The 288,358-nt window shown below is 41.5% G+C and overlaps 3 protein-coding genes and 1 long non-coding RNA gene across 10 annotated transcripts in view; 3 read left to right on the top strand and 1 right to left on the bottom strand.

Moving 5' to 3' along the window:
• SLC9A4 (solute carrier family 9 member A4) overlaps positions 1-3,699 on the top strand; it is a 58,438-nt gene extending 54,739 nt beyond the window's left edge. Inside the window, exon 12 of the mRNA XM_022599249.2 lies at positions 2,710-3,699. Coding sequence (XP_022454957.2) covers positions 2,710-3,065 — 356 coding nt within the window. The 3' untranslated portion in view covers positions 3,066-3,699. The remainder of the gene's footprint in view (positions 1-2,709) is intronic.
• A 48,566-nt stretch (positions 3,700-52,265) lies between these two features.
• SLC9A2 (solute carrier family 9 member A2) lies at positions 52,266-139,623 on the top strand. Its single transcript, XM_022599222.3, has 12 exons — positions 52,266-52,816; positions 86,318-86,781; positions 94,010-94,260; positions 111,039-111,256; positions 111,703-111,905; positions 120,121-120,210; positions 120,925-120,995; positions 128,069-128,230; positions 132,255-132,351; positions 134,578-134,709; positions 136,198-136,288; positions 137,306-139,623. The coding sequence occupies exons 1-12, from the start codon at positions 52,507-52,509 to the stop codon at positions 137,674-137,676; spliced, it is 2,460 nt and encodes an 819-aa protein (XP_022454930.2). The 5' UTR covers positions 52,266-52,506; the 3' UTR covers positions 137,677-139,623.
• LOC111187489 (uncharacterized) lies at positions 135,454-148,013 on the bottom strand. Of its 3 annotated transcripts, none has more exons than XR_016395325.1 (3): positions 147,775-148,013; positions 143,623-144,384; positions 135,454-143,014 (listed from the first exon to the last, which is right to left on the bottom strand). It is a non-coding gene; the product is annotated as an uncharacterized LOC111187489 (long non-coding RNA). The 3 variants fall into 3 exon arrangements; XR_002648161.3 differs by having other exon boundaries at positions 143,623-143,710; positions 147,775-147,999; XR_016395326.1 differs by lacking the exon at positions 147,775-148,013 and having other exon boundaries at positions 143,623-143,710; positions 144,307-147,768.
• Positions 143,055-222,917, top strand: TMEM182 (transmembrane protein 182). 5 transcript variants are annotated; one of them, XM_089922563.1, is made up of 5 exons: positions 143,055-147,633; positions 166,535-166,634; positions 168,281-168,379; positions 197,078-197,215; positions 213,525-222,917. In XM_089922563.1, exons 1-5 carry the CDS (start codon positions 147,436-147,438, stop codon positions 213,743-213,745), a joined length of 756 nt encoding a protein of 251 aa, XP_089778689.1. In that variant the 5' UTR covers positions 143,055-147,435; the 3' UTR covers positions 213,746-222,917. The 5 variants fall into 5 exon arrangements, with proteins under 5 accessions (XP_089778689.1, XP_089778690.1, XP_089778691.1 ...); XM_022599177.3 differs by having other exon boundaries at positions 147,550-148,229; XM_022599176.3 differs by lacking the exon at positions 143,055-147,633 and adding an exon at positions 148,241-166,296.
• Positions 222,918-288,358: the final 65,441 nt, after the last annotated feature.

The following is a 288,358-nucleotide window of genomic DNA, read 5'->3' as shown; positions in this document are numbered from 1 at the left end:
AACAGTGGGTAACCTAGAAATCTGTGAAGGAAAAGTGAGACTTGTTTTATCAGTTATTCTTAAGTTTTAAAGAATTATAATAATAATCAGGATTAGACTGAGATAGTCCTCCGTGGGTATCTGGGCACAATTATTTGCATCCACCTTCTCTCCAAACCTGAAGCCTTTACGCACCAGGACAAGGTCAGGGAATAGCTGGAGGGGCTCTAGGGGAGGACGTAGAGGGAGGTGTAGCATCCATCAGGCAGCGCCCTGATGTCCCCCGCAGCTAACCAGGCTGTGACGTGCAGAGCGCTGTCCCTCTTCGCTCTCACCTTGTCCTCCCGTGTTAGGACACCCCTTCTCTAGATGTCTGGGTGCTCCCTGCTGGATTGCAGGCTCCACACACTCCTCCAAGCTCCTTTGCCTTTGGGGCTCCCTTGGTGTTGTAAGTAGAGATGTCCTGCCTGGACAACCCTCCTAGAACCCAGGAGCACTGGGGAAGGTGAGCGACTTCTGTGGGTGGAGTGTGGTGATGGTTGCCCTACTATGTGAATGTATCTAATGCCACAGAACTGTACACTTCAAATTCATTAAATGCTAAATGTTATGTTTTATGTATTTTACCACAGTTAAAACGAAACAGAACAAGACCATGCGGAGGGCAAGGTCTGGGTCTCTAAACAGCCTTTGTTATATCAGGTGTGGGTTAGGCTCAGCCCTGCCCTGAGCAGAAACCCTTTCCCTGTCTCTCCTTCACCCACCCCCCGGTGCCCATGTCCAGAGGTTAGAGCTCTCAGCCAGGCGGAAGGTAGAGGAACAGGCACTCAGATTTTGCTGCAAAGGTTTCCATTGATCTCTCCCTGGAACTGCACTGCCTGGCGCCAACCTGGAGGAGGATAGGAGAGTCCCCACCCTTCCCCCTTCCGCCTTCCACTTTCCAAGCAACTCCTTCTTCCCGTTTTGGATGGATCTAGTGACTTAAGTTGAGTGGAAGCTTGCAAGTCACCTGCCCAAGCCTCTCCCTAGTTCTAGGACCCCACTTTTCAGTAACCAGAAGGTGGTCAGGAGATGCAGCTGGAATCTGTCCTCTGAGGGGGGCCATAGCTCAGAAGGATGGTTGGAAACCAGGAGGGGGGCTGAGGGGAGACAGAGGAAGGAACGGCTCTTGGGGGAAGAAGGATCAGCTGTTGTTTTCTTAGTTAGTGTTTCAAGCGCCAAAGCATCAAGAGGAACTCTGGTTCCAGACCAGATCGTAAAGCACAAATTAAAGGGAGGTCCTGAAAAAATGGCCAAATATTTTAACTCACTTTTTTTGAAATTCAAAGCAGCTGATTCCCCTCCTCCCACCTCCCGCCCCCTCCTCAACTTCCAGACAACCTTCTCAGGACAAGTTGGTCACATTTTTGGAAAAATAGTATTGAACAGGATATTTGAAGTTTTTCTGATGTCCCACATTCCAAACACATTTTGTCAAGTATAAACCTGTGTACATATTAGTTCTAGCTGTGAAGTTTTTGTTTTGTTTTTTAGAAGGAAGTAGAGAGTGGGAGAAAGAGCCCTATTTCAGATTTAAATATAGATGTCTTAAAATACCTAAGTTTTCAGGAGAATATTTAAATGGGAAAATAAATGTATAAGGTGAGAACTTGAAGAAATGAGAAGAAATGAGATTTCTGAAAAATCCTCCCTAGAAGGCATGTGCACAGTGAAGGAGGGAAAGACAACGTCCCGGACGTGGTTTAGGTATCTGGAGGGGACATGACATAGGTACCCAATGGCTGCCCTGCACTCTTGACGGAGCTGTCCTGACCCACACACAGCTTTTATAAAGGAGACAGGGACAGCCTGGGGAGGAGCAGATGCCAGCTTCTCAGACAGGCTCTGCTCAAACTGCAGCCCCATTCTCACTGTGTGGTACTGAAAGTCACTTAACCTCTTAAAAACCTCAGCCTCCCCACCTGTGAGGTGAGGCTCACAATTTTCCTCCTCTCAGAGTGCTGCTGTGAGGATTAAATGGCATAACATGTAAAGAGATCAGCACCGTGACAGCACAGAGTAAGTTCTCAGTAAGTGGACGTTCCCATCCTTCTCGTTGCCGTCGTGGGCCAGACGCACCCTGTCCACGCCTCACGTCCTCTGAAAGGAAGGCATCACGGCTGTTTTGCTACTCGTGACTCTGCTGTGGTCCTCTCCCATCCCTGTCTCTCTAAGATTAGCTATTTCAAGGTCAAAAGGATGAAACTCAGATTTAATGATTTCTGGTAGCCACTGATTAAAAAACAAGAGTTAAAAAATGAAAAAACCAAAACAAACCAAAAAACCACAAACAAACCTAGATAAAATCCACCCTTTTCATATCATAGTACCTTGGAACCTTCAGTTTAGCGTTGGTCTTTGACAACACAAAGCACCTTTTTGTGCTTTATGGCTAATGGATCTGATTTTGTGAGAAACACTCCCTCAGTTCCCTGGGAGAGACTAGCCGGACGCGCAGGTTTCTGTGCATTCCTGTTTATTTCTCACACCGCGTCTATAGCTTCTACTCCACCCCACCTTGGGGTAGCAACCTCGGAAAGGGAAAACCATGCTGATGAGAAAGGTGAATGAGTGTAGGAGCTGGAACAGCAGGAGGACTCTGCTTCCCTCTGAGTTCTCTCGCCTGGATATGAAGTCTCCACTCTCTGATCTTAAGTCCTCTTCTTTCCTCCTTCGATCATCCTTTCCCAGATCACGACGGCAGTGACGCAGAAGTCCCCTCCATCATGTTCAACACACACTCTCCAACGGGGTCGCTTCAGGAAGGACGACGGACACAAGAAATAATCCCTATGAAGAACTTACACAGAGGAGGGAAGCCAGCCCACTTGGGCTATCAAAGAAATAGGACCCAAGAAGAACAACTGGGCGGGGGCAGAAGGGTGGCTTTGAGGCCCAAACCGCTCTTTCACGCAGTAGATGAGGACCTCAAATCTGGGGAGGAGAGTGAGGAAGAGGCCTCAGCCGTTGGGTCCCGATGGTCAGCTGAGCACAGACCCGGCAGGGACCTCCAGGGATCTCATAGCCCTTTGCTCCGAAGCAAGTAATGTCACGGTCCACAGGATTGTGTTGGGTTTCTCCAGAGTCCATGTTCCGATTACTGTGAAAGAAGGATGTTCAGAGTTCTGAAGAGAGCAATTGAGTTTTGTTCTTGTTTATTTTTATTTTTTTGATGTGGACCATTCTTAAAGTCTTTATTGAATTTGTTACAATATTGCTTCTGTTTTTTTGTTGTTGTTGTTTTTTATAGTTTGGTTTTTTGGCCACATGTGGGATCTTAGCTCCCCGACCAGGGATCAAACCCACACCCCCTACATTGGAAGGCAAAGTCTTAACCACTGGACTTCCAGGGAAGTCCCTTGAGTTTTGTGTTTGTTCGTGGTTTTGGGAAGCTATTGTGACTCTCTAAGAGGCAAGGAGATTCTTCAGAGGACTGGGAACCGACTCCCAGTCTCTTCCACATTCTTAGCTGTGCTTAGCTGTGCTTTGTAGACGAATTCCCTATGAGAGACAGACGTCAGTCACCCCAGGGGTTATTCACTAAATGTGTCATTCATGTAATTTATTGAGATACAAACATGATTGGTCAATAATTCCCCTTGAGGGCTTCCCTGCGGCGCAGTGGTTGAGAGTCCGCCTGCCGATGCAGGGGACACGGGTTCGTGCCCCGGTCCGGGAAGATCCCACATGCCACGGAGCGGCTGGGCCCGTGAGCCATGGCTGCTGAGCCTGTGCATCCGGAGCCTGTGCTCCGCAACGGGAGAGGCCACAGCAGTGAGAGGCCCGCGTACCGAAAAAAAAAAAAAAAATCGGACACACATAACAAACTTATGGTTACCAAAGAGGAACGTGGTGGGAGGGGATAAATTAGGAGTTTGGGATTAACATATACACACTACTATATATGAAATAGATAACCAGCAAGGACCTACAGTATAGCAGAGGGAGCTCTACTCAATACTCTGTAATAACCTATATGGAAAAGAATCTGAAAAAGAATAGATACATGTATATGAATAACTGAATCACTTAGCTGTACACCTGAAACTAACACAACATTGTAAATCAAATATACTCTAATGTAAAATTAAATTAAATTTCAAAAAGAGGAAAATGTTAAAAAAAAATCCTGCAGCTCAAAAAAAAAAAATCGGACAAACCTATTTCTATTGCTTGCCTGAATGGTCTTGGATTTCAGTGAATTCTGAAGTTGGGTAAAGAGGCATTTACTTGTGTTCACCCTATGCAGAGGCTTTCCACCTTAAAAGGGATTCCACATGTTTTCTGGTGTTTGGGATGTGGTAAATGTCCTTATTTATCCTCCCCAAACCTGATGTGATGCCATGGGAGCTCTTCGGTCTTTAATCAACCTGGTAAAAGAGAAACATAGGCTGTAGAAGGGAGTCTGCCGTGACAAAGTGCAGATGAGATTCTAGATACTTTACTGTTCTCCCTTCATGCTTTTCTCTCTCTCATAACAGCCATATACTTCTGTGCTTCTCTTCTTGGAAGAAGTTACAGGGTCACAGGCGGTAGAGCTGTAATGACCACCTGAGTTCAGTGATTAGAATGACCCTTCCTACATAGGGGGTGAGTGCTGTGACAGGTGTGTGGCAAAGCTCAGGTCTTCAGCCTGCAGGGAGGCTTGCAGAATACTCTTCACCTACTCGGGTGCCTGCCACTCAAATGATTTGGCTTTTTAGATCAATATAGTTAGTTCAGAGCTCTGGCTCTGAAGCCAGACTGCTTTTAGCTGTGGGACCCTGGGCAACTTAATTATCTTCCCTAAGCGGAAATTTGCCAATTGATAAAATAAGGTAATAATTTTATCTACCTCCCAGAATGATCGTGAGGATTAAATAATATCTGTAAAATGCTTAGCTCAGTGCTTGTTCATTAACGGCTATAATTATTTAGGCTAAAATATATGTGTCCATGAGAGAGGACATACATTGGTTTAATCACATGAAGAGTGATAACAGACATCTGAGACCTTTCTGAGAGGCAGTTTGATGGACATAACAAAGGATACTTCGGGGCACTGGGAAGGAGATATGACAGAATTAGAGAGCATTGAAAACCATCATCACAACTCGACCCGGTCGAGTCTCCAGCCATCCATCAACCAACAGCAAAACCAGAAATAAGGTCTGGATGTGGATTCATGTTTTTCAAGCAAAGCTCACTTATATTTGTGTCATTACCTCAAAATTACTGCATTTCCTTGCTTTGGAGTTACCCTGGTGTCCAATTCTAATCATCGTTGATTCTCAGAAGTCAGTGAGTTGAGAAGCCCTGTCTCTGCATATTACGACAGGCACCCAGTGAGAAAGGGAAAACTCCTCTTTTTTGGGGAAACATCAATGGGCTTTCATTCTTCAACTTGGAATCTTTTCTATATGGGGATCTGTCCTCCAGAAAAGTGATTCCCTTAACTTATAAATATTAACTAGAGAGATAGGTGTTTAAGAATTTTAAGCACGGGGAAAAAAATACCTTCTAGTCATAACTTTCTAAAATTAGGAAAAGTTCGTTTTTAATAAATAAAATCAGCGAAAGTTTTTGCAGGTATATTTTATCCATGAATAATACGGATGGTTTCTTGTAGTTTTTAATTGTTCTTTCCTGACTAAACTCTGTCAAGTATCTTATTTCTAACTCTTCCTGAGAAAACCCAGCCATGCAGACAGAAAGCTCCCCTGTTAGAACATCAGTCACTGTTAATTGTTAATTGGGCCATAAGCCAAGGGGAATAAAAGAGATGCCTGCCTCAGTACTAGCTACTCCTCTAATTAGCAAGGGATATGTTGTTTCATCTGGCCACAGTATTTGATTTAATAAATTCTTTTTCTTTCTGAGACTCTAACCAGCTTCCAAGCCAGGGATGCTCAAGAAGTATGACAGGTGAGAAGTCACAATTTCCACCCCCCAGGCTTCTTGCTCAACAAGGTAACTGGAACCACGTTGTAAAATGAACCAAGGGGGTCACTACTCTGTTTCCAGGCAGAGTCATACAGATCGCGAATCAGAATGGTTGGTCCTAAAATCAAGGTACATACTTCGTGTGCTAAGAAATCAGGCTTGACTAGAACAGTCATAATAGGCAGCATTTACAGAGCGCTTACTACATGTCGGGCACTATTCCAAATGCTTTTTATATGTAGATGCGGCATCACCCCGTCTTTGTTGTGTTGCTGTTGTTTGTTTGTTTTTTGGGCACATCGCGTGGCTGGCGGGATCTGAACCTGTGCCCCCTGCAGTGGAAGCTTGGAATCCTAACCACTGGACCCCCAGGGAATTCCCAGCATCAACCCAACTGAAGTGAAAGGATACAGGTTTAGAGAGATGCAGTCATTTGTCCAAGGTTTCCCTGCTTCCAAGGAAGACCTTGGAAACCAGGTCTGTCTGGTTTATAGTCATTGACGTAAACTTTTTCCCTGAGAAGAATTGATAAGTGTCTCAAATCCACACATCGTTACATTTCTCAGTTGGGAAGGATCCAATGGGAAGAAACAGAAACTCCACCCTGCCAGAAAAGAACTTTGCTTTAAAATGGAAATAAATACAGTGGAAGATGTTGTGATTTTGAAAATCTGTTTTTACAAACTTAATAGATGATCTAAAAATCAGATGACAAGCAAGATTGACCATTCGTGTCATTAAGATTATTTTCTGAAGACAAATAAAATGTTTTGTGAGTGATTTTAAACTGAGTCTCTTTTGAATATCAATTGTATGTTGTTTCCAAAGACCTTTGTTCTTGGTTCCCAAATGAGGTCCCCAACCAGACAATCTCCACAGCCCTGGGCGGCTCTGAACCACTGCACTATACTATTTACTTACGATGAAAAGATAATCCGACAACCCACTGAAAGGATGGAAGACGGCAGGGAGAATGACTTTGACTGTATAATATTTAAATAGGAACATATTCTTGGTAACTGTACCATTTATTGAAAGCGTACTTTGTGCCCTGCTTTTCACTAAGAACAGTACATACACATTGTTAAACATTGAATTCTTAAAACAATCTTTAGAAGTAGTTATTATGATTGTTATCCCCACTTTGCAGAGAAGACACTAAGTCTCAGAATAGCTTTCACCAAGACACAGAGCTGGTCCAAGTTTTCATGGAAGACACACAAATGGCGGTATATCTACGTTGAGAGCTGTCTGACTCCAGAGCCCCTCCCTCCATCCACTAAGCTGTAGTAACAGCCTCCTAGCTGTTGCAAAGGATACATTGAGTAACCTGAAAAGATGAATATGCCTTCTACCACCACCATACGAATTCTTAAGATCACTTCACAAAATCAAGTAATAGTTTTGGTCTTGTTTATGGACTGGACTACTGCCACTTCCCCAAGGTTCCTTTCTGTCTTACATGATGCTGAAGTGCTAACTGAAACTGACAGTGGCTGTAGCCAAATTATTGATTCGGGAGTCTGCGTTTTGGATTCAGCACAGTGAAGTGGAAACGTGAATTATCCTTTAAGCAATTTTTTATTTCAATATATTTATTCCTATTGGCATATTATCTTTGAACTAATGGAAACACTAGAAATAGAGCCAGTTAGAAACTTTAAAAGTAAGGGGTCACCTAGCACCATGGCCCTGGACCAGTTTAAAAGGAAGGAAGGCCTCACAGGGTTTCATTTATTTTGTTTCCTCACAGGAATTTTTCTGGGTAACTAAGAGCAAGTGAAACTCGGATTCTGGGTTTCGCTGGTATACTGTTTCACGGGTGAAGGCTGCCCTTGTTCTGAGTTTGTGCTTGTCCTGGACCTGGTTCAGGAAGCAGCCCTGTTATCTTACTATGCTATCTTCAAAAGGGGCTGTGTGTATGGGGAGGGGGGCGTCGCCAGTTATAAATGCAGAAGTTAAAAAAAAACACAACGAATCAGAAAGAGGAAAGGAGGGAAAATTTCTGTCCTCCAAAAAGGGGATATTCTTAAAACAAGAGGACAAAAGGACAGGTCCTCAGCCAGGGACCCACCCACGGGAAAGTCACACAGAGCAGGGCAGTACAAGCCAGCAGTCTTAAGAGCATGGGGTTTAGCAAACAATGCTTGCTGTTCTCCACCCACACCCCCGGAGCTGAATTTCAAGCTCTGAATGTAGACAATACCGCTGGAATTCCTGCAGTCTCACTGCACCACACACACGGGGCTTCAGGCAGCTCTCTGTTAGAAATATCTGGAAAGATTAGGGAGTTTGGGATTGACATGTACACACTGCTATATTTAAAATGGATAACCAACAAGGACCTACCATATAGCACAGGAAACTCTGCTCAATATTATGTAACAACCTAAAGGGAAAAGAATTTGAAAAAGAATTTTAAAAAAAGACTGATTATGTTGGTGAATAACAACATGTCAAACTTGAAAACACTGGAAAAAAAGTCTAGAAAGAATATTCATTACATTTCATTCATTACAAGAATGAAAATGAATATTTTCAAAGTAAAATACATCTATGGTGAATTGAGGTAATTCTTCCAGGTAGAGTGAGAGAAAATAAGCTCTTTGAAGAGGACCTCACAGACGGGGGTTAGGAATCTCATAATGACTTGAGGAGGGAGGATGAATTTGTTGGAGGAGAAAATGTGTAATTGTGATTACATCTCATTAGAGTCTTCCTAGTGCTTAGGGTAGACTCAGGAAAACTTCATACCCAGAAAGAGAGTTTTACATTTGATAAATTATTTTCAAGGCCAGGGATGCTGCCCACTGTCTGCTTTTAGGTTATAAACTCTTTGAATGCCAGATATAAAGAAAGCCCTGGGGAAATGTTCCTGCATTAATGTTCTAATAAGTCCTAAGATCTTTATCCACTCCTCTGTTGATGGACACTTAGGTTGCTTCCATGTCCTGGCTATTGTAAATAGTGCTGCAATGAACATTGTGGTACATGACTCTTTTTGAATTATGGTTTTCTCAGGGTATATATATGCCCAGGAGTGGGATTGTAGGATGATATGGTAGTTCTAGTTTTAGTTTTTTAAGGAACCTCCATAATGTTCTCCATAGTGGCTGCACCAATTTACATTCCCACCAACAGTGTACGAAGGTCCCTTTTTCTCCACACCCTCTCCAGCATTTCTTATTTTGTAGACTTTTTGATGATGGCCATTCTGATCCATGTGAGGTGGTACCTCATTGTAGTTTCGATTTGCATTTCTCTGATAATTAATGATATTGAGCATCTTTTCATGGCCAAGACATGGAAGCAATCTAAATGTCCATCAACAGAGGAATGGATAAAGATGTGGTATATACATACAACGGGCTATTACTCTGTCATAAAAAAAGACTGAAATAATGCAATTTGCAGCAACATGGATGGACCTAGAGATTATCATATTAAGTGAAGTAAGTCAGAGAGAGAAAGACAAATACCATGTGATATCACTTATATGTGGAATCTAAAAATTGATACAAATGAACTTATTTACAGAATAGGAATAGACTCACAGACATTGAAAGCAAACTTCTGGTTACCAAAGGAGATAAGGGGGGAGATAAATTAGGAGTTTGGGATTAACATATACACACTAATATATATAAAATAGATAACCAACAAAGACCTACTGCAGAGCACAGGGAACTCTACTCAATATCTTGTAATAACCTATAAGGGAAAAGAGCCTGAATATATATACATGTGTGTGTATACATACATATCTGAATCACTTTGCTGTACACTTGAAACTAATACAACATTGTAAATTAGTTATACTTTAAAATTATACTTTAATTTAAAAAAAGGAAAAAAAAACAGTCCTAAGATCTAAGTGTCTTAGAGAAGTGGTCCAAGCTTGGCTTAGCACTCCATGGTCTGTTCTTGCAGAGCTTTGGAACTTTCTCCAGGATGTCATTGAGTGTGGGCACCCGGCGGTAAACCCCTCCTCCCTGGCCTGTCTGGGGGTGACCCCACAGCCTCCTTTTCCAATGGAGCAGCATGGAAGAATTCGGAATCAGAAGGTCCGGGTTGGAGAAGTAGCTCCATCACTTGGAGTTTCTGAGATGTTGACTGAGTCCTTGAACCTCACGAGTTACTCCATGTAAGTAAATTGAGGGTGATGACATCTACTCTCCCTATGCTGCAAAGGGCTTGTGACTTTGGAATGAGGCCAAGAGATTAGCAAACTCTGAAGTATAGAGCCTGCATCAGTCTCGAGCTAGCAGAAAATTTCTGTGGTTATGAAAGTACTTCAGGAATAAATATAACACAGCGGTTAACGGCTGGAGCCCAGGAGTAAAGCAAACCTGAATTTGAATCCTTTTTTGTGGCTTTGTAAAACTTTACTTAAGCAACTTGTTTTAACGTCTTCAAGCTTTTAGCAGAGCTCTTGTGATCTACTTAGTGCACAGTAAACTTTGCCTATTACCACAGTGAAGGTGTTAGTATATTTTTGCAATTGGGGTGGGCAAATGGAGTCAAACTGCTAGACCCTGTACCCTGTGAAAGGGTAAGGTTTTTTTTTTGTTTTTTTTTTAAGGTAAAATCATGACTCTCAGAAAAAAAGAAGAATTTGTTAAAGATTATATCTAACTCGTTAATTAATGAGGGAACCAATACGGTGTATCAAAAGAAAATTCAAAACACTCCTCATTTATAGGCAATCAGAAATGCTGAAAAGAAATGACTGATAGATGCAAAATAAGCTTTTAGCACAGAGGAAGAGAAATCAATTGTCTCTCCCCCTGACGGAATCCACTTGCCTGTCTATGGGCAAAGAATACTTGCAATGCTATTAGTTTTCTACAATTTAGCGTTGTAATTAGCTGAAGGACTAAAACAACAGCGCTTATTAGCTGATTAAAGTTAATCTAGAAATAAGAGAAAGTGACCTTTTTTGTACTCTAATGTGAATTTAAATTCCCATTTGCTAAAAACCGACGGGAAATACTATAACCCAGAAAGTTCCTGTTTCTCTGGCAAAGGGGATAAACATCATTCAGATTACAACTATCTCTTGCTTTTAGAAAGTTTAAGCCATTTTGCTTTTATGAAAGACCTGTTTTATTAGGTCCTGTTTTAAACAGTCCTGTTTTATTAGGACCTGTTTTCGCTAACCGTAAGAAATCTGAAGAGGATTTTTGCTTTTATGAAAAAAGCCATTAAGTGAAAACAGCTTTCAGCGTTGGCTTTGCAGCGATCCCATTACAGAGGCAGCGTGCACCCGGAGCACCTCGGAACCACCAAGTTCCTTCCCCAAGAACCACACTCGGCATCTCAGCATCAAGCCCCCATGGCTTTGAACTGTATCTGATCATCTGTGCTTTATCTCGCTTTATTTTAAGCATCCATTAGCAAGAAGTGTCCTAAGGTAATTGCTTCTTTGCTTTACACCATTTTGGCTTAGGAAAATTTCATACTGAAGGCTCTATTTTCAGATACCAGGGGAAACCGGTATTGCCTACTCTTCAAATTTGCAACTAATTCAAATTTGTCTCCTTTGTCTTTTCAGCAGACTTGACACTGTGATTTCAATAGATTTGATACTTAAAGAATCCATGTAGGACTTCCCTGCTGGTGCAGTGGTTAAGAATCCGCCTGCCAATGCAGGGGACACGGATTCAATCCCTGGTCGGGGAAGATCCCACATGCTGCGGAGCAACTAAGCCCATGCACCACAGCTACTGAGCCCTCGCGCCACAACTACTGAAGCCCGTGCGCCTAGAGCCTGTGCTCCGCAACAAGAGAAGCCACTGCAATGAAAAGCCCGCGCACCGCAAAGAAGAGTAGCCCCCACTTGACACAACTAGAGAAAGCTCGCACGCAGCAACGAAGACCCAACGCAGCCAAAAATAAATAAGTAAATAAATAAATTTATAAAATAATAAAAAATAAATCCATGTAGTGCACTGCTCCAGCTGACCCTCAGATCAGCAGTGCCTTCGTTTGATTGTTGCTGATTTTGTCAGCAAATACCCTAGGATGCATTTCATTTTAGTTGTCTGTTTAAAACTCTTCCTTACCCTATGAATTGTGTTTACGTTTGTTTTTAAGCTACTTCCGACTTTCACAAAGCTGTCCTAAAAATACAAAGTGTTCTCTTATTCCATTATTCAGATTGTTCATTTCATTTGGTGCAGCAGTGGTTTGGGGTGTAATTGACGTGGTATCAAATTACAGCTGCGTAACCTTCAAACTGTGGGAACTTAGACCAGCTACCATAACACTTTGAACCTTGTTTACTGATATATAAAATGAGAACAATACTATTACCACTAATGTGAGAAATAAATGAATTAATACATGTAAAACCCCAGGTAAGGTATCTATCAGGCCCTAATTGAAAAAAAAACAAACAAAAAATAGTTACACTTATCCTCTATTTATCCAGGAAGAATATGTGTGTGTGTTTGTGTGTTTGAGAGAGAAAGGGAGAGAGAGAAGAAGAGAGAGAAACTAAGGTACTAACGATAATTTCTTTGTGTAACTGGTTTTGGGCACTCTGAGCTCTTCCTTGGACAAGATTTCTGTGCACACCCATTTGCCCCATATGGACAATTTTCCCCACACTTCCTAAAGAGAGAGAGCTATTTAATTATTGACAGCACTGATAAAACCGAATCAGTGTTTTTCAATTTGTTTTTGTTAGCTTTCAAAAATAAAAAAATAAAATAAAATATTTTGGTATAAGGCACCATATGACAGCACTTAAAGGGAACCACTGGCCTGGTGATGTTTGCCTGTGTATACTTTTCTTCTTGTGGTCAAACGAGCTCCCAGCTCTGCATCATTTGCTTAGATGATTTTTTTTTTCTTTATGATTGGTTATAATTTCTTGTGTGGGTGCTGGGATTAAAAGAAAAAAGTCAAATATCATAAATTGTAATGTATATAAGAGTAGCTAGAAGATTCTGATTATCCCTCATGTGCCCATCACCAGCTTCAACAAATACTAATTCATGGCCAAGCTTATTTCACTCTACCCATACATTGACACCACATCCACATCCATCTGATGGAAATTCTCACACATCAACTTATCTGTAAATATTTCAATATTTATCGCTAAAAAATAGTAACGGTAGTATTGTGAAAACAAAACTCTGTTAGCATTTTCTACAAAGATTAACTAGGATTTTATCGGAGTTAAGACAATTTTAAAGATTAAAATAATAATTCTTATTTTTACTGTATAATAATTGATACATAAAAACAATATCTGTAGCCCAATGTAAATTATTAAGCAAAACAGTAAAATAAATGTAGATGAACCAACAACTCACTTGAAGAGCTAGAACAATCCTGATGTCATTGCATGTGTTCTTTCTTTATCCCAATCCCTGCCTCTCCACTCTGTCCTGTGGTGACCAATATTCTAAATTTTACATTTATTTTTCTGTTTGTGGTTTTACCCCAGACATTTGCCCTGCTGACACCTTGGTTTTAGCCTCATAAGACGTATTTCAGACTTATCACCTCAAGTGTTATAAGAGAATAAATTTGTGTTGCTTGAAGTCACTACTTGTGAGATGCTTTGTTGCAGCAGCAATAGTAGTCTAATTGTTCATTTTTAAACTATAAAGTTGTGGTATAGCATATTATACTCTTTTGAAACTGACATTTGTTAACTACGTATTAGATTTCTGAGTCCTCTAAATTATTGTAGCCAGCCACATTCATTGTTACTAATGCATAATTTTCCATTGTGAAAATATACTATGGTACGCCCACTATATATAAAACCTATCAAACATTCTCTAGGAGAAGCTCCTAAAAATACAATTGTTAAATCACAGAGTACGTTAACGGTAAAATGTAAAGATGTTGCCAAATAGTGTACCAATTTACACCACCACCAAAAGTGTTTTAAATGTTCTTGTTATTTCGTATTTATACCATTCTTTGGTATTAGTGAACATTTTTTTCCTCTAAAAAAATAGTGTACAGACTATTTTGGAGAAAATTGTAAAATTTTTTGAGGTGATATTAATGAGGACGCAGTTCAAGTGAGAGAATGGATTGGAAGACTCAACATAATAAATATATTAATTCTCCCTGAATGTGTCTGTATATTTAATGAAATCTAAATAGAAATATGAACATGTTTAATACAGGATTTGTCAATATTTAAAAATTTTAAGAGTAAAAGGAGACTTTAAAATTTATATGAAAGTGCAAAGTCTCAAGAATAGGCAAGGTGCAGAAGAAGAAGGAGGAAGTGGGGGAGGGAGAAGAGGGGGAAAGGAGGAGGGAAAGCAGGGGAAAGGGAACAGGAAGAAGATTTGGAGGACTAGTTAAATTAGATCTCAAGTCTTTTTATAAATCTACAGTAATTAAGACAGCACAGTCTTGGAGAAGGGGTAAATACATTGACAAATAGAACAATGCTGAAGACTCTAGAAATGGACTCACCCATCTATGTAAACATATTATCAATTAATGTTCTTGAGAAAACTGGCTTCCATCAGAAAAAAAAATTGAATTGCCATCTTTCATCCTACATAAAAATCAATTCCTAATTATTTAATACTTAAATATGGTAATATGGTAGACTTTTCATTATAAATAAGACCTTTAGGTCTTGTAAAGCCCAATATTAATGTGGTAGGTAGCATTCTAAGGTGGCTCCTGTGCTAGGCTGGCTGGATTGTGACCCCTAAAAGATGTCTATATGCTAATTCTAGGAACCTGTGAATGTGTTACCTTATAGGACAAAAGGGATTTTGCAGCTATATTAGCTTAAGGATCTGGAGATGTAGAGGTGATCCCGGGTGACCTGGGTGGGTCCAATGTAATCGCAAGAGTCATTATAAAAGGAGGCAGCAGGGTAGAAGGCAGAGGAGAAGATGCTGTGATGAAGGATGTAGAGATTAGAGTGATATGGTCCTGAGCTAAGGAATGCCAGAGGCCTCTAGAAGGCAGAAAAGACAAGGAACAGAGTCTCCCCTGGAGCCTCCGGAAGGAGCCAGCCCTGCCGACACCTTGACTTTAGCCTCATAAGACATATTTCAGATTTATCACCTCATGTATTGATACTATAAGAGAATAAATTCGTGTTGTTTTAAGTCACTACATGTGAGATACTTTGTTACAGCAGCAATAGTAAAGCAATTCAATCTCTAAGATTTCCTATTAGTGTAATACCCTGAATAATCCATGGGACTGTGAATAAGTTAGATTTTACTTCTGGGATTTGGTTATGTTATATGACACAATTGACTTTAGGAGATTATCTGGGTGGGGCTTATCTGATCATCTTTGAAAGCAGAGTTTTCTCAGGCTGGTCACAGAAAGGATGCAAGAGAGAGGCATTCAACTAGGGTGAAATTCTCCATTGCTGCCTTGATGATGAAGGGGCCATGGGATGAAGAAAATGTTGAGGTCCAGAAGCTGAGAGTGGCCCCTGGCTGACAGCTAGCAGGGGAACATGAACCTCTATCCTACAATGGCAAGGAGCTGGATTCTGAAAAATAATAATAATAAAAAATGATAATAGTGGGCTTGAATGCAAATTTTTCACCAGAGTCTCTAGATGAGAATTCAACTTAGCATGTATATATATATATATATATATATATATATATATATATATATATTTGCCATCCACAAACTGGACACCCAGGAAAGCCAATGGTACAGTTCCAGTCTGAGTCCAAAGGCCTAAGAACCAGGAATGCTGATGATGTAAGTCTCAGTCCAAGGGCAAAAGAAAATCAATATCTCAGCTCAAGCTGTCAGACAGAGAGAATTCAACTTTTCTCTGCCTTTCAGTTCTGTTCAAGCCATCAATGGATTGGATGATGTCCATCCACAGTGGGGAGGGCCATCTGTTTTACTCAGTCCACCAATTCAAATGCGAATGTCTTCCAGAAACAATACCACAAACACACCCAGAAATAATGTTTAGCCAGATATCTGGGCATCCTATGGTCCAGTCAAGATGATACATAAAATTAACTATCATACTTCTGACCTCAAAAACAGTGAGATAATAAACTTGTGTTGTTTTAAGTTGCTATAATTGTGGTAATTTGTTACACAGAAGTTGAAAACTGATACACTCTATGTTCCAGTTCTATTTGATGGTTGAGTGCTGTTTGGCTTGGTGGTTCAGGTAAAACCCCATTTATGATGGACAACTCAGACAGCATGGCCACCTGATGTCCCATAAACAGGCACTCTCAAAAGAAATGCAGTTACTTGCTTAAAAGTTATTTGCATGGCTTAACTCCAAACTCTTAGGGGGTTCTCCTATGATTTTTCTACTAGGACTTGCCACAGGCTCTAATGGGCTCTGATCTTTCATAATATTTTAAGCATCATTGAATCTGTGATAGCATAAGAGTCAAGAAGAAGAGCTGCTTGTTTTATAACCTTAATTATCTGGAGAGCCTTCTGTTTCTCTGTGCCTCACTCAAATTTGGCAGTTTTGTGAATCACCAGGTAAATATATCAGAGAAGCACTTAAAAATGCAGCATACATTACCTCCACCTCCCAGGGTAAATATTATGATGAAGCCCTGGGCCAGCCTGATTGTAGTGTTGCAGAGTTGAAACTCCAGATAAATGCTCAACCCTATCAGGTCACTTATGCTAAGAACAGGACAAGTGTAGAAACCTGAGGCCTGAGATGGCAAAATCTGGGTAGACAAAAATGAATCTGAGAACTTGAAGCTGCAGAGCATCTTCTGCATCCGTTAATAACAGAAGCAGTCTCTGTATTCTCACTACAAAGAGCCAGGTTTCCCCTGTATAAAAATATGTCAATAACTTTACCAATGTTTATGGTAAACAGAAAAGTGAGGCAGCCACAGCCTTAGAAGGGCATGGTGAGTAGTAACTCAAAGCCATCAGGGATGTGGTATGAGCCATCCCACCAGAAAAGCCACCTAGATGAGCAGAAATGATAGATGACAGTGAGGGGAATCCAGAATGAATAAGACAGGAGGAAGATGAGGGTATTAATTACAGCCCCAAGACCAGCTAGAGGGTTGGGGGCCATAGTTCATCCTACTAACCTTCCTCTTTTAAGATTCCCTTGGAATCCTGAATTCGCTGTCCCCAGATAGGGGCAACTTATTCTACAAGGCAAGTGGATTCAAGTGTTGCTAAGGGTGGACTATATTGCATCCTGTAGTAAACTGCCCAGATCCCCCTTCAAAATGTTGTACTCATACTGCCAGCTTTCAGGGGTGTTGCTCGTTGATGGCTGAGTCCTTCCCCAGAAACTATCCTCAGGTGAAGAGAGCTGCCTTGTGAAAGTTTTCTCCCTGTCCATAGGGGCTGACTGCATCCAATGACTCATCTGTATGGAGACAAAAAGGCCATCCCTCCTACATAATTCAGGACATTTCTGAATTTTTCAGCATCTGAACACCCTGTGAAATCAGCTGAAACTTTGTTGCAACTACATTGAATTTAACTTCTCTCTGTGCCCCAAATGGCCTCCACCTGTTTCTCCAGACACCGCTCTCCAAAAAATTTTCTGCACACAAAGCTCCATCTCAGAGATTGTTTCCTGAGGAAACTGACATAAGATAATGGATCTGGGAAAGTAACAGTGGATTATTACAGGCTTAATCGTGTTGTGTCTTAAATTGCAGCTGCTGTTCCGGATCTGGTAGATTTACCGGAAGAAATTAACAGAAGCCCTGATATTTAGTATGCAGTTATTTAATTCAAAAATACCTTTCTTCTCTATTCCAATAAATAGGGAACACCAGCCGCAGCTTTCTTTTACTTGGAAGGGGTAGTAGTATACTTTCACCATTTTGTTTTAGGTTATAACAACTTCAGTTCTATTCCATAAATTAGACTGTAAGGACTTTGGTTATTTTACCATCCCAGAGGACATGCTTGTCCACCACATTGATGACATTCTGATAAGGTTTGGTGACCAGGAAATAGCAAGGAGTAGTAATGTCTTGCTAAGACATATATGTGTAAGAAAATGGGTACTTCACTCAGTAAAAAAACCAAAGGTCATCCAAGTAAGTCACAAGACAGTGATAGTTATAAAAAAGCAGGGTAGGTACATCAAAATAAATAGGCTTAATTTATTTGCTTATTTATGTAATTATTGTTTGTTTCTTCTGTCTATAGTGTAAGTTTCATGAGTCCTAGGAGTATCATGTTCATGAATGTATCTTCTAGCCCTGGCTAAGACAGAGTCTAAACCATAATAAATACTCAGGAAATAGTTATTAAATGATTTAAGAAATAAATGAATAAATACCATCTAGTTGGGCTTCTTGATATATGGCCTGCTATGAGGCACACCAATGAGTTCAAGGTTTACTATTGTTTTTTCTAGAGTCTAAAATTAGTGTTTGAAATATAGCAGGTACTCAGTTAATGGTAATTATTCTTTTGAAGTAGAACAAATACTATCATTTTACTTTTAGGAAAATAACTTATCTGAGACTACCCAGTTAGTGAAAACATGTGATATTGGTGATAAAAATACAGATTCTGTAGTCAGAATATTTTTAATTGAAAATATGTTTTCATCTCCTCCAGCAGGGTGACCCTGAGCAAGTTACTCTACTTTTCTGTGGCTCATTTTCCTTATCTATAAAATGGGGGTAATAATAGTTAATATCTACTTTCTAAGATTGTGGAGAGTTTTTCAAATTCCACTTAAAGATCCTAAAACAATGTCTGCCACATGGTAGGCATTCAACTGCTTTCTTTTTTTTTTTTTTTTTTTTTACAAATGACCAATTCATTTGATCATATATGGAGATGTGGTTCCTGCAGTCACAGGGTCTCAGTCTGGAAGTCAGACTGGGTTTTCTTCTCTAGCCTTTCTCTAACCCCACACAGGAGTCTACTAACCAGTCTGCCACTGAATCATTCATTAGCTGCTTGAGGGTAATTACCAGGTTTTCTTTATCTTTATTTCTTCAAAGCCTAGTATGGTACCTAACACATTTAGCAAAATGATTTTCACCTCTACATTACACAAACTCAGATAAAGGAGTCACACATACCAAGTTCTTACTTCAGCAGTGTTGTTTAAATACAAGATTTTTGTAAGTTTTCTGAAAGACTGTTTGGTTTGGTATGAGATAAGGAAATGAGCATGAGTTTCCCTGAAACCCTGAAATCTCATACAAAGGACAATATGGAAACCAAGAAATAAAAATGGTAAATATGACTCAGAAAGAGAGGTAAGGAATCATACTCAGAAAATGTAGCAATTCATCCCTGCACATACTGGTAACAAGGAAAACAAGTTGAGCACAGGGTGGGGAAATGTTTGTCAAAGGAGGTTGGAAAAAAACGAGACTGGTGCTTTTGATATGAACGTGATATTTAGAGCACTTGTGCCTCGGTATTTTGCCAATAATACAATCACACACAACCTTTGTAGAATACAAATGGAGAGGACATTTGGTAGAATTTTATGAAAGCTTCCTCAAATACATATACCTCATGGCTGCTAAGGCTTATTTTAAAGTAGTATGCCGAGTGGGGAATGAAACAAGGATTGCAAAGATCAAATGTGGGGGAAAATGCCAAGAAAAGGAGGCGTCAAAATGTTCATTTTGGGGGAGTTGATACCAATGGTTAATTAAGAGTGTAGCTCTGGAGCTTGAATACCTGGTTTTTTATATAAGCTTTTATATTGATTGGTTTTATGATGTTGGGCAAGTAATCTTTGTTTTTCTCATCTCAAAAATGATGTTAGTGGTCATGTGAGTTGGGAAATGAATACACTTCTTGGAAAGCATTCAAGATATCCATCAATAGTAACTGCTCAATCCATGTTAATTGCTATGATTATTTTCAAACAAAATATGAACCTCTTTCAAACTTCCTTTGGCCTGTCAATAATACTGATAAACTAGCACATTGTCATTTTTTAAAGTACACTTTAATCTAAACTAGAATGCAATTGACCCCTTTTCTCCAGGAGAATTATAGAACCACTTCCAGTGAAAGTTATGGTATACTGAGCTAGGGAAGGCATCCTCTGTTGAACAAACTCAGAAAACCTTGGCTTTTCTTGCCTCCCTATCTTCCATCCATTACATGTAAAGACACAGTTGCTTGTCACTAAAACATTTTCACACCTACAAATCTCCAGTGCTTGCAGTTTGGGTGCAGCTACCGAAAGTCTGTAGCTTTAAATTTGTAAGTCCAGCCATAGAGATTCCACATTGACCTACCTGAACTTGAATAGATAAATCAAAAATCACTATGTATGTATGTGTGCGTCTGTACCTGGACCCTATAATGGAAAAGAATCTGAAAAAGAATACACACACACACACACACACACACACATACAGTAAGTCCCTTACATACTAACATGTTCCATTCCGAGAGTGTGTCCGTAAGTCCAATTTGTTCGTAAGTCCAGCAAAGTTAGCCTAGGTACCCAACTAACACAATTGGCTGTATAGTACTGTACTATAATTGGTTTATAATACTTTTCACACAAATAATACATAAAAAACAAACACAAAAAATAAAGAAAACATTTTTAATCTCACAGTACAGTGCCTTGAAAAGTACAGTAGTCCAGTACAGCAGCTGGCATCCAGGGGCTGGCATCGAGTGAACAGGCAAGAAGAGCTACTGACAGGAGGAGGGAGAGGAGGTGGGAGATGGTAGAGCTGAATGATCGTCAGCAACAGGAGACAGAGGGCAAGCTGCCATTTCACTCACGCCTGACGTTGATGGCACAGATTCTGGTTCCTTGCTGGATTCAAGTCTATCTACTCTCTTGAAAAATCAATCCAATGATGTCTGAGTAATAGGTCATTCACATCTTTGAAAGGTCACAATTTGAAGTTTCGTATGTGGGGGACTTACTGTTTATGTAGAACTGAATCACTTTGCTGTACACCTGAAACTAACACAACATTGTAAATCAACTATACTTCAAAAAAAATGGCATGGAAAATTTGTTCATCTCTTAGCAAAGGAGCCCTCTAGTCTGTTGTCCACATATGTTCTAGTGAATGAGCCTGAAATAGCTCTCCAGCCAGGCTCTCAACGCTGCTCTCAACTTGATCTCAATGTTAACAGAACAACTGTGAAAACTGTGATCAAGTATTCAAACGAGTCATGAGAGGAGAGTCAAAATTCAAGCAGGGATTATTTGATATCAGTAAGAGAGAGGAAGTATTTGAAAAAAAATGGAGATTCCATCAGTTCTAAAGAGCTTCAGGGTTAAATGAAAAAATATTATGTATCTTAAGATCCAATTAAAACTTGGCATTATGGTGCAACTTCTGAGGGTCTTTCCCAAATAGTTAGTCCTTATATAATTAATTGTAAGTCTGGGACTATCTGATTACTTCCTTTGAATATTGGATTCATGGACCCAGCCACCACATGTAGGGTCAGGTATAATCCATTAGCATCAGGGACGAGGATTGTTCATGTACTGAATGAAATCTCTGGTCATTAAGAAACTCGCCAAGTTGAGAAGGCACCCCCTAAAATTGTATAAGAAAGTGACCCCCAAATTGTGTGAAATGCCATAATTTATCCTTAATGGATAAATATCTTTCAATGGTGGGAAAGCTTAACACTAAATATAGAAAATATTTGTGAGATCTAATCTGTGATATTGATATCTTGAATTAAGGAAACTGTGCATGTTTGCGACTACATATTTGCATGGTTTGAGATTTTGAATTGATAGAGACAACAGATTGGCCTTAAATTCCAATATAAAATGAATACTTGAGCACTTGAAACAGTCCCATGATTTTTAAATAGGCATCTTAGCAAGACTACAAATAGCAATGGAAAGTTTAAAAGGATTGAAGTTTCTCGGACTTCCCTGGTGGCTCAGTGGTTAAGAATCCGCCTGCCAATGCAGGCGACACGGGTTCGAGCCCCGGTCCGGAAAGATCCCACATGCCGCGGAGCAACTAAGCCCATGCACCACAACTACTGAGACTGCGATCTAGATCCCGCAAGCCACAACTACTGAGCCCACGTGCCGCAACTACTGAAGCCCGTGCGCCTAGAGCCGGTGCTCTACAACAAGAGAACACACTGCAGTGAGAAGCCCGCGCACCGCAATGAAGAGTAGCCTCCGCTCGCCGCAACTAGAGAAAGCCCGCGCGCAGCAACGAAGACCCAACGCAGCCAAAAATAAATAAAATTTTTTAAAAAATCTAATGGGTTTAAAAAAAAAGAGGATTGAAGTTTCTCAATAATTATAAGTTTGATTCGTCAGATGAAGGGCAACCTTAAATGTTTAGAGAAATAACTGTTTGAATTTGAAATGTGTAACTTTAGTAAATTTATTATCAACTTTTGAAAAGCAGAGTAAACCTCCAAGTAGCTTTTGCATGTACAATACTGCCCTGCAGGGCACCAAAGCCCACATATTTAATATGAACTAATCTCTTGCAATGCTTTCTGCCTGTTTGGCTGCTCTGCAGATCCTCCTAGAAAATGCCTTCAGGCTTAAGGATGGCTGTGTGGAGCTGAGGACAGAACCCGGTGACACATCCCAAGACCGCGAAGACTTACCAGCGGTCACCTAACCTGTACCCTAACCCTAACCCTAAACCCCTACCCTAACCCTAACCCTAATCCTAACCCCTAACCTTACCCTAACCCTAACTCTAACCCTAACTCCTACCCTAACCCCTACCGTAAACCCTACTCCTTACCAATAATTATTTTTTTGTGTGTATTTTAAAAAATATTTTTCTGGGGTTAAAAGAAATTAGCAGAACAACAAAATAAAACAGAAAGTAACCTGAGTGTCCCTCAAAAAGATAAGTCTGAAATACTTGGTACTTCTGTTTGATGGACTGTTATGTAGCCTATAAAAAGTGTGAGAGCGAAATCTGTTTTTCTGCAGTGAGAAACATGATGTTCCAGATGTAAGGAACACCTGGATAAAATGAGAAAGCTACACATTATGCTGGTCATTTCAGGGAGTGGGAAAGGATGGCGAGGGGTAAAATATTTTCTTTTCCTTTAATCTTTTAAAATTTCACTTGTTACAAAGAACTTGAATTATAATTGTGCTCAGCACTGCCAGGCTCTAAGCTGAAGAGAACCAGAGGAGGCTTTAGGAAACACTGGAAAGTTTTCAAGACACTCCAGATGACCTCTGATTTTCAGTTTGGAGAACACCAACTCGTATGCCTAAGTACGTGCTGTAGTCTTCCACCAGAGGGACCCAGTGTTTGGTCTCGGTATCTTCAATGATAAGGGATTAAGGTTTCGAGTGTGTTTCTGAGATTACCTTTTGTTATTCCGTGCTTGTTGGGGTTTTGTCTTTCCCTGAGGGTGAATTCCCTGCATAATGGCCCACTCCCTTCTCTATGTGGATGCTTTAGCTGGCAAAAGAACTGAGGTTGAAATTTGAGATTGGCTTTATGGGTGAGGTTCCTGTTTGTTCAAAGCCACCTCCTATCTTTCCCCTCTGAAGCCACCAAAGAAAACTCAGAAGATCCTGAAGTGACCCTTAATTAGCTCAGCTTGGGGAGAAGGCCCAGAGGAGCTAAAAGAGAATGCCTTTCTTTTTCTGTATGGCAAATATAGTCTGGCTGAAAGGCTTTCAAGGATTAATCAGTTCTCCCCAGTTTGATCTATTATCTGGGTAAAGGGAAACAATCTTTCCTCTGTTCCTTTCAGACCAGGGGCCAGACTTGGAGTTAGTGGTTCCTTTAGCTCCGGTAGCTGTGCTTCTGGTAGTCCCAGACATCACCTTCAAATGGCTGGTCCCTTCCCTTTGGGGGAAAGAAGTGGAAACCAGCAGGGCTGGCCCCAGAGAAAGTAAAGGGGGCAATTTTGTCTAAAGCGGTCCAGCCCGTTGTTTCTGTGCAGGTCCTTCCCTCCTCTGGGCTTCACCCTGGCCCCTTCACTTTATCTAAATATTCCCTTCTCAGGAAGGCTCTGAATGTGCACCTTCCATTTTGGTGTGTTAGATGTCTCAGAGCCCTAACATTTGAGCCTCGCTTGAGAAAAATGAATTTCAGGCATCGAAGTGGTTGAGAACAGGTACATCCCTGGCAGTCCAGTGGTTAAGACTCCATGTTCCCAATTCAGGGGGCACAGGTCCGATCCCTGGTCAGGGAACTAAGATCCTGTGTGCCGCGTGGTGTGGCTAAAAAAAAAAAAAAAAAAAAAAGGTTGAAAAGGGTTTTCGAGGGAAAGAGGGACTTCCTTCTCACTCTAAAAACAGCTTCTTAAAAAGGAATGTGATATGCTCAGATCTGTGTACAAATGCAAACCAAAGCAGTGATCTGAATCAGATCATGTGAACTGAACTGACTTGAAGTAACCACTTTAAACCCAATTTACTGCAATAAAAACTAGAAAGCACTTATGGGTCTCTTTAAGCTTAGTTGAAAAGAATATGAAAAGAAAAGAAAATGAAATTGTTTTTGCCACACAATTTTAAACTGCCTTTTTTGTGGGGAGATCTTTCAATAGAGGCAATTGGACAAGTTGAAAGTTTAAAGGTTATTTTCTGGTCTTCGGACACAGGAAATATTTTCTTAAGAACAAGGGTAATTACATGTAAAAATAATGCTTGTCATACCAACATTTTATCTTAATGATTCTCAGACTTTATTGTGCACGAGAGTCACCTGGGGAATGTGTTCAAAGCACAGGTATCTCCCTCCCATCTCCCCTGAAGTGACCCATTAGGTCTGTGCTGGGGCCCAGGCAACAGCATTTTGAGAAATACACACAGTGTCGTCTCTTGGGCAAATCAGAGGGTGTCATTAACCTGCAGGGCCATGGAGCCCACCCTTTTTCCTGGCCTTCGCTGTGTGTGGGAGTCCCACAGCCCTTCCTTCTCCACTTGCCTGCTCTTCCCATTGCCCTCAGTGACCAAGCTCCGTGCACCATACATCGAATCCCTGGGCCTGGACCTTATAAGATTAAAATGGTACAGAAGTTTTCATATGAAGCAGAATAAATAGGTTAGCACCTGTTCATCTGGAAAGTCGAAAATTCCCCAGTAAGACCCCAGACTCAGAAGGGCAGAACCAGTTGGTACCATGGGGACAGTGGAGTGCTAGCCTCTTACTTCAGAATCACTGAAAAAACATATGGGTAAAAGCAACACCACCTGCCCTTGACTCCTAAAGAAAACATCCTATCACAGTTTGAGAAAGATAGTTTTAGGAAGATAAATGTATTACCCGACAAATGATGGATTAAATATAGACAACTTATTATCAGCAAATAAATCATGTACAAGATTTTAAGAACATTCTGGAGACATTTATGCATGTTGCAAACATGATGAAATACTTAAGGAAAATTAAGTATGTTCAGACTCTTCTCTAACATTCGAGAGAGACCTGTATCATCTCTCCCAAGAGGATTTCTTTTTTCTTTACTTAAAAAAAAAAATCCCTGGTTTGCTGAAAACAGACATTTCTTCTTCAACGAACAGGTGGAATGAAGCCTCAGCTCTCCTGTAAAGTAAATGTCAATGTTATAACAGGAAGTGTGGTGTGCAGCTCTCTGGAACATCCAGCAGAGATGGGAGATCAAACACATTCATGAACAGAAAATAACCAGGCATGGCACAGCCAACAGCACGCGTTGTAGTTGGGGAGAAGGACCCAGCACTGTGAGAGGTAGAATCACCTACTTAGTCTCTAGTGATAAAAATCAGGATCTAGAGGCACACTTCTTCATAGCTTTGTGCCTCAGTATCTTCGTCTATAACATAGAAATGATGTTGACAGTAGTAATACCTACTTCATAAGGTTATTCTAAAACTTGATGAATGCACATAAAATGTATGACATCCAGTATAAGAGCTTAATAAATAATAAGATCTTTATTGTCACTGTATCCTTCCTTAGTTAATATTTGCTACCATTCCACACCTTCTCTTAACTTGACTAACTCTTACTAACTCTTCAAAACCCTGCTTAAATCACACCTCCCTCAGGAATCTGGCCCTGATTCCCCCATTTGATTTTGGAGTGCATTCCCGTCTGCACTGATCACCCCATCCTTGGTCTCCTCCACGAGACCCCATGCTCTTTGTGGACAGAGAGCAAGACTTTCTTGACTGTGTCCCCAGGGCCTAAGAGGATGTCCAACATAGAATAAGTAACAAGCAACTATTTCTTCACTAAACGAAATGGCTTTTCTTAAATAAGGAAGAGGTGGGATTTTATCCTAAATCTCAAAACCCAGGTAGAATCCTAAAGGACAGAAATGGGAGGGGGAGAAAGTCTCACGAGTGAAAGACTACTGGCTTACACGCACATTCAAAAATGTTGTAAGGGCTTCCCTGGTGGCGCAGTGGCTGAGAGTCCGCCTGCCGATGCAGGGGACACGGGTTCGTGCCCTGGTCCGGGAAGATCCCACATGCCGCGGAGTGGCTGGGCCCGTGAGCCATGGCCGCTGAGCCTGCGCGTCCGGAGCCTGTGCTCCGCAACGGGAGAGGCCACAACAGTGAGAGGCCCGCGTACCGCAAAAAATAAAAAATAAAAAAATAGAAAATGTTGTAATCCCCTCTTCCTGCTGGTCCTTACCCTCTGGTTGGAAATTTACTTACAAGAGTGCAATTTTAGTTTGAGTGTTGATTTCTACATTGTTACCCTTTTGCCAAACTACAGAGGCCTGACACAGAATTTCCAATTCATAAGTTTATTATTGTCAGTAAATCTAATAATAACTCTTCGGAAGCATAGCCACCCAATACCACTGTGTTGCACTTCTATTAATCTAACACTTCTTTTCTGTCTTATGCTTTGGAATATGTGCCCCCGGAATGCAGGGATGGTGTCTTCCTCACCACTATAACGTACACCAGGAAGTGTCTTGTCTAAGTAGCTTCTCAATAGGCGTTGGCTGATTGAATGAATGAATGAATTACTAGGTAAGAAGGTATGAATGTTTTTCTCAACAAAATGATTTATTTTCCCTTCCCCACCATGCCTTCTGCATTCGTGTATTTCTCCCTCTGCTTGATCGGCATTCTACAGATGGGTAACCTACTTTACCCAAATATCTACTTGCTGGTACTGTCCTTTTCAGTTTTATTTCAGATGCTCCCTTCTTCATTCTAAAGCCTTACTAAGGCTTTAGATTGTCAATGTAAATGAATGATTTAGATTGTCAATTGTAAATGATTGATAAGGCTTTAGATTGTCAATGTAAATGATTGTCTCTCCATCTCAAGTCCTGTAATAATGATCCCCTCTGTTATAGCAAAGAGCACATGCCACTTGATTTTTCTCATCCTTATCCAGATCTTAAGCAACGCATCTTTGTACTTTGAGCTTGGAGTGGACTCATTCATGATCATATATGTGAATGGCATGACCCTTTTTTATGTTGCTTCACAGGTAATTTTTAAATTATGAAACTAATGGCTTTAACATATTCAGCATATCAATAATACCTTGCATGCAGATTTATAATTACTTACATAGTGTATTGTTATATATTTATATTGATTTATTTTCCACATATTTTTATTTGTGAATATTTAAATAAATGTATACTCTTGTTCTATTTTCTGATTTTAATTTTAAGAAAAGGTACTGTTTTTGTGGGTTTCCTCTGCATTTACATTTGGTTCTGTAATTTTTAAACATTTAGTTTTCTTTCATAGTGTTTAAACATAATATTACATATATCATGTATTATATTAATATTACTTGGTTGTTATTACTTAGGATATGAATGTTTAAAGCTCTTAAAAAAGTATTTTCAAATTATTTTTCAAATGTTTTCTACCACTTTATGTGGTCTCCAGCAATGGACAGATATACCAGTTCCATTTACATCTTTACCAGTACTACACACTATAATTTTTTAAATAATTTCATACTGTAACTTCATTATTGCTTTCATTTGAGGTCTTCTACTATAAACGAAGTTGAACAATTTTCAATCGACTTACGCTCTTTTCTTTACTTTCCCATACTTTGTCCATAATGTAGTGGAAAATATTTTAGCAATTTTTATGCATTAAAAATAATCTCCACAGATATCAATAAACTACATTTTCACACAACCTTTTTAACTAAAACCAATTCTCTTCATGCACTTTGCATTCACATAGCTTAGAGCTCACGTTAATGAAAAGAGTAGTCATTTCACTTAAGGAAGAAGTAAAAATAAAGTTGTGTACCTTTCCCTGTTGGGATGAGAACCAGTGAATGTGCTGGGTAGAAAGGTCTCTGTAATCAATTACAGAGCAGGGGCAGAGGCAGGAGGCCCAGTTTCTGTTTGAGACCAAACTAAGGGAAAGGGAACCCTCTTGTCTAGTGACACAAAGCCAGTCAAAATCGCTCCTTTCCCTCTTCTCCCTACCCCACGTTTGTTTGCTTATTTAACCAGGCGAAAGTACTTAACCACACAGAAAACACAGCTTCTACTCTACTGACATAAATCTCATTTCACGTGACCCAGAGAGCGGTTGGCCCCCTTCGAAAGGGTACTAGCTCACAACCCCACCATCTCTTCCATTTTTGTGAAGTGGGCTTTTTCTTAAATTATTTATAAAATCTCATTTTCAGTGTTGGATGACAACACAATTTGATGACCACAGCTGAAGCCATCCTTGGGCAGAAGCTGTCCACCCTGGGTGCGCACTGGACTCTCCCGGGGGCTGTAAAAGATACTAATGCCCCCAACCTCACCCTCATGGTTCTGATGTAACTGGCCTGGGGATTTCTAAAAGACCCTCAACCAAGGTTGAGAACCCCTCAGCACTCTGGGGGGCGGGGGCGTGGGGCATGAATAACAGATATGGGTTGACTGTTCCCTGATGTAGGGACCTCCATTCATAAAAGATGGATAATAACATATGAGTTTATTTCTCAAAGGAAGAGATTCATGAGGATTATTTGGTCTGTTTACTTGCTTGTTTTGAAGAAATGTCTCCAAGGTATTTTGAAATATAGACAGAATTAAAATGATGCGACTTAATCAAGTCTTTTAAAAAGTAGTTCTTCCTGTTTGAGATGTTACATAAAGCTGTTAAACACAATGCCTACCAAAGGCAAAGAGGTTATTTGCGCTTTTGCCAGTGATCTCGTCCAAATTCGTAGGTTTAGCCTGTTTAACTGTATCCTCTTTTCCTCCTTCTCGACATACCCATGCGATCCAGACCACATCCTTTACCCACCTCTTTACCCCTACTGCCTGGCCGTAGTGCCTGATTCCATCCAATACATGGTTGTTGACTGACTGAGTGACTGCACTTTTCTATTGTTTTGGGAGCTGAAGAGACTGTTATTAGTAGTAGTGCCACAGTGACCTCTCTTGATGAAACCAGAAAGTGCAGTGAGAGAAACTCCAGAAAGGAGTCAAACTGAGGTTGAAATGTGAGCTATTTCCAGTCTCAGAGGGAAATGCTATCAGAGTTGAACGAGCTTAAGGCAAAAGGGGAGACTGGCAGTGTGCTCTGCAGCCCAGCCCAGCATTTTTCTTAACAGCTTGTCTGATCCTGTCTCTCTGTGGCCACATTCCAGAGGCACGAGCTTAACTTCACTCTTTGAAATGATTTTGCTAGTTTTTCATCATTTAAAGAATTAAATATTTCGTACCATGTGTTGGTTTTTTATGAGCTACCCAAGGTATTCTAGTTAAGGAAGATTAAAAACTCCATGCCACATTTTTTAAAAAGTCACGGTGCTTTAGAGTAGTTTTAAAAAACTATTCTTTTAATTTTTATTTGTTCTCATTGTTTGTGTACTGATGCGTGGAGCCATGCATCCAATTCCACATCTCCAACTCCGCTTAACTTCCCACATGTTCCTATTACTTGAGGTCAACCAAGAGAAAATGGAAATGGAAGAGACAGCCTCCCATGACAGGGTCAAGGTGATAGCTTTTATAAGCCATTTAAGAAATTCAATACAAACCAAGACATGGAAACAACCTAAATGTCCGTTGACAGATGAATGGATAAAGATGATGTGGTACATATATACACTGGAAAATTACTCAGCCATAAAAAGAAATGAAATAATGCCATTTGCAGCAACATAGATGGACCTAGAGATTACCATACTAAGTGAAGTAAGTCAGAAAGAGAAGGACAAACATGATATCACTTATATGTGGAATCTGAAATACGACACAAATGAACTTATCTACGAAACAGAAACAGACTCACAGACATAGAGAACAGACTTGTGGTTGCCAAGGCGGGGAGGGGTGAGGGAGGAATGGATTGGGAGTTTGGGATTAGCAGATACAGACTATTATATATAGAATGGATAAACCACAAGGTCCTACTGCAGAGCACAGGGATCTATATTCAATATCCTGTGATAAACCATAGTGGAAAAGAACATGAAAAAGAATGTGTATATATGTATAACTGAATCACTTTGCTGTACAGCAGAAATTAGCACATTATAAATCAACTATACTTCAATAAAATAAATAAATACTTATTTATTTACTTTTTTGCGGTACGCGGGCCTCTCACTGTCGTGGCCTCTCCCGTTGCGGAGCACAGGCTCTGGACGCGCAGGCTCAGCGGCCGTGGCGCATGGGCCCAGCCGCTCCGATGCGTGTGGGATCTTCCCGGACTGGGGCACGAACCCGTGTCCCCTGCATCGGCAGGCGGACTCTCAACCACTGCGCCACCAGGGAAGCCCTATTTATTTATTTTTAACACATTTTTATTGGAGTATATAGTTGCTTCACAATACTGTGTTAGTTTCTGTTGTACAAACAAAGTGAATCAGCCATATGCATACATATATCCCCATATCCCTTCCCTCTTGCGTCTCCCTCCCACCCTCCCTATCCCACTCCTCTAGGTGGTCACAAAGCACCGGGCTGATCTCCCTGTGTTATGCAGCTTCTTCCCACTAGCTATTTTACATTCGGTAGTGTATATATGTTGATGCTACTCTCACTTCGCCCCAGCTTCCCCTCCCCCTGCCGCCGTGTCCTCAAGTCCATTGTCTGTGTCTGTGTCTTTATTCCTGCCTCGCCACTAGGTTCATCAACACCTTTTTTTTTTTTACATTCCATATATATAAATATTTTAAAAGAAATTAAATGTAAGACACTTTAAGCCCGTGAAAGAAGTAAAAATGGGAATGCAAATTATAAACACTTTGCTGTGGGAGATCAGTCAGCCGAGAGTTAACTTGGACTCTGGCTCTAAACTAAGTGCTCCAATTTTAAACTTTGCACTGACTGAATCCCTTAGTTTTCTGCCCAATTAACTCGACTTTCAGATGGGACTACACACAAAGCATCCCATATGGACAGCCATCCTGTTTCCCCATCAACAAGGAGGTATAAAATGGCTTATCTGCATACTGATAACTTAGAGGTTAAAGAAAGAAACAGGAGGTAAGGTATTTATTTGGCTGGAAACGTGATATTAATACAAATGTTATTTGAACAAAATGATGATTTTAGAGGCGGTAATGAAGGAAAGAGTCTACAAAACACCGGGTGAAAAAATTCAAACATTTTATTTCCTGAATGGAGAATGGAAACACACTGGATCTTTACTCCATGGCCAACTTTGGGGCTTCAGCTGTGAGACCACCTTCAAAATGGACCAAGGTTGTCAACCTCCTCGTAGCTATTAAGTAAATCTTTAGTCACAAAACCATTTTAGATGCAATTCAGAATAAAGAATTCCATGTCAAATTATCAAACTATTTTTGTAATAAGACTGCAGGTTTAGTTTATTTTTCTTCACACACCCTGTCCCCAAGACTTTTGAAGAGTGCTAAAAATGATACAAAAACTGAGAAAATAACAATAACAAAGTAGAAGCAACAGAAGAAAGGAAACTCAAGATGGGACCAGAAAATGGAGCCAGAAAAGAAGCTAAAAATATGCATAAACATGGTACCCACGTGCTCTCTTACACTTGTATGGGCCACAAATGTGGCTCTAAGACTTCCAGCAGCCAGGGTGAAAACAGTAGACTGATCAAGGGCTCCTGTGCAGACCTTCTAAAATAAAAACAAATAGTTTCACAGAAGACAACCAAGGTTTCCTGGCATTAAGACCAGGAGAAAAAAAAAAAAAAAAACACAAACAAACAAACAAACAAAAACCTTATGTTTGGTCTCTGTGAAAAAGAAGCTACACAATAGAATAAACAATGTCCTCAACAATATATTAATACAAAGTTTCATAGGACTTTTCCTTAAATTACTCCTCAGGGCCCAGTTTAACTTGAATTCCAGATAAACAATCGAGACATACTCTCACAAAACAATTATTCATTGTTTAACTGTGATACAAATTTAGCTGGCACCCAGTATATTATTTGTGAAATCTGGCAACCCTGGATAAAGGCCTCATATAGAAATGCAAATCCCTAGGTCTGTGCACGTTTACAGTATTGATCAAAATATAAAACAGCTTGCAGGAACTGGCAGCAGGAAGGTCAGTGCTATAGCTTAGTGATCTTGAGTGTCCAGGGGAACAATATTCACACAAATTCAGAAATTAAAACACCTGATAGGAAAGCACTTTTTGGGGTAGTTGAGAATTAGAAGAGGTTTTATTTTAAAATGCACATAAATCTACTCTATGGGCAGGTCATTACTGCTAGCCTACAGTTTGTGGAATACCAGTGTTTTCGCTTGTTTATTTTTTCTGTTTCTGGTGCCATATAAAATGATTGGGCACCAATGTAGATTAATTTCTTAAAATAGAGCTTCCGATCAATCTAGTGGAGCATGGGAACTTACATAATGGAGCGCGAGAACCTAGTAAGATGTTCCAGATGTATTTTAAGGCATGAATTGCTAACAAAAAGGCATTTGACAAAAATGACATTGCACAAGTTTTCAAAGTATTTTTAACTTTGAATGCATTAGAACTGGCTACATGTAAAATAAAGCTCAAAAATATTTCTAAACACTATTAAACTACTTAGTACCACATTTTAAAACTAAATGTAGATGCTTAGAAAGAATATGCTGTCATCAAAGCCATTTGAGTTCCTCCCCTTTTTTTTCTAGATGGATTGCCCCTATCATGGTTAGTTGTTGTTATCAAGAAGGATAAATGTAGCTACTTTATTCATTCGATAACTTATTCCATTAATTTTAGTCTGAAAAAATTCAAGCATTGCTTGTTCTCAATGTAACTACTTAAACACATAATCAAGATGGGGGATTGAATTTTCTCTTTCTTCACATTCAACTCACTAAATATGCTTAAATATAGTTTTCAAAATCTGCCTTCTAAAACTTTGTATATGTAATAATAAAATGTACTCCCAGTACTTTAGAATTCAAAATTAATCACTGATTTGACAATCAAGAATTTTATTGAATTCACAAAACAAAATTTTGAGTATAAAATTTCTTGACGTTTATTAATCTGTTGAGACACTGGTCCATGAAGGGGTCAATTCTTTCAGGTGGATTACTGGCAGGTTTCTTTATGAAGCTATGTGAACATCAGTTCATCAATATCGAGGGAAACAACACAATTTATCCTAGTTAAGTTTGTATTGAATCTTTGGGAGAAAATAAAGTTGCTCTCTCAGATCAGTCCTGTCTCGGGACAAAAAGGGGATCAGCAATCTGATTAGGAATCTGCAAAGCCCATGAAAATTCTTGCCCCACTTTCGCTGGTTCTGATGTTCCAATCACTTAACTTCTCTGATTCCCAGTTTTGGGCAGGAAACTCCAACGTGGAGTTTCCTGTCAATAAACATTATATAGGTTATAAATTTTAATTTATATACGTAATATGAAGTACTTATGGTTATTATGGATTTTGCAATAATCTAGCTTTGCTTAAAGAATTTGACTATTCTTCTTTTACCAATTACTGCAGGTATTTCCTTCAGTAAAAGATAAATGTTGGGTATTCAGCTTACAAACATATGCAATGTAAAATCCCTTTTATTTTTTAAAGTTAATTGAAAAAGTATTACAATATGTGTTTTAAAAACACTAAATAGGATTTACAATGAAAGGTTTCTTTCCTACTCCAGACCTATTTATTGTTCACTATCCAGAAGCAAAAGCGACTGAGAGCTTCTCGTGGATCCTTTAAGAAAATGTCCACGTATGTATATAAGCATAGATGTTATATATGCCTTTCTTTTATCCAGTCTTTTGTCTTTAACGTATTTACTCTCACACATGTGTCCATAGTATACGTGATGTTTTACAACTTGCTTTTTTTAACACAAGAGGTTCTTCGGAGATCTTTCCATATCTACCAAGTTTTTAAAAGCTGTATATTGTTTCATTGTTTGGAGGTCCCATCTTTGGCCTGACAATGTTTCTCTTGATGAACACAATTTAAATTGCTTCCTCTGTCTTCTGCTGTATCAACAATGTTGCCAAGATCACCCTTGTAAGTCCATCTTGCAGGTATGTATTAGGAGAGCTGTAGGTGAAGCCTTAGAAAGTCAACTGTGATTCAAAGAGATAACACAGTTTTAAATGTGTTAGACATTGCCAAGCATCCTCTAAATAGATTAAATCCATTTACATGCCAACTCACAGAATAAGAGACTACTTTCCAGCGGTCTTAGTAACTCACTATGGGTGTTGTGGCCTCTCCCGTTGCGGAGCACAGGCTCCGAATGCACAGGCTCAGTGGCCATGGCTCACGGGCCCAGCCGCTCCGCGCGGCATGTGGGGTCTTACTGGACCGGGGCACGAACCCGTGTCCCCTGCATCGGCAGGCGGACTCTCAACCACTGCGCCACCAGGGAAGCCCACTATGGGTATTTTAATCTTGCGTGTCTTTTGGTCTTAATAGGTAAAAGAAATGACACCTCCATATTGAATGGACTTGAAGTTCATCAGCTGTGGATGAAGTTATAGTTGACGTTTGTCCATTTGGGGCCACTCAGCACCCCATCCTCTTCGCCAGTCCTTTTTCACACGTCGCAGTCGCTAAAGTATCACTCTCTGGAGGACTGTGACTTCCTGTGCCTTTGGCTTAGGGGGTGGAGTCCAAATCTCTGGAACGTGTGGGGTCCAAATCATCCCTACTCCCCATTCATCAAAGCAGGGGGTCCCAGGTAGGGGACAGTCCCTTGGACAGTCGGACCTTCTGGTGGCCTCTGATGCCGGAGAGAATGACCCAAGGGCGAGGGCGCTGGATGAAGCCACAGTCACTCTAGTGGCCGCTGCTGTCTGTGTGCGTGTCCTGTGCCTACAAGTGACTTTGGCTGTGATTCTTGCCACACAGTGCTCTGTGGCTGTTACCTGGTTTGGAACATAGGCTGTTACTGCTCTGAGCCCCAGATACCTTCCCAATGCATTCACTTCCTCTGTGAGAAACTGAACATATTCCTTCTTTTGTAACCAGGGACACTGCCACAATTATATAGAGGTTCTGTATAATATTTCTCTAAATAGCAAGTCCTTTAAATAGAGTCTTTCCAGTGCATGAAAATGATTTGACAAATGATTTATACACAATTTCCTCAGAAATTCATCTATGGTATTAAGCAAAGAAAGTGTAAATAATAAAGGAAGAATGATCAGGGCGAACCCATCTAGGGGGCAGTGATATCAACTCTCATTAAGGATTGGGGCATTTTAAACAAAACTATTACACCATAGTATAAACTGGGGCAGATGTACGTGCACACACACGCGTGCACACACACGCGTGCACACACACACAAGTGTTCGGGATTTAGAACATGGAACAGAGTGATGAGAACTAAAGTTTGTGGATCTCTGAGTTCAAAGATTAGTAAAAATAAGGACTTGGCCCTAAATAGAAGTCGTTTCATTTCATTTCATTAGCTAGTGTAGAGGATCAGAAGGTGCCATCCCCAAATATGCCACTTTGGCATATGGATTATTTTGAGCTGGAGGCAAAAGAGAATCAACAGATACAGAAAGAAGCTGTCTCAGAGCTTCTGTTATCTGAATAAAAGCAGCAACCTCTGAGAATGAGGACTGCCATCAGTCCCTCTCCCGGGGAAGCTTTGGGGCCATAAAGAAGATAGCAAGCAGGCACCGAAATGGACCTTACCAGCCAACCTTGCTCAGATGCCTTATCGCCCATTAGTTTCTCCTACATATTTACCTTCCTACAGTTTGCAGCCCCTAGAAGCCTGAAAACCATTTTCTTTTGTCTTATCCCTTCCCTACACCTTTATTTCTCTTTGTTAAGATCCTGCATGGGTCCAAGTTCTAACCACCTCTGAGTTACTCATCACTGAGTTTCTTCCACAGGTATGTGTGCTGCGCGTGTTAATAAGCTCTGTTGTTCTCTGGTTAATCTGTCTTTTGTCAGTCTAATTTTCAGGCCCCAGCTGGAGAACATAGAAGGGCAGGGGGAAAAGTCTTCTCTCCCTTCCTTGCACTAACAAGCAGAGCCAAGGTTGCACCAGATAAAAATGCCCAGTAAGAAGATGCAGCTGCTCAGGGTCTGGTGTCTGGTCAGGTGCAGAGCCCGGGAGAAGCCATTCAGTTCGAGGAAACCTGAAGTCCTGAGAGTTCTACCTGTGCTCTGCCAGGCAGAGAAGTGTCTGTCGACCTCAAGCCTCTCCCTGCCTCGTGCTACCTTGTACAGTTACGTCTTGTTGAGACAAAATTGTGTTCTACGTGTTGCTGTTTTTCTTCTTGGGGCAACAGGTCTTTGGAAGATCACGCCGTGGCTCCCTCAGGACCATTTGAAGCATTCATTCATTTCACAAATACCATGTGTACTCCGTAAAAAGTACTATTTCTTTTCGTTATTAAATTTTGTGCAGGGAGAGCACCTTCCCTTATCTTATGGTTCAACTTATGGTAACTATCACCTTGAAGTGTAGTTTTGAATTTCGATGATTTCTTTCTTTCTCCCTGTGTGACTGTGTGCGTTTCTCTGTCTCTGTCTCTCTCTCTTTCCCATCTATCTGTATATAATGGAGAATGAGAATAAATGGAATCTATCATAAACAAGTAAAAGTTATATGTTTATAATGCATTTTAAGAGGATATTTTCCCTATCTTCTTTGGCCAGGACAAGATTTATTGATGTAGGTATATAATTTAAATACAATAAATCATAGAACTTAAATATCGAGTCTAAAGAGTTTTGTCAATTGTATACACCCATTTAACCACCACCCACCAAAGATAGAAAACATTTCCAAAACCCCAGAAAATCCTCTCAAGCCCTTTTCTAGTCAGTTCTGTGCCCCTCCCCACCAAGAGAAAAACCTCTACTTTAATTTCTATCACATAAATTCATTTTGCCTATATTGAACTTTACATAAATTGAATCATACTAATTATGGGTTTGGTTTTTTATTTGCTTCATATAGTGTTTTTGAAATTGATCCAAATTGTTATGTGTGTCAGGGGTTCATTTCTTTTTACTGAGAAGCATTCCAATAGGAGTATACAATTTGCTTATCCATTCATCTGTTAATGGACGTGTGGGCTGTTTCCAGATTAAGGTAATTATGAATAAGGCTGCAATAAGCGTTCTTCTCTAAGTCTTTTTGTGGACAGATAGTCTTTACTTCTGTGGAGTAATACCTAGGAGTGAAATTTTTGGGTCATGGGGTAAGTTTATCTTTATGAGAAATGGCAAAGGAGCTCTCCAGTGTGGTCAGGCATTTCTGTACTCCTACCAGCAATAAATGAGTGTTCCAGTTTTTCACAGACTCCCCAACATTTGTTTTGTCAGGTTGTCAGGTTTTGGGGTAATAGCTGCACTAGTGTGTGTGAAGTAGTATCTCATTGTGGTTTTGATTTGCGTTTCCCTGGTGGCTAATGGCCTGAGCACCTTTTCATGTGCTTATTGGCCATTTGTATTCCTTCTTTTGTGAAATGTTCCTCCCAGCATGAGGTGGGTTTTGTTTTTTTGTGTGTTTTGTTTTGTTTTTGCCATTTTAAATTATTTGTCTTTTTATTTTTGCTTGCTATGAGTTGTTTTTCTCTTCTCTCTCTCTTTTTTTTTTAATTTTGGCCATGCCTCACCGCTTGTGGGATCTTAGTTCCCCTTCCAGGGATCGAACCTGTGCCCCCTGCAGTGGAAGCCTGGAGTCCTAACCAGGAAATTCTTGATATATTCCGGATTTAACTCTTTAGCGGACATATGTATTGTAAATATTTTCTCTACAACTTCACTATTTTTTAATGAACAAGGGCAAGTATATATCATAACCATCCTCTGGAATAGCTGTACCCAAGCGTTCAAGTGACAGACATATCAGGAAGTTACTGCTGCAAGAATCGGGTGTTAAAAAAACTACCTCAAAACTCAGTGGCTTAAACCCATAAGGCTTTATAGAGCAACAATGGGTCCAAGTCAGCTGAGGTCAGCTGAGCTAGGCTGGGGTTAGCTGAAGCATCCTGGCTGGGGGACCTCTGCTCCACGTGTCTCTTATTCTCTTCTGGAATCAGTGGGTCTGCACAGCCATATCCTCCTGGTTGAGGCTGAGGCACAAAAGGACCAGCAGAAACACTCAAGGCCTCTTGAGTCTTAGACTCAGAAGGACACAGCATCATCTTCACATCAATCTATTGACCAAAGCTCGTGTTATTGTTGAAACCAGAGTCCAGAGATAGGGAAATGTGCCCTGCCCGCAGTTAGAGACCTGTGCAAAATTATGTGACAAATGACACCGATACCGGGAGGAATGGAGAATGAGAATAAATGGAATCTATCATAAACAAGTAAAAGTTACATGTTTATAATGCACTTTAAGAATTTATGATAGAACATAGACATTAAAAATAATTTATAGACTATTTTGTCCTCATGCATCACTTTACTGAGCGAATGATTTTCTTCCCTCAACCCAACTTATTTCCATTTAGTCTTCAGCTAGTCCTAAAACGATTTGCTTATCTATGAATTCATGAATTTATTTAAGAATTATTTGGAACATTCCCTCCATGCCAGGCGCTGTATGCCAGGTTCTAGAACCACAACAGTGAACAAGACAGGCAAGGTTTCTGAAATTCAGAAGTGGATACAGACAACGAAGTAGGAAGTTTCAATTCAGTAGGATGCTACAGGAGCCCACTGGAAGGGCGGTTTACCCAGACTCATAGTGTGAAGGAATTTTTTACAAAGAAAATGACATCTTAGCTAAAGCCTAACCAATAAGTGTGAGTTAAAAAGGCAAAGGTAGAGGGGAATGTGTTAGCATGTGCAAAGGTGATGGAGGACAGGATGACTTACAAGTTAAATTAGTTGGATGTAGCATAGTCGTTGAGTGGAAAGATCTCCATGGCCACAGAAGGGAGAGTAGATCTCAGACGTGGAAAAACAGGAGGCAGGGAGGCTATTGCAATATGTAGGCTAAAGGTAATATTGGAACAAGCAGGTGGATGCAACAGGGATGCAGGGATATGAATGGATTGCAGTGATATTTGGAGTCACAGTGAGAAGTGGTGGAGTTTGATTCTATGTAGGATTAAGGGGGCGTGAGAAATCAAGTAGAATGCCAAAATTTCTTGAGCCATCAACACATGGTTTTGCATTTAATGAAACAAAGATTAGGGTCACATTGGACGGATGGGAAGAAAAGATAATAAATTTTATTTTAAAAATATTGTTACCTGTGTTAAAAGATAAACTGAGGCATATTAAATATTTTAAGGGTTCATTTGAGCAAAAATTGATTCGAATCAGGCAGCATCCCATCCAACAGAGAGAAAGGAGCTCTGAGGAGCTATACAAAATGAAAGACTTGTATCGGCGGAAGGGAGCGGGAACAAGGAAGTTACACTGTTGAAGGCAAAACAAAAACAAAAACAAAAACGGATTGGTTATGGCAAGATTACTTTCCTTTAAGGGACAGCAAGGATCTATCGGGCAGATGACCTCCCTCGTGCTGGTGAGGTGATTCCTGATTGACTGGTTTAAGATTCCATCTCTGGGAGAGCTGAAACTGTAATTAAGTTAAGTCTGGTTTTGGTGACTTGGGACTTAGATAAGTGACTCCATTTGGGGCTGTTTTCTTATCTTTAACAACCGTGGAGGCATTGTCCCACAGTAAATGTGAATTTGAGTTCTGTAGAGAATTTAGGGCTGGTGGTCGATTTACGTATCACAAGTACTGGCAGATTTGAACACCAGGGGAGAAGGGGAAAATGTTCGTGAAAAATACAAGAATAAGAGGACAGAAGGATGAAGGATGTTGATCAACAGCTCAATAAATAAGGGGCAGGTAGATGAGGGGCTCTTGCCAGTGGGGGGCTAGGAATGTGCCTCCAAAACCACAGAAGGAAAGCTGTGGAGGAAGAGGGAACCCCTGCTCGTACAGAGGGAGAGACTAACTAGCCAAGTGTCAGGGAAACACCAGGATAACAATTTCTGGACAAGACCCAAGAGAATGAGATTTGAAGAACAAAATTTAGGTAGGCATTGAGGCCCCCATCAGTAGGGAAAGAGAAGAATACGGGTATGAAAGCAAATAGATGGTTAATCTGGTGTAGGTGAGAGAGTTCTTGCTGATGCTTTCTCTTTCTTTTTTTTTAAAGGAGGGCAGAGTGGTGAGGGGAGGAGGTGAATTACTATCCTTGAGAAAAGTAGAGAAGGTTTGAAAAGAATAAACACTACAAATTGGGTAAGAAAACCTAGCTGTTGTCCTGGCAGCATGAAGGGTCCAGGAGTGGTGGGAGATTGTGAATTGATCATGTCCCAGACCTTAATACCTGTGATGTTTTCCACCGGTGTTTGCGTGTACGTACAGAGAAGCCAGACGTTTGGCTTAATCCAGGTAGGAGTTTGCCAAGTGCAGTGCCTGCCAGTGGGACAGTGCAGCACAGTATTTGAGGATGTTGGATTTGCTCAAAACTAACTTCTTATTTTTGTAGAATTGATTGAAAAATTCAGAAGTTTAGTTACTTTTGATGCTTCTCAAAAATAATCAACTGTTTAGTCAATGGTAAAGAAATAAAAATGGGTTTTCCCACAATAATGCATGCTTACTTGTTCAATCTCTTGTTGACATTCTTATATTTCTTTTCAGGTGACTTCAGTGGACACGATGAATTTGTTAGTTTTTCTTATTCTCTATGTCCAAATACCTCGGGACGAAGCCTATATAGTAATATGCTAATTTACCACGATACTTTCAAAATTTTTGAAAAACTTTACATGGATCAACATTTTACATGTTAATACATCTAACTAGGAAATATACCTTTAAATAGGCATCATTTCAACCACAGGCTTTCAGACCAAAGTACAACCATGCCTGATGAAGTATTTTCCCATTTCCAGGAGTGTAAACACATCTCAGGATAGAAACACACTGAGATGTTGGTGGAAAACGTGAGGATGCCGTTACATTCAGAAGTTGTGGAGAAGCGTCCTGTGATTAAGTGATGGGTTGCTTAAATGGGAACAATATATACAACAATTACAAAAGGTGGACTGCAGGTACTAGTAGGAGAATATAGGCCTATTTACAGAGACAAATACATAATCTAATAAAAAGATTGACAGAAATAGGTTGTTGTCTTCTTGTTACAGCCTAATAGAGGAACTGGTTTTACAGCTTTGTTTGATGTCTGTGAATTAAACAACTGGTCTTAAGAACAGGTTTATAACTGGTTCTTAAATACTAAGAACTGGATCGCACTGCAGGCATATTTTTCAAAAGTAAACTAACTCTTACCTTGAGTTGACTATACTCAAGGTGGGTGAGCCAAATATCCCATATATTTTGGTTGTGTTCATAATCTATGACTCAGGCCGAAAGCCACACCATTTGTTAAAAATGACTCAAACGTAAGCCAAATAATTTGTTCTTGTGAATACTGCCTAACCATTATTTTTAGGTTAATGGACATATTCTTTTCTTTTTTTTCTTGAAGTTTAATTTCCAGGTTTTCCTGGTCATTATACAAGCCTGAATTCTAGAGACCTCCTCTCTGAGACCATAGCAAACGATATTAATGAAATGAAGAAGCTGAGAGTAATCATAGATCACTCTCTGACCAGCTGAAATATAGTAAAACCCTGGAAAAGGTTAGATTTAGACTGGATTATGAAGAAAAGGAAGCATGCTTCCTTGTTTAGATGCGGAAAAGTTATGGGGGTGGAGATAGATAGATACATAGATACATAGATGGATACATAGATAGCTAGATGGATAGATAGATAGGTAGATGGATGGATACATAGGTAGATAGATAAATAGAGCAAGCTGGATATTAACATATTATCATCAGAGGAAATCATTTAATTCTCTATACATGGCTTCAAACTGAAGTATGTAACTATGTATTTATAGCACATGTGTATGTGTGAAAGGAAAGAGAGGTAGAAGGAAGAGGAAAAGGAGGAGAAGGGGGAGGATGGGGGAGCAATGTACAGACGTACCATGAGAAAAACGTGTGAAAAGGGCTTCCCTGGTGGCGCGGTGGTTGAGAGTCTGACTGCTGATGTAGGGGACGCGGGTTCGTGTCCCGGTCCGGGAAGATCCCACATGCCGCGGAGCGGCTGGGCCCGTGAGCCATGGCCACTGAGCCTGCGCGTACAGTCCCTGCCCACCCTAAGGGATAATTTTAGTTTCCCTACCCTATTTTGTGAAAATACAAAGGGAAAGACAAAACACATAAACATACAGAAGTGATTTAAAAAATAAATTTAAGAGTGTGTGATATGCATTTAAATGCAATTCATAATATGGACCATACACAGAATGAGAGAGTCATATAGGAATGGGGAGTGACTGCCGTTGTCGGGGTTATACTGGAGATCAGTTCTTCACCAGAAAAACTACATGGAAAAGAGAACTAATTATACAGGTAATTTTTTTTGGGGGGAGGAAGTGTGTTAATTGACATAACCATTTCTTTTCTTTTACTTCATTCATCCAGATAATTAAAATTTTTTCCACTTGTCAATAGACTGGAAGTTTGAAAAACAGTAAGGACATCATTAAGTGGGTAAGTACAGAGCACGGGGAAAACTGGGTTGAGATTTCTTTTCTAATTTTGTTTCTTCCTCATCCACAGCTATGGAGATTCTTATCACAGCTGACCTTTGTCCCAAGCTTTACCACATGGGAACGGTTCTGCTTAGTCACCAAAGGCTCCTCTCTGCAGCTGTTTCCCTAAGAGAGGCAGGCAAAGTTGTGGGCGTCTAGAAAATAGGGCACGAAAGGCCGCAGGTGCTGGTGTCAGTAAAGGCCCTGCTTGACTTTCCTGCTGAGAATCCAGGCCACCACCGAGCTAGGTGTGTGTGTGTGTGTGTGTGTGTGTGTGTGAGAGATGTGTTGCAGTATAAAGTTTCTTGAGTTTAGCTTGATTTGGTTTCAACTCCTGAGTGAGCTGTATTTTCATGGAAAATTAACAAGAACTTTCTACAATTCTTTCTTTTCTATAGGTCAGGAGGATGGACTAGGCTATTCTGCATACTTGGGGATCAGAAAATCATTTGCATTTCTCTTCTCCTAAATCTGATTTACTTTGATAAACTCTTAGCTAATTCTTTCTTCCTAAATCTCATTTTCCTTGATAAACATATAATATTTCAAAATGATAATCTAGTAGTGTGGAATCTCATTGTTTGTACAGCTTCCGTGATTATGCTTTATTCATATTCAAGTGGAAAATTTTCCAGCCAATTCCAGATAGATGCCTGGAAATGTTTAAGGTTCATTAACCTTTTTGGACCATCAACTACAAGGATTATTAAACTGAATGGCAAGAGACCAAGCTACCGAGTCAGGAGGTCAGAATTTCCTACTGGGATGTGGCGCTGATCTTGGATTAAGTCAGTGCATCTTTTAGGACCTTATTCATTCTCTTTGCCTGTAAATGCAAGTGTTGGAATGGAAAAGATTGTTCGTTTGTGTGTGTGCACGTGTGTAAGTGCTCCCCCGTAAGAGGAAGACCCAGCTCTTTTTTTTTCAGCTTCTTCCTTTTCAGTTGCTTGGAGATTAATTTATGAGAGGAGAGGCGTTGAACACGCTATTCCTTAGAACTGGTTTATGGACATTTTACTTCCTTGTTTCTTCTACTGTTTCGTATTGTGGAGACTGTCACGCCCCTCTGTAAGTGCTGATGAAAAGGATTCTGAGCCCCTTCGGCTTCAGTGATTCATTTGGTGCTAGTTTATAAGCCTGGATTATCTGGTCCCTGTCTGTGATGTAATCACAAAGCATGAACATCTGGGAAAACAGGGTTCCAGGCCCAGTGTAACTCTTCACTGGCGGCCCCCCTGATGGCTATAGTTCATATATTCTTAACAAATAGTTGTTGGAAGTCCTTTCTGATAGCGTTTAACGTCAGGGACTACACAGGGTTCCCGGATAATTGAACCATTAACTCCTTAGATTAGTAACTAGGTCAGAGTTTTCAAGTAGTTGGACATGAATCCAAATAAGCATGAATTTAATCTAGAACTCAAAGCCTGAATTTAAACCTAAATAGACCTGAAATTAAGTCTAGTAGAACTAAAGTTAATTTTTTATTTGTATAGCCAATAGGGTTTAGCCATTCTTGATGTACAGTGTGCCTACAGATTCAAAGGCAAATGGTGGATTGAGTACATGATAAAGACTGGTGCTTTGGCCAATTATACCCTCCACCTTCGTTATTTTTATTTCCATCTGATTGTTTCCATAGTGCCTATGTAATTTAAAAAAATAGAAATAAATTACAAGTTAATTTTGAACCATTGACAATCTAAGTCCCTCGGATCCATAAAGGCAAAGAATTGCATTTCCTATTCACACTTGTGAAGGAGGTATATTTCTACCAGTGCAGACTGGCATCCCCTGAGTAAGTGGAATGAGACCTAGTCTGAAAATATATTCTTATGATTTTCTGGGATTCATAGAGGACCCAAGTGTTATTGACCGGTATGAATGGTCACTAGGCATTGCATCATGTGACACAGAGAATCTTGGGGCTGGCAGGGACCTCCAGGGGCCATGTAGGAAAGGCAGCCATATTCATTTAGTGTGTACTCTTTGCAGATCTGGGCCAGGTGCTTGTACATACATTTTCACAGTCAATCCTGACAGCAGCTCTCTACAGTAGACATTATTACTTCAATTTCATAAATGAAGAAATACAGAAATTGAGACCTGGGGAGCTGCAGAAATGTGCCCACCTAAGGATGCACGTAAGTATCATGCACCTTCATGATAACTACCATGTCTTCCTTACCATTCATTCATTTGTACCTGTGTATCATTTTTTTCTCAACTAATTCTAGGATAATAAAGATATTCACACTTATAAAGAACAATTCAAGACAAAAATGTAATAAGTATAAGTATAAAATTTAAGTTGAATCATCAAAGGGATGGTAACAATAATATGCACTAATAAGTCTAATATTTGCTCAATTATTCCAGAAAAGGGAATATTTACAGAAGGGTCACTTTACTTCCTCAGTAGAATTCTCAGAGAGCCTCATTGTCTAGTGTGAAATTTCATTCCTAGGGCCAGTGGTTGGGCATATTTGAGTTATTTACATTGAAGATGCCATATTGCCTCTTATAAAGGAATCCTCTTTGGATGTTTATAGCCTGTTTATTTTATTGGACATATAATTTTAAAATACAATAAGAGGGTAATATTATCATTTATATCATCATATTATCATCATTATTTCTAATACAGCAAACTAAGTTATACTTATCAAAGCTACTGTAGTATTTTTCATAAAATTAAATCTGTATTCTAACCTAGAAGAACTTGAATATATTAAATGCATATCATAAAACATGCATTTATAAGTAGTTTTAGGGAGTAAAACTTACTTGATATTTGAAACACAATTTGTGTAGAAGCTGTATCGGGTATCTTGGCAAACAATGTATCTGAATAATCTCAATTCTCTAAACCCAGAATGAGTAAATGGTTCTCTCCCTGAGATTGGGGCATAAGCAGGAAATTCACACTGTTTTCTAAAAATGTAAAAAATTAAACACGTAAACAGCATATTAATCAAATTAGACGCCATGGATAGTGTGGTCCTGCATTAATTTCCAATTTTCTTTCCAAAAGGGAACATGTGGAACCCTCATGTGAGGTAGGAGGAAACCTATGGCCCTGATTTTGTATTTATCAGGTTCATCCATTTTGTATCTCCCATTGTCATAATAAATTGGAGATCTAATTTTTATACTTTTAAGATTTAAAATACAAGGATTTGACTCACCTGGTCCATTTGTGAGGATCTACCACACCGCAGGAACAGTCTGACCTGGGAGACCAAGAATGCACTCATGGGACTCAGGCACACATGGAGAGGTGACTGCAGTAATGCTTTCATTTTAGCAGGATTGGAGAGGTTACATTTTTGAAAGTGTTTTATTTTCTGAAGGAAGCTCTGCAACAGCTCGGTTGGGAAGGGTAATGTGTACAGCACAGCAACGCCATTGGTACTCACCTGAATGACAGTGTGTAATTGCTTTTATATTATACTTTCCACTGAGGTTTTCTTGTACATCGACCCTTTCATTTCCTCTCAGTTTAATCAATTGGCACCTTAAATCGGAGTTTTAATGTCACCCCTCTTGGGACAAGAAGAGAGAAGAGGGACTGTCCCCCATGGGGTATAAGTGGGGAATGCTCTGCTGTGTCCAAAGATCAGGACTAAGGTGACTCTGCCCCAAGCTGTGCTTACCCTCAGCCTTTCTCGAGATGATCTTTTTGCTTTGCCCAACAACAGACTTGGACCGTGGGCAAACCTAGAGACGCACCAAGCAGTGCTGCTTTGAAAAGCCCACTCTACATGATGTTGTAAGCTATTATTTTGCTCATCACATGAAAAAAAAAGGATATTCCAGAGAAGCCATCAATTGCTTGAAGAAGACTGGTTCCACAACTCCAGAAGTAGCCCCGGATGAACTGTCTTTGGTGTTCCACAGTCATTTTCACCTCAGGAGGGAAGCCATGCATGGGACAGTTATGATTTGTGAAGGTGTTCCCAGGACTCCAGAGCAGAAAAGGCCAGTTCCAAGCTAGGACTTGTGTATTACAGGGCTCAAGTTCCTTTTCTTTATCTGTATACTTTCCAAGAATGAGAAAAGCATGCGAGAAAGACGGATGCAGAGAGTTTAGACAAAGCTGCAAGGGGCAAGCAAACATTGGACAGGGAAGAGAGTCATCGCTTACCTTGTAAGCAACTAATAAGTGCTGTGTAAAGTCATCTGCACAGATTTTCTTCCTTATAACATTCCTCAGAATTCCAAAATTGACAAAACTACCTCTAAGCAATGTCTAGACCCAGAAGGAAGTAGGGTCCTAGAGGTCAGGGTGATTTTTTTTTAAACAAGAAATTTTAAATTTAAATCTAATTTTTCCAAACTAGAACTTATTTGGAAATATTTTATCGATTCAGCACTACAGGGTATTTAAGTCTTGCTCTAAATCTGTATAAGTTTTGAAATGTATATGCTCATGTTAGGGATGAATTACTATTTAATACAATTTATTTAGCACATTTGCTCAAGCACAGAATTCTGAAGAAATCCCAGGCTCTGTGCCATGCAAAAACCTCTTGTGATCCACATTTTTGGTTTATAAATTTGAGCTTACAAGGCCAGTATCTTATAGGCAGTTCATTTGCTTCTACAGCCAGAAGTTTCTTTGAGCTTGAGTTACCATGTAAGATTTATACCAACCCATGAGAAAATGAGTTCCATTAATGAAAACACTTTCTGCTGTGCAATTATAAGCAGCTATTACAAAGTCTTAAAAAATTCAGTTGAATAATCATGTGTTGAATGAATATGAAATGAACACATCTCAAAAATTATTTACATTAACCTTTTGTAGCCCTTCTCTCATAAACCAAAGTATATATCAAAATAAACAAATTCAGAAATAAATTCAAACTGTAAACATTCCACTCTCTACTCCTCCTCTTTTTTTTTTTGCGGTACGCGAGCCTCTCACTGTTGCCGCCTCTCCTGCTGCGAAGCACAGGCTCCGGACACGCAGCCTCAGCGGCCATGGCTCACGGGCCCAGCCGCTCTGCGGCATGGGGGATCTTCCCAGACCGGGGCACGAACCCACGTTCCCTGCATCGGCAGGCGGACTCTCAACCACTGTGCCACCAGGGAAGCCCTCACATGAATGCTTTTTAACAGTGACTTTTGGACAGATAAATGGAAACTCAGAAAGCTTTAAGGAATTACTATGATTCAAGGGAGTGGGAAGTGGACGGAGATGCCTAGATGAAGATCAGTGTTTTAAACTCTGCTCCTTTTCTTCCAGGTTTGGGTTTGGTCATATCTCTGTCTGTTTCCACTACGGTAGACATTGATTAAATTCTAGAACACTAAACAAAATATACATTTGCAAAGATATTCCTCAACTCCTGTTTCTAGAAACATCTTTGCCATGATCCTGAAGGGTAGCAGAATATGTCGTCCCCAAATCTGCCACCTTGGTATATTGATTATTTTGAGCTGTAGTCACTTGAAAAACAGCCAGTGCAGGGAGAGGCTTTCTCTGAACTTCCCTTCCCTGCCCAAGGACAGATCCTCTAAAAGGAACTCAACTGTCATAAATCTTCTTCCTGGACATTTCCTCAACCAGGAAAGACTGGTCACAGGAGAGGAGACTAGAAGTTGACATCAGACATCAGACAAACTGTGTCACCAACTGTCATATCTCCCATCTCTTCTTCTAAGGGCCCATTCATTTTTCCTAAAAATAATTTATTATCCTCTAAAAGGCTGCATCCCCACTTCCCTTTCCCTACAAAGATGGTGTTTCATCCTGAATCTCACCCTGGAGAGAGATCATTTCTCCCTGGATATCTCTCATGTATACATGAGATACACATGTTAATAAACTTCTGTTTGTTTTTCCCTTGTTAACCTTTAGGGGTCTCAGCTAAACACTCAGAAGGGTAGAGGGAAAATTACGTTTCCTCCCCGGTAATCCCCTGAAGGGCTCTTACTTACTGGGCTTCCAAAGGTACCAAGAGACTTTTAGTTGCAGTTGCCCAGCAACTGCAGGGACTCTACAAATATATGTTGAATTGATGAATGAGTGTGCCTTAGGTGGAATAGTGGGATACTACTCAGACGGTCCTATGGGTTGTCTTTTTGCTTTCTGACTGCATTGCACATCAGAGTTCAGACACAACGTGGCAAAGCTTGAAGGATAGGGCATCTCTCCTCCCACAGGTGACATCAAGGTGCTTGAGGAGGGTGAGGAAGGATTTAGGTGTGTGTCCTCTTCACACAGGTGTGTTGGATTCAAATTTTAGATCTGTAAAGTCTTTTATAAGGAAAGAAAGTTTCCTATCACAAGTCTCTCATTTTGTGGAGGAAAACTGAGCCTCTGAAAAACTTCCTGGTTGAATATCTGAAAACAGAATCTCATCTTAAATAGACTAGGAGATTTTGATGTCAAAAGTACCCCTCATTTATAACCTTGAATTTGCAGAAAGTAGCTTTTCAGATAGTAAAACATTTCTCTGCTGAAATGAAACAAATACCTCTGGCTAAAATGAAAGAGAGAAAAGCATTTAATTCCATGAACAGCAATAAAAACCACCAATAAAAGCCAATAAAATACCACTGCATGCTCCTTGATAGGGCTGCTCTCTAAGAAGAGGGCTCCAGCTTTTTGCTGAGGACTAAGTGTTAAAAAAAAAAAAAAAAAAGGAAGCTAGTTCAGACTTTAAGTCCTCAAATATAAACCAAAAAAATCAACAGTACTACAAGCGTCAACTTTTTACAGGCAAAGATTTTTGAATTGAAATATTATTATGAAACCAAGGGTTCGTGGTTGTACAATGCAGATTTCAAAGAAGGGGGAGTTAAGGTATGAATATTATAAAAATCTGTAAAGAATAAATAGTGTGAAATATCAGTTCTAACTATCGCTAGGTACTCTCCTGACTATTATACTAGTACCCGACAATGGAGGCTTTCCCTGTCTCCTGGTCTCCTGATCAAGCTCACACACAGGGCTGGACGCTCTGGGAGCCGCTGACCCGCGGAGAGGGTGCTGGCGCCACGCAGTGGTGCAGGGGGGCCACTGCCACTTAGGAAGCCACTAACGATTTTAACTTAGTAGAGACAGGATCTTTCAGTCATGGGGCCCTTTGAAGAAATGGCTCAGCCAAGTCCTTGTCAGCAAGCGGGTGCAATTTAACTCTTTCTTATTTGCTTTAGGGGAGAAATGAAAAAAGTGTTTTTTAAACCAAGTTGTTTATCTTCCATGGATAAGAATAAATAAAAAGCATTTTTCCAAGTGTAAGAAAAGGTTGATAACCTTTAACTACACTACCCTAGATTCATAAAGTTAAAGTGATACTGGAGTCTGTAGTCACTACAGCTACCATGGGCAGGAAGGTCCCAGAAACGTAGATTTGTCATTCATCTTCCTGGTTCTGAGGCACAATTATTCTTAAAAGTATTATGTGACCCAAACTTCTAGAAATTATTGTCTGAATGTGCCCTTGTCCTACCATTATTTCACTCGATGTGTAGAACTGGCCTGAGTCACTTACTGGAAATAAGACTTTATTCTGCTATGGCTTTTGTGGATAATTCCTAAAATTTTCTCCGCTATTCTATTTGAAAGCACCTGAGAAACTGACCTGCTGTTTTGGGGTAAATAGTCACAGGGTGGAGGGTGGGATGGAAGGAGTGTTACATGGACAGGCCTGGGCTTGAATTCCTTTTGGACCATTATTTGATCTGTAAACTTGGGTAAGTCTGTTTGCTTTTTTGATGGTTTTCAAACCTTTCTGCATCTATAATTCTTCACTTATAAAAAGGGTACAAGAATGTCTATCTCTTTGGCTTTTATGATTAACAACAATAACAAGAAAAATACAAGCAAAACACCTTGCATAGAGCTTCCCATGTAGAGATGCACATTTTTTTTAAAGCAGTTGTCATTTGCTGCTCCTTCCTTATGAGGAATGTGACTCTCACCTTTAATACAAATTTCCAGCAGAAATTTTCCAATAGAGAAGAGGAGGCAGATTTTTGCATGGCTCCATGATTTTTTTTTTAAGAGGATAGAGCATCCTTACATTCTGTTCTGTTGCACTTTTGAAACAGTTATGCTTTATAAAGTGTTACGTGAAGTGTTCTGTACCAGCTCCTAGAATCCTCCCATTTTTATTCTGGACTTGTCTCTGCATTACTTTCAAGGTCCGAAGATGGCTGTTCCTTATATGGTTCTGTTTATTATTATTATTATTATTACTATTTTTTATTACTATTTTTATTACTTATTTTTTTATTACTATTTTTATTATTATAATACTATTATTATTATTACTATTATTATTTTTACTATTATTATTACTATTTTTTCTTGTACCTTCTGCTGACATTTCACGGATTCCCTGTGTTAGAACTTTGAAAAAATCTGCTTTGAATGTTGAATTGCAGGGTGTGTAATAGCAGGACCCATGTTTGGACACATTTTAAAAAATGAGAAAAGAGAAGGATTTTATTTCCTAAATATCGAAGGGAAAATGGTTTCAGTTAATTGAGTGACAACTGGTGAGCTTTTAGGGTCCCTTCTGTTCCTGGTGATAAAGATGCTGGGACAGCAGATTGCAGGCAGGTCTAAGACGCCTTGTGTGAACCAGGAGGACGGGCTGCGCTGGCGGATGAGGCTCTTTCGGGTGCAGAAGAAGAACCACGTTTCCTCCCCTCCCCTGCCCTGACCACAGACCGTCCTGTAATTAGCGGAGCCGGTCAATCTGAGCTCGGCAAATCACGGGCTTTCCACGAAATAATGGTGGTTCTGCTGCTCGCGGACATGGACACCTCGAAGCCTGAAAACAGAGAGGATGTTTTTCTTTTTCGTGACGGGGGCGGGGAGGAGAAAAGTGGAAGCGACAGGGGCCCGATGAGTGACACCCGTACACGGTGGAAAAGAAAGGGCTTCGATGGGAGCGTGGGAACCGGAGTTCTGCACGGGGAGCTTCAGCGCCCCGAGAGCGTGCCCTGTGCGCGACCTGATTAAGCCCAGGAAGGGGAACGACAGGAGGCTTTTCTGAACCTTCCCTACGGGGCACGGAGCTCTGCGGGGCGCGGGCTGGGCCGGCGTCTCCTCCCGGCCCCGCGCCCCGGGTCCCCTGCGCGCGCTGGCTGGGTCGCGATGGCCCCTTCCCTGGATGGACTCCCGCCGCGGCCTCCGGGGCGGGGACAGCTCCGGCCACCGCGCGGCCCCTCCGCCCAGAGCTCGCAGGCTCCGAGGCTGGCGGGTTTCGGCGTGCGTCGTGGGCCCCCTGCGAGCGCGGCCGCCGCCCCCGCGGCTCCGGGCCCCGCGTCGCCCAAGGGCTCGGCCGGTGCGTCGCGCGCCCGCCCCGGGCCAGTCCTCCCGCCCCGCGGCCCCGGCGCCGCGCCCGCCCCGCCCCGCCCCCGCCCGCGGGCCGCGGCGGGCGGCGGACGGGACATGGGCCGGCGGCTGGCGGCGGAGGGCGGCTGAGGGCGCCGAGGCTCCGCGCCGTGGCCTCGCGTCCCGTGCGCGCCCACCAGGCGCCGCGCCCGCTCGCGGCGGGGACCCGGCCGGTGCGCTGCAGACCTCCGGCCCCGCGGCGGCGGCTCTCGCTGCCCGCTCCGTGCCGGGCCCGGCGGGCGGCCCTGCCCGCTCCGGGGCGATGCGCTGAGCGCGCCGAGGGCCGAGCTCGGGGACGACGGCGGCGGGGGGAGCCGAGCCCATGGAGCCGGCGGGTACCCGGCGGAGCCGGCGGGCGCCGCCGCCGCCGCCTCAGCCGCTGCTGCTGCTGCTGCTGCTGCCGTTGCTCCTGCAGGTGGCGGGGCCGGCGGGCGCCCTGGCCGAGACCCTGCTGGACGCGCCGCGGGTCATGGGCACCAGCTCCAGCCCGCCCAGCCCCGCGAGCGTGGTGGCTCCGGGCACGACGCCGTTCGAGGAGAGCCGACTGCCCGTGTTCACCCTGGATTACCCCCACGTGCAGATCCCCTTCGAGATCACCCTGTGGATCCTGCTGGCCTCCCTGGCCAAGATCGGTGAGCGAGCTGGACCCGCGGGGTGCGGCGGGGACCAAGGCCGGGAGGGTGCCCGGATCGGCGAGTTGACCTCTGGGTCGTGGCCGCCTCCCCGTGGACCAGGGCAGGGACGACAGAGCAGCTTCAATGAAAGGGACCCTGGGAGGGGAAGTTTCATGCTTTGGCTCTTGAGTGGACCTTGGCCTGGAAATAGCCCCGGGGTTTTAACCCGTACAAATTTAGCGATTTGCGGCTTGCTCTGCCTGGAACGCCGAGTGTGAGAGCCCTCTGCTAAAGCTGAGACCTCTTTACTGAGGAAGGAGGGCAGTGGGCTGAAGTTCATGGGTCTCACCTACTGGGAGAGGGGCGCCAGCAGCACCCAGGCTAGAACGGTGGAAGCCCTGGATGCTTGGGAGAGAGACGTGCCTTGGCAGGGACGCAGACGCTGCCGTGCACCTGACTAGTGAGGTGCCTGGAAGGGGACCAGGGACACCTGAGTGCCTGCAGCACGACGGGGACGCCCTGTCTCCTCCCTTCCTCTGGGCTGAGGCTGTCACTCTCCAGGAAGCATTTTCGTGGTGACTGAGGCCAGTGAAGCCAGATGCATGTTTGAAAGTAATTAACCCACGTTTCCAAACTACATTTTAGTCTCCTTTGGAAAGCAGGAGCCTCCGAATGGATCTTCTCATCTTCATTTATTTTCACCCCACATAAACTTTTGTTAGGATCGTGGAGCTTGTACTTTATATTTTAAATACTTTTTAATTTAAAATACGGCAACTACTGTTGTTGTAATGATTTCAAAAAGTTATCAGGTCGACAAAATTTATGCATTATTGCGTCTGTTTTATACATCTGCTCCTTGAGGGGTCCCATGCTCTAAGGTCTCCATAAAGGATGAAAAGAAACATTGCTGCACCCCCAAGCCTAGAGATTGGTGGGAGAGATGGCATACATCACAGCACTCATAATCCAGGAAAGTGCTAGGTGGGATAAGACATTCAGAAAAGATGATACATAGTGTAGGGAGAAGGGAAGCACTTCCTTATGCCGAGGATGCGTTTAAACTAGGTTTTCAAGGATGAGCAGAAGATGGTCAATTGGAGATGAAATGGAACAACATTCCAGAGAGGAATAAGCAAAGGCCTAAATTGAGAGGGAAGCGCAAAGCAGGGATGGTTTATAGAAAGTGCAGGGTGCAGGAGGTAAGCCCGAAACAAACCTTCGATGTCAGATTAAGTTAACTAGCTTCTGTTAATGGTGACCAAAGGAGGCATGTGCTATTTAAAGGCTTTGCAGCTGGTAATTGCCTGGTTTTGACATGGCTCTACTAGTTGAGTGTTTTAATTTCGCCTGGGAAATGAAATAAGGGGGAAAGGATGTCCCTGTCTATTATGCACATTTGCATAAACTCATTGCCTGTCATAGTAAACGCAGGTGCCATCTCATGCGGTCCTCACAGCAGCCCTGCCAAGTAGGAAGGGCAGATATTAATACCCACTCGGTAGAGGTGGAAACTGAAACTCAGAGAGTTTGCCCGAGTTGCCCACGGACACACAAAGCGCGGAGCCAAGCGCAGGCGCTGTCTACTCTTTCTCTGAGCCTCTGTCACCAAAGGGGTGCTTTCATGCCCTGTTTCCATGACTACTTCTCTGTTGCCATTTCTATTCAATTATAGCTCTTTCTTCTGTTCCTCACTCCTGATTATTTTAATCTGATCAATCACACTAGTAACAGCCGCTAGTAGTCACTTAAGTTCATTATCTCTAATTTTCACAACCACCTGGGACAGGTATGATGACCGCGTTTCAGATAGGAGGAAACTGAGAGCTGGGGAAGTTACCTTGCTGCCGGATGGTGAGCCAGAATTCCAGCCAGCTCTGCCCGATGTCTCATCTTCCTGTCTACCCTGGAGGCTTGTTTGGTGTCAGGGTTAAATGAGAAGAGATCTGTATACCCTTCTTAGGACAGTGCTGGGCCTGCAGTGAGCGCTGAATATTGTCACCATCAGGAGTGGTGGAAGAGTAGCAGGGCTTACTCCACCAGTTTTCTGGCACTGCGGTTCCTTTTCTCCTGGACTGGGCTGCCTCTTGCATTTTCCTGCTTCTGTTTTAGGCTCTGCCTTTTCCAAGCGTTCTTATTCTGAGCATTGCCTTTTTACACTTGCTTTTTTCCATCACAATCTATTCGTCTTACGTGACGTTATCGTGTTAATTGTACGGTATTTTATTAGAAGGCGTTCTTGCTTGTGTGAGCTCATAGGTGTATTCATTTGCCTGTGGGCAGTTTTCTCATCCAGATGTGTTTCTGTTCCCTGGCATTTGCTGTCCTGCCTGTCTCTTTGCCTGTACCAAAAGTGGAGCTTCTCTGACTACTGTTTCCTCTTTCCTCCCTGCACCTGAGGTGGCGCCAAGATGGAAACAGACAGATGTTCGTATCTCCCCGCCAGAACGGTCTGAGTGGAGTGGAGACCGCCGTGGTGGGGTGAAGGCTACGGTTCTCAGAGAAATAAGTGTAGGCTTCTAGTACCAAAAGCTAGTGCTTGAGGGTCTTTTCTAGGTGCTGCCTTGATATAACCCAGCCCTGTCCTCCTGCTGCTGCGCTGTTCCTAGAGAAGCTGGGAAATGCCCAGGGATCCCCCCTCTACCTCCCCTAGGCCCTCAACTTTCTCTTTGGCTTTGGAGAAGACTGTGCTGTTACCAAGGGCACTTTTACAGCCCATTAAACTGTGGTCTGGCCATTAAATTCCATTTTAACTCTTGCACTGGAAAAACTGTTGCTTTGGCAGGACTCATATGACTTAATTGGCTCACGTTTGGGTAGGGTGATGAATTGAGCAGTGCAGGGGGATGTGAGGCTATGGGGTAACAGGAGTGTTAACACATGCAAAATGCCATGGTTTCTACTTGGGGTACCTTTATGCTGTGTACCTAATGTACCTGAGCTTACCTGCCCCAGAGAACGTGGAGAAACGTTGCTAGTGATTAAGCTGAACGGGGATCACAGATTGCCCGCAATGGAGGCTCCTGATAGCATTTGTAGGAGGTTGAAATCATGCCCGAGGGTGAATTCAGAATCGTTTTCGAGATTGCTGCACAATATAAACTTAGAAATAACTACAGTCAGAAGTGAGAATATGCATTTTTGGCAGAGTATTGAATGATTCAGCTTTTCATTGTTTTACTTGATTATCAGGGATAATAGACTTTCTAATTGTTTGGTCAAAAAGAAAGTTCTGTAGAGAAGAAAGTTTCCTAAAATGATGACGATGGTGATGTTGTGTATGTGTGTGTGAAGTAGGTTAAATAAATAGAAGAACATAGCAAATTCAGCCCTCCTTTGAAAAGTTTTTAAAAAAATTTTTGGCAAGAAACGTCTCCCAATTTGTTTTTCACTTAGATCCTCATGCATGTGAACTCTTATTGTTCTTTCATTTTGAATGTTTATATTTCGAATGAACTGTTGGTTTTTTTTTTTTTTTTTTGCGGTACGCGGGCCTCTCACTGTTGTGGTCTCTCCCGTTGCGGACGCCCAGGCTCAGCGGCCATGGCTCACGGGCCCAGCCGCTCCGCGGCACGTGGGATCTTCCCGGACCGGGGCACGAACCCGCGTCCCCTGCATCAGCAGGCGGACTCTCAACCACTGCGCCACCAGGGAAGCCCTGAACTGTTGATTTTTTAAAGTTATAATGCTCACTTTGCTTAGTAAATCCTGTATACAGGGATGGAGTTCTACAGCTTGGAATAATAGGTAGCCAAGGACTGAAGAAGAGAAAATTTTCCTAGAGTGTTCTAAGATTGTGTCCTCTGATTTCCTTGCCCATGACGTGGGTCAGTGGGATTCGTCCTAAACTGGGTAAACTTGGGCATGCATTCTACCTCTGTTCAGGGTGCTGGGACAAAGCAGCGGGTCCCCCTGCTGTTTAAAGTAACAAAGCCCCCTTCTGTGTCCTCAGTGGTTCCCCCAGACACCCCCTCATTTATCTTGCAGTCTTGGGAAGCTGGCCTGTTTGCCTCTTCCAGGTGTCAGCTCTCACCTGCCCTTTTCACTTCCTTTACCCTTGAACTTGGGCTTAGGATGCAGCATTTTCCACTTCTCTTCGTCCTGTTGTCTTGAAATTAAATAACTTGTATTATTATTTTGAGGGAAAGACAAAGCAATTTGGTCCTCTGGGCGCCAGACGATCCTGAATTTAAAATAGAAACCAGACTTTCTTTGGTTAATATCCACCTGGTTACTGAGATCCTGATCTCTGGAAAAACCTATCCTTGCCTTTGATCTGTTTCTTTTTGTCATATTTTGTTTTCCTGAAGCATATTTACTGGCTGGTTGGTCAGTGGATGAAGCTCATGGTCTTCACTTATTATTTGAACCACATCTCGCTTTGAACATACGTCTAAAGCCAGGTCCTCCTGATGGCCTGTGTTTGTTCCTAATAAAGCTCAAAGAAGACTTCTAATTTCTTACTGCCTCAAAACCTCCAACTCTTCCTATTGGGCCAACCATACATTTCCTGTTTTCTGTCCAAAGGATGACTTCAGTGGGTCTCTTTCTAAAGACTGTTTCAGATGCCTTCTAGAATTATCACTGCACTCTACCAAAGACATATTTTTGTACCTTTTAAAATAATAGCAGGTGATTTTCTACCCAAAATATTAGTCTTTGTATCAACTTTAAGAATGAGAATAATATTTATCATTGATAAGATGCTTTATTTTTTACAGAATTCTTTCATGTAGCTTGAAGCCCTAAAGAGGTATACAAAGAACCTTTTGTGTAAACTTATTTGTTCCTTGTAGGGTTTTAAAAACTCACTATAAAACCAAGTGAATTGGATGGTTTGTATATGGGTAGATTTTCACCAATGATTTAATTGCTTTAAAGTTTATAGTTCTGTTTGGCTTATCTATGTCCTCTTAGTTCAGTTTTGGAATCTGTATTTTTATTTTTCTAGAAAGACATTATTTCATTTGTGTTTTTAAATTTATGGGAAGAAATTTATTTTTTATGATTTAAAAAATCTCCACTTTGTTTGTATTTAAGTTCTACTTTATTATTCCTAATATTGTTATTTTTATCTTTCTTTACTTTGATCAAAATTCATAGAAGTTTATGAATTTTTCTGGTTGGCTTCTTTTTCAAAGAATTAGATTCTGGTTGGCTTCTAATTTATCAATTTCTGAACTTTATTATTTAGTTACTCCTACTTTATTTGGGTGTATTTTAAAATTTTTTTATTTTTATTTTTTTTGTGGTACGCGGGCCTCTCACTGTTGTGGCCTCTCCCGTTGTGGGCACAGGCTCCGGACGCGCAGGCTCAACGGCCGTGGCTCACGGGCCCAGCCGCTCCGCGGCATGTGGGATCTTCCTGGACCGGGGCACGAACCCGTGTCCCCTGCATCGGCAGGCGGACTCTCAACCACTGCGCCACCAGGGAAGCCCGTATTTTGTTACTTTTTAAAAAATTGTTGAATTGCAAGCTTAGCTCATTAATTATTGAATTTACTTGCTTTCCAATATGTTGGCCCCCACCTTACAAGGGTAATTAATCCCTGAAAAAACACTTACAGTTGAAAACATATTTAACATTGCTTTCAGTATTTTCAATGATAAATATTTTTATGAACTCATAAGCTCCACAGTTGGCATGGCTAAATGACATTAGTCTTATTAAAATGGACAAAGTTATTTCAGTAGTTTACTTTAGTTGTTATAACTTCTAATAAGCCATTTTCCCTTAATACATTTTTTCAAAATATGACTACTTGTTCTCATTAAATTCAAAGCAATGAAAAACTGACACTTGACTATGTTACAAACAAAACGTATTCTTGATACTCTAAGTTATGTAAATTTATCTTTATTGAAAATTATAATAATAACAATAAACAACATGGCAAAGACTAAAGAATTCAGGGAGAGGATGCAACCATCTGTATTCTGAGGAGAACTTAACACAACATATTAGTGATAAAGCTGAAAAGATGACTGCGTGATGTATCAGCCACCAATTTAAAGTCTATAAAATCCAATTTGGTCTTTATGAAGTCAAATAAATGCTTTATGAGATGAAATGAAACTCTTCTTAAATATGAATTCTCATGACCCAAATGGTTATAACTTAGAGGAATGGCAATATATGTATTTAAGGCTGGAAATATATCCTTCTGATCCTATTTTAGTTGCATTGCATAGATTTGATATAGTTTTCACTGTTCAGTTTTCAGTATTTTTAAATTTTCTTGAGATTTTTTTTATTGTAGCCCGGTAATTATTTAGAATTGTAGTAGTTCATTAATAAACACATAGAGGTGTGTGGTTATTTTTCATTTTATTCATATTTTAGTCCATTTTGGTTATATAGACCTGATTGATTTTTGGTACTGATGGAGATATCCTCTGTGACTTAATAGGTGGCCATTTAAAAATACATGTCAAGGCTTGCTTGAAAAAGATTGTGTATTCTCTATCGTCTGCAGGGTTTTATACAGGCACATGTGTACATATACAGACACACATATATACATACCCACAGAGGACTAGATGAAATTTCAAATTACGGTGTTCAAATTTTTAATAGCGTTACTAATTTTTGGGCTACTTTATATTTTAGGTTCTGGGGTACATTAAAATCAACCTCTAAGACTGTGATGTCAGTTGCTGTTTGTAATTTTCTCATTTTTTGCTTTATGTAGCAGTATTTTGACGCTACGTTATTAGGTAAATACTAGTTCAATATTGTTATATCTTCTGAGTGAATTCTTCCTTTACTTTTTAAGTTACGTATTAACTTCTCTATTTTAAATAATTTTCTTGTGGCTCAGAGTCTGTTTTTTGTTATATTCCTACTGTTGTTCAAAATAAACTTCATTTTGCATATGTATTTTTTCTGTATCTATGTTTTTCACGTCTATATTTTCCAGACATATCTTTTCCCTCACTATAACTATCAAATCAACTGGATAATTTTCCTTTAACTGTAACTTATTAAACCACTTGTAGCTGATTTTGTGTCTTTAATTTAAATTTTCAAATATCTGTAGTTTAAGGAGACATATAATTACATATATCGTGCGTAATGATATATTTGGACTTTGCTCTCTGTTTACTGTGCTTTTACTTGGTGTCTTCAGTTTTCTTTTCTTGCCATGTTTTGGCTTAGTCAAATTTTTCCTTCATTTTTTTATACATTATCATACATTCTGTTTCTATTCCTTTTGTGGTTACACTTCAGTTTTAATATGATTACCTGCTTTAGCAGGAGCCAGGCCAGACTGCCTTGGCTCACATCCCAGGTTCGTTTTCCTACATATTTTGCAGGTGTATGACTTTTGGCGCATAACTTAAATTCTGAGATTTTTCTGGGACGTTTACTTGGTAGTGGTCTGTTTTCCTCATGTTGTGAAAGGTTCTTACAAAATGGTTTTGAGTGTTCTTGCTGGGACCCAGGGTTTCAGTGATTGGTTTTTAGTGTTAGCTTGATTTTAGCTTGGTTCTCAGTTTGGCTTTCCTATATGACTCAAGAATTTGGTTTTCCTAAATGACTCTAGGTAAATAGATCTTATATATATCTTATAAGGTGGGGTAGACCTTGAATTTTATACCCCACAGCTGAATTTTCCCTCTGCCCCAGGCCATAAAAAGTTGACATGTTTCCTACCATTTTTCCTGACTATAGGCAACTTTTATTATTTATTTTTTTATTTAGGACAAAGTAGCTCTTGGAACTCAGGAATTTATGCGTGAGTCCTTCCCTTACTGGTGTGAAGTCACATTTCTTGTCCTCATGTGGGTATTCAAACGCCAGACCCTAGCACACAGGGCAGGTATTTTGTCTGGAATCCCCCTGGTTCACTGTGGCTTGAAATCCTACTGACATCTCTCGTTTTGATTTCTCTCCTTATTGATGGCTTCCTACACATTTTCCTTTATTTTGAGTGTGGCTAGATATCAATATTATATGTTTGTAGTGAGAGGAGGCTCTGTGTCCACATTGTTGGATTACTCAGTGACATTTTACACGGTACTTTTAAAAAAAGTGCTTTCTATGTAATATTTAAAGTCCATGGATATGTCCTGCTTATGGACTATCATAATGGGTTCTCTTTAATGTAAGGTGAAAATAGTATGCACTTTCCTAGTTTTTCAGTATGAAGGATTTGATTATTCTGCCTTTGTTTTATCTGCTATATTTCCATACTTGGATAGAAGAGCAATAGCTCAGCAGTTGAAGAAGTGTTGGACCTACATTTTGGAAAAGATATCTCCAGATTAGAAGTAGGAAGACCCTGTTCAGCTCCACTTCTGCCATCAGCTTTGTGTTGTAATCCTGGCAAGTCTTCCCTACTTGGTTCTTGCATTTAATTAGTAGTAGTAGGGATCTGTATCTGTGTCATCTGTTTAATATTTCCATGGGGATAATATGAGATACTCTGTAGGGAAGGAAAACATTTACAGCTAAGATTTTACTTCTATAGCAAAAGAAACTTAGGCCAAGAGAAACATGTGTTCATTAAAGTGTTGTGTGAACAATGGTGTCTTGTCATGCTAAATGAGACACGCACAGTTATAGTTTACTCTCTTGCAGTTACATCTCTTAAATGTAATGAATCATAATTGATGTACTTCCTGCAACAATCCTGCACATTGTTCATACTGTCCAAGGGCTTTCTTCATCTTGACTTTTATAGTTTACTCCTGTTTGAAGATGTGTGTATTCCTCTCCCTCTTCAGTAGTTCCAGGGGAGGGCACAGGAATCTCTCTGAAGGCCTTCTTTGTGGTTGTGACAAAATCATATGTTTTAATTTCTTTTAATTTAGTTTTTCGATTGGAGTCGAGTTGATTTCCAGTGTTGCGTTAGTTTCAGGTGTACAGCAAAGTGACTCAATTATTCACATACATATATATATGTGTGTGTGTGTATATATATATTCTTCTTCAGATTCTTTTCCCTTATAGCTTATTATAAAATATTGAGTATAATTCTCTGTGCTATACAGTTGGTATAGCCACTATGAAGAACACTATGGAGGTTCCTTAAAAAACTAAATATAGAGCTACCATATTATCCTGCAATCCCACTCCTGGGCATACATCCGGAGAAAACTGTAATTCAAAAATATACACGTACCCCAGTGTTCATTGCAGCACTATTTACGATAACCAAGACATGGAAGCAACCTAAATGTCCATCAGCAGAGGGATGGATAAAGAATATGTGATATATATATATACCACTCCCCCTCCCCTCTTCCTTCATATATATACATATATATGCGTGTATACGTATGCGTATATGTGTGTACACACACACACACACACACACACACACACACACACTGGAATATTACTCAGCCATGAAAAAGAATGAAATAATGCCATTTGGAGCAACATGGATGGACCTAGAGATGATCATACTAAGTGAAGTAAACTGGACAAAGGCAAATACCATATGATATCGCTTATATGTGGAATCTAAAAACAAATGATACAAATGAACTTATATACGAAACATAAGCAGACTCACAGACATAGAAAACAAACTTATGGTTACCAAAGGGGAAATCGGGGGAGGGATAAATTAGGAGTTTGGGGTTAACAGATACACACTACTATATATGAAATAGATAACCAGCAAGGACAAAGTCGTATTTTAAAGGTGAATTTCATGTCATTCCGCAGTGTTGGCATACAAAGGCTCACGTGTTGAAAGACAGAAAAATCAAATTCACCATTACGTTTAGCAATCTCAACTGAAAATGAAACAGAGTACACATGCCCACCCTGCATTGGAGGAACTCCTCTAAGGCAGCCTAAAGGTTTTGTTCACCATTGGATGCCCCTTATGGAGGCACAGGGCCGTGAAACACCCCGTTGCCATATTTCTGTGACTCTGCCACTGCCGTTTCTGCTGCTCCCGATTCCTGAGCTTGTTTCCTGTGATGCAAGGGCTGGGAAACCTGAGCAGTGCAATGCGCCCCAGCACAGTCTTCTACTGTGGCATGGAGGGTGGGGATGGGTGAGGCTGGGTAATCCCTCTATGGTGGCTTCTCTCATAGAATAACAATAGCTAACAAGGATGGAGCCTTATTCCATGCCAGGTATTTGGGTCAGGTGCGTTACACCCATTATCTTATTTAATCCTCATAGCAACTCCGGGAGGCAGGCACCATTAGGACCTCCAGTTTTAAAAATTAGATGAGGAAACAGGTTCAGAGAGCCTAGGTGTCACAGCTGTTAAGTGGAAGGGGCGGGTCCGCGGCAGGTGTACTTGGTCACTCCGCTGTGCCTCACCCTGTCACCCTGCCTTCCGTGGAGACGAATATGAAGTTCTAGACCTCCGTCCGTGGTCTCCAGAGCGCCTTGATGTGCCTTGTCTTGCTCGCCCTTAACCTGGACCCAGGGGCCTGCGCTTGAGTTTCCTGCTGGAGCCTTATTACGTCATTTGGACTGTCTCAGATTTTCATTGTAAAGTTGGACAAAAATAACGTCCTGCCTGCTACGTAGGGTCATTGTGTGGACCAACTGAAATAACATGTGAAAGCAAGCTGTGACTGCAAAGTTACGGTGAGTGTGATCTCACGGTGACTGTGCACTGCGTAGGACAGAAAACGCTACAAGAAGGCAAAGTAACCTCACTCCTAAGTAGTATCAGAGCTAGAACGTGCATCTAAAATTCCTGAATCTTGGTCTAGCCTTCTCCACCTCCCTAACTTAGGGAAGGTAGAATTCTAATGCTTTTGAAATATATTTTTAACATATTAAGGATTCATAGGTTAGAGGTTCAACCCGTTATAACTTGAGCTACCATGTAAATTTTAATAGGACAAAGTTCTATTTCAACAGATTTACAGGAGAAAAGATGTTAAATCTGTTTCACTGTTGCACATGCATACACACTTACTGAACTGCGCACACACACACACACACATGTGCACATAGACACATATGCACACTTTAGGACGTAAGCTCCACGAAGGAAGGGAATTTATCTGTTTGACCCACTGTCTACAACAGTGCCTGGCACGTAGTAGGTACTCAATAAACAATCATTGTGTAAATAAATAACTAAATAATGTTTAAAGATACTTTTTGTTTCATCTCACTTAAATCAGGTGGTAGCGAAGGTTACCATCCATCCTGGTTTGTCCACGGTGTTCATGGTTTACATTTCTTGTCCTAGCACATATCTTAATACTGTGCCCTTTCCTTCTGAAATATACTAACTTGTGTGGTAATTCACTCTGTCGCTTATCATGCATCTGTGTTTATTGCACATGCTTGGAGTGGTGACTTAGGCTCTGTTGCCCAAAAATCTGAGCTCACCCACTTACTAGCTGTGGATCCAGGGGGTGAGATAATAAACCTCTATAACCTCAGTTATTTCATCTGTAGGATAATGACAGTCGCTTCCTGATAGGGTTGTTGGGAGGATACAGTTAATCCACTTAGAAAACTTGCTGCCTTACAGGCCTTGGAGATTTGGTTAGCCCTTGGATGAGAACAGATGTCCTGCTTCCTCCTCCAAAGCCTCAGAGCATTATGCCCCCCAAAGTCTTTCCTGTCCAGTGGTTCTGTAGCAAGTCATCAGACTGTCTAGGTGCTCCTGTCTCCTGCTGTTATGCAAAGGTTTCTCTCTAAATCATGCATATTTCAGTTTCTGATGTTGCACACATTTAAAAATCATCATTCTGCTTTTGTAAGCTAATTTGCAATGGAAAAGAAAATGCTTCATTTTATCCCAGGTTCCTGTCTTGAAACAGAAGACTCAGAGTCAGGTGAGCCCCTCTCTGCAGGGGCAGCCTCTCTTCCAGACCCTCATCCTGACACCCCCGAGCTGCTGACTCTACTCAGTGTCATTGGGGTCCCCAGACATGTCCACTCACACACAGGCAGGGGGAATGCGCTTTTCAGTAGATTTCCAAGTCCCTTTGTGTACAAACGGGGCTCCTTTAGGAATCTGGATGGGAAAGAGTTTTAAAACAAATGCTACCCAAAGTCATTATTGCTACTTTAAAACTGCCCACCGACCCTCTCTATCACCAGTATCCTAAAGCAGAATTACATGTTGGCTGACTGTACATTTTCTCTAACAAAACACTGGAATGGTGAAGAGGAGGGATGATGAGAAATCGCAGCCCCCCCTTTCCTATCTGATGGAAGTTTCCCTTCTGCAGGGTTGGGAGTGATACACTGTTGGTGTCAGCTGGTCTCCTTAGGAGAATGTGCATCATTCTTTGTGCCTTCTCTGGTGAACTGTCTGGAAGGCCAGGAAGATGCCGCCTCTAGCTTGAGCTCACATTTTTAAGGGAATTAGAAAATATATATGCCAGCCTGCAACAGCTCCAGCCCCGGTCTCTCTGTGCCCTGTAGTCCCGGCGGAGTTTCTGTAGAGCTTTTATCACTATCTGACATGTGGTTGTTTGTTTATTATCCGCTCTGTCCCTCCCTCCTCCTGTAGAGGTTTCCGGGATTGATACGTTGTATCTTTTGTGTTTGTCTACCTCTGTGGAGCTTGGAACGCTGGGTGGTAAAACTTACCATGTCTACATTCTCAATACTGCTTTATATTTTCAGTTGTTTGACATCTAGCATCAGTGTTACTTCTCACAGGAGTCTTTATTTTATTTTACCTCATCCTTAACCCGGCTTTTAAGTGCTAATGGTTTTGCCAAAGGTATTGGTTGATTTGATAGCTGATGTATGTATTTAACGACTTCACTCTGCAGTGATTTTTGTTTGTTTGTTTTGCATGTTTTTTTCTTTTCATTTGGTCTTGCTGTTTTCAATTTTGTGTTTTGAAGTCACGTGACATCAGGGGAGTTGTTACTTACTGATCTTAAATCTTTGGACAAATGTGCATCATTGGCAGGACTCCGGTCCTCCGTTTTTCCACTAAGTGCGTTAGTAGGTTTGACTATTATCTTGATGAAGCATACTAAGTCTGATGAAGGTGGAGCCATAAGAATCTACATAACGATCCTTAAGATTCATACATCCTGATGTTCCTTGAAGCCCTGGTGGTCTTTGCAGTGAAAGGCAAATGGTACGACACGTGGGTGTATGAAGACCACTGAGCTGGTAATCAGAAGCCAGGGAGGAAGCAAAGTGGACAAAAATGTTATGATTCTGGGACGTTTGGAAAAGAGTGCCAATTTGCCAAATAGGGCGCTTTCTTAGTTTAGCCCGAGGCCCCAGTATGCCCATAGGTCCCCACCATGTAAATCACTGCTGACTAGAGTTGAATGCAAGCAACCACTTGATTGAAAAATGAAATCAGGTAGCAATTAGCGGCAATCGTGGGTTCCTTTCCTATACTTTGATCTGCTTATTTTAAGCAAGTGGTCAATTTGTTTGGAAGGCAGGCTCTTCAAGGACTGAAAACCAAACAGAAAATAAAACTCTGGCACAAGGTGGTTGGGTGGATGGGGTAGGTTCCCTGGATAGCCTCGTACAACTTCACGATGACAGTGGGCAAACAGCAAAACCCAAATTGCCATAACTCATTTACCAATGCATAGGCTGAAAGACAAATCCCAGGATTTAACATCTAACCCGGGGCAATAAAAGAAAAATTGCTTTCAACTGTTGCCCTGCACGGAGAATTTTGAATCTAGGTTACAGTTTTATCACCACTCCCCAGCTCAGAGCTTCCTCCCTCCCTGCCCGCCCCCATCTGCCAGCAGGCTCTGCAAAGGGTCTGTTCTGAAACAGTCACCAGAACTTGACTACTCCCTGGATTCTGTAATTCCCCCTAAACAATGCCTATACACTGGAAAGTTTTTACCCTCTGAACGATCTCTTCCAAACCTAATCCTTTCTTGGTCAAACCCCTTCTGTCACTAAAATGGAAAATGAAGAAAAAAAAAAAAGGAGGTCTAGAGCCACAAGGAGATGAAACCCAGTAAAATTAAGGATGCTGAGGGCTGCAGGATTCGCTTCATAGTCGTACAACCTAAACCTGCAGTCCGGACGGATGCAGAACAAGTTCTGCGACAGTTCTGAGCTGCAATTTACGTGAAACACAAGCTGGAGACTTTTCTAAATAAGAATACTCAGCGTGGCCAGGGCCGGCGCTCAGCATTTTTCCAGCAAGGATCTTGTTTCCCACCTGGCTGTGTGAGAAACTCCCCCAGATCACTTTACTCCTCCAGATGAGATACGTGTTGGGAGGCACTTCTTTCACGCCCAGGTGTCATATACGCAGAAATACTTTGACAGCTGTCCAGGGTCATTGTTATTTCCTGAGGCAGAGTTGCTGCCTTGGTGAGCTTTGGGGGTGATTTTTGCCAGGCTGTCTGTCTGGATGCTGCGGGATGTGTATCCCACCTCGGCTGCACTGTGCTCACGGAACATTTTGCAAAATTGATACGATACAAACCTCACGTCGTTCCTCTGTTGGCTGCCCTAGAATCTGAGTGTGCTGATAGCAAGAACTGAACATCCTTGGAACCCATCCCCCTGTCCCCTTGCTCCTGTGGCTTCAGGAAGGAGAGTATGACCCGTTACCCGAGTAATCCAAGATGGTCTGTTTGGCAGGAAGTAGCCAAGGCAGTAAAGTACATAACTGGTTTTGGTTTTTTGAAAGCCAGCTAGTGGTAAACAACTGAATAGAAAATTCAAAACCATGAATAACTCTAAGGAAGACGTGAGAAATACGATCACAGAAGGGTACAGTGTTTGTTTACTTCTTTACTGTTTCTTCACTGGTGTCCCTCAGACTTCAAGCACAGTTTCTTATCTTGGAAAGGAAGAGATTGATTTGCTTTTTACAAGATCATTATGAAAAATAATTATCATACGTATACTTTACATTGATGCTGACTAGCCAGCCCGTCTCTTGCATGTCAATCTCTTGGAAAATCTCTGGACACATAGTGACCTTGTGGACCACGGACATAGCCCTCTAGTGAATGGGGCCTGTGCTTGTCCTTCCACTGGAATAGATTTTAAAGAGATATCGGAGGGTTCTAGAAATTCCATGAGGCACAAGGTGGGGGGCTGTATCAATGGGTTGTTTATCTTGCCATGTGTTCACTGGGCTCGCCGCCCTGGTTCAGCCTCTTTAACAGCCAGGAGAACTTTGCTCGTGACTGGCCTGCCCCGGATTGATTGGGGCAGCAGAAGCCTGGGAGGCCCCTGGGCCTGTCTGCTGGGCCCCAGGACCCCGTGGACCGAGGGATCCAGTGCCAGGAGCATCTTTCCAGCCACCCTAGTCCTACTCAGAGCCTGGTTCCTCCCAAACACCTCCATGGGTGGGACCAAAGAACTCTGTCATTTGAAGGGAGAGCTTGTTATTTTTTCGATTTGTGACTTTTCTTGAAACCCAGAGAGATATAGTCTCCCCCCTCCATATGTATGTATATGTGTGTGTGTGTGTGTGTGTGTGTGTGTGTGTGTATATATATGTATATATATAAAGCAGCATCTCCAGCTGCCTCTGCCTTTTGCCCCAGCAGATGTGTCCTTTTGTGACAGGATACTCTCCGTCAGCTTTGGATACAGTATCTTATTACATGAAGCACTGTGAACCTGAAGGGCTTCATGGATGACTCTGTGTGTGTGTGTGTGAGTGTCCTTGTCTGCGTGTGTTATGCACACCGCCACACAGGCCCACGCACACACACAACTTTTAAGTGTCATGAGGCTGCCAGTTAAAAACTAAATATGAAATTTCTAGCTATGGATATTTGCAGAGTCTACTCAGCAAAAATACTTTTCCTGCTCATTAGATACAGGCTAATTCTTTGCACCCAACTTCTTACACAGAGGAATATATAATACTGGGAATTGATGTCATCTGACTGATGGCCCAGGAATAGAAATGATGAGTCTGAGATTGAAGGATGGGTTTAGTGCAGGTGGTGATGAGACCAGGGTGTGAGTCGAATCCGTGCCCAGCCCTGGCTCCAGGATTGGATCAGGATCTGACCTGCCTCCGGTGGACAGGAAACTCCCAGGCCAGTGGCAGTGTACCCTCAGATGTTACGTCCGCCTGCAGGAGTGAACGTCACCACCTCCATGCGCTGGCGGGCACGTGTCAGAGAACTCAGCCCATTGGCAGAAACCAGCCCAGCAGGGACAGGGAGGCCCCTGGCCCCTCACTCACTTGCTTAAGAGATGGGAAGCCACATGTTTAATTCAGGGAATCTCAGTTCCTGAGCTGGGATCTCATTGCCACAGCTGAGACTTGAAGTCAGCAGTCTAAAAAGACTAGTGAGGAGAAATACAATGGAAGGTTCCCCAGTCTCCATTACAGTCTTAGTAGCATCTGAAGATTGGCTTTTGGACTTGAGGTCTAGACAGGTAGCAGACGGAGTGGGCCTAGTGGTGCGTGAGCAGGTCCCGTGAGATGCTTGTAGCGGGGCCAGGGTCGGGGAAGCAGGCAGGAGAGCTGGAGGACCAACCCTTGTCTTGGCTAAAGCTGGTTGCCCCCCTGCACACATCGGTATGGAGTGGGGGACAGAGGGCCCAATCTGCTGATTTTTTCAAGATAAACCAGACAAGAGAATTTGTATGTGCAAACTCTGTTTCCATATATTAGCTCAATATTTAAAAACACCAGATGAACACAACAAAACAGGCCTGGCGGCCATGACGGCCCATGGCCTGCCAGTTTGCAACCTCTGGTCCAGACTTTTTTTTTTTGCGGTACGCGGGCCTCTCACTGTTGCAGCCTCTCCCATTGCGGAGCACAGGCTCCGGACGCGCAGGCTCAGTGGCCATGGCTCACGGGCCCAGCCGCTCCGCGGCAGGTGGGATCTTCCCGGACCGGGGCACGAACCTGCGTCCCCTGCATCGGCAGGCGGACTCCCAACCACTGCGCCACCAGGGAAGCCCTCTGGTCCGGACATTTTCATGTTATTTGAAATTTTGCTTCTTGGATTTATACCTGGTTATACTGAAGGCAGCAGAGTCTGTTGTTTGGGACACTTACGCACTCCGGATCACTTGGAATTTGTTACATAGTCCACTTAATAATAATCAAAATAAGTGCCATTCTCAGAGTGGGATCATGTTACAAAAAGAGAAATAAGTAAATACAAATGGTGACATACTCTACCATTGATAAAAATGGGAAGGCTGTTATGGAATATCTAAGTGAGAGGCTTTCACGTTTTACACCTTGAATAAGGATCCCAGGTGTGGAAACAGTGCTGGGATGGCTGTTAGGAGGCCGGCGGGTCCTTCTCGCGTTGCCTCTGATGTTCAGTTGAATCACACAGCAGCTTCATCGTCTGTGAAAGGTAAATTCTGTGGGTAAATCAAATGTCACCCTAATAGTTATTCATACCCTAAGTGAAAGTGTCACTTACCCTTGAGAAAACTTCCCTGTTTTGTCAATTTAAATAAGAATATCTGTCACTTACATGTGGAATCTAAAATACGACACAAAGGAACATACCTGTGAAAACAGAAACAGACTCACAGACATAGAGGACAGACTTGTGGTTGCCGAGGGGGAGGGGGAGGGGGGTGGGGGAGGGATGGAGTGGGAGTTTGGGGTTAGCAGATGCAAACTATTATGTATGGGATGGGTAAACAACAAGATTCCTATAGCACTGGGAACTATATTCAATATCCTGTGATAAACCGTAAAGGAAAAGAATGTGAAAAAGAACGTGTATATGTATAACTGAATCACTTTGCTGTACAGCAGAAATTAGCACAACATTGTAAATCAACTATACAGCAATAAAATTTAAAAAAAAAAGAATATCTGGTCTTAGAGTCTCAGTAGATTCTCAGGTCCCACGTAAGCACTTTCCTTTAAAATATTTCGATGAATAAAATAAGTGAATTTAACAGTTTTTAAATATAATTAAAACAATATTGTAACTCTTCTTGTGCCCTTGTTCACTGACCATTATTTTGAATAAACCCATGGAAATATTGATATAATAAACATATGTGTGGCAGTAGATTGTTATATCATGTTAATATGTTATAATTTCCTCACCCATTTCCCTTTTTCTGATGTCTTACTGTGATCATTTTTGTAAAAATTACTTTTTTTACCCTTTGAATTGCAGAAAAATTCTTTTCTGCTTCTTATTTTTGAACAGCTCAGACTTTGCACATTTTATATCACTGCTCCTAGAGTTGCCTTTCAAAGGCCCAGTTCAGAGGCTGGGGATCAGCTGACCAGTTAATATTTGGGGTGATATGCATGGCGACAGTGCCTATCAGCAGACATCAATTTTAGCAACATCATCTCTTCATGCTTATTCGTTTAGCAGTGCTTATGCAGTTCTGTCAATATTTCATTTTACTTTGCCATAATTATTTAATAAAAATGAGTAGGAAAGTGAAAAATGAAAGTGAAGATTTTTTTCCATGGCAGTAAAATATATATAACATAAAACTGACCATTTTAAGTGTATAATTCAGCAATATTAAGTACATTCACGGTGTTTTGCAACCATCACCACTATCAATTTCCAGAACTTTTGCATCTGCTCAAGCAGCAACTCTGCCCATTAAACAGTAAGTCCCCACACCCCTCCTGCCAATCCCAGGTAACTCTACCCTACTTTCTATCTCCGTGAATTTGACTGCTTTAGGTATTTGATAGAAGTAGAATCATGCAATATTTGTTCTTTTGTGTTTGGTTAAAGTGAATATTTTACTTTTATAATGTAGCTCTTACAACCTTATCAAAATTGAGACAAAGGTGCAAATTGCGAGCAGTGATAAAAGCATAAACCTTTAGTGCAATCAGATATAAACCAGTTGGCTATGCATTCCATTGGGAAACAAAAGAACAAACTTAGAGATTAAAGAAGACAGCTAGAAGAGTTGGAAGTAGGAAAGCAAGGGACTATGATAAAAGGTGAGGCACACAGTGTTTAGCTTCCAGGAATCGGAACCTCCACAGAGAACACATGCAGCTCATACCTTTTCCCTGTGCGTCTCTCCGTAGATGTGGAGTAAAATCCCTGGAAAAGAGCCAGGTCAAAGGCAGGGTCAAGTGCTCTAGTGCAAGAAACCTCTTCTCAAGACTTTGGCACAGTGTTACTGAGGGCAGAGAGCCCCGTGGGTCAACACTGTCCTCTCAAAACACTTTGTCAATGTCTTGATTGAAAAGTGTACCTGTTTCTTCATATCCTTGACCATGTCGGGTGTTACTACTTCCCACTAGTTCGGGGGTAAATCCAGGCTGTGGACGACAAGGCCAGGACTGGTCATTCTCACCCTCTCTCTTGGATTTCTGGCAGCACCTCCTATGGACCACAGTCATGTCCACTCCAGAGAGTTTTGCATGTGCTGTTCCCGCTGCTGTGGGAGACCCTTCCACCCCTCTTGGCTTGGACAATTCCTATTCCTCTTCATTTCTCAGGTGAAACTTTGTTTCCTTAAGGAGCCCCTCCCCCATGGGGCAGACAAGATAAGGGGCCCCAGGGACTTTCCCAAAGTGACCTCATTAACATAACAAAAGACACTTAGGAAATACCAAGGGTTTTAGGAGCTCTGTGCCAGGAACTGAGGGTCAAAGACCAAAAACATATTTCTTATTTTAAAATACAGTGTTTGCGGGGCTTCCCTGGTGGCGCAGTGGTTGAGAGTCCACCTGCTGATGCAGGGGACATGGGTTCGTGCCCCGGTCCGTGAAGATCCCACATGCCGCGGGGTGGCTGGGCCCGTGAGCCATGGCCGCTGAGCCTGCGCGTGCTCCGCAATGGGAGAGGCCGCAACAGTGAGAGGTCCGCGTACCATAAATAAATAAATAAAAAAAATACAGTATTTGCAATACTCATAAAGGATATTGGTCTCTGGCTTTCCTTTTTGTGCTGTCTTTGGTTTTGATAACAGGGTAATACTAGCTTCATAAGATGAATTGGGAAATCTTTCCTCCTCTGTTTTTTGGAAGAGATCGTGTAGAATTGGTGTTGTTTTGTAGAATTCACTAGTGAAACCATCTGAGCCAGGAGATTTTTTTTCTTTTGATAAGTTTTAAGTTACAAATTCAATTTATTTTACAGGGCTGTTCAACTGATCTCCTTCATTTTGGGTGAGTTGTGGTTGTTTGTGTTTTTTCGGGAATTGGTCCATTTCATCTAAGGTGTCATATGTGTGTGTAGAGTTGTCCATAGTATTCCTTTCCCATCCTTTTGATGTCCGCCCGCTCTGTAGCAGTACCCTTTTAAATTCCCAATGTTGACAATTTTTGTCTTCTCTTATCTTGGTAGTCTTTCTGGAGGTTTGTCGATTTTATCACCCTTTGAGAAGATCCAGCTTTTTATGCCACTGATTTCTTTTTTTTCTATTTTTCTGTGTTCGATTTCACTGATATCTGCTCTTATCTTTAGTTTCCTTCTTTCGGATTCTTTTGGGTTTGTTTTTCTAGGTTCCTGAAGTGGAAGATTAGATTATTGATGTGAGACTTTTCCTCTTGTCTAATGAATGCATTAGTGCTATCCATTTCTCTCTCAGTGCTATTTTAGCTGTGTCCCACCTTTTGCTATGTTGCATTTTCATTTTCATTCGGTTCAATTTTTTGATTTCCCTTGAGACTTCCTCTTTGACCCATGGATTTTTTTGAATAGTATTGAGATGTAATTTACACAGCATGTATTTCACCCATTTAAAATGTACAACCCAATGGTCTTCAGTATATTCACAGACGTGCAACCATCACTACAATCAAATTTAGAATATTTTCACCACTGCCAAAAGAAATTCCATATATTTTAGCTATGCCTGGGCCATTTCCCCATCCTGCCCCAGCCCTAGGAAGTCCCTAATCTACCTTGTCTCTGTAGATTTGCCTATTCTGAACATTTCCTATAAATGGAATCATACAGTATGTGGTTTTTTTGTGACTCTGTCTTTCACTTAGCACATTTTCAGGGTTCATCCTTGAGGTAGCATGTGACAGTATGCCATCCTTTTTATGGCCAAATCAGCTTCCATTGTACGGTTTTACCACATTTTGCTTATCCATTTGTCAGTTGATGGGCATTTGGGTTGTTTTCGCCTTTTGGCTATTATGAATAATGCTGCTATGGATGTCTGTGTACAGGTTTTTATGCGGCCAGGTTTTCATTTCTTCGGGATATATACCTAATAGTGAATTTCCTAGGTCAAATGATAAGTCTTTAACTTTTTGAGGAGCTGCCAGACTGTTTTCCAAAATGGCTGCACGATTCATATTCTCACCAGCACATGAGGGTTCTGATTTCTCCACATCCACAAAAGCATTCGTTATTATCTGTCTTTTTGATTACAGCCATCCTAGTAGGTGTGAAGACCCATAGATTATCTAGAAGTTGAGAGATTTTCCTGTTTTCTGTATGTTAACTGATTTCCAGTTTGACTCCGTTGAGATCAGAGAATGTACTCTGTATGATTTCAGTTCTTTTAACTTTGTTGAGATTTGTTTTTATGGCCGAGGAAATGTTCTATCTTGGTATATAATCTGTGGATTCTTGGAAAGAATGTGTATTCTGCTGTCGTTGGTTGGAGTCTTCTATAGAATTAGATCCTGTTCGTTGATGATCTACTTATTTATTTTACCAATTATTGAGAGAGGAGGTGTTGAAGTTTTTAACTGTAATTATGTATTTGCCTATTTCTCCTTTCAATTCTATCAGTTTTTTTTTTCATATATTTTATAGTTCTGTTATTTGGTGCATACACCATACACATTTGGGCTTGCCATATCTTCTTGGTGGATTGGCCCTTTTATAATTATTTAAGGTCCCTCCCTGTCTCTGGTAATTTTCTTTGCTCTGAAGCTTACTTTATTGGATATTAATATAGCCAATCACACTTTCTTTTGATTAATATTTTAATGATGTAACTTTTTCCATTCTTTAATTTTCAACCTGCCTATATCATTGTATAGAGGTGACATTTTTTTAGACAACATATAGTTGGGTCATGCTTTTTAATCCATTCTACTAACAGCTGTCTTTTAATTGATGCATTTAGACACTTTACATTTTTTGTAACTATTGGTGTGTTTGCGGTGTTTGGGTTTAAATCTGCCACTTTTTCTTTTGTTTTCTGTTTTCTCCCTGTTTTTCATTTCTCTGTTTTCTTTGCCTGTGGGTTACTTGAACACTTTTCAGAACTCCATTTTCATTTATCAGTAGTGTTTTTGAGGGTATCTCTTTGTATAGCATTTTTTAGTGTTTCCTCCAAGTATTACATCATCAGTATGTGTATATGTACGTGTGTGTGGATATATATATATATTTACCCTCATGTGCTAGTTACATATATATACATATGTAACTAATGGCAGTTTACTCATGTGGTCATTTACCAGTGTGAGTGAAGTAAAGAAACCTTTCCTCCCTTTATGTTTTTTTACCTTCTCCCACTTACAGTCGTCTTAAAAACATTTTCTCTATGTACATTGAGAACCACATCAAACAGCATTGTAATTTTGGCTTCAGTGGCCAAGCTTAATTTAGAAAATTCAAGGGAAGAAAGAAAATGTATTGAATTTCTTGTATTTTTACTTTTTTTCTTAATTCCTCATGTTCCAATATTCCATTGCTTTCCATACTGAGAATTTCCTTTAGCCATTATTTTGGGGCAGGTCTGCTGGCAACAAATTTTCTTTCAAATGAGAATGTTTTGATTTCTTCTTCATTACTGAAGGCTGTTTTCGCTGGGTATAGAATTCTGGGTTGGCAGTTTTTTTTTCCTGCACGTGAACAATGTTGTACCACTTCCTTATAGCCCCCATGATTTTCGAAGAGAAATCTGCTCAAATTCTATTTTCTCGTCTATAGATAAGGTGTCCTTTCTCTATCCGCTATCAAGATTTTTTTCTTTTTCTGTATTTTCAAAAGTTTGAGTATAGCTTGTCTTGATGTGGATTTCTTTGGGTTTATCCTTTTTGGGGCTCATTCATATTCTTCATCCTGTAGGTTTATATTTTTTGCAAAATTTTGGAAGTTTTTAGCCATTATTTCTTGAGTGCTTTTCCAGCCCCACCCTCTTTCTTTTCTCTTTCTGGGACTCTGATGATATGAATGTTAGATCTTTCACTATAATTTTACAGGTCCTTCACATTCTAAGCCTGTTGTTTCTCTGTCATTCAGATTGGTTAATTTCTACCATTCTGTCTTCTAGTTTAGTAATTCTTTCCTGTTTACTAATTCATACTTCCAGTTTACTAATATTCTGCTGTTGAGCCAATACAATTGAAATTTTTAAAAAATAAATTTATTTATTTATTTTTGGCTGTGTTGGATCTTCATTGCTGTGCACAGGCTTTCTCTAGTTGCAGTGAGCAGGGGCTACTCTTCATTGTGGTGCATGGGCTTCTCATTGTGGTGGCTTCTCTTGTCACAGAGCACGGGCTCTAGGTGCACGGGCTTCAGTAGTTGTGGTGTGCGGGCTCAGTAGTTGTGACTTGCAGGCTCTAGAGAACCAGCTCAGTAGCTGTGGTGCACGGGCTTAGTTGCTCCGCGGCACATGGGATCTTTCCGGACCAGGGCTCGAACCCGTGTCCCCTGCGTTGGCCGGTGGATTCTTAACCACCGCGCCACCAGGGAAGTCCTACAATTGAATTTTTAATTTCAGTTGTTGTATTCTTCAGTCCTAAAACTTCCATAGGGTTTTTCTTTGTAGCTTCTGTTTCTTTACTCAGGTTTTATATTTCTTTGCTCAGGCTTCCTATTTTTTTATTTGTTTCAAGTATGCTGGTAATTGCTCATGAAACATTTTTATCATGGCAGTGTTAAAATTTCTGTTAGATAAATCTAACATCTCTGTCATCATGATGGTGATATCTATTGTGTTTTTATCATTCAGTTTGACATCTTCTTGGTTCCTGGTATGATGAGTGGTTTTCTATTGGAACATGGACATTTGGGGTATTATGTTATGAGACCATGGGTCTTATTTATACCTTCTGTTTTAGGTGACTTCTTATCATACCACTCTCGGGGGGTGGTGGGGAGGAGCTGCCATATCATTACTTACAGTGGGGTAGATTTTCAAGTTCTCCACTTTGTCTCCGTTGCCCACCGAGGGTCTGCTCATTACTGCTATATGGCGATGGCCGTCCCTGGTCCTTACTGGGTCTGCACTGACACCTTGGCTGAGATGGGGAAGGAGTGCCTCCTTGCTGCTCTCCTGGTGGCCTCCACTGACAGCCAGGGGCGTGGTGTCCTCATTACCATCTGGTGGAAGTGGATGTCTTGACTCGCCACCAGGCCTCCTCTGGTCCACCTCAGTGAGGAGGACGTGGGGTACCTCGTCATTGCAAATTCCAGGTCCCCCATGTAGTGTTCACAGGCACTATGGGGGAGGGGGTGCTCATTTCTACCCGGTGGTGGAGAAAGTCCCACCGCCCTGCTTTTTCCTTTCTGACACACCCTAATAGGGAGGCTGGGGTGTTCCTTACAGTCTAGTAAGGGCGGGATCTAGAATCTCTGCTCGGTCTTTGCTCTGTGGGTTTGGCTGGAATAGAGCAGTTATTATCTAGAAGTATTACATGTTGTGAGGCTGCCTCTTTCCTGGTCCGTTGTCTGGATGGAGTGGGCTTTGTTGGGGCTCTTGCTCTCAGCACCCATGGGCATTTCCAGGTCGCTGGCTTCTTCAGCTCCAAGTCTCGGATACTGGAGGCAAAAAGGAAGCACAGGGAACTCCCTGCTGTATTGTTCTTCAGATCTCGAGGTCCCTAGCCGTCCTCCTTCGTCTCTCCATCTTTCAGAGTCTCCTTGTGCCTGTTTTGTACATGATACCTAGGCTTTTTAAGTGTCCTAAGTGGGAGGACTAGAGAAGAATACATACTCCATCTTCCCAGAAGCAACAGTTGGATTTTTGTTTTTTTAATCTTCATTTTCTTACTTTTTTTTTGCAGACTTTACAAAGGTGAATTCAGGCATACCTGGCCTTTATCTTAAAATTCTTTACTTTTTGGCCTCTGGTTATAATATGTCACTTCTTTGTAAGTGAGATGATTGCAGCATAGGATTTTTCTTGTTTTCATAGATTTTTAAAATTTTAAAGTCTTTGATCTATATGGAATTTTCTACAGTTGTAGAAGCAAAAAAGAAACGTGTGTGTATTTATGTGTGTGTGTGATTTCTCTTTATTTATGACCTCTGATACCTCTGATTAAATTATGCTTTCTTTCCCCATTGTTGTACCACTGTTTGACATTATTTGGACTTGCTGTTTCACCCCGTTGTCCATTATGGGCTTAATAAGAACACAGGGCAGTATTTTTGACAGTGGTGTGTTATTCAATTAAAATAACATTGAGTATTGTTTTTTATTGTTTTTAATGAAAGTAGTATATGTATGGTATTAAAAAAATTTTTAAGTTATCCTAAAGAGCTTATAACAAATAACAGTTCCCCCAGTTCCTTAAGCCTAGACCTGCTTTACAGAGGTAAGTGCTTTTAATTTCCTGACGAGTTTTTTGTTGCTGTATCAGTTTTAGCCAATATCTCTCAGTTCCCATTTTCAAAAATGAGTATATTAAGAACTTTATCTCTTCCATCCAGTTTTGACCAGATATACCTTTATTTTTATATGTTCAAGGTTGATAAGATTTACATTCTGGCCTGTAACCATAGTTAACGTCTTTCATCTCTAAGCTGATACCGAAAGTTGAAAACTAATAAAGAGCATTTACAACATTTTTTTTAAAAAAAGAAGTAGCAGCTCATCGCTCATCTATGATGTTCTATAGAAATCGTCTGCCATTTCTTCTAGCTAGATCTTGCTGTCAACTTGTTAAGCTCCCTTGGGTGTTTTCCAAGGAGATTCTGGTTGGCATTTACAATCTCAATTTTTCCCCCCTGAAATCTCCTCTCTCCCTGTTCTCATCTCAGTAAATAACCCCACTCTGTACCCAGATGTTTGAGCCGAAAGCCTTGGATTCACCTTTGATGCATCTGTCTCACTGAAAGAAAACACACTCCCTGTTTTTCCTCTCTTCACTCACAGAAGGCTTCTGGCCACCAAAATGTGTGTGGGTTTTCCACACCACGTAGTTCTCCATCCTCTGTGGACTGTAGCTGGGTGTCCTGCAGTTCAGTTCAGTTCTGATATTATCACCCTGGACTTGGCATCAGATCCCACTCATCCAGGGCTCAGTCTCACAACACCGCCCCCATTGCTGCTGCCATCTGTGAGTCCCAGGTGGTCACCTTTGCTTCTTACTGGCTGACTATAAACTGGGGTTCTCACGATGCCTTCCATGGGTTCAATAATTTGCTAGCACAGCTCACAGAACTCAGGGAAACAGTTATGTTGACTGGGTTATTGTATAAGAAAGGATACGGATGAACAGCTAGATAGAGAGATACATGGAATAAGGTCTGGAAGGGTGTTGAGTTCAGGAGCTTCTGTCCCTGTGCAGTTGGCATGTACCACCTTCCCAGTGGGTAGATTTGTTCATCAACCCAGGAGCTCTCTGAACCCCATAGTTGAGGGGCTTTTATTGAGGCTCCATCACATGGGCCAGATCAATTAGTAAGGCCACTGCCAGTGGTGGGGGAGGGGTGGAGCTGAACATTCCAAGCTTCTACTCATAGTTGGTCTTTCTGGTAACGTATCCAGGAGCCCACTAAGATTAGAGCAAAAGATGCTCCTATCACCCAGAAAATTCCAAGGAAGTTAAGAACTCTGTGTTGAGACTTGAAGGCAAAGACCAAATAGTAGAACAAAAGAGACTCTTAGCACCTTTATCACTTAGGGAGTTAGCAAGGTTTTAGGAGCTCTGTCCAGGAGCTGGGGATGAAGAACAAAATAGCTTTTTTTTTATTATTATTATATCACAGTATCACACTCACATCCCTCATCCAAGCCAGCAACACATTCTGTTGGAGCAACTCTCAAAATATATCCAGCATCCAACCTCTCCTCACTCTCCCCACCAAGTTCACGAAAGCCACCATCATCTCTTTCCCATGTTGCTGGAAGATTCTTGACTAGTCTTCCTGCTTCTCTTCTTCCACAGCAGCCAGAATGACCCTGTAAAACCGTGAATCTGATCATGACACTCCTCTGTTCAGAAACCTTCGGTGGCTCCCTGTTGGTCTCAGAGAATGTCCAGAGGCTTTCCCGTGGTGACAGGCTTGGCACGCTCTAGCATTTTGCTGCCTCTCTTTCATCATTTCCTACCATGTTCTCCTTACTTCCCGTGCTCCAGCCACAGTAGCCCCCTTGCTCAGGGTGCTCCCAACTCAGGGCCCTTGTTCCTCTCTGTTTTAGAAAGTTCTTCCACCATGTCCCACACCCTCACTTCATGTAGGGTTTTGTTCAGATGTCACCCATCAAAGAGGCTTTCCCTGCCCACACTGATGTCAGCTTCTACCCCGTCCTGTCCTCCTGGATACTCTCACCCTTCTCTGCCTTTCTTTGTAGTGTTCATCAGCACCTGTCAACTGTGTATTTATTGTTTGATTTATATATTTTATTGCCCATCACTGAAGCCTTCCAGTGAAAAAAACTTCCTTTTATTCATCACTACATCCCTAGTGCTTTGATATGGTACCCAGCGCATAGTGGGGTCTCCATAAATGTCTATTGTATGAAAAAAAAGATTGAATGAGATGGATACTTTTTATTTCTTGCTTTCTCCCTGTCATATATAATGCTGCAATGTAGTGTTTTCTTTTGTTATATGTAACTGGTTTTTTCTTTTTTTCATTGCTAGATAGTAGGATTCTGTCATTAACCCCTCCTTGTGCTGAGTGGCTCTCCTTACAGACTGGATTTTATGAGATCATGTATAGATCCCTTTGGAGTTTGGGCTGTTCTTACACTTTTTCGTCACATGTTTGCATCAACTTTTTGTTTATTTCTACCGATGGTTAATCACATACATCTGGTTTAAAACTCTAACTGGACAGCCTTGACCCTCTCATTTCCAAAGTCTGGTCTCTGGTTTCTTGGGAAGAGCTTGTCCGCTCCATGTGTGGAAGACAAGGATGGTTTGAGACACCCTCACTGGCTCCCCCTCCCCTTGCCCACAGAACAAAGGCGGGTTTTGAAGGATCAGCTCTCCAGGCCTTCTACAGTGTGGCTGCTGCCTGTTTGATGGCCCCTCTCCATTGACTTGCCCCATACATTCATGTTCAGGCCAGCCCTGCCACCCTGTGCTCAGGATGCCCAGCCTTTCCTGCTGTCTTCCTTGTGCTTCATCCACTCCGAATGGAAATATCCACATCCAGCTATCTCAATGCCACCTGCTCCAGTTCCTTCTTGAATTTCCTCATCTGAATTAATTTCCCTCCTCTCCTTACTTCCCTGGTACTTATTATACGTCTTCTTTTATAGCATGTATCACTTTCTATCTTGTACTATAATTACTTACAGTCTTATCTTATGTGCCAATATAAGCTCACTGAAGACATGGCCCATTTGTGATCCATCTCTGGGCCCCTCAGAGTCTTATACAGGGAAGGTACTCAACAAATACCCTCTTAAGGGTTTAACTCTGCTTGTTCCTTCTCAGGTTCTTCATGGAAAGACTAAACACATACTGGTTTTCTCTTTTTTGTAAGTGGTCAAGTCATTTGGAAAAATTAAATACCATCTAAGTTCTGCTTTGGGATAATCCCAACAAAATTTTAATGTTTCCTTTATAATTTCATATTTTTCAATTAATCTATTATTATAAGTCCTTTGCAGATCTAATAAGTGGAGCATTTTTAAGACCTCTATCTTCACAGTTGTGCTACTTTTTGATGGAGAGAAATTAGATGTATGTTTCAATCCCAGCATGTGACTAAGTGTTGTAGAAATCCATATTCACAGGCTAATGTTACTGACATAGAGCGGTTAATTCTGCTCTATTTACTGACTTCTATTCTTTTTATGTATTTATTTGCTTAGCTTTTTATTAGTTGCTTGTATTATTTATTTACTCAATTTGATTCTACTTATTTTTAGAGTTAAATTTTCTTACTTGGTCTTTGTCGACTAGAGTTATCATGCAGTGATAGCAGTTTGTTTTTATGTATCTGATCAGAGTGGTATTTCTTACTATTTTCTCTCTGCTTCTGTCTATTGCATGTTGCAGTTCTATTTTTTTTTTTTTTTTTTCAGTACGTGGGCCTCTCACTGTTGTGGCCTCTGTATATTTGATTGCTATGTGAATTGGGATACATAAAGTCAGCATTTTTAGACTTGAACAAACTTGTTTATTTCTCTTAAAAACAAGTTTGATGTATTCCATAAGTATTTACCTTTTGTTCTCCAACCAAATAGGCATAATTTTCTGAATATTCTTTATTTTAAATCCACAGTTTCCCAGAGTTGCTTCAAGAAGCACCAGCCGGGGAAGCTAGTTCTGGGTCTCGCAGCCACAATGGCTGCCCTCACTGACCTTGTTCCCAAGGGTACTTGTCCCCTACTTAACACGGGCTTGGCAAATATTTGTGGATCTAATAAATATTATTTTTTTAGGCTCTCTTAAAACATGGAGCATGAGTTAGAATATGTGTGTCTGTATTCACCTCCAGTGAGAAGTTTCTCAACTGAAGGTGTTTCTCTCTTCTTACCTCTGCAGGTTTCCACTTTCCCTTGCTGTTGTGCTGCTGGTTAATTAGAACTGTATTTTTTGGGAAACATTTTGTATTTTTTGTTGGTGGTGGTGGTGGTGGAGGGGTGGTTTTCTCTGATTCAGATTTTTACATTGTTGCTCTTTTATGGATCCTACTGTCTGGAAGCTTCCTGTGTTATTGTTCACTTTGCTTTCTTTCCAGAATTTAACAAATGGATTATTTTATGTGTAATGAGAAAATATAGTGAATTAATTGCGTTGCACTCAGTTATACCTAGATCTTTAGTTTTTAAGTTCAGTTCATTCCAACACTTATATGCAAAGAGAAATGAAGATAGAGTCGCTCGACTATGTATTTGGTATGAGATCCTAATTCTGTTCCCTTTCCCACTAAGTGAATTTCTGTTGCAATTAAAATAAAATAAATTTTAAAGCATCCATCCTCACAGACTTTTATGTTCCAGAAATAAAAAGTGAATGACACAAGTACAATGCCCCAGACATTCTAAATTGAAGTTAGCAGGAAATACAATGTACAAACTGAACCAGGGTAAGTAAACCACAGCCCAGGGGCCAGAGAGGGCCCCCAGCATGGTTCTGTATGGTCTGTGGGTCAAGAATGGCTTTGACATTTTTAAATGGTTAAACAAAATCAAAACAAGAATGATATTTGGTGACATATAAAATTGTACTCTAGTTTCAATGCCCATAAATAAACTTTGATCGGAATACACCCACACTGATGCATTTAGATATTAACTCTGGCTACTTTTGTACTATAATAGGAAAGTATGGCCTGCAAGCTGAAAGCATTTACTATCAGGCCCTTTACAGAAAGAAGTTAACTGACCCCTGGACCAAATAGTAGATTGTACCTTCAGTAGCTCATGTTCAGCCTTGTAAAAATCATCAAAAAGTTTTCTCCCGATAACTGATGTATTTGTCAATACTATTAGGTGGGATAATGACCCTGGTCTATTCAAGTTCATTTTCTCTTCAAGAAATACTTGGTTGTGGCCAGGGGAGCCATAAATATATGCACATGTGTAAATGCTGATTTATTTGTTTTATTCTGTGAACAGTGAAATTTAAGAAGCCTTTATTTTGTTTTGTTTTGCCTAACTGCTTTGCTAGGAGGTTTGACTCCTGTGGTTGGTGAAAGAATAGACACTTCCGCATGGAACCGTTTTTGCCAGGAGGGAGGGTTATAAAATTCAGCATCTCTGATTATGTTCCCCAAAAAGCACCGGACTCAGATCTCTTGTGACTACGCTTCATCTAATCCCTTCTTGCCTGTGGAACAACTGGGCAGATTCAGTAACTGCTGTCCTATTTCAAGCAAGGGTCATGCAGACCGGTGCTGAATGGCCTAAGCATTCAGAAAAGAAAGGCAAACAGCCTTTTCTAAATATAAACACCTGCTTTCTTAAACAAGTGCGCTTGGCCTGTTGCCGTTCTTCTCTGATTTTGGCGACCACGGGATTTTCCCTGCTCCCTTCCCTTCCTCCAGGCCTCCTTTAGCCCTCCATCCCGGTGGCCCTTCTGTCTGACTGCATCCTGGTTTCCCGCTCACCTGGGATCCTGGTCAGGATCAGTCACGTGGCAAGCACGGCGGCCGTTGGTCCCTCCCTGTGATGCATTTAAGCAGGCAGGGTTTCTTCCTTTCTCCCACCTACCTGGTCTCCCATGCTCCATTCTTAGGAGTAAGGATCTCCTTTCAACACAGTGAAGGACGGCACCCCCGTGTGAGAGCACAGGGTACCAAGTCTGGGTGGCAGAACAGGAAAGAAAAAGGCAGAAGAGGAAGCAGGAGCCCGCCAAAGCAGGCCAGTTGGTCTGCAGAGATCCTGTTCCTTGCTTCTGGGCATTTCTTGAGAACCGTTTTCTCTTGCTTTTTCAAGTAGAAGAGAGACAGAAAACAAAATGTCCGGGCATACGTGACATTGCAGGCCAGTGGTTAGTTACTGTTACCACTCTTTATGGGAAAGGTGTGTGTGTCCCCATTTCACAGCTGAGCACACCTGGCCTGGGCCTGGTGGGAACGCCTCCGAGGCCACACGCAGGGAGTCGGAGAGCTGGATTCCAAGCCAGGGGGCAGCTGTTATGGCCCAGGGCACACAGGGCACCCTCAGATTGGCCCTTTGTGCTCCCCATTCCACCAAGGAGCAGATTGCACTGGACCCCAGGGGGCCAGGGAGGCTGTACCAGGACATCCTTATCTTACAGGGTAAGTTGGTATAGAAGCAGGAGTCAGCGTGTGGAGGGGTTGCAAAGATGTGGTTTTCAGTGGACATATTTTTTTTTTGCGGTACGCGGGCCTCTCACTGTTGTGGCCTCTCTCGTTGCGAAGCACAGGCTCCGGACGCACAGGCTCAGTGGCCATGGCTCACGGGCCCAGCCGCTCCGCGGCATGTGGGATCTTCCCGGACCGGAGCACAAACCCGTGTCCCCTGCATCGGCAGGCGGACTCTCAACCACTGCGCCACCAGGGAAGCCCTGTGGACGTATTTTTTTAACTTCTTTGTTTAACACAGAGAGGTCAACAGGCCAGAGGGTCAGGGGTCCGGCGTGGCTACATCAGCTGAATGCATTTATTCCCCAATGACGATTGGAGTCTGCTGTAACATGAGTAAGAAAATAATCCAAGCTGGAGGGATGAGTTGAATACCCAATATAAAGATGTTCCCTTTATTACTTAGAAATTAATTCTTAAAGAAATTTAAAATTTCTTCAAATTATGGTTACATTTTGGGGGGGGCCACACATATTTCATGCTATGACTTCAGTATGGTTTGTAGGCTTCTAAGGGTTTACTTTTTAAACCTGCTGATTGTAAGTTTCTAAGGACTTACTCTGTCATTTTAATACCGTCTTCCTATAATTCAGATAATTTCCATTTGCTGCTTTAATTCTAAAAGGTATGAAATGCCTTCAGGATGGCCCGCTGTTGCCTTGCCAATAAGGGCTGGCCTCACGTAAGCCCTGCCAAGTGACCTCCGTGTGTGAAGTTGCTTCCTGTGTTGCCCACATGCTGGTACCACCCGCATTTCCCTCCCGTTTCCCTGCTACGGGCCGCCCCCTAACATGGTGTCTGCATTAAAGCCACACTGGGCTCCACCATGAATTAGGAAAAGGTGTTTTCTTCCATTCCTTCACTTCTTAGGAGACTCTTCCTGCCTTCTCTATGTGATTAATGCAAGATGCTGCCTCATCCATGCCATTCTCAGCAGATTTCCTCTTCTCTGTTCCCTTAGTGATTGACTGGGGCTTTACCATATGATGCCTTATACTAGAGTAAGTCGTAAACACATCTGTTCCTGCCTTGATTAGAAACTCTATGACATTGGAGATCATGGCGTGTTTATATGCCTCACTTTTCGGTAGTCATCTGATGGACCTTTGATGTTGATTTTGTTGTCTCCGAAGGAGCAGACATCTGAAAATTAAACGTATTCAGCATTCCAAATGAAGGAATCTGAAATTAGAAATATTGATATTCAGGAAGTTACAAACTCTTCTCAATACCAGAGGAGACAGCGGTGATCCAAAACCTGGCCTGTGATCTGGCCACCTTGGCACGACCCCGTATCTTTTTGAGCCTCAGTTTCCACTTAAATAAAAAAAGGGGTGAAAATGCCTCCTTGCCTTACTCCTTAGGGTTTTTATGAGGATGAAATGGTTTGTGACATCTGAAAATGTGTTGGGAATCACAATATTGCTTCAAATGTAAAATTGCGTTGTCTTCTTTAAGAAAATAGGCATTTAGATGAAAGCTGTGCTGTTTAGGTATTGTGTTCCTATAGTATTCCACTTCTGATTTAAATTGAAATGTGTACCTGAATGTGCTTTGTGAATAGTTTTAAGGGGATCATCTGACTTTTGCATCGTAATATCTAAAGCCCGTGTATAGTCAATTACGTTGACCTTGGGAGATTTTGAAACAGGACCTATTGGTTCTGTCAGAGAGAACCAGTTTGCCTTTTCCATAATTCTCACGTAACCCAAATTTCGTCTTTATTTATTTTTTCTTTCACAGGCTTCCATCTGTATCACAAATTACCCACCATAGTGCCTGAGAGCTGCCTTCTCATCATGGTTGGACTTCTGCTGGGTGGGATTATTTTCGGAGTGGATGAAAAATCCCCCCCGGCCATGAAGACGGATGTGTTTTTCCTGTACCTCCTCCCCCCCATTGTGCTGGACGCGGGCTATTTCATGCCCACCCGCCCGTTCTTCGAGAACCTTGGCACCATCTTCTGGTACGCCGTGGTTGGGACGCTTTGGAATTCCATTGGCATCGGGGTGTCTCTGTTTGGGATCTGCCAGATCGAAGCCTTCGGCCTGAGTGACATCACTTTGCTCCAGAATCTGCTCTTTGGCAGCTTAATCTCGGCTGTGGACCCCGTGGCCGTGCTCGCTGTCTTCGAGAATATCCACGTCAATGAGCAGCTCTACATCCTGGTCTTTGGGGAGTCCCTGCTGAACGACGCCGTGACAGTGGTGAGTGACGGTTCACACGACATCACTCCACCGGGCCGGGGCCGCCTCCCACCGGCCGCCGAGGGGAGACCCTGTCTGCAGATCAGGCAGCTGAGCGGTCCCCAGCCGTGCGCTGGGAAAGGCCCCTCACTTGGTTCAAGGCTCTGTTCTCGCTGTCTTAAAATTCTCAGTAAATTTATTATTTGTTATTTATCTGTGATTCTACAAAGGGCCCCTCACTTCATTTTGCCTGGATCCTGCTGGCTACGTGGCTGGTCCCTGCTTGTACGACTTTGCTGCTGCCAGAGAAGCATCACAGTGACTGTGACCTGTGTATCCCTGGAGGTTTCTCACTGTGACAGCTTCAGCAGTGATGGTTTTTGATGTGAATTCAAAGGACTCAAGGTCCCAGCGTTCTTTTTGAGAAGTGCCACCCTCAGGATGTGGCGTGTATAGTACAGGTGAAAGGATCACGCCCACTGAGTGCTGTTCTCCCTCTGGGGAGGGTGTATTTTTTATTTCCAGATCGGAGGCAGATTTTTCGTCACACAACTCACTTCCTCTTCTTGCTCAGCCAGCAGACTCTGGGTCCTCACCATTTCCCCATAAATGGGTATTTATTCAGAAAATGCAAATTATTTTTAATTCTCACTAATTGCCACATAATTAGAGTCAGAGGCTGTCATGAGCTTAACATTAGGAGCATTGAACTGCTTCCTGAGCTCAGGGGAGAAGCCTCTCCCCGCACCCACATGGCTGTCCAGACCTTCTCCACCAGCCAAGGACACTCAGGTGACCTTGGGCTGGTTAACCAGTCGGCGGGCACTGGTGATGCTGTTTTAGGTTAGCCAGGATTCTGTAGTAGTGATGGTGATAGGAATGGTAGCGAATGCATACCTTGTGCTTGGAGTTTCATAACAGCCTATGAAATAGGTATTCTTCCCATTTTGCAAATAAGAAAATTGAAGGAAATGTGAAGTAAAGTGTATTTAAGTAACTTAAGTAATTTATATTATCCCCTCTGTTAGTTAGTTCCTATTATTAAAATGGTATTCCTGATTCATTTCAAAGTTAACATAGATTTCAAGAAAAAAAAGAGTCAATTCGCTTCAGTTTTAGTGTGTATGTGTTACTTAAAGAATGCCTGATGAGGGACCTTCCTTCGAAGTTGGAGAGAGGATTCTTTTTGTAATTTGTCACTTTTTTTAATTTTCATTTTTGAAAAATTTATTTATTTGGCTGTGCCGTGTCTTAGTTGCAGCACGCAGGATCTTCGTTGCAGCCTGCGGGCTTCTCTCTGTTGTGGCTCGCAGGCTTCAGAGCGTGCGGGCTCAGTAGTTGTGGCGCGCGGGCTTAGTTGCCCCACAGCACGTGGGATCTTAATTCCCCCACCAGGGATCGAACGTACATCCCCTGCACTGGAAGGTGGATTCTTAACCACTGGACCACCAGGGCAAGTCCCCGAGAGGGTTCTTTAAATGATGTCTTTTCCAGTATGTGTAATGTCCTGTGTGTAGGTCATGGGGCATCTCACCCTCATCCAAAGATAGATTACTGTGATCAGCTTCAGAAACAAGCTTAGAATATCCTTTTAATAATTCAGTTAAACGTTACAATAATGTGACACACAAAAAACAAGTTAACATAGAAACCAACGTTATTCTCTGTTAGCCTGTATTCGGACCCCTGACCTGAATAAAATATCACCTTTAAGGATGTTCGTTAACTCCATGTGGATATTATTACATAAAAATAATTTACTGATAAGGAAATGCCATTTTTTAGTATAGCTAAGAGCTATTTTGAGGCAGTGCAGTTACCTCACTCAAGTAACAAAATCCACTTCATTTATTCCATTATTCATTAACGGTACTTAGTCATTAACTCACCAGTATTAAATTTTAACTGGGAAACTGCCATAACAATGAAGATGTTTTATAACTCATTCTCTTTTCCGGAGGCATGAAGTTTTCCATTGTGACTAATGTTTGATATATACATTTTTACCTTGGTTCTAGGGAGACTGTGGGAATTTCAATGTGGGAATCTTGGGTCTATTTAGGGTATAGGAAACATTACAAAGAAATAATAGCATCCTGCTGCATTCCTCCTAGGGCAAGGTAGCAACATCAGGTCAGTTTCAGAAGGACCTGCTGTGTCTTTGCACTGCTTTCCCTTCTCTTCTGAGATTTCTCATTCAGTCGCCTCGGTGGTCCATTCTTTGAGCGTGTCAAGAATCAGATCTCAGCAAACGATCTGGCTAAACTACCCTTTAAAGCGTGCCTTCCAGAGGCACATCCTGTGCTTTCTGTCCAGAGGCTCGAAGCCATCAGGTGTGGTTTTACGGTTGAGATGGAGGGCTGACCCAGAGAGGGCAGTGAGCCAGGTTGAGGGCCAGCCATCCCACGGCAGGAAATGGGCCAAGGACGGAGAAAGGGCATGGCTGCTCTTTAGATGTGGAGCCCTTGTTTCCAGGCCAAAGCCTGTGAGTCAGAAGGACTCTAGTGGTTTCAAATGAAAGAGGCTTCGTTGGTAGGTTCTTTACCCTGGGCCAAAAGCCATGCGGACCCTTAAAGCCACCTCCCACAGATATCAGGGCATGCTTGGGGGGGTTTGCCCACCTACCACTGAAGAATAACCCACCAGGTATTTCCTTCACCAGACTGGCTGAATAGTGGGCTGAATTGCCCAGGTGTTAGGAACAATTAGAAAATGGTATAAAAAATTATAATTTTTGTCTCCTAGTCAGGTGTTCTCAAAGAATAGAGGTAGAGATGTTTTATAGAAGATTCTTTGATTCGTTCATCTAGTCTTATCTCTAGGAGGGTTTAAGGAACTCATGGGTTAGGGAAAGGTATGAAAAACATAGACCCTGCTGCATACATGGAGAAGGCTGAGTCACTAAATGCTGCAACTAGAAGGGTAGAGATTAAACAGAGAGAAGTCAGGTTAAAAACATAGGCTGGGGCTTCCCTGGTGGCGCAGTGGTTGGGAGTCCGCCTGCCGATGCAGGGGACACGGGTTCGTGCCCCGGTCCGGGAAGATCCCACATGCCGCGGAGCGGCTGGGCCCGTGAGCCATGGCCGCTGAGACTGCGCGTCTGGAGCCTGTGCTCCGCAACGGGAGAGGCCACAACAGTGAGAGGCCCGTGTACCGCAAAAAAACAAACAAACAAAAAACATAGGCTGGAGGATGAGCAGAATTGTAGGTCAGGCAATTAACTGGGAAGTTCAATAGTGAGCTTAGAAGATTTGAAAGGGAGAAAATCTGCCATAAAAATGTCTCAAAGCAAAGGGAAATTGATAATATATAATATAAATTGAAGTCAAACTCTTTGTTCTGTGGTCTGGGGCTATCATAGATTGGAATTAACTGGAGAAATGACAGTCAAAAAAGAAAAAGCTGAGATTTTTAAATAGGATTTTTGTGCTTTCCCTTATAGGAAATATTTTAAGAAAACCTTTCAAACTTTCCCCTGTTGGGTAAAGATTGTTCAGGTTCTCAGCTATCTGAGAAGTACTGCTGTTTCCACTGTGGCCCATGATCGAATGAGTTAGGCTTACATGGTAATTTCTAGAAGGTGTGAAGGCAACCACTGAATATTCTGACACATTTTCCAAGAACACTTAAAGAGTTTCCTCAGTCTACCCTAACTAGAGTTGGTTAAGGAGAGCTGGCTCTTAAATCAGAAGCTAGGGATACACACCAATGGCCCAGGCGTTATGTGCCGTCCGGTGGAATTTAACTCAGGAAGCTGGAGAGTAAAGAGTGACCACTTGGTACTTAATTTGGCTTTTGCAAATAGCAGAACAGATTTAAAATTACTTATGCAAAAATGATTATCCTTTGTGTTTCGTATCAGGAAAAGTGACCTGAAAACTTTTTCTGGAACAGAGCTATGCTGAACAAAAACCCTGTATTGTTTGCATCCTTGCAGTACATGATTTCACTGCACTGTTGCACATTTTAAATCAAAGTTCAAAACAGATCATATCTAATTTTAATATACACAAGTATTTTTTAAAAAAATAATAATGAATAGAAACACTTGAAAGTACTCAGCTGTCACATTAGCCTGTTATATTGATGGAATCCAGCAAACAGGCACCCCTGGCTTTTCGGTTTTCTAAAGATACAGTTGTCAAGTTGAGGTCAACTTTGCACAGACCAACTAGAGACATAATTGTAGCCACATACATAATACATATACTACATATAAATTATAACTTCAAAAGCACCTTTCTATATAGATTCCCTTGTGGTAAAATTAAAGGACGTAACTGGCATGAACTAACTGTGGGGTTATGGCTGGTTGTAACTAAAAGAATTTTATCTTGTGCCCATCCCTAGGTATCAGGTTCAGTGTACAACGGGTGGGAGGTTATGGAAAGCTTTCTGGTTGTCTAGGTAACGTCTCTACCTAAGCTAGTTTCTCGTAAGGTGGCCCCAGCATCCGAGGAAGTGGAATGATGAAACTGGAGCTTCTGACAATGCCCTGAAAGTGAAGAGCCTGTGACTCAGCTTTACTCTTTGCAAAACCTAAAGGGATATTAAACACAGAATGTGCGTTTGAGAGATGCCATGGCTGGGGCTGCCTGGAAAACAGCTTGGAAAAGATTCCGGTGTATTCCCGTTGTTCCTTTGGAATGAGTACCTGAGCTTCCTTTGGAGGCTTCATCAGTGTCTAGATGGGGTAAGGAGGGGAGCTGAGACAGAAAGAGGAGAAGACGTGGGTTCTGTGCACAGGGAATTTCTAATTCCTCGGAGGAAATGAGGTTGGCATTCAAGAGGCAACACCAGCGACACAGGATGGCACGTCCCCAAATGCCGGATGCTTTGGGGCATCATTTGTGTTGCAGGAGGGGCAGAGGGAAGGACAACTCGCAGGCGCCGTAGGAATCCAGGAAGGCCGGAGAGGAACAGCGACTTGAGCGGCGCCATGGAAGACAGATAGAGTTTCCCTCGGTTTAGGGGCTGGGTTTCTATCCAGAGAAGCCCAGGGCAGGGCTGAATACATACGGTGTGCTTTGTAGAGCCGTGGTGAGAGCCTGTTCTAGACCGCAGGGTGTCACAAAGCATTAAAAAAAATGCATCAGGTGTACTGAGTCTTCTTCCCTAAGTCAGGCAGCCAACGGTTTTCAACTTGGGAGTGAGGAATGGAATAAAGGAAAGTGAGTCTTGTAGTAGCTGCAGGGGGCACTCAACTGGTGCGGGCGGGAGGCAGGCAAGTGGAAACCGGGGGTCGGAACCCAGAGCCCGAGTGGCCTGGGGAGGCTATCTGTGCAGGGCTGGAGGCTGGAAAACCTGTCCCCCTCCCTGGGCAGCAGGTGACGGGTGACCGTCACCTTTTGGCCTGGGCTCTTTAGAGGCAAGGGGTAAATATAGAACATGTCTGATCCGCTCTCAGGAAGTGATCATGGCGTGTTGATGTGGATGAAATCTGACGTGTGCAGCAGTCTCTGGATGCGAGGAAGCAGCACGACTTGAAGCCAGTTCTTTTCTGGCAAATGATGACCCTTCAGGATATTTAAGTCCTCAGGCTTGTGAGTTGCTTTTTTTCTTCTCTTAAACTCAAGTCATTTCTTGGAGGTCCAATACCAAATGCTCTCAACTGTTACACCAACAATCAAGAGAAGGGAAAAGCCCACTGCTTTCTAAGTAATAATCCACTGTTTTTTTTTGTTTTTTGTCAAAACCAACAGACATTTATTGTCATCTACTAGGCAACATGGAAGAAGTAAATCATAATAAGGCGAGATCCTTAATTACAAGGAGTTTATGATCCAGTAGAAAAGAGGAAAAAGTTCCCCAAAACCTGTAATGTGTAGGCTATAGAGGACCGTTAGTGAAGTAGAAAAGGGTGAAATGGCTTTTTGCCAGGACACACTCTGGTTAGCAGAGTGTCTGATTCATTCTCATGGTTAAAATTGAAGAACTGACCCAGAGGTAGGAGACCTGGATCCTGGTATCGCCTCTGACGTTTTGTGTGCCCGTGGACGGATGGGTTTAATTTTGAGTTTCTCAGAATCCCAAGGAGGGTGTAGCACGGCCTGTACTCCAAAGGTGTTCATCCCAGTGTCCCATTAGCCGGCTTCCCTGGAGATTCCCTCTGCAAATAGCACAAGAAGCAGGGCATGTGCCTGACTGTATTTCACTTGCTGCCTTCATGAAAAAATTACTCTGGAGGAAGGCATCACTTCCCATGCCATTTGCTCAGTGGTCCTTGGAAACATGTCTGAAAGCATCCTGCCTGGCAGATGTGAATGCCTGACATTTTTGAAGACTTAATTAAACTATGTAAAAGACTGTGTAAATTTTTCAGAAACCAAGCAACAGTGTAATCTCGTCACTTTAGAAGGGCACATGTGCATGAAGTTACAGTCGATACACACACACACACACACACACACACACACACACTGGTTGCTGTCTCTTGGCTTGAAGAAAACCCCATGGGGTCTTGTGTTTCACCAGAGGTGCATGTGTGGGCGGGGCAAGGACCTCAGTGACCTGGGAGGAGGATGTCTTCAGGGAGGGGACCTGTATGGATGAGTGGGTCCCTTCCATGGTGCAACCCCACAGCAGGGGCCTTGAAGTGTCCCTAAATTCACAGCCAGCACTGACAAGCTTTCTCTGTGACATACTCCTTCCCAAGCATTGGCAACGCAAGCAGGGTATGTTGAAGGGCAACCAAGCCATTTAAAATAATCCTTTAGGATCCAAAAAGTGATGTTTTAGCAGTAGGTCACGTAAATAACTTTGAAGTTTCCTCTCTCTCACGTCTAGAAATAGTTTTCTTGATGACACGCTTTCATCAATGCTTTCATCAATGCTTTTTGTTTGCATTTAATTGTTTGCATTTAATAAATTGTTTGCATTTAATAAATGCACTGTTAAAATGTGAGATAAAGACGGGCTTCCCTGGTGGCGCAGTGGTTGAGTCCGCCTGCCGATGCAGGGGACGTGGGTTCGTGCCCCGGTCCGGGAAGATCCCACATGCCGCGGAGCGGCTGGGCCCGTGAGCCATGGCCGCTGAGCCTGTGCTCTGCAATGGGAGAGGCCACAGCAGTAAGAGGCCCGCGTACCGCAAAAAAAAAAAAAAAAAAAGAGAGATGCCCAGTCACTTCCACTGATCGTCCACTTTGGGTCACGGAAGACACGCCCTTGTTAGGAGGCAGGAAGATTTCTGGGGCCGTGAGGATGTCGGGGAAGTTGGGGGGTCCTGACGTGCCCTCTGCCTCTCCCACAGGTCTTGTACAACCTGTTCAAGTCTTTCTGTCAGATGAAGACCATCGAGACCATCGACGTGTTTGCCGGAATCGCCAACTTCTTTGTCGTGGGGATTGGCGGCGTGCTGATCGGCGTCTTCCTGGGCTTCATTGCAGCATTTACCACTCGCTTCACACACAACATCCGCGTGATCGAACCGCTCTTCGTCTTCCTGTACAGCTACCTGTCCTACATCACAGCCGAGATGTTCCACCTGTCGGGCATCATGGCGTAAGTATTGAACTCCCTGTTAAAAGCACTTGGTGGCATTTTGTGGAATTCATGTATTCTAAGCTGCGATGTGAAAGTTGAATATGTTATGTAAAAGAGTAGATGTTCTTGAATTCTTTTAAGAAAAATTAAAAGTAGATTTTTGTTACTCTTTGTTTCAAAGAAATGAAAGTATGGATCAGCCAGATGTATCCCAAAGCGGAACTTCCCTGGCCGTCCAGTGGTTGAGACTCCACGCTTCCACTGCAGGGGGCCCGGGTTCGATTCCTGGCCCGGGAACTAAGATCCCGCATGCGGCAAAAAAAAAAGTGTAGGCAAGTGATCTGGTGCTAAAATGGAAGCCTTAAAAGTGACCTCTTGGATCTCATGAAATAAGACAATAAAGTGTTGGGGTGGATGGTCAGGCACCAAGAATTTTCAGAGTTTGATGCCCATTCAGTGTTGCTCAGGTCCACTAACTCCACCCAGGCTGTATCCCCCAAACTTCATCTGGAATTCTGGAATTGCTTATGTCAATTCCTTTGAACAATGTTAGTAGTAGAGAACCTTCACTCTGTATAATAGATTTGATTTGAGATCATAGCTTTACATCATTCAAAGCAAAAAAAAAAGCAAAATTCAGTGAATAAGGCACGCCGTCGTGTACTTTGAGTTTAGCTTCTTAAAGAAAGAGGTATGGTTATAAAGCAAGAAGTGGATAAAGCAAGAAATTATTTATTAACGACACAGTTGTGTATCATTCACTAACTGATTTGGAAGGATGTTCTCAAAATGTTCTACAAGTGGCCGGTAGCGTTTGGATCTAGTTTTAGCCGTTGGAGGGTCACTTTGAAGGAGGGTACTTGTTGGGTGTGGATGTTTCTACAGCTTCCAAGAATAAGCCTGTCATATTATGGTCACACCTTGTATAGGGCCAGTGAGAAATGCTTACTAATGGAATGCCTTTCAAAGTTTTAATTTTGGGGAATTCCCTGGCAGTCCGGTGGCTAGGACTCCACACTTCCACTGCTGGGGGCCTGGGTTCGATCCCTGGTCAGGGAACTAAGATCCCTCAAGCCTTGTGGCCAAAAAAAAAAAAAAAGTTTTAATTCTGACAAATATTTATTTACAGCTTAATACATGTTAAGCTCTCCTGCTGGGGCCTGCTACGCCATTTAGAGTTTTGTGTTGTAAATGTAGCTCTAGTTCTTCCTGAAGTTTTCTCTTGCACCCTGATTTAGGTGGCGCTTTGATTAAGGATTGCTTTGCTTTTGCCCCGCACCACCACTTTCATACCAGAGACAGAAGAGGTTTGTCTCCCTCCACGAGGAGAGTGGAACCGCTGTAGTGAAAGCCATGCGTTAGAAGGTTGTGTGGTTTTCTGTATCCCAGGGAACCTAAATAAAGCACTGTAGTAATCCAGCCTGACCCAGTAATGAAATGTGCAGTGCCTTCCTGGTGGCTCTTCATATCATTTTTGTATGACCTCCAGTTTCCTCACTGTTCTTTGACTGGTGTCATTGAAAGTGCCCGATCAGCTGGTGACAAGGTCTCTGCAAAGATTACAGGACAGGGACTTTGTGTCTAGTTTCCCAGCAGTATTGTAGCAATGGTTGGTGTAAGAACCTTGAATATATTTCAACCAAGTGCATATGTAAAAGTTCTAGAACCCTCACAGAGTTATCTAAATATGCTTGTCCAGAGTGTGGGGAGGACAGGTGAAGTGTTGGATGGGGTTGGCGTGCTGGGGTGTCTCTGCTTAGAAATGTCTGGGGGTGCCCAGAGTCCACAGAGCTTGTGATGCCTCACGTCCCCAGCCTCCTGCAAAGACGGGATCAGGGCTTTCCTTGCTCTGGGAATTAGGACGTCAGGGACAAATGGGGCCACGTATTCCTGGGAAACTGCACGGGTAGTTCTCTACTGTGGTTTGTTGGCAGATGAAAAACCTCACTTTTGTCCACAACTTCAACGTGAACATTTACCATACAACTTGGTGCACAGAAAAGTCCCTGATTGCATTGACATGAATATTGTCATAGCACACGGTGAGTGCACTAAAATTATGTTAATAATTACATGAAATATCCCAGGAGATTTAAACACTTTTGCATTTTACCATGTACCCCTGTTAATGCTGTGAGAGCGAACGAAGGGACAGATTTACGTCAAAGTGCGTCTGTTCTCAGAAGTCACACCCTTGTTTCCTAAGGTGGGGTGATTAGTGTGGTCTTCAAAACCTGACCGTGTGTGTTGTCTCTGTATGGGGTACATCACAGATGTGCATGTCCGCCCTTTGGAAAGTGCACTGTGTGCACTTCCACGCTGTATTCACTGTCCTTGCTGGAGGATGTCGGTCCAGGGCATCGGTGTCGTGATGTAATTAACATTGCACATCCACGGACACCTCTTTTATAGAACTCGTCATTTTTTCCGCATTTAACTTGTACCGAGTGTAGAAGTTCCTATCGTACTTCATGCTGATGGCACCTTCTTTTACCATTTAAAAGCAGGTGTTAAGGTTAATGGGAGTGACAGCACGTGACTTCTGAGCATGCTCAGAAGAGTCCCTTTTTGTTTGTTTGTTTGTTTTTGCGGTATGCGGGCCTCTCACTGCTGTGGAGCAGAGGCTCCATTGCGGAGCACAGGCTCCGGACGCGCAGGCTCAGCAGCCATGGCTCACGGGCCCAGCCACTCCGCGGCATGTGGGATCTTCCCGGACCGGGGCACGAACCCACGTCCCCTGCATCGGCAGGCGGACAGAAGAGCCCCTTTTTGTTTAAGAGAAATGGGAGCCACAGGGAAAGGGAAGTTGGCAGAGGGGTCAGACAGCTGGGGAGCTGAGAGAAGGGTTGCAGCACCTCTCTCTGAATTTGTAAGAGTGTGGAGCATGAAACCTGGTCCTCCCAGGGTTTGTCCTCCCCTCTCTCCCACTTCTCCATCCCTCTCGCCTTCTTCCTTCCTCTTCTTAATGCCTTTCCGATGCCCCTGTGCTTCAACTTTGTCCTGGGTGGACTCTTGGGCAGCCTGTCCTAGAATGAGGCCATGTAATGAGCAGGTCGTTGATACAAAAGTCTGATGAAGAAGAAACATCTTTCTGTAGAGCAGAAGATGGGTCTGGGTTCAAAATGCAGTGTCTTTTTGTGTGTGTGTGTGTGTGTGTGAATGTTTACAGCAGCTTTATTCATAATCACCGAAACCTAGAAACAACTCAGATGTCTTTCATCTGGTGAATGAATAAATTAATTAGGGTACATGTGTACAATGGAATCCCACTCAGCAATAAAAAGTAATGAACTATTGACATATGCAACAACATGGATAAATCTCAGATATATATTGCTAAGTGAGAGAACTCAGATTCCAAAGGATAAATTCAGTGTGATTCCAGTTATAAGATATTTTGAGAATGGCAGAACTATAGAGACAAAACAGATAAGTGATTTCCAGAGGATGGACACGAAGAGAAGGGTTGACTAGGAGGGGGCAGAATGAGAGAATTTGTGGGCGTGATAAAACTGTTCTATATCTTGATTGTAGTGAAGGCTCTACAACTGTATGCATTTACCTCACTTCACAGAACTCTATACCAAAGAAAAGTGAATTTTACTCTATGTAGATTAAAAAAAATTTTATTGGAGTATAGTTGCTTTACAGTGTTGTGTTAGTTGTAGGTAGGAAAGCACTGGGCAGGATTCCAGCATTTTGATTTCTTTGGAAAGATGTTGGAAGCAGTGTATCCTGGCATCCACAAAGCCTACTGTCACTGCTGTTGGTTTTTTGTCATGAACTTGTGATCTGATATGGTCTTCACTGACAACAAGTAAATTAATAGGAGGTGGAGTTCCATCTGTCTTCTCGTTCTTTGTCTTAGAAGCTGTTTGGAGAGCTGGCTTCTGGACAGTCTTAGGTTTTCTTTCCCCTTTGTGGCCTCTCCTACTAGTTCAATTCTTTATTTAACGTTAAGGAATTATTTGTGTCCACGTGTTCCTGTGTGTTCAGGAGAGTTTTAGCTTCAAACACTAGGGGGTAGATGAAAGTTCCTGTTTTCTACTTTTCTAAAATCTTTCTGCTCATTTCTATACTGGGATAAGTTGTTGTAGTAGGGAAAGTGTGTACGTGTGCATGTGTGTGTGTGCGTGTGCGTGCGTCAGAGTGCATTTCCACAGCTCTAGAGCTAAAGTTAAGGGAAAGTTTCTAGTCTCTTAAACAAGACCCCTCATGTATCACAGCTCTATAGTTGGGGTTGGAGAGGGGACTCATAACATTGATTTTAGAAATTTGTTTCTTGGCTCATGTGTTTTGAACTTTATGTTCAGAAAACTGCGCAGGGATAAAACAAAAATGATTCCCATCATCCCCCTTACCCAAGGACACTAACAGACGCCTAAGGGATTCCTAAGTTCAGATCCACACCGACATGAACTGAGCTGGGACTCTGTTCCCCCTTGTGGGCATCAGGCACCTTTCTGGTCCTCACCTTGTACATTGTCCTGGGATCCAAGCATGGGATGCCGAAAACCCACCGTCCTGAAGAGGGAGATGCTTGGTCCCCACAGCAGCCGGCAGCCTGCCGGGAAATACTGATATCTCTTTGCTGTGCTCTACAAATTAAAAAAAAATGGCCACGTCCTCCTTCTGATAGGACAGCAGGCACCCAATATTCTTTAGTTTTGTTTTCATGGGTTGATAATTCCTTAGTGTTTCTTCTCTAGAGGGCACTTAAAATATTTTCGATTTGCTGTTTCAATTATTCTAGCAGCATTATTGCAAAGAAAGTAGGAAATGGTAATTACCAGTTCCATCTTATGAATGAGCAAAGTGAGGCCCTGGTGGGCAAAAACCATGGCTGTAGGATGAGGCCTGGGCCCTGGGTCTCCAGTTAACAGGCCCGTCCAGGATATGTCCCAGTATCTACTCTAACAATAAAAACAAGCACCAGGCTATTGTAAATAGAGCTGCAGTGAATATTTTGGTACGTGACTCTTTGAATTATGGTTTTCTCAGGGTATATGCCCGGTAGTGGGATTGCTGGGTCATATGGTAGTTCTATTTGTAGTTTTTTAAGGAACCTCCATACTGTTCTCCATAGTGGCTGTACCAATTCACATTCCCAGCAGTGCAAGAGTGTTCCCTTTTCTCCACACCCTCTCCGGCATTTATTGTTTGTAGATTTTTTGATGATGGTCATTCTGACTGGTGTGAGATGATATCTCATTGTAGTTTTGATTTGCATTTCTCTAATGATTAATGATGTTGAGCATTCTTTCATGTGTTTGTTGGCAGTCTGTATATCTTCTTCGGAGAAATGTCTATAATGGAATATTACTCAGCCATAAAAAGAAACGAAATTGAGCTATTTATAATGAGGTGGATAGACCTAGAGTCTGTCATACAGAGTGAAGTAAGTCAGAAAGAGAAAGACAAATACTGTATGCTAACACATATATATGGAATTTAAAAAAAAAATGTCATGAAGAACCTAGGGGTAAAACAGGAATAAAGACACAGACCTACTAGAGAATGGACTTGAGGACACAGGGAGGGGGAGCGTAAGCTGTGACAAAGTGAGAGAGTGGCATGGACATATACACACTACCAAACGTAAGGTAGATAGCTAGTGGGAAGCAGCCGCATAGCACAGGGAGATCAGCTCGTTGCTTTGTGACAACCTAGAGGGGTGGGATAGGGAGGGTGGGAGGGAGGGAGACGCCAGAGGGAAGAGATACAGGAACATATGTATATGTATAACTGATTCACTTTGTTATAAAGCAGAAAGTAACACACCATTGTAAAGCAATTATACTCCAATAAAGACGTAAAAAAAATAAAAACAAGCACCTTTCAATGACATTTTTAAAATGAGACTTTCACAGGAATTTCCAGAATGCCAGGCTCAGGGATAAAGGAGCAGGGCTGCGCTCGCTCTTCGGAAGCGGTCACTGCTGAGGCTGTGAGGATCATGTTCCCTTTCTTTCCTGTCTTCCTGTGTAGGAATTGGTGATTGTCATCTGTTGAAAACTTTGAGAACAATAAGAAAGCATGCTTTTGCTGGCCATCTTGTAGCTGCTTCTTCTGGTTGCTCCTGGTTTGCCCACCAGGTGTAGCAGTTAGAAGATCATCTCTTCAAGATACAGTCGTACGAAACCAGAGCCCTACAGGCCACGATGACTAGTTCATGTTTACTGGTCTTCTCAAAATACGGGGTGGGGGGGGGAAGAAAAGAGCACGTGACATTTCAAGACATTCATAAAACATGATCCAAAGCATCATGTTTGATCATTTGTTTATTTTGAGCGTAAGACAGGTGTCTTTTATTAATTTTCCCTAGCCTTTTCTCATGTTTACTGGGTGTTTTTCTCTGTGTAAGAAGGTGACCTGGAGCTTTAACAAAGCAATCTGGATAACACAACCTGGATAAATGCTAGTCTGCACACAAGTCATCAGTCATCACCTAGTCTGGCCTGGCCTCCATGTAAATCGAATTAGTCTTAAAGCCTGAAAAAACAGAGAGGGAGCAGGCCACATCATCTTATTTCTAGTTGGAGCTTTAAACTTCAAATTCACCCCTAACCTAACGCCCACATCTTCCCCTGAAACAAAAAAAAATTTTCTTTTAGAAGAAATGGCTATTAAAGACTGAGTCAGTTGCATAAGAATTGGCTTAATCCTGCAGCCTGCATGCAGAGTAGCTGTTGGCTTCACTGCAGGCCAGCTGGGGCTCTTGGAGCAGGACAGGTAGAGACGATGCTTTAGACCAGGGCTAAGTCCAGGTGCTGGGGGGTGGCTGTGCATGCCTGCACATCACGTAGAACAGCAGGGAGGTAGAGTTTGGAGGGAAAGGAGAGAGGGGACCATAACGCAGGCTTCCATCTATGGCTCTGGGTCTCGTGCTCTGTTCACCGTCTCTTTGTACCTTATATTGTCTTGGCAAATAAAAGCTTTGTTTTTGATGATGCTGTATGCCTTCACCGATAGCTCTCACTGGTCAGAACTGACCTCTTTAAAATCTTATATGGGGACTTCCCTGGTGATCTGGTGGTTAAGACTCTGCGCTTCCACTGCAGGGGGCCCAGGTTCGATTCCTGGTCGGGGAACTAAGATCCTGCACCCTGCATGCTGTGTGGTGCAGCAAAACAACAAAAACAAAAAGAATGAGTTTTTACAGTGAGCAATTCAGTTCTATTTAAGTTAAATCAAACTGTAAAATAACAAACCTATAAAAGTGGAAGAACAGTATGTATTTCAAAACTGCCAAAATAAAATATTTTTAAAAACCCTTATATGACCACCTCAAACACTAAATGGCACGGGGGCAGTGGGTAAGGGAGGAAGATAGTAAACTGAGGCAGGAAATTAGTTAAACAATAGAAAAAAGACAAATCGTATCTCCCTTAATTTTCCGGACACATTCAGGAAAAAAGTGAAAAAGAAACAAACAAAACTGTATTATATTTTTAATGGTGACTCACCTAATCTTTTGTTTTCTTTTGTATAATTTTGCCTCACCTGCAGGGCAAAACTAGAAAAGTCAGGAAGGAATTTGAAATTATAACCCTTTTTTTTCCCCTAGCTTTATTGAGATGTGATTGACACACATCATTGTGTAAGTTTAAGGTGTAAAAACGTGATGATTAGATAATATATGTATATTGCAAAAGGATCACCGCCATAAAGTTAGCTGACACGTTCATCACCTCACGTAGCTACCCTTCTTTGTGTGTGTGTGGTGAGAACTTTCAAGTACACAATACAGTATTGTTAACTGCCTGTACTATCGAATGTACCATCACATCCAGGATTTTCCAGTCACCATGCTGCCCCTTAGAACCCAGAACTTATTCATCTTATAATTGGAAGTTTGTAGCCTGTGACCACTGTTACCTGTTTCCCGTACAACCCCTGCAAGCCCCTGGCAACCACCAGTTGACTCTCTGTTTCTGAGACTTTGCTTTTTTTAGATACCAGATACGTGAGATCACACAGTATTTACCCAGATTAGTGTAAATGATTCGGGAACTTATTTTCATTTATTTTGATGGTTTAAACTTTTAATGAAGTAGATTCAGCTGGTAAACTCCAGTATTGGCTTGGTTTTTTGAAGGAGGAACAAAACCGGTGGATGGCCACTTTTTTTGTTTTCCTGAGTGTAGTCCACTCTTGTGGTCATGTGCTACATGTGGCTTTAGAGCGCTTAAAGTGTGGCCAGTCTAACTTGAGGTGTGTTCTAAGTGTAAAATAGACATCAGATTTTTAAGATTTAGTAGGAAGAGATTGTAGAATATCTCAATGTTTTTTATATGGCTTGCATGTTGAAATGACAGTGTATTAGATCTGTTGCATTAAGTAAACATATTATGAAAGTTGCCTTCACCAGCATCTTTTTACATTTTTTAACCATGACTATTAGGAACTTGAAGATTACATATATGGCTTGTATCGTACCTCTGTTAGCTTTGCTCCGTAGAGCTCACCATTCGTTTTTGCTGTTTGATTCTGCCATCACTTTGCTTTTCTGACTGTTTCTTGACTGGTCTTTGTCTTTCTCTGAAAATGATTGTATTACTGCTGGCCTGTGTTTCAAGTACACTGTAGAAACTGATTTGATGATCAAGTCATCACTACATTGCTCTTGGTCTAGAGCTTACAATTTAAAGTGGCATTTTCGTCTTTCAGACTCTGAAGTTATAATAAGGCTAAAGTTATTTTCTAGTTATATGTAGGCCAAGGTGAAAAATAGGATTATAAACAGAAATGTAAATACGGTATAATTTCCGAGAATAATTCCCTTTTCTGTTTTTTTTTTTTTTTTTGCGGTACGCGGGCCTTTTACTGTGGCCGCTCCCATTGCGGAGCGCAGGCTCCGGACGCGCAGGCTCAGCGGCCATGGCTCACGGGCCCAGCCACCCAGCCGCTCCGCGGCACGTGGGATCCTCCCGGACCGGGGCACAAACCCGCGTCCCCTGCATTGGCAGGCAGACTCTCAACCACTGCGCCACCAGGGAAGCCCCAGCTGGAAAACTTTAATTCCATCATCAAGATCTTGGTCCAGTCTTCCTGCCTCTCATGCCTTTGTCAACAGTGTCCAACTAGAGTCAGTGGATGCCGTGGGTCCCTTGATGCCTTGTGTTTCATCACACTTTTGACCCTGAGCTGTGATCTCTTATGTGTTCTTTCCACAAAACCATGCTTGCTTTAGGAGGCAGGAAATGAGCTATAAACAGTAGTTGAATTGAAAGCATCTAAAGTAGAAAAAAACACGAGATGTGGAAAATCCATGAAATGCGCAAGACTGCATGAATAATCAAGCATCTATAATTATTTGAATTTATTTCATTTTGATATTTTAAGAAAGGTTGTTCAGTTTTGGTGGTTGGATATTGCTTTGAAAAAGAATTTTAAAAAAATTTTCTCATATGTCAAACTCACTTTCTCTTGGTTGTCAGGTTTCCTGGAAGAGGCAGTCCATTGTATAGTAAATTCGTGCCCTGGAATAATTAATTTACCTCACATGAGTGAGTACTTTATTCTGAGAACATACAGTGTACCCTGAGTCACCACAGACCTGGCTTTAATCAATACAGAGAAAGCTTTTTAATTGTTCTTCATCTTTGCTAATGCTTGGCATTGATTAGTAGAGTATGCTTTTATGTTTGGCAAAGTCTTTATGGGGAATGTGCAACTGTTATTTGGGCTGTATTTTCCTGCAACTGAATCCATACTTTTTAAGGTCACGCACAGGCATGGAGTAGGCATGAAAGAATTTTGCAACATTCTTTCTGTCAGCTCAGTTCTAATTCTTCACAGTTCAGATTACAGAACAGGTCTAATGTGGGAATCGAAATTAGAGAATTGACCACTCTTCAAAAAAATAAAAGTACTAGTATTTATAAACGGAATTAACCGAGTCATGGCTACACCATATGTAAGTGAACACAGACAAGGTATGTGTATGTTTTATCTTCACAACCAGAAATCTGCCTTCACTGCCCGCCATCTTTATGGATGCCGTTCCCTTTGGTTCTACAGATGCCGACTGCCTAGTGAAGGGCTGGGGATCTCCATTAAGGTAGACTCAGCCAGCAACAGGCGAACATACGCTTGGTACCGCTGCATGCAGGGAGCCATGCTACCTGTGGAAGAAGGGTAGCCCCTGCTCTCTCAGAGTGTGGGTTCTGGTGGAGAGGAAGTGAACATCCATAGACGTGAACATCGATTCATTGGCTGCCAGGGTGGAGTCGTGGAGTACTATAGAAAAAAGTGTTAGTTGGAATTTTCTGTTCAGAAGATAGTCCAGTGACATATTATCTGCATAGAAAGTCTGTTTCCCCCCGGAAGACCGTTGAGACAGTATTAGCTGGCCTGAATTTTTTGTATGCTGCATTGAGAGTGCTACAGTGATGAAGAAAACCTCAATTGCCGGTGAATGTAAAAACCGCTAATTATAGTGCTTTAGCTGCTCTGTCTCTAAATTGGTGATAATCACCCTACATTTATGTTAAACCACCATGTGAGGCAAGATAATAACAAAGCAGAGGGCCCCAGTGAATTCTATATGAACCTTACCTCCACGTGGTCCCACGGAATGGAACCTAACACCTGTCCAAACATAGACCTTTTCTGGGAGGTTATACGGGCCAGGTGCTGCAATGGATTTTGAAAACCAAACGAAAAACCACTGCGGGAAACAAATTGACTCCAAGCTCTAGGTCTTTCCCCTCCAGATCTGTCCTCCACATGTCCTTCAGAGTTCTCTTTCTAGAATGCAAATCTGTCCACGACACACCATCGTTCCGATGAGTAATCCATCCCTGGATCCATGTCATCATCGATTCGAAACACATTAATGAGGTGCCAGGCACTGTGATAAGCACTTATGACACTTTTCCCCCCATGAAGCTTCCAGTTGGTTTGGGGAGATAAACATTAATTACTTGGTGGAAGATATAATCTCTCATTTTCCCCACCAGCCTATACAATCGACTCCTAAGCATAACACGTAAGAGTTATGTCACATGTCATTACCTGGCCCCTAACTTCCGTGTCCTCACCTGTTAACCTTCTCCTCCTCTCTCTCCCCCGCAGCAGAGTCAATTCTTCAGGTCCCTGAATATACCAACCTGTTCATGGCTCTGAATGTGTCCTCTTCTTTTTCTGGATCATTTACCTCTTCTTCCTGCTCGGGGAGCTCTCACCCATGAAGATTCTGCTCAAATGTCCCCTCTTTTGTGGCAGAAGCAATGATTTCCTTTCCTGTGCTCCCAAAGCATCCTTCCCCTCCTCCGTTTCTGGCACTTGCCATGCTGTGTTACAATTACCTTTCCGTGACTCTTTCTCCTCTTAGACCACAAACACTTGAGTGTAGAAGCTGCCTCTTTTTTGCTTCCGTCTTCCTAGATCCCAGCCCAGAACTTGACCCAGAGTAGATGCTAAGAAGATATTGGTTGATGTCCAGTTGTTATTCCTGATCATATGAACTAAATTGGAAGATTAGGACAGAGAGACCTACATGGAAAGCGGGGAGAAAGACGATTCAATGACGTGAGCTGATACAAGTAAGGTCAGACTGGGAATACTGAAGGCCAGTAGTTTTATGTTTGAAGGAGCTCTAGGGTTAAGAAATTCATCTAGAGTTTTCTAAAACGTCACGAGTTATTTTGGTTATTATTTTGGTGTGGATATTATCACGCTGATGTGCAGAATGAGGGCGAGAGGCTGTGGGCTTCAGGTGTGAAAGTTTCATGAGTTCTCTTTGGTGGAGAAAGAAATCTTCCCTCTCTGTACGTGCTTCAGTGCTACTGGGATTTGCTATGACGTGACCTCCTACCCAAGGCACTCCTGGCCACGAGCTCCAGACCCAGTAAGGCTCCAGTCTCCACCATTCCCCAGCTCTAGAAGCGTCTCATAATTCTTTTAGAAAAATGAAGGAGAGTCAAACTTATGGTGATGGTTAATACTATCAGCTATAGGTGATGATCCAGGAAAGGGGCAGTCTCTCTTCCAGGGAGACTGTATTATTGTGTGTACCTCCCTAATTGAAGGGAGACTAACTCATTTGTAGTTTTGTGTACATAGGATGTTACTGAAGGTGAGGTGCTTTGATGTAGGTTAGAGCATCCTACAGCAAAAAAGACCCCTCTTTGCAATGAAACACCTCCTGGCCTCTGCTTGAGAGGCTGTGTGCACTGAGCTGTACATGACGGACCAGAACGCGACCTTTGAAACATTTGTCCCCAGCCTGTACTGTGCATCCATGTCATAGACACCCGCATTTCCTGAACAGGGCATTGCCGGGCTCTGGGGCCTCTGGTACCTGCTGAGGGTGTTTTTCCCCTGGAGGATCGCACCTGTGCTGTTCAGAGGTGGTGCTGAGTTACAGGGAGGTGTCTGGCAGACAGGAGTATCACTCTGGTGTCATGTTAAGGATACAAAGCAATGGAAAATGATCCCGTGAACAGTCATGTATAATTCATGTATTATTTTATTCCTACATCAAAGCTATAGTTTTCAATAATTTCTGAATAGAAATTTTTGTTTAATCGCTCATTTAATGGGCTGAAGATTACGTTTTGCCTGTATGGTTTATATCTTTCCCAGTGAATGATGTGAACGTGATCTCAGAGGGAAATAATTAGCACATACACAAAAGCAAGTTTCTTTAGCCCTTTAGCAATCACTTTTTGAATGATAAACAAAAAATCCAAATCCAAGAGGGACAGAGGGAAATAGGGGTGGTATGAGAAATGTAGGGGTTTCAACTCTATAGCTGATGCTTTATTGTTAAAAGTAAAAGTGATTGGAAAAAGCTGGGTGGTACGTACTTTGGTGTTTGTCATTCTCCATATTTGTCCTTAAGTTTAAATGCCTAATAGTCAAACCATTTTAAAGCATCTTTTGCATGGGATAAGAGAATTCAAGAAAGAATGATGGCCCTCATTGGTTTTGTTACAGACTTTCAACTTGGCAACATTTAAGAAAGGTTCGTTAGTGTGTGTGCTGCTGTGCATGTGTCTTTTCTTCATAAAACATAGTATGATTCAGATTCTTCTGGCTTTTGCCCTCATTACTTAGTATTGGGCAACTTTTACTTTTTAAAGTCTGATTAAAAAAGAATTGAGCCAAAATATGCAAGATGGAAATGTTCAGAAATGCCATTAACGAGTGGTTTGTATTCAGGTGGTGGCTGGCGGTGATGCCACCTGCCACTCTGGTCCACAGTGTCTACTGCCCGCTGTACTGGGGGAGGGTCCAGGCTTTCATGTCAGGCCAGCGTGACAGAGCTCCAGCTAGCTTCGGTCTCCAGGCCCACGGGGGATGCGCCCTTGGTCGTGGCCACCACACAAGGGAGGTGAGTGCCAACAACAATGTGGCCGGCTGAGGGATGGCCCCCAAAGGCCTGAGTCCCCAGAACCTGGGGATATGTTACCCTGCACGGCAGAGGGGACTTCGCCAATGTGATCAAGTTAGGGTCTTGAGATGGGGAGAGAACAGTGGATTATCCGGGTGGGCTGGATGAAATCACAAGGGTCCTTATGAGAGGAAGCCAGGAGGGTCAGAGTCAGAGGAGATGGGACCAGGCAGGCAGAGGTCAGCATGACAGGGCCACGAGCCACGGGATGTGAGCAGCCTCCGGAAAGTAGAAAAGGCAAGGAACTGATTCTCCCCTAGAGCCTCCTGAAGTAACACAGTCCTGTTGGCACCTTGACATTAGCCCCAGATCAAGAAGAGAATGAAAATGATTTTGGACTTATGACCTCTGGAAGTGTAAGGTGATAAACCTGTGTTATTGTTAAGCCACTAAGTATTTGCTAATACCACAGCCATAGGAAACCAGTGAAAGAGGCTTGTGATTGGGAACGAATGCACATGGCCGTGGCAGGGGAGGAGGACCTCACTTTCATCAGGGATAATCGAACCCCGGTCCGGGAGGATCCCACATGCCGCGGAGAGGCTGGGCCCGTGAGCCATGGCCGCTGAGCCTGCGCATCCGGAGCCTGTGCTCTGCAACGGGAGAGGCCACAACAGTGAGAGGCCCGCATACCGCAAAAAAAAAAAAAAAAAGAGCAAGAGTTAGGTCCCTAACAGTTCTGGCTTTGAGTCAGACTGCCTGGGTTAAAATCCTGGCACCACCATCAATTAGTTGTGTGACCTTGAGTCACTGGACCTCTGTCTGCCTTTGTTCTCTCATCCGTAAAATGGGAACCATGACAGAACTTGCCTCAGAGGCTTGTAAGGAGGTTTACTGACATAACTCATACAAAGCGTTTGCACCGTCCCTGGCAGAGTGGAGGCTCTGTAGACATGGACTCTTATTGGATAAGCCCTCAGCTCTTCAACAGGCTTTGCTGTGTGTTTGTGCTGCTGCATTTTACTGGCCCATTTAATAAGGTTCTCTTTGTTTGGGGAGCCACAGGAATTATGCATTCCTCACTCATATCAATCTGAAAGAAATACCTGCTCATTCTGTGGGCAGGGACGTTGAGGCTAAATGCATGGTCCTTGGCTTGGGGGGGTCTTTGTTTTGTTTTCATAGGCGGCACAGAATAGATATACATGTTTTCTATGGAAGGAACAGGTCGGTTCCTTGCAATGAGATATATTCGTGGTTACCTGTTTAGGTCTCAACTCAGAAGGCCCTTAGATTTTCATTCTTCTACTTATCCTTATGCTTAGAGTAGGAAGATTTTGGTAAAACATCAGACATCGCAGGGTAAGGGAGACTAAGTGCAGTGGTTGAAGGGGGTTGGGGGAAAGCTCGTAGGGTCATTGCAGCTCTAGAGCTCTGAGAAGGTGGGAAACTTCACAGATCATGACCAGCGATTAGCTCATGGCGCAGTTATCACTCAGTGGAAGGTGGGCAGCTCACTCAGATTCTGTCCTGTTTTATTCTACAGCACCCTTGGATAATGATGCCTTTTTGGTAATTTCTAGTAACTGTGTCTCCTTAGATGGAGGCTGGTATGAGCTATCACCCAGCTCATACTAAATTTCCCCCTGTGGGTGGCCTTTGAGTTGGCCAGGGGTACACTCTAGCCTAGAAGACAGTACAGAGAAGGGCCCCTTTGGGAAATTACAGACCATTGAGCATGTGCTGGATGCTCAATGGAGACAGGGCCAGGGGTCGGGGTACCTGGAATTGTCACTGAGGGGAGAGTGTGCAGGGCTTCGGGCACCCAACCTAGGAGTCTGGGCTGCATCCTGAGCCCTTCCTTCCCCAGACTGTGCAGAGGTGTGGTATTATAACAGATGTGGTACATATAGACAATGGAATATTACCCAGCCATCAAAAAGAATGAAATAATGCCATTTGCAGCAACGTGAATGGACCTAGAGATTATCACACTGAGTGAAGTCAGACAGAAAAGGACAACTATCGTATGATATCGCTTATATGCAGAATCTGAAAAAAAATGATACAAATGAATTTATTTACAAAACAGAAACAGACTCAGAGAAGGAACTTATGGCTAGCAGCGGGGAAAGGTGGGGGAAGGGATAGTTAGGGAGTTTGTGATTGACATGTACATACTACTATATTTATTTTTTTATAGATTTATTTATTTATTCTTGGCTGCATTGGGTCTTCGTTGCTGCTTGCGGGCTTTTCTCTAGTTGCAGGGAGAGGGGGCTACTCTTCGTTGAAGTGCGTGGGCTTCTCATTGTGGTGGCTTCTCCTGTTGTGGAGCATGGGCTCTAGGCGCACGGGCTTCAGTAGTTGTGGCACATGGGCTCAGTAGTTGCGGCTTGCGGGCTTTAGAGCGCAGGCTCAGTAGTTGTGGTGCATGGGCTTAGCTGCTCCGCGGCATGTGGGATCTTCCTGGACCAGGGCTCGAACCTGTGTCCCCTGCATTGGCAGGCGGATTCTTAACCACTGCACCACCAGGGAAGCTCACACACTACTATATTTAAAATGGATAACCAACAAGGACCTACTGTATAGCACAGGGAACTCTGCTCAATATTCTATAACAACCTAAATGGGAAGAGAATTTGAAAAAGAATAGATACATATATATGTATAACTGAATCACTTTTCTGTACACCTGAAACTAACACAACATTGTTAATCAACTATGTTCCAATATAAAATAAAAGTTAAAAAAAGATAGATGTCAAGGGAAAGGGACATGAAGACCTCTGTGGTCCCAGCGTTTTGGAAGTGCTGGGAAAACAAGCAAAACCGTTTCTTTCCACTAGGAATTTTCAGAGCCTGTGAATACGTTTTGAATTTCCCAGAAGTGGATATCGTAGATAAGTAGAAATGAGACCCGGAACTAAGGCATCGGGGTAAAAAAGAGTGGGTGGGTCCAAGAGATCCAGGATGAGGGTTAGAAAACAATTGGTGACCAGTAAGATGGTGAGGGGGGCAGCAAGGAGATGCAGAGAGAATTCCAATGTGACCATAGTTTCAAGCTTAGGATTTTAAGCGATAGCTTAGCATTTGGGGCCCTAGAGGAATAGAGAAGATGGAACTGGCTTTATAGGAAGATAATGGGTTTTGAATTTATTACGGACTCGTTTATCTATATTTGTGATACTGGCAGTATAGCTGATGATGCCGAAGTCCACATCCCCAGGCTAGGAAGCTGTGTAGAGCCGGGCACTTGGAGCCATGGGTATCGATGAAGACCTCTAGAGACAGCAGGGTTTCCAAGGATGCAAATCACATTCACTTACCAAACTCAGTCAATGGTGCTGTAGTCACGGGTGGAAGGGTGGAGCCACCAGTTAGCTAAGTGCTGACTCATGTCCTGATTAGGACCCTTGCCCTGTTTAAACTGAGGCTGCCTCTCTTCTTGTAGGATCATAGCTTGTGCAATGACCATGAATAAGTACGTGGAAGAAAACGTGTCTCAGAAATCCTACACGACCATCAAGTATTTCATGAAGATGCTGAGCAGCGTCAGCGAGACCCTGATCTTCATCTTCATGGGCGTGTCCACCGTGGGGAAGAACCACGAGTGGAACTGGGCCTTCGTCTGCTTCACCCTGGCCTTCTGCCTGATCTGGAGGGCGCTGGGTAATGAGCACGTGTCCCCTGCGTGAGCGCTGGGGGTCGCGCGTGGAGAGATGGGCCCTTCCTCCTGCCCCTCCCCTTTGTGGCCGCTGCTGCTACCTCTTTTCTTCGTCTTGAGCTCTTGTCTTTCTTATCTCCTTCCTCCACCCCCTCACTCTCCACGGCCTCTCCCTTCTCCTGTTTCTCCTCCTCTCCCCTCATCCTGACATACTCTTTCCTCCCCGGAATATTTTCATGCGTTTCCTTTAAGTGGAATTAACCTCTCTTGGCGTCTCTGATTCCAAGAGCCCAGTGATGCGAGGCAGGAGGAGGAATGCGGGCAGGATGGTAGGAAAGGGACCTGTTTGGAAATACTTTACCCTGAAACAGAAGCCCAGAAAATGCGCCTTCACGTTCCTGTGTCCTGGCCTCACACAGTCTGTTTCCTTTGGTTTTGTTTTTCTTCTCAGGTGTCTTTGTCCTGACCCAGGCCATTAACTGGTTCCGGACGATTCCGCTGACCTTCAAGGACCAGTTCATCATTGCCTACGGTGGGCTCCGCGGGGCCATCTGTTTCGCACTGGTGTTTCTCCTTCCTGCTGCCGTATTTCCCCGGAAAAAGCTGTTCATCACGGCGGCAATAGTGGTCATATTCTTCACTGTCTTCATCCTGGTGAGTGGAGCTCGGTCTCCCGGCAAAGTCTCTCGTTTTATCAGGAGGAAACAAGGTCACTCAGGTGACCATCGTGAACTCCTTTTACATGATGCCAAGGTGCCTTGAGGCTTAGGTAGTTAGGACATGAGGGAAAATGGTGTTTCCTCACGTCACTGGGTTGTGCAGGGGCCTGAGGGTGTCCAATTTGGTCACTTGGCTGACACAGAAGAATTGCTATTTAAGGAAACTCAGCTGTGTGAGCTGAGCTCCCTCCTGGAAATTTATGAGCTGCACTTGCTAATCCTCGGCATTTGTCTTCCTCTCTGACCTAGTAAGTGTGCTCGTTAAATGCTGGTTGTGCGATGACCTCCCAGCAGCTCTTTGACATGGATTCACTGCTGAGCTGTGCGTCCCTTGAAACGATGGGAGGGGTGACTACACATTTAATATGGGGAGGTGGACAGCTGTGGTAGGAGGGCGTGGGTCTGGGTCAAGATCCTGACTTTGCAAGTTCATCAACTCCTTTAAGTTAATTATCCAGCCCTTAGGAGATTCTGTTCTGCGGACAGTCATTTAGAAATTACGTCTGGGGCTCCTCTGCGTGCCACAGTGCTCTGGGTGCTTAGGATCCAAGAGTGAGCAAAACCCAGAAATATCCCCGACCCTGCAAAGCTTCCATTCCAGTGAAAGTAAACAGAGTAAGTGAGGGAATTAGAGTCTGTTAGAGGGTGAGAGACGCCGGACAGTAGGAAGCTGTAGGGCTCAGGCCTGGTGAGGGTGGAGTCGTGTTACAATTCTGGATGGAATAGTCGTGGAAGGCAATGGTGAAAAACATACTTGAGTAAAGGTTTGCAGGGGGGAAAAGGATTAGCTGAGCTGAAGAACATTCCAGGCAAATGGGACTAAAGACAAAGGTCTGGAGGTGGTGTGCACGTAGCTCACGTGGCCGCTGGAGGGCAGTGTGGTTTAGGAGAGAGGAGGTGAGGGAGAGTCCTGAGTCCTAGGTCATGTGGGGCAGCGGGGGCCATCGGGCCAGTGTCAGCACGTTGGCTCCTGTCCAGGTGAAACGGAAGCATCCAAGTTTGGGGCAGAAGCGTGACGTGTTTTACTTGGTAAAAGGAGCCCCTGGCCGCTGTGAGAAGAGGATGTTAAGAGGAAAGGATACGAGTGGGAAAGGCAGTGTGGGACCCAGAGCAGTGATCAGGCAAGATGGTAAGAAGGGGCAGAGGCTGGTGAATGATGGCGGCTGGGGGTGAGCCCGGGACCCCGACTCCAGAGGCAAGCTCAGAACTGCGGGGAGCTCTGCTGACCGCCCCCCCTCCCCCCGAGAGAGAAGACAGTATTACCCAGTTATGGTTAGGGATAGTTCCAGTTAGAGGGACACATACTAGTTTGGTTCAGACATTCCAGGTTGGTTTGATTTTCTCAACGCAGGGAGACAGCGCCCCAGGGGTGGAGAGGAGAAGCAGACTCCCTGCTTTCATCTTTTCACTGTGTGTTTGCAGGAACCTTGGAACAAGCATGCAATTAGCTAGTCTCACACGTCTGAGGCAGCGTTGTGAAGGGAACCCATTTTTTTAACTTTTCATTTTATATTGGAGTAGAGTTGATGAACAATGTTGTGTTAGTTTCAGGTGTGCAGCAAAGTGAGTCAGTTCTACACATACAAATATTCTTTATTTTTTTCAACCCAGTTTTTTTTTAGTTGTGGTAAAATACACATAACATAAAACTTACCACTGTAACAGTTTTAAAGGGTACAATTCATTGACGTTACATACATTTACAGTGTTGAGCAGCCATCATGACTATCTAACTCCAGAACTTTTTCATAACCCCAAGTGGAAATCCCGTACCCGTTAGGCAGTCACTCTCCTCCCTTCCCTTCGCCCAACCCCTGGCAACCACTAATGTGCTCATTTGCCTGTTTTTCTTCTTCTTTTTTTATGTTTTTGACATTTTAGAAACTTTATTAAGGAAAAATTTCAAACATACATTAAGTGTAAAGAGGATAGTATAACAAATGCCCCACGTTAATGACACAAGTTGTTTTTCAGACTCTGCTCAATATTATGTAAAAACCCAACTGGGAAAGAATTTGAAAAAGAAAGTGAATCTATTTTGCCTTGAGCCCTTTAATGTCTCAGGAGCAGCCTAGGGCAGAGTGCTTGAGGGGGACAAGTCAGGCCTGGGAGTCACTCTCCAGCTCTTCCCAAGCTAGCTGCCCTGTCCTAACGCCCCACAGAAAGCCCTGCCCAGCCTGAGTCAATGCTCTGGACTCTTCTCCAGGCGCTCAGAAATCAAGGTGTCACATCTGAGTATCAAATACAAAAAGAGAACCATGTCAGTCTAGAGCACCTAAGAACCAGGTCGTTTGGAGATGAATCTATCGGCCGTTATGTCTACACAAATATCCATAGTGTAAAGCCAGCCCCGTACCCCCAACCCCATGGGTGTATGCCTCGTAACGTGAGATAAAAAAAGACTGAATAAAAAGATGTAATTCCAGAGAGGACACGCAAAATGCAAGCTTAGGTGGTTTAGTTATTAGATTCGACAGACATAACATTGCACTTCTGCATTCAGAACAAACATCACATAGGAAAAAGAAAAATATTACAATAAATGTATACTGCTGTTCATTGAATGTATGCGTACAGGTGGTCAGTATAAGGTGTCATTTTTACACTCTTGGTATTTTGGCTTTTTGGAATCGTACCTCAGGCATAAGGTCTAAGTGAAGTTTTGAGTCCCCACATTAAAGGACTACACACCCACTTTGGATGAGCGCTGTGTATATCAATAGTTAACATTGATTAAGAAAGTTTTTAATGTGACAGATTAACAACAGTAGTGGCAACAAATAAAATAGTTGTGTTGGCTCTGTTTGGTATTGTAAACGTAGCAAGTAAACCCTTCAGTGATGGAGATTTTTGGGGGGTCCATATTCGGCATCTGCAAGCATGCCCCGTGGACAGTCTTCTGCTCTGATTAGGTTTAAGGATGACCCTGCGACACGCACTGTGACGCCCATAGGAAGAATAATTGTGTGGTCCCACACCTCCTGTTCCCTTCCCTTCGCTGTGGTCTGCCCCATCCCTTCTCTGTGTGCAAAGACTGGAGACTAACGGCTATCACTTGGGTCCTTGACCTGACCCCTTTCCCTCCCATTTCCTATCCCCCACTGGTCTTTAGGAGACGATGAACACACACGTGCACAAACACACAAATACACACACGCTGCCTTCAGAAAGGTTCTTTTTTCCAGAATACATCCATTATTAGGGGACTCAGGGAAAGGAGCCTGGGAGGAGAGACTTAGTGGGTTCCAAACATAGTAGAAACAACTAATTATCATCCATGCATACAATTTTGCCTTCTGATGAAGAGCGATGCATTCTTCTCCAAATGACAACTTTTATGTTGATGGACCTATCATTAAACATTAAAATGCCTTTCCCTCTTATTTTAGTATTTCTTGTAGGAAGTATTTTAATACTTCCATCCTGATACTCTTGAGTTAGCACCATCTTCTAAAGCAGAATTTCCTGTGACATGTGGCTTATTATTTGATACTAAGATTTATAATGAGAATTTTAACGTTCCTTGAATCACGTTGATAATTAGAGAAAGTAGCCTCTTGATGAAGCCATTAACATCTTCCCGGAAAACAGTCTTGCTTGGAGAATAGTGAATGAGTAAACGATTCTGATTCCTTGGACGTGTACGTTCGTTTTCATATAAACAAGATTGGTAATGATATAGAAAATATAAGCTATCTCTCTTGTTTTAAAATGATATTCAAGATTGAGGCAGGGTAGAATCCAGCAGTAGAAAGCACAGACATTGGAGTAGGCTGTTCTGGGTTAGTGTTCTGGCCCAGCTCTTCATAGGATCTGTTGAGCCTCAGTTTGCTTTGCTCTAAGGTCTGAATCATGGTACCTCCCTCCCAGGCAGTGGAGAGGAAATATGTATGTAAACACAATACCTGATGCAAGGTTTTAACCTGATGATTTGCTCTGTTTGCATTATAACATTAAGTAAAATGATAATAGGAGAAAGAAAAACTTAATTCCTTTCAATGTATTTCAGAGCCCAATAATTATTATTCAGTTAGTCCCTATAATTATAGGGCAGATCCTCACAATTCTGGAAATTCATTGAGTACTTAAGGAGAGGTCCATCAAGGAGCACGGTTGACTGGAATTCCAAGGGCGGAGTCTCTTTTTGCCTCCATCATGGATTAGCGCTGTAATCGGCTGTTAAGTCATTGTCCGAAACTGACGAGTCTGCATTTCACCCTACTTGCAAGGTAGCAAGCTCCTCCTTGAATACTTTTATGGTTCTCATCCCATTTACCCCATTCTAAAATAAACACTGTGTGTACAACCAGATTTACGATCTCTGTGGTCAAGTTTGGAATGTGAAAAAGCCTTATATAGGATAGCATAGCAATGACAGTAATATTTTTTAATGAATGAAAACAGTTTCTTCAAGTCTTTCTGGAAATTGCCTGCCTGTTAAATCAGCAAAGAAATATAAAGCCGTTCCCCACCCCCTGCCCTCACCCCCGCTTTGTTTTTTGCAAAATTTAATTGCAAAAAAACAAAAATGAAAGAAATCATTTTCTTCCAAAAGAACAGACCCCAAGATGCTCCTTCTTCAATCAGGCAGCAGTGCCTTTTACTTTCTCACTTTACTGGGAGCAGAAGGGTGAGGGTGGGCAGAAAGCAGAGATGGCCGAGGGAAAAAATAAAGCTTACCTCGCTGTCATTCTTCCCGGGCTGCTGTGTAACAGTTCCCCTCTGCCAGGCCTGACTCTGGGGTGTTGTGTTTATTGCGCTAAAGCCAAATGAATGGGTGAAAATTTAACTTGTGCTTTGCAAATACTTTTTTCATTGGTTTGATGGAAAACTAAGGGGTTTCTTTATTTTTTCACCCACATGGATGGTAACAAGCTGTTTTTCTAAGCCTTGTCAGGCTGCTCCTCAGGTGACCAAAATGAGGAATTCTGCAATGTGGTAAAATAAGGTGCATTTTCAAAGGTATTCCTTTTTTTTTTTTTACTGTGTCCCCCAACCAGAGACCCAGGCTCTTAGAATATAACATCCAGCTTGGGGAACTTAATATGACATTCGGATGCCATGTCCTCTCCCTCCAAAATAGATGGATTGAGGAAGGAACGAACAAAGAGAGGGAGAGAAAGTAAGGCAGAACCTATCAAATAATTCCATTTGAGCACAGCATGACAACTGCAAATAATTCTAAGAGAGAATGGGGACTATTAAAAAGGAACTGTTTAAACAAATACTTCTTTTGGGGGTTTAATTTAATTAATTAATTTTTTTATCAGAGTATAGTTGCTTTACAATGTTGTGTTCGTTTCTGCTGTACAATGAAGCGAAACAGCGATACGTATACATATACCCCTCCCTCTTGGACCTCCCTCCCCCCATCCCACCCATCTAGGTCATCACAGAGCACCAAAGCTGAGCTTCCTGTGCTATACAGCAGGCTCCCACTAGCTAGCTATTTTACACATGGTACTGTATATATGTCAATCCTCATCTCTCAATTCATCCCGCCCCTCCTTCCCCCCACACAGTGTCTACACCTCCATTCTCTATGTCTGTGTCTCTGTTCCTGCCCAGCAAATAGGTTCATCTGTACAAATGTGTATTTTTAACTGAGATGTGTCATTGCATCTCATCCATACTTTTATTAATTATAAACTTAATTATGTTGTAGTTTTAGAAACTCGACTTGACCTGGGCGCTGGGCCACACTTGCTTCCTGTAGTAGATCAGTTTTGTTTTATTTATTCTAGGTTATCCGTCTAGTGGAAGAAATCAGCTTAGTGACTGGGGCAGGCCCCGTGTCCCATCTTTACCTTTATGTCCTATATTTACAAATATAAGGCACTCACTTATTACTAACTGAATGAATACCTGGTAGAGAAAAGCATGTGAAACAACACTTAGTATCCTCAGAACACATTGTGTCATTTTATAAATAGCACTGACTTTGTTGGTTTTTTTTTTCCTGGAGCTATTATTAACCTAGAGGCTTCATGGAATCTAAAACTCAGTGAAATCACCCATCACTGTAAACCACATGTTGACACCTACTTTCATTTACATAAGTTAAAAATTACAGAATATGTGTTGATTGGAAAATGGTTATTACCTCCTATGTTATTTCAAAGTGGCAGACTGAACTACAAGTAGAACACAAGGTGCGTCATGCCAAACTTGCTCAAAATCATTCATGTTTTAGAAAGTGAAACTGAAGCTGAAAAATGCCCAAAGCTGGACTGATGGAACAAAATTAATGACCTCCTTTACAAAATGTGTGTGTGTTACAGTTTATATTACCAGAAACATTCTTAAAGATTTAAAGACATGCAGAGAGGTGAGCGAGGAACCAGTCGTGTCAGAGAGCATCTCTCAACATATCCACCCCTCCCCGTAAATCCAGTAATCCCTCCTGGTCATGAATTCTTCATGCCGAGTGGTGGCAGCCATTGACCAGGCAGGCAAGAAACTCGGGGATCTTCCTGGACCCCGCACTGTCACCCCCTCCTCCCTTGGCCCTATTTTAGTGCCTGTATCACAAAATTTTAAACATAATAGCGATAGTTTGTTTTGGGAGCTGTTAGTTCCCCATCATTCTCCTTTCTCTAAATTTTTCTGGTTCCATTTACTCTTCCAGATTAATTTTGAACATTTTCTCAACTTCTAAATATTCACGTTTCTTAAAAATCCGTTGGAATATGTTATCGAAATTGTATTGCACATATATTGAGGTAAAATTGCCATCATAATACTGTTAACTAATCCCACCAAGGAACTTTGTGTGGTTTTTTCAGACTCAAATCTTTTTAACATCCTTTAATTACATTTTACAGTTCTCTTTGTAAAGGCTTTTTGTGCATTTCATCATAGGATTATATACTGTATTATGTACTTCTGTAGAGAATATGAAAGTATGTGTATGTGTGTATATATATATATATATATATATAAAATCCATATAGTATAATATATAATATAGTAGTATAAACTAGTATTAAATATATTCTCTCCCATTCTATCTCTCACTATACATGTATGTTTCATTGCTATTTTGTAGGTCTTTATTCTGTTTTTTTTTTAATTAGTATATGGGATGGATTTGCGTATGTTCTTTTTATGTTTAGTCACTTTACTAAACTTTCTTGTTATTTTTAAATGAAAAAAGATTGTTGTCGATTTTTTAGGACAAAAACTAGGTCATCCTTGAGCAACAAAAACCTTGTCACTCTATTTTCAGTATCTATGCTTTCCCCTCTATCTCTTCCTATTTCATTGACCAGGACAAGCATTGTGGAACAGCAGGTTGGGAGTATCTTTGTGTTGTTCCTACTTCTAACGGGAATGCTTTTAATGTTTCATTATTAAGTCAGATGTTCACTAGAGATTTCTGGCAGATATTTTTTATTATATTAAGGATTTTTTTCTCTTCCTTACTAAATAGCTTATGTTTCTCTCCATTTCCCAAGTGCCCTGTGAACATGCCCAAACCCACACTGGATCCTTTCTCATGGCTGGTCCTGTGCTCCTGTTAGGTCTCTGCTAGGTTCTGCTTCCAACAACTTGTAAGACTCTGATCCAGGGTTCCCTTTCTGCAGAGCCTTCCTTGACCCGTTCCCTGTGGGTCTCTCTCGTTCCTCCTGGGCCTACTTTATAACTGATTTTGTGCATATCCTTCTCCTCATAAGACTATGAAGTCCTTGAGCTGAGGTCCTTAACTATCCATCCCTGTGTCCCAAATGCCTGAGCCGCCGACATGTACGCCATGAACGCTCAATTAAAATTGTTTAATAGATTAATGAATGAATCATTGAGATGTTTTCTGTGAATAATACAAGTAGGTGATTCCTCTGAACTGGATAATACTTTATTATTTTTTAGAATTACTTTCCTTTTCTATTTCTTAGAATTACATAGAATTAACGCTTTCAATTCCTTGCATTCTGTCCACTGTTTTGCTTCTAGTAGCAGGCTTGGGGACATGGCCCTCTGAAAATATGCCAGCTGTTAGAGAGGAAGAAGAAAAGTAACAAAATGTTACATATGCTGTGCTAAGTCTTGGGGGCAGGGTATCTTTTGTCATTTATCAAAGTTTAGGAGAACAGAAGTTATTCTTGAATTTGACAAGGAGTTTCCCCTCTCCTCCTTGTTTTTCTGTGCAGGGAATAACTATCCGACCGCTGGTGGAGTTTCTTGATGTTAAGAGGTCCAATAAGAAACAGCAAGCTGTCAGTGAGGAAATCCATTGTCGGGTAGGTGTTAATGTAACCAGAGTGTAACAATGTAAATGGTCAAAGGGAAAATTTTTGGATTAAGTCAGACTGCTTGACACCATGGTGCTCATTTCCTGAAGAGGTAACTGGCAGAGGGTGAGGGGGGTGGGGTAGGGTAGAGGGTGGATGGAGAAGGGCGTGAATTGGGGGTAGAATGAACACAGCCCCAAGGAGGCTACACTCCTTCAGGAATACAGGAGTATCACTTCCTTCAACCTGAAATGTTTCTACTGGAAAATTAGTACCATATTTCATATTTTCCAAAATTATGAACAGGCTGTTTTATTTATTTTTAACTTTTTATTTTATATTGTAGTATGTGCGATTAACAACGTTGTGATAGTTTCAGGTGCACAGCAAAGCGACTCAGCCATGCATATACATGATAAGAAAAATAATCTATGAATTGCCTAAGATTGATATGACAAACATCTCATCAACTTGTTCGAAGATGAATTGTTGTTTTATTGTTTATTCAAATAAACAAAAAGCAAAAACTGTCAGGGTCTTTGAAGTTTAAGCTTGATATTAAGAGAAATTTCTATAATTAGACTTTCTATAGATAAAATGTTTACAACTATAAGTAGAAACAAGAATTAGAATTTCTGTAAATAGAAATTCCTAATTTTTATGAATAGAAATGGAAATGACTGATTTGAGGTAAAATTAATCAGCCTGCTTTTTCTGTTTTAGTTTTTTGATCACGTGAAGACCGGGATTGAAGATGTTTGTGGACACTGGGGTCACAACTTTTGGAGAGACAAGTAAGAAGGCCTTTTGCCATTATTTTATTACATGGCTCTGAATCAGTCTGGAAGCAGGACATTTTTTTTTTTTGAACAGGAAAATCAATTCAACAAATATTTATTAAACACTTACTCAGTGCAAGCCATGGTCTGTATATTAAAAAGAAAAATGGTATGGCCTTGAGGTGGTGGAAAAACTAAAAACATGGTTCAACCAATTTGTAAGTGCCTGGGACAGTACAGGGAGCAAGTAAGGCTCCATAGGAAGCAGGGCATATTGACTTGTGTTATTTTTCAGAGTTTCAAATCTTTCCTGTTGTGCCATAGTATGTCCTTTAAGGTAAAGTTTAGCTGTAATAGAGACCTGGAACAATAGTAGCTTTAACAAGATAGAAGCTTATTTCTCTCTTATGTAAATATCAGGTAGGCAATATACCTTTTTTTTTTTTTTTTTTTTTTGCGGTACGCGGGCCTCTCACTGTCGTGGCCTCTCCCGTTGTGGAGCACAGGCTCCGGATGCGCAGGCTCAGCGGCCATGGCTCACGGGCCCAGCCGCTCCGCGGCATACGGGATCTTCCCGGACTGGGGCACGAACCCATGTCATCTGCATGGGCAGGCGGGCTCTCAACCACTGCGCCACCAGGGAAGCCCAGCAGTGTACCTTTAATAGATGAGCTACACTCCACAGATTACTCAGGGTTCCAGAACCCTTCCATCTAGTTGATTCCACCAAGAACCTCCATTTTCAAGGTTGCCTCTTAAACCAAAATGGCTGCTGCAGCATTAGCCATTGTGTACACATTCCGGGAATAAAGTCAATGAAGAGACAAAGAATATGTACTAGCTTCCTCCTAACCAAAGTTATCAGAAATTCCACACAATTCTTCCAGTTGAATCGCATGGCCTGGCCTTGTATGACCCGGACTAGTTATATGGGCGGCCGAGGAATGCAGTCTGTTTGGTTAAAACTGGGGGCTCCATTACTATTTGTTCTCCCATATATGTTGAGGGGCTTTGTCAAATGCAGAACTCCAGAGCACCTGAGGAGATACATAGACTTGCCAAAATAACAAATATTTTTAAAGCTACACTTCTCTGGAAGATTATGTGCAGTTACATAGATGTGTTTCTCTCTCTCTCTATTTACATATGTTTATATATGTATGATAATTAAGATTCAGTGCCTCTCTTCAAGGATCTCATAGTTGAAATACAAGAGGTAGACAGGCCAGGCAGAATTAGGTGCACACTTTAATATATTCTGAAATACAGACTTATGGGATCAAGAAGTAAGGATGGATTCAGACAGCAGGGTTAGGGCCAGTGGGGTGCCGGAGGAGCCAGCTCGCATGGGCTGGTGGGAGCTGACTGTATGTATCTCCTCCCTGATCTAAGTTCAGTGCCATCTACATTGGTGACTTGAATCAGCCATGGTGAGAGTGTGCCAGGTGACTGACAAATGCTACAAATCAGGGCCTCTTTTTTTCTCAGAAAGTAATTTGTTAACATTCACCGGCACATCACTGGCTGGGAAAGCCTTCTGAAGGCGTGCATTTCAGCTGGTCCCTGAAGAGAGATGGACAGGCTCCAAAGTGTACTTGGTGGATCCTTATCACCCTCTTGTTTTTTCTTTTCTAACTTGCTAACAGATCTTTCCCACAGCTGAAGTTGACCAACCTACCAATTCATGTAATTGAACATAAGTGCATTTTTGAGTGCTTACTGTTTGCTCACATGTTCTGACATGATACTGGAGTACATGAAAAGTGCAAGCCATAGACTTGAGCCTTTAAAATTTTGCAATATAATAAAGGCAACAAAACAGTCACACAGGAAACAGGTGTGTGTGTGTGTGTGTGTGTGTGTGTGTGTGTGACATTGGTAAGTAATGAGTTGCAGAGACTATAAGTGATGGCACAACCTTTACAAGCCTGACCACATTGTTTACTAATGTAGAAAGGCCCCTTGGATCTAGCCTGACTTCATAACTAAAGGAAAAATATTTTGTATGTATGGACAGAGTACCCAGTTAGCCAGATGGGGGCACATAGTAATAAAATAAAGCAAACTAAATTCTCCATTGTAAAAGTATGAAACAAAAGGCCGTTTATCTTGGGCAGTATTCACTTTCTGGGAGGCAGGAGGTAGAGCAGAGAACCCTAGCTCTCTGCCTCATAACTTTCAATGTTACCCTGTTTTACGTCCCTGGGACCTTCCTTGTCTCCGCCAAGCCTGTGATACAGGCTTTTCTGCCTCTTGTTCTCCGTTGTTTTCACAGACAAGACTTTATCCATCTTCCGTCTCCCTTTCAACCCAACTGCTTTTCTTTCTCTCGCATCCTGTCAATCCTTTCCTGAAGTGGTAAGTGAGCATGGTAACCCAGAACAGTTTGTTCTTTTCCTGAGGGAAGGTTGGACTAAGGATTTATCCCACTCCTTCTACCTCTACAGGGGGAAACCGAGACGTGGTGTAAGAATCAGGTCCCCAGGCCCTGGGGCAGTGGTAGGTGATGGAAGAGGTGAATGCTGTGATCGTGTGGTTTGGTCTGGGACTCAGGTGAAGGACTGAATGTCAGAGAAAGTCCGGCTCCATCCTGTGTTCCCGGCAGAGACACTTTATATGTAAGTCTGTTCCAGGCAGACACCTACAGGCACCGGGCTAATTGGACTATGAATACTGGGTTGGCCAAAAAGTTTGTGTTTTTCCATATGGAAATACCCGAACGAACCTTTTGGCCAACCCAATACTAAATGTCTGAAAGGTAATATTGTTACATGCCTAACATTTTTCTCTGCAGTGTATGTACTTTATTCAATAATTTTATAGACCCTTCCATATTTCCATGCATGAAGTTTTCCAGGTAAATTTCAAATAATTTCCTGGATTGTCAATCACACTGTATGTGGCAAGTAGAGAAGAGAAGTTACTATGGAGGGATTTGGTGCTGGCACAGGCCATTTTTAAAATCAGTTCTCCGATCTCATTTCTGGTCTGTACGTAACTGTTGATGTTACTAAAAATGGCATAAAAAACAAGTGATTGGTTTAGGTGTGTTGGGTATCTTTCCCTTTCCTCTGAAATCCTTTTATTGTGGATTTTAAAAAAAAATAAATTCATTTTATTTATTTATTTGGCTGCATTGGGTCCTGGTTTCTGTGCGAGGGCTTTCTCTGGTTGCGGCGAGCAGGGGTCACTCTTCATCACGGTGCGCAGGCCTCTCACTGTCGCGGCCTCTCCTGTTGCGGAGCACAGGCTCCAGATGCGCAGGCTCAGTAGTTGTGGCTCATGGGCCCAGTTGCTCCGCGGCATGTGGGATCTTCCCAGACCAGGGCTCGAACCCGTGTCCCCTGCATTGGCAGGCGGACTCTCAACCACTGCGCCATCAGGGAAGCCCTATTGTGGATTTTTAATGGTTCTGCCAGAGAATTCTTGAGTCATTTGATCCTTTGAGAACGAAATGAAAGGGTCACGCAGTAGGGAAGTTTCTCACATTTGGCAAAAGTTGTCTAATGATAATGAAATAAGTCACCTATGTGTAGCTTGGCACACGTGAAAGGTATGGAAATGAAGCAAAGAAAGAAAGTGTACTGGGCTTCCCTGGTGGCACACTGGTTAAGAATCTGCCTGCCAAGGCAGGGGACATGGATTCAAGCCCTGGTCCGGGAAGATCCCCCATGCCGCGGAGCAACTAAGCCCATGCGCCACAACTACCGAGCCTGTGCTCTAGAGCCCGCGAGCCACAACTACTGAAGCCTGTGCGCCTAGAGCCCAGACTCCGCAACAAGAGAAGCCACCACGATGAGAAGCCTGCGCACCACAGTGAAGAGTAGACCCCGATTGCTGCAACTAGAGAAAAGCCCGTGCACAGCAACAAAGACCCAAGGCAGCCAAGAATAAATAAATTAAAAAAAAAAGTGCACAATTCCTACACTACATAGATCAGATGTCATTGTCTTTAATGTTTATTCTTCCTTTTGTGGATCTCTAGTGAAAAGCTAAAACAATAATACTAATGATAATAATAAAAGTTTAAAAAGATGTTGTGTTGTTGCCAGGTGTCCTGGTTCAATGAGCTTCACATGAAATTCAAAATAAACTTAGAAAAAAGTAGACCCAGTGTTTCGTGCAGTGGCCAGTCAGTAGCAAAGCGCTTTCAGGATGAATCTGTAATTATTCTTAGCCCTCCAGTATTTGGAACAAAGGGCTAGCACCAAGGATGTGGGTTAACATTGCTTCCTTTCATAGCACAGGTGTGCCTGTAAACCTCTTTGGGCTTATGGGGATCACTCTGATACATTAATTTTTTTCTCAACAAATACTTAACTGCATGCTGATTCACTTGAATATTGGCATAACAGTTATGTAACAAACCAACCCAATACTCAGCTGCTCAAAGGAACAGTCACTTGTTATTAAAGTACTTGAGTCAGGAGGCTGAGAGTCAGTTGATCTGGGCTGGGCTTGGCTGATCTGGCCTGGTCTTGCTCCTGCTTCAGAGGGTTGACCCGTCATCAGCTGATCCCGGCTGGCCTTTTCTGGTGTAGGTGGGGTGACTTAACTCTGCTTCACGCGACATCCACGTTTGTCCCGCGGCTAAGGAGTCACTCTACGTACACATCCTTCTCATGGCGATGTGGCAGCACAAGAAGTGAGCTTCAATGAACAAGCCCATTAATAGCCTCTGGCCTCATCATTGTGTCTGCTAATAGCCCACTGACCAAAGCAGGTGACGTTATTCAGCTCAGTGGCAGGAAGCTGGACAGAGCAGGGCACCTCGGCCACGGTGGAAGGACATTGCCAAGTAACTTGATATGTTACAGGGTGTGGATCCAGGGAGGAATTGCGACCAGATGATCCAGTCTGCCTGCGTGCTTACGGTGCACCTGGCACTGTTCTAGGCACTGGTGAGACCGGAAAACAAACAAACACATATGGATCACTCTAGTGCTAGGAGACAGAAAATAAAATAAATGAGTACATTATATATAGCCTGTTAGAAAGTGATGAGTGCTATGGAGAAAAATATGTCTGGGAAGTAGAATAGGGAGTTCTGGGAATGCAATTCTAATGGGATGGATAGGAAAGGCTCTTTTGAGAAAAGACTTTCAAGGAAAGACTTAAAGAAGGTCTGTGAACAAGCCCTGCAAGTGTGCGGGGAAGAGTGTTCTTAGTAGAAGGAATAGTAAGTATAGGGGCCTGGAGGCGGTAGCAGAGCTGGCACATTTCCAGGACAGGAACGACCTCAGAGAGGCTGGACCTGAGTTAGAGCAGCACAGCGCTGAGAGGGGCAGGTCCAAATGGTGCAGGGCCTCCAGGTCATCGTACTTTTACTCAAGTCAGGAGTTGCCTGGTTTGACTTACATTTTAACAGGATCACTCTGGCTTGTGTCGAGAACAGACCATAGGAACACAGTGGTGGAAGCACGGAGACCAACTGGGTCCCTGTTGCAGGAACCCATTGAGAGATGATAATGCTGGGACCAGGGTGATGGCAGGAGAAATGGTGAGAAATGGTTCGATTGTTGTGTGTATTTTAATGGTGGAACCGACAGAAATTGTTGATAGAATGGATGTGGGGTATTACTTTGCTACAGCTGCTTATAACGAAGTGCCACACGTTGGTGGCTTAAGTAGGAATTTCTTTTCTCATAGTTCTGTGGGCTGGACGTCCAAGAGCAAAGTGTCAGTAGATTTGGTTCCTTCTAAGGCTGTGAGGGAAGGCTCTGCTCCAGGTCTCCTTCCTTGACTTGTAGTGTCTTTCTTTTTACTGCTTCTTCACATGGTCTTACCCCTGTACGTGTCTGTGTTCGAATTTCCTCTTATAATACACACACCAGTCACATTAGATTCGGGCCCACTAATGACCTCATTTTAACTTAATCGAAATACAGTCACATTCTGAGGTCCTGGGAACTAGGACTGTAACATATGAATTTTTAAGGGGACACAGTTCAGGCCATAACATGGAATAGGGGAGAAGCAGGAGAATCAAATGTGACATCAGGGTTTTTTACCTGGTGGAGTTGTCACTAGCTGAGATGGGGAGGACTTGGGAGAAGATCCTTCTGAGCATGCCAGGTTTGAGACGCCTATGAGATGTCCAAGGGGAGACGTTGAGCAGGGAGCTGGACACTCATTTCTGGGGTTTGGGAGAGAGGCTGGAGTTGCAGACACAAACTTGGGAATTTTGGGAATAGAGATGCTATTAAAATCCACGAGGGGGCTTCCCTGGTGGCACAGTGGTTGACAGTCCGCCTGCCGATGCAGGGGACGCGGGTTCGTGCCCTGGTCCGGGAAGATCCCACATGCCGCGGAGCGGCTGGACCCGTGAGCCATGGCCGCTGAGCCTGCGCGTCTGGAGCCTGTGCTCTGCAACAGGAGAGGCCACAGCAGTGAGAGGCCCACGTACCGCAAAAAAAAGAAAAAAAAAAAATCCACGAGGCTGGACAAGACAGGAGAGTGAGTGGAGGTGGAGAAGGGGACCAGGACTGTACCCACTCCGACATAAGAGGAGAGAAAGAAGGAAAAGAACCAACGCAAGAGGCTGAGAAAGCGGTAGGAGGGAACCCAGGGGAGTGTGGTGTCCTGGAAGACACTGTTTTAAGCAGGACAGGTCAGGAAGGACTAGCTGTTGACCACTGGGTTTATTTCGTGGGGGTCACTGATGACCTCAGTATGAGTAGCTTCAATGGACAGTTAGAGGCAAAAGCCTGATCTGTGAATGTTCAAGAGAGAATCAGAGGAGAGCAATTGGAGAAAGGGAGTATTAACACCTTTTTGAATAATTTTGCTGAAGGGGGAAGCAGAGACATAGGAAATGTAGAAATATCTGCATTTTAATCTATAATTAGTGAATATTAGATACATGTATGTTGTGGCTATATACAGAAGTATACTAATATGTGCTCTACATATACATATATATTCAGGTATGCACATATAAAAATAAATATAATGATCAGACTAACTAAACACTGCTATTAAATTTCTTCCCTGGGAGTAGTGGAAATGATTTTATTGGTAAAACCAGGTTTTTCTTCTTAATCCGTGGCATGTTAATTAATCAAAGCTTTGCTTTTCTTTATTTCTAGGTTTAAGAAGTTTGATGACAAGTACCTGCGGAGGCTTTTGATTCGGGAGAACCAACCCAAGTCAAGCATTGTGTCTTTATATAAAAAGCTTGAAATAAAACATGCCATTGAGATGGCAGAGACGGGAATGATAAGTACTGTCCCTTCTTTTGCATCTCTGAAGTAAGTCCTGTTTTGCAAATGAAAGTTAGTATTACTAAGTATGTCTTTATAGTTTTGTGAAACCAGTAATAACAGCAAATTTGACTTACTTCCTAACATGATTCCTTAAGACCTCGCAGCAGCACAAGATCCTGGTTAAGACGTGAAAGCCTGGAAGTGTGTCCATTATGTTATGTTCTGTCACATCACATCGCACCACGTTGTGTTGCTGCAGAGCGGACCAGTCAGAAAGTACTTTGTCGTGTTTAGGGTGATTATGCCTTTATGATATTTGCTTCGGGCACTTCAGTGTGTTCTGAAAGTAAAGCCTCTTTAGCAAGCATTTTGAAATGGAATATTTTAAGGTGTGTTATAATTGGCAATTGTAAATACGCATGTAATTACAAAGCTATTTCCTCATGGATTATTTGCAGAGTCATAGTTTAAGTCTTGGAAAGATCATCAGTGATCATCTCGTGCAGTGGTTCTCAACCCAGGCTGTACATTAGAAAAACTGTAGGAGCATTTCAACAATACGTATGCCTGCCCCCACCCCCGCCCAGACCAATAAAATCAGGATCTCTGGGGTTGAGGCCCCGGTATAGGTTTATTTATAAGTATATAATAAGCGTATGGAAGTTTCTAATATGCATCCAGGATTGAGATGCATTGACCTAGTCTGTCTCCCTAATTTTAAAAATGAGGAAATGAAGACCCAGAACGTAGAGACTTAAAAGTCTTACAGCAGACTCTTACAGCAAATCCATAGCAGGACAGTAAATACTGTTAGCAGATTAGCAAACGAGTTTATCATGTAAGCATCATTCCTCCTCTACACAAAAATGACAGATTACGGGTTCCACTGATTTCTTCTTTCACCGATGAGCCTGAAGCTCCTTTAAGCTAAATGTCACCTAAATCAAAATGCTATCTATGGGACGGTTGAAATGAGAGAGGAAGCTCCAAATCACACCCGACCATATAAACTGTGATTTTTACTAGGACTATAGTCCCCTATAAAAACTGTGGTAGTTTACACAACCCAGAATAAAAAGAAGGTAGTGGTCAGGATGGCTCAGACATAAAGGCATTATACTGAATTGGAAATGGTGGTGCTTGAGCAGAATGACTGCTTTATAGTCCCAGCGCTGCAAGTTACTCACTGTGTGACCTTAAGCTGGTCCATCTGTTTCCCTGATGCTGAGTTTCTTCAAGTAGAAAATGGGGCTAGACTTGATCCTACAGTTTACTCTAGCTTTACAATTTACGATCTTTCTTATGCACTGTTCCTTTTGTGCTTGCAGCAAGCAATAATTCAACTATCCAGCTTCTCAAAAGGGAGCCATTGCCTTTGCGGTCACAGAAGAAGGAAATCTCACTTTTACCTCTGTTCACCGTTCATTTTGAAGCCAGTGGTAGAAGCCAGTAAAGGCAAACGTTTAAGGTTAGGGAAAGTAGGTAACAAAATTAATGGATAGCTACATAGCTGGGTAAATGATTGCCATATTGACCATTCCACCTCTCCTGAAATGTTTTCTTTAGAGGAAGATAGAAGCAAAAAAGGGAGGCAATAGGGAGTCATATTTCTGGCAATAATGAACTGAGGGCCAGACCAACTACCTTCTGAGAAAACTAGAGGTAAAAGGACAAAATATGTTTTGTCCAAAGTATATTTTAAATATATCTGCTTGAAAGCTGGAGAGTACCCTTACAGTGAGGAATTTCTTGGCCAAGAGTCAAAAAAGAGGGAAGTTCAAGAGGATAGAACTGGTATTTGTTGCCATTTTCTCTCTGGAATACAGAGAATGTATCTGAGACTCTAAAAAGCTAAAACAGAGGTTTTGACAGACTAATTGGTCTTAGAGAATAAAATGGGAATTCAGAACCTACGAAGAAGGAGGAGCATTTGTATGTACTCAGCTCTAGGTTTTCCTTCAAAATCCTACACCTTAACCCTCAAAGGAAAGAAGTCCAGCCTAGAATTATCTCAATTCATGATTGTTTAAATCATCAGAGACTGAGATTGCCTCTATCTCAGCTGCTCAAGAGAAGTACATTTAAATCTTCTCTGGAGGAAATAATATTGTAAAGAGCGTTAAAACTATCTCCATGATTTTTTTTATATATAATGTCTAGCACTCAATCCAAAATAACCAAGCATATGAGTAGACAAGGAAATGTGACTGAAAATATTGAGGAAAAGATCAACAAAACATAGAGTAATAATAGGCACAAAGGGGATTCAGAAAATTGATTTAACAGACAGTGACTTTAAAATAGAAACAATAACATGTTTAAGGAAAGAAAATGGCATTGACACTTTTGGCATCCTCATGGAGATTATATAAACAAAAAATATCTAAGTGGAATATTTGAGCTAAAAATAAAGTAACTAAATTTAGGATCTCATTTGGTAGGTAGAAAAACAGATTAGACACAGCTGAAGAGAGAAGTGATTAATTGGAAGATAGGACAGAAGGAAATAACCAGAATGAAGAAAAGATGAAAAAGAAATATATGAGATAATTTCATATATATATATATATATATATATATATAGTGAAAAGTTCCAGAAGTAGATGAGAGAGAAATTGGTAGAAGCAATATTTTAAGAGATAATGACTGAGAACTTCCCCAAATAGATAAAGGATATGAACTGTGACAACCCCAAGCAGATTAGATAGAGAGAGAACCAAATGAGATACCTGCCAGTAAAACCACTAAAAGTAAAAAATACAAAGAGAACATCTTAAACATACTCAGAGGGAAAAAGAGACTTATTTTCTTCAAAAGAGAAAAAAAACGTGGCAACCGATTTTTCAGCAAAACCAGTGGACACCATTGGTAGCTTGAAAAATTCTGAAAAAATGTAACTGAACCTAGAGCTCCATATCCTGCTAAAGTATCCTTCAGAAAAAGTAGAGTTAAAACTTAGGAACTTCTTGCGCTTAGGAACACTAGACAGCACTTCAGAGCTATACTTGGGGACCATTTAGAACAGCAAGATCACCAATAAAAAGCACAAAAATGTGAAAAAAATGGCACTAAATAGGCTGTGAAAAGGACTTTTTTTTTACAGCATGAGAGCTGAGACAAGGGGGCAGATGAGTTTGGCCTCATTTGGGAACATGCATGCCCAATGACTCAAGTTTTTCTCCACTTTGCACATGTCTGTGAATGACTGGGACAGTGCGATGAGTACTGATAATGTGTTTTATAAATTTTAGCAAGTAGTTGAGCTTGCAAATACGGAATCCCTGAATAATGAGGATCAATTGTATGTACATACATATTATAAATGGTGTCTTTGTAAATGTTTCTAATGAGGTATTTAAAAGAATAGGCCATAATAGCAAAATGCAGCTAAAGTTTTTTTTGGAAAAAAATCCTGTATTAATTTGTGGAGTATTAGAAATAATAAAGTGATAGCATTGCAAGCTACTCTGGTCTTTCCTCCTTAAATAATTGCATGAATAGACCCTGAAAAAACTTGTGCATGATTAAACTTGTATGAATGATTTTGACACTGAAATCAATGTTTTAGATTTTTGAATTATCTAAAAATATTGAATAATTCCTAAGTGTTATTCTTTAAGATTCTTCTTCTTTTTTTAAAAAATTAATTAATTAATATTTTATTTTTGGCTGCGTTGGGTCTTCGTTGCTGCGCGTGGGCTTTCTCTAGTTGCAGCGAGCAGGGGCTACTCTTCATTGTGGTGCACGGGCTTCTCATTGCGGTGGCTTCTCTTGTTGCACAGCACGGGCTCTAGGCGCGTGGGCTCAGTAGTTATGGCTTGTGAGCTCTAGAACCTCAGGCTCAGTAGTTGTGGCCAATGGGCTTAGTTTCTCTGCGGCACGTGGGATCTTCCTGGACCAGGGCTCGAACCTGTGTCCCCTGCATTGGCAGGCAGATTCTTAACCACTGTGCCACCAGGGAAGTCCCAAGATTATTCTTCTTAAATGATGATATTATACCTCTAAGAAAGAAAATTGATGAATTTGATACATGTTGAATAGTAAAATATTTTTTTCTAAACTTTCACAGTGACTGTCGTGAAGAAAAAATAAGGAAGCTCACACCTGGTGAAATGGATGAAATTCGAGAAATATTATCAAGAAATCTCTATCAGATCCGTCAGCGAGTAAGAATAATTTACTTAGCAAAATATGTATTTGCCTTTGGCTATAAATATGCCTTCAGATTAGATGCTGTCCAGTTACAGCGGCTGTTGTCCCACCATCATGCACCCTCAGCAGGTCCCACACCAGACACTTCCTTCCCTCAGACCCACCCCAGGGTCTGTCCTTTTAGGGTACTGCCCTCCTCCCAGACATCTTGGTCAAGGCTCTAGGCTGGAGACCCAGGGAGCTGGGAGTTCTGCTACCAAAGGATTGGAGATTAAAAAAAAAAAAAAAAAGTGTGTTATCTAACGGTGAGGAAAGCAATTGATTGCTCTTTTAAAATTTTTTTAATGAAATAGCTTTATTGCTTAGAAGAAGCCTTTTAAAAATGTATTTAACCTTCTTTGTTGTTCATAAAGTGTGATTGTTTCTTCCTTTCCTGTATCTTCTGAGTCACTTCCTTCAAACCATTTCCATTTTTAACACCTCGTTCTCATAGTTTGCTAATAATACAGTTAACAGTGCATACAGTTTGCCGAGCCCCATTTCTCTGCATCGCGTGTATTACCTCTTTTAATCCCCTAACAAGTGGTGTTATTATTGTTTCCATTTTACAGATAAAGAAACTGAGGCACAGTGAGGTGAAGTGGCACAGGGACACAGCAGTTTTCAGGGGTCCCAGTCACTCACATCAGGGTCATTTCTGTGGCTTCTTAGCTGGCCTCCCCACAGACCGGCCCGTTCCATCCGACATTACGGCTGCTCCATTCTTTTCCTCAAGCCCCTCTTAACACAGCATCCTCCTATTTAAAATGAGACAAAGCAGTCGTGGCTTTCAGGCTAAACTAACTATTCTTTCAGCCTTTGGGATCTATTTTTAAGTTCCCCTTTCTACCTCTCCCTCAGCCACCCAGACACCCACGGAGGACAGGTCTGAATTCATTCCTTGGACTGTGTTGCTCCCCCCTGTGTCTCCACTTGGAATGTCCCACTTCTTCCTGTCAGTCCATCCATATTCTCCAATTTTTAAGGTTTCCCCAATGCCCTCTATGTTGTTCCCAGACCTGTCTTTGAATGGGATAGTAGCACTTAGAGCTCCTACATGCCACGCAGTTCTAGTACCTCCTTTCGTGATTTAGTTATTATTTTGTTAGCTTTCAATGCCCAACTAAGACAGCCAGTTCCTCAAGGCAGGAATTGAGTGCTGTTCTGCATTACTTCTGTTTATTACTTCTGCTAGGTCTGATATAGTTCTGGGGATAAGGGTATTCCCAAGAAGTACACATTATTTCTATCAGAAAATGAATTTAATTACTAAATACAATTTATTTTAGGAAGTGGATTTCTCTAGAGCTTGTAAAACTAAAAATATTATGCCCTGGACAGCCCTCGTTTATAAATTGTATGGCTTCAAATACCAGGACATGATCATTAGTGAGGGAGCCAGCAGCTTTTCTCAATTTGAAAACAAGAAATGTTCTTGACTTAATAGAGGGTCATGGCGCCACCAAGTGGCCCAAAGTGGTTGGTTTCTATACTAGCAATTACTATTCAATAGGGAAGGTATGAGGTGACTTGTGTTTTTCCCCGGCCACTACTGATGGGTACCTATAGACAGGGTACTTCAAGGTAGTCGAAGGTGCTTGATGAATTCGATCGTTTTCTCATTTATAAAGATCACACTTTTCAATGAAAAAAAGTATTCACCAACTCTCATTAGAACATAAATTCTTTTTTCTTAAGTAGAGGATTTTATTTGGTTGAATCAAATACATAGTTATTGAATACATGTGTGGATATATGTATTGAATATATCTATGAATAGAACAAAGCACTATATTCCCTGCAGAAGATACAAATGAATAAAGTACAGCTCCTGCTCTGACACATTTAGACAAGACCACCACCATCACCATCTTCATCATAGCTAATAACAGTAGGTAATATCAATTGAGCACTTCTCTGTGCCCAGCACAGTTCTAAGGGTTTCTGTGACACCGATATATCATATATCTCTACAAATAACTTGAAATTCCTACCACTGTTACCCTTAAATTGAGATTTGGTAGAACATGAATTCGTTCAAAATTTGAAAGAATGTTAACTTCTATACTTGTTTTTCCCCTCTGCACATTCATTGTTAAGTACCTATCAGAGGTGCAAAGCCAAAGGAATGGAGTAAAGTTTTGGAATTTCCGGGCAGTGATCATCGTTTTTGTAATATGTTGCTTGTGTTTTCATTTCAGACTTTGTCCTACAACCGACACAATCTGACTGCCGACACGAGTGAGAGGCAAGCCAAGGAGATCCTGATCCGTCGAAGGCACAGCCTTCGGGAAAGCGTTCGGAAGGACAGCAGCTTGAATCGGGAGCACAGGGTAAGGGGGCTTCGTGGCTCTGGGACGCGGAAGGCTTCCAACAGCAAAGCCAGGATGGCCCTGGGGGGCTGATTCACAGGAATCCTGGGATGGAGCTCATCATCACGTCTTTCCAGACGTTGCTCGGACACCTATCACCTTCCAGACACTGTCTAGGCACTTGGAATACGTTGGTGAACAAAATGACAGAGCTCTTCTTCCTTGTGGAATTCACATTCTAGTGGGGGAGAAGGTCACCAGGAATGGGCAGAATAAGAAAAGTATCTGTTATGTTAGACGCAGTAAGTGCTGTGGACAAAATAAACCTAAAAGGGCTGAGGAAGGAGATTGGGAGGATGGAGAAGGGTCATACAGGGTACAGGTTTTTTTTGTTTTTAACATCTTTATTGGGGTATAATTGCTTTACAATGGTGTGTTAGTTTCTGCTCTATAACAAAGTGAATCAGTTATACATATATATATGTTCCCATATCTCTTCCCTCTTGCATCTCCCTCCCTCCCACCCTCCCACCCTCTCTATCTCACCCTCCCACACTCCCTATCCCACCGCTCCAGGCGGTCACAAAGCACAGAGCTGATATCCCTGTCAGGGTACAGTTGTAAACTGAATGGAAGGGCCAGGCTTCATTTGGAGTCTTGTTTGACCTTTCCAGGAAGAGGGTGCAGCCTGAAGGGGGGCTGCCGTGCGTGCATGTGTGGAAACTTCTAGGAGGCTGTGTGTGTGTGTGTGTGTGTGTGTGTGTGTGCGCGCGCACACGTCAGGGGAGTTTCAGATGCTGCATGCTCAGCATTCGACTTGGTCCAGGGCATTGCCATAGATAAGGAAGCTACTTTAAAAGGATATTCTGATTGACTGATCGGACATAGCAGGCAGTGCATCTCATTCTCAATAATGTTCTATACTGAGCTGTCAGAGACCAAAACGGTTATGTGTGAACAATATTATTATTATTTTTTACATGTGAAATGTGGCAGCATCGATTAAAAGTTAAAGAAACTAGAGACTGTGGCTTTGGAAATGCCAGCAAGTTGGCTATAGTAATACTTTCTGTTCTGTCATTTTCAAGATTTGTGAAAGTAAATACAACTTAAACATGCTACATGTTTCATGTATCTTCCTCCCTATCCATGTAGGTTCTAAGTCTCTTTTAGTAATGCTTTCATAAGTGGGTGTTTCTGTAGCTTTTCTTTAAGAAAAGCTGGTGGTTTTCATACCTTGTTCCTAAGGGTCCCACTTTGTTTTCCTTAGTAGTCCTGATTTTCATGATATTTTAGGAGAGGTTTTACCTATTTTAAATAAAATGACTATTACTTGGAAATTTATTCCCCATCCCTACAGCTCCTCACCCAGTAGTTTCGGAATCCAGAGCTAACATTTTAATTTTTAACACCAAGGTTAGGTTTGACATAGAATTCTAAGCCCGTAACATACAATAAATGACATGTGTGTCATCTAAACAAGGTTTTCTATTTTTTTTTTTTTTACAGATTTCCACCTCAACCTCCCGATATTTATCCTTACCAAAAAATACAAAGCTTCCAGAAAAGCTACAAAAGAAAAAGAATATTTCTAATGCAGGTATTGAATACAGCTGGAGCAAAAAGACTTTAAACTTATTTATTAGTGTTTATAAAATAGAAAATTTTTCCTTCTTTTTTAAGGACAATGAGTTCAGTCGTTTGCAAATCTATAATAATAATTTGGTGACCTTTTATTAGTGTTGCATCCTTTTGGCATGGAGCTCTGCGCACGTTATGCGTAATTCAATCAGTTATTCGATTCTATTCGATGTAGCAAAAGCAGATGTCACCGTGTGTGGCTGATGAACAGGTAAATAGAAAGTTTTCAGTCTTCAAAGGTTTAAATTTAATTCTGTTACTCTTACAACATTTCTAACTTTAAATGTTCATAATAATTTTAATATATTTTCATAAAGGCAACTATATAATTGACTTCTGGCTGTAATTATTAAAGCTTTGACATGACGGCTAACATCTCTTCATTTGATGGTAATCTTTATGTAGATTGCAAGCCATATTGGTGTTTTGACCATTTTATGAAAATATAAAGGAAATAAAGCTGTGCATGAGATTGTACATCCTAGATCAAGACAAGAATCTTCATAATAGCAGCTAATTACTGATCTGTTTACCGTGTGCCAGACACTGAACTGAGCCCCCGGGGCCGTTCTGACGGGGCAGGTGAGCGCACAGCTGCCGCCAGGTGGTCTCAGTTTGACATCCAGCTCCACCACTTACTAATATCTTTTGAACCTCAGTGACTTCATATGTAAAGTGGGTGGTGATGAGGATTCAGTAGGTTAATGCATTTAAAAGTGCTTAGGACGGTGGCTGGCACATGGGAAGCTCTTCAGAATTAGCAGGAGTACACACTTATGGACACGCGTGCTCGCGGGACTTATGCACGCGCCCAGGACTCAGCTGGAGTCGGGGTGACCCCTCTGGCCTCCCTGCCCGACCCCCAGAGCCCCAGGGAGGGCACAGCAGGTGCCAGACCCACAAATGTATTGGCCAGTCGCCTGTAACACCTTCTCCCTAAAAGGCCCGCCCACGCTGTCCTTTTGCTCTCTGGCAGGTGGCAACAGCAGTGACTCAGACCCAGACGTCGGGACCACCGTCCTCAACCTGCAGCCCCGAGCCAGGCGCTTCTTGCCAGAACAGTTCTCAAAGAAAGACCCCCAGGCCTATAAAATGGAATGGAAGAACGAGGTAGATGCTGATTCCAGGCAAGGGCAGCCCTGCAGCTCCCCAGCTGCCCACAGCAAAGAGGGGGGCCCCCAGGCCCCAGGCGTGCTCTGCCAGCCCCTCCTCTCCAAAGGTCACTTTGGCTCCATGCGGGGCGACCGTATGAACGAAGGCATCCGACCCAAGGCGCCACCTAGGCTGGTCCGAAGGGCATCAGAACCTGGAAACCGGAAAGGTCGATTCGGGATTGAGAAGCCTTAATGGAAATGGCCAAAGCAGACCTGGGGGGACCGGCCCTGCCCAGCTGTGGCTGGTTACCCAGCAACCTGACACAGCAAGGGAATCCACTTCCAACCCTCTATGCATCTAAATACTGTCCTTGGGTGGTAGAGCCATGCCTTTGATCCATGGGGCAAATGCTTATCCCAAGAAGCAGAAAATCAAAGAAAACAAAAGCCCCATAAAATGTCTCATATGACCTGTTGCTAGCAGTTGTATTCTGTGCAAGCCTGAAGAAAAAAAAGCCACGTGTGCCTTTATTGAACTTGAAGGACAGAACTTGAAATTTTTAACACACCCTTGTTGGTGAAAGTTTTAATATATACATATATGCCTCAGATTTTATTTATGAAAAAATATGTATATCTGTAATTAGTTTTTCAGTGAACGGCACTGAAAATACTCAGAACACCTTTCCATGGCATCCAGGGCAGCTCCTAGAGGATGGGGGGCATCAGCTCAGGGTGGAGGTGTTTCCTGATCCTGAGCTGACGCCAGTTGGTTAAGGAAGAGTACGGCACGGAGCAGAGACCCCGAGGATGGCAACAGCCAGAGCATCTAGGCAGAACCTCGTGGCCTGGCTCCCAGACTGTAGCACCTATGAAATGATGAGAGTCAGCTGGTTTTCAATTTGTTCCTCGTTCTACCACGTGTTTTGGGTGACATCTAGATTCCATCTCCCCGTCGTGTTTAAATGGTACAAAGAGAAGGGCTGTGTGGGTGACACCAGCTTATGCTGTATGCCAGACACAGAGCCAGCTTGTGACGAAGTCTGGCCTCACGTGGTGGGTGTGGAGATGACAGGGCAGCGCCTGTACAGCTGGCTGCAGGGTTTTCTCTTGTGCAATACTGGGAGGAGGATGCAGGAGACCCCCCTGTCACGCCCACCTGCAGCCACCTGCTTTAGACCTTTTCTGTAGCACATTCTAGAACTTTGAATCCAGGACAGAGGCTCCAAGCAGACAAAGATAAAAGTAGGGATAAACAATATTCCAATGTTTAACCAATTGGTGAGAATTCAGGTTTTGAATTTTATGCAGGAAGCACTTTGGAGAATGTGGGAGTTCTCTTTTTTTTGCACTAGTCTGTAATTTCTTACCTCTCCCCCCTCAAGAAAGTAGTAGCTCAAATTCTTCATCTAAAAATGAATTCTACTTATCTGAGTACTTTTTAAAAGTACAGCAGAAAGACGAGAAGTGGAACATAATCATTAAAGATTAATATTGGAATCTCTCAGACGATAGATTTTATTGGCCTGTCACTCTTCCCAGAAAAACCCCCTCTTTAAAACTTGACTAGAACAAGACTCAAAATTTCTGGGTTTAGATATGAGATGAAGCCACTCATGTAGTCCCTTGGATTCACATTGGAGATACAGCAAAGGAGACAAGTGACCACCTACAATTGCTGGAAAAAGATGAATAAATTCAACAAGAAGATCCGGTACTTAGAAATCCTCAGCCGTAAATCTTATCCCTTCATTCTTCCTCCACCAACGTGAAGTAAATCTTCTACCTTTTTTTCTCATGTTCTAAAATCTTGGAATACTGCTAGATTGTTGGGCATGAGACAGAGGGAAGGGTAAACACACAAGGTACAAGTTCAAAAAGTGCACGATTTCTTTCCCAAACTCTCCCAGGTTGATCAGTGGAAAGCAGTGTAGACGTAATTTGAAAACTGCAAGTTTAGGACCCTGTGCCAAAATTCTTAATTTTAAATGGAAATATTTATATATAAAAATATATATATGTATTTCATCTGCTGGAAATAAATTAAAACTGACTTTTAATTTAGAATTTTCATTATAGGACTATGATTCACCAAGAGATGTGATGTATATTTTTGAGAGTTTGAAGACTAAGCTGAAAAGGAAACTGAGATGTAAAATGATCTTAAAAATGAATTTCCTGATTTTTCTTGGTGTCCTAGATTAATAAATATTAGAAGGAGTCTAACGTTCTGGAACGGAAGGAGAAAAACATGGAAATGTTTATTATGATACTTCTTGTTAAGCACGTAGACCAAATTCAGCTTTCACCAATTAAAAGTCAGGTAAAACACTTGGATGACATTGTGTAAATTTCTAAGAAGGAACACTTATGTCATTTTATCTTTATTATCAGTTTAAATTTTTCCTTATCTGTGGAATGATAAAATCGATGAAAAAGAAATTTGACTTTAGTATTTTCTCTGTACCTTCTTTTTATGAAATTATTAATTTCTAGACACTACAGGAGGAGAGGGTATGGAGTTGAAACCCTTTAACTAAATGTCACAACAATCTAAATTTCTGCAGTACAGAAACATCCCTGCCCTTGTAAATGATTCCCTTGTTTCAAACAACACTTGATCCGGCCAGAGTTCCACTGTGATTGTGGAATTTTGATGGGTCTTTAATATTTGTTGTCAAAAAAATTGATTTGAACTATTTACAAAGTCAGGGCTTATTTCTTTATATGTGATGCTAAGGCCGGTTATTGGGAGCAGTTCTGTCAGTTAGCAGACCATTAGAAATTGGCCCCAAAGTCTGACACTTTTTAGAAACATGCGTTTGCTGTATATGCCCCCAAATATTCAGGGTGAAACTCCCTTCGGCTTTTGCTAAGTTTTGGAGTCGGGGTGTACCGTTTTACCTGGCGGGGGGGCGGGCATGTTTGTTTACATAAGAAGCGAGAAGCAGTTACTTATTACATGTCTCAGCACATTTTGCATCTGTTGCATTGCCCAAATCATGTTTATGTTAAAACTGGCATTTCACAAACAAGTATGAGAACTAATATTTTATTAGTTCCAAGTGCATACTTTACTCTTTCAAGAGTGATTGAAGGGTTTCTTTGTGCAGTTGATGTAGCTGTGACATTATCTGTTGAGGCCTGAACACTGAATATTGATTCCCTCCGTCAGCTTGAATAAGCCAGGCTCATGAATCAGAACTGTCTGGTGATCTGGGATTTTCTGGTTCATTTTTTTTTCTCCACTCTTAGAGCAAAATGGGTAGTTTGCTGGGTTGTTTTTTTTTTTTGATGTGAACCAATTTTTTTTAGTCTTTATTGAATTTCTTACAATACTGCTTCTGTTTTATATTTTGGTTTTTTGGTGGCAAGGCATGTGGGATCTTAGCTCCCTGACCAGGGATTGAACCCGCACCCCCTGCGTTGGAAGGCAAAGTCTTAACCACAGGACCGCCAGGGAAGGCCCAGCTTGCTGGTATTTTATATCCCACATTTCAACCAGGTCCTTTCTTCAACCTACCTGCAAGGCAAGTGAGAGCCCCAGCTGGTACCTGTTGCCTGGCAGGGACCATAGCTCTCGTCCACGATAAATGACAGCTCCCTTTGGAATTTTTCCCAATGTCATTCACTCCCCACGTGGCTGACACCCTCAGACGGTCGGTCAGCAGATGGTGGCCAAATACCCACATGGTTAGTTAGTTGTTGAGTGTTTTCAGTGTTCTGCTGGCACATCAATTTCCAATCCCTTTTATATTTCTAGTTTTCTACAATTCTTTTTCAAATAAAATTCTACTTGACTACCTCTAAGAATAGTCAATAAACTGTGGGTAGTTCTCATACCGGTCTGGTCAGGGAATGAGTTTTTCTGTGTGCAGAGTTAACCTAGCTACTGTAAATGGATGGTCACGTTTCAACCTGCATGGCCTATTGATTCTTTTGGATGGCTCGGGACCTCTCAGTCTGTCACAGAGGTTTTATGGGGACACGTCATCCTCGTATTGTAGGGTGGAGAAAATCCCTCCGTGAGATGCCCAGCCGACTTTAATGCTGGACATACTGGTGGTGACTTTTCTGATTTTCACTTCTGTAACGAAATACTTTGAATTAAATATTCAAATGTTTTTCCCCTTTTTTATTTCATTGGGTCCTGCTGAGTCATAAGTATGAGTGGTAACTGAATTTCTAATTTAAATGAGGCTTTTTTTCTACTTAAATTTCTAATTTAAACGAGGCCTCCAGTTACAGTATCTGCCAAACAAATTGTATGTGTGTACGCTGACAAAGGAGTGCTTCTCCTGGTTTCTGTGAAATGTCGTACAGAAGTTTAAAATATTAAGTTACATGGAAACGTTTAATTAGTCACTATGGAGAAAATCATACATCACGTGAAACTAGGAAAGCCCCAGAAATTCCAACTTTTATATTTATACATCAAAACCATTCTCATTTGTACTAAATGGGGTCATGAGAGCTGGAATTTGTGAAAGAAGAATTTTTAAGAGTATTAAAGTAGTTTCAGGGCCTTCCCTGGTGGCGCAGTGGTTGAGAATCTGCCTGCCAATGCAGGGGACATGGGTTCGAGCCCTGGTCTGGGAAGATCCCACATGCGGCGGAGAAACTAAGCCCGTGCGCCACAACTACTGAGCCTGCGCTCTAGAGCCCATGAGCCACAACTACTGAGCCTATGTGCCGCAACTACGGATGCCCACGCACCTACAGCCCGTGCTCCACAACAAGAGAAGCCACTGCAATGAGAAACCCGCACACTGCAATGAAGGGTAGCCCCCGCTCTCCACAACTAGAGAGAGCCCGCGCGCAGCAACGAACACCCAACACAGCCAAAATTAAATAAATTCATTAACAAAAACAAATAATAAAATATATTTTACACATGAGCCACTCTTTGGGAACATAGTGTTGTATGTACATGGTGTTCACTCACTGTGAGACCAGCTATTTAGACCAAGGTCACAGCTGATCAATCCCTGGGACAAAACTGACCATTCTGTTTGTACTGCACGAATGACTGGACGCCGAGGCCTCAGGACCGGTGTACAACCCACCACTCCCAGTGGCTCCTCCGTCTATACACTTAAGTTTTATAATTGATAAGCCATGTAGTTCAAAAAGGCCCAACTTCAAATAGAATCCTAAGATCTGAATGGATTTGATGACTGTCAATTAATTGAAACAAACAAAACTGGTAATAACTTCTGTTTACATTCTTTTCTCCTAGTACAAATTTGGCAGGGAATCATGGGAAAAACATGTTACAATTTAAAAAGCGGGCTCTCATTCTGACTCAGCGAGTCCTTTCAGATCCAGCCACGCAATCTCTTCAGGCCTATGTCTTCTCAGAGGTCAACTGAGGGAGAGAGATGACCGAGGGATCCTTCTTGAAATAAGGGCACCGCCAGTCCTCACCGTCTGCACACTTCCTTTTCGGTAAACCTCAACCCCCTATTTTACTACAGCCATGATGGGTGGCCTCAGAGGCGTAGGGTTATACTTTCAACATGTGTTGCCAGGTGGAAGAGGACTTACCACCAATGTGCTGGAAAAGAACTGCAAAACGCCGCAGGAGGAGCCTGTAAAAAACATGTGATATCTATAAAATCAGCTAGACCCATCACAAAAATGGATGAAATTAACAGAAAAACATTAGGGGAAAAAAGACCAGTTTTAAAAAGTAAATTACCCCATAATAATTTTTCAGATGGAAGAGTAAATTAATATAATTTTTAGTAAAAGCCCTTCAGAATAAAATGGAGGGGAAGCAGGAGAGAGACTAGAGGCAAAGGTCACCCTTAGGGACCTTGAGAGAGTCCTTCTCACCCTGCATGAGGCGAGAAGTCATGACTTCTCCATGACTATAACATTAGGCTACAGGTTCCCGCAGGCAGGAGTCCATGCCTAACCAGCTCCCCGGAGAGGCTCAGTAAGTACCTGTGACGTCACAGGTGGTGTGGGGCATGGGGGTGATGCTATACCTGGAAACCTCTCTGAACATACGTCGTCTAGGAAAAGATGAACTACATTTGCTCCAGGGTCGTACTTTGAAATAGTCTGAAAATTCATTTTATACCCTTTTCAGTTCACCGTTGGATATTACTTAGCTAAAAGACTGATGTGTTTTCAGGTACTCAGTTCAGGGGGGTGGAAAATCAGTGCCCTGAAAATGTGCAGGATTGCTCACCTACTATTCCAGCAACTGTTGGACTCGCTCCAAAAGACTTGACATGAAGGCTCAGTAAAGGGACGACCGTGCTAACACCAAACAACTCCTAAGGAACAAAACGCTCATTAACGCAAATTGGAAACTGAGGCCTGGGTGTCTTTAAAGTGGTGATCCTAATTATAAACTGATTTAAAAAACCCCACAGTATCTAAAATTTTGAGCAAACAAGAACTCAAAATTGTATCCTACAGTAAGCTATACTCATCAAATTCAAGGAATCAAGGAATCCAAATACAATGTGTAAAAATAGTTGCCACCTGTAAATGCCTGGATCGCCCTGAGAATCCATTTTAACTTTAGCTTCTTTGTCACTGATCCTTAATATTCAAGGAGCATGTACTACATGCATTCCTCAAATTTAAAAAATGGGGAGTAATGAAATGAGCCAAGAGGGAGGGATAATGCGTATTTCTGAGCAAAGCAGCACCTGTTAAATAATGTGAAATTCCTCCCGGAGTCAAGGAAGGAGACCCATGTGCCGTCTATAGCCTGACGAGGTAAGACCTGAAGGGAAAGTCTCAGTACAGCAGAAAGAAGAGAGAAGGCTGGTGTACTAGGGGGTGGCCTGCCATTCTTCACTAAGGCACAGAAGGTGCATGGGCCCTGGGGTCAGAGGTTTTCAATTCCAGCTCCATCACTTACTAAGCATGTGCCCTTGGAAAGTTATTTCATGTTACCAGCGTCGGTGCTGCCATCTGTAAAAAATGGGGATAACAGTACCTGCGTGGTAGAAACGGGATGAACATTAAGAGACATGATGGCTGAGGGAGGTCTGACACAGCAGAAGTGGAAACGTGTTCTCTTTCCTTCAATTCTGGGGTAAGTACTGATCGTTTGGGCTAATACTCTTGAGTTAGTAGAAAGACATTTTTTCCTTTAAGTTTTGTTTTCCTTCCTCTGTCACTTGGTTACCTGCTACAACTGGTTCAGGAGAGGACAAACACATCTTGCACACACACAGAGAGTTTTCTTTATATGCAACCCAAATTCCTTTTCCTATAATCCTGGTTAAATAGAAATATCTTTTTTCTTCCACAATTAATCCTTTGCTTCCTTCTCTTGGTGGCTGTACATTAACCTAACATAGAAACACGAACTTCCAAATACGCTTCTTAGGGGCCCTTTTCCATGGTTACAGCTTTAGATGGCCATATACTTAATATCCAGTGACCTTACATAGCTGACACATTTATAATACCAGAACCATGGCTCATTATTTCAATTTTAAGATTACTTAAAATTTCCTCTGTTTCTGAGCCTATTTCTTCTGGGCTTTACTATCAGCTTTGCCCCATCAGCCTGCTGATGATTTATAAGACTCAAAATACATCAGCTAGCTATTGAGTTTTCTGGATTTTTCAGAAAAGGAAACTCAATTGTCCAACAAGATTCTTTTTTCCAAAAAAATTCCCAGTACCACTTGTCATTTATTTCAAATGATTTTTCTAAATAAGAAGGGGAGAGGAAGCTGTAAGTAGTCAGGCTGAAATCTATAGGAGGTAAATATGAAAACAGCAACTCATAGCAGACTTACTTTAACACTTAGTGAGCCTGAAAAATATTATCTTTCTCTAGCCGGCTGCTAGCTCTTTCCTCTCAGAAAGTTCTGTTTTAAAATTGACTTCTCCATGACTATAAAAGGCAACTTCTCCCTTCTTCTGAAGCCATAGCTTCTTCAAAACCACCCTCTTCTGAGTGCACTTCAAATCTGGCAACTGGTCATGTGCTTATAACCATTTATAAGGAAATCAGGTGAGAGGGGACCACTTAAACCTTTCTCAGGGAACATCTACCTCTCTCAGTGATATCTGATGAATACATTCTAAAGTTTTAGGACCCTTTTCAGGGTAGGAACCCAAATATTTCTTGATTAGTGGATTATCTTTTTTTAAAAAAAGAATTATCACCTGACTAAAGCTGATTAAATGGAATCTAAATCTCTCCGGGTATCTGGAGGAAAGAAAGGACCACAATCATAGATCTTAGCATCATCTTAGGATGCTAATCAAAAAGTACCTAGAGGGTCATCTTAGTCTTCCTTCCTGAACAAATTAAAACCTGGAAACACAGATAAAAGCTAAAAACAAAACATTCTGGCAAATGCTTTCATCTTATTCCTTTCCTCTTCCAATTGGAAACCATCTTCCTAAAAGTCTTAGGGGTCTTTACATCCCTAGGTATATTAAAAATAACAACTAAATTATGTATAATATTCCTTAGATGTTAGCTAACAAAGAGCCTTTAGATTCTTCAAGGATACCCAAAGTGGCATATATTTTAATTGTTTACAACGTTTTCCATTAAAAAATTCCCTATTCTCTTTTAACTCTGGGAAATCTTACATTTTCTCCTTAAGATATTAGAGACCTAATGCTTCTTTCTAATTATTAAAATTATTAAAACTTTCCATCAGGCTTGCTAGATTAAACTGTGCCATGTGCACAGCATGTAGCCAACATACGAGAAGCTTGGAATATTTAAATCTGTATCGGAAGGTCATAGTGAGTGATCTGCAAATTTATTTTAAAAATCTCAAACTATTTTGCATTCTCGTCATGCTGGTCTCCAAAACTCTCTGAACCCTGGTCTGGACTTTCCAGGTAAGGGTCCAAATCCTCTTCATCTGGCAGAGCCAGAATCCAGTACCATCTGAGTTAGGGTGGTCCCCATCCCCTACCCGAGCATGGATGACACAGAACTCCCTTTCCAAACTTGAAGAACCACCCACAGTGGACGGTTCTGAATTCTGGGTGACTGGATTGGAAGGCTGAAGAAGCACCACATCCTGAGCCTGAACTAAGATTAAAGAAATGGGATCAGAAGGAGAGCCAGGCTCTGACCCCAAGCACTGAGCCTGGGGTGGGGTCTGCCACGGTAACTGGAGACAGAGATCCTGGCACAAACGTTGCCCTCCCTGGGTGTCTCACAGTTCTGTGTCTAAGGGATTTGATGAATATGCTTTCATCGTTGTCTTAACAACTACTAGCTCAACATTAAACTTTACAGACTGTTGAACACCTTGCACTGAGGATGGGGAGGGAGGCTGTCTCCCTGCTCCTCTCCTAGCTAAGCACCGCGTCCTAACTCGAGTCAGGCATCAGACTGGGGAGTCGTGATCTTCACCTGCATCTGGGCAGAAAACAGTAATTCCTCTTTGCCAGGACCCAGTGCCCCTTGGGGACCATCTTCAAGGCCTCAGAAGGCAGCCTTCTCCCATTGACACTTAAACCTGACCAGCTCCTTTTGTCTTCAAGATGAAGTCCCAGGCCCAGCAAAGAGGAAATCCTCCTGGGTCCTTGTCCCAAGGCTGCCCTAACCCGGATTAGCTCACAACCAGGGCAACTGAACCAGGCCTAGACTTGGGGAAAGAGGGGTTTAGAGACAGATGTAGGGTTCCCGCATATAATGGCACAGGAATTACCAACACAAGCTCAGTTGGTAATACTGCAAGGTCTTCCCAGTTGGGAATGGGTATTACAGTTCCTGGAGCTCCATAACCCCTACCCCATAACAGGTTTTCAGAAATTCCATGAATAAATGGAGGGCCAGCTGGCTGGATGGTTTACCCTACCATACACTCAGTTTTCTAATCTTCCCATTCTGCATGGGAAATTAATAATTGTCCTTATTAAACCAGGACGCGCACACAAGTCGTAACAAAACCGAACCTGCCTTGTGCAATATATAAACAGTTTGTCGAAAGGCAGATGTGTATAATTCACTGTGATTTGCATTTTTAAGCATTCCAGTCTACCAGGAACCCTAAGGAAAATGTACCTAATTCTGCCCAAGACCAACAGAACTTCCCCACCTGGCCTGGTAAAAAGGACCTGTGTGTTCCTACCACTCCCGCAGTCACACCTGAAGCTGGTGCTGGAGCGTCTTAAACAGCGGGGCTGCGATTGGGGGGCGCGAACTGGACCCAGTGCAGGCGCGAAGGTCAGGCCTTATTTGTGGTCAGGTGCAGAGGTAAGGGCGTTACGGGGCAAGAGCGGGACTGAGAGGTAGGGAGGCATCACCAGGCAGACCGCTGCAAGGAAAAGCACCCTTGATCGGGTGCCAGGTCGCGGACGCAGCCGGCACTTCGCGTCCAGCCCCGCACGCACTCACCAGGAATCCCACCAGCTAGAGACAAAGCAGGAAGCGGCGGGCTCCGACGGTACCGGGGCCGGGAGCCCCCGCCTGGGTCCCCTGTCCTGGGCTTCTCCCGCGGTGTCGCCGACGCCAGGCCCCGGTCCTGAGCCATGCCGCCTCAGCCCCAGCGTTCCGTAGGCTCACACGCGCTGGGGGCTGAGCTCACCCGACAGGCCCGCGGCGCGGGCCCCGCCCCTAGGCGGAAGCGAGCGGCTGCGCCTGCGCAGAGCTGAACGCCGCGGGCGGGCCTTCTTGGGCTGTGCTTCCTAAGCAGGCGCGGCGGGGGGAGTCTGCACGGGTTCCCGCTGGTTCGCGTCCCGCCCGGGGAGTGGACGTGTGTGCACGACGCGCTCGTTTTATGACGGTGATAATGAAGCTCTGCGTATCCTGGGGATAAAGAGCCCGCCGCCCATGCTATTGGAGGGCTGGAGGTAATTGAGATAATGAGCTTCACCTGAGGAGTGGTAGGGGTGGGCCTAGGTGGTAGCGCCGGCTTCGGTGGGAAGATGCGCAGACCGAGGGCCCTAGTTGGCTGTGACTGACCTGGAGAAAGTTCCTTTGGCCCCTCCCGGTTTCGGTTTGCCCCCTTGAAACACAGGAGGACATAGTGTGGACCAGCCTCCTGGAGTTGTAAGGAAAAGCCGCGAGCGCTTTCTCTGGGGCCTGCGACGGGAACTCATATCTGGAACATTCGCTGTCCTTTAGGCAAGGTGGAGCCGCCTGGTTTTGAGGTTTTCCATCGCAAGAGGGCAGGGCTTCCACCAGGGGCGTAACAAAGGTGCTACTGAGAGGAGAGGAGGCCGTCATATGGACGTTTGGGCCTCCAGGTGCTACCAGCCCGTTAGGAAGCAAAAGGGGTACCTCTCCTGGCTGGAGTGATGGAGCCTGGTTAGCGAGGAGAAATTGGGTGATGTGTGAGGAGTGTGATGTGTGATGTGTGATGGAGTGAGGAAGGACTTTATGTGGAAACTTCCAGAAACATAGAAACAAAAGAAGATAGAACTCTGGAAAATCAGTTCCTGAACTCGCGAAGGAAGAGTTTCATCCTTGCATGAAGTAAAGACCCCTGACCAGCTTATGTTTAGGCTGAGGGCAAGTGAAGGAAGAAATAAGTAGGAAAAAAAAAAGAAAAAGAAAAAAAAATCTCAGTTTTGGAATCAGTGTCTCTTGTTATTCCTATAATAGCTGTTTCCAGGAATAAGTTGATTAAGGGACACTTAGTTTCAAGCTTCATCTATAGATATGAAATTTTATATGTTAATTGTCATGCTGTTGTCAATTTGAATTAGGTCATTAACATTACTACTGTTTCTGAAATCTCTAGAAAAGTTTTCTCCTTTAGATAAAGAACCTTGGCAAAAAAAAAAAAAAAAAAAAAAAAAGAATAGGTAGCAAAAGAAGGAAGCCATAGATATCAGCTAGGACCTTGGGCCCGGGCCCAGTACAGAAGTGAGGACATGTAGAAGCTTTGCATATTTTCTCTCTGTTATACATGTGGGCGTTCGCGTATGCTAATCTTCTTCTGTCTTCTTCCAAGTGTAATTTTACATACAAGCAGTTGGAGCCTAACTTTACAATTTAGTCTTTAGGTAACAGAAAATGTAGTAAGACTGACTGAATTTGAGGAGTAATTGAGTAATGTATAGAGCCAGAATGGGTGCAACGACCGTTGAGACTTTTTTCTTGTGTTAGGTGGAAAAATAGAGTTGTTTTATGAAAATTGAAATGTGAACAGAAGGATGCATTTGGAAGCTGAGTACCGAAGAATGGACCGTGCCAGTTTTCAGTTTATTGCTCTTAGCTCCAGATACACGCCTTATTGCCCTGCTGTGTGACCCTGGAGCTGGACCCTGTAAACGTATCTCCTTCGCTAGGTGGCATGATGTTAAACTCTGGCAATAGACCATGCTGAGGGACACTGCATGGGGAAGGAGCTTCTCTTCCAGACTAGTGTGCTGTGTGTGGTAGCCATGAGAATGTGAGACACTTAGTGTTCCTTAGCCCCCAGCAAGGTTCAGTGGCACCCATACAGGCGGCAAGTTCAGTGGGCATCCCAGCTGCTTTCCAGGGGAACCTCCCAGGTGCCCAAGCAAGTAACTTCCTGGCCATTTCCATAGGCACCCCTCTGGTGGCTTCCCAGTGAGTTTCATCAGTTTCCCAGCTGAATGCAGTAGGCAAGCACAAGATATAAAAGACATCTGTATTTGATAGAAAGATATAAAATTGTCCCTATTCATAAACCACATGGTCATCTATGTAGAAAACACTAAGGAATCTACAAAAAAATGTACTAGAACTAGATCCCAATGGAGTTAAACTAGATAACAGAAAAGTAGCTGAAACACTCAGAAATATCTGGAGATTAACAGCACAGTTCTAAATAACGCATAGTCAAAGATACACTCTCGAGATAAATTTAAAAAAATATTTTCAACCAAATGAAAGTGAAAATACAACTTATCAAACTTGGCAGATGCAACAAATGTGGCACTTGGAAATTTATAGCATTGAATGCATATGTTAGAAAAAAGATCTAAAATCAATAATCCAGGATTCCACTGTAGGAAACTAGAAGGAGAGCAATTTTACTTTCTTTGTTTAGAACCAACTTTCTGATCTATATCACATTTCTTCTTCCTGAAGAACTTCTTTTAACATTTCTTATCTTATGTGTTGGCAATGAATTCCCCCTGTTTTTATTGTATGACTAGGCTTGTTTTTTCCTTTACTTTTAAAGGGTATAGAATTCTAGAGTGAGATGTGGGTTTTTTCTTCATTCAGTCCTTAAAAGATTTCACTCTATTGTTTTCATCCTTGTATATTATCTGATGATACGTCTGCTGTGTTCTTCTGTAGGTAATTTGCTTTTTCCCTCTGGCTGCCTCTAAGATTTTACCTTTTTCTTTGATATTCAGCAGTTTGAATATGATAGGCCTACTTGTGTGCTTTTTCTATTTTGGTATTAATCCTGCTTTATACTGTCTGAGTTTCTTTGATCTGTTATTTGCTGTGTTTCTCATTTAGGAACATTTTCAGCCATATTTCTTCAGATGTTTCTCTGCCCCATTTTCTGCCTTGTACTTCCGGGACTCCAGTGATGCAGTAGCATGACCTAATGCTATTACCCATTAGACCTTGAATGATGTGTTCTGTTTAGATTTTTCTTTCACTCTTTTTTTCTTTTCGTATTTCAGCTGGGATAATTTCTATTGGTCTGTCTTCAAGTTCACTGATTCTTCCCTTGTCTGTGTCTAGTCTGCTGATAAAATTGTCAAAGACCATCACCATCTCTGTTATTGTGTTTTGTTATCTAGAATTTGCATTTGATTTTTTCTTACAGTTTACATCTCTCTGCTGAAGATGCCTATCAGGTCTTAAATATTGTCTACCTTTTCCAACATAATCTTTAACATATTTATCATAATTATTTTAATTTCATTGTGTGATAATTTCAACATCTGTGTCATATCTGGGTTTGGTTATGACGATTGCTTTGTCTCTTCAGACTGTGTTTTCTCTTTCTTTTTTTTTAAACAACATTACTGAAATATAATTCACATACTACACAATCAACCTATTTAACATGTGTAATTCAATAACTTTTAAAATATTTACAGAATTGTGCAACCATCACAAAAATCAATTTTCAAATATCTTAATCACTCCAAAAAGGAAACCTGCACATCTTAAGCATAACCCTCCAAACCCCCAGCCCTCCAAAGCTTAGGTAACCACTAATGTACCTTCTGACTCTACATTTGCTTATTCTGGATATTTCAGAATGCATGGAATTATATAATATGTGTTCCTTTGTGACTTTTTTTTCTCTTAGTATAATGATTTCATAGTTCATCCATATGGTAGCATGGATGCTAAATAACATTCATTCTGTGGTTATACCACATATTATTTATTCCTTCATTAGTTGATGGACGTTTGGGTTGTTTCCAATTTTTGGATATTATGAATAATGCTGCTATGAACATTTGTGTACACGTTTTTGTGTAGATATATGTTTTCATTTCTCTCACAGTGGAGCTTCTAGGTCATTTGGTAACTTTGCGTTTAAACATGGAGGAACTGTCAAACTGTTTTCTACCGGCAATATATGAGTGTTCTAATTTCTCGACATCCTCGTCAACACTTGTTATCTAATGATTGTGGATTTACATTTCCCTGATGGGCGATAATATTGAGCATCTTTTCATGTGCTTATGGGTCATTTGCATATCTTCTTTGAAGAAATGTCTGTTCAGACACTTTGCCCATTTCTAAAATGGTTGTTTGTCTTTTTATTATTGAGTTGTAAGAGTTCTTTATATATTCTAGATACGAGTCCTGTATCAGATATATATACTTTGCAAATATTTCTCCCAGTCTGAGGGTTATTTTTTCACCTACTTGATAGTGTCCATTAATGAACAAAAGTTTATTTTGATAATGTCCAGTTTATCTAATTTTTGTATTGCTTGTGCTTTTGCTGTGACATATAAGAAACCATTGCCTAATTAATGGTCATGAATATTTATACCCGTGTTTTCTACTAAGAGTTATATGGTTTTAGCTCTTACATTTAGGCCTGTAGTCTATTGTGAATTACTATTTTTTGTAAATTTTGCGAGATAAGGAGGGAGTGGGCCATGGCTAAAATGTCAAGGACTCTTGCTGTTCTTGTCAAAATTTAAGTAAATTTTTTTGAATAAATGTTTCTTCATTTGCTCTTTGCTTTTAGGACAGTTTTCTTAGACTTTAAATGGTCAGATGTTTTAAATAGATTTCACGAGTTATACTAGTTTCACCAGGGAATGGATCCATGGAACTGCCCTGGCTGTCATTCTGGAAGTAGAACTCAGACTGGTTTTTCTTGCTTTTCACGTTCCTGTAATATTTTGTTGAAAGCTTGGCATGTTGTATAGGACAGTAATAGTGAAATTATACTATTAAATATATATACACACACTTTGCCTCCTGCCAGTCCTTCAGTGTGAGGGTGTGTGTTAATCTGGTCGAGAGTGGTCTGAGATTGTAGTTTGTTGTTGCCGTGGTTGCCCTCCAGACACCATACGCTTGACCTTTCTCTAGTGCAGTGTTTCTCAACTACGGTGATTTTGCCTCCTGGGGACACTTGGCGCTGCCTGGGACATCTTTGAATTTGGGGTGTGCTCCTGGCGTCTAGTGAATAGAGACTAGAGATACTGATGAATAACCTACAACTCATAGGGCAGCACCCCACCCTCCACAACAGATTTATCCAGTACCTAATGCCCGTAGTGCCGAATTTCTGTTACAGTTCTAGGTGTATTCCACTGTTTTTTGTACTTGACCCATGTTGGCATGTTGGTGGCCGGCAGGGGAGGGGAGCATTCTCCAATAACTGTGTCTCAGCCAGGCTCTGTCTTAGACGGGCCCTGCGAACCTGAGTCTTGGGGGTGCAGCCTTCACAAATGCTCCCATCCCTCTTTCAGCTGTAGTGCTGGGCCTGGCATCACATATTCCAGCTCCTCTCTTAGGGACAGAGGTTTTTTTTTGGTTGTTTTCTTTTTAGTAGACTTTATTATTTAGAACAGTTTTAGGTTCACAGAAAAATTGAGCATGAAATACAGAGAGTTCCCATATATCCTCTGTATCCACACACACAAACCCAGCCTCCCTGATTATCAGCGTCCTGCACCACAGTGGCATGTTTTTTATAGTCAGTGAACCTACACTGACTGGTAGTTATATCCCCCAGAGTCCATCGTTTACTTAAGGGTTCACTCTCGGTGTTACATATGCTGTGGGTTTGGACAAATGTGCCAGGATCTGTACCCACCATGGATTCATACAGCGTAGTTTCACTACAATTCTGCATGCTCTGTGCATATTCCTGCTTCTCTCTCAGGGCGAGAAAGTTCCTCCTCCCTCCCTTCTTTCCTTCCTTCCTTTCTGTCTCTATCCCTTTCTTTCTTGTTTTATTAACCTCTTGTCTTACTCAGCCACGGAGGGTTTCCACCAGTGCCCTAATGTGACAATTTTGTTGCTCTTCCCCATGCAGATTAAGGCTTTTGTTCCATAGGGGAGAGAGGTCAGTGGTTTGGCAGTGTCTGCTTTTCTGCTCTCCCAGCCAATACCAAGATGGGAAAGGATCTCAAGGATTGTTGAGAAAAAGTAAGCTGATCAAATCCTCCTTTATTGGGACCTGCAGGGTCTTCATGCTGACCACACTTGGCCTGTATTGATTCATTAGACCTTTTTTTTTTTAATAGATCTTTATTGGAGTACAACTGCTTCACAATACCGTGTTAGTTTCTGTTGTACAACAAAGTGAATCAGCTATATGCATACACATATCCCCTCCCTCTTGAGCCTCCCTCCCACCCTCCCTATCCCACCCCTCTAGGTGGTCACAAAGCACCGAGCCGATCTCCCTGTGCTACGCAGCTGCTTCCCACCAGCCAACTATTTTACATTCAGTAGTGTATATATGTCGATGCTACTCTCACTTCGCCCCAGCTTCACCTTCCCACCCCATGTCCTCAAGTCCATTCTCTGTGTCTGCCTCTTTATTCCTGCCCTGCACCTAGGTTCATCAGTACCATTTTTTTTTGATTCCATTTATATGCGTTAGCCTACGGTATTTGTTTTTCTCTTTCTGACTTACTTCACCCTGTATGACAGACTCTAGGTCCATCCACCTCACTACAAATAACTCAATTTCGTTTCTTTTTATGGCTGAGTAATATTCCAAAATAGGACTTAATTACTCTTAAAAGCCTTTGCACAGCAAAGGAAACCATAAACAAGACAAAAAGACAACCCTCAGAATGGGAGAAAATATTTGCAAATGAAACAACAGACAAAGGATTAATCTCCAAAATATACAAACAGCTCATGGAGCTCAATATCAAAAAAACAAGCAATCCAGTTAAAAAATGGGCAGAAGACCTAAATAGACATTTCACCAAGGAAGCCATGCAGATGGCCAAGAGGCACATGAGAAGATGCTCAACATCACTAATTATTAGGGAAATGCAAATCATTAGAACTTTTTAGCTGAATATTCTTAGGAACTTACATGCTTGCCATTCTGCATTTCCCCAAAGCTTGGGTCCCTTTTCTTCCCACAGAAGAAAGACAAGTTTTCCTCAGAAACACAAGTTGGTTGATTGTTTACCTGAGACCTTGATTCTCCCATGGGTTCAAGAAAAGTCATGCCTTTGAAGTTAGCCTCACCTTTTACTTGCGGAGAAGGTGGCAGAATGCTCTTCCCAGTTCTCTATAAACTCCAAGATGGAAATGGAAGCCTTATTGCTTTTTCCCCATTGTAGTATTTCTTTGACAACTGATGCTGAACCGAGATCTGCCTAGAGCATCTAACTCTTGACTTTATCTCCGTGTTCTGGGGTGACACGTTAAGGCCTCACCCTTACAACCTCATTTAACCGGAATTACCTCCTCATGGGTCCTGATTCCATATATAGTCACAGTGGTGGTCAGGGATTCAACAGATGAATTTGGGGAAGAGTAACAAATCAGTCCGCAATAACGAACTCTGCCATAGAGAGATTCATAGTTGCCTTGATTTTCTCGATGATGAAACGGGGGAGACCACAGCACTTCACAGTGGGTTATTGTGGAGGATAAATGGCTTAATAAGCCCAAAGCTCTTAGACTAATGCTCAGGACAAAGTGAGTGCTGGGTGTTATTATTTTGTCGCTGTTGTCTTTTTTATTATTTAGCTTTTGTGCTATTTGAGTATGCTGATATGTCCTCCCTTAACCCCTTACCACACGTGTAATTAAATTAAATAGAACTTAAGGGACTTGGCTGAGCGGGACATGAAGAGAAGTCTGTAGCACCTGCAGTGATCAGACCCTCTGCCTGCATTCTGACTGTAATTTCACACCAATGCAACACCAGCTACTTTCTCCCAACGAGACCCTCAGGGGGCACTAAGGTCACACGGGTGTGTCTCTTCCTGCCTCCCACACTCTCTCATGAATTGGATTGTCTTTCCTTTGAGGTCGACCTGTGCTGGCTCACAGACCTGGGGCTCATTTGAGCTTTTCACAAATCCCTTCTTGGAAAAGTCTTAGGAGTGGAAAATGTAAAAGTCCATCTTCATCTTTACAAATAAAGAAAGACCCAGTGGCAAAGGTATTTAAGGGGAAGGCAACATCCCCAGAGCCAAGGATAAATAAAAGTGTCTTTCTCTAGCTTAAGACTCAAGTCACGTGTGCAAGATTCATGCAAAGCACTTTGACAACCAGGAGACCAGAGAGGGGAACCTTTTCATTCACAGGCTTCTGGTATATGGAATATATGTGTACCCTCAGAAAGAAATACAACGAGACAAAGGGATGAGTAAATTAAATCAAAATTATAATCGTTAAATGTGTATTTCTTTATATAATACATTCCTATGGTTACATAATTTTCATTTCTATTTTCATGTATCAGAAAATTTCCCCTTTGTCCTCAGTTTTGTTTCTGAAATGTTTTTTGTGTGTTGATTGCAGTTGAAGGCAGGTTTTTAAAAAAATAAGTTCCAACTTTTTTGTGCCTTTCAAGAGTTAATGCACTTAAGTGCACTAAGAGTTCTTTATGGGAATTGAACTTGGAGCTAGGCATCGGACACTTTTACAAAGTGAAAGATATTTTTGTAATATAACTCCCTTTGTTTGAGTTACTTGTGTAAGTAGCTCTCAGTTTAGTGGAGTGTAAATTGCCCACATTAATGAAGTGAATGAGCCTGTGGATCCTGATACAGTTGTGTTCAGCATAAGCTATTTATCAGGGCCTTGGTACTTTGATGGCACCATCTTAGTTAAGGCTGTTCAGCATCATATCCTGTGAAAATAGAAAATCCTTTCACTACAGTATTTGTGTGATATAAAAATCCCAATAGCAAATCCTTGCTCTACAATATTTGCCTTATATAAAAATCCCAGTGGACCATAGTGTACCATGGAATGCAATTTTTTACTGTGGCCAGCAGATGGCAATGTTCAACCCAATTTAATTCAACTCAGTAAGATTGCTACTTGGTCAGCTAAGTTTTTACTGAGCATGTACATAAAGCATTGTGCTAGGTGTTAGGGATGTAGCAGTAAACAAAAACAGAACCTCTTATCACCCCCATAGAGTTTATTTGTTGTTCCTGTACTCTGTGTAAGATGAGAAGGCTTGTGAAAATAATCTCTTAAAATTCCAGATTGTGGTCCTATTGTCATATTGTTGGATGGGGGAGGTAGCAGGGAGGGTGACACACAAGAACCAAGAACCGTAACACAAAACAGATTTACAAAGGTCATTAGAGTCACAGAGACATATAGTAATGGTTCATGGTCAGGAAAAATCTGTTTCAATAATGATCAAAGGGAAAACAATTAATTTTAGGGTCATCATTTAGTCTATTGTCTTGTGTCTAGGACTGTGGGACCACAATCCCTTATATGTAACCTTGAGGGCCTTATATGTAACCTTATACGTAATCTTGAGGGCCAGGTGTCTTTAGAACTCAGAATTTTGAGGATTTTGAAAAAGTAGCAACATGCATATACCGTACATTACTTAACAGCCCCCGTGGAACCTGGCGAGCCCTGTAATCAAACACATTCATGCTTGTGAAGTCAAATACGTAAGAATTCACACGATAGCTTATGTGCACCCTCATGCCAATCAGGTTTGCTTTGCCAAAAGCTTTTGGTTTTCAGAAAGTTTGGATGTTGGAATGGCAGATAAGTATTGTGGTTCTGCAATATATTATTCCAAGACAAAAAAGAATCTACCCGAAAATCTCCAAAAAACCACTCCAGTTTTCTGAAAGTTCGATTTGTATATTTGTTTACACATTTGTTCAGCACTTTTGGATGGTGAGCCATTGTTGTATTTTTTTTTAAACTAAAGTGAACCAGAATTAATTTTTTTGGAGAATGTTTAGATAGTTTCATTAGATACCTTGAGATAATTAAGACTATTACAATATCAGGATTAGAAATTATGACCTTAGAAGAAAACATTTTGCTCCTTATCACTCACAAATTAAGCACATGGTTTGGGATTTCTGCTAAGTTTTAGTGTATTTGTCGATAAAAACCACAGTTAACTAAATAAAAAGACATTTAATCAAAATAGGCAAAGCCTTCCATTGTCTATGGCCATCTAGCCTTTGGTTGTCAAGTTTTATTTAATCTGTTAAAAAAAAATTCACCACACCACCTTGGAATGCTAATGATCTTTGTATCCTCAAGATTTCAAAAGGTTGACTATAAATGTTTTAGATTGAAAAATTAAAAGCATTTTTGCCATAATTTCTCTCAGTGACAAGAGACTCTAAAGGGGATGCTATTTCCAGGAAGTCAGGAGGATTGCCAAGTGAAATTATGACAGTAGAAATAATCAGAATGACGGGAAAAAAGGCAGGGATCAACAGAGAATTCAAGGATCTTTCAGAATGGAAAAACGCAACTGATACATGGTGACTTCTCATATCTGATTTCACAAAGTGTCTATGTTTGTTTGCTTCACTGTTTAGTCTTTATGTTGTTCTCAAAAGTATTTGAAGCTGCTCACATAAACACATACAAAATAATAGGTTAAAAATATGTGTGTGAGAGAGAGAAAGTCAGGGGCACACAGAAAGGAAACTAAGGAAGTCAGGGTAGGGGAGGGAAGCAGGAGGCTGGGACATCACCTTTTGCACATTTGCCCCTGAGCTTTCCAGGTACCAAAATGAAGAAAAGTACTCTCAGTGCCATGAGAATTAAGCTCGTTGAGGATAGAGAGCACATTTTATTCACTGTCACGGTTCTAGGACACAGCACCCTGTCTTAGAACAGGCAAGTGATATGCATTTGTCAAATGAATCAAGTATAGTGTCTCTAAGATGAAAAATAACAGTAGTGCTCTGTGGAAACACAGCATGTTTTTAGCATCCAGAAATTTCCTCCAGGTCTTCATAATGGGACACTGTAGATGTTGGGACCAGTGTCCCCAGTAACATCTTGAAGGATAATGGGGCAGACTGTCCATGGGACATTTGTTCATTCATTATTAATTTATTCATTGAACAAAATTTCTTGACCCAGTTTTTTTCAAGACACAGGAATTGACAACTGTCTAGAAGGGCAGGAGTGTAGTTAAATATATGGGAAAGTGGTATAGGGTGTATAATACAGTCTCCTTGGAGAGTGCTGATGGTAACTCAACACTTAGAAGAACATATTGCACACCGTAGCATAATGGTGAATGTTTGTGGAATGGATTAATGAAGAGTTCATCAGCTAGGAGGAAGAGAAGGGACTTCTCATCTGAAGGGAGCAGAATGGGCAGAGATTTGGGGAACTGCTGGTGACCTAGGAGGGAGGATGGTGTGTATGGGTGAGAGGAGGGCTGGGAGCCCTTGGTGAGAAGTTAGCCTGTGGGAATAAACCTGAGTCAGATCTGGGATGCTAGCATCGGGAGTTTTCTTTTCTTTTTAAAAATATATATTTTTCATCAAGAATGATCCCCAGCTAAAGGCAGGATAGAAGAGAAGCCTAATGTGTGTGATGCACCAGCTCGTCTGATGCACGTCCTCTTACTTGATACCCCCGATCATCTGCCGAAGCGTTGTTCCCGTTTTCCGTATTAAAAAAACTCAGAGAAACCTGTCCTAAATACCTCCCTGTTCATTCATTAAGACAACGCTCAGTGCATGCTAACCACGTGCCAGCCCCACCTCCCGCCTAGGCAACCCCGGGCGGGGGCGTATGTCACTGCGCTTCGGTCTCCCGGCTTGTACACTGGGAGTCGTGAGAATGAACAGGTTAACAGACATAATGTCTCAGAAGAGTGCCATCCTTAGGGATGGTGGGAGGGAGGGAGACGGAAGAGGGAGGGGATATAGGGATATATGTATATGTATAGAGAGTTGAACCATTTGCCCAATATCAGTCATCTGTGAAAGGAAAGTCCGCCTCTTCTTAATTCAATGAAATACTCGTTCTGAAATACCAGTAACAAGGGAGAACGTGGGAATGAGAGCTGGTCCCTGCAGTTCCTGTTCTTGTCCCAGGTTCACCGGATCCTGGAGGGTCATTTCCTGGTCCTCAGTCAGCCACGTTGCCTTCTCATGGAGCCTCAGGGATCCAGAGGACAGACTGAAAGTTATAAACAAATTATTGTGAATTGCCTTTGGCAGTGGGACCCCATGCAGAGCTCTCTTTGCTTACCTCTGGCCTTCTACATGCGACCAGGAACATCTTTAACTCCTACCAAGAAGACCTTTAGATGCTGAAATTCCCACCCAAGACATGGATTATTTCGTATTCTACCTACTGAAGACTTACTTGTACTCAAGGCATCTAATATGCTTGGGATGGTGTCTGCTACACAGTAGATGCTCATGAGTATTAGTTATTATCATTCACCTCCATTTACATTTCTGACCATCAAGGTCTCCCACAGGATTGAACCTGAGACACCATGCTTATGCTTGTGCTCTTGCAGATTCACTGTGACAATCATATCAGCGTAAAACAGATTCAGTATTCGCTAAAGGAGTGGGCATGTACAGTAGCAATGGAGTTCTATTATAGGATTACTGTGAGTTGAGGTTGGTGCTAAGGTCTGTCTCCCCTCATCATCTGGTCTAGAAAAGAGGCCGAAAGGGAAAAGATCCAACGTCTGAATTTGTAAAGAGATCATGAGGACACAGCAGCTGTTTAACAATCACCCTGGAGTATAGACAGTTTTTTAAGCTGCCGAGAGAACTTGGGGAAGAGATACTGAATGATTGTTGGGAGCATTTTAGGAATCATGGTAAATTAGGAGTTTCAAGTGGTAGACAAATGGTCCAGTTTTCTAAAGAAGAAAGATACTTTTTGACCTCTGGATAGTTCTATTTTATTTCTAAATAAGAGTCTACTATGGATTCTTTTTTTTTTTTTTTAATCTTTATTGGAGTATAATTGCTTTACAATGGTGTGTTAGTTTCTGCTTTATAACAAAGTGAATCAGTTATACATATACATATGTTCCTATATCTCTTCCCTCTTGTGTCTCCCTCCCTCCCACCCTCCCTATCCCAACCCTCTAGGTGGTCACAAAGCACTGTGCTGATCTCCCTGTGCTATGCGGCTGCTTGCCACCAGCTATCTATTTTACGTTTGGTAGTGTATATATGTCCATGCCAATCTCTCACTTTGTCACGGCTTACCCTTCCCCCTCCCCATATGCTCAAGTCCATTCTCTAGTAGGTCTGTGTCTTTATTCCCGTCCTACCCCTAGGTTCTTCATGACATTTTTTTCTCTTAGATTCCATATATATGTGTTAGCATACGGTATTTGTCTTTCTCTTTCTGACTTACTTCACTCTGTATGACAGACTCTAGGTCCATCCACCTGACTACAAATAACTCAATTTCGTTTCTTTTTATGGCTGAGTAATATTCCATTGTATATATGTGCCATATCTTCTTTATCCATTCATCCGATGATGGACACTTAGGTTGCTTCCATCTCCTGGCTATTGTAAATAGAGCTGCAATGAACATTTTGGTACGTGACTCTTTTTGAATTCTGGTTTTCTCAAGGTATATGCCCAGTAGTGGGATTGCTGGGTCATATGGTAGCTCTATTTGTAGTTTTTTAAGGAACCTCCATACTGTTCTCCATAGTGGCTGTACCAATTCACATTCCCACCAGCAGTGCAAGAGTATTCCCTTTTCTCCATACCCTCTCCAGCATTTATTGTTTCTAGATTTTTGATGATGGCCATTCTGACCAGTGTGAGATGATATCTCATTGTAGTTTTTTTTTTTTTTTTTTTTTTGCAGTACACGGGCCTCTCACTGTTGTGGCCTCTCCCGTTGTGGAGCACAGGCTCCGGACACACAGGCTCAGCGGCCATGGCTCATAGGCCCAGCCGCTCCGTGGCATGTGGGATCTTCCCAGACTGGGGCACGAACCTGTGTCCCCTGCATTGGCAGGCGGACTTTCAACCACTGCGCCACCAGGGAAGCCCCTCATTGTAGTTTTGATTTGCATTTCTCTAATGATTAATGATGTTGAGCATTCTTTCATGTGTTTGTTGGCAATCTGTATATCTTCTTTGGAGAAATGTCTATTTAGATCTTCTGCCCATTTTTGGATTGGGTTGTTTGTTTTTTTGTTATCGAGCTGCATGAGCTGCTTGTAAATTTTGGAGATAATCCTTTGTCAGTTGCTTCATTTACAAATATTTTCTTCCATTCTGAGGGTTGTCTTTTGGTCTTGTTTATGGTTTCTTTTGCTGTACAAAAGCTTTGAAGTTTCATTAGGTCCCAGTTGTTTATTTTTGTTTTTATTTCCATTTCTCTAGGAGGTGGGTCAAAAAGGATCTTGCTGTGATTTATGTCGTAGAGTGTTCTGCCTATGTTTTCCTCTAAGAGTTTGATAGTTTCTGGCCTTACATTTAGGTCTTTAATCCATTTTGAGCTTATTTTTGTGTATGGTGTTAGGGAGTGTTCTAATCTCATACTTTTACATGTACCTGTCCAGTTTTCCCAGCACCACTTATTGAAGAGGCTGTCCTTTCTCCACTGTACATTCCTGCCTCCTTTATCAAAGATAAGGTGTCCATATGTGCGTGGGTTTATCTCTGGGCTTTCTATCCTGTTCCATTGATCTATCTTTCTGTTTTTGTGCCAGTACCATACTGTCTTGATTACTGTAGCTTTGTAGTATAGTCTGAAGTCAGGGATCCTGATTCCTCCAGCTCCGTTTTTCGTTCTCAAGATTGCTTTGGCTATTCGGGGTCTTTTGTGTTTCCATACAAATTGTGAAATTTTTTGTTCTAGTTCTGTGAAAAATGCCAGTGGTAGTTTGATAGGGAGGTTATCTACAGAGGAAGCACAGACCCTGCTAAAATCCACTTCTCCAAGTTTCACAAACAGCAGGCCAGATCAGAGCCATTTCTTCTTGATGGATTACCAGTTGGCTAGCTCAGGAAGCTACGTATTTGTATTACAGCCAAGAGTCCTAGTACAAATGGATTTTTCTTTTTATCTTAGTGCCCCTTGTGTGTCAAGCACTGTGAGAAGCACTGAGGATAACTGAGCTAAAGGAGTTCAGTTTGATGATGTCGGAAGTAGTCTATGATATCTTTCTCAAATGGATGCCCACGAACGAATGGTTGGAAACAATTAGATTGGTTACATTAGTAGCTGCTTTGATAAATATACATTTTGATAATGATACTTATACCTTTTTGGATACACCAAAACATGGTGAAAAAATATTAGTTGATAGACCTCATCCAGAAAGACGATTTTTTGTTTGTGACCGAAACCAAAATTGAGATGAACTGTAGCAATAATAGATCCTGCACTCTTTCTACTTATTTTAACAATCCAGTTGTTTGTGTGTGTGTTTGTGAATGTGTGTGTGTTAAAGATTTAGTATTAATGCATAGATTTTTACATGTCATTACAATATAAATAAAATAAATAAAACCTTCCTAAAAGGATTCCTCTTCCTCTGCAAACAACAGCATTGTCACCTACAGTAAAGCTGCAAAACCACAACCACAGTCGTCTTGGGAGGGTGTGTGTGGCTGAGCAGGAGGCTGTGACTGGGGCGGCCAGAAGCTTATTATAACCTTAGGTACCTCATTCTGAAGAATCTTTTTTTCTCACTAGCTCATGAACTCCTCAAGGTCAGGCCCTGCGTATCTGATAAAATGCGTGGACCCTCGCAAGTTCTCAGTAAGCACTTCTTGAAGATGCATTCCCCCCTCCCAACAAAATCCCCCTTAATTTGATCTTATAGTGTATTAATTATAGAACAGCATCTTTGTTAGTTTCCTATTGCTGCTGTAACAGTGTAACAAATTAACACAAAGTCAGTGTCTTAAAAACAACTCAGATTTACTATCCTGCAGTTCCAGAGGTCAGAAATCCCCAAAGTCAAGGTGTTGGTAGGGCAACATTCCTTCCTGGAGGCTCTTGGAGAGAATCTGTTTTATTCCCTCTTCCATCCTCTAGAAGCTGCCCACGATCCTTGGCGTGTGGTCTCTTTCCTACATTTTTAAACCAGCGACTCTCCAACCCTTTTTCTGTGGTCACATTTCTTTCTCTGAGTACTGTCAGGAAAGAGTCTCTACTTTTCTTTTAAGGATTTATGTGATTAGATTGGGTCAACCTGTATAATCCAGGATATTGCTATGTAAGGTAACACATTCACAGATTACGTGATTATATTTAGGATTAGGGTATGGACATCTTTGGGAACCCGTTATTCTGCTCATCACAGCATCCAAATAAGAAAGGTGGTGATATTAACTTCGTTAGATTCTACCCGGAATATTTCGCTATGCCTCACCTCAATCAAATACTTGCAGATTGTAGCAAAGAATCAGAACAGCAAGGAGATTGGGAGTTGTTCCAATCTAAGGGATGTTTAAAGGAATGGGATGTTTAGCTTAGAAAAATGAAGACCTATATTAAGGGGTGGAGTGGGGTTTGAGGGAGGCACGAAATGATTGCTTCTTCAAAATATCAGAAAGCTCTGTCATACGACAGAGTTTAAACGTGCTGTACAGCCTTGGAGGACAGAATACGATTAAGACTGGAACCTTTAGGGAAGGAGTTTGGGGCAGAAATTAAGGCAGAGCTATGGACATTATTGATGTCCTTAAATGAAAGGGCTGAAAATGGCATGGCTTGTTGATCTGCAGAATCTTATAAAGGAGATTTGAGTATTAGATGAGGGATCAGCACAGATGTACTCTCAAATTCCATTTAACCCTCACAGTCACTGATTCTATGACTTAGTGAAGTAAGAAAGAGAAAAACAAATATCGTATATTAACACATATATGTGGGATCTAGAAAAATGGTACAGATGAACGGGTTTGCAAGGCAGAAACAGAGACACAGATGTAGAGAACAAACGTATGGACGCCAAGGGGGAAAAGTATGTGGGGTGGTGGTGGTGGGATGAACTGGGAGAGATTGGGATGGACATACATACCCTAATATGTATAAAATAGATAACTAATAACCTGCTGTATAAAAAAATGAAATAAAATTCAAAAAAAAAAGATTCTATGACTTAGAATTCCATTCATGACTCTTGGGCACTTCTGATTGCATATAGCTGGAGCTGGTCAAGGCCCTACATCCTTACTAAGGAGTTGTCTTTTTGCCCTTGCTAATTTCATTATCTGAGGATCTATCCCATGTCAAACAGAAGTGGTGAAGGAAGTCGGTAGAGTTCAGATGCCTCTTGAGAAGATGTAGTGACCCGTGTTACAACTGGGATTATAAAAAACAATAGCCATAGAGACAAAGTTTTAAAATATTACACAAATACTTAAAAAAATGTTCTCGGGCATGTTTAGACATGGAACAAAAACAAAGAAGTGAGCTATAGAGGATAGACATGAAGAAAGTATAGATTCATTGCTATTTGGTGACTTGTATGGGTATCAGGTAAGATCCATATTTTGAGGAGGTTGAATATTTAAAATGAAGGAAACAAAAAGTAGACCATATTCTTTCATCCTAATCCAGAAAGTAATATATTTTTGAGACTTTTTTTTCATTAGTCCACTTTTGAGATGATTATTTGGAATAACTTGTACAAGATCTGGGAGCTGCTATATATAAAGTGCTGTTTTTATGTCATAGTGTATGCTACATAAAAGTATTTTTTTCTACTTTAAGTAGTTTGTGTTACCATATTCTTGATCTTTTAAATACACTTATGAGTGTATAAGTTAAAACCTGAATTGTACTTGCTGTTACGTTAGATCTGTCAACCCACTAATTATTTTATATCCCACAAATATCCAAAAAGGATTAAGATATTAATTACAGCTTCAGTTATATCCGAGAGAGGTCTTTGTGGTTCTTTATAGCTGCGGTTTATATATCTTCAAAGAGAGTCTTCAGTGTCTTTGGGTTTGTAATGGTCATTCTGGATTAAGAGGAGCTTGTTCAGACACTTAAGACTTTGGGCCAGTGCCGTCAATGACCTCATACCATTCCGTCTTCTTTCCACTTCTATGGATTACCCAGCAGCAGTAACGATGATTCTGGCCAGCTCCTGATACTGCCCTCCACAGTCAGGGGAAGGTCAGTTATTTTTTGATCCCCATGGGAGAGAGACAGCTCCTCAATCAGTATCCTAAAATAGTCAGTCATTCTCAGCTGCTGGGCTGGAGTCCCTCCAGGGGAGAGCAAAGGCAATACAAATCCACCGGCTGGGTGCGAGTGCGAAGCCACCGAAACAAAAGCTAAGAGACACTTCTCAAGAAGATTCTGCCTATTCAAAAATCTTTATTCTTTTTGGTTGAGGAGCTAGGTGTTAGCTATTTTTTATTTTCTTATTTTATTTAAAGGGAAACCAGTGAATTGAAAATGAGACTAAATATTGCCATCTTCTTTGGGGCTCTCTTTGGTGCTTTGGGGGTTTTACTCTTTTTGGTGGCTTTTGGATCAGATTATTGGCTTCTTGCGACTGAAGTGGGAAAGTGTTCAGGTGAACAGAATGTGCGTTTCTTCTTCAAAATATTGTTGTACTCGATAGTAATGAGCATAGCTTTATGTATCCTCTTGAAATCCGAAAATGGTAGTGGAATGTCTATTTCTTCATAGAAGAGATATGTAGAAAGCTACTGATCATCATTACTTGGGAAAAAATACATTGCTTAAAAAATTTCCTGGAGGTAACTGTTTAGATTATGTTCCTTGTGTTGATGGCAAGTTACTTCCTTTGCGTTCTGTACAGATAGAAAACGTCACTTTCCACCATGAAGGATTCTTCTGGAGATGTTGGTTTAATGGGATTGTGGAAGAGAATGATTCCAATATCTGGCAGTTCTGGTACAGTAAGTGGAATTCAGCTTTATTTTCCCCCTTGGCTTTAAAATAAAAATGAACAGTTTCTCATTTGGTGCATGTCACTTATAAAATAGGATTGGATTCTTAGTTGTAGAATCTCAATAGGGTATCTTCCAAATGTTCATAAAGTGATTCCTTTTTATTAAGTAGAAATGGCTATAGGAATAATTATTTTATTTTCTAACATGAAATTGGAGTCTGAATACTTATGGCAGAATTGAATAATCCGCTGTTTCCTTGCTCATGTTTAAAATATACCAACCCTAACAAACAAAACATATTATCTATAGTATTTTTTTAGAGTGTCTATTATTGCTATGTTGCAAATAAATGCTTTTATTTCTTTTGGCTATTTGGGGGGGCTTGAAATCCCAAGTTTAAAAATCCAGAATTAAAGATGTATTATTTTATATTAATAGCTTCAAAGTTTAAAAAAATCTTCTTTATAACAAAACAGTGATCAGCAGTGGCAGATGAAAGCTTGCTCTATTTGGGCTTAAACCAAGTTTGTGGGCAATATTAAGAAATGCTTTGCTTTTGATGTTTCCATTCTCTCATAGAAACTTTAAAGTTCTTTTTTGAAGAAGAATAGCTCCTTAAAAATGTGATGCATTCTTTCAACTGCTTTTTCTATATTGTGTTAATCTTTGAAAATCAATTCACTGAAAATAGCTAGCCTTTATCTTATTGCATCCAGCAATGAAAGAACTGTTTATTACCCTCAGACTTATTGTGGGTTGAAATTATCAGTCTTCTTATCAAAATACTCCTGTGATAAATCAAAGTATGGTATTTAAACAATAGTCAAGATCATGGAATATAACATACAAATATGAGATCACAGAAGACGAGTCAACGGTAAATGGCATATGTAAAAGGAACAAAGTAATGATGAAATGGCATTTTGAGAGAAATATTTCATAGAGTTTCTGATTGTCATTTGAGGGAGGAGAATAAGCCTGTGATCTGCCAGTGAAGATTATTTAGACTTTGGTAAAGTGGAGTAGGTCAGACTTTGCAAGAGGAAGAGTTTGCCAAGACTTAGAGAAGGGGAGAGTATTTTACTCCTTAGAGGGTATATGATGAAATCTTCAAGGTTTCAAACAACATTAAAGTTCTTGTGGTTTCTTCAAATGCTAAAAATGTACTTGAATTATTAAGTTGTATGGTCTATCATTTACATCTTTTCCCTGAAAATAGAATATAGAAGAAATTTTCTATTAATTAGAACCAATAAAGGTTAAATCTAAATTTATTAGATTTTTAAATGACTATTTTTGGAATACGTACTATGTGCTAGGCATTATGTTAGGAATTGGAGAACATAGTTGTGAAAATGAATGAAATCTGGTGCTTTCAATTTTAGGGTGATATTAAGGGCATTCTCTCCCTTGAATTAGGTCATGAACTAGATGTTTTAAATGAATCCACTTTCCAGGTCCCCTGTGCTTTATTTACCATATGAGGTTTTTAAGGAAGTTTCCTCCTTTATTCAATAATTCTCTGAATTTGTCGATCTAACCTATAGTTTTATTTTGCTTGTGTACCCCCAGATCCTGTATTTCTCTTCTGTTAGGAACAAACCTTCACTCAGCTTCTCAGTAACAATGCCTTTTTTTGTTCTCCTTCCTAGCCAATCAGCCACCATTGAAGAACTGCACGCATGCTTACCTGTCGCCATATCCCTTCATGAGAGGAGAGCACAACTCGACCTCCTATGACTCTGCAGTTAGTAAGTACCTCTTTCCTCAAGGCCCCTGAGAGGGGCCTTTCTTTCTGAAAGATGCCCACCATAGCATTTCTGTGGGCGATTAAAAAATAATTTAACATTTTTAATTTCAACATGTTTTTTGATATCAGTCTGTTATATATAAAATAATAAGATGCCGTTTTTAAAACACCATTTATAATCTTAATAAAATACAACTTTGGTCTAAAATTAAAGCCATTGTAATTTGCTTTCTACTTATAAAGATAATTTTTTTTAAAGTGTGTTTTCTGATATGAAAGTAGTGGTGTACATCAGGAAGAACTGCTCCTTAAGATGTAAAACTGGTCTTACAATGGAAAATATTGTAATATACACCCTGATTTTAAAACATTTTTTTGCAATTGTTACATATAAGAATATGATCATGCTACTGTATTTCTACAAAATGACTGAACTTTGCTGTGTGTGATATCCCATAGAAGAAGTAGAGTCTGATGTCATTAACTGGGAGTCATGATTACCTGAATCCTTTCATGTTTTCATACTATTTTTTCTATAAAAAATATATAAACTAAGTTTCTATAGAAAGTACACAGTATATATTTGTGTACACAAATCTAATTTTAGAAAGTACACAAATCTAATTTTAGAAAGTACATAAGCTCAATATGTCAACTTTATTCTCAGCTGGTTTCGTGAAGTTTTTAATATTGGTTATCCAAACCTTAAAACTAGGGTTGGCACAGAATTTACCAATGTCATAAACAAAGCCAAAAAATATCTGTTTTTCAAAGAAGATGCTTAATATATTTAACATTATGAATAAATGTGTATTAGTCAGGATTCTCCGGACAATCAGTAGGGGATTGTGTGTGTGTGTGTGTGTGTGTGTGTGTGTGTGTGTGTGTGTGTATACAGAGAGAGAGATTGAGGTTGATTGATTGATTGATTGATGGCGAAATTTTAAGAATTGGCTCTTGCTGTTGTGGAGGCTGGCAAGCCTGAAATCTGGGGCAAGCCCGCAGCTGGAGATTCAGGTAAGACTTGAGGTTGTGGTCTTGAGTCTGAATGCTGGAAACTCGGGTAGGATATCTGTGGTGCAGTCTTGGGGAGAGTTCCTTCTTCTTCAGGAAACCTGTCTTTGTTCTTAAGTCCTTCAACTGATTGGATGAGGCCGACCTCCTCATTCTGGAGGATAATCTACTTTACTTACAGTCTGCTGATAGTAAATGCTCATCACATCTAAAAAAATACCTTTATAGCAGCATCTAGACTGCTGTTTGATCAAGCAACTGGGCACCATAGTCTAACTAAGTTGACACATAAAATTAACCATCACAGAACTTAATGAATTTTTACATCATTCATCCATTTTTTCATCTTTATATAAAATTTGTATTTCCACACATTATAATTTTGTTCTGAGTTTGTCAAAGGATGTAGCATCTGCTTATATCACAGCATTAACATGACGTTTTATGGAGCGGGTGTGGGTCTGGATAGGAAAAGGGGTGAGGACGCAGCTGTGCTTGTCCACCAGGCTTGCGTGTGCTCAGAGGGTCTGTGGCTGTCGGCCTTGAAGCGTGTGCAGTGGGGATGCTTTTCCCATTGAAAACCTCATGAGGCACCTCATTCACACTAGCCAGACCCTCTTACATCGTGGATGACATGGACCCTCTCACTGACGAGAGAACAGATGGCATGGGAAGAGCAGGATAAACCATTTTTTTAAAAAAGAATATTTATTTATTTATTTATTTATTTATTTATGGCTGCATTGGGTCTTCATTGCTGCGCGTGGGCTTTCTCTAGTTGCGGCGAGTGGGGGCTGCTCTTTGTTGCAGTGCGCGGGCTTCTCATTGCGGTGGCTTCTCTTGTTGCAGAGCACAGGCTCTAGGTGCGTGGGCTTCAGTAGTTGTGGCACGTGGGCCCAGTAGTTGTGGCTCGCGGGCTCTAGAGCACAGACTCAGTAGTTGTGGTGCACGGGCTTTAGTTGCTCCACAGCATGTGGGGTCTTCCCAGACCAGGGCTCAAACCCGTGTCCCCTGCATTGGCAGGCGGATTCTTAACCACTGCACCACCAGGGAAGTCCCAAACCATTTTGTCATATACTACAAAAAGTTACAAAAAAGTTACATTACAAAAAATTAGGAAAATGGTACCCCTTCCTTGTCATTCTTTCTGGAACATTAGGTATTTGCATAAATATTAGTATTGCTGTTGTTGATACTCATATGTTGAGGTCCTGTGAGAAGATAGGTCTTGTAAGTACCATATATTTAAAAATGAATCTACATATTTGAAAAGTTTGCACCTCAAGGAGATAGTGGAGAACTTGAAAAACAAGGTAACGTTATCTGTGCATAATAATTACGTTGGAGAAGGATAGTAAATGCATGTCAGAAAAATTACACTGCAATTACATTCGGATTATTATGTGGCATTACATATAATTACTGTGTCATCTTTTGAATCTACTGACAAAACCGTATTCCATTTTGTTTAAATTGTCAAACTCCTCTTCGGCACACATAGTGTAAGTCCTTATTCACTTTAAGCAACTTTATCAAACACTCTAAGTGAAAATGACTGAGGTGGGAAGAGGTATGTCCTACAGCAGAAACACTACATGCAAGTTTCATTTATCTTCATAACACTGTACGACGGTATGTGACATTATATTTGGGTGATTATTTTATTGTTTCCTTTATCCAAGAGAAGGACATAGATTTCATCAAAAAGATTCCACCCGATCGAAAGTGTGTGCTTCCTGGTTAATGAGGCCACATAGACTTCACTAGACTCCAGAACTACTCTCTGGCTGCATAGCTTCTTAATTATCAGGCATTATACATTTGCCAACTTATCTTAGGAAAGTTCAAAGTATTGTTTGTGAAATCTGATGTATCGTGGGCTGGGAAATTATTGGTAAAATGTCTTTGTATTCTCCTGATTTTTTACAGTTACAGTTAGCCAATATTTGAAATCAGTGAAAATGATACAGTGGTGGATGGTTTTTCTGGAAAGTCTATTTTAGAATTATTGGATATTACTGATGAAATTATTCTTTTTCATGATAAGGAGGCTGAGACTCAGAGAAACCACGTGATTCTGTCTTCACACAGCTGATCACTGGCAGAACTAATGTAAGGTCCAAGTCTCTGGTTGTTTATTGATAACCTTATAAACTACAGTGAATGAAAAGGCTGATTTTAGTTCTTAGTATTAAATCTTTTTAAGTGTAAGTCTTTTAGTTGGATCTCAATAAAAGAACAAAGTAAACTTATGTTGGCTTTTTCTGCCTTGCTGTCTGATCCTGACTTGTGTATACAGTCTGGTCTAATTCATTGTTTCCTTTATTTTTGTCTTAATCTCAAATGCATACAATCATGGTTCAAATCTAGTCATTTGGATGGTTGACCAAGCTTAGAGGGGCTGATCTCATTCTCAGAATTATTTTCTGAGCTAGGACTGCGTGCTTCAAAGTCCATTAAACAATTTCATTAATTTTTGATATGTCAGAATTTAGATTTTCTGGTTTGTTTCATGCTTAAATTCAGTCATAGTTCATTAATTTGGTAACATTTGGTGATGATGTACTGAATGTGGATTAATTTTCAAGGTAACTCAATCCTTGAGTGAATCAATCATTTCTTTTTAGTGTCCCCATAGCCTTTGATCACACCCATTGGAGTGCTCCTTGTACTTAACTGTAGTTGTTTGTTTACTGGGCTTCTTAATTATTTATTGCAACTCCCCAAAGGCACAGAATGTAACCTACTCAAATTTATATCACCAGAGCTTAGTGTAGCGCCTGGTCCCCCGTCCCCACTAATACTTGGACTAGACCAGGTTCTCCTTTATAAAAACCATGCTTTAATTTGATAATTTGTAGCACAAATTTTAATCATTTACTCGCATAATTATGTTGTTCATGTATTGCTTCCCGATTCAACTCTAAGCTCCACTGCTGTGATGTCTTTTATGTTTGACTCACCATTGTATCCACTGTAGACTGAATATTTTTGAAGAATTAATATTTCTTGAGAGTCTCCACTAACTGTGCTGTACTCTGGTGCTGGTACTGATGCCCTGAGTAACTAATGATGTGTGTAGGAATTTTTTAAACCTTACTTAAATGGACTGTGGTTACTCTTAAAAATTTCTTTTTCATACTTTTTGTAATTTTTTAGGTCTTCAACATTGTTTCTTGTGTCAGCTGTCCTTTGCTTTTATTGTCAATATTTATTTATTTACTTTTCTTTTCTGGTCTGTTCATCCTTCACTCATAAAAATTATAGGGTAGGGCTTCCCTGGTGGCACAGTGGTTGAGAGTCCGCCTGCCGATGCAGGGGACACGGGTTCGTGCCCCGGTCCGGGAAGATCCCACATGCCGCGGAGCGGCTGGGCCCATGAGCCATGGCCGCTGAGCCTGCGCGTCTGGAGCCTGTGCTCCACAACGGGAGAGGCCACAACAGCGAGAGGCCCGCATACCGCAAAAAAAAAAAAAAAAAAAAAAATTATAGGGTGATGTGAATGATGTAAGACTAGAAGCAGGAAAGCAGCTAGGCAAGATATTAGTCAGCAGCACATCAAGCTGGAAGTAGCAGAAAACAAACAGCAACTAAAACATAAGGGCTATTTTTCTCCCACAATAAGAAGTTCAGAAGCAGCTGCTATAATGATGCTGTCAGGGACCCAGGCCCTTTCAACCTTTTCTTCCACCATCCTTGGCAGATGGATAGCCCCTCTCATGTTCTTCCATGTTCAGAAGAGCAAACATGTCCCTAGAATTCTCCAGTAGATTTCTACCAATGCTTTCTTCATTGGAACTGTGTCACATGGCTTTGTTGGGCTGGGATGTGGAGTTGTTTGCTTTCTAGCCTCTGTGGCAGAGGAGGAGAAGGGAGAAGGGCTGGGAGTGTTGATGGCTCAACCTAGAGGAGCCTCCTCAGGGGACCAGCATCGTAATCCTGCCTGGAAGTTATCAGGGCAGGACAAGGGTGAGGCAGCAAAGGTGAAAAGGGAGTGATGGATAGCAATGATATTTAACGAGTTAAATGTAAAACTTGGTAGCCAAACAAAAGAAAGCTGGAGGAATCTAGGACGATGAAGGAATTGCCTTTTGAACAAGGTGTAATTCAGTTTAAACAACATACAATCAAGGTAATACGGTCACTTTCCTCCAGACAATAAATATTATTTTAGTGTATTTCTTTCCAGTCTTTTTTTACGTGCATATTGTACATTGTTTCGATCATTATAAATGCAAATGTATGTCACTTTTCTATTTTTACGTCAGCACATATGTCTCCATATTTGTGCCTAATAGTTTCTCAGATTTTAAATGCTAGTTGCTACCTCCACATTAAATATAATTTTATGTGTATTATATTTGTCATAATTTGTTTTGGTTCTTCGGATTATGTTTTCATAAATGTGAATGGTGGTGAATCAAAAGATAGGAATAAACTTGCATTATCGTTATTGTGCCAAGGTACCAAATTGCTTGCCAACCAGCACTGAACTGTGAATTATTTCAAGAAAATTTGGTAGGGAGGATAGAAATGTGAGAATCAGGAGGAGGTGGCATGTTTTGAAGTGGAGGATGGGGATTTAGTTTGGATTTAGACACAGTAAATTTGGGTTGATGGTGGAATACCAGTTTGAAATAGTTCAACAAGTAGCTTGATGTGCAGAACTGACGATTAATTTAAAAGACATTAATTAGCACAACTGTTAATGATCAGGAATTGCAGACATGGTTTTTGATATCAGATATAATCTTCAAGAAAAAATGTCATAGGAAAGAAGATGGTAAAATACCAGTTATACGTAGAAGGAAAGAAGCGAGGACAGTCCAGAAAGGAGAAGCAGAAAGAGGTATTGAGAAGCAAGCCAGTGGGCAGACTGGTGTGTCGTCAGAGGGGCCTACACAGGTGAGAGTCTTGGGAAAGACGTGGTGGTCCTCAGTGCAGGTGTAGAGTGAATGAGAATTGAGAAGGGGGCAAAGAGGAATTGGATAACATGCTGATAATGAAAAAGTTCTGGTGGCCCCTGGTAGCTCCCTCCCCACCAAGGACCCATAAAGAGGCCAATAAAGTCAGCTCCTTTGAAATATAAACCCACAGGCCCTGCTGGTTTGGCCTGAGACCTCCAGACCTTCTGCTCTGTGTCCCACTTCTGTGCACGGCCCATCCCCTTGGGTGGAGCCCGAGGGCCCTGCTGTCTCTTCGCGGCAATGCCTTTCCCCTCCATTTTCCTGGGCATTCTGTCACCTGATCCTCCTGAGAGCCAAGCCCTAGCACAGGCTTCCTCCTCTTCTCCCAGGAGAGGTCAGAAGGCGGCGACCCCCCTAAAGGGGGGCAGAGCAGCATGATGATAGGAACGTGAAACCTCACACTGGGTGTCCACGGGGGGCGAGAAGTGAGGAAGTGGAGAACTTTGCAATTAGCCAACACTGGGACTTGGAATAGCAACCAGAAGAGCACAGCCTTGCAGAGAGCACCAGAGCCTTGCAGAGAGCACCAGGTCCTCACAAAACCATCCCGCGCTTCACTCTACAAGGCGAAATAAACCATAAAAACGAATGCCCTTATACACCACAGCTTTAAGCAGCAAATAAACGAATTGAGATTTGAGTCAAGAGTTAATATAAATTCTTAAATAATTGCGGAGACACATCAGCATGTCATAGGAATCTAATCACATCAGGATCTCCGCGTCCCAACTCTACTTACAAATCAATTATGCTAGTGTAGCTGGATCTTACGTTGCAATTTTTTTGTGTTCGTATATGGTGATTCTGGACATTGTTGTAAATTCACCAAATAGTTTTAAATACTTCTGCTCTGCCTTAGTTGTGTAGGAAAAAAAAGCATACTCTGCAAAGTTTAATGGAAAATACAATTCGTCTTTTTTTTTTTTTGTCACGAACGTCGAGTACCTAGATATTTGGAAATACCTTAACATTCACTTAATTTCCTACTGTTCATTCAGACATTTGGGATCATGCAGCCATGATCACGGACACAGAGTGATATTTCAGGGGGGCTATACTTCCTGGTTTCCTGCTGACTTTTCATCTGTGGCCCCAGTGTGGGCTCTCTTGTGTTCAGGTTAAAGTGCTGCCCACAGGGCAGCTCGCTCAGGCTTCCCAGGCTGCAGCTCCTGAGGGTACAGTTGGCTTTTCAGTTCCAGGGCCCAGCATCAAAGCTGTAATTAAAAATCACTTTTTCAGAGAGCGCTATTTTGCGTTCTCTGCAATTTAGTCACGGGCGTCTAAGGATTGGTTGGCAGTTTATGTAAATCCCTCCAATAATGGGAACAATTGCTTTCTATAAACAAGACTGGTTATTTACAACGGTGTGGGTCTGCTTCCCTTCACAGAGGACAGGCTGCAGCCTTGACAGAAGCTTCTGGTAACATCTGTGGAGCTGTCAGCCACACTCAGAAGTAGAAATCCCCTCTAATGATAGGGCACCTCCTGGTGCTTAGACCAGGGTTTCTCAGCCTCAGCATGTTGACATTTGGGGCCAGATGATTGTTGTGGGAGGGATGCTCCTGTGTGTTGTAGGGTGTTTAGCAGGATCCTTGGCCTCCACCCACTAGATGCCGGTGGCATCCCTCAGTGTGACCATCAAAAATGTCTCCAAATATCCTGGGGTATCTGGATGGGCACAGAATCACCTCTGATGGGAACCACTGGGACGTTCTAGACATTTATCCCCAACACTTCTAACCCAGGGCCCAAGCTCCTCTTCAGAATTATATTATCCACACACTGTGCCCAACTCCAGTTCTGGACACCAAAGCACGTAAATAATGGTTAGTTTCCTTCTGCCTTCTTTTATATTGAATGTTTAAACCAAAAAGGAGCAAGGAGACCATCTTGGCCTCGATTATCTTTAAACAGCATTGCTTCTGCCTCAAGCTTCAGACCTTTTTTTAGAAGACAGTATTAACTAGATTTGATGAAAAAAATAGTGTCTGTTGTATGCTGGGCACTGTTCTGGGTGCTCCAGAGTCAGCCCTAAATTCTGACCCTCATGGGGCTTTCACTGTAGTGGGCAGCAGAAGATAAACAAGCCAGTCATGTGCTTGGAGAGGAATAAAAGGAGAAGGAGTGCGTGTAGAGGGAACCTCAGTATTAAATAGGGTGACAGGGAGGCCTTATAGAGAAGGTGACGTTTGTTTGGAGTTGACAGCCCTGGGTTGAATGGGGCTCTGCCACCCAGCTAAGCTGTCCAGTTTCCTGATCCCTCTTTTGGGGACTGGATAGATGCTGTTCAGAGTGCTTAGCACAGGGACTGGCTCTTGGTAAGGGTTCTGTGGGCGTTACAAGCTGGCCTTTCAGTCAGCCGGTCTGCTTGCACTATCTCGAAACATGACTTCCTGTCTCTAATCTCCCCTCAGATTTACTGCAAGAGGAAGATAAGCTTAGTATCAACCTCATGCGGTTGTTAAAATGAAAAGAGAATACTACAGATGCTTAGCATAGTGGCTGCCATCTAGTTGGTATTCAATAAATGTCAGTTATTCTTAGGATGCTATACCAATTTAGAACACCAAAAATAAGTCGTCCTCAAGGCACATCAATTCATCCTAGCTTCTCCCTAGTGAAATGCTTCCTGCTCTCTGAGTGTGTGTGTGTGTGTGTGTGTGTGTGTGTGTGTGTGTGGTGTATGCCCACATCAAGCATTTGGCACAGTTTCTGGCAAAGAGTAGGGGCTTTATAAATAATGCTCACTCTTATTATCATGATCCCATCATCCTAGTACATGATACTTAATATTACCATCTGTACTGGCCAAGATTTTCTACTGTTTATGTGATAATATTGATTAAAATTTACTCAATAAATACTGTGTGCTATTCCCTGTTCTAGGTTCTGGGGAACAGCAGTGAACAAAACAGTTGGAAATCCCTGCCCTTGTGGAGCTGCCATTCTAGTGAGGAGAGGCAGACAAAGCAACATAATATAAGCCAATTATATAGTACATTGGAAAATGACAAGTGCCCAGAGAAACATAAAACATGGAAAGAGGCTGGAAACTAAGGGGCCTGGGGTAGCAGAGGCGGGGGAGATATGAGCTCTATTATGTGAGGTGTCTGTTAAGTAAGGTCTTTGGACCATTTTAAAAAAATTGTTTGTTTTCTTATTGTTGAGTTTTAATAGTTCCTTGTATCCTTTGAATCAGTGTTTTATCAGATGTGTCTTTTCCAGGCTGTAGCTTGTCTTTTCATTCTCTTGACATTGTCTCTTGCAGAGCAGAAGTTTTTAATTTTAATGAAGTCCAGCTTATCAATTATTTCTTTCATGGATTGTTCCTCTGGGGTTGTATCTAAAACGTCATCATCATACCCAAGGTTTTCCCTATATTATTTTTTATAGTTTTACAGTTTACTTTTAAGGCTATGATCCATTTTTTGTTAATTTTTGTGAAGAGTGTAAGGTTGTATCTAGTTTCATTTTCTTTGCACGCAGATGTCCACTTGTTTCAGCAGAATTTTCTTCGCTCCATTTTCTTGTCTTTGCTCCTTTGTCAAATATCAGTTGATTATATTTTTGTGGGCCTATTTCTGGGCTCTCTGTTCTGTGCCATTGATCTATATATGTCTGCTCTTTTGCCAATACCACACTATCTTGATTACTCTAGCTTTATGGTAAGTCTTTAAGCCAGGTAGTATCAGTCCTCCAACTTTGATTTTCTTCAATATTGTATTCGCTATTCTGGGTCATTTGCTTCTCCGTATAAACTTTAGAATCAGTTTGTTTATATCTACAAAATTACTTGCTGGAATTTTTTTTGGAATTTCATTGAATGTATAGATCAAGTTAAGAAGAACTGACAGCTTGACAATATTACGTCTTGCTACTCTAGACATGGAACATCTCTCCATTTATTTAATTCTTTGATTTTGTTTATCAGATGTGTAGTTTTCCTCATATAAATCTTGTACCTATTTTGTTAGATTTATACCTAAATATTTCTTTCAGGGGGTTCTAATGTAAATGGCATTTGTTTTTAATTTCAAGTTCCACTTGTTTATTGCTGGTATAGAGGAAATCGATTGCCTTTTCTATATTACCCTTGTGTCCTGCAACCTTGTTATAATAACTCATTAGTTCCACGAGTCTTTAATGGATTCTTTCAGAGTTTCTTCCTAGATGATCATGTCATCTACAGACAAAAACAGCTTTATTTCTTCCTTCTCAATATATATAACTTTTATTTCTTTTTCTTATCTAATTGTGTAATTAAGATTTCCGGTGTGGTTGAAAGGGAGTGGTGAGAGGCAACATCCTTGTGTTATTTCTGATGTTAGTGGGAAAGACTTCAAGTTTCTCACCATTAAGAATGGTATTAGCTGTAGGGTTTTTGTAAATATGCATTACCAACTTGAGGAATTTCCCCTTTATTCTTAGTTTACTGAGAGTTTTTATCCTGAATGGGTGTTGGATTTTGTCAAATGTTTGTTCTAAATCTACTGATATATGATCATGTGATTTTTCTTTTTTAGCCTGTTGATATGATGGTTTACATAAACTGATTTTTGTATGTTGAAGCAGCCATGCATACCTGGGATAAATTCTACTTGATCATGGTGTATAATTCTTTTTATACATTGTTGGATTCAATTAGCTAATATTTTGTTGATGATTTCTGCATCTATGTTCATGAGTGATATTGATTGTAGTTTTCTTTCCTTGTAATGTCTGGTTTTGATATTAGGATAACACTGACCTCATAGGATGAGTTAGGAAATATGACCTCTGCTTCTTTTCCTCTGGGATATTGTAGAGAATTGGTATAACTTCTTCCTTAAATGTTTGATAGAAACTAACAGTAAACCCATCTGGGCCTACTGCTTTCTGTTTAGGAAGTTTATTAATTACTGATTCAGTTTCTGTAATGTATATATGTTTATTCAGATTGTCTGTTTCTTCTTGTTTGAGTTTTGGCAGATTGTGTCTTTCAAGGGATTAGTCCATTTCAACTACATTGTCAGATTTTGGGGCATAGAGCTGTTCATAATACATAGAGCTGTATTCCTTTATTACCTCTTTAATGTCTACAGGGCCTACAGGGCCTGTGATGTCATCTCTTTCATTTCTGATGTTAGCAGTTTGTGTCCTTTCTATTTTTTCCTTAGAGAGCCTGGCTAGAGACATTGATTTTATTGATCTTTTCAAAGAACTGTCTTCTGGTTTTGTTGATTTTCTCTATTGATTTTCTACAGATTCTTGATTTCTGCTCTAATTCATATTATTTCTTTGCTTCTGCTTATTTTGGATTTAATTTGCTCTGCTTTTTCTAGTTTCTTAAGTTAGAAACTTAGATTATTGATTTTAGAGCTTTCTTCTCTTCTAATATAGGAATTCAGTGCTATAAATTTCCCTCTAAGCACTGCTTTCCCTGCATCCCACACATTTTGATAAATTGTGTTTTCATTTTCATTTAGTTGAAACTATTTTTTAAATTTCTTTTGAGATTTCTTCTTTGATCGGTGTGTTATTTAGAAGTGTGTTTTATAATCACTGCATATTTGGGGATTTTTCTGTTATCTTTCTGTTATTTATTTCTAATTTAATTTAATTGTGGTCTGAGAGCAGACTTTGTTTGATTTCTATTCTTTTAAGTTCGTTAAGTTATTTTTTATGGCCCAGAATGTTGTCTATCTTAGTGAATATTTCATGTGAGTTTGAAAAAAAAATGTGTATTCTGCTTTTGTTGGGTGAAGTACTCTATAGATATTTATTACAGTTGTCCCTGGGTATCTGCTGGAGATTGTTTCCAGGATCCACCAGGTATACCAAAATCCATAGATGCTCAAGTCCCACAGTTGGTACTCTGCACCTGCAGGATACACGTCTGTGGATTCAACCAACTGTGGATTGCAAACTTAATACATGATCTGAGGTTAGTCAAATCCATGGATGTGGCCTGGTGGCTACAAAGGGACAACCATATATTTTTTGAGAAAATTCCACGTTAGTGGACCCATGCAGTTCAAACCTGTGTCGTCCAGGGTCGCAACTGTATATCCAGTTGATGGTGTTGTTGAGTCTAGCTATGTCCTTACTGATTTTCTGCCTGATGGATCTGTCCATTCTGATAGAGGGGTGTTGAAGTCTCCCACTGTAATAGTGGATTCATCCTTTTCTCCTTTCAGTTCTATCAGTTTTTGCCTCATGTAGTTTGATACTCTGTTGTTAGGTACATGTACATTAAGGCAAAGTGGACTTTTAATTAGTGTATTGTACCATTTATACTTAATGTTATTATTGATATGTTGGGCCTCAACCCCGCCATTTTAATTTTTGTTTTCTATTTGTTCTGCCTGTTTTTCATTTCTGTTTTCTTTATCCTGTCTTTCTATGGGTTACTTGAATTTTTAAAAATTCCATTCCAGGCCATTCCATTTGATTTATCTAAAGTGTTTTAGAGTATATCTCCTCTCTCTACACTGTTTAGATCATCCACTCAGTTTTTATTTTGGGCTACTATATTTTTCATTTCTAAAATTTCCTTTTGTTTCTTCTTTATATCTTTTATTTATTTGCCAGTAACTTTTGTTTTCTCTTCAATTTGGGTCAAGCATGTACGTATTTACTCTTTGAGACGTTTTTATCATGATTCACTCAAAATCATTCTTAGATAATTCTAACATCTGTATTCTGTATTGGCATCTATTGAGTGATCTTTTTCATTGAAGTTGAGATTTTTCTGGTTCTTGGATGACTCATCATCTTTTAAAATTAAAACCAGGAATTAGGATGTATTATGTTATGAGACTCTAGATCTTCTGTTTTGGTTGGCTTTTTTTCATACTGCTCCTGCAGGAGAAGGGGTGGGCATTGCCTCAATAAAATCAGGTGGGGTGGAATTCCAGGCTCCCCATTTAGTCTGTGTTGACATAAGGGGAACTCTTCTTGGTACTGCTGGGCAGTAGTGAAAGTTCTGGCTTCCCACTATGTTTCCACTGATACCGTCCTGACCAGGAGGGGCAGGATTGAATCATTACAACTTTAACCATGGTTGCCATTGACGTGGTAGGTATGCAAAGGTAACCTAATTACTACTGGGTGGTGATGAAAGTCCTGAATCTCCACTAAGCCTCCTCTGATACCACCCCAGGGGGAAAGGATGTCTAATTTCCACCTTGTAGGGGTGAAAGTCCAGGTTCCCCACATGGTCTCCACCGTCACTGTGAATGGTGGCCTTATTACCCTGCAGAGATCAAAGTCCTGACTCCATATTCAGCTTTCTCTGATACATCCATGTGTGTGTGTGGAGTTGGGAGAGGGCACCTTACCACAGTCTATCAAGAGTCAAAGACTAGGTTCCCCTCTTGGTCTTTGCTGATCACAGTGGGGTTGGGGCCAACGTTTTATTCTGCAGCGTTTGGTGTCAGGTGGTTATTTTCTAAAAGTTTCCTGCTTTGATAGGTAGCCCCTTACCTGGTTCTTTGGACAGACAGCTTTTGTTGGGAATTTTTTTGACTGTGATTGTTGGCATTTCCGGGTTGCTTGCTTTTCCATCCCCACTGACACCACAGGATGGGAGCTGACCATTACCACCTGTGGTGGTAAAAGTCTCACCTCCCTTCCTTCTCTGGCATTTCCCTAGCAGGGGGGTTGGGCCTGCTGTTGTCTGTGTCCATTGCCATTTCCTAGTTATTGGCTCCCCTAGCTCTAGGTATAGGATGAGTGAGCAAAAACAAAACCCTGGGAACTCACCATCACATCATTCCTTGGGTTCCAAGTTTCCTAGTTGGTCTTCTTCTCTCCCTTCTTTCTGAATCTTCTTCTGTTTGTTTCATAGATAATCGGCAAGGATTTTAGTCGTGATTAAAAGAAACAATAGGGAAAAAGTATGTTTGCTTCATCTTCCTGGAAGCAGAAGCTCAGTTTATCTAGTTACATTCTGAAGGAACAGCTGACCAGATTTGCTGATGGTTCATTGTGAGGCGTAGGGAAAGAGCAGAGTTAATGATGACACTTTTTGTCCTTAGCAACTGGAGGGATGAAGTTGTTATTTTTAGAGATGGGGAAAGCTGACGTAGAGTTGATTGTTAAGAGGAAGCTTTGGAGTTTTCAGACATGTTAAGTTGAGGACACCTAGTAGAGATGTTATGTAGCCTTTTGGATCGCAGAGTCTAGAGGTAAAGGTTGCTTTTTGAGCAGAAACTGTGCATTTGGCAGTCATTGCATGGAGGTATATTTAAACCATGGGGCAAGATAAGAGCATTTGGAGAATGAGTGTAGAGAAAAAGGAGGTCGGTCCAGGCACAGAGCCCTAGGCTGCTCTGTTGTTCAGAGGTCAGGAAGAAGAGGAGAGACCCACAAAGGAGACTGAGGATGGGCAGCTAGGGAAGCGGGAAGCAAACCAGGAGAGTATGGTGTTCTGGAAACCAGAAAGAGAAAGCTTTTCTCAGAGAAGGGAGTGATAAGCTTGGCCAAATGCCGCTAAGAAGTAGAGTAGGGCGTGGACTGGGATTTGACCCTTGAATTTAGCAAGCTGTCCACAGCAGTTTGACCTAGTGTTTTGCAACCTGGATTTCTTTCTTCTTGGGCTCACTACCACTGTTTCCCCTTTGACAGATCACATTTTGTGTAATCTCTTTTACTTTTAAATGATAATGTATGAATTATATTTTAAACATAAGTACTGCTTGATAAATTTCAGTGCTGGCATGAGGGATTAGATCCAGTGAGTTTATGAATAATTGGAGCCATTAATTGCACGAAGGCACCATCATAATTTCTTCAGAGTTGTTCATTTATATCCTTATTTCTTGTTTCTGCGTGTTGAAACCCACTAATCTATTGACAAATATATAAAAAAAGAAAAGATGTTATTTATTTTATAAAAATCATTAATATCACAAGAAGATGACTTATTTTATTTCTTATGATAAGCTCCTATTGTGTGCAGTCATTGGGCTAGCCCACCTACTTTTTATTTTACAAAGATTGCCTCCTTGGATCTTGATGACAGTGCTGTGAGGTAGAGTTCATTGCTGCCATTTCAAGGCCAAGGAAACTTAGAGCATTTGGGTTTCTCAACTCAAAGTACATGCTCTGCAGTGAGCTGCCTCCGTTTCCATAATCAGCTTCTTGATAACATTGTAAAGGAGATTATGTTTCATCTTTCTAACAAGGAATATATAGTTTAAAACAAAATCTATAATTAATTAGGGGAGAATTGGTGAGTTCTATTATATTACTTCTTAGTTTTCATATGGTGACTCGATATGAGTCTTTCTTTTACTATTTATTACTCTTTACAAGCAAATTTGGGGGTATAGAAATAAAAGTGATTTTTATATATAGTTTTTAAAAAATATGATTGATTTTTATAAAGCACTTTTTCTAGGACTCAGATTCATTGCTTCAAGTCTGCAAGTGGCCGTGGCAATTATTCACATCCACAGAGTGTTGATTTAATATCGTTAAGGGAAGGGACGCGTTGTATGGAAAGCGAAGCGTTAACTTTTTTCCAGAGCCACAGCTGTTGTTACACAATATGAAGGGCATTTGCTCCAACAGCTTGCTATGTTGATTAGCTAGAGAGTGAAGTCTTCCCAAGATGTATCTTATCACTGCAAATAAATAAATACAACCAAATCCCCCACTAGACTGTGTGTAGAGTAGCTATGGGAATGCTACGTTTGATCTTTTCAATGATTTTCTGCTTAAACATGCAGTTTCAGAAGGCTGGTCTTTTCGAGTGGAGACTTGGAAGTTCAGTCTATGCAGTTCACTATCATGGGGAAATATTGACTATTCACTTGTTGGGACTCTAACCAGAAGAGTTGGAAGTGACTTCTGAGACTGATAGTCTACCTTTTTATCAAGAACAAGCAGAAAACCAGGGAGGCTGGACAAGTGACCCACTTCTGAAGAACACACAGCAAATAGCGGACAAGTCAGTGAAGACTGAAGGCTGCCGATAGGCATTTCTACCCCATTCCTTCAGATTGAGCCCTGGAAGAGGCCAAGTCAGTGAGAGATGCCCAAGAGGGGTTTAGGTCCTTGGTGAATGCTGACTTTGAACAGCAAATATCATGTTTCTTGCTCATTGGAGAAAATGTGACTCTGTTTGTGAACAAGCAAAGTGTGAATGTTTGTTCTGGAGTAAATGAGGCGTGCTTGCCCTGCCAGGGATGGCAGCTATGTCTCAGCTATCTTGTCTGTCCCCAGGGGATGGTCATTTCACACCGGCTGTGCTAGTACTCCTTGCATGTGTGGTTCACATCCCAAACTACGCAGGTCCAGATTCTAAGCTGGCTGAGTATTTTTCCAAGGCATTTGCTGGCTGGGACAGGCCACTGCTTATTGCCTGCACAACCCTCTCACCCCAGCAGCCAATGGTTACTCCCAGCTCTATACCTTTATTTTGTTGCTAGAAACTTTTTAGCTTCCTTTCTTTTGTTATTACAATTCCTTGATAAGGTCTCTTGCCCATTTCATTTTACTCACAAGAGAGGCTAGTTTCCATGAAGTACCGCTAGATTTTTTGGTACCTTTATCTCTAAGTATTTTACCCCTAAGAAAAAAATATCAAGAAAATATAAATGCCTGTAATAAAGAAAAGGGAGTAGGTGTTTTACTGCCTTTACTGCCTTTTTTTCCCCTCTTTCGCACTGAAAACACCTCCCCGCGCCTCACAAAACCAGACTGCAAACCTTTTGCCTATGGTTTGATTATTAATAGATTGAAGCTCCATGTGGACAAAACACCTATTTTAATTTAAGTTGTTCAGTGATTTTTCATATTGTTTGGAGGGAAAGTTTCATGTAACGTGGGCCAAAATGCTCCCCTGCTAAATGACCATATTCTGCAAGGACCGTCATGATGTGCCTCGTACCTTCTCTCTCTCACCACTTCCCCAGCACCAAAGCTTTCCTTCTCTGTGCCTTCACACTAGGCTACTTGCACACACCCGCCTTCTTTCTTGTTCATACTTTCTGCTGTCTGCCTTCATTTCCTGCATTACTGCTCTCCTGTTTAAGAATCTCCTCCTCCAAAGACTGGGATTGACACATACACCCTCCTATATATAAAATAGATAACTAATAAGGACCTACTGTATGGCACAGGGAACTCTACTCAGTACTCTGTAATGGCCTATATGGGAAAAGACTCTGAACAAGATTAGATATATGTGTTTGTATAACTGATTCACTTTGCTGTACACCTGAAACTAACACAACGTTATAAATCAACTGTACTCCAATAAAAATTAAAAAAAAAAAAGAGAATCAGCTCCTCCAAGAAACCTTCTGCAAATATGCCAAGACTGGGTCAACTACCCTTCCTCTATTCCCATGTGATATACCATAGAGTTCTCCCCTTGCCCTTGGTGTAGCTGACAGTCATCTGATGGTGTGTTTCTCTCCCATTAGACTGCTTGATAGCACATACTGGACTTTTTTTCATGGCGTATCACCAGTACGTACTTATCTAGCACAGCACCTGATACAAGATAGATTTTTCAATCAATGTTTGAGCATGGGTAAATGAAAGAGTGGGATTCAATTCAGTTGTTAATCACTTCTTTTGTTGGTGTTTTATGATCAAGATAGAGGGGAAATATCAAATCATCTTAGTGCTATGCAATTCTCAAACTAACTTTTCTGACAAAAAAATATAGAAACTACTTTTGAGCCACATCCCTTAGAGAAAGATTCCTGGATGTATAGTTGCAATGAAAGACCATAAAATTCCTCAGAGAAGTGTGATTTCTAAGGTGTTAGAGATTTGTGGAGGCAAATCATCTGAAAGATATGAAAATGAAGGCTCAGGAGTCCTAGAAAACTTACAATCAAGTAAGCAAGGCTTTGCTATAATTATTTTCAATTGTCTGCCAAAAGCTTTGGGTAAACAGGTTCATAGTCAATGTTTAAAAAAAGTATATGAATAAAGGGATCCTAAAAATGTTCCTTTCATGGCTCAGTATAAAAGACAGCAAGTCTTCTCAGGAATAGATCTGATTTTTTAAGAGGGAATCAGTTAATGAGGAAATTTGCCTCTCTTCTGGCATTTTTAGAGTTGGGCAGGAACATTTACAGAAGTTCCCAATGTTCTTGATTCATTTCTATGTACTGGGTATTCAGCAGCCTGGAAAGGATGGTTACATAGTCCTCGGTACTCTTACTTAGTATCCTGGTGTTAACATCTCATCACTTGATTCCTCAACTCTTCTCTTCCGAGTGCCTGTTTCTCCCTAGTAGGGATTTAAGTGATCCCTAGCCATTGTGATTATAGGCCAAGACCATCAATTCATTTCCGTTTTGAATGAGTTAGCTTCATTCTGTCCCATGGCCATTAAATATCTCGCTAACCTTAACTGTATACATTGAGATTTCAGTGGAGACTGAGTGATAAGTTATTGATTATTCACTTATTCATATTTTATTGAGCATCTATTACATGCCAGCCATAAAGATTTCCCTGGGGTTAGAAAGATGGGCAAGACTGAGTTTTTGCCCTGCAGGAATGCACAGGCAAGAAGTGGAGGTGGAAATGTAAAGACAGAAGCACAACGCAGAGTGCTGTCTGGTGACGGGCATGTGTCAAGACCCTGATGGAGTGCAGAGGCAAGGCACTGCTCCGGGCTGACTCACAGTAACTCTTTCAGTCCTCTTAAGGGCACTATAGGATGGGTATCTTTTTTTTTTTTTTTTTTTTTTGCGGTATGTGGGCCTCTCACTGTTGTGGCCTCTCCCGTTGCGGAGCACAGGCTCTGGACCCTCAGGCTCAGCGGCCATGGCTCACGGGCCCAGCCACTCCGCGGCATGTGGGATCTTCCCGGACCGGGGCACAAACCCGTGTCCCCTGCATTGGCAGACAGACTCTCAACCACTGTGCCACCAGGGAAGCCCTAGGATGGGTATCTTTATTATCACATCTTAGGGAAGGAGAGTGAGGCATGGAGAGCTAAGTAACTTACCCAAGGTCACACAGCTGGTAAGAGATATTCCAGCTCTTGAGTCTGATTCTATACTCTCCTGCCTTTTGGTGGAGATGAAGACATAACTCCACTATGTCCTTTTGGGGCGGGTCGGGGAGGATGTTTGATTGGATCTCAAAGGACAAGTTGGAAAGCTGTGTATTCTAGCTGACAGAGGCAGTATTATGAAAGCCTACAGGTGTGATAACAGCATTTCCCCACCGGAAACTTCAGTATAATTTCAGCATTTCTGGAGGATAAGGTACGAGGAGCCAGAGTGGGAGGATTTGAGCCTAGAAGCCTTAGATGGATCAGTGACAATTTATTGGAAATAAACACCACAAATATTGAGGCTAATGGTGTCTGAGACTGAGCTCAGATAGCCCTGAGTTCAAATCTTGACCTTGTCATTTACTGGCTGTTTCATTTTGGGGACTTTACTTAACCTCTCTGAGCCTCATCTGTAAAACACAAAATAGGGATTTTTGTGATGACAGAGGAGAGAATACCTGCGAAGGCTGAGCAGCACCTTCTCAATAAAATTCGCAGCTCCAGAGAGACTCAGCAGCCCAGTGGTTCTCATCCTGGCTGTACATCCCATTCTTCTAGGGGGCTTTTAAAAATATGGTCGCTTGTGCTCACCCTCAGAGATTCTCATTCTGTTGGTGCGGTTTGGAATCCTAGCTTGGGTATGATGTTAAAACCCTCCAGGGTGGCTCTGAAAGCTGAGCGGGGAGGGGAGCCATCAGTCCAGGCCCCCTCAGGCAGCAGGGGTCAGAGGAAGACCTTGGAGCTGGAGCTTTACTCTGGATGCTCACCTGGTCCCCTGTGCGAGGATCTGAGTGGCTTTGTACACAGTGCCGCCACAGGGAAGGAAGAAACATTTTCCTCTACCCCCTTAGGTTCAGTAACTGGGCCCTGCAAATTAGATGATAAAAATGGACATTGACATAGGAGAGGTTTATGATTATGTGTGCATACGGAGGCCTTCACAGAAACGTGAAGACCCAAAGAAGCAGATAGGCCTGGGAACTTACATACCTTTTAGCAAAGAACGATGAACGTGGAGATGCGACAAGACAAAGGAAGAAGAGGTTTGCGCTCGGGTGGTAAACTGTGGGAAAGTGACCAGGAAAAGTATAGGAGAGAAAGCAATGGAACATATGGCTTGTATTTGTAGCTTTGTTTAAAGACCCATGTTGGTGTTGACTTGCTGTCTTTTTCGTGGCCATAAAACGCCCCTGGAAGTCCTCATTTCTCAGAAGTTTCTCCTCCCAGTTTGATAAGGAAAACTCCTAGGAGGTTTCTTTCTGCATTCATTGATTCTCATTTGCTCCCAGCTCAAAATAATCCTTATACCAAACTGGCATATGTGAGGGTGGCCTGTTCTGGTCCCCTTCACCTCACTTCCAAGAGCCTGGGTTCCCTCCCTACTGCGACCTTGAGGGTGCCGGCCACCACTCCTACCTGCATTCTTGCAGCGCCCCTCTGCCCAGCTCCCCGGCAAGCCTCCCTTCCGGCCGCTCCCTCCCCAAGACTCTCAGGAAGAGAAACTTGAGAATGATTTCTGGGCCTTTCCCAAGGTCACAGCCAGTGTGGGTGGTGAGGGCCCTGCCCCTCCTTCCTGAGGCGCTTTCTCCCTCTCAGCTCTTCCTTCACTGCCAAGTTTACAAGAGGGAAGTCAGTAAACTCTGTCGGGTCTCTCAGTGTTCTTTTTGTCCTGAAAAATCAGTGGCCCGAGCAGAGCATGTGGCTTGGCTTGGCACGTCCCGGCCTGTGGAGCTCCTACACGGCCGCTCTGTACAGCCTGTCCTTCTGCTTTGGTGCGGGCATTGCTGTATTTTTAGACCCGCCCGATATCGCCAAGACAAGTAGTACAGGGAGATGCAGGACAGGCTTGCTGGCCTGTGTAGCAGAAGCGTCTTGCCTAAAGCTACGGCGACATATGCTGGGGGCTCTCGTTTGCTGCCGAGGATGGTGGAGGGGGTGATGTGTTTTGTTTTGGCTTCATTTAGACCGTTTTATAGCACTTCGCGCTGTGTGTGCTTGAGGATGTGTCGAAATACAGGATTAGCTTTCTGAACTAGCTTTGTGAGGTGTCTGAGGCAAGATAGCAAGTTTTGAAAAATGAATAACACTTAAGTTTATCTTTAAACTGCAAATACAATATTTACATTTTTATATACCCAACAAAATAATTTATCAAAACACTACGAATTTGGAATTGTGATCATTTGGATTGACTTTCCCCCTATGCTCTGTATGAAAGAGGGTTTGTCGCGTAAGTTGAAATGTTACAAAATCAAGACGAGATTTCTTAGTATCTCAACAGAACAAACTGTTTTGATATATAAATGAAATCCATGAAGACAGCCTTTATCTTGCTGGTTTCTTACTACCTGTAACAACAGAATCACTGAAGCTCGTTTCACCTCTCCCCCAACTGCCCGGCATTAGTCCCCACTCGGGGGCTGTGATAACTACATAACTTGTTTTCCCTGTTCTGTCTTTTTCCTGCCAGTTCATTCTCTATCCAGTTACAGGAATGATAACTCTCATACAAATGTGGCCACCAGCTCTGATCACTGACTTCAGGGGCTTCCTAGGACCAGTATGGTAAAGCGTCAGCCCTCGAGTGGCATGTAAAGCACTGGCTACCTTCCTGGGTTCCTCATTGTCGTTCCCCTCATCCACCTGGGTGGCAGCTTAGGGAAGCTGCTTTCCCTTCCCCTGTCACCTTCCTCCTACCTTCTGCCTACTGAAATCCTAGGCAAACGTCAAGACCCAGTTCAACTATACCCATACTGTAGGCCTTCTCTTACTACCATCCAGCCCTGAAACAGTGGCCTCTCTGTGCAGGAGTCATCTGGCTTCGTGATATTCTGTGCACCCCTCGGCTAGGGCACTTAGCACACAGTGTTAACTGCTTTTCCCTCACTGGACTTAACTCGTGAGGGCAAGGGTTCTGTCTTGCTCTAGCGGCTTTTGGTGCCTGGCACCTGAAGAGCTGTCAAAATATGTTTGCCAAATTAGGTGGCTTCTGGTTGTCAGCAGTGTGCCCGTTTACCAGGCAAACTTGGCAGGGCCCTGCTCAGAGGTCCCTTGTGAGACATCAGTTTGGATTATTGGATGGATGTGAATGACTTGGAATGGGACTTATTCTAAAATAAATCCACAGTTAAAACTTCAGGTTGCTTTTGCCCATCGTCTAAACTAATGAGGTTTCTGTACGTTTTTATTACATTTTTAGTGGAAAAGAAATACTGTAGGGTTTTATTTTTTTAACCCCTTACATGGAATTTGGAACAGGTACCACTTCTGCCATTGGCTTCCTGTCTGTGGTAATCTGCACAAGCATACACACACACACACGCACAGTTACATATACATGCACACATGCACAGACATGCACACATATTGATGTGTATAATTAAAAGTCCACTTTATTTCATGGTCTTCACTGTCCTGTCGTTTGGGGTGATTCGTATGTTTCCTACCTGAAGGATTCTTAAGATGTCTCCCTACACTTCCTAGGTGTGTCACTTGGAATTAGGCCTTTTGGGTACTTTCTGGGACATGAGATCGTTTAGTATTTGTTTGAATCTGAAATTTGAATTTGCAGTACAGTTAAGACTATGTTATGCAATTTTTTTATGAATGAACTGAGACATCATGAACATAGTTTTGCATTCATATACACTCTTAGTTAACCAACTAGACAGCCTCTAATGATTTGATGTCTCTTTTCTCGAATAAAAACAACAGGATAACACTGTACAGGTAAAAGTTTAATTGATTTAGGAAAATAAACCGAGTACTTCAGGAGAACCATTTCTATAACGTGTGTTGTGAGACTAGTTATTCGTCACCTTCCTCATTACGACACCCGACCGAGGATCACTGTGTTAGGTCAGTTCACCAGTTTACTTAGAATTGACAGAACTTCATTTCTTTGAAAACAGTAGTTAATTTTGGCCTTTCACAGATTCAGATGAAGCTTTCTTTAATTAATCCAAATTGTGATGATATAGATTACATGTAAATCTATTTACACTGTAAACCTTGCTTCATGTTCTAAGGAATTAATAGAAATTCAATATTGTTTAATTTGAGCTTTAAATTGTATTAAATGGTCGAACTGGATTTTTAGAGATGTTTTCACTTGGTGCAGGCCAAAGCTTTCAAATACAAAGCTTTGCAGTTTTTATGGGCTCATATTAAGAACAAGGAAACAAATTAAGTATTCTCAGAGATACATTCAAGATCTAGGAGTCTCAAACAGTATAAACCACTAATCAAACAAGAACATCCTTTAAACCAAACAAGAACATCCTTTAAAATTTTTAAAGTGTCTATATACTAGAACTGAAAGCTTGTCCCCATCCTAGATCCATGAGATAAATAGATATCTTTTAAGTGTCAAGCACATTGTTGACAAGAGTATTTTATTGCAAGGCATGTAAAAATAATAGTAATAGCAAATACATTTGATTCCTTACTGCATGGGGCTACTTTTCATATATGTTCTCGATCCCTCCTATAAACTTATTTGAAGGATACTGTGCTTTATGTTAGAAAACTGTGGTCTCTCAGAGTCACCCAGTTAGTAATATCTCAAAACATTCATTTTATTTTGAAAATTCTCTGATTGCCTCAGTTTTACTTCAGACAGTGAAAGAACTACCCAGTTCCAGGAGCTGATTCTTCGTTACAACTGAACATTTCAATTCTGGAATCAAAGTGTGCCACATATGCAAACTAGGTAATATAATTAGCTAAGAAACAGGAAATTCCAAGAAATTTTGAAATAGGCTTAAAGTTGCGCACTTTGGAATGTTGAAGCACAGGCAGAAAATAAAGCCTGTGGTGACTGCAGGAAGGAATTTTACTCGGAAGCTATGTCTGTATGGTCACAACTCTCCAGGCAGCCAGGTGCCCCCTCCTTTAAGTACAGATCTGTTGCTCCTGCCTTTCACCGGGGACTCAGAATCAAAAGTCAGGCTGCTCTGCTAGGGCAGACCAAGGGCAGGAAGCAGCAGGTCTCAGGAACAGCAGTTCTGGGGAGCACTTATCCCCCATTTCCATCTGGCTCTCTTTCTCTCTCACCCTCACCCGGTGTTTTCTCTTTCTGGCAGTCCCCCCGCTTCTCTCTGTGGAGAGGCTCCTCTGCTTTTTCTGCCCTCTCTATGGCCTGAGTCGTAATTCCTGTCCTCTTGCTTGGGTATGGCCGTGGCTCACCACAGCTCTTCTGGATCAGCTACCAGTGCTTCCTTGTAGCTTCAACTCTGCTGTGAATCCTCTCCCTTTTGCAGTGTTCCCATTCTCAAGGGGTCACACTTATTAGCTCAGCTCATCTCTGCATGGGTCAGAGGCCACCATGTTTTGGTCTTTGCGTCAGGTATCTGACCCCGTTTGTTTGTATTTGGGGTAATTAAGAGTAGAGTCATGTGGTATGAAACGTGGCCAGTGCCTTCTTAGTGGGCAGGGAAACTTCCCATGGAAGATAGTGTGAAAGCTCTGTGGAACTGTGTGTATTGGCCAACACAACCTGTACTGTAATCTAAAGGGATTTCCTAATGTCAGTGATACATAAAAAACACTGTGCAAGGCTCTCTGGGGGACGTAATCCACTTTCCTATTACTGACCATAATAACCTCTGCTGTGTCATGTTAATGAAATTTTAACATGCAATAAAAGCAACCACAAAATAAGTGCCATTCATTGGTCTCTTGTGATATGCCACACACTTCAAATACATTGTTAGTAATTCTTCCAAGAACTCTAAAGGATGGACACAAACATTCTTATTTTACAGAAGTGAAGGTTCGGAAAGCATTCCTATTTTACAGGTTCATAAGTTTAAGTAAGTGGTCCAAGGTTACATTGCAGGTAAGAGTGCACACTCAGGTCACTCTGATTCTGAAACCTACACTTCTTTGCTGTATTATGCCGTATATATATTACTTTAACAGTCAAATATATTTGAAAGAAATTAAGATGAGAAAAATAATCTATATTTACACAGATATCCACCTTTTCTGTTTCTCTTCCTTCACTTCTGAAATTTCAAAGAAACCCTGGTGTCATTTCCCTTCAGCCTAAAGAAATTTCTTTAGGATTTCTTTGTAGAGCAGGTCTACTGATGACAAAGTCTATATTTTCCTCCTTGAGAAATGGCTTTCTTTTCCCTTCATCCCTCAAAGATATTTTCACTGGAGGCAGAATTTTAGGTTGACAGGTCTTTTTCTGGGGCACTTTTAAGATACTGTTTAACTGTCTTCTGGCCTCAGTCGTTTCTTTTTCTGTTTGTTTCTTTGCCGTGACTTTTACTGTTGTGTACTTACTCAGGGTCCCCAACCTGAAAGTGGAAGCTGTCAGACCTCCTCTGCCCTCTACTCACACAGGGCTGCTCTGTCCCCAGCATGCCCTCAGTCCTCGAGCAGCCCCTCTGATCGAAGGTACACCCTGTGATCATGAAAGGGGACCACCCAAGTCAGCAACCCTTTTCCTCTACTTTGCGGTGATTGTGACAACGTGCCCACAGCTCACAATGTCCACTCCGACTTGGGCAGTGGCCTCAGTCACTTCTGATGAGAGACTTGCCATCGGTGGAATTACTGTTCCCGTCCATCTAATGGGTCATCTCCACCCCCGTACCCCCAGCTGCTTTCAAGACTTTGCCTGTGGTTTTCAGTAATTTTCTTATTACGTGTCTAGGCTGATTTCTTTGAGTGTGCCCTCTTTGGAGGTTGCTGAGTCTCTTGTATCTGTAAATTTGTCTTTCACCCAGTTTAAGAAGTTTGAAGGCATTATTTCTATAAATGTTCTCTCTGCACCAATATCTTTTCCCTCTGCTTTAGGGACTCCGGTGACACAAATGTGAGATCTTCTGATATTGTCCCACGAGCACCTGAGATTCTAGTCATTTTTCTTTTCAGTCTCTTTTCCTTCTGTGGTTCGGACTAGATAATTCTTACTGTTCTCTCTTCAAGTTTTGGCTCTTTCCTCTCTCCTCCCTGTTCTGCTAGTGAGCCCATCTAAGGGAGTTTTTATTTCACATATTGTATTTTTCAACTCTAAAAGTTCAGCCTAGTTCTCTTTTTTATAGATACTACTTCGATTTTGAGAATTTCTATCTTTCTATTCATTTCAGGAGTGTTCACCTTAGTTCATAGAAGCTGGTTCTAAAAGCTACTTCAAAGTCTGTCTGATAACTCACATGTCTGGATCGTGTTTGTGTTGGCATCTACTGATCGCTTGGTCCTTTGAGAATTGGTCAGATTTTCATGGTTGTTGGTATATCAAGAAATTTTGGATTGTATCCTGGACATTTTGAATATTTTGTTGTCAGTCTCCGCATATTGTTAAAATCCTCTGGAGAATACTGATTTGTTGTTTGAATAGGCAACTGGCTGGCATGGTTCTGTCCTTTTCCTCTGTGATAGTAGCTGCGTTGTCAATTCGGTTCTCTATGCTATTTGGGTCTGCCTGGGGCATCACCGCTCCGGGCTTGCTCTGGTACTTGGGTGGTTTTTATACTGTAATTCAGTTCTCAGAGCCTTTGCTATACATCTCTGGGTGTTTTCTGCATGTGTGCAACGTGGGGAGTGAGCCCAATACTTGTACAGATTCAAACACAGAACTGGAGATTCTTTTGTCCAGCCCTCTCTCATCTGTGGGATTTTCTGCCGTGTACACCCTCTGGCTTCCACGGCCCCTTTTTCCCAGTTTCTCTGGGTAGAAAGATGGGGTTCCTTCAGAGTTTTGGTCTCCTGTGCTGTGGCAGAGTTCCCTGCAGCGGCACCAGTGCAGACCAGCAAGAGAAAAGGTGATTCCCCCACTCTTTGCGCAATTGGGTTTCTTTTTCTGATTCTTCTGTCCTGAGAATTGGATCATCTTTGGGATGTTAAACGTCCACTCCCCCATGGGGGTGGCAGTGCAGATCTATGTTTGAAGCTGGCTGTGAAGCAGGGCGAGGAGAATAAAACCATGAGGTCTCCCCATACTCTGGCTTGCAGAGCCCCTCTCCTGCTTCTCTAGCCAGCATGATGGCCTTCACTAGGGATATTGTGCTCTTTGAACCTTTTTACACAGTTCCCAATTTGGCTTGCCTTGAGGCCAAATCCTGGATGAAAAAAATAGAAAAAACCCAGAAAACCCCTTGCAGCTGAGTTGATCTTTCATTAAGGTTTTACTTCCCTCCTTAATCCACTTGCTGTTGTTTACTTTCCAAACTCCTGTTGTTTGCCATTTTGTCTAGTCTTAGTTGTGATTGGAGGGTGATCAGAGGGTGATTGGAGAGGTGATAGAAGGGCTACGTTTCCCCGGACCACCTCTTACGAATGTTTATACCCTAGCACTTGCCACAGAACGACCGCGTGATAGTGCACTGAATGAAGTGAATGAAAGTGTAAAATGTGAGGCTCACCAATTATCTAGCAAACTCTGGTAGGACAGGGATGGCCGACATTTGGCTCAAAGCCTTTCACTCTCACTTCCCACACTGAGAGCTGATCAGTACTTTTCTGCCCTGTGCCTTGAGCAGCCTGAATACAGCCACAGAATACTTCCTCACCAGCAAGCCTGGCAGCCACTGCCAGATGGATGGCATTGGCCTGTGAGGTGGAAGCCTGCCTTTTGTTTCTGTCTTCAAAACCGAGTTATTCACGCGGAAATGTAAGCCTTCTTTTCTCATTTAACTGCGGTGGTTCCTCTCCTCGATTTTCCATCCTCCCATTCTCTTTTCTCTCAAAGATTCCAGTTGATTGATATATTTTTTCCTCTGCCAGGTGGCTTGTTGAGAAAAATCATTCTTTGTTTTTTTATAAAGTTTCTGTATTTTTGTAAAAAATTGTAATTTCATGAATGTGTTTCAGTGAGCTTTCCCTCATTTACATACGTAGGAATTTATTTTTGTGTTTTAGCCTTTGGGAAATGATGAATTTGTTTAAGAGATCGGTAATTATCCCACTCAAAGATGAACATTAGAATTCTTCTTTATTTGATCACTGTATGTCACCAAATCCACAATTTATCACCAGCTGCATCCATTAATTCAGACTTACTGGCCCTTGACTAAGAGACCACTATAGCTTCTCATTTTAAATCTTTATAGGAACAAATATTAATAGAAAATAGTAAGCCTTAAATATATCTGATCTTAAATCTCAGTCTGTACAAACCCTTTTTTTTTTTTTTTCCACTTTGCTTGTCGTTTTTATTACCTTAAGACTATTTTCCAGTAGAGTCACAATCTAAATAGAAGTGTACTTTTTTGTTAGGAGATTGGGGGGACCATTACCAGCTTCTAAGGGATCACTGTGGTATAAGCTCTATCTTGGCAGGAATTAAGAGGCAGCATTCGTGAATGTGAATGCCTTTTTATGTCCTTGTCCTTTTGGTGTGAACACCTATGTGTGACCTATCTGGGAACTTTCTCAAGAGGAGTCTTTATAGAACGTTAGGTGTTCCCACTTCTAACATGGATAATCTGGTTAGAAAAATGAGCTCCCAGAGTATATAAGCACATATGTGGTGTAAATACCAAGCGCTTGTTGATAGAAGTTCGGCATCATTGAGTCCAAAGTCGTCTGGTGATTCCTTTTAAAGAGAACTCAGGACCACAGCCTGGGATTCCGTCCAGCAGTGCTGGGGCTGAAATTAGAAAACTGAAGAGAGAAACTTACTGTGTGACAGTCTGCTGCGTTCACAATCTAAGTGTGCCTTTCTCTTGTCCTTTTCTCCTGGGGTCTGCAGTTTACCGTGGCTTCTGGGCGGTCCTGATGCTTCTTGGGGTAGTTTCTGTGGTGACTGCGAGCTTTTTGATCATCTGTGCAGCCCCCTTCGCCAGCCATCTTCTCTATAAAGCCGGGGGAGGCTCCTACATCGCCGCAGGTACGTCCATTGTGAAGGGTATGATTTCCAGCTGTGGTTTTTCCCCATATCTTCATATTTTCCACTTCTAGTTTCAGGGGTGAGGCTTCTAGTAGTAAAAATATGTTAATATTCATGTACAATATTTCCTGAGTGCTACCTAAATGTCACACACTTTTCCAGGGACTTCCCGTTTTCCATTTGCTCATTGTATCCACATTATATGAATGAAGACAGTAGACAGGAAAGCTCTGCTGTAAGAGCCATTTAATCTCTCTTATCCTGTTAATTTTCTACCTGTAAAAGGGGGTTATAACACGTCTCTCTGTAACATCCGGGCGTAGGTGAAGCTTTTTGTGTGCTCTTAAGAAGATAGCCCCATTATGATATTACAAACCCTCATGATTTGTTTACTGTAGGTAAAAAGCATCTTTTTCTATATCATCATCATTCCATTTTAATTGTGGTTCATGTGCATTATCTAAATACCTTCTCTTCTTTGTAAAACCTGTATCTTTTTTAGTCAGCTTTCTAACTAGTCTAATTCCTGCTAAAAGGATCATAGTACAAATAGAAAAATAATTGAATAGGTGAGTCTTGTGAATTTTAAGACTTTTAAATTTAATTAGGAAATAAAAACCAGAGCACTAACCTGAAAACACAAGCAAAGGATTTTTGTAACATAAACGTTCTGGGAATTTAGACAAACTACACTACGGCTAAGACCAGACGGTACCTGAGTTGGGTCCATTGCAGCGCCCCATAAAAGGGGCCAGTTGTCTCACCTGAGTTGGGTCCATTGCGGCGCCCCATAAAAGGGTCCAGTTGTCTCACCTGGGATTGTAGTGGCCGTGAAGCAAAGGGACAGAGTGGGGAGCTCTACTGCCTTTCTAATCACTGCAAAGATGGCTCATGCTGTTGCCCGAAGTCATGTAACCAATGATCAATTAACAAATAGTTCCTTTACACACTATTTTTCCATAATATTGTGCTTAATTCTTTTGCAGAGGGAATAAAAAGAATAATCAGATAGATCCTCTGCTCAGAGAGCTTCAAAAACCACAAAACAGGGCTTCCCTGGTGGCGCAGTGGTGGGGAGTCCGCCTGCCGATGCAGGGGACGCGGGTTCGTGCCCCGGTCCGGGAAGATCCCACATGCCGCGGAGCGGCTGGGCCCGTGAGCCATGGCCGCTGAGCCTGCGCGTCCGGAGCCTGTGCTCCTCAACGGGAGAGGCCACAGCAGTGAGAGGCCCGCGTACAGCAAAAAAAAAAAAAAAAAAACCCCGCAAAACAATAACAAAACCCAAAACCCACTGTGGGGACCAGGGCCCTCTATTTAACTTATTGGGTCTTTATTTTTGTCTTTTATTTAAAACTCTTTTCTTCACTGAGTTTTCAAGGACCCAGATTTAGCCATTTGAGCTCATAATTAAAGAAATAACTTTAACAATTGAGATATAATTCACATACTACAAAATTTACCATTTTAAAGTATATAATGCAGTGTTTTTTGATATATTCCCAGAGTTGGGCAAAGATTACCACTGTCTGATTCCAGAATATTTTTATCACGCCACAAAGAAACCTCATCCTCTGCCCCTCCGCCCCTCCCAGTGCTGAGAACCACAGATCTGCTTTCTGTCTCTGTGGGTTTTCAGTGCTGGACATTTCATGTATATGGAATCACACAATACATGGCCTTTTGTGTCTGGCTTCTGTCACTTAGATCTCGTAATTGATAATCTCTCTTCTTTACTTCATAATTCCATAAGACCAAACCCTTTATATGCCTTAAAACTGAGCATCTTCTCCACCAAATATTTCTTCTCCCCCAAATCACATTCTACACTCGGTTTATCCAAAGGTCTAGTTAAGGTGTATATTTTTGAATGGTCTTCCCAGAAACAATAGCACTCTACTAAAATGTGTAAATATTTGTTTCTTCTTCTTCTTTGCTTTTTATAATCTTTTAAAATCTTTGTCAATAAAGGGAATATGTACTAGCAGTAATTTAGTACTAATATTATGGGCAACATAATTGTTTTAAACTCAGAAATGCTCTGATCCTGAGTTTGGTCTTATTAGAGAATTGTGTGTTTCTGTATGTGTGTGTGTGTGTATGTGTGTGCGTAGTGCTTTTGAAAAAAATTGTTGGTCATTTTTTCCATTTTATACTTTTTTTGAGAAAATAGTATATCTAAAGAATTATTTTGGCTGAGGACTCTGAAGGGAGATAAAGCATCTGATTTGCACCCATGTGCCTCTGACCACTGGATTCACTTTCTCCAGTGAACTTTGGCTGCAGTGGGTGTGGGTCTGAAGTCCTCTTGGCTCAGGTCTTTATGCAGAAACGCCTTGGGAGGGGTCCACCGTGTTCTGGGAGCCCATCCTGAAAGCCACTCAAATAGATGATTACGAGGATACTTCTGTTTAAATCTGACTTTTAATTTCCTTCATGGCACTATTCTTTATTGTTTTTATAGGACTGTTTATTTCCCAAGAACAGAGAGATATTCTGTTGGATGAGATTAAAAAATTACTGTTTATTTTTTATCAGTTTGGGCAGTAAAAATGGTGTTCTCAGGAATAACTAAAATTTACTGTCAGGTAGCAATTTCTACCATGAGACACATCTTTTAAAGCAGTTATGGGGCAAATAAATCATCCTCAGATCTGAGTGTTATTGACAGAAGAATTTTCAAAACCTTCCAATTGTCTATTATTAACATCCCCAGATTTGTTAATAGGCAACTAATCCTTTCAGATGTGGAGATGGAAACTTACATACTATTCTGTATGGACACTAGGAAAATATGTGCTAAACACTAGGTTTTTGGGGCAGGCAGCCAAGATTTTTCTGTACTACGTTTAACATGGAACTGTGCGTGTAGTCTTTCACTGAGTTAAACTGGATTGAATTTGTCATGCTTTCTTTGGTTAGATGTTATGTTTTCAAAGCGAAGAGCTCTCTTTCCATGGAACTAGTATTCCAAAATCTCTCCCTTTTAGGGCTTGCCTTGTCATTCCCTGCCTTATGGTCTTCCTTTGCCAGCACTCTGTGCTCAGCCGGGCAGTTGGGAACAGGTGCAGCCTGGGCCCACAGTTTCTGTGACTACTTTATCAGTGCCACAAACAAGACTGGACACTCTCTCTTTATTTGGACAGATGGCCTTAAGAGAGGGCAGAACCAAATTCCAAGTGGTCATTGCTGGGTGTGTGCACACAGAAAGACTCTTTGGCATCAGCAAGAAGACTATTTGGGGGCATTCCACACATGGCCGCGGCATGCTGATGTCACAGCTGTCCGTGTGAGCAAGGGGTGGGGTCTGTGTTTTTCGTCTTGCTTTGTCAATGGCTCAGAGATCTGGAAGCCATATGTTGCCACTCCCTGCACTTGGGCAGATGCCTCCTCAGCTTGGGCCATGTGTCCCCCACGGGAGGTCAGTTCTGGACCAAGCACATGGTAATTGTCAGGACGTTATGACACCCGAGTGTGTTTCAGTGAGTCTCATCCACACCTCCCAATGCCTAAACAGATGCTGAATTTTCTTTCAGTGTGGACTCCAGGGGTACTCAGATACAAAGGGCCGACTCGTGTTTTCTCCTAACCCTGTGATATTGGATGTGTTAGGAAAGATGCAAGGAGGCGTGACATTACAAAACATTTGAATTATGTGGAGAAAATTACTGTACAGCTGAATATTCCTAATGCCTGGGCAAAGCGACATCAATACAGGAATTGCTACACAGGAGTAAGATCCCTAAGTATACTAGTAAGAATGAGGATGGGGTCTGGATGTTCTGGGACACTGATATTGGGTGAAAAGACATAAAAAAGCTAGACATTAGTATTTTACCAGCATATCAGGGTAGAAAGATTCTTCTTCCATAATTGAAATCCCCTTTACCTGAATGACAACCTGGGGTTACATTTTTCTGCTGGATGTAGAGCTAGACAGAGTCTCACCTGAGTAGAGGGGCCTGGAAAGCTTCTGAATCTTGGCTAAATTCCTTGTTAGAGTCTCACGTTGGTGAGACTACACAGACGTCTTGTAAGTCGGAGGAACATAGAAACCCACACTCCAGGCCCAGGGTGTGTTAGCCGAAGGAAAGGACACCTTTGCTGTGTAATTAGTCCTTTGGAAGGTTGATGGAGGTAAAGTTGTGGCCTGACTCCTGCCCCATTCTGTGACCACAGGGTATGTTTCTTGCCCAGACAGCTGTTTCACCAGCTGTCTTCCCAACCAAGCTGCTGTTGGTCACCAGGAATGTGAGCGGTGTGAACTGGGGTGAGTTGTATAAACTCTCTGCCAGGTGGGACAAACAGCCTGAGCACGTCCTTATGGGGCTCAAACCTGCTCCCTTCTGGTCTGGAGGACAGTGCTTTCTAAGAGTGTAGGGATATGAACCCCCTTAAAAACACACTATAGGGAAGGTAAGTGGATATGAAGGGGGTATAACATTCTTACATGTAGAGGGCAAAACTGACTCAGAAGTAAACTGGATTTGCGGTTTGTTTTTTTGTTTCTTTAAGAAAGATCCGTGGAGTTTGTATAGCTCATGGTAAACACGACTCATGTCTACCTGAGATAGGATAGATGCTATGGATGCATAATACAAGAGACTTTTTTGCCTTCATCCTAGAAAAAATAGCTCACAAAAGCCAAGGGACTTGTTTCAGACGCTCATTTTCCTTCGGCTGAGACTGAACACGTGGCTCACAGGAGGCACTGGGGGTCGTGTCTTGCTCCTCACGTCTCCCTCCAGACAAAGCAGAACACGGCGGCAGTCAGGGCAGGAGAAGAGTATGTGGAGGAAACAGCCCCAAAGCAGGAAGGGATTAGGGGAGAGCTGCTGACAGCCTAGAGGCAGGCATTCTAAACTTACGGGAAGCACACTCACCTCCCCGCTTACACCTGCTGTCCCCATGTCTGTATGCTGAACAGCCAGCCTGTAAACAGCCGCTGATCCCCGAGAGGCAAAGGGGGCCTCCTGTGTGAGGGGAACGGGCCAGGAGGGCCAGTGAGTGCTCGCCAGCTTTGCTAAAGCTTCCGTCTTTCTTAGCATGCAAGAAGTAGGCTCTCAGGGGAAAATCAAAAGCATCACTTCCCAGTGCGGAACTGAGTATTTCACCAAAGTCCAGGACTTCAGCATTTTATTCAGAGCTCTGGTTTGTTGGAGGTGGGTGGGGGAAAGAAATAGTGATTAATAAAAACTATGTATTACTGATATCAGCCAGATGTACTTTTGTCGTAGAATTAGTGTCTCTGATTTTCGTGAACTGCAGAAGGGCTGCTCGGATTTTCCTTTTGCTCAGGCCAAAGGTTTGGGTATACAGATCTGCTTTCTAAGTAGGAACAGAAGACCCAGTCACTCTTATGTTTCTAAAACTACCTGCTTTGTACACTTGCTTTCTGCCTTCAGTTGTCATATTTGGGACTTTATTTGGATAGTATCAGTATCCAACAAAAATTATTGTGTTGGATACTGATACTATTATCATGTGGAATTTTAATGTCCTTGATCTGATATTTTTTATAGATGTCAAGTGCTAGAACAAGTCAACCTTGGTTAATATTAAATAGGAAAGCCCTTAGAAGAGCTTTTATTTACAAAAATACTTTAAAGCCTTATTTTCTTTCTCAGATAGTTCTTTGAGCATTTATTTCTCTCCATGTTGCTTATTGGTTGAAATATATGTAACAGGCTGTTAGAATCAGACTTGTCCAGACTTGGTTTTGAATAGGAACCAACATGGTAAACACAGGTACACCTTGGAGATACGGTGCGTTTGCTTCCAGACCCACTGTGCTGTAATTGATTAGCGTGCCATAGCGTTATGTCTAAAAAATGTACGGACCTTAATTAAAAAAGACTTCATCGTTAAACGGTGCTAACCATCATCTGAGTCTTAGCAAGTTGTAATCTTTTTGTAATAGTAACATCAAAGATTACTGATTCCAGATCACCCTAACAAATATAATAATGAAAAAGGTTGAAATAGTGTGAGGATTACCAAAGTGTGACACAGAGACATGAAATGAACAAATGCTGTTGGAAAATGGCACCAACAGACTTGCTTGAAAGCAGGGTTGCCACAAACCTTCAATTTATTAAAAAGTGCAGCATCTGAGAAGCGCAATAAAGCAAAATGCGATAAAACACGGTCTGCCTGTATGTGGCACTAAAGTGAGGAAACAGGTTCCCAGAGGAAGAATTCAAAAGGGACACGTCACACCCAGTCCAGTGAGTTTCCAGTGTCTCAACCAGATGAAGGCTGTGGGAAGGAGGGGGAGTGCGAGGGGAGAGAGGAGAGCCAGAGCTGGCTCGTTCCTGTGAGTCCCCACCCTAGCCTGAGCTTGTTGCACCGTCCTTGCTGGAGACAGTCTGGTTCCTGGTTGACTCCTACCCAGATGAGTCGAGGTGTGAGAGGCTCGCTCAGTAATAGCTTTGGTGGAACTTTTCTGAAGACTTGACTAAATGCTCCCCACCCCCTTTAAAAATGTATCTGAGCTGTTTTTCTTTTCTTTTTTAAAAATATTTATTTATTTATTTTTGGCTGCGTTGGGTCTTCGTTGCTGCGCACGGGCTTTCTCTAGTTGCGGCGAGCGGGGGCTACTCTTCGTTGCAGTGCACGGGCTTCACATTGCAGTGGCTTCTCTTGTTGCGGAGCACAGGCTCTAGGCACTCGGGCTTCAGTAGTTGTGGCACGTGGGCTCAGCAGTTGTGGCTCGTGGGCTCTAGAGCACAGGCTCAGTAGTTGTGGTGCACGGGCTCAGTTGCTCTGCGGCACATGGGATCTTCCCGGACCAGGGCTTGAACCCGTGTCCCCCGCATTGGCAGGCGGATTCTTAACCACTGCGCCACCAGGGAAGCCCGGAGCTGTTTTTCTGAGAGCTAGAGCAACAGGCCTGGCAAATGAATGCTTTCACTCACATGCCATATTACTACGGGGTATAATTAATCTCCACCCTGAAAGGGAGTCTTCAGATGTGTTAGGTGACCAGACTTTCTGGCCTATAAATAGGATCTCTGGTTTGGAATTAATTTGCCATGGTGGAAGGGCAGAATGAGCTTCCATCTGCTTCATTCTCCTTTTCCAAAGTACGTGTATCATTAACATCTACTATTTACCCAGTACTGTTAAGGCATTTAGTTTGTTTGCAAATATTCTGTTTCATTCCTCACCCTTCCCCCAAACTGTCACTTTGCTCTTTGGTTTCTTTACTAGATTATGTTATGCATTTTCTGAGGCCTTTTTTTTCTCTATACTTTCTCGTGTAGAAGAGAAGCACACGGAGTACAGATTCATCTGAATGATCAGATCAACATAGGCTGGGTTTGTCCTAGGAAGAATTTTTGCTCCCTGTAACGCAGGGGCTGTCGAGGAGGGGCGGGAGGTTTGCTTGACTGGGCAGTGGAAAAAGAAAACGTCCTTAATATGAATAAGCCCCAGTTTGGGTTCACCTGATGTTCTTTCCAGAATGTGCCCTAGTGGGGCTGTGAGGTGGCGTGTGCCACCTGGTGGAGAATTCCAGCGAGACACTGGCAGACACATTTGAAGCGACCTTTCCTTCAGAACGGGAAGGCCCCATGGCAAGTTTATTCTCTTGCCTCTTGGCCAGCCCTGAAATAGCCTAGTCACATGAGAAGCTCTGACGCTTTAGAAGATTTCAGAGAACAACATTTCTAGCCGTAGCAAGAGCTCATGCCAAAGCGTAACAGTAAAAGTAGCCAGTGCTCGTTATGCGCCAGCCCTGTTCCACGCATCTTGCTGAGTACTTCACCTCTGTTAATTCCTCGTGACTGCTCTCTGCGGTGGGCACTTGAATTATCTCTGTTTTACCAATGAAGAAACGGAGACACAGAGAAGTAAAAAACTTGCTCAGTGGTACTCAGCTGGTAAACTTTAAAGTTTTCTGGACAGTAAGCCTAGAAGCAGGGCAGACAGATTCCACACCTGTGGTCTTCAACCACTAAGTACTTCCTGAAACTCAGTTACCATCAGTAGACACTTCCTTGGCATTAAATGAAACTGCTTTTCAGATTAAGCCCCTAACTATTTGTAGGGATGGATATAACCTCGTGATCATTCTCTGTCAATAATTGTTTCTCAAGAGAGTGCAGAGTATTGAATATATAGGATGTTTAATGCCTAAAATTATTATACCAATCTAAGAAAGTAATAAATACTTGAAAAATCTGATAGATGATAGATATTACGTAGGTTTGGTTGACTAAATAAAACATGAGGCCAGAAAATGAAAGGGAAGAGGCAACTCATGTATTTGGGAAGTAGTATGAGGAGGTGAGGGCAGCAATGAATATTTGGAAATCAGATAGATGTAATGAAAATGTATAGTCGTGAAGTTATAACTGTTTAAGTTATTCAGGCCATCTCAGAAAATTGGGGAAAAATCAGTGGAAAGTGAGTCAGAAAATGAAGAGTGGAGATAAGCAAAGAATGTTGACGGTTGACCATTGTGCATTCGTAGTTTTACAGTTTCTGAAATATGATATGTAAAAGCGAGCATAATTGAGTTATAAGAGAAGGCAATGTGTATTAATTTAAAGAAGAACAAGCTGTTACATAAATACAATTTAAATTATTTTTAAGAACTTCTAGTTTATTTTATCAGAAAAGCTAATTTTTTAATGAATGAAATATGTACTATATGCAAGACTGCTTTGGAAGTATATTACAATATAATAACAAGTATTACTCTTTAGAAAATGTAGAATTGGTAAATTTTCCTTTCCCCATTATATAATGATTAGAAAAAAAAAACAGGTATACATTTAGGCTTTGGATGGACCTGTGAGAGTAGATTCAGCCTGCACTAATGCTCGTGTTTCCTCCTCTGGAATGACACATAGGGCCTCTTAGAAGTTGAGAAACGCCTCAAACACTGCAATTTTTAAGATTCCTAACATATTAAAAGTTAACACATGTCAAGATTCATTTTCATATATTGTGGAATTTTTTAAGTGTTTACATTTGATAAGTCAACGCTCCATGCTTTTAAAATACATACATAAAGGTAGTGGCCCTACACATAACAATTTTCAGATATTATCCAAAGTCTTGTATGAGAATTGGGCTCAAATCAGATAATCCTAATGGACCCCAATGTCATCCATATCGTGAGGGGGCACATAATTCCACCCAAAGGTCAAATCCCTTGCCAGTTCTCAAGGGAGATACCTAAATTTTATCCACTGACTTAAAGCCCAGAGATTCTCTTTAAATATCTGAGGAGCAACTGTCTTTCCAAAGGAGTCCCAGAGAAAAACAGTTCATGGATGGTAGTCTGGTTCCTAGGTTGTGGACCACTTCACAGGGGTTCATTATATAATGAAACTTCATAACATTCATTTTTATGTCATATTTTATATGTTTCAAATAATACATAATGAAAGTTTTAAAAAATTAGGGAATTGAAAACAACCAGTTACAGAAAATCCCTGTGCTTTAGGCACTTGGAGAGCTTAGCCTCTTCGTGAGCACTAGTGCATGACTGTCGAAAGTTTTGTTGGCAAAATTGATGTTTGAGGAGGAGAATGTCAGAAAAACAACTGTGCCCTCGCTAGGGCTTCGTGGGCCTGCTCGGGGTGTGGGGGGAGTCTGGGCAGCTGCGCTCTAGGTCACCGCTGGAACAGCGGTAAGCCCGGCGCCATTTTCTCTTTTGGGAATAAGATCATGTTTTGTAAAAAGGTTTTTTTTTTGCCAATTTTTTTTCAAAACCATTTGCCTAAGGAAATGCTATTCATCCTTGCAAAACTCAATGTTATTTTCATAGGAACTTAATTCATAATAGCCAAAACCTAGAAAGAGCCCAAATGTTCACCAATAGATGAGTGGATACCACTGGATGAATTGGTAGGTTCATACGGTGGAATCCCGCTCAGCCATAAGGAGTAAACTGCAAACACAAGCAACAACATGGATGGATTCTCAGTCATTATGTTGGGAAAAAACAGCCAGAGACAAAAGATGGCACGCTGCTATGATGTCATTTCTATCAAGTTCTAAGGGCAACACTACGCTATAGTGATAGATGCTTTCGGTGGGTGGGTGGTGCATGACGACCCTCTCTGGAGGGACAGTGATACATACGTTCTATTTTTAACAGGTTGTGGCTACACTGATGTTTAGATTTACCAAAACTCATCAAACTATACACTTAAAATCCATACATTTTGCTCTATTTAACTTATACCTCAATTAAAAGGCTGAGAAATAATGAGAAACAGTAAACAATAAATACATGGAATGCTTTTTACCCATTAGAAAAACCTTCAGACCACTGGAGCTTAACATTATACCTTCAGACATTAGTATGGGCTAATGTAAGAAATGTTTGTATGAAGACTGCTGGTGTCTCTTCCTCAAAAACTCCTTGTGGGGACATTGTCAGTTATGTCCTTCAGTGTTCCTATGCAGATCTGCAGATGGCATTTTTAATATATTTCTTCATGAATTGCTATGATTCCTTTTAGAAAATGATAGTAAATACATAGCTCATCAAGTGTCCTTTTTGTTCTTTCTTCTGAGCACGTCAGATCTAGGCTTACCATTCTATGAATGCTGCTGTCCTTAGCATCCTTACCCACGCTCCAGATTTTTTTTCTTTACTTCTATACTTAGGATGAACTCTTGCCCTGCCTTCCAGGCAGCTCCACCTGGAGAAGTAACCTAGTCTCCTGCTGCCTCCTTGGAATAGTTTCCATATTGTAGGATATTTTGGAATGTCTTCAACCTAATGTGTCACACCTGCTATCAGGGTTTCAGTTTGAGTTATGCCACAGGCTAAACTTTTGATCTCGGTAGACAATTAACTACTGCAGACCTCATTTCCATCCTCTGAAAATAGACACGATGAGTAAGCAGGTGTTATCATCCCTAAAATGTTATGAAGCTTACTTTCTAGTTCTGTATAGATGCCCTTGCTGAAAATTGCCCTGTCTCCCCAGTGTGTGTGTCCTCTGAACAGAGAAAAGATGAGTTCTCCTGATTCTAATTTAGTATTCACTATAACTTCCTTCATGAAGCATTTTTTTTGACTGTGGGATTCCGCAGCCTTTCCTGTGGCCACTGAAAGCCAAAATGAATTTCCACTGAATTTGTGTGGAAGCAAAGAGGCCAATGGATCATCTGGAATTTATGATTCTTCCCCAAGTAACCAATAACTGTCCCTAATTCAATCTGTTTAAGTACATTTCAAAGGCAATTCAGTTACATCTAAGCAGCTAAAGATCAAGTTTATTGTTTTTCAGTAACTCCAAAAGGCTTTTTTTTTTTTTAAATGTAGGTATATGTACTTCTAGGCAAGAATATAGGGGTTTGGCATTTGCCTGTCTTTTGAAGAAGAAAGTTTTCATTTCTGTGGCTAGCTTTTCCCTAGGAATGCATTTTAAAATCCAGTTTTTATAATACAGTATAAAAGATCTTTCTAGGGATTTCCCTGGCTGTCCAGTAGTTAAGACTCCACGCTTCCAGTGCAGGGGGCATGGGCTCCATCCCTGGTCTGGGCACTAAGGATCCCGCAGGCCCTGTGGCAGCGGCCAATAAATAAATAAATAAATGATCTTTCTAGTATGCCTTCTTTTCTGTTCTTATATCTAAATAAATAAATAAATGATCTTTCTAGTATGCTTTCTTTTCTGTTCTTGTATCTGTGGAATATTGAAGACATGCAGTTTTATTTCTCAGTCTGTGACTTGGCGTTGGGGAAATCCTTTTGGTTTTATTTCCATGTTTTTTTATCATTAGCAATTGCGTCCCTAATTTGTGACTGATTTTTATGTGACCTTTGTTTCAAAAAATGTTTTCCAAATTGAATGTATGACATTTGTGAGAGAAACTGTGCAAAAATCATAAGCTTGAATGGCTCTTCCCCACACTGCCAATAAAAGAGACCCAACATGTTCTTGATGTGACAATTATTTGTCCATTGTTTCATTGTGGTCACAAATCTCCGTGGGCTTTGGGACCATATTTTGATTATGCCTCCATTGAGCAATTTGATGAATTTTTGTTGGACTTCAAAAGATATAAATTTATAAAATTCAACAGGAAATAAATTATGCTTTCAAAATATATGACCTAATTTAAATATAACTTCATTTAAAACAAATTATTACCTGAATATTAGCAATATTTTCTATTCCTGCTAAAATCACCATGGCAAGTGGGTTTGAAATGTAACTCACTTGTCACTCAAGACCGTTACTGCTTATGTTTTTATGAATGAAGGTCTTAAGATATCAAGGGAAAAAGAATTAAGATTTTTCCATAGTATTGGTATTGCCCCAGAGGGGACCCTTCAAGATTTTGTTTCTTGTTTTGAAATATTTTCAGACTTACACAGAAATTGTAAGTCCCTTCACCCAGAGACTCCATTCAAAGTTTGCTAATTTTCCCAATAATGTCTTTAATAGCAAAAGAATCCAGTCCTGGAACATGCTTTGCATTTAGATGTGTCATGTGAGTATCCATCAAACCAGAATAAATCCTTCTTTGACCTTCATGAGCTTGGCTCTTTTGCAGAGTACAGGCCTGTGATTTTCTAGAATGTTCCTGAATTGATTTGTCAGCTGCTTCCTCATGATTGGATTTAGGCTCTTCATTTTTTCGCTGCAGTATCATAGCAGTGATGCTGTGTTCTCATTGAATCTCATGAGGTGGTGAGTGACATCAGTTTGTCATGTCCTTGGTGATATTAACTTTGATCACTTGAGTAAGGTGGGATTTGCCAGGTTTCTTTAGTGTGAAGTTACTATTTTTTCTTTATGACTAATATGTGTTTTGTGGGAAAAGACTTTGAGCCTGTGTAAATGTTTATTTCTCATCTAAATTTCATCCACTAGTTTTAGTATCTGTTTTTTCTTCTTGCCTGAATTAATTATGACTTAAATGATTGCCAAATGGTGATTTCTAATTCAGCTATTCCTTCTACATTTATAAGTTAGCATTCTGAATGAAAGGCATTCCCTTCTCCCCACTTATTTATTCACTCGCTTATTTATATCTCTGTGGGCTCATGTATTCCTGTTTCATTTGATGAGATGTAATGGGCCTCTATCACTATTTGTTTGATAATCAAATGTTCTCAGAATTGGCTAGCAGAAGCCCCATGATCTGGCTTCTGAAATGCCCACATTATTCTCTGAGCACATCTGTACTTTTTTGGTATAACATGATGTTCCAGATTCGTGTGGTACTTTCTGTCCCAGCCTGGACTCAACTATTTCTTAGAGATGTCCTAATTCCTGGTATTTAGAAGCCAAGATCTGGACACTTGGTGTCCTCCATGCTACTGGGGATTTGTTGCTCCCAGACCCTCTCAGGAAGCAGAGCCAGAAAATATATCTAGGTACATACGCGCACAAAGGTATATTTTAAAACAAACATATACTTTTACTTCTATATTCATTCATTTATCTATCTAAAGCCATAAATTCACACTGATATATTCAATTCTAAAAAAAACACCATAAAGTTCATTCTAGCTTTCCCCCTTTTCAAATTTGTAACTCCCTTTTCAGGCAGTGAAGAACTTGACTCCAATTAACCTCAATATATGTATTTATTTGAATAGCTAGCTATAAGTACCAGTCTCCTGACTCTTAGCCCCTTACTTCATGCAGGCCCCCATCATCCATTTTTGCTGCCATAGTAGCTGAACCATTGGCCTTTGGTATAGTTTCTCCATGTTTGTTAGTTCATTTTCCTTCTGTTTATCTGTCAGTCTTTACCTACACACACACACACACACACACACACACACACACACACACACACATGTATACATATAAAACACTGGCAATTTAACGGGTAGGGAAAGTAGGGAAGTGCTGTTTTACTCCATGGGTATAATCATAGGCTGATCTGATAGGAATTAAATGGACTATATCTCCAACTAGTGAACAAGTTAAAAAGTTGTAGTGATAGAAACAACTATTATTCATTGCTTTCAGGCTGTAATTGCTCTTCAAGTAACAGCAATAATTAAATATAAGTTAATTCTTCCTTATTAAGAATCATCTACATGATGTCCTGCAATACTTTCAAAAAATACTCTAAATTCAGTAATGGGTTTTACAATTTTTGAAGAAAAGGTGTATAAATCTACTGGTTTTTCACAAAGTAAATTTTTAAAAATGAAAATACCTGAAAGCACAAGAGATTCACATGATGCAAGGAAGATTAAAAAGAACAGGGGGCTTCCCTGGTGGCGCAGTGGTTGAGAATGTCTGCCAATGTAGGGGACTCGGGTTCGAGCCGTGGTCTGGGAAGATCCCACATGCCGCGGAGCAACTAGACCTGTGAGCCACAACTACTGAACCTGCGCGTCTGGAGCCTGTGCTGCGCAACAAGAGAGGCCGTGATAGTAAGAGGCCTGCGCACCGCAATGAAGAGTGGTCCCTGCTTGCCGCAACGAGAGAAAGCCCTCTGACAGAAACGAAGACCCAACGCAGCCAAAATTAAAAATAAATAAATTAATTAAAAAAAACCCATATCAACAAATAATAAAAAAGGTTCGCAGTGTGTTGGCATAAGGCAAATGGTATGCAAATAACCAAGCCAAACCTTTACATTAGCAGAGCATACTGTCTGTATATTTTCTGAAAAAATGTTTTGAAATGCTCAGAGTTGCTAGACAACACATGGCCTCACCATATTGTTGTCAAAATCTGAGGCACGGCTCGGCTCTGTGAGGAGTTTGCTCGCGGGCTATGGCTTTACTATTTTTCTGTGATACAGTTGTCGTTCAGTGGTTAAATTGCTCTATTCTGTGCTCCGGTATTTGCATTTACATTACAGACAACAGAGTGAAGGATGGTTCTTATTAGTGAAGCATCTACATTGATTCTTCACAGCTTTGTAGTTTGTATCATGATTAGGAGAAAGTTTCAGCTCTGATGCTGACATACTTCAACATACGTATGGGCCCTTCTTCCATGTTTACTTGTCAAGATTCTTTATGAAATTGATGACCCAAGAGGGAGAGGACATCCTAAATGCTGTAGGAGCACAATTAACCCCAGAAGAGTGATTGATGGCTAGGTTTGTAAAAGCAACTCCCTCCTGCCCACGTTCCCCAGCCTCTGCTTCTGATCACAGGGCGGTGTTTACCTTCTAGACAGAATATCAATTAGGATATGGAGATTTTATACCTGATGGTTCAGTTAGTTAATTCAGAGAGTACAGTAGATCCTTGACGAGTTTGGATTGAACTTTTGGACAAATTGCAAGTGTCCTTAAGTATATTTTGCTTTGGGGCAAATTCGTGTGCGGGGCCCTCACTCACCAGTGGATCAGCTTAGCAGGCTCTCCTGAACCTGCAGCTCAGTGCAGTGGTGTCGCCTCCTTCTGTTGCTATAGTAACAGTCACATGGAAAAGCATATGCTTAGTAGTATTCTCAAATTTTAGCATTCATAAAGCTCTTCTGTCATATTGCTTGTTAAGGTCAAGGGTCCAACACCGTGGTACTTCTCTACCCTTATAATTCCAACAATATTTTTGAATAGGTGGATTGCAGTTACATTGAAATGGTTGATAAATTATCTTGCCTTCTAGTTAGTGGTTAAGCATTTTCCATCCCTCCCTCCCTCCTTGCCTCCTTTCTTTTGTTTAATAAGGCTCTTGATCTCAAACCTGAGGTTTTATATTCCACAGAATGTTTCTTAAAGAGTCATGTATATTCTTTTACATTAGTTCAGTGCTTCCATCTCTGTTCTTGTCTGGTACTTACCTTGGCTTCTATTTTCATTGCCATATGTAACTGCAACACCAGTTAGCTGTGTTATAATAATATAACAAAAGTCAGAAAGACCTGAACTGAAAATCAGCTATGAAAACTACCAGCTGAGTTTGCATATACTTAAAACTGTGGGTTAATAGTACCTGTTTCACAAGTTTATTGTACATATTGAAAGAAATAATGTATAGCAGTGTTTGTCACAAACGAGGCATACAGTAAAAATGGATAAATGTTAGAAAATAAATTCCGCTAGGCAGGGATCTTTGACTCTTATAGTTCACAAGCACCTAATACAGTGCCTGGCACACAGTAAGCACTCAGTAAATACATGTCATCTGTTGCCATTTTTCTTCTGCAACTATAGCCCTCACCACAGTGCTCTGAAAACTAAAGATCAATGATGTGCCTATAAAGCATACAATAAAAGGTCTGACACAAAGTAGGTGAGTTAGCTAGAATTATATTTTTATAGTTATATCATCAGGCGTATGACTGGTCTGATATAGCATTCTTGGGCAGACATCTTCAGAAAGGCTAAAGGTCTTTTGTTTTGTCCTTCTCAGGCATCCTGTTTTCCTTGGTGGTGATGCTGTATGTCATCTGGGTCCAGGCAGTGGCTGACATGGAAAGCTACAAAAACATGAAAATGAAAGACTGCTTGGATTTCACCCCTTCTGTGCTGTACGGCTGGTCATTTTTTCTGGCCCCAGCGGGGATATTTTTTTCTTTGCTAGCTGGATTACTATTTCTAGTTGTTGCACGGCATATTCAGTTACATCACTAATCAAACTGTTGCCACCAGTATTTTCTTGAGAGATTTTAAAACAGAGCATTTTTAAAAAAATTTTGTCTCCATGATCCTAGCATAGAATGAGTTGATGTAACTTTTTAGCTGCTATGTGAATTAGCCATTTTACTTGGGATCTTCTCTAATAAGAGGGTCCTAGAATCTCTCCAGACTCCATCTTGCTTCCATCTTATCTAAGTGCTCTCAAGAATCTAGTTTTTTAGGGAACATGGGCCTTCCCTTCACTGCACTTGTTAGAGTTTGCGGGTAACAAAGGCCTGGCAGTAGCAGAAAACAGTCACCAGGGGCAAATCATGATTTGAGTTAAGCGTCCTCCTTGGCATTCACTTCTGCTGCTCTTAAAAAAATTCTTTGGAATCCCATATCTGATAAGAGGTTAATATCAGAATATATTAAGAACTCCTACAGCTTAACAAACAACGGTAACAACAACAAAGCAAATACCAGATTTAAAAAGGGGCAAAGGACCCGAGCGGACGTTTCTCCAAAGATGATGTACAAATGGCCAAAAAAAAAAGTCCTTTGGAGATTAATTAAGAACAACAAACAAATGTTGTCAGAGAATTTACTCCATTTCTTCTCCACACACATAAATATCCACATACACATGTACTGACACCTGTGAGCAGATTATTCATTATTTAAAAATAGACAGCAGTTGCTCTTGTAGCAGGGGCTGCGTGAACTCACCAGTTACAATGGGTCACAACAAAAACAACATGTACTTATTCCGCTTTCTTACCAAAAACAAGTTTGGTTATGTAACGTATTCACTTAATTGTGCATGCTTACATAAATCTTAAACTATATTTAAAAGAAGCAAATCTGTACACCAAATCCCATACAATGAAGATTGGATTTTTATGAACTTAAAGTGGGTTAATTGTATATGTAATATGGTTGAAAACATGTAAAAACCAAGCGCCTTCACTTTGTACATAATTCTATTCGATATTTTTAGATTTCATTTAAAAATTATATTGCTAATATGTTCAGCATGTGAAAATTTATTGACGAAATGTGCTTTTAATATGCACTCAACTATAAACTTTAGAAATACTTCCAGATGAGGATGATAACAGCCTCGCTTTATTAAAGACCGTGAAATGTGAACTTTTCCCAAGATCTTATGGGTTATAGTTCTGATTATTTGATTCCCTTAACTGTCGTCTCTCCCTGTCTTCAGCTTTACAGCAGGTATGTTAACATTTACAGATCTGCTATTTCCTTTAACCTCTTGGAAGATAACTTTTTGGGGATGGTTGTGGGAATGATTCTTTATTATTCACTAGAGTAGACATTTTGCATATCAAAGATTTTTGTTTGGCACTAATGTTGACTGAAATCAAATCCATCTGAGAAGCCTAGGTCGTATTTGCATTTTGGAAGCCTCCTGACAGAGGAGTTCCCTGTTAGTGAAGGAACAGAGGCCCTGCGCGGTGTGCGGACTGTGTTTCAGGCACAGCATTTTACTCCGCAGCTGTTTGAATACCGAGGGCCTGACTCGGAGGCACATTAAAGGGTGACCACCTAGAAGCCGCTGTAGGATAGAGGCATTGTTGCTTTCACCCCGGGCTCCCATGATGGGGAGATTGCCTGAATCTTCTCTGCACATCTTGTACTTTCCATTAAACCTTGTTTCAGTGAGAGGGCGCTCTGGGGGAAGAGCGAAGATCTGAGGTATCTGCAGATCACCAGGGCATTTTAGGGGTTAGTGACAGGGCTTGCGTGTTTAAAAAAAAAAAAAAAAAAGACTTCAGGGCCTTAACTGGTCTCTCAAGCCGTTTCAGTTTTATCATAAACGTTTTCCTGGTCCTTTCCTTTGTCTTTTTCTGTTTCATTTTTATATTGCTTCATTTATTTCTTTGCTTTTGGCTTGATTATTACAAAAATAATTATGGGTTCTGTTATTCACATTGACTGTGATATTAAGTTGTGGCATGCTCTTAAGTTTTCCAGACGATGCTAGATGTATTTGCTTAGTTTATGTCATCTGTAAATACAATTCCTTTTTGTAGAACTTTGGAATGGAGCCTTTTTCTATGTATTATACATCATTTAAATTTCACATGCAAGCTGCTTTTAGTAAAGGTTTGAATATTTGTAGTTTTCAGATGGTTAATCTTACTTTCTAATACTTACGCGACTACCATATATTTATCTTAAGGCAATTGGCTGAATATCTGATGTACATGACACTTTTACACAGATCCACACTTTGGAAGTGTTTCATAGGTGTAATGCATCGGTCACATGAGTTCAAACACATTTCCTGACCTATTTCACCAGCAATCCATGGAAGAAAGGAAGGTGAATTGTATTTGCTGTGTCAATGAGTAAAATATACTTAAAAATAGCAGATATATTCTCGTCACAGCCTTGTATCTCATTTGGGGTAATATGTTTCCTTTTATTTCTCTATTTGGTGTATTGATTTATTTTCAAAAGCTTTCAAATGAAGTGTTAAAAATCTTTTTAAGAGGATTGATTTTGCATCATAAAGTTTCAGTTCAACAAATAAGATATCTTTTTGGTGACACTTCTAGAAAGAGTGAGGAGAGAGGGCAGTGAGTTATGTGCTTGGACTTTGGTGAAGGCTGTGATCTCTCCATACTGTGTTTGCCCAAGGAGTTTAGTTCAGTCGTGTGGCAGGGAGCACAGGAAACTGGCTAGAAAAACCCTCCAGAGGCAATGAATGAAGATGTTCAATTTGGGGTTGAGTGTAGGACTTTAAATAATACTATTAGGTGTGCTCTTACTGGTCATTGGCTGCTTTTATGACTAATCTGTGAAATGTGTTTACTGAATTTGAAGATTAAATCCACTTATAAGAGTATATTTATATGATGGAAGAGGTGTCAGTGTTTGGTAATTATCTATCATCACCTTTGTGTGTGTGTGTGTGTGTGTGTTACGTGTATAAGTTTGGATAGAGTTAAAGTGAATAGTGGAAATCAGTACATTTGAGTAGCACATTTTTTAAAAATTCAGTTTCTCAGGGACAGTAACATAGTTGTTTCCCTGGTGGGCTCTACCAGGAATGGCATCTCATACGAAAGAGATGAAATAGAAACTAAATTTGTATTGATTGTCTGAAGGAGTTAAATATATGGAGACATTTTTTCGGTGATGATCAAGCATAGGCAGAGAAATTCCAAAAAAATCCTAGGAATAAGGTATGTTAGATATGTTAAAAACCAAGGAGGGTGGGAAAATAGTTAGCGTCATACATATTATAATAAGCGTAAACTAAGCAAAGGAACATTTAATCTGATTAGCAGGGAAAGAGGAAAGAAAGAAAAAAAAAGTTAGAGCTTAGAGCTTCTGAACTAGCCACAGCTTAGGCAAGTGGTAGGAGCTCTACCCTCAGGACCGTTACGATCAGCCTGGGCTGGCTGTGGACGTGGGAGTATTACAGAGAACAAGTTGGAAATGACAGAGGAGTACAAGAGGCCCCCTCTGGCTTTCGAAGGGTCATTTTTTCCCCTCACTTGCAAAATTGAAGGGGCAATTGGATGGTTGAGCTTTGTAAAATGATCCACCTCTGGTTGTAAAGAATCATATGGTATAGCTAGTAATTCTATTGCACATGTATATGTATATATATATGTGTGAGGTGTGTGTGTGTGTGTGTGTGTGTGTGTGTATGGAGAGAGGGAGTGTGTGTAGAGAGAGAGAGTGCGTTTTCCCTCAGTACCTCCGTATCCATGGGGGACTGGTTCCAGGACCCCTGCAGGTACCAAAATACACGGATGCTCAGTCCCTTATATAAAATGGCATTGTATTTGCATATAACCTATGTATATCCTCCTCTATACTTTAAATCATCTCTAGATTACTTTTAATATCTAATACAATGTAGATGCTATATAAATAGATCCCAGCATGGCAAATTCACGTTTTGTTTTTTGGAACTTCCTGAAATTTTTTTCTAGTATTTTAAATCAGCAGTTGAATTTGTGGGTGTGGAACTGGTGGATATAGAGGGGAGGGCTGATTATACGTAAGGTATCTATAAGTAGCTACAAGGTATCTATAAATAAGTAAATTAGAATGATTTTTAATTCTTGAAGTGATGATTTTTCTGGTTCACACAAGTGACAGCGATAGTCTAACCTGGCTGTGTGAGGTAGGTATGGTTGGAGCCATTGGCATCCTGCACTGGTCCTGAGCATTGTGCAGGTGATTTAGGGGGGAGAAGACTCACTGCAATAAAATAAAAACTTTTAATATTCCATTCTTCTGGGAATCCAGGAGTTAATGATTCTTCCTTTATATGGCAACTCTTTTTTTTTCTTTTCTTAGCACTTCTTTATCCATTAATTCTAACAAGAGACTGCCACTGTTAAAAAATTCACCAGTGCATGCAGACAGCATTGGTATTGCAGACTCTCTAAACAAGTAGATATTTAAACAATACAGCTTAGAGAAGAGTACAGTACGGCTTAAAGAGTAATGCTTGTTGCCTCATATTTTGCTGTGAGATATGCAAGACACTGTAAGAAATACTGGCATATTGTCTTCACCCCCCAAAAATACAAGAGACGTTTTTTTCTCAAGATTTTTATGGGTATGTGTAAATATCTGGAGAGTTGTCAAATAGAAAGTTGGATTAATCTCTGTGTGTGTGTGTTTATATGTATATACATATGTGGTATGTATGCATATGTATTTGGATACAGATTTGGATAAAACTATATTTGTCAGTAGGTATACGTCTGAATACACATGTACCTATATACATATATGTATTTATAAAAATATTTTTACATCTATAATGTATACATGTATATATATACAAGAAGTGCCTACATTTACATCATGGTTTGTGGATTTCCACATAGCTGTCTGTCCCAGGCATTCCCAAGCTCTTAAGGTTTGCTGAACAGGAGGACACATGTCATCTTCATGCTATTGCATGCCTGTCCCCATGGAGGGTGAGGGGTGTCGGGGAGACTCAGTGAGTGGTGTCATGGCCTCTGTCTCTTGGATCCAGGGCATATGTGGTGACGCATGTGCAGTGGACTGTTCACTGTGAAGGCCCAAGGGCAGTGACCCTGTCTTGAACATCTTCTAGCAATTGACACCTAGCAATTGATAGCTGTTGGTGAACATTTAACAGTTATAAACTTTGCTGGATAAAAGGATTCCTTTATAAAGCAGCATGCCTTGCTGATACATTCACTCAATCCCCCTGCAGAACATTAAGCCGAGTGGATCCCCCCATGGATTCTTTATTTGGTTCACCTTAGGGAGAAGCTTATGGTGTGGTGGGGAAGGTGATAAATCTGCATCTGAAGACCTGCACTCCGATTCTGGATTTTAAACTTTTGGTTTGGAAAGTTATTCCACCTCATTTTGGTGAGTTCTTCATCTAAAATACTTACTAATTTATTCAACAGATACACACTAATTGTGTATACACCCATAATTGTGTACACACTGTATGTGACAAATGGTGCTAGATGTTGGGTATAACTAAACAAAGCAGACATTTATTTAATTGTCACTCTTCAAACTGGGATTCAAGGAAGAAATATAGACGACAAACAAGTGAACAAAAAATAACTATGAATTTATAAATTGTGATAAATCCTCTAAAGAAAAATACACAAGACGTAATGATACATAAAACCATGACTGTTGGATAGTACGGGAATTTCTTTCTAAGAAGAGAATTCTGAGTATTCTGATACATAAAAGATATGAAGCATCCATCTGGGTGAAAAGCAGCAGTGAAAGGATTTCAGGGAGGGGAACTAGGGGGAGAAAAGGCCTGAAAGTGAAAAAGAGCTTGGCATGTTCTAAGAACAGCAAGGTGGCTTGTGTGGCTGGCATGGAAGGGAGGGTTTGTGATACAGCTGGAGAAGTAGGAAAGGCCCCATCCTTCAGAACCCTTGAGCCATTAGAGTATAGTCTGAAGGGTAAAACTGAAAGAACTTGCTGGTGGATTGGCTATGGGTTGAGAGAGGGGCAAATTAAGAATCGCTTTCAGATTTCTAGCTTCAGTGAGTAAGTAGACGGAAGAGACTGGAACAGGGAAGACAGGAAGGCAAAGGCTTGGGGGAGAAAGGAATCCCTTGCTCGTTGTGATGCTGTAATGGTTGATAAGCCTGTGAAGGGTGCAAGTTGAGACGGTGGTGGATAATTGGATGTGGCCATCAGGAGCTCAGAGGAACAATCTGTGCTGGAGACTTACATTTGCGAGTAACCAGATTGAAAGTCATGGGAAAGATGAGACCACGAGGGAGGATGGCTAAAGAGAGTGACTCTCTCTGCCCTGGGAACCCAACATCTAGAGACTGAGCCAAAGACTGAGCCTGAAGAGAGGCCAGAAATAGACATGGAAGGATTGGTGGGAAATGTGATACTGAGGAAGCCCAGAGGGGTGACTGTTTTGAGAAGGGACTGCTGAGAAGATGACTAAGACGAGGAAAGAAAGGTGACCTTAGGCTGTGGAAGTGTGGAGGTTGTTTGTGACAGGGACAGCAGAAGTCGTGGCATGGTGGTCAGAACAGAAGCCAAATTTGATTGGTAAGAGGAGTTAATGAGAGGTGAGGAAGTAGAGAAAGCTTGTTGTGCAACTTCTAACAGAAGGTGGTCTTTGAAGGAGAGCAGTCACGGATCTGGGTGGAAGAGGGTATGAGGACCAGAGAAAGCATTCTGAAGACCTGGGAGAATGAGAGCAAGTCTGTGTGTTTTGAAAATTATCCTGTCCAAAGGGAAAGTTGATGATGTGGGAAGGTGTGGTGGCCAGAGTGGAGTCAAGGAGCTGCCAGTGTGTGTGGAGGGGCAGTGCTACCTGCCGCCCCTCAGAGGGCGTCCATATCTAAAAACACCCAGAATGTGGAGAGCACTCATTACATTAAATTTGACGAAAACAAACAAACAAAGATCTGGCTGTGCATTTACCACGTCCTTGTTCCAACATTAGGTGTTGGGGTTACAGAGAGTTTGGCAAGTCCCTTGTCTAGGTCAGATGTAATACTCTTCATTGCTGGTCAGCCAAGCATGTACAGAGGACCCCAGGGAGTCAACAGAAACGACAGCAGATTCAGTGTCTCAGTATGGATCCGTCAGGATCTTACTGCCTATCTAGACGATTCCATCTTGCTAGTGAAGCTGTAAAGCTGAATGCTCCCTGACGTCTCCAGACAAGTGTTTGAGAAGGAGATTTCTTGCTTCCGTCTGATGGCGTTAGTTTTATTCCTTTCTTGAAGAATCCGGTGACTGTCAGAAAGCCATTCACTGGTGTGGTGGGGATACTCAGCTTCCTCTTTAAGGACAGTCAGAAGACACACCAGATAGTGCACTAGAGCCCTGGATCTGGATTCTGTATTTTTGATCTGGAAAAATACCCTAAGATAAAAGGAAAAGTACAGTATATGGAAGAGGGGTGATCAAACAAAACTATCAGAAAGAGGCTCAGTTTGGATTCTAAGAAATTCTTATATTTCTTAATTCATCAGTAGTAAAATTAGAGGAGTTTATTTTTAAAACAGAATATGTAGAAGAGTTGTGTCCTTGTCTTTTTTTTTACTACTCTCTCTCTGCTTGGCCTGACTGACTACTAGCACAATCAGCGGACCCACTCAAGGCTGCTGGGGTACATCTTATGCTCATAGATACTGTAGTTTTTGATTGATCAATAGCGTTTTCAATACAGTTTATGATTTCTAATACTTTTGCCTGTCCACATGATAGCACGATGTTTCTCATTAATGTGGTTGTTTCATGACGTTGTTTCAATCATAAAGTGTGAACCCCAAAGCCTACAATTTCACTAACTACCCAGCTTTCAGAAAAATAGTTTCCAAGTTCTGTTACTTCCTATTCACAGACACAATAGGACAGAAAAAAGATATTAAAAATACTGTTTAATTCTCCAAACTGTTTTTCTTTACAAAAGCAATACATATTCATTAAACAATTCAGAAAGTATCAATGAGCAGAAAGAGAGAAATTTCACCCATAATTCGACCACTAGAGTCAAGCAATATATAAATGGTTCTAATAGGTAACTAAAAGGGTCATACAGAAAAATGTTTTGTAAACTTAGATTTTTACTTAATATGACAGCTTTAACATTTTTGTGTCATTAAATATTTCAAAGATTACCTACACTCTTTCAATATGAGCCAAGCCAGCACATCGCAGACACAGGCCAGCCTGGTCTATGTCGGAGTCTTTGACTCTGGAGAGTCTCTACTGTTTTTGAGTCACTTTGTTGTTCTCCACGTGGACATATTTTGAAATGGAGGAATGATAGGGAAAGTCCACCCTAGGTTATTGTGAGTTAAATAATTGTGGACAATTGCAAATCGTATCACAAGAATAATAGATGTCCACTCTAGATTTCCACTGAGTGAAAGTCCAGACAAGATTAACAATGGGCTGACTCTGATTCCTGAGCACCTCCTGTGTACCAGTAGCCTTTCATACGTTGTTTGGTGGTGTCATTCCCATGGGGAGTTGAGGGCACTGAAACTGGGAGGGTTTGGAAATTGCCCAAGGCCACGCAGCTAGGAAGGATTGGAGATGGTTTTCTAGCTGTTTGAATCTCCATGCTCTTTCTGTGATACCACTTGTCTTCTCCCTAATAATGGAGGGAAAATATTTTGAACATATTTCAGTAAAAACAGAAAGATTTCTGTGAATGATTAGGGCTACAGCTTGGATTAGTTGCATGAATGAAAAACCACAAATTGAGCTACTTTTAGATCCTCCACTGACTACTCCCTGTACTGCAGTCTTTGGGCTTCAGGCATTAAATGGGATGGTGCAGATGTCAAGGTCCCTATGGCACACTCAGTGACATCAGTCACCTAAAATCTGCTATGAGTCTGAAGCCACTTGAATGGCTTATGCCCCTTGAGTGCAAAACAGAAAGCCCACTATTTAGAAAGCAGATACCGCCTTGCAGGAGTGTCTTCCTTGCCATATTATTGGAGGCCATTGCTCGCAGTGTTGGAGAGCACCTCCAGCTATGTGTAGGGAAAGGCAGTGGACTTCTGAGCCGAAAACCCATCTGGTCCCTTAGGCGGGTCACTGAGCCTCTTTACTTTTCTCCAAACGGTATCATTGGGCAAAGCCCCCAGGACAGTGTCCAGTCTGTGGTTGGCGTGGAACAGATTTCCCACTGAGCGCCAATTAGCAGGGATGAAGGCCTTCCAGTTAAGAGAGAAGGCCCTGGAGAGAGAGAGAGAGTGAGCGCCAGGCTTGGAATGTGAGCTCAACTATTAGCAGTGTGATTTTGAGCAACTATATAACTTCCCTCTGCCTCAATCTCCTTGTCCACAAAGTAAGGACAGCAAAAATGGTCATGCAAAGTGTTTAGAACAATGCCTGCCACAGAGTAATCGCTTAATACATGCTCTCTATCATTGCTATTCATTTTTATTTTATTCTAGTTTTGAATTACCATGTTTCTATAATTTCTGATCCAAGACTTCTTACCCTACTTTTCAAAGATTGTGGATATAATTTTTCCAGGACCATTTCTGTTTTCCTCATTCCTGCGCTCATTTTAGGAACATCTTACATCCCACTGACTCTGTGTGTATAAGATTGCCCAGGAGTGTGATGAGAGCCAGAAGAACTTGCGGGGAGGGGGACAACAGTAATATTAGGTCCCTTTTATAGAAAATAGACTGCCAAAGAAAAGTTATCTCAGAAGTTCCTGGGGTGGGTTTCCATATGTGGTTGGCTAACCAAAAAAAAAAAAAAAATCCAAATTGAATTAGTGCCTTTTAAATGGGGAATAGATTTAAATATATATAAAAAGGAAGGCACAGAAAGGCAATGAAGAACGGCCCCCCGCACACCAGCCCTCCTTGCGCCCTCGTTACACGGCTTCACTTTGAACCAGATCGCTCTCCAGCCTGCTGCCAGCCACCACGTGGCTACTTGGCAGTTATTTAAAGCCCAGCTCATATTACTGCAATGCAGGGCTGGGCACCCGTGTCCCAACTGGTACACAACTGATCTACACAGAAATCAACTTCAGGTCTTCTCTGAAATTAAGTGTGAAGGCATGATTTCTGTGATCCTCTTTTTCCTTTCTTTTGCGTTATTTCTTTTTGGAACCGTGCCTCTCTTGCGCCACAGAGGAACTTCAGTTAGGTTGTCAGTCTGATAGACTGCGTTATCAGATACGTTAGCTTTCCTCCCTCTTCCGCTGGCTTAAGAGCTTCGAAACACAAAGAATAAAAAGAATAAAAAGTCAAGGGTAGACTCAGCATCAGTGAACGACTCAAAAAACGCCCCAGCTTCAAGGCCCTCCAGTCTGAGTTGCTTTTTACTTGGCTTTCCTCTCTTCTCCTCTTTTCGAACTGAAGTACTTTGTGCATCATTGATCTTGGAAGATTGTTTCTTGAAACGAAACCGTTTTTCCCCAGCCTAAGAAGCCTCAGACCAGATTTGGAAGTGTGGTTGAGTGTTGAACCTTAGAAGAGGAGATTTAAGCCTCACCTTCATTATTATACAATATTTATATTTCACAGAATGTTCAAGAAAGACAAACAAGCAACTTCCAAACAGGTTTGGCCAATACATACACTGGATAGCAGTGACCTGTGGTTTTAGGATTAGAGAAATAAAAATGTTTTAGAATGTGACTTAGTTAGAAGATGCAGCTCTGTGCAGCTGTTAACCAGAGAGGAGGAATCCAGTCCCTGCCCTGTGAATGATCAAAGGGTATTAAACATGTCTCAGGTCACACGTAATAGAAAGTTATCCCTGGCGGGACAAATTAACGGAATTGCTACTATTTATGGGAAAGTGGAAGTGAAGACACTGCTTCTACTCATGGCTGATGTAGGTTGTGATCTCAAGAAAGACATTGCTTACTTTTTCTATCTGTGAAATTGAAAGAGTCATTCTTTGAAAAAGCTTGGAAAACAAGGTTGCCAGCTCATGTCCCAGGTTGTCACATGTTATCTTTGCAAAAGAGCCATCAGGAAAACTGGTTATGATTTCTTTTTTGGAATTTATTTATTTATTTTGGCTGTGTTGGGTCTTCGTTTCTGTGCGAGGGCTTTCTCTAGTTTTGGCAAGCGGGGGCCAGTCTTCATCGCGGTGCCCGGGCCTCTCACTATCGCGGCCTCTCGTTGTGGAGCACAGGCTCCAGACGCTCAGGCTCAGTAGTTGTGGCTCACGGGCCCAGTTGCTCCGCGGCATGTGGGATCTTCCCAGACCAGGGTGCGAACCCGTGTCCGCTGTATTGGCAGGTGGATTCTCAACCACTGCTCCACCAGGGAAGCCCCTGGTTATGATTTTGACATCCCTTCTGGTTCTGGTGCAAGATTACCATCTGTCATAGTAGTTAACTCTCCCCAGCGATGGCCCAGCTAAGGGGTGTTGCTGATAACCCCTCTGTGATGGAGTCTCCACAGTAGGTACTGAGTAAACACCACCTGGATGAATGAAGGGCTGAGTGAGTGAAGGGAAGTGGTCAGGGTGAGGCGAGCCCAGAGCAAGGTCACTTTTATTGATGACTTAGAAGAAACAGAAGCAGCATATAAATGTTTATATTAAACAAATATTCTGTGGCTTATTTATGTTCATTTAGGAAAATGAAAGTCATTCTTTAAAGAGTTGGAACAGAGCAGAAGTTAGCAAATATTCTGGATTCTGTCTTTCTCTTTTAATGTGTACTAATTAGCAGGAGGAGTTTAAGTGCAGCTAAAGTTAGGGGTGGCTGATGTTTCTCACCAGGTCCTGCTTGCTCTTCACCTACACCAAGCATGACTGCATTAAGAATATCCTATTTCCTTGGAGCACTTTGTTGAAACATACTTCATAAGAAAAGGTAGTAATAATGTCACAGAACTGGCTCCTGTTATACTTTCTAGGGACCAGGCCCCTAGTTTATGCCACAAAACCAGAACAGGTAGTTGTGTCAAGATGTGGCTCCTGGCCCCAGGACAGCCAGTCCATAGTCTATCCAACTGCTCGTGACTTAGGACCGTAGCCCGGGACAAAAGTTGGGCAGTTGGGTTCTTCTCCTTCTCCCCTTCCTCTTTCTCTCTTCTCCCCCAGCTGCTGCTCTCCCAGAAACTTATACTGGGGGCATATGCAGAGGTGTGAGTGAAGCCCGATCTAGCCTTTGTACCCCAACACCAAATTAATTCTAGGAGACAGAGTTTCCGGTGAAGTAGAAAAGAATAGCTTTATTGCTTTGCCAGGCAAAGGGGGCCACAGCGGGCTAATGCCCTCAGAACTCTGTGTCCCAACCTGGAGGGGTCGTGAGGTGTTTCATAGTAATGGTTCCATGATAGCGTGATTGGCTCATGGACACTCTTATGATTGGCTGGTGGTGAGGTCATTGGGAGTCGGCATCATCAACCTTCTGGTTCCAACAGGTCTGGGGTCTCCGTGCTTGTGGGCAGAAGACAGTTAACTTCTCCCGCCTGGAGGGGGTTTCAGTACCTGCAAAACAGCTCAAAGATATTGTTCTGTGCATCCCTTGAGGGGAACCAGGACCCTGCCCCAAGGCTGCGCTATTGTGTCCTGACTGCTCCTCCCTTGTCTCTGCATCCTCTCCCTTCCCTGATTAGTAACTGTTTGAACCTGCTTGTTGGAACTCAGGGTAGGTCCTGGAGGCTGAATGAAGCCTATTTCCTGTAATCAAGAAATGGATGGGGGACACAGAAAGGCTTTCGTGCCCAGGAGCCCTACAGGGCTCTGCTCGGTGTCATAAGGAAGTAGTAGAGACAGAAGCCAGCAGTCGTCATGGGAACAGTCAGAAGGCTTAGGGGGATGGAGACATTAGAAAGCACATGAAGCTTTTTGCCAGCGGGTCAGGAAGTCACCCACATGAGAGTGTAGAGGGGCCCCATGAATACCAGATGGCTGTCGTGAGGTCCGGAAGCTTTTGCTGCTGTGGCCTTTGGTGCCTCCTGGCCTCCAACTCAAGGATCCAGTCAGCCTAGGCCTTTTTGTGTCTTGTTCTTGGCTTTTTGTGAGACTTTCTCTTCTTGTACCATCTGTTTTGTTCGAATATTCCCCTCCCCCATTTACACTAGCTGAGGGAGTCCACATTCTTGGCAACCCAAAGAGCCAAGCCAAAACTGGAAAGGAAAATATAGGGGCAGTCGCCCCACGATAGGTCAGTTCATATTACCTGTAAGAGTAACAGGGCGAGAGGAGCAGGCAGTGTGTTCGTGTTGCTTACGTACCGTGGAGGGAATCAAGAAGTCTGTATCAGTGGAGGATTGATTATTCACCCAGTTCTATCTCAGGGTTTATGTCTTCTGCAGAGTATTTGGTTTCTAATCTGCCCCCATTCATTGTTATAGTCATATAAATGTCTTATTACTCTTGCTAATTTCAACATCTGAAACTTTACCTATTATTTTTAATACCATGATCCTCAGATTTCATGAGCAATCGATTTTTGACAACCATTTCATACAAATGACCATTCTTATCCTGTAGACTCAGGATTCAGAATTCAGAAGTGCTGGATTGCTGGCATTAAGCCCTGGTGCTATATGAATGAATAGGTCTTGAAGCACTTAGGTTTAAAGCATTTTGTGTATAGAGGTGGGCAAGTTCATGATACCAGCTCTGATAAGGAGGCTTTTGTGAGCTACCCTGGGAAGTAGGCTATTGTTTACAACACTGGAGCTTTGGGAAAATGCATTCTAAGTTTCAACCAACTGGCCGACCGTTTATAAACAGGGGCCCATCTGCATACATTTTCCATGCAGTCACGTTAAAAGAAGAGTGACGAAGAATTTCAAACACAGAACTCTGGTTCTTGGGATACGCTTCATATGGGAGTTTCCACCGTGACTTATGACAGACGTGATGTACCCAGCTAACATGGTACTTGTAAAGAAAGGCCAGGCGTGGTTTTTGCTATAATGCTCCTTTTTTCCCATAGTACACAGACCTACATTCTCTTCCATATTATATGTTTAAAGGTGAAATAAATGTGCCAAGTAGAGAAAACTCAAGAAAAATGGAAAATATTGACATAATTCATGTTTCTGTGCCCGTTTCTGCGTGCCCAGCATGGAAGAGTGGTTGTGATGGACATAGTGGTCACGTTTTTCACTGGACTTCATCCACCTTCATCCTTTATTCTGCCAGGTTTCCACTTTGTACATCATCGAAACATAACCCAAGGATGTATTTCGGAATTAACCCTTAGGTTTCAGTGATTCTCTTCAATCTTCCTCCAAGTTCTATCCAATGAAAATACTTCCTGCTTTTGTTATCATAGTTGCTGTTGCCCTTTTCTGCTGGATTTATATGTCCATGTGTACATTTCACGATTGTGATTGGAAAAGGCCACACCCAACTTGATAAGGTACAGGCACTTAAGTATCATTCTTTGAAGGTCCTTAGAGGGTTTTGTTGTAGCATTCATTCCTGGGGAATGTTGACACTGGCGCTAGGAGTTCTGAGCCAGTGGCAGCCTCACATACAACTGTGTTCAAGTCCAGCACTTAAACATAAGCCAGAAGAAGTTGGAACTATGGCAAACCGCATTCATAATATCGTTTGAGGGACAGCTGGGGTCAGGGCTAAATTTTAATTTATCAGATGCAGAGAGGCAACTCTTGCATAACAATAAGCACAGGCTATCTCGCTGAATGGAAAATAACCACATTTTCACCTTGGAAAATATATTCTAAATAGGACAGTAATTGTTTTTAGGAAGCTATTCATGACTTCCTTTTCTTCCCCCTCTACTTTCAAGAATCATCCAGGAATAAGGTAAACTTTTTATCATAATTTATACAATGTGGTAATTTTTTGAATAGTTTAGAATTTTTATAGCCTGATGACAGACCTGCCAAATTCCACACAGCCATTGTGCACTGGCAGGGAGATGGGCTGGGATGACCTGCTGGGTCCTCCACATCTCTGACGTCTGAGAGTCTTTGAAATACATCCCAGAGCTTAATTATGACAGCGGTCTTTATTATTCTGAGCCCCTAACGGCATACTTCATGGGAACAATGTAAGGAGGGAAGAGCTGGTGCCTTAGCAGTGGTCGACACAAGAACTGGAACAGGCGATTTCAGGGAGGAACTTCCCTTTTGCAGGCGGGTGGGAGGTCGGAGGAGGAGTGGTGGGTTAGGGAATAAGAGGGTTGCTGGCAGGAACTTATCAAACTAATTCTCAATCATTTGTCCACAGTCTGGCATAAACTAATTACAGATATACTTTTTGTAGAAATAACAACCATGTTCATTTTGACCCTTTGCATCGATCTAAGCAGGGTAGATGTCATTCCCATCCTGTACCACATGCAATCCCGGTCCCAGTATCTCCTCGGAATTGTTGTGCATGGGGACTGGAACATCAAAGCACCAAGATATTTTCAAAACTTTTTATTTTTAAATAAATTTAAACTTACAGAGCAGTTGCAACTATAGACAGAGAAACCACAGGACAACTCTCAAGAAATTCGCTCTGGTACAATACCTCTAACTAAAACTGCACACTCTTTTCCATCTCACCAGCCTTTCCTCCAATGTCCTTCACTGTTCCAGGATCCAGTGCAGGTCCCACACTGCGTTTAGTTGCAGGGTCTCCGTAGCCTCCTCCCATCTGTGACCTTTCCTCTGTCTTTCCTTGTTGTTCACGACCTTGACACTTTTGAAGGGTACCGGTCAATTACCTTGTCAGGTGTCTCTCATTTTGGGATTGTGTGATGTTTTGACAAGTTGGAGCTATGGCTTTTGGGAGAGAATATCACAGAGATGATGTAGCCTTCTTGGTGCATCGTATCCTGAGATGCAGGACATCAGTGTCCCACTACTGGTGATGTAACCTTAATCAAGGTGGGGTCTGCTAAGTCAGCAACATAGAACGTATTCCATTTCTGTGAATGGGGCCTGGGTTAGCAAAAGAACTTAGCTAAACTCGTGTTAACTATTAGTTTAGAAGACATACAGTTTAAACTGCATGTATGGGCCTTGAGTAAGTATTCAGTGCTTTGAATCATTGGTTGGGCTTGCGTGATTCATTTCAGTGCTCTGTGATTTGTGGCCAGCATGATGGATATAGGTCTGAACACATCTCTGGTAATGCTGTGGCTGTTTGTAGCCATCAGTGAGTCAAGCCCTCACCCCACTTTGCCTTGGTCTTAACTCTGAGGCTGAAGGATAATCCATTGATGAGTACTACACACAACAGCCCACCTAAAGGAAGGAGCACTGATCCAGTTACCACCTTAGGAGTTGTCTTTTTTATCTGCCTGTGCCACATTTATCTTTTTCTCCCCTTAACCCTGTGAGATAGGAAGATCAGAAAGAGTGTTATCTTCATTCCATAAATTGGAAACAAAACCAGACCCACCCAAAACTGATGAACCGACGCTGAGAAAAGTTCAGGGACTTGCCAGGGTTCTGTGGCCATGGCAGTGCAGCATCAGTGATGGGACCCAGGTTCTCTGATGCTTAGTCTGCTGACCTGCCCGGACACTCAGTGCACTCCAGCGGGAGAGGCTGGGCTGCTGCAGGTCCAGAGCCGTCCAGCACATAAGCAGGTGGCTCCAACTCTGAATTTATTACCAAGTTATTATGAAAGCCAAGGAACGTTAGTTAATCACTCTTGTTTTTCCACTTGGTGATTGTTATTTCAGGAATAAAATATTCCTGGGGTTTACTTCTAATTTAATGCCAAGATGCAAATTGTGCCTCACCTGTTTCACCTGAGGCGTTATTTATGCCCAAATTACACCTCCTCGATGAGGACCCATTGTGCATGTTTCCTCCTTTGGAAATTAAATATAATAATAGTAATCGGCTGCATACAAAGCAATTGTAGGGGGTGGGAAAGGCTCAAAATTGGTAACAGCTCAGGCAAAACCATCATCAGGGAAAGGCGCTATGGAAATGCTCAATGCAGACGTAAGAATTATGACGTCTCTGCCAATTCACCACCAGAGGCCAGGGTGACACAAATGCATGGTAAACGTGAACTTCGTTCAACAAATATATATTGGCTACATGTGACGTCAGAGTCTAAAGCCAGAGGGGATTTTATATAACAATAACCACAGCTAAAAGTTGTGAATAGACAATTTTTTAAGAACAGCTTTAGGTTTATAGCAATATTGAGCAGCAGGTACAGAAATTTCCCGTATGTCCTCTGCCCGCACCCTGATCCCAGCAGCCTCCCTCATTATCAGCATCCTTCACTCGAACCGCTAGACTGATGATCCTACACTGACGTGTCATTATCACCGGTGGGTTACATGAGAATTCACTCTTGGTGTGCATTCTGTGGGTCTGAACAAACGTATAATGACAGGCAGCCACCGTTATAGTATCATGCAGAGTACTTTCACTGCCCTAAATACCCTCTGCTCTGTCTGTTCATCCCTCGCTCCCCTTAACTCCTGGCCATCACGGGTCTTCTTACTGTCACCACACTTTTACCTTTTCCAGAACGTCATATCGTTGGAATTATACAGTATGCAGCCTTTTCACATTGGCTTCTTTCACTTAGTAATACCCATTTACATTTCTTCTATGTCTTTTCATGGCTTGATAGCTTATTTCCTTTTAGCGCTAAATAATATTCCATTGTGTGAGTGTACCACAGTTTTTCTTTTTTTAAAAATCTATTCACCTACCGAAGGACATCTTAGTTACTTGCAAATTTTGGCAATTATGAATAAAGCTGTTATAAACATTCGTGTGCAGGTTTTGTATGGACATAAGTTTTCAACTCCTTTGGGTAAACACCAAGGAGTGTGATTGCTGAATCGTATGTTAAGACAACATCCAGCTTTGTAGAACTAGCCAAAGTATCTTCCACTTTGTGTACCCCCCAGCAATAAATGAGCATTCCTGTTGCTCTAATCCTCTCTAGCATTTGGTGCTGTCAGTACTCTGGATTGCGGCCATTCTAATATGTGTGCAGTGGTATCTCATTTTGCTAGAAGCTCTTGAGGGCTTACTGTGTACCGGACACTGGACCAGGCACTATAAATGAGAATCTCATTTAATCCTTGCAAAAATCCTAAGAAGTGAGTGCTATGATTTCGTCTTTCCCCCTTACAGAGAAGTAAGGGGAAGCTCAGAGAGGCTACGTAACTTACCCATGTTCCCATAAGCAGCGAGCACAAAGCCGCGTGGGCCGAGGAGCTCCCGTGGAATGTGCAGCAGCCGACCTTGGACAGTGCAGTTCCTCCACACGCCCCTTTTACAAGGACATTGACTCCAGATCTCTGAAGGGCTCCCTGGAAGTCACAGCTGATTAGGGGCAGGAAGAGAACCGGTCTTTGTCTGCCCTGCCCAACTTCTCAGCCATCAGTCATGTGGAGACTGGCCTCCGATATAGTGTGTGCAGTTCAGGATACTGATGAATCTTGATATATGACAGCTATTCCAAGGTTCTCAAACCCAGTGCTTATTTTGAATGTATTTAATTTAATGCTCAGATGAGAGACGGAAGACCTCTCTTGACTGCAACATAAACTTAGCGTCGCCTTGCTATCTGCTTGAAATATGCTTTCTGCCCTGCACACGAACACCAGGCGCAGATGAGCCTCTGTGTTATTACGGGACCTCCCTCCAATGCTAATTGTTTTCTTAGGTAGTTTCCATTCCCAGCTCTATGGTACCCATGGTGTTTCTAATTTTTTCATACGTGATAGAGAATTCTTAGAACATTCGTTCCAAGCCAGTTCAATTTTGTAAACAAATGTTAGACATAAGAAGGTGACGTTTGTGGAGTTTTTTCAGTTGAGGTGGCTGTAATTCCAAAAATGTCAAGAATTATAGAGTTGCTCATTCAAATAAGGAAAATCATTTGTTTCTAACTTGAATTAGAGAACACTAGAAAAGCACCAACTGTAAAGCACTGACTAACTTCTACAGATTTCCTGTAGAATGCTTTGCTGTTGTTAATAGGATGGAGATTCTGTTCTTGGAAAGAGGAGAACGTGTAAAACTGACGGCAGAGTCAGGGTGAAAGAGGCCAGTGCAGGCCGTTATAATCTTTACGTGCGGAGGTGCTGTGAGCAGGCTCTGTGGGACTCTGGAGCCCTGTGATGCCATCTTGATGGGACCACCGAACCCCCCGTGCAGCACGGTTCACAGAACAGTGGTGGAGCTGGAGCGGGCAGGGGTATGGGCTGGTGCAGGGGCTGAGGGGGGTCGGGGAGGGGTGTGAGCCTCCCACCAGGCGGTAGAGGTGGGGCTGATGGGCCCTTAGCACTTCCTGTGGACTTGCTTTAGCTGCATTCTCCTGTTTTCTGTTCATGGGCTACAGACGCCTTCACAGTGACCTTAGTAAGAAATACTCTAACACAACATTGTAAAGCAACTATATTCTAGTAAAAATTAATTTAAAAAAAGAAATACTGATTCATATTTTTAGATGACCATTTACAAATTCACAAATCCTTATTCCCTTTACCTTGATGAACTAAATTATCCACTTCCACCCCCATAAATGGTGTTGTATTTCTATTTCCCTACTTTGGGTTAGGTTTCGTGAGTCTTAAATTTCACAACAGAAAACCATGAAGCTCAGTCCTCACTTTCGACAGAAAGCTCAAGTTTGAACCGAGGACCTAACTTTGTTGGTTCAGAAACGTACTGTTTTTTCTCTTAGTTCCACCGCCTGGTACAGTGGACCACAAACACCCTGGACATGGTCCTCCTCTCAAGGGCTCATGTGTTCACAGGGTGTAAAGCACATAACTATGTGGTAAGTGTGTATAACGTGTTAGGATGTGCAGGGGACGGAGGGCTTCATTTACCTGCAGGTGGTTGGGGAAGGTTTTCCAGAGGAAACTACCATGTACTGTCCCTGTCTCTCCCCAGCGCCCCCTGGTGATTCACAAGTCACCTTTGTCGTTTCCCACATGGAGGCCCCTTCTCACTTGTCAGTAGTAACATCCTGAGGCATCAAAGTCCTCAGCACACTTTGGACACTGGTGCAAAGGACAAGGAGGTCACTGATGGCATTTGCAGTGGGAATGAGATCCGGGGCGCATTTTAGAAACGGGGCTCTGTGGAGAACGGATGCTGGGGCCTGGGGTGAAATGACCGTGAGCTCTTGAACCCATGAGGGTGTCACAGCTGCTCAGGCAGAGAGCCCTGAGAACTCAGCCAAGCCACTGGCACAGGAGGGGCAGCGAGGGGATGGATTCAGATACATCTTGGGTGTGAGAAGTGAAGGAGAGAAGTCAAGGATGGCTTGTCTCTTACAAGGTGCATGAACCAAGTTCTGGATTCCATCTGAGGGAACCGCAGGCCTTCTTGTTGGGACTACTCTGTAGAGCATTGAGTAACCAGCAGCGATCCTGCTTGTGTTTAATATTTCTGATGGGCTCAGCTTCCCGGTTGATTTCCACCTGTTTATTTTGCTCTCTTCTTCATTTGACCACAAGCACTTTGGTCACCAGGAGTTTTCTTTTTGCCTTTGTACTTATGTTTGTTTTACATGGCGTAAACAATGGGTGCTAAATACAAGCGACATGCCATTTTCTGATTGGTTAGGATCCCGAAAAGGACATCAAAGCTGTCCTCTTAAGAGGCTCTGTGGATTTAGTCTGTTGATTTAAATGCTTTAGAAGGAGGGAGAGCAATTTCCAAAAGCCGCAGGACCCATCTGAGTTAGCACGGATTTCAGATTTATTTGCTTTTAGTGGCTTCACGTCATACCCAGCACCCTATCCTAGATAGTCGAAATGTGCCTTTTCCGTTGTTTTTGAGACTAGAACAGCACAAGTGTAGGCGTTAGATATGACTGACATGGCAGATGGCGTGGCTTTGGGGGTAAATATTGAAACACCTTGAAACTCAAATGCGCTGCAGCTGTAGCTCGTGGCCAAACTGTTCAGAGAAAAGTGTTTGCTTACACACTGCCAGTGAGGATGTCATTCTCTGCATGTGGCTTGTGAAGTCAGGAGGCCGGCGATTCTACAGCAGAGAAGGGCACGGGGACAGAGAACCCCAGACTGATGGCTAAGAATGAGTTGCACAGATTACAGTTGACAAAAAGAAAGTTTCTCAGGGATGCTGCAAACTGGGGAAAGGAGTGTAGAATTCTTTTGGGGAAAAAAAGTAACAAGGAATGGAAGTCACATCAATTCCTAGTGAGAACCAGCTCTGAGTGTGTCATTAGAAGAAAGAAGAAACTGAACCCACCTCCTCACAAATCGTAAAATAGAGGTTGTAACTTGCAAAATCGCCACTAGAGGGCTTGCTTCATCTATAAAGAAAATTTTCCCTTGGAAACCCGGGGAATTTTCCAAAAGGCTCTTGAGCACATCTCAAAGGGTGGCGGGGATTAGGGTGGCGGGGGGGAGGGGAAGAAAAGGGCAGCCTGAGATAAGAGACTTCTATCCTTGGGTAACAACTGGGGGAGGTGTGTGTCTCAGCCTGAAGTCACTGCGGCTTACGAGGCTTTTTTTCCTGATTGTTGTGGCCTCAGTATACACAGCACATATTCCAGGAACAAATTCAAGACTACTTACTTCAACCTAAGTCTTCTATGGGGGGACACAGATCTGGCGAACGCTCCACTGTGCTCCACAGGGCCTGTCCACCTAAGACGGGGCAGGAACCACAGTGGATACAGGCGTCTTCCTGGGTCGGGAAACTGCTCTTCGGGCACAGAGAATAGGGGGCCACAGAGTTCGTGTCTGGCCAACTCAACATCATAGAGAGGCTAAAATAGAGACCTGAGGGATAAAAGCAAAAATGGAGAGAGATGATTAAAAAAAGAACATTTGACAGACAATGTAAAATTCCAGCTTCTTCCACAGAAAGCAAAATATTCCCAGAAAGGAGCAAATTCCCAGCGATAGGGGGAGTCGGAACTCAAATAAGAGCTCCAACTGTAGGCATTCTTTGTTGGTAATCCCTCCATTCTTATAACATTTTCCAGATCTGCCATTGCATGAACTACGTAACTGACAAATCTTCAACTCACATTATATTTAAGTGGTTTCCCCCATCCCTTCTCACAGTTAAAAATACATCACATAAATTACTATCCTGCCTAGTGAAATATGCAATGACTCTGTTGTCTGCCGTTTATTTCTAAAACATTTTGGCACTCTCCGCGGAAGTCTTCTTCTCAGTTACGGCAGGGGACTTTTTTTCAGTTTTACTTTGTTATTAAGTACAGCATCACAGAGACCCACGGATGGTATCATGGCTGGGGTATGATGGAGGGGACTGATGGCTACCTGCAGAGGCGGGAGAGGAAGCTGGGCCAGTCACACAGCGACAAGGAGATGTAGGCTTGTCCCCTTCACTTGCCAGTCCCTGGGGATCTTGCTGCTTTGGGACCTGGCTGGAACTCACCCAGCTCAGAGGGCCCCAGAATCTGGGTAGGAATCATCCTGAAGAGCTCCGCACTCACCCGTGAGAAGCAGCTGCTGTTGTAGAAGGCAGGGGAGAACCTGCCGCCCCCACCGTCCCTGCCCCGGAGCCCCCAGTGAGGACGGGGCTGAGCAGTGCTTTCTTCCCAGCAGGTGTCACTGTGGAATTATTAAAATAGGGAGAAGAAAAGGAGCTGCGTGTTAGCTAGCTGAGCCGCAAATCAAAGACCTTGAACCAAAATTGTACCCAGGCTACGTAGCAATGACACGGAGGAATCAGAAACACTCCCTCCGCTGACTCCGAGGCTGAGAATCTGCAGTGACTGTTGTCTTTGATCTCTTTAGTTCACCTGGCTTTTCAAGTTTTAAGAAACACAATCATCCATACGGACATTAACAAGGTAGATATCTACATTTCACAGTGTCAGTAACGATATAAGTGTTTCTCCCATTTGCTGGCTGTCTGGATAGGTGTTTTGTTTGTTTCTTAATGAGGAGGGGTAAGATGTTATAGAAAGAACTCAGGAATCTAAAGCTCTCGGTTCAGATTCTTGCTTCTCCACCCCATGTGTGTGTTACTTTGGACAATTTACATAATTTAGAGCTTTCAAGCTCAGTTCCATGACAGGGTAATTGCGAAGGTTAAATAAAATAATATTCATGAAAGCACCTCTTATGGTTAGTTAAATCTGAATCCAGATGCATCACTGAAATACTGTTTAGATTTCATTATTATCTTAGTATTTTAATTTCATTTTGAATAGATTCTGTTCATACATTATTACCCATGTACAAATTATAACCTCTAGGAAGATAACCTGCTTTTCTCATCTGGGTTCCAATGCCTACTGACCGTCTCTGCTCAGACGTCCTGCTTGGACACGAATGCAAAATCATTATCTGTATGGTCCAGTGTCCTTTCTGCTCTCTTTATTCCATTTGCTGGTGCTGTCCCCTTTCCCTGGCCTTGAACTGTTGGGATCACCTCAACTCGTCCTTAATCACGGTCCTCCGTTTCCAAACAGGTCCCTGAACCGGCAATATCATTTTCAAAGGCTGCACCATCTCCTTTGTCTGCTGCTTTTTCGCATTGCTTGTTGGCAGGATTACTAGTCTGGTTTCCTATTTCAGTGGCTCCTGAGTAGCTGGGGAGGTCTCTCCAGACAACAATTCCAACCCCCCCAGATCCATGTCATCAGAGTTGTAGAGTGTAGGGGCCCAGGAGGACATGGCTTTGACATACACTCCGGATTTTGTTGGGGACCATGGTCACATACACCTCTGACTTCAAGTCAGTTCTACCTTTAAATCCAAAAGGCACTTCACTCATAGAATGCTCTTCTTAAAGACATATTTTTATTTTGTTTTTTCCCTGCTATGCGCCTTCGGGTTTCCCATTTCATAGAGAATGGGCTTAACGTCATAGTCAGGGGACATCACTATGTAGCAAAGTACCTGGCACCTGGTGTGAGTTTACTTACAATAGACACCTCTCCGTGGTCGCCTGGATCACAACTAGTTCCCCTTCTCCGGGGACGGTCTTGATACATAGGAGGGCTACTGGCACTGCCCCTTGGCCACAGCTGTTGATGCAGAGGGAAGGCTTCTGATCCAATGGGTGTGGAAAGATGCTATTGCCAAGGAAAGGAGATCTGTAACGCAGAGACACTGGGGTCTGAAGTCATGGACACTGGGTCCCGTGAATGGCAATCCCTCCCCTTAAGGACCCTGGCTGGCACGGCTCCCGGACTCAGCCGGGTTCTGCCCACTAGGTCGGCCCCTCAGGATATCCTAACATTCCCTCAATTACCGTGACATCCCCCAATAACTAGTCTTTTTTTTTTTTTTTCCTAAGTCACCCAGAGTCAATCTCTCTTGTTAGGAAATGACAGATATAATCTGATACATTATTGGAGATTTAATCTGTTCATGATATAGTGCCAATCATGTTATTTCTCACAATTCGCCGAGAAAGTTCTTCTCTAAAACCCAACAGTTCTCCTATAAATTTCACTTTTCTATGTGGAATTCCCTCTCCTCCCTGTTACTCGTCTCTCAAAGCCTTTCTGTCCCAGCTCCTTCCTGAAACTTCTTTAGTGGTCAATGGTCTCTCATTCCTCTGAGCTCTTACACCACTGCTGGTACAAACCATTCACTGAACATGTATCACATCTGGGTGTTGATTGCCATTTATCTTTTCACTTGTAAATAATGCATCTTCCCAATTAGTTGCAAGCCACTTGGAAGCAGAGAACAAATCTTGAATTTGTTTTAAAATGTTTTTCTCTTTAATGCTTACATGCTTCTATGCTACTTTTATTCCTAATGCTTATTGTTTAAATGTTTCTCCTGTACCATATCATGTCTTATAAATATTTATTGAATTAATGGAGGAAATGTATACCTGTTTTAAACTTATAATTAAAGAGAGCTGGGGATAATAGTATTTGTTTTTCCAAAAATACTTCCAATTATCCATTCCCTCATCAGTTCACATGCGGCAGGGAAATGCAACAGTCCCTTTGAAGCACGTCTGCTCCGTAATTGCTCCTGTCAGGGTGATTAATGGATAGGGCTTTGTGACCAGGAACCTCTATGGTGACCCAGTGGTCAGCAGAGGCCACTTGTCTCTGATATTTCTATCCCTGCATGAGGTTTTTTTAAAAAACGAAGTTATGGCTTTGGAAAATAACTAAGGTTGCATTATGGTACATTTGCATACATATTCCCAGAGCCTGTCCGTAGCTAATTGCATCCAGGCAGGAGGCTTGATTTGCTTCCCAGGCCCTCCTGACTGGGACTTGGGCCAGTCCCTCCAGGCTGAAGGCAGGCCACTGCCTGGGGCCAAAGGTCTTTTCTTCCTTAGGGCTGCCCTCTGCATGGGCCCGCCTGGCCTGCTGACATCTCAGGCTGAGGCTCTGCTCTGGTCCTGCAGGGCAAGGCTGGACAGGGCTGGGGATGGGAGGCTGCAGAGGCTGATGGGAATCGGGGTCCCCCACTCCACCGGCATTGACTTAAGGTCCAGTCACCCAAGGTTAAAGGGCTCTCCACCCTGACATGTACACCCTTCATACTGCTGCTGTGAGTGACCTTGTTCCTCTTCTTCCGAGACCCTAAAGTTGCTCTAGGCTACAACTGCCCCCTGGTGACTTGATGGAAAGTAACAACTCTTCCCCAAGGAGGAAAACAGCAGTGGCTGGAGCTAAGGGTGGAAGGCTATCTGAGTTCCGGGAGCAGAGAAAGTGTGGCTTCGGAGGGTGACACTCAGAGACTGTGCTCCCTGGGAAAGCCTGAGGGCTGTCAGCTGATGCTCTTTCTGTTCCACCTGCCAGTCAGGGTCCCAGGTCCCTGGGAGCTGCTGGTGTACTGGTCCTAGCAAAGCAGTATTAGTGTACCAGGTGCATAACTCAGTGATGCTGTGCGGGGTTATACATATTCAGTGGATGTTCCCACTTAATCCTCACAACAACCACAGAAGGCAGGGACTCTTATTAATCCCATTTTGCAGTGGCAGAAACTAAGGCACAGAGAAGTTAAGTAACTTGTCCAAAGTTGCACAGCTCCTATTCTTATAATAAGTATATAAGAATAACAAGAATTCTTATAAGAATAATGAGTACTCCTGTAGGTACTCTTCCTAGTTAACTCTTTCCTAGTAATCATAGAAACCTTGCAGTTATATTTCAGGATACAATTTAGCAATATTAGGTAAAAGCCTTCTACTTGATCATTTAACAATTATTTATTGAGCACCTATTAACCTGTAGTCTCGTTCTACAAGTTGAAAGAAATACCAAAAAAAAACAAAAAACGATAAACACTGACAACGATATAGTTTAGGAGAAAAGAACTTTTTCTCCCCATGCCTGCCTTGTTATATATGGCTCTGGCTGTAGGCATAGCTGCATACAGGTGTCCACGTGGATGCAGGCACCGTTAGTGGAGCCAGGCTGGGCAGCAGGGCAGTGGTCAGGAGGGCAGCGTCCAGCTTGTCCATGAGAGGCTCTATTGCTCACTAGCCGCATGACCTTGAACATTCATTTAACTTCCCCGTGTCTCAATTGTCTCATCTGTAAAGTGGGAATAATCATAACTCCTAATTCTGCGGGAGCGCGGTGAGAATTAGAATTTGTAGGTGATGAGGGCTTAGAATAGTGCTGGACACGTTGTGAGCATCAACTGCAGCTACCGTTTTCCTTGTCTTTCTGCATCTCTGTGCGTATCTAATTTAGAAGAACCACTTCCTCTTGGAAGCCCCTCTAACCCCTGCCCCCGCCTCCCCGGCACCTTCCCACAGGATGGGTTGGCTGTCCCTTGGGCAGATTTCTGTAAAATCTTGTGTGTTCTGCATGGACTGCACATTCCTGTCATACATGTTTAGTCTAGACCTACCAAGTGCCAAGCACACAGGAGGAGCAGTGAGCAGACAGGCAATCCTTCTCTGCTGGAACTTAGCCTGGCGGGAGTGGTGTTTAGTTGTGAAGCCACCAGTAAATATCGAAAGCCCAGGAATCATAAGGAGATGGTCAGGGGACTTCACCTTCTCAGAAGCAGAGGTTAACTGAAGGTGAAGAAACGCTTCTGGAAGGGTTGACGTTGAAGGCGAGACCCGAAGGAGATGCAGGAGTTGGCACGGGTGGGGGGGGGGCAGGGCAGGGAGAGGATGTCTAGGCAGAGGGAACAGGAGGTGCGGAGCCTAGAATCATGAGCACCCGCCGGGCAGCAGGCAGAGCTCAGGACCCCAGGAGTGTGTGCACGTGGGCCGGGCCCCTCGGGGAGCTGGGTGGGTGCTCTGCCCCGTTATTTTCCCCGAGCTCTCTGATGGTGTCGACTTGCCTGGATCCTCACATCAATGGTGTTTAAAACTGGGGAAACCGAGAGATGAAATAACTTGCTCCGCTCAGCACCATGGTAAAGGGCAGAGCTGGGACCTGAGCCCAGGCTGCAGAGCAGAGCCCTGCCCTCTGGGTGATGCTAGATCAGCTTCATGCATACACAGGAGACCAGGTAACAAGGGAGTGCTCAAGTCTCTCCGGTAAGTTTATGATCAGAGACAGAGACATTTGTGGAAGCTGTGAAGCAAAACAAATCCTCTCTCTTGAATTGATGGAAATGGCAATTTGGGGAAAGTTGAAATATATCCAATGACTTTTTGGCATCTTTTAATCACCTGAAGTGATCTTGATTCAGAAACATAAAATGCATTATTAACAAGGAGGGTTACTATTGCCCTGGTCGTATTGGTATGTTTTCTTATATCCCACCCCGCTAACCCCAAGCAAAAAAACAAAAATGAAAACCACCAAAACTAAATGTTTTTGGTGAGAAATATTTTTATAGCTATTTTTAACTGAAATTTTTAAAAATTCAGTGTAGGGCTTCTCTGGTGGCGCAGTGGTTGAGAGTCCACCTGCCGATGCAGGGGACACGGGTTCGTGCCCCGGTCCGGGAGGATCCCACATGCCGCGGAGCGACTGGGCCCGTGAGCCATGGCCGCTGGGCCTGCGCGTCTGGAGCCTGTGCTCCGCAACGGGAGAGGCCACGACAGTGAGAGGCCCGCGTACCGCAAAAAAAAAAAAAAAAAAAAATTCAGTGTAAAAACTATCTTTGTTATCTTTACCTGTTTGGAAAACTTTCCTCCTCCTTCATAACTCTAACCTTTTGTAAACCAATGGTTGCTCTATGTTGTAGTTCTTGTTCTTATGAAATTCAAACCAGAAGAAGGCAAGCTGACTGGCGCCCAGTTTCATGAGTGTGCTCTGAGTTGTTGTACTTCCTGGAGGATTCAGTGGGGCCTTATCGTGAGTGTTCAACAACAAGAAAGTTGACTACGAAAGGGAATTTGAATACAAAATGTTAATTTGACTTTGAGTTCAGATACTGTTAATATTATTATTAAAGTAGGTTAGGTTTCTTCCCCCAAGTCCTGGAGGACTATATTAAGATGTGTTCAAGGAGTGAGTTTTTAAAAAGAGAAATGGACATCTCATATGCTTGTTTTCTAACCTTCCACGTCATAGAACTGAATGAACAGGGAAACGTATACCTTACAGAGTTTAACGTGTCTTACTGAGAAAAGCCTTTAACTGGGGAAGGCAAAATGGACTCCTAAGATTTTTAGACCTTTACAGAGGAATTGTGGCTGCTTTGCTTAATCAAAGTTGTTTCAAAAGCCAACTTTCCTTTGTAGGATCTGATGTACACTGTTGACAACAGCACATGTGTCATGGAAGAGCAACTGAGGTGGCAACTATCTGTACCTGTGTGTGTGAAGAGAATTAGCCACAGGACAGATTAAAAAGATATATGTACATAGATATACACACATATTTAACTCAGAATTATCAATAATTTCCCCTGTAAATTAGCAGGTTTTTGAAACAAATTGTTATTGAAGGTATTTTCAAACATGCAAGTATAAAGAACAGTATAATAACCCCATGTGTTCATTCCCTGGATTCCACAGGTATCAACAGTCTCCCAGCCTCCTCTCATCTACCCCCAGCTCTGCTCTTTTTTTGATCTATTTTAAAATAAATCCTCCATACTATATTATTTCACCAGTGGATACTATATTAGTTAAAGTGCCCTTCTTTTACAAATAAACCTCAATAGTATTATCAGCAAAAGTAGTCATGATTCTGTAATATCACCTGACACCCAGCCTATATCCAGTTGTCCCCAGTTGGCTCAAAAATGGCTTGTTACTGTTGATTTGCTTGACTCAGGATCCGAATGAGATGTACATACGCAGTGCATTTCATTGGTGTATCTAAGTGCTCTTTAAGGTAGCTTCCCTCCCCTCCCTGCCTCTAGCTCCCTTTCCTTCTTTTTTTCTTCCTGCCATTAATGTGTTGAAGAAAAAGTGGGTTATTTGTCCTGAAGACTCAGCGTTCTGCATTTGGCTGATTGAATCCTCCATTTGGCTGTGAACTGATGATAGATCTGAGACTTGGTTAGATTCTGATCATTAGCAGGAAAAGCTCAGCAGTTTTTGTTTTATTTAAATGTCTCTCCCAGGAACGACCACCTGGTGGCAGTGTTAGGCACAACATCTCCTTCTTGGGTGCGCCTCCACATTGGAAGCGACCGTGCCCCGCCTCTGCCTTGATTCTCTGCCTTTTCCGGGTGCCTGCCAGCCACAGTAGGGCACGCACAAGCAAAATGAATGGCTTCAGGCTGAATGGCAGCTCATCTTGTCCAAAGCCCCTCTCCTTGGGGTCCGCTCAGTGCCTGTGCCTATAATGAGGGTGGCTGACAAGATCTGCCCAGCTTGGCTTGCCTGCCTTGTCGTAGAAATCACTGGCTCTCCTCCAGATTTTAGTTCGTTTGAAAGTGTAAGAAAGTTTTTTGGTTGGAGACTGAAGGTTTTTAATTTGAGTTAAAATAAGCAATGAGGCATCAAGGGTGTTTAGCTAATTTGATAGAAAATAGAGGCAGCCCACGGTGTTTATTCGTCATGATCCCCTTACCCAACTCCAGCGTTTTCCCAAAAAGAGAACAATCAACTTTGTTGGTTTCACCTTCAGTTACTAGACAGCTTCAGGGAAACAAGAAGTGCTCGTTGTTTTTTCATCCTCATGGCAGACACCTCCTGGATGGATCAAGTACATCTTTCCAAAATTGCTTCATCAGAGACCTGGAACAGAAACAGGCACAGCACAGGGAATGACAGTGTTGACCTGGAAGGGGTTCTACATTAAGGCTCTGGCACCAGATTACTGACTTATACTTAACCCCAGTTTATTAGTCTGTAGAGTGTGAACCCCTATCCGTAAGTGACATTAAATGAGTTAATTTGTGTACCTGTTAAGTAGTTGCTGTCAACTTATATTAACACACAAGCAAGCAAACTCAACTTAATTACATTGGGTCTTCAGAGTGGGAGTTGGGTGAATTCTGGACCATTTTAAAATTTGCAGGGCAGAAATACAGACACAGATGAGAGAACAAACATATGGACACCAAGGGGGGAAAGTGGCGGGGAGTGGTGGTAGTGGGATGAATTGGGAGATTGGGATTGACATGTATACACTGATGTGTGTCAAATAGACAACTAATAAAAACCTGCTGTATAAAAAATAAACAGAATTCAAAAAAATTTTTGAATGAGAGGCCTGACGTTCGGGTGACACAGCAGGGTAGTGCTTGAACTATGGCAAAATTAAGAAATGAGGAGAAAGTAATTCACTAATATGTGACTAATGCACACTCAGCCTCTGCACGGATATCCGCAATTGATTTGTTAGTTACAACTGGCTAAGAGCTGTTTTACCTAGAGTATTTCCTTCCTTGTAATTTAATATTAAACCTTCAGCCAAGGCAAGTAACTTGAATTTGAAAGAATTTCACACTCTACTCCTGAGACTCTGATTTCTCTCTGCGACTTTCTGGCTGCATAGTCATCATGCATCAGAGCTGCCGAGGTCAGCTCGCTAAAGCGAGTTATTTTCTTAACAATTTTGAGTATATTATTTAGAGCATTTAAACTGCTTTTAGGGAAATTACTGACAAGTGTATATAAACCCAGACCCAGGTCACTGTAAAGAAGAGAAAGAGGAAGAAGAAAAACACCCTTGTTCGACATCCAAAAACCATAATTATGGTCATAAATAATCATGTGCTACTCTAATAAATTATGGGATGTTAAGCCAATATAACTCGTACAAGAGTATTTAAAACATTTCCTGAATTAAAAAAAAATTAATCATATGGTTCTTTCTGTAACATCTTGGGTTTGAACTGATCTATTTGATGATATACCAATGATGAGAAGAAAACAGGAATATTTAAGGAATTAATGATAGAGTGCCATGAGAACTCTGCCAACCACTTACAAAAAGAAGCCAAAATATTAGCGGTATAAAATATGTTTATATACATTCAGAATTTTAATGAGATTCCTTTGATATGTTATAAATTAATTGCCAAATTGATCTGTGTTTAAGCAGATCATACAGGTATTAAAAATAATTTAGGTAACATGTATAGGTGCAGATTTAAAAGTTCATATTTAGGAATTTTAGTAAAAATGCATTCCTCAGCTTGAATTGGTAAAATCCTTAGAGATTATTCTATTTGTATCCACTGAAAAACAAAAGTTAAGAAATTTTATGGTTAGCTGAGAAAAGCTGTGGTATTTTTTCTATAGATTCCCCCCCCCCCATTTAGACTGTTGCTGGATGATTCTCATTTCTACACTGTAATTTCCAGCTTATCCTAAATATAGACGCTGGATTTGAGCCATCCTAATTAAACTGTGAAGTTCTTTTGTAGTGAGCACTGATGCTTCTGAAATCAATTTCAAGGTTTACACAAGCAGTGTATGTCACCTTCCTGGTTTTCTTTCACTTTATGAATTTATCTAGAAATGATAACTTGCAAATAATATTTTAGTGGCAAATTTGTACCTTTTTTCATCCAGGCTGTACTTTATTTAAAAAATATCTATAAACTTTCTTCTGTGCTGTAGAGATTGAATTCCTTTTTTCAAAAGTTTCCCACCCTAATGCAACTCCCCTCTTTCTACACAAAGTTTAAGTCTTTATATAATAAGCGAAGAAAGCAAGCTAAAACGGTTTTGCCTAAGGCTACCTAGAAAAACAAGTTTGGTATCCTTCTGTTACACAAAATTCATGTCTTTTCTTGACACACAGCTGTTAGAGATAATGGGATTTTCACGAAGGGAATAATAGAAGGTGAGAATCAAACACAAAATTTCCACGCAAACCAACTCACAGAGTAAGGCTGCGGTATAGACTCTGGGGTGCTGGCTCAGGAGTGCCTGTGGTTTCGAAGCCTTGCTGGAAGCTGGCCCCCAGCCCCCTGGAGCTGTATGGAGCTGGAGAGTTCACGTTCTGGGTTACCTCGGGGGGAGTCTCCATCTACCTTGGAGAGCTCCAGGCTGCAGTCTTTGAGCTGGGATTGTGGGAGACCAAGTTTGCTCTGACTACAGCGTGGGGCAGGGGATACAAGAGGCAATAACAATTCCATAAGAAAATTGCAAACCAAAAAATTTTTAATGAAACCTAAAACCCTATATCTGTTGGAGGTGCAGTTTGAGAGTAATTTTAAATGGACTCTGATTTGTCCTTTGACTTCAACTTCCAGAACGTAATTTTACTAGAACTTTTCCTGATGGTTGTGAGGTATTGGTAGTGGTGGTTGCTCTTTAAATTGCCTTTGAAAGGCAGAAACACGTGAAATAGTGTGTTTGCCCCAGGCTTACAGGGTCCAAGAGCAAAAAGCAAGCACTCTCTGAGCTAAAGTTGGCCTCAAAGTGTTTCTCAACCCTAGCTACACGTTAGAATAGTATCTCAGGGCTATTGAAATAGACAGAACCTAGTCCCACCCCTACATCAACTAAATCAGTTTCTTTGTGGGGCGGGGGCAATGCATGAGTATATTTTAAAAGCTTCCCAGGTGATTCTAACTTGCACCCAGGGTTCCGATCAGAGTGGGGTTTCCGAATCTGGATGTCCTCAGCAGCCCAGGGAGTGTCCTGTGGACTGCCTGAAGAGTTGCGAAAGTCTAAAAATTAGCTTTAATATGCTTTATTTAAAACAAAGTTATAATTTTAGATAGCTATCTTAGAAGGAAGAGCAAGCAGGAAGGATGCAATGAGGGGTAAAATAAATAAATTACACAGCAGTATGGTCCCAGATTTAGTTTTCTCTGTGTTGGTCTAAGTTATGAAGAACCAAAATAAAGGAAAATGGGGGTTAAAATATAGAAATCATGACGAATTTGATATGCAGCATTTCTTTGTTCAGTTGATCTGGTACTTGGCAGAAATGTTATATTTTAGCTATGAGATTATATACCATTATAATAGTGTCAAGTGAACATCATGAATATCTCTGAAGAAAGGGTCCATCCTTGAGCTGAGGTTCTAGCATACAGTCACACTTGGAAAAGGAAGCAGCTTTTCCAGTTCTAATTCAGCTTAAAGCAGTGGTTCTCAGACTTGCATGCAGGAGAATCATCTGTAAGCCTTGTTAAAACAGATTGCTGGGTCCCATTCCCAGGGTTTCTGACCTATTTGCTCTGAAGTGGGACCTGAGAGTTTACATTTCTAGCAATTTCACAAATGATGCTGCTCTGGGGCCCATGCTTTGAGAACCACTGGTCTAAAGCATTAGAAAAGCATTTCACAGGTTCATTTTACATAATATATGTCCTGGCCTAGGTTCTCTAGAAACAGAGCCTGAGGCTAAAGCTTATATGCTAATAGTTTACCGACGTGTAGGGTCCCTGGGAAGCTGGCATGAGGGAGACGAAAAACAGGAAGCAGGGAAGGAGGGAAGACCCATATGAGGTGTGTGCTGCTGCACTGCAGGCGGCCCTCACATTGTAACAAGCCAGCTCATTGCCTGGAGAGAGCAAGGAGGGGAATTTATCTACCAACTCTCTCTAGTCTTTCATCAACAACTGAATAATGCTGCCCCAGGGACGTTCCCCCCACTTCTGGGTCGTGTCATTTTCCTGACCAGGCGGCCACTGGAACATCCAGCCTCCATGGACATAAGCCTGCTAGAGGGCAGGCGTGGCAGCTGGCACCATGCACAGGCTCCTAGGTCCAGAGGCTCCCAGCATGAGTGACCAGTCCAAGATTCAGCTGTTGCTAGGATGACTCCCGTCAGGGGAAAGCAAGAGAACCAACCCAGAGTAGCACATAAATGGACACTAGTCAATGATCAGTGCTTCTCAAATTATTTGCTGTGAAAGACACTTCTAAAAATTTTCCATTGGTTCATGGGCTCCTGTCCTACCGTGTCCTGCTGTGCCAGGCTGGCACGTGCCCTGTCATATGTGATTCAGAGTCTGAGCTCAGCCGCTCCCAGATATAGCCAAACCCCGTCCAAGCAGAGGAGACCCTGGTCACACAGCTGGAGGTCATGGCCATGCCAAATTGCTGTACAGGTCTCTGGATGCTTGCTCTCAACTTTCTTTCTGTCCTTTTCTCCCTGTGAACTGGTCGAAGGGTCTAGGAAAGGGTCTTTGAAGTCAGGTAAACTTGGTATATAAATTCTGTTTCTGCCATTTTCTGACTGTAATCCTAGGCAAGTCATTCATCACTATGAATCTTGGGGTTATGTATGTAAAAATAGGGACAAAAGAATGACCTTCTTAAAGTGATGCTTAAATGGGTTGTCATATAGTAAACATATGGCACTTAGAAGTTGTTCACAAATGTTAGTTCTGGCCCGTTGCCTCTGTATGATCCAGCGAGCCTCCTATTAATGTTTTAGTAATGACCGAATCAACTATATTGTGGTTTGAGATTAAAGGGAGGGCAGAGGTCCAAACAACTGATGCTGGTTTTGGGCCGTCTTTTCTCCAAAAGATAACTAATGGTTGATAAGGGAGAAGCTGAGAGAGGGAGAGACTGGATATTGCTTTTGACAATATCTAGGGCCTAAGACAGGAAGGATTGTTATCTAAGACCTGTTAAAACAGGATGAAACACCTCAGCTTAGGGTTGGAGCTCCTGAGTGCTACAACTGAGGAGAACTATCTCTGTGAGGATGGCACCTCAATCACTAAAATTGGAGCGAATCTTGGAGTATGAGTGTCCTCACGTAGCTGGCCAAGCAAACATCAGATATCTATGAAGGCCTAGACTTATTTCTACATGTAATTTTGCAAATATGATACCTAGAAAACGGTACAAATTTGACTAATTTAGCTGATTAAAACTTATCTGATTGAGATATAAGACAGCCTGACATAAAACCAAAGAAAGAAAGCCAGATCAGGGGTCAGGATATTGGAGATATCAGTGACAGATGGACATTCTGGAATTTAAAAATATAATAACTGAAATTGAAAATTTAGTGGAGAGTTTTATGACTAGATTAGACACAGCTAAAGAGAGAAGGAATGAATTGGGTGATAACTCACAAGAAAGCATTCAAATCGAAGCACAGAAAGACAAAATATTAGAAAAATTAGAAAAGAGGGTAAGAGGCATACAGTGAAGTTTTAATAAATGTTTAATTGGAATCCTACAGGTTTCCCAACACAATCTTCCCTCTGGCCTCCTATGAGTCCTTCCCCTCTAACCAACAAAATACATCCACACCCTCTCAAGGCCCACAAAAGTTTCATCCCATTCTAATCTCAGCTCCAAGTTCTGAATGACATTATTTCAATCAGGTCCAGGTATGAATGAGGTGCCTCAGATATAGTTCTTAAGTACAACTCTGATGGAGAGCACATTTCTATCTGTAAATCTGTAAAACTAAGAAGAGAATTTATATGCCCCCACATATACATACAATGGTGGGACAGATATGGGATAATTGAGACATTCTTGTTCAAAATGGGAAAATCGGGGGCCAAAAAAAGAAGTCATTGGTCCATAGCAATTTTGAAATCTTGTTGGGAAAAATATTGGAAGTTTGTTGATTAGGTCTGAAGGCCTGGAAAAAAGTCTCCATGACTCTTGATTCCATCCTCAAAATCATCCGTCTTTTTCATGAAATGTAGCACTTGTTTGCAACTGAGTAGTTTTCTTGACCTGCCTGCCGCCAATAGAATCTGGGGGGGTCCAAATGGCTCTTTTCATTGTGTACTGATTCTGATTATTTCATTCCAGGTTGATCATATTTCTCCTAACAAAATTCTCTCAAAAACTTTGTGGGCCTCCTTAGAATCTCTTTGTGGTTCACTCCATTAAACAAAGCCATACCTCCGGATCCCTTTCTAGTGAGAACTTAAGCTTTTCAGAGGTCCTCTTGTTCAATTGAGAGGATCTGTGAAGTACACCCTTACTTTTTTTTTTTATACATATATCCCCATATCCGCTCCCTCTTGCATCTCTCTCCCACCCTCCGTATCCTACCCCTCTAGGTGGTCACAAAGCACTGAGTTGATCTCCCTGTGCTATGTGGCTGCTTCCCACGAGCTATCTATTTTACGTTTGGTAGTGTGTATATGTCCATGCTAATCTCCCAGTTCGTTGCTATGAACATGGGTATACAGATATCTCTTTGAGACCTTGCTTTCAATTTTGGGGGGTGTATACTCATAAGTGGAATTGCTGGATCGTATCGTATGATAATTCAAGTTTTAATTTTAATTTCCCTTTTTCTTCTTTGTTCGCACAGCTCCTAGGGTTCAGCTTTGGTCTTGGCCCCACCTCTGCGTGTAGGTCGCCCCCAGGCATCTGTTCCCGCCCAGACAGGACGGGGTTAAAGCAGCACTGATTAGGGGGCTCTTGCTCATTCGGGCCGGGGGGAAGGGAGGGGCATATGGTAGTTTTAGGAATGCGGGGCGAGCCTGCAGTGGCAGAGGCCAGCATGACGTTGCACCAGCCTGAGGCACGCCATGTGTTCTCCTAGGGAAGTTGTCCCTGGATCACAGGACCCTGGCAGTGGCGGGCTGCACAGGTTCCTGGGGGTGTGGGGGGTGGGGTGGGGTGTGGATAGTGAGCTGTGCTTGCACACAGGATTCTTGGTGGCTGCAGCAACCGCATTAGTGTTTCCTGCCCGTCTCTGGTGTCTGCGCTGATAGCCATGGCTCAGGCCCGTCTCTGGAGCTCATTTAGGCGGTGCTCTGAATCCCCTCTCCTCGCGCACCCCGAAACAATGGTCTCTTGCCTCTTCGGCAGGTCCAGACTTTTCCCCGGACTCCCTCCTGGCTAGCCGTGGTGCCCTAACCCCTTCAGGCTGTGTTCACACCGCCAACCCCAGTCCTCTCCAGGCGCTCCGACCTCCGACCTCCGACCTCCGAAGCCCGAGCCGCAGCTCCCAGCCCCGCCCGCCCCGGCGGGTGAGCAGACAAGCCTCTCGGGCTGGTGAGTGCCGGTCGGCACCGATCCTCTGTGCGGGAATCTCTCCGCTTTGTCTTTTGCACCCCTGTTGCTGTGCTCTCCTCCACGGCCCCGAAGCTTTCCCCTTCTGCCCCCCGCAGTCTCCGCCGGCGAAGGGGCTTCCTACTGTGTGGAAGCCTTTCCTCCTTCACAGCTCCCTCCCACTGGTGCAGGTCCGTCCCTATCCTTTTGTCTCTGTTTTTTCTTCTTTCTTTTGCCCTACCCAGGTACGTGGGGAGTTTCTTGCCTTTTGGGAAGTCTGAGGTCTTCTGCCAGCGTTCAGTAGGTGTTCTGTAGGAGTTGTTCCACGCATAGATGTATTTCTGATGTATCTGTGGGGAGGAAGGTGATCTCCGTGTCTTACTCCTCCGCCATCTTGAAGGTCCCCCCAGCCCTTACTTTTTAAAGGACCGCTTTTGTGTGACTGAATAGTACTCTGGAGCATCAGCTTTGATCGTTCTGAAGATTTAACAGAAGACTTTATATTCCCACCCTCAGCTTCCTCTCTAGACCATATTTTGCTGAGAGTGCCCTGGATTTGACCTTTACTTGGAAGCTATTTCTCAACTTTGGAAATAACCATTTGTCATCTTGAGGGTCTGAGAACTTTCAAATCCAGCAAGTCCTGGCTCCTTTGTGATTAACAGTCCTTCCCACAATTTATGTCTCTCCTTTTGCATGTACTATAAGCAGCAAAAAGAAACCATTTGGTACCTTCAGCAACTTGCTTGGAAATCTCCTTAGTTCATTTGACATATGTTCTACTTTCCATGTTATTGCAGGTGATAATGCTGCAAACCTTTCCCCCACTATACAACCAAGATCCCCCTTCCTCCAGTTTCCAAAAATATATTTGTCATTTCCTTGTAAGTCCTCACTCAGAGTCCTCAAAACCTAGAGTGCTACTAACAGTCTGTTCAAGGACATTTATGCTTCTCTAACATTTCCTAAAAATCCTTCCAGCTTCCACCAACTGTCTTGTTCAAAGCTACTCTCACATTTTAAGGTATCTTTTCATGGTAACACCTCATTTCCAGGTACCAAAATATGTATTATTTAGCTATTGCTACATAATGTTACCCCAAAACTTAGTGCCTTAAATCAAAAAACGTATATTATTTCATAATTTCTGTGGGTCAAGGATTTAGGAGTGGCTCTGCAGGATAGTTCTGGCTCAGGGAATCTCATGAGGCTGCAATCAAGATATTTTCTGGGCCTGCAACCATCCCAAGTCTCAACTGGGGCTACAGAATCCACTGCTTAGCTCACTTATGTGCCTGGCTTAGATCTGCTTCCAAGCTCACTTACGTAGCTGCTGGCAGGCCTCAGATCCTTGCCATATGGGCCTCTGCATAGGCTGCCCGGGTGTTGTCATGATGTGGCGTCTGCTGATGTGCGTGTGAGAAAGAGAGAGAGAGGGAGAACCAGAGGATAGGAGAAGGTGGCCACCGTGGAAGCCATGGTCCTTTTGTAACCCAAGCTCGCTCAGAAATGATATCTCATCACATTTGCTGCATTCTATTCCAGGAAACAAGTCCTTAAATTCTCAAGGTGAGGGATTACATAAGGGTATGGATTCCAGGAGGTAGAGGTCCTGGAGAGCTAGCCTCACATCTGCCCACCACACTAGAGTATGCTGTAGCCACAAATGACCCCAAAGAGCATTAAGAATGCTTCTGGTTCTTCTCCACGTCTTCATTATATGACTCAAGATAGCACAGTTGACTCTATCTGAGACCCTGCCTATTTTTTGGCAGAGGAAAAAGAGATTTCAGAGGTATCTCATGGCACTTCCACTTAGACTTTGTTGGGCAAAGCAAGTTTCATGGCTTAAGATTGATGTTAGGGTGTAAGAGTACAACTCTACTGCAGAGCGGAGCATCAGAAGAAGGGGTAGCACATGTTTTGGGCAATAACGCAGTCTTCCACAGCTAGCCTCAGGGATTTCAGGAGATTGATATCAAGCAACATATATTTTTGACTGTAATGCATTTAAGCTAGAAAATAATAACAAAGTCTGAATAACCTATGTATGTGTCAAAGCAAAAGAATCGCAATTACAATTAAATAATGAATAACAAAATTACTATATATATCAAATTTGTGGAATACAACTAAAGCCACACTTAGAAATTTATAGCAGTAAGTGCCTATGATAGAAAAGAAGATTTGAAAGTACATGAACTGGACTTCCCTGGTGGTGCAGTGGTTAAGAATCCTCCTGCCAGTGCAGGGGGCACGGGTTCAAGCCCTGCTCTGGGAAGATCCCACATGCAGCAGAGCAACTAAGCCCGTGCTCCACAACTACTGAGCCTGCACTCTAGAGCCTGCGTGCCACAACTACTGAAGCCTATGCGTCTAGAGCCCATGCTCTGCAACAAGAGAAGCCACTGCAATGAAAAGCCTGCGCACCACAACAAAGAGTAGCCCCTGCTCGCTGCAACTAGAGGAAGCCCATGCGCAGCAACGAAGACCCAACACAGCCAAAAATAAATAAATAAATAAACAAACAAATAAATAAAATTAAATTAAAAAAAAGAAAGAAAATACATAAACTAAACATTCAAGTCAAACATTTGAAAAAATAATAACAAAGTAAACTCAAATAAAGTGGGGGAGACGAAAAATCAGAAAATATAAAAAAGAAAACAAAAATATGATAATTAATACTTAATTGAAGTAGTAATAAATAATAAATAATAAATTGGAAAAGGGTTTGTAACTTTAATAACACCTATAAAATAGATGGCAGAGATAAGCAATATTTATTTGCTTAGCAACAACAGGAATGCCAAAGGATGCTTCAGTAAAGATCCTATAGTCATTACGATATCATGGCAGAGTATCGTAAGCAAATTTATTTTAATATGCTTGAAAATTTTTATGAAATTTTAGGAAAGCATAAGTTACCAAAATGACTAAGGCTGGAATGTAAAACCTTACTGATCCTTTCACTTTTAAAGAAATTGAAGAGTAATTATAAACCTTCCCACAAATAAACTCTAGGTCCAAGTGACTTACAAGTGGATTTTACCAAGTATTGAAAGAATAAATATTATAAGTATTTCACAAATTCTTATAGAGGATGAAGGAAAAAAGAGAGAATATTCCACAACTAGTTTTAAGATGCCAGTGTAACCTTGATATCAAAATTTGGCAAGAACACTATAAGAAAGGAAAGTTACAGGTCATTCCTACTCATGAAAATAGATGTAAACTTCTAAACAGAATAATATTAAACCTAATCCTGACAATTATAGACAGGACAATACATTATGACAGGTTGGGTGTATTCCAGGAAAGTAAAGTGGATTTAACATTTGAAGATCAATCCATGTATTTCATCATATTAATGGGATAAAGGAGAAAACGTACATGCAGACATTTTTAAATAAATTTGACGTGCATTCATAATTTTAGAAAAACTCAGCAAACTGGCAGTAGAATAAAACTCTCTTAACTTGAAAAAGATCTATAAAAAGCCTACAGCAAACACCATCTTTAGGGTGAAATGTGAAAGCTTTCTCTTTGAGATCAGAAAATGATGAGAGCTTTGCTGTCACCCTTTCTATTCAATTTTTTACTTGATGTGCTCAAATAGTAGATAGGGTGAGAAAAATAAATATAATAATTGGAAATCAATAAATATGGCACAATGATATGATATAACTATGACTGCATATATAGAAATTTAGAAGACTCTATAGATAAATTACTATAATTAACAAGTTTAGCAAGAGAGGTGAGCAGTGTATGTCTTGGTCCAGGCTGCTATCGCAGCAGACATTTGTTTTCAACAAATTGTGGAGGCTGGGGAGTTCAAGATCAAAATTCCGGAAAACTGGGATCTTGGTTCTCTTCCTGACTTATACTCAGCACCTGTGGCTGTGTGCTCACCTAGACTTTCTTTGCTGTTTGTGCATGGAGAGAGAGAGAGCGAGAGCGAGAGTGAGAGAGAGCGAGAGAGAGAGAGAGAGAAAGATATTCTTCTTATAAGGGCACTAATCCCATTGTGAGGGTCCCACCTTCATGACCTCATCTACACCTAATTATCTCCCCAAGTCCCCACTTCCAGATACCATTACTTCAAGGATTAGGGCTTCAACATATGAATTGGAGGGGGACACAAACATTCAGTGTATAACAGCATACAAATGTGTAAATATACAAAGTACGTATACAATATTCAAAAATTCATAAATAAATTAGGTTTTTGCTTACCAAAAATAGAAGATTAGAAAGTTAAAATGAAAACCATACCTTTTACAATAATATAATGTACCTAAAAATACATCTAATGAAAAATGTTTAAGAACTCTACACAAAAACTACAACACCTTACTGAGAGAAATTAAAGAAGACTTAAATGAATGGAGGGATATATTAAGCTTGTAGGTTGGAAAGCCTGATTTCATAAATATGCTAATTATTTCCAAACTGATTTAGAGTTTCAAAGCAATTGCAATCAAAATTCAACTTTTATTTTTGTGGAACTTTATTGTTTTATTTTACAATTGCTGTGAAGTACAAAGGTCTAAGAATGGCTAAGACGTTATTGGAAAAAAGAATAACAACATGGCAGAACTTACTAGACCTGAGACTTTTAAAATATTATACCCTAAGACACTGTGTTATTATCACAAAGGTAGATGACCACACAGATGAAGTAGAATAGAGACGTGATTTTAAATTTCAGAAATTCTGTTCCTCAAAAGACATTCATTAGGGATGAAAATAAATGTCACCAAGTTGGAGCATATATTTGTACTACATACATATAACCCCAAAAGTTCACATAAAAAATAGACATTTCTCCAAAAAAGATATACAGATTGCCAACAAACACATGAAAGAATGCTCAACATCATTAATTATTAGAGAAATGCAAATCAAAACTGCAATGAGATATCATCTCACACCGGTCAGAATGGCCATCATCAAAAAATCTACAAACAATAAATGCTGGAGAGGGTGTGGAGAAAAGGGAACCCTCTTGCACTGTTGGTGGGAATGTAAATTGATACAGCCACCATGGAGAACAGTATGGAGGTTCCTTAAAAAAACTAAAGATAGAACTACCATACGACCCAGCAATCCCACTACTGGGCACATACCCAGAGAAAACCGTACTTCAAAAAGAGTCATGTACCAGAATGTTCATTGCAGCTCTGTTTACAATAGCCAGGACATGGAAGCAACCTAAGTGTCCATCGACAGCTGAATGGATAAAGAAGATGTGGCACATATATACAATGGAATATTACTCAGCCATAAAAAGAAACGAAATTGAGTTATTTGTAGTGAGGTGGATGGACCTAGAGTCTGTCATACAGAGTGAAGTAAGCCAGAAAGAGATAAACAAATACCGTATGCTAACACATATATATGGAATCTAAAAAAAAAAAAAATGGTCATGAAGAACCTAGGGGCAAGACGGGAATGAGGACGCAGACCTACTAGAGAATGGACTTGAGGATATGGGGAAGGGGAAGGATAAGCTGGGACAAAGTGAGAGAGTGGTATGGACATATATATACTACCAAATGTAAACTAGATAGCTAGTGGGAAGCAGCCGCATAGCACAGGTAGATCAGCTCGGTGCTTTGTGACCACCTAGAGGGGTGGGATGGGGGGGCGGGAGGTAGGGAGACGCAAGAGGGAAGAGTTATGGGGACATATGTATATGTATAGCTGATTCACTTTGTTATAAAGCAGAAACTAACACACCATTGTAAAGCAATTATACTCCAATAAAGATGTTTAAAATATATATATATATATATATATATATGAGGAGCTCTTATGTGTCTAAGAGAAAGACAAACAATTCAATAAAAAAATGAGTAACTTGGAAGAGCACCCCTCAAAAGTGACTGATAAATGTATTAAAACACACTTGATTTCATTTGTAATCAGGAACATCTAACACACACACAGAATGAAATACACCACATTAACATAACCTCCAGAATGGCTGATATTGTAAAAGACAGATAATGTGTTCCAGAAAAAGAAGCAATATTAATTCTTACACACTGCTAATGATGGTAAATCTTGGTAGAATCACTTTGGAAAATAATTTATAATTATGTAATAAAATTTAAGAAAATCAAAATTTCTGACCCAGAAATTACATACCTAGGAATATACCCCTGAAATGCATGTATATGTGCACAAAGAAATATCTATATATCTATATCTGTATGTATATCTAAAGCTATATCTATAGCTATATCTATATCTGTCTATCTATCTACACATACAAGAATGTTTTAACAGCATTATGAATTATGTCAAACAGAAAAAAAACCAACGTTGCCATCGTCAATAAAATGGATCAATACATTGGGTTTACCTGTATAGTACACAGTCCTGAAAATTAACAAATTTACAGCTGAACACAAAAACAGATGAACCTCACAAACATAATGTTGAGCGAAAGTTCCCAAACAGGTGAAGCTAAGCCATGGTATTTAGGAATATGCATGCTCATATTGTACAAGTACAAAGAAAGAACAGATGTGATTTCCCTGCAAGTCAGGACAGTGGTCACTTTTGATGAGGGCTGGGACGGGGCTTCTGAGGAGATGCAGTGTTCCGTTTCTTCATCAGCCTGTAGTAAATGTATTTAAAATTATTAAACTCCCATGTTTAGTTCATTGAACCCCAGAGCATGGACATGACTTCACAGTTCCTTCTTCTAAACCTTTCACATCCAACATTAGAGAAAATGGAAACCAGCAGGAAAGGAGCTGGCACAATGTCAACATTAAAATCTGCTTGTCATTTCCCGGAGGGCTCGTTCCTTTTTGACTGCAACTTGGGCCCTGGAGCTTTCCTGTGGCTCATGTTGCCGTATCGTCATCCCCACCATGGTCATCATCACCAATAGAATTATTCTCCAAATACCCTGTTACCTGGGAGAGCTGATACTTCCGAGTCTTTCCTCACCAACGTAGGGCATAGTCGCAATAATAAGAAAGTAAATATTTTGTGTTCAGCCACCTAGTAATAATATGTGGCTATAAACTGAAGTCTTCAAATTCCAGATGGATAACTTCACATCCCATTTTCAGATTTGAAGGCCTAATCTTAAATTCTTAATTTAGGGTCTGCCTGTATCCTTAGGAGTGAGACTGTTACTCTGTATAATAAAAACACGTGAGCTTTAAGGAATGTGACTAAATAATTTGCCTCCACTGAATATCTCTTGTATGTTGACTGGTTCCCTCATCTGTTAAAAATGAAAGTTTGCACTAGATCTTCAGGTAATAAAAACTGTGCTTTTGGTATGAGGAAACCATGGTGCTGGATGCTGAGGTGGAGAGGAACAGGGCAAGATGACTCCTACTCTTTCAGGGAGTCTACAGTCAAGGGGACATGAGAAACACAGGTGCAGCTCGATTAGAGAGGAGGCTGTGATGTTTTGAAAGCCCTATTTGGAAATAATCAAAGTAGTATGTTGTCCACCCGTGTGGTTGGAGAGTTCATGAACAAGGTGACTGGCTTGCTCAGCACTGAGACAACCAGCCCTCAAGCAGAGGAGTGCCTAGCACGGTCCTTCGTGGCCGCTAGCTCCTCTCCACGCGACAATTTTTGATTCCTTAACTCCGTGAGGGGACATTTTCTTTAACGGTAGCCTGCGTGCGATGCCTTCATTTACATAGTGCAAATAAAGGAACTTACTCTACGGGGACAAGTTGCCACCACTAAGGCCACATGACACCTGTGTAATCCAAGATTTCAAATAAGTACTTGCAACACTCTGACAGGTGCTGTCATGCTCTAACACCTCCTTTTTTGTTACGGCACTCTAATAGACTAAGATGATATCACATTAATGCGACAGGAGATGACAGAGGGTTGAGAATGTAATACACTGGTCTCTCAATCTGTGTGATAAAAGCTGAATGCTGACAGGAAGTGCCAAACGGAGACATGTAGCATCTCAGGCTCCCCATCCCACTGCAGTCCACCTGCAGGGTGAGGTGTCCTGTCGCTGGTGCACCTGCTAGAGCTGAGATGGTAGGAAAGAGCTGGGCCCACAGGGAAGCTGCAGGATGCAGACAGAATGTTCTCCCCAGTGCGTATTTCTTGCCAAGGTGACTCAAAGGGATTACTGGTGCCCAAACCATGGAAAGAGGCCCAGGCTGGGAGTCAGCAGCCCGAAATACTAGTATTCATTTTTCTTTAATCTCTGGTTACTTTACTCTTCTTAGTCTCTGCTTCCTCATTTGTAAAATAAAGAATTTGGATTAGAATAAATCAGTCATTGCAATTTCAAATATGTAAGAAACCAGGCAGGAAATGAAATGTGGACAGCAAGCCTGGTGGAAATGACACGGGGTGCTTGAGCCTGAGGCAACCAGAGGCATACAAGCCCCAATTAAAAGAGTCAGAATTCATTTTTAACACTATGTTGGCTTTAGCAAATGGACAGCTAGTTTGTAAACCCCTATGTTCGATAAACTGTAAAGTGTTTTGCCACTTTAAAGTGCAAACTCAAATTTTCCCCAAGACATTTGGTAATTACACGACATATCTACTTCACTCTAGCTAAGTAAATCTTGTATATTAATTAGGATAACATTCGGCTGCAAGCAGAAAGGAAATCTCAAAGAATAATGGCTTAAATGAAATTTATTTCTCACATTTATCCAAGTCAGTCCATAGACAGCTCAGGGCAGTCTGGCATCTCTGCTCCTCAGGCCCCCGGGGACCCAGATCCTTTCCAGCCATTCCTGAGGTGTGACCCTTGTCTCAGTAGTCTTTTTTTCCAGGCTGTGAGATGGAGGAAGGGATGAAGAAGCAGGAACAGAGGACAGTTTCTTGAAGTAGATCCCCCAAAACTGTCCCATGGCACTTCCTTTTCCATCTCATTAATGAGAACTTAGTGACCTAGTTTCAAAGGGGGCTGGGAAATGTAGTCTTCACACTAAGCAATCATGTACTGTTATGAACTGCATTGTGCCCCACCTCCAAAACTCATGTGTTGAAACCCTAAGCCTCAAAATGATGGTATTTGAAGCCTTTAGGAAGGTAATTAAAGTTCAGTGAGGTCATAAGGATGAGACCCTAATCCAATAGGATTGGTGTCCTTATCAGAAAAGGAAGAGAGGCCAGAGCTCTCTCTGTCCACATGCACAGAGGAAAGGCCGTGTGACGACACAGTGAGAAGGTGGCCATCTGCAGGCCAGGAAGGGAGTCCTCACCAGAAACAGAATTTGCTGCCACTTTAATAATAGACTTTTAGCCTCCGGAACTGTGAGAAAATAAATGTCTATTGCTTAAGCCACCTAGTCTGTGGTATTTTGTTATGGCAGCCCAAGCAGACTAGTACATGCATTGTTACCTTGCACTGTTATTAAGTTGGAAAAAAAGAAGAGGTGTGCATTAGTCAGGGGTTGCCAGAGAAATAGCACCAATAGGAGAAATATCTGTATCTATGTCTTTATCTACATCTACCTCTATACATATATCTATATCTGTATCTATCTATACTCTATCCATATATGTAGATATTTAAATACAAACATATTATAAAAAAATTGACTCATGCGATTTTCGATGCTGAGAAGTTCTATGATCTGCCTTCTGCAAGTTGGAAATGCACGAAAGCTTGTGGTGTAGTTGTAGTCCAAGTTTAAAGGCCAGAGAACTAGGGGAGCTGGTGCTGTAAATCCCAGTCCAAGGGCAGGAGAAGACCAATGTCTCACCCTTCTACCCTGGAAACAATTAAAAAGCAAGAATTCCATGTAGCATTACATTTAAAGACAAGTGTTGGAGCAAGAAGTGTTATTTGAATTCAGAGAAGGAAAGTTCAGTGCAGCAAGAGTAATACAGGAAACATCAAAGGTGAGTTTTTAATTGGCTGGTTGGAATTAGACGCCAAGCAAGATGTGTCATGAAGTCAGTTTCTGTTCTAACCCCTGAGAACTTTCTCACTGACCACAGTGCTCTATTTTGGTCGACTTTACCAACCATGACACTGTGTGGTCTCACTGGCTTCATACAGCATAATAGCTCGATAGCTCGATAAATTTTATAAAGATTGAAAACTGAGGTCGTGATCTCATTAATGGGTCAGACGCCAATCTTCAAAGCAATACCAAATGGGTTTTATCCCAGTATTCTCACTGTGATGTTAATGTCTTATGAAGAACTTGCATGTGTACATTGTCAAAAAAGTAGTACAAATATTGAAAGCAAAATCAAACAAACAAAAATCTCAACAACTTCTCTTTGCCATTAACCTAATGGAATTACCTAGCATATTGTTTGTCATGTAGGCATTCTTAAAAGACTTTGTTGAATAGAACTGAAGAAGAAAACTTGTGGGTATTAATAACTGTCATACTTGTGCAGACATGGATTTAGAGAGCAAAATAATACCTGGTACTAATGTTAATATAATACTTAAAAATCATGGGATTGAAGAGTTACATAAAAAAATGGCACTTACTGTACGATATCATGGATTTGCTTCATGGTAATTTCTTATATTTCTCATTTATAATACTACAAAAGCAAATAAATTGTTCCTATAGAAACATAATTTTTCAAGAAAATTCAGATGATAGTATTATTGAAAAAAAGGAGAGAATAGATGTTGATAAGTTTATGATATACAAAAACACTTAAAATTTTTTTGATCTGTAAAGGCTTTTACCTTTGAATAATTTATGTCAATTCACCAAAACTGGAAGTCAGTTTGTACATTTTTGGTGGAAAGGAAGGAATGCATAGTAGGGCTAACAATCTCATTTGAACATTTTTATCTTCTTACGGCCTGGTGCATGTCTCAGAAAACAATGGAAAGATACTTGGGAGGCAGTGGTCAGTTTCTATACAAAAAGAGTGTGAATTATGAATGGGTCATCTTGGATAGCAGGCCATAACTTGAGTTTTCTTACGTGTAGTTCATCCACTTCCCAAATTCAGGAGTCATTTTATCCTCACTTGGATTTATTTACTTAAGACAGCAATTAATTTTTTTTAAAGAAATCATCATCACCAAATATTTAATTATGGTATTAGAGTATTTAGATTGTTTTGCATATTCACTCAAAGTGATTTTCTAATTGACCATTTCAGGAGTCACAGACTTAAGTTTTTCTTCTGTATTTTCCAAAGATACAGTATCAGGAAGAGGGGGGAAACAAAACAAAACAAAACAAAACAAAAGCTATCTGAGCCTCTCTCAGTAAAGCAAAGCAGTGGGGTCTTTGTCTCCCTAATGTGATATGTCTTCTGAACCTGATGGACTGGAAAGCTTTGAAAGTATCCTCAGGCTAAAGTTGAACATCTCCCATTCTAAAGTAAGTAGACATTTTACAAACATGAATTAGAATAGAGTCAGAGGTTAATTTTTCTTCAAAATCATTGCATTAAGGTCCTCTGTGGTACTGAAAATACTGGAATTGGGTAGATTTTATCAATAAAATCCGAATTGAGTATTTGGTGTCTTGTAGACAACCTATCTAGACATTAAAAAAAAAAAAAAGTATCTTTCCATCTTAAACAAGTTATCCACCAATTATTTTACCTTTGTTCTGACCCAGCATCAATCTGAGTATCATAGCTAATTTCCATCCCTGCAGGGTTGCAATCTCAGTACAGAGGAGCCTTTTGAGCCATTCCTGACGTGCCTCATGTATTGATTAACCAGAGTGCAGGGCCTAGTGGTGATGGGAGACTTGAGAATGACACAGTATGAATCCACGCTCCAAATCATGGGGACAGATTTCTTAACTTCTGTGAACCTCCATTCCTTCGTCAGTCACAACCAAACAGGCTGTTGTGAGTGAGCAAGATATAGGCGACTGTGACTTACAATCATGACAACAATAAGGGCAGGTGACGTTTATTGAAGTCTTAGCCATGTGCCAAGCACACAACTATACCTGTTGGGAGTCTCATCTCTTCCCCTCTTTATTGACTGGAGAAGCAGCCTATAGTAAGGGCAGAGATCACAGGAGTCCTGGGGGGATTACCTGGGATGCTGAGGCATGGACACTCTCCTCTCCTGGACTCAGTCAGGGAGGTGGTGAGTTCAGGAAGGGCTGCAGTGAGAAGGGCAGACCCTGGATTGGCAGCAACATGCCTAGACTCTCCCTCCCCACCCTAGTCCCATTTTTTTAAATAAGACAGTCTGAGTCAAATATCTTTCGCTTACAAACAAACCCATATGTACATCTTACTTAATACATTTGAAAACTTGTGAGGCCAGTACTAATACAATCCCCATTTTAAGCATGAGAAAACTAAGGTTTAAAAAAGCTGAGTAACTTGCCTAAAGCTACATAGCTACTGGCAGGGCAGGAATTCCAAAAAACTGTCTGGTCTCCCAATGCCCAGGGCTTAGCCACTGCTCCACAATTCCTCCAACTGATGTTCCTTTCTTATGCGCTGCACCACAAGGAAGGCAGGTGGTGGTGGGGTGGTGGTGGGGGTGATGATTATTTGGCCCAAGGCCACGATGAAAATAAGGATCCTGGCTGGCCTGTGACGGCCCAGGGCCAAGGGTGGATCATGAGGTCGTTTTGAGTGCTATGAACCCAGTAAAGAGCTAGATTAATTAGACACTGGAGAAGGTTTCTCTATGGGAATTTTCACTGGAATTTAGAAAGAAATGAAGCAAGTGTCCAAGCCCCAGACCCCTGTGGAGAGGAGGTCAAGAGAGAAGAGGTAGTGGAACCTGTGGAATTGGCATCCCTAAGCTGTTGGCAGATTTTAGCTCTTTAATCCCTGTCTTTTCTCCAGGAACCATGTTTTTTCTAAGCCTGTAACTCCTCCTCTCCTTCCCCTGTCCCTTCCAACATTATTAGTCCACATTTATAGGACGTAGTGCCTAATTTCTCTGTAACTTGGTGGCCATGAAGATCCCCATCGCTAAGTGTTATTGACCAGCTCCCAGCGTCCTCAGTTCAGTCCTGCGTCTGTGTAAGGGTGAGACCAGCCAAGTCTCTGGATCTCACTAGACCTCACTCCCTTTTCCTCTAAAAAAAGCAGCAGATTAGGTCATTAGTAAGACCACTTCCTGACCTAAAATTCTGTGGTTCTTGTCACAAAAAAATTCATAAATTACAGTGAGTAAATGAGGATTTGAGATATCATTTCTGGAAGGTTGCTGACCTCTAGTGTCAGCACAGATCTGGAAGGGAAATTCAGACCTCTGTGTTAATTTCACATTTCTATCAAGACTTCCCCACCCCCTTTCCAGTTTCCTTATGGAGGAAAAGAAAATGTAAAATACTTCAAATTAAAGTTCTATTAACTAAAGCTTTATTTACAGAATAAATATTTCTGCTGACATTTGACTGATTATATCAATTTTGAACTTCAGATTTTAATAAGGTATTACCAAGCCCAAGAATAAACAAGCTAATCAGGCCCACTTTCATATTTCCTCCTTTGTATTAAATGATAAGTGAATTTAAAGCTATGCTTTGTCTTATTAATATCTGCTAAATATGGATGAATTACTGAATATATATTTATTCTTAAACTCATTTAGAGGCAAATATTTGCAAGGCTTTTCTGTTATAATCTGATTTTAATATCTCAACTGAAACTGATTTATGGCACGTGACTTCAAATGTGGTGTTAGTTAAAGAGGCCAAGAATTAACTAGCTGATTCTATCAAGGGTTTCTTGAAACTGATTTTGAAAGGGGGAAAAAGTCTTTTTTTTTTTCAGTCAAATTTTAATTGTAGGAATTTTCATGGCAAATATCAGAGTCCCACGTAAACAAATCTTTAATAATTTTTCATGTGCATATTTGGTTTTACCATAATATTAACTGAATGAGGAACTCACTTCAGTAGTTTGTGTCATCCACTGAACATCATTTCTAGCACGCAGGTGGGTGCTGTGTGTTCTGGAATTAGCTACCAGGGAAGTCAGTAAATTCTGTTTCTTGGAGTTCTTTCTTTAAAACTTGCTGGATAAGAGACATGGGCAGTAGAGGTGGGTGAAAGCCAACCAAATGTCTCTCCTCCTCTGGTTATCAGCTAAGGAATGCTGTCCACCTACCATGTTGTACTTACAGAGCTTACGTCTTTTCCGATGCTTGGAGAGTATACAAACCTCTCTGATTAATTGGTAAACTTCAGTCACGCAAAAAGTGCTTGCTGTCTGCGAGTCAGTGAACAGATCTCAGGCAATCTTAGTTTCCTCTTCCTGGAGTTTTGTGCCGGTCAATTGTGAATTTAACACAAGTATGGCTTAAAGTTTGTAACAAAAATAAATAAGCATTAATATATACATTTAAAAAATAAGATATAAAGATTGTTTATAGACCAGCACACCTATTTTGGAAGAGAAGTATTTTAGATACTGGGCCCATTGGTGCCATAAACCCCTTCACCACTGTGTTAGTCAGGGTTCGCCAGAGAAACAGAACCAACAGGATGTGTGTATACATATATAGAGAGAGAGAGAGACAGAGAGAGAGTGACAAAGTGGGAGAGAGAGATAAAGATTTATAAAAATTGACTTGTGTGATTGTGGAGGCTGGTAAATCTGGCAGGGCAGGTCAGCAGGCTGCAAAGTTTATTTTATTTTTTAAAATTAATAATCATATTTTTATTTTCTCTGCCTTCTGTCTCCTCACAGAGTGCTTTTGCATCTCTGGGCTGGAAATTTTAGCAGAAGTCAGTGTTTGCAATCTCAAGTCTGAAGGCAGTCTGGAGGCAGAATTTTCTCTTTCTCAAAGGACCTAAGACTTTTCTCTTAAGTCCTCCAACTGATTGGATGAGGCCCACCCACATTTTGGAGGGTCATCTGCTTTACTCAAAGTCTGCTGATTTAAATGTTTATCACACCTAAAAATACCTTTGCAGCATTATCTGGACTGGTGTTTGACCCAACAGTTGAGCACTATAGCATAAGTAAGTTGACATAAAAAGTTAACCATGACACCCTGTAATACAATTATGCATGGGCTTGATTTAATATTTTATTAAACAGTCTTTTGTTTTTTTGTATAGTTATTCACTTGCCTCAATTTGAGAAAAGTTGAAATGATGAAATGATTTGATTATGTAAAGAAATCATTCTTCCTGATTGGTCCCACCCTGGCTCCTTTCTCTTCTTCGCATCTGGGCCTTGGAAGAATCCATTTTTATCTGCAGATTTATTTCATTTCTTTTATCTTTTCTTTGAAAGTGATGTTGTAGCTTTTATCCCAGGTGCTCAGTCAGCTGGGTCTTAAGTGATGAGTTCATTTAGGAACTGTGAGGGTTAATTCTATGCGTCAACTTGGCTATAGGCTACCTTGGACAGATACTTAGCCCAACATACTGGATGTTTCTGTGAAGGTGGTTTTTGGATGAGATTAACATCTAAATGGGTGGACTTTGAGTAAAGCAGATGACTCTCCATAATGAAGGTGGGATTCTTCCAATCAGTTGAAGGCCTGAGTAGGACAAAGTCTGACCTCCACCCAGCAAGAAAGAATTCTGACAGCTGACAGCCCTTGGACTGGAACTGCAACTCTTCCCTGGTCTTCAGCCTGACAGCCTAGCCTGCAGATTTTGGAGCTGAATCTCCACAATCCTGTGAGCTAATTCCTCAAAACAGATCTCCAAATTTCTCTCTCTCTCTCTCCCTTTCTCTCTGTATGTATATGTATGTCTACTTATGTATACGTATATATGCACACACACATACACATTCTGTTGGTTCTGTTTCTCTGGAGAACTGTGACTAATACAGAGAGAGCTGGAACAACCGACAGAGCAGAATTCCGCCTTTTTAATCTGGGATTTCCATTGTTCTGAACGTTTTAAAGGACAGCTCTTGTTCTGCATAAAAATAAAGTTTTATTTTTAAAAATGTCACAAAGTGCTAGTAAGATTTGGGAGGGTTCAACAGAGGCCCAAGGGAACTTTCAATGTTTCAGAATAAAGAAGCTGAATCTGGCTGGGCTTGGTGACTTTCTCTGTGTCTGGGACCTCACAAGTAGATGCTGTGTTCCTGGAGGCCAAGGAGAGAAGCACCCTTTCCAACGTGGACCTCTGGGAAGGGTGGTTCCCCCGGTTGGAATGGCTCAAGCTGAGCATCGGGAACAGACCCCTGGGGCCCACAGTGTGGCAGTCATGAGAATGTGCTGTTTGGATGCTCAGATCTGCGGCAGGAAATTGACGTGGGTCGCCGGGACCCAGCGGCTGTGATTTGTACACATCACTTCACACCTGCAGGGCAGTCCTGCTTCCCATGGGCTGCTCCCACCAGTGACCCAGCATGGCCAAAATGCTTCTTACCTCTGGGGTGCTTTTGGGGACTGCTCATGGCACCACATCAGTATGCAGGATGCTCAGGACGTCAGGCCGAGTCAGGATTGACCATGCCCACCAAGCTTGACCTCTGGTCTAGGTCATCAAATCTCTCCACTGTGGAACACATTTCCCTTATTCTAATCAATAGCTATTTGGAGGGCTGATACTAATTCATATACTAATTTATAATTTTTAGCAAGTCATTCCTGAGGAATGGGGTGTAGGGGAGATTCTTCTAGTAACATTTTTACTCAACTTTCCCAGTTACTGAAGTGCACTTTCCCACATGCAGTAAGGACACTGGGGAGTTAATGCTGGAAGGGACCCAATGATAATCTGGCTCAATTCCATTTTTGTATTTAACAGAAGAGGAGCCCAGGTCATCTCAGTAAAATAGTAAGAACCATGCTCCAGATCCCCTGATTTTTGTTCAATTTCCTATTATTTTCAAAACATGTTTTACTGAATCCTTCAAGAACAAAAAGCAAAATCTTAGACAATCAAAAGAAGACGTGAGAGGGACACAGAAGGTATGCTGTTCTCGGGGATGTGTATTGGGAATGATAACACCAGGATGTGTCTGCTCTGTAATAAATAAATAAAATATAGTGTGAGCCACAGGTGTGAGTCACATAAGCAATTTTACATTTTCTAGTAACCACCTTAAAAAAAGTAAAAAGAACCAGAAGGAATTAAGTTTAATAATATATTTTATTTAACCCATATCCTAAATATGATCAGTTCAACATGTACTCAATATTTTAAAAACTATTTATGAGATAAATAATATTTGCATTTCTTTTCTTTTTTCTTTTTTTGTTGTTAGTTTCTGGTGTACAGAAAGGTGATTCATTTATGTGTGTATATATATATAACTGAATCACTTTTTCTTTTTCAGATTGTTTTCCATTATACGTTATTATAAGGTGTTGAATATAGCTTCCTATGCTATACAGTAGGACCTTGTTGTTTATATATAGTAGTGTGCATATGTTACTCTTGAGCTCCTAATTTATTCCTCGCTCCCTTTTCCCTTTGGTAACCTTGTTTTTTTTTTAAATTTTTTATACAGCAGCTTCTTATTAGTTATCTATTTTATACATATTGGTGTATATATGTCAATCCTGATCTCCCAATTCATCCCATCACCCCCGCCCCTTTCCCCCCTTGGTGTCCATGTTTGTTCTCTACATCTGTGTCTCTATTTCTGCCTTGCAAACTGGTTCATCTTCACCATTTTTCTAGATTCCACATATATGCATTAATATATGATATTTGTTTTTCTCTTTCTGACTTACTTCACTCTGTATGACAGTCTTTAGGTCCATCCAAGTCTCTACAAATGACCCAATTTCATTCCTTTTTATGGCTGAGTAATATTCTATTGTATATATGTACCACATCTTCCTTATCCATTCATCTGTCGATGGACACTTAGGTTGCTTCCATGTCCTGGCTATTGTAAATAGAGCTGCAGTGAACATTGGGGTGCATGTGTCTCTTTGAATTATGGTTTTCTCTGGGTGTATCCCCAGTAGTGGGATTCCTGGGTCATATGGTAATTCTATTTTTAGTTTTTTAAGGAACCTCCATACTGTTCTCCATAGTGGCTATATCAATTTACATTCCCGCCAACAGTGCAAGAGGGTTCCCTTTTCTGCACACCCTCTCCAGCATTTGTTGTTTGTAGATTTTCTGGTGATGGCCATTCTGACTGGTGTGAGGTGATACCTCATTGTAGTTTTGATTTGCATTTCTCTAATAATTAGTGATGTTGAGCAGCTTTTCATGTGCCTCTTGGCCATCTCTATGTCTTCTTTGGAGAGATGTCTATTTAGGTCGTCTGCCCCTTTTTTGATTGGGTTGTTTGTTTTTTTAATATTGAGCTGCATGACCTGTTTATATATTTTGGAGATTAATCCTTTGTCCATTGATTCATTTACAAACATTTTCCCCCATTCTGAGGGTTGTCTTTTCATTTTGTTTATAGTTTCCTTTGCTGTGCAAAAGCTTTTAAGTTTCATTAGGTCCCATTTGTTTATTTTTGTTTTTATTTACATTACTCTAGGAGGTGGGTCAAAAAAGATCTTGCTGTGATTTATGTCAAAGAGTGTTCTGCCTATGTTTTCCTCTTAGAGTTTTATAGTGTCCGTTCTTACATTTAAGTCTTTAATCCATTTTGAGTTTATTTTTGTGTATGGTGTTTGGGAGTGTTCTAATTTCATTCTTTTACATGTAGCTGTCCAGTTTTCCCAGCACCACTTATTGAAGAGACTGTCTTTTCTCTATTGTATATCCTTGCCTCCTTTGTCATAGATTAGTTGACCATAGGTGTGTGGGTTTATCTCTGGGCTTTCTATCCTGTTCCATTGATCTATATTTCTATATTTGTGCCAGTACCATATTGTCTTGGTTACTGTAGCTTTGTAGTATAATCTGAAGTCGGGGAGTCTGATTCCTCCCGCTCCATTTTTTTCCCTCAAAACTGCTTTTGTATCTCCATACAAATTTTAAGATTTTTTGTTCTAGTTCTGTAAAAAGTGCCACTGGTAATTTGATAGGGATTGCATTGAATCTGTAGATTATTTTGGGTAGTTTAGTCATTTTCACAATATTGATTCTTCCAGTCCAAGAACATGGTATATCTTTCCACCTGTTTGTGTCATCTTTGATTTCTATCATCAGTGTCTTATAGTTTTCTGAGTACGTGTCTTTGACCTCCTCAGGTAGGTTTATTCCTAGGGATTTTATTCTTTTTGTTGCAATGGTGAATGGGATTGTTTCCTTAATTTCTCTTTCTGATCTTTCGTTGTTAGTGCACAGGAATGCAAGAGATTTCTGTGCATTAATATTGTATCCTCCAACTTTACCAAATTCATTGATTAGCTCTAGTAGTTATATGGTGGCATCTTTAGGATTCTCTATGTATAGTATCATGTCATCTGCAAACAGTGACAGTTTTACTTCTTTTCCGATTTGGATTCCTATTATTTCTCTTTCTTCTCTGATTGCTGTGGCTAGGACTTTCAAAACTATGTTGAAAAATAGTGCCGAGAGTGGACATCCTTGTCTTGTTCCTGATCTCAGAGGAAATTCTTTCACTTTTTCACCATTGAGAATGATGTTTGCTGTGGCTTTGTCATGTATGGCCTTTATCATATTGAGGTAGGCTCCCTCTATGCCCACTTTCTGGAGAGTTTTTATCATAAATGGGTGTTGAATTTTGTCAAAAGCTTTTTCTGCATCTATTGAGATGATCATATGGTTTTATCCTTCAGTTGGTTAATATAGTGTATCACATTGATTGATTTGCATATATTGAAGAATCCTTGCATCCCTGGGATAAATCCCACTTGATCATGGTGTATGATCCTTTTAATGTGTTGTTGGATTCTGTTTGGTAGTATATTTTGTTGAGGATTTTTGCATCTATATTCATCAGTGATATTGGTCTATAATTTTCTTTTTTTGTAATATCTCTGTCTGGTTTTGGTATCAGGCTGATGGTGGCCTCCTAGAATGAGTTTGGGAGTGTTCCTTCCTCTGCAATTTTTTGGAAGAGTTTGAGAAGGATGGGTGTTAGCTCGTCTCTAAATGCTTGATAGAATTCACCTGTGAAGCCATCTGGTCCTAGACTTTTGTTTGTTGGAAGATTTTTAATCGCAGTTTCAATTTCATTACTTGTGATTGGTCTGTTCATGTCTTCTATTTTTCCTGATTCAGTCTTGGAAGGTTATACCTTTCTAAGAATTTTTCCATTTCTACCAGGTTGTCCATTTTATTGGCATAGAGTTGCTTGTAGTAGCCTCTTATGATGCTTTGTATTTCTGAGTTGTCCATTGTAACTTCTCCTTTTCCATTTCTAATTTTATTGATTTGAGTCTTCTTCCTCTTTTTCTTGATGAGTCTGGCTAAAGGTTTATCAATTTTGTTTATCTTCTCAAAGAACCAGCTTTTAGTTTTATTGATCTTTGCCAATGTTTTCTTTGTTTCTATTTCATTTATTTCTGCTCTGACCTTTATGATTTCTTTCCTTCTACTAACTGGGTTTTGTTTATTCTTCTTTCTCTAGTTCCTTTAGGTGTAAATTTAGATTGTTTATTTGAGATTTTTCTTGTTTCTTTTTTTTTTAATTTTTATTTATTTATTTATTTTTGGAGGTGTTGGGTCTTCGTTTCTGTGCAAGGGCTTTCTCTAGTTGCGGCGAGTGGGGGTCACTCTTCATTGCGATGCGTGGGCCTCTCACTGTTGTGGCCTCTCCCGTTGCAGAGCAGAGGCTCCAGACGCGCAGGCTCAGTAGTTGTGGCTCCCAGGCCTAGCTGCTCCGTGGCATGTGGGATCTTCCCGGACCGGGGGACGAACCCGTGTCCCCTGCATCGGCAGGCGGACTCTCAACCACTGCACCACCAGAGAAGCCCTACTTGGCTATCTTGAACCAATCTCATAAGTTTGTTTTCTCTGTCTGTTAATCTGTTTCTGTTTTGTAAATAAGTTCATTTGTATTATTTTTTAGATTCCACATATAAGTGATATTATGATCTTATGATATTTGTCTTTCTCTGTCTGACTTCACTTAGTGTGATAATCTCTAGGTCCATCCATGTTGCTGCAAATGGCATTATTTCATTCTTTTTTATGGCTGAGTAATATTCCATTGTATATATGTGCCACGTCTTCATCTATTCATCTGTCGATGGACACTTAGATTGTTTCCATGTCTTGGCTATTATAAATAGTGATGAAATGAACACTGGGGTACGTGTATCTCTCTGGACGTATGCCAAGGAGTGGGATTGCTGGATCACACGGTAACTCTATTTTTATTCTTTTCTTTTTTTTTTTTTTTTAAACAGTCTGTGTGTATTCTGTATTTACGGCACATCTTAATTCAGATCAAGCCACATTTCAAGGGCTCAAAATAGCCTCTTGTTATTAGTTGTACTGTTGAACAGTGCTGCTGTAGAACAATGAGGAAATGTGAAATACAGGTTCCTACTACTTTCAATATTTCAAAAGTATTTAATATTATACATTTATCCAAAAATAGACTGACTGCAATGACACTCATATCTTTAAATGAGGAAGGTTGTTACTCATTCAAGGCTGCTTCACTGTAGTCACCCAGAGCCTGGTGATGAGAAGGGGTTTGATGCTCTGTGATCATCGCCTTGAATTTTTAAAAATTTTATCTTTGTATTTATGTTTTGCAAGTTAACTCGGGGGGTGGCGGCTATGAAGTGTGGGTCCACAGCTTGTCACCTGCCTTCTTGGGAGGCTTCAGGATGCAGGAAGTTGTCCGTGCTCACCTGGCAATTATCATGGTGCCAGAAGGATCACTACATTAAATACCAATCAAAAAATACCACGACAGCTCAACAGAGAGACTGTGGAAGAAAAGAGAAGCTTGTTTCCTGATTTTAAATCAGGGCTCCACATTTTCATTTTGTGCTGGGCCCTGCAAATTATGTTACTGAGTGTAGCTGTTTTTATTCCTATTGCTATTAACTTTTGTAGCACTATAATTGCTGCCCTTTTAGAAAAAAGATTGATGGAGAAACTCTTAAACTCTTTCTTAATAAAGGCAGTTTGGTAGAGAAACTCTTTGAAAAGATGTGATATGTGGGTAAATTATAAAGTTGGATATATTTCATTACATGGATAATGTAGCAAATTGCGTCTTGATGTAGAAAATATTGGGAATCCCTAATATGGACTGAGAATGTGTCTAAAACTACTAAATCAAGCAGCTCAATAAAAATACAAGTCATTGTGTGGATGTAACCATTTTGGTTAGTTTTACATGATGTAACCAGTTAATTTACTAAATTTTTCAGTATGTTGGATATTGCAGTGATATACTATCAACACAGTCTGACTAAATAAAGTTCTATTTAATGAAATTAGGCATTTTGTATATGCAGGGATTTAGAGACTAGAGCTATGGGACAATCCTTTAAGTTGTGATCAGTAGGAATGAAAATAAAACCAAAATGATGAGATACTGTTAACAAATACAGTATTGAATATTGACCCTAGAGGACTGGAGCTGCATCCAGGATCCTTGCATGAAAAGTAACAAAACCCTGAGTGAACACTTGCATAAAGGAACACGCAGACCAGTGCCCAGGGTCGTGCTGTGCATGGTGGGGCTAGGACTGTCCTGGTACAGGTCTGTGTCTGCTGGACGCAGATGACTGATGACTGTAGCTCCGGTTCTGCCTCCGGATGGACCAACCCTGAGAATTACAAGTAAGGTCCCTTCCTTAATTGTAAGCCCCAACAAGCCTGGGGTTCCTTAATATCCCTTTTATTCTACGATTCTATGATCCATAAAGACTACAAACAGAAATGTGCTGAGACTCTGGGTCATTTTCCCAGGACATAAGGACCTTTCTCCATTGTACTAACATACTAACATGGTCCTCGCCTGAGACTTGGAGGAAGAGGCATCACACTTTAAGGCAGTCCCCTCAGGTTTTTCACCTACCCTGTATTTCGTGAAAGGGAATCCTGGGGTGGTTAGTTGTCTTTCTGTTCTCTGTTTTTCCTTTCTTTCCTCCTTTCGCTCCTCCCCACATCCCATCCTGCTCCTTATTCTTTTTTGGATGACCAGATAAATGCCTGTCAGTTTGTCAGCACTGTTTAGGCTTTAGATTAATATTCCCGTTCAGGGGGTTAATTGCAGGCCCTTGGAAATTCAAGGTAGCTACCGATTGCCTGTTGCTTCCTTAGCCCCCAGACCTGCTTTGCTTGAAGTAGTCTATATTCTTTTGCTCTTTAGCGGTGTCTGTTTCACCATCATGGTCTTTATCACACACACTCTGAGAATTTAAGGAGTTAAATGAAGCTGTCCGTGAAAGTTTGCTTCCCAGGAGAATGCCAGTAACCTCCAGAGATGGCTTTGGAGACATTTTCCCACCAACTTTTATAACCTTAATCTTCCTGGTCTCCAACAGTCTTCTCCAGCATGTGCATCTATTTGAAAATTTTTGAAAAGCAAGTTTAGAAATTAAAGACCAGCTCTTGTTTAGGCCATTGGAAAGGACCAGATGAATGACTGACTGGCTGAGCTTGGGGACTTGACTGAGACCTTTCCAGTCCGTGGGCTGTGCTAGTGAGTTCCACCACCGAGCGTGGAGCTCGTGCCTCCAGGGTCTGTGATGGACACAATCCAACTTTAATGCCTTGTGTCAGGCATCCTGGCTGCCCTCTAACCATTCTTAATAATAAGACAAAAGCGATATTTTAGGGTAACAGTTAATAAATAATGTGACATCCAATCATACCTTTCACTAAAATATTATTATCTTTTGGCAGATTCATTACTGTAGAGACATCAGGATATGATGAAACATTCTCTAATTCTACCACTACTACATTTTCCAGAGTTGTCTTTCTTTTAATTTAATTCTCCCACTCTGAAAGCATACTGTCTGTTGCAATTACTGAATGAGCATTTAATCTCGCATAACTAAGGCATTTTAATCCTTTCTTATGGAGAGACGATTAAAAGGTCCTAATATTGCTGTGATATGGATACATTTCATCCCAACCGAGTGAATCAAAGTTTCCTTTGTCCTCATAAGTATAAGTGAAGACAAATCAAGACACTTCGCTGCAATGGTTAAGCCACCTTATCACAAGGTGTGATAAATAACTATTTGGAAACACAGTCTATTGAATAGAAAGGTTTCCAGGGCTTCCTTGGGCAGAGGTGAGCCCAGAGGTGGAAAATAGTAAGAGAAGTTTTCATAGTTGTTATCGTAGCTTGATTTATAGTCTATTATATTTTCCCAAAGCAATAAATCTTGGCACTTTTTAAAGGCTGTGTTGCCAAGAGAGATATTGGATCACATTAAAATGGCAAGGGGTGGTTTTGTTATACTATAGCATTTTTACATTGATAGTTTCAATTTTTAGTTAGCATGCTAGTACACTGGTATAAAATAAAAGAAAACTAACACATTTTTAAACTTTTTCAAAATCAGCACCTTTTCCTGATTTTTATTTTCACTGTTCTATTTCCTTGGCATACAGTGCATCTGGTTAAAAAGATTTTATACCCTGAATGTTTGCAATGTACATAGACCTGCGCCCATTATCAACTCTAGTGAAAATACATAAATATAAATCTGCAATGTGTTATTTATCTAAGAAAATAATTTCCCCGTGACTATCTTGCCTGGCCTTTAACCGCTGACACTGGTATATTTATTAAAATTGTACTGGTCACTGTTTTATGAGGAAGGGCGTCACATTGCATTATGTATTTTCATAATACTTTGAGCTTAGTTGAGAAATGTCATATCCTTTTTCTTCAACCTCCGTTTCTCAGCCACATCCATTCATGACCTAATTCTCCCCTCCAGAATTGTGGTATATAAACGGGCCACAGATTAACAAGTTTGCGTTTGGGAAACAAGGCAACTCCAATTTGATTTTTATTATGCATTCATTCCTCAAGGATCGTTTCATACTTATTGAAACTTGGTAAAACAACAATTCTTTCCAGACTGATGGTGATCTGGTAATTAATATGAAATATATTTGTAAAACAAGTTGGGATTTTCTTCTGTTTCCCTGTGAAAGAAAAATTCAGATGGCTGAAAAGGGCATTTTAATGGATAAATTTGAACTTTTAAAATATACTCTTTTAAAATAGAACACATTTTCTTTCTTCTATGTATGCTGCTTTGTTACATTTTCTCATGAAGATTCTTTTAAAAATTACATGAAACGCTTATTAAATAAATGTTTAGATTGTGAGTAAATAGCATAAACTGGCATAAGAAACTATTCAAGGATGTTTCACTCTTTTTTGCGTGGAGGTAGAATGATGACTGAATCAGAAATTCATAGAAAGAATATCTAAGAAATTCGAGCCATACATAAATTCATAAGGATATAGATACACTTGGTTTGCATATTGTTTCTTTATTATCCAGGAGCTGCTTTGATTATTTGGGCTGAGGTGTTGACAGCGTGGGGTATACTCCTTGATTACATAGGTAAAGGAATATACATTAAGCTGAATAGAAAGCTGATAGCAATGTAGGCTAAGTGCATTTAATTAGCTGCTTATTCAAATACCCTATTCATTATTTCTACCTCTAAGAATGAGATCAGGGTGTGTGTGTGTGTGTGTGTGTGTGTGTGTGTGTGTGTGTGTGTGTGTGAGCTGGAAGCAGGAAGGTGATGCTATTGGTACAATATGAACGATCCATTTACAAAGATGTAAACAGTTGAACATTTCCAAGGGGACCAAAAGGGTTGAATTTATAACATGGCGTTTCTACACTGATAATGTGAATTTTCTGGTTAAAAGTGTTAGTACTACACTAGGGTTGATAGACAGCCATCATAATATCAACATGTCACTACTAAGCTCTAGTGGTTTAGAAAAGCTTTTCTTGGGTGAAAATGGGGGGTAGCCAATGTCTTCCTTAATTATACAAGATTCCCTTAAGGTGAAATAGAATTGGGAAAGAAATCGTCATTGTCTTTTGAAAAGAAACTTTTTATTTCCAGAGGCTCTTAGCAAAAGCAAAGAAAATGACAAGAAAATAAATATCTAATTTAGTGTTGATTTAAAATATCATCCTTTGAACATGATAGCAGGGAAGGCAACGCAAATCTCATTTTGTTATCTGAGTCAATCTACCTCAGAAACATGATTCAGTTACAAAATTACACAATAATTAGGATAAAGAGATTTGGAGTCAAGACAGACCTGAATTCACATCTCAGCTCTGTGTCTAGCTAGTTACATGACTCCTGCAAAGGTTTTGAAATTTTCTAACTTCCAGTATGTAAAATGAGAATGGTAATGAAATATCTTCTTCATATGGTTATTGTGACAACTAAAGATAATGTTTGAAAGTTCTTAGCAAGACACCTGGCATATAATAATAATCCCAAGCATGCAGCTTTAAAAAAATCCCAGGGTGAAAAATGAATGAAATATTTAAGAAAAACAAACATTTTTTTCCCCATTTACCATCGCTTCAAATTGAGTTGTTGGTTTTTCCCTAGAGTTACATAGCTATTTCACTCTCTCTCTAAAAAAAAAAAAATCCCAAAACATTTTAAGAATAAATGACCTGTTAAAAGTACAGAAAAATCATGCCTTGACCTTGAGGCAGAGTTTATGAATTCTGAAAGGGTGAAGAAAAACATAATAATTAACTGTACTTACCCACCCAAACAGTTATTGTGAAAGTCCTGGTCCAACTGTTTTTATCACAACTTTGCAGGTTTCAACAGACCCTGCTGCATTTAGTCACCGGGTAGCCTTCGGGGACAGGGCGGCTGTGAGCAAGACTAAAGTCAGCCATGGAAGGCATTTCTCCTTCTCACACTTGGGGATTCGGAGTCTTTTTGGGCCAAGGAAGTGCAATTGAGCTAATCTGTTTGCTTCTTTCTGAATTAGAAGTCCTAGAGTCAGACGGTGCAGGAACACCTCCTTCAACCTGCGTTCTTGGCTCCAGGCTTGGTTTGAGGTATTTTATGATTAAATTCATGCCAGTTACCAAATCATTATAAAGACTGAACCCAACACTACTTTTGTTTGACTGAATTACTGACTTGCCTATGTATTTATGTCAACGCCCAAGAGATAGAAATAATGGAATGTGCTTTACCCAAGACTATAATTCTGTTTGTGTAGACGTTGTCAAATTAGGAAACATTTAATAGAAATTTCCCTTGGTTCTACTCTGGTTGAATAGGCAACTCCCATCATTCCCTTTGCAGTTAGGGTGTCACAATTCATTTTACACTCCTAGTAAAAATACAGGGGCTGGACTCTTCTCCGGCCAGATGCCCCTTCACTGCTTGCTGACTTGCACTGGACTGATTTAAAATAAATTTATGTGGGAAACCCATCACTAGATTGTAAGGGAGCTAGAGATCTCCTGAATGTCAATGTAGGGCAATTTGGTATATGTCTGATTATGAAAATAGTTTTCCTCTCTTCTCTCATCCAAAGGAAGAATCTGTAGAGATTTTTCTGCGATATGACTTTAGAAAGCCATTGGTCCTTTGAGACAGCCTTCACTTTTGTTTTAAACTTATAAACAAAATATCTGTCTTTTCTACGTATCCAGTCTTTTGTCTGATTTTAAATGACTAAGAAGAGAACCTAATAGTTTTAAGTCATAATAGGGATATACTTATTTTTAACAATATCTGTTCAGAAGATCCTTATTTTCATTTGACACTTTTTTCTTATGGGGCACTAATAAGTGATAGAGAAATGATTTGAAAGAAGGGATACTAACACATAGAATATACGACGCCACTTTGACTCAGAAGAAGATTCTTTCCTCTCTCTCCTCTTCCTCTTTCTTTCTTTTTTCCTCCCCTCTTCTCTCTTTGTCACACATACACACACGATACTTAAAACATACATGGTACTTAGAACACCCCAATAAGTTAACATTGGACAACTGTAACTAATTTGTGGTTTTAAAATAATCTCTGTTACTTATACAACTTCTTAATATCAGACACCTGATCTAGAAGATATTAAATGTTGAGGTGAAATATAAAATCTTTCTTGGCAAAGCGGACAAAAATTTTAATTTTCTTTATTGCCATAAATTGACAAATTAGCCTTTACTATTCAAATTTTTGCAATATTAAAACATGTGTGCATGGGACTCTGTTGATAGAAATCCCTTGGTTTTGCAGAAGGAAATCAGTAGAGTTGTCTGCTGAGTTGAACCTTGGCCTCTAATTTTATTTATTGACATAAATAGACAAATTAGTTTTTACTATTCACATGCATACAATATTAAATCATGCATGCTTGGGACTCGGTTGACAGAAATCCCTCGGATTTGCTGAAGGAAATTGGTGAGGTTGCCTTCCACCTGTTGAGTTGAGCCTTGGTCTCTAGTTGGCCCGTGCCCCTTGCTGCCCCGGCCCTGGCTGTGTGGCTGGCAGGAGGGAACCTGTGGCTCTGACCGAGGCTCTCCGCTTCCTTTGTGCTGACCTCCTTGTGTCCTGAGCAGGCCTCTCCTTACTCCCCAGAAGCTCCGCGGCTCTTATGTCCTTTACAGGGTGATTCCTGGGACAAGGAGGAATTTGGTGTCTGGGATCCTCTGCCTTCTCCTAGTCTCCTTCCCTCCCCTACTTTCCCTCAGCTTCTCCATTCTCTTGGTCCCTTAGAGAAAGGGAGAAGACAAAATGCAGTTAAAGCGGCTTTCTCTGAGCCACTGGCCTTTAAGGTGCCCTTATGGGGAGACTGAATTCAATCCACTTCTAAGAAAAAAGAATCTTTCTTTATGCAAACACGATCTGGATGGCTGTAGGCGTTCAGGAAAGAACAAGTACTCAAAATACTTGGAAAATCACCTCTAAAGGACTGAACAATGACCCTCAAGGTTCAGGAGATTTCCTGGGGATTAATGAGTGGCTGGGAAGAATTGGTGGCCTTCAACTGTACTCTGGGCAGTTAACCTCAGCCAGTAAGACCTTGCTAAGAAACGCCCCTGCATGGTGGTGGTGATTGCTATTGTGAGACGTAAACATAGAAGAACACTTTTAGTCTGATTTTATTTCAATGTGCCTTTTGCTTCTGAAAGACTGTGCTGTATCGTGCGGAGCATTTGGTGGTAATAACACAGCTCTCGTTACCCGACCACACACGCCTCATCACATTAACCAAGCTGATTGGAACGATGTTTAAAAGGGAAAAAAAATTTAATATTTTATGGAGGTTAAAAAAACCTGGAGGAAAGCTGTTAAACTACTTGATACACAGCCAAGGCTGTATTGAATTTAGAGCAAACCAGTTATAATTTGATCACAGGTACAATTAGAACATTTTTCTTAAGAGGGAAGGTTTTTTCCTTTTGTGGTGAGAGAATTACTTCAAAAACTTAAAAACGTTTCTGTCCCTTTCTGGCTAAACCTCCTGCTAGCAAAATACTTCATTAGCTAAAAGATTCATGACCCAAGTTCACTTGGTTTTAATTTCAAGGGGGGAATATGGAAAAATTATTTGTAACCTGATGTACTCAGATAGATACTTAAATTTTTCCACTTACCATGGTGATCCTCAGTTCACTTCATCTTTAGAGCACTTACCCCAACAGATTAAAACCTGCCTTTGTCATTTCTGTTGTTTGCATCTTACATGAACCAAGTGTGAGGTGAGGGGTTGGCGCTTGTGTCAGTCTGACCTTCCAGAGAAACCAGGCTGCTGTCATGAAGTCTTTGCCTTGGTGTCATCGTTCCGGGCACTAGTGAGCCAACCAAGCTTCAGGCCAGTTCCTGACACGTTGACAAATCCCTCTTCCTTTACTCCCTGCCAGTGGCTTTGCCTCAGGAAGCCTGGAAGTGTTCAGACTGAGTAATAAAAGGATCAGAGGCATGTTCTTTAGTTCTGCTTCCAAATTGAACAATATTTTAAAGTAACATGTTCTGGAAAATGAAATATATACGTATATAATATAATAATAATAATAATTATTATATATATATATATACACCAGTGAGGAGATTGGTATTTCTAGATATACTCCCACATCCCAGAAGGGCAGAAACCAGCAGGACATAGGCTGGAAGTACAGGAACTGGGGTGCAGCTTGTAGGCTCAGCTGATACCTGAGGTGAGAACAGGTGGCAGTGAGTGGTCCTATGTACGCAGCCTTGCAGAGCACCCAGAGCCTGGGGTCCTGCACCCTGCTTGAGGTCCTTTGGGTCATCTCTCTGGATGGGCTCCACTTCGGAATGGGGCAGGGACTGAATGTTAGAGACAAGACAGTAAGTTTTCTCTGCATATCAAGGAGGAGTCTCCTCCAGTTTCACACAGAGGGAAATATGATGGGCTTTCCTGGGGCAAAGGTGTATCTCATGATCTAATTCCATTGTGTAAAAACTCACCTGTTGAATGGGAGTAGCTAGCGACAGTGATAACAGCTTTTGAAATACATAAAGCTGAAGTGAGAAGTCCAGACTTATTCATTCGACAGATAAATCTGTGAATAGGAAGTGGAGGATGAGCACACTACTAAAAAATATGAATGGCTTCGATTAAGGTGAGTAGAGATCCGGGTTCAAGCTTTAAACATCATGTCATAAACTGTTGTGTCCTTCATTCCCCCACTGATTCCTGATGGCTGAGGTTCACCACGGTTGACAATTCCACGCACAGGCAAGGAAGGAACGGTGAGTTGCAATGGTTAACACGTGAGGTCTGGAGTCAGACCCTCCATCTAACACCCACCAGCCACCTACTGGGCTATGTGTGACCCTGAGCAGCTTGTTCACCTCTTCATGTCCCAATCCCCTGGCTGCCTCTGGGCCTCAGTATCCTCCTCTTTAACCAAGTTGTTGCTTAATTATTTAAATACTTGGGAGAGTATGAGTTTCAGTTTGCCCATTGGTTGGATTAGTAGGATCTGGTCCTTGGTGGTCATCTGTAAAATGGGGATAAAAATACCTTGCAGGACTACTGTGAGGGGGTAAAGATGATAATGGTAACCCAGCAGTTAAAATAGCTTATTTAATTCAATCCTCACTACAGCTTGGCAGGTATGATTAATATCCTGTTTTACAGATACGAATACTCAGGTATAGAGATACCAGTGTGGTGCTCTTATCACATAGTAAGCACTCGATAAACGTTAGCCTTAGGAATGTTGGTTAAGAAAATATTCTTTCATCAGAATTGTTAAAGATGGATATATTAATTGCTAGGGCTGCCATAACAAAGTACCACAGACTGGGGGGCTTAAACAACCGAAATGTATTTTCTCATCGTTCTGGAAGTCAGAAGTCCAAGATCAAGGTGTCAGCAGGGCTGGTTTCTTCTGAGGCCTCTCTCCTTGGCTTGTGGATAGACCTGTTCTTGCTGCATCTTCACGTGGTCTTACTCTGTGAGCATCTGTGTCCTAATCTCTTCTTATAAGGATACCTGTCATACTGATTTAGGGCTCAACCCCAAAGACTTAATTACATGTTTAAAGGCACTGTTTCCAAATACTGTCACATTCTGTATTTATTATGAGGTTATGAGATAAGGACCTCAGTATATGATTTTTCAGGTGACAAAATTCAGGTCACCAGAAAGGGCAAGTGAAAGCATTACTAGAGTAAACTTAGTCCAGCCTCAGTGATCTCAGCAGTAAAAACTTACAACCAGGCGTAGAGAGCTGTGTCTTCAGCTCTGCCCTCGGGCTCCCTGCTTCTAGAAGCCCGTTGTGTAGGTGAACAACTGCTGAAATTCCTTTCCCTCAACTGGAGGACTTCGATCCCTTGAAACTCTTTAACAAACAGCAACCAAAACCAAAACCTTCCCTTGCCACAGGTCTTTATATTGTAGTAACAAAGAGGTGCATATTATCAGGGAATTCTTACAGAGAAGTGAATATGTCATAAAGGGTTATTTTCCCCTCTACTATCAATCCACCCAAGACCAAATTCAATGGCCATTCTCTGTTTTTCAGATAAAGAAGAGATGGCTTGAAAATATTTCACCACTTTGGTATTTAGTGCAAAACGATGGGACCATCACAATTCTCATATTTTGCAGGTGTTCCTTGTGCCTGTAAGATGTTTAGCTAAGAGCAGGGGAAAGAGATGATTGGAGCAGGGGATGCATGGGCAGCCTTGAAACTCTGTAGCAAAACACCCCTGGTCAGAGTGAGAAGTGAAGGGAGAATGCTTCACTCTGATACTGATGACTCCTCACAGAAGTTCTTGTTGGGGATTTACGGTTGCTCGTTTGAAATTCATTGTTTATTTTTATTCTCATTCTTTGGGCATTGTTCTTTTTACTTTGGATGCCACTGCTGTTGTGTGTAAATAAATTTGTCATTTTTATTTTACCCTTTTGGGACATTGCACATTGATGAACAGGCTAGAAAAAGAATAGTTGTTTAAATTAGCCATTTTCATGCAACAGGCAATATAAAAGAGGATTGCAGGGAACGCAGAGTTCCATTTTCTACTGAAAAGCTATAAACAAACTGAATGTTAGTGAGAATTTAAAAATGATTATTAAAAATGTTTAGTTTCAGAATTCTGAAGGAATATCCCTTAATTTTTATCTTTTAGCACAATGATAAACGTCAGTGGTGTGCTTATTATTTTTATGGCAATATACCTTTTTTTCATATTGTTCCCTAATTTTTTATGCCATCATAGGACATAGGCAATAAAAACCTGCTATTTCATGTTATTCCTTTTCTTTGTCTTTCCTTTCAATTTACAACCATGAACATGCTGCCTATACAACAAATCAAACTTTCAAAAAATCTCAAAACAGATTGTACAATGCTTTCTTGCGTTTCTTTAGTAAAAGTTTGGAAACTCTTTGTAATGGAAAAGAGGTGGGGATTTTGGAGGCAGGGATTCAGATTCTTGCTCCCCATTCAAGACTTTTGTTGACTTAGCCAAGATTCCTCACCTCCCTCAGACTTAGTGTCCTCATCTATAAAAGGAAAAATGAACAGAACGTCTGGAAAGTGCACACCAGATACTACCAGCACTTTTCCATGATCCTGAGAATGACTCTACGCTGGCTAAGGGCAAAGTGTATCTCTTCTCCACACCTTCCATCCCCTGCTTTCTCTTTGAAACACCTTAGGGATAATTATTAAATACAAATAAAAAATAGCAACAATAATAAAACCATCGCAATAATAAAAGCTAACATTTATTTACTACATGCCTGGCACCAGGCTAGGTGCTTTACGTGGGATTCCTTCTTTCCTGGTTATCACTGTTTCACCAGGGAGCTGCTCTTAGCCCCACAAAGAGACCCAAATGAGTTAAGAAACTTGATCAAGATCACACCTTTGTGCTACCAATGGCAGTCAGGATTTGTTACATATGATGTCTCATATAGATACTAATGAAGACGTTTGGATACATAAAGGAATAAATTATGGCTAATTTCCATTTCAACTTGAAAAAGAACTGAAAGAAAATGTAAAGAAAGTAAATTCTAATTATAGAATTAAATAAATCAAAAGAATGTCCTGTAACTTCTGGCCAACTGATTGGTAATTTTCAAGTGAATCATCAGTTCAACTTGCACATGGACTAAAGATTGTCTGTACATCTTCTTGTGGCCAAACTCTGTGAGTTCCATTCTTTTTAGTGGACACACTAACGATATTTCTAAAATCGTAGATTTTCTGCCCCTAGCCTGAAGGATAAGTAATGAAGTATTTCTAAAGGGGAAAAAAGACCAAAAGGAATATCTTAGGTATTTGTAATTCTTCAAATTTTAATAGAATATAGTATAAGCAGTTATAATTTAAATTTCATAAACTTGATAAAATTTATTTTATACAGATATAAAATAAATTCACTTTATACAGGTGTGATTCCAGAGACACATTCTGGATACCTGAGCAGACTAAATTTCCTTAAAAGCCTGATTCCATTCAGAGATGCTTTTAATCTTTTTTGGCTCATGGTTGAATGTTTGAATAGCGCAGAGTTATCGAAATTGTGCCCTTAGGACCTGTTGAGTTAGACAGGATTAAAACAATAACAGTCCCACTGTCTGAACAGTGTACTTTTACCATAGGGATAGTTATCCCTAAAAGTGGATTGCATATATTTAAAAGCAGACTGCATATATTTAAGTGAACATAACAAAGCATCTTTATTCTTTCGGTAATAATTTTAAAATAATGCAAAGATGTTCTTTGAAATATTGTAGACAAAACACATGCTATTTAAAGAAGGGTGTGCACCTTCCTTTGCACAATTCCCATTCCAGGAAGGCTCCAGTGCATTGTGGGAAGACTCTTATAGTATCTGAATTTTGAATAGTTTTTGGCTGAATGTAAACATGACACACTTTGACTGATGAGTGTCCATCCTGGCTTGCTGTGACTTGTGGACACTGAATTTCTCTACTCTGTTCCCCCCAGATCCTCTGGAACAGGCTGAGGCTCATTGGTAGTATCAACTAGTAATATCGAATTCTAAAGGAATATACCTAGAAATTCCTTCTCTGTAGGCCATGTTACAAAGATTGATCAAATAAGCATCATACATCTTTGGTGACCTCAGATCTCAGGGTCTGTATCAGTCAGCATAGGCTAAATTATGTGATAGTAACAAATATCCCCCAACTGTCAGGGGCTTATAAAAATCAAAATTAATTTTTGGGCCATGCTACACATTCACTACAGGTCAATTACATTTCTTGGATCCAGGATAAAGGAGCAATTCTTTTTGAAACTGTGAGTTTCGTGGCAGAGGGAAAGGAGAATATGACAGAGCCACATGTGAGTTTTTACTCAGAACTGTCAGAAGCTACTTCCTCTCACATTTCACTGACCAAAAGAAGTCATATGGCCAGGACTGGTGTCAATAGGGCAGGGAGGTATAATCCCTTTGTAAGGAAGGGCTTTCTAATTCACAGGGCTAAACCTGATGTTAATGGGTTAAATCTACTTAATCTTCTCTGTTCATATTTTGGAATGTTGTACAATCCATCCCAGTTACCTAAGAAGCAATTATTAATATAGCTTTTCCCAGAACATAGCCAGTATCTTAGCCAGTAACTGGTAAGTAAGCTAAGGGGACAAAGAATTCAATTTCAGTTTCTGTACAATTAGCAAACAGCCCTTTGGGCAAGGGACACACCATCTAATTCTGGGGAAGGTGGAAGGTCATGACTCCTTTGCTGGTGGAATGCCTCCAATGAAAAACTCTCGGGACTTCCCTGGCAGTCCAGTGGTTAAGACTTTGCCTTCCAATGCAGGGGGTGCAGGTTCAATCCCTGGTAGGGGAGCTAAGATCCCACGTGCTTCGGGGCCAAAACACCAAAACATAAAACAGAAACAATGTTGTAACAAATTCAATAAAGACTTAAAAAAAGAACAAAAAGTAAAACTCCTATTTGGCAGCTGAAAGTAAAGGACTTTGCACAAGACACTAATTACTAATGGGATACCTATTAATCATTAGTGTCTGTGGGACAACCTGGAAGTAACTCTTGTGGACCCACATACTATTTGGACTCAAGGTAAAGTGCACAGACCTCAGCAGAACAAATTAAGTCATGGGGCAGTGCTATAGAACCTGCTGGGACGTGTGCCAGAAGGAGCATCTCCAGGCCATCTACATGGAGGGGACAGTGCCCTTGCTCCTGGAGACTGTAGAGAGCGTAGGCGGCTACTCACTGGGGAAGTTTGGAGGATCAATGTGCTCACTGCCTGATCTGTAGAGAGAATTGCATTGGCGTGTCTTCATAACATTTCTTTGGGTTTGATGCGGCCAGTCTATTTAAAGTGGGGATTTGATATCCAAATACAACCTAATTGGCAGATTTTTCTCTAGCTTGGTCAAGAGTCCAGACTTTAAAAATGTGATCCTCTCCCCCTCCCACAATGCTAATACAGCCCTTCCGACAGTGACCGTCTCTGTCACAACACAGATGATGGTGGTTGGTTCCCCATGTGTCCATCTTGTCAGTATTCTTTAAGACTCCATGGAAGCTTTCCCTCTGGGATACTTTTTTTTTTCTTTTTACCATTTTACTACCTTTCCAGTGCCCCACATAGCTTAGTCATTCACATGTGAGTCTGAGCAATTTGTACATTGGTACATGGTAACTGTCACACTGCAATGGATTGCCAGTTTACACATGTCTTCCCTAATGAACTAAACAGATATTCTATGCCTATTTCTTCAGAATAAATTATATATCTCCAGATCCTGAGGTAGACTCCATATCTCCTCAACCTTATACTCCCAGCATCTAGATGTGCAATAAAAGTTTGTGGAATGAATTAGCTTTCAATTTGCCTACATTGCAACTATAGTATTAAAAATATCTCCATCTACCTCCAAGCAGAGAATTGTATATGTTAGTAACTGTCATTTCTTGAGTACCCACCATAAACTGTGCTCAGTGCTCCATAGATATTATTTTCTTTCATTTAATCCTAACAGCATTTCCTGTAATCTTAGCATTAATGTCTCTATTTTATTGACTAAAAAGTAAAAAGTTGAGGATGCGAGAGATTAGGTACTACTTAAAGAATTCACAGTTCCACGAGTATTGATGTCTTTCTCAGTATCTTCAAAAATAAAAATAAACTAGATTTGAGTAACTCATGTAGGCATAAGTTAAAGCTCCTGCCTTGAACACATCCAGACATTTCTGAATGCTAGATGTATTCCAACCAATAGTTTCAAGAGTTCTTTCCTGGGGTTGAGCAAAGACTCTGATATATAAGCATATAAGGTCCTTACTGGGGGAAATATGCCAAAATTTCTTTCTCAGAATTATGCAAGTGTTCTGGTACCTCTTTTTCCAGAGGTATGTCCATAAAATAAACATATTATATGTCAATTAAAGCTCAAATACAGGACTGAATATATTTATATGCATTTTCATATCTCAGTATATCACAAAGGAAGTCAAATGTAACTGGTTACCAAATAGATTGGAGGGAAACTACTTTACAGTTTCTTACCACTATTTCAAACAAGTTCTGAAGCATATCCCTTCCCTTCCCTGGCTGAAGATAACAAATCAGCCAGAGCTCAGACCTCCTCTGCTCACTTTCCCATATTATCAACCAGTCCTCAGACCTAAATCTCATCCAAATCAAAGCTTGAACTTGTCGTCCAGGGGAAAGCACTTCCTCTGCCCCCAACTCAAGCTTGAATCAAGCTTGAAACCTCAGTGAAGAAGGAAGGTGCCTTGTTTTGCTTTGTTTCTCCTTCTTTTTTTCTAAGTTTCTATACGTAACTGCTTCTTCTAACTCTTCCAGAGTTGGCATGGAGAGGAGAGATGCAAGGTTAAGAAGCAAGTTCATACTTGGCTTGGGATGTTGCATTTGTACTGTGCTGTCATCTTAGTGGTAGATTGCAAATGCCAGTATTGCTGGTATTTTCTCTCATGGACAACACTGATGAGCTCTTTGAAGACCTAAAATAGGCAGTTCCTACAAATCTGTATTAGTGAGAGATCTCCAGAGAAACAGACCAAAGATTTATTACGAGGAATTGGCTCACACCATTTAGGAGGCTGAGAAGTCTCACAATTTGTTGTCTGCAATCTGGAGACACAGGAAAGCCAGTGGTGTCATTCCAGTCCAAATGCAAAGACCTGAGAACCAGGGGAGCAGAGGATGTAAGTTCCAGTCCAAGGGCCAGGGAAGACGAAAGTCACAGCTCAGCAGGCAGCCAAGAAGGGAATG

Source organism: Delphinapterus leucas, chromosome 13 (genome assembly GCF_059928025.1).
Source record: "Delphinapterus leucas isolate spDelLeu-1000000601 "Yukka" chromosome 13, BTC_Dleu_Yukka2, whole genome shotgun sequence".
NCBI lineage: Eukaryota > Metazoa > Chordata > Mammalia > Artiodactyla > Monodontidae > Delphinapterus > Delphinapterus leucas.
The sequence above is the reverse complement of the archived record's forward strand: the minus strand, read 5'-3'. Positions and strand labels throughout refer to the sequence as shown.

Bases quoted from the DNA above. Each gene is read 5' to 3' on its own strand.
- SLC9A2 (XM_022599222.3), top strand. From the start codon at position 52,507: ATGGAGCCGGCGGGTACCCGGCGGAGCCGGCGGGCGCCGCCGCCGCCG. The intron at 120,996-128,068 runs GTAAGAAGGCCT...CTTTATTTCTAG, and splicing joins CACAACTTTTGGAGAGACAA to GTTTAAGAAGTTTGATGACA. The intron at 128,231-132,254 runs GTAAGTCCTGTT...AAACTTTCACAG, and splicing joins CCTTCTTTTGCATCTCTGAA to TGACTGTCGTGAAGAAAAAA.
- TMEM182 (XM_089922563.1), top strand. From the start codon at position 147,436: ATGTACCTAATTCTGCCCAAGACCAACAGAACTTCCCCACCTGGCCTG. The intron at 166,635-168,280 runs GTAAGTGGAATT...TCTCCTTCCTAG, and splicing joins TATCTGGCAGTTCTGGTACA to CCAATCAGCCACCATTGAAG. The intron at 168,380-197,077 runs GTAAGTACCTCT...TGGGGTCTGCAG, and splicing joins CTCCTATGACTCTGCAGTTA to TTTACCGTGGCTTCTGGGCG.